Source organism: Cottoperca gobio, chromosome 5 (assembly GCF_900634415.1).
Source record: "Cottoperca gobio chromosome 5, fCotGob3.1, whole genome shotgun sequence".
Classification (NCBI taxonomy): domain Eukaryota; kingdom Metazoa; phylum Chordata; class Actinopteri; order Perciformes; family Bovichtidae; genus Cottoperca; species Cottoperca gobio.
This window is the reverse complement of record NC_041359.1, coordinates 13,301,502-13,555,112: the sequence shown is the minus strand read 5'-3', so window position 1 is coordinate 13,555,112 and position 253,611 is coordinate 13,301,502. Positions and strand designations below refer to the sequence as shown.

At 40.0% G+C, this 253,611-nt stretch overlaps 7 protein-coding genes across 12 annotated transcripts in view; 3 read left to right on the top strand and 4 right to left on the bottom strand.

Annotated features, from left to right (window-relative positions):
• pparg (peroxisome proliferator-activated receptor gamma) overlaps nucleotides 1–7,504 on the bottom strand; it is a 30,655-nt gene extending 23,151 nt beyond the window's left edge. The window contains exon 1 of the mRNA XM_029431820.1: nucleotides 7,436–7,504. Coding sequence (XP_029287680.1) covers nucleotides 7,436–7,487 — 52 coding nt within the window. The 5' untranslated portion in view covers nucleotides 7,488–7,504. The remainder of the gene's footprint in view (nucleotides 1–7,435) is intronic.
• A 5,774-nt stretch (nucleotides 7,505–13,278) lies between these two features.
• Nucleotides 13,279–81,981, bottom strand: syn2b (synapsin IIb). The gene is made up of 13 exons (XM_029431813.1): nucleotides 81,539–81,981; nucleotides 48,353–48,410; nucleotides 46,862–46,953; nucleotides 42,548–42,704; nucleotides 42,156–42,245; nucleotides 27,342–27,404; nucleotides 25,711–25,853; nucleotides 24,490–24,564; nucleotides 23,134–23,236; nucleotides 20,702–20,878; nucleotides 19,615–19,681; nucleotides 16,092–16,863; nucleotides 13,279–15,318 (listed from the first exon to the last, which is right to left on the bottom strand). Exons 1-13 carry the CDS (start codon nucleotides 81,979–81,981, stop codon nucleotides 15,165–15,167), a joined length of 2,394 nt encoding a protein of 797 aa, XP_029287673.1. The 3' UTR covers nucleotides 13,279–15,164.
• LOC115008310 (metalloproteinase inhibitor 4-like) lies at nucleotides 28,987–40,851 on the top strand. Of its 2 annotated transcripts, none has more exons than XM_029431844.1 (5): nucleotides 28,987–29,468; nucleotides 36,881–36,978; nucleotides 37,837–37,951; nucleotides 38,521–38,649; nucleotides 38,953–39,160. In XM_029431844.1, the coding sequence occupies exons 1-5, from the start codon at nucleotides 29,330–29,332 to the stop codon at nucleotides 39,012–39,014; spliced, it is 543 nt and encodes a 180-aa protein (XP_029287704.1). In that variant the 5' UTR covers nucleotides 28,987–29,329; the 3' UTR covers nucleotides 39,015–39,160. The 2 variants fall into 2 exon arrangements, with proteins under 2 accessions (XP_029287704.1, XP_029287703.1); XM_029431843.1 differs by having other exon boundaries at nucleotides 28,990–29,468; nucleotides 38,521–38,645; nucleotides 38,953–40,851.
• Nucleotides 81,982–90,657: 8,676 nt separating the features above from the next.
• tamm41 (TAM41 mitochondrial translocator assembly and maintenance homolog) lies at nucleotides 90,658–99,003 on the top strand. The gene is made up of 8 exons (XM_029431839.1): nucleotides 90,658–91,041; nucleotides 91,995–92,177; nucleotides 92,584–92,676; nucleotides 92,837–92,987; nucleotides 93,735–93,880; nucleotides 94,787–94,952; nucleotides 97,508–97,570; nucleotides 98,270–99,003. The coding sequence occupies exons 1-8, from the start codon at nucleotides 90,904–90,906 to the stop codon at nucleotides 98,359–98,361; spliced, it is 1,032 nt and encodes a 343-aa protein (XP_029287699.1). The 5' UTR covers nucleotides 90,658–90,903; the 3' UTR covers nucleotides 98,362–99,003.
• Nucleotides 99,004–100,580: 1,577 nt separating this feature from the next.
• Nucleotides 100,581–141,748, top strand: vgll4b (vestigial-like family member 4b). Of its 2 annotated transcripts, XM_029431841.1 has the most exons (6): nucleotides 100,581–100,703; nucleotides 102,240–102,313; nucleotides 126,060–126,294; nucleotides 135,623–135,899; nucleotides 136,070–136,187; nucleotides 136,984–141,748. In XM_029431841.1, the coding sequence occupies exons 2-6, from the start codon at nucleotides 102,250–102,252 to the stop codon at nucleotides 137,238–137,240; spliced, it is 951 nt and encodes a 316-aa protein (XP_029287701.1). In that variant the 5' UTR covers nucleotides 100,581–100,703; nucleotides 102,240–102,249; the 3' UTR covers nucleotides 137,241–141,748. The 2 variants fall into 2 exon arrangements, with proteins under 2 accessions (XP_029287701.1, XP_029287700.1); XM_029431840.1 differs by lacking the exons at nucleotides 100,581–100,703; nucleotides 102,240–102,313 and adding an exon at nucleotides 119,842–120,202.
• Nucleotides 141,749–141,895: 147 nt separating this feature from the next.
• Nucleotides 141,896–200,630, bottom strand: atg7 (ATG7 autophagy related 7 homolog (S. cerevisiae)). Of its 4 annotated transcripts, none has more exons than XM_029431815.1 (20): nucleotides 200,392–200,630; nucleotides 200,079–200,218; nucleotides 196,618–196,822; nucleotides 196,418–196,472; nucleotides 196,106–196,223; nucleotides 195,921–195,998; nucleotides 195,672–195,788; nucleotides 194,189–194,335; nucleotides 193,828–193,916; nucleotides 188,913–189,034; nucleotides 187,410–187,500; nucleotides 186,918–187,062; nucleotides 185,410–185,568; nucleotides 181,309–181,503; nucleotides 180,198–180,443; nucleotides 178,094–178,209; nucleotides 175,753–175,828; nucleotides 170,872–170,952; nucleotides 166,150–166,272; nucleotides 141,896–143,085 (listed from the first exon to the last, which is right to left on the bottom strand). In XM_029431815.1, exons 3-20 carry the CDS (start codon nucleotides 196,787–196,789, stop codon nucleotides 143,053–143,055), a joined length of 2,163 nt encoding a protein of 720 aa, XP_029287675.1. In that variant the 5' UTR covers nucleotides 196,790–196,822; nucleotides 200,079–200,218; nucleotides 200,392–200,630; the 3' UTR covers nucleotides 141,896–143,052. The 4 variants fall into 4 exon arrangements, with proteins under 4 accessions (XP_029287675.1, XP_029287676.1, XP_029287677.1 ...); XM_029431816.1 differs by having other exon boundaries at nucleotides 200,519–200,619; XM_029431817.1 differs by having other exon boundaries at nucleotides 200,079–200,175; nucleotides 200,519–200,606.
• Nucleotides 200,631–207,857: 7,227 nt separating this feature from the next.
• hrh1 (histamine receptor H1) lies at nucleotides 207,858–210,221 on the bottom strand. Its single transcript, XM_029431822.1, has one exon. The coding sequence runs from the start codon at nucleotides 210,217–210,219 to the stop codon at nucleotides 208,582–208,584; it is 1,638 nt and encodes a 545-aa protein (XP_029287682.1). The 5' UTR covers nucleotides 210,220–210,221; the 3' UTR covers nucleotides 207,858–208,581.
• Nucleotides 210,222–253,611: the final 43,390 nt, after the last annotated feature.

Below are 253,611 nucleotides of genomic sequence, written 5' to 3'. Positions count from 1 at the left end.
GCACTGTGGTCTCTTTGGCTGTTTGCTGCTAACCCCGTAGACATTGTCGCCGAGCGGCGGCATCATGTTTTTTTGATGAGCTAGTGGAAATGTGGAACTAGAGCACTGAAGACAAGGTAAAGCTTGGGACAGATGTGAAGACATGACGGCTATTTTCAGTATAGACAGGTTTTTTTTCCGTCTAGACACAAAGAAACACGTACTGAACAAGTGAATACAGAGATAATAATAATAATAATCCTGGGGCAACAGTTAGGCTGCACAATCCTGTGTGAGGTGAACTTAAAGGAGCAGCTCAACATTTCAGGAAATGAGAGCTAGATGAGAGGATCAAAGACGATCTCGTGCCTGTGCATTTACTGTGCTACAGCCAGGAGGCAATTAGCTTAGCTTAGCATACATCTGGAAACAGAGGGAAATAGCTAGACAACATATATAAAATACACCTGCCAGCACCTCTAAAGTTCATCATTCATGCATCTCATTTGTTTATTTCAAATACAAACATGAATGTAAAAATGATGTTATGTTTTATGGGGATCCAGCTCAAGAGTTAGTTAGTGGTGTTGTTCTTCTAATTTAGCTCTTGGCAAGAAAGTGAATAGGCCTAAGCATATCACAAAAAATGTAGAACTATTCCTTTAAACTGAGCTGTGGCTGTACTTAACTATAATCATTAAACACCACGCACTGTATGAGTTTATCTCCTGACTGTCAACACCAACTGATCCACGTTTGAACAGACTCGGTTTGGACTTGGTCTGTTCAGTCTTCCCGCCCAAATGATGGTTATAATCAGCTCAACAATCGTTTTAGCTCTGACACATTCACACAACGACAACACTTATTAAACAAAACCGGCTGTTCTCTTCTAACTCTTCGATCTGTCAACCCAGCGTGTGATCATTGTCACTTCAATTTAATCTATTTTCACTTTGGCTGGGCTTGACTGATTTTCACACATGTGCATACACACACACACACACACACACACACACACACACACACACACACACAAACGCACACACATTACACACTTACTATTTAAACTCAGGTATGTGCGACACACATGAGCATGCGTAGTCCACACCTACACAGGAATTTTTTTAATGCAACATTTTCTATGCATTTTAACCGTTGGTCTACACCCAAACAGCATTTCAGGTCACTGAAAAGCTCTTACAAAACTCCGGTAATATCAGAGTGTGCAAATGTCAACATTTCATGCAGACAGGACTTTTTACATGCTGCCAAACAAATGACAGTGTCTCTTCCACTATTGGGTTTTTATGTTTTCATGTAGACGGAGACTTTTTCAAAACAGTGCTTGTGTGGACGGGAATGAAGGAGGAAAGACACCGTTTTAAAAAATACGTGCTGACTAGGCCAAATAGATTGATGGAGCACCCACTGTTATAGTATATACAGTATCGCTGTGTGTGTGTGTGTGTGTGTGTGTGTGTGTGTGTGTGTGTGTGTGTGTGTGTGCTCTCTGAGAATCTGCAGTTTTAACAATACTGAGGACATGAACTTTCATCCAATTCCTTTAAATAGTTATGAGTTAACGATTGATGAGTCTCTTGAGCCTCAAGAGCTTCTTCACTGGATAAGGGGAAGGAGCGGTGCATGATGTCAAGGCCTCACACACACGCACGCGCACACGCACACGCACACACACACACAAACATAGAAAGACCACACAAAATACCTGTATGTGCCATGTTGACAAATGTGTAGGAGGACACATGTGCACAGCGTACACAAAGCATAGTTTGGGGCACTCCTATTTCCGACAAGGGCACAAATTCAAAATATGTCTATCTTTGTCTCACACACACTGACACACACACACACACACACACACACACGCACACACACTGAGCCTGAGAGGTGTTGCAATGAAAACGTGAACGACAGTTGGATGACGAAGAAAGAAGGATTGGAGATGAACAATAGATTCAATCTATACAATTGTGATGTATGATGATGTCACACATCAGTTAATGATCACTTCATGCAAGTGGGATCTCAGCTGGGTTAGTCGTGAGAGAAGTTGCTGGGGTGAAGATTTATAGCTAAACTTGTGTTTTGACAGAGACGGGGAGTAAGTGGAGGGCAACACGGTAGGAAGAGGGAGAGGTGCAATGTGGGAAGGGTCATAACCTGTTCCTCGAAACGGAGAGGAAAAGACGGGAGTGAGCTGCACACTGCTGCTCTTTAGCTGGACAATGACAAAACAAAACATGACGCGGCTCTCATTCACAAAACGTACAGTAAACATGTGTGCCGGGAAAGGTGGTCGCAGAAGAAATTAAGAATTGTCTGAGAAAAGGAAGTTTCAATGAAGGTTTAAAATAAAGCTGTTTTCTAATATGAAGTCAAGACAATGTCCGGAGTTTCCCTTTCCACATAGCGCTGGAATTCTCAGCTTAGTTTAGGCGAGGGGTGGCCCCTGGCCAGAGCGTGCAGGAGGCCGACATGACGTAGAAACCTCATGGTCACGTAAAGCCGGTTCTTAATTTGCTCACAACCAACAGAGTCTGTTGCCTTTTCTTGAATTTGTCTGACAATTTTGCCGCCGGCCCCTGCAGACAGAAGTTCACCAATCTGCGGTTTTGTGTCACCCGCATGGACACTCTGGGAATTCCCCCCCCCCATTTGATTGATTGATTGTTTTGTACTAGGGAGCTGGCAGGCTCCGAGTGACTCCGACATTTGCGTAACTTTGCACATACAGCTCAGTGCGTGCGTGAAAGGGGCCGAAGTGTCAGTAGTAGTGGTCCTCTGCATTTAAAGAGTTTAGTTGCTGGTGTCTTCTTCTTTTGTCTTTTCAAAACCAAATTCATGTGAGCTAAAGAGTAAGGAGTGGATTATAAAATATCTTTTAGGTCTTTAGGCTTTTGAATTCAAAATCATCTTAAAGACAAGGACACATGCAAGTGGAAAACATGTTTCCTTAAATAGGGAATGCTATTTATTAACAATCTGTGTTCCTGTTTCATTTCCACGATCCTTTGGCATTTAACCATTATTAGCCAATTTCAAATTGAGGGGGCAAGTAACAAACTTCATACATCATCATAAGCAAGACCTGATCTAATGATGTCTCAACCAGTGGCACATCCAGTGAGTCCACGTAGAACCTTGTGCACATAGTCTGAGTCAGTATTATGTTCCCACTAGGCCGAGGTTTTGACCTGAGGAGCTGCTGTTTGCTCCCACATCTTTTTTAAAGGGAAATTAGGACAAAGGTTGCAAGATATCCCTACTGTCTGTTGACTAATATCTATGTTAAAGTGCATTGGCAAAGAAAACTCTTCTTATTAGTGTATGCATGCATATTTTTGGTGTTGACGTGGGTCTTTACTACTGTGTGCGCGAGGGTGGATTATCAAAAAGGCGACTGCCTCAGTTGTTTTAAAGTAATTTAAGTAATTTAGAATGTGTTTGAGATGATACAACACCAAAGAACAACAGTAGCTGAAATAATCTGGGTCTTTAATTACGTTTTTTTTTCCTACTTTGGTCCAATTTTTGTAAGTTTTGCCATCATTTATCTCTGATCACCTGATCACCAGATGATTGTCTGACTGCCAGCATTGCTGTCTCACCGGACTTCTCTTTAGTGATGTTTCCAGATCACAGGAGTCAACTTGATGAGTAAAATATTACAATATGATAGCCAACACTGTTACTATATCTCAGCTGATATAAACCAGAATGATCCTACTGATGCTTTACCTACAATTTACCTACACTGTGTTGTCTCATACAGTTTTTATATTTAAAACTCTTTTGCACTCCAACTTGCATTCTGTAATCCTAAGCGTGATGCAGTAGCAGTGCACCTACACTTTATTTCTGAGTCAATGAAAATATTTTTTTGTTGCAGCCCTAATAGACTGTGATCCGACGTAGTTTTATGTTTTGTTTTATTTGCTGAAGAAAGCCAACAGAATAGAAACAGCCTCTTACTGATGTTGCTGTAACTGCTTTACTAATAAAGAGGGCAAGAGAGAGCTTCCTCACTGGATAAGGGGAAGGAGTGGTGCATGTTGTCAAGGCCTCTCAGACGCACACGCGCACGCGCACGCACACGCGCACGCACACACACACACACACACACACACACACACACACACACACACACACACACACAGAGAAAGACCACACAAAAAACCTGTATGTGCCATGCTGTTACGCTCAAAGACAAATGTGCATGGGGACACATCTGCACAGCATACACAAAGCATAGTTCTGGGCACTCCTTTCATTTACGACAAGAAGCACAAAGTCCTAATAGACTGTGATCAGACATAGTTTTATGTTTTGCTTTATTTGCTGAAGAAAGGGCCAACACAACAGAAACAACATCTTACTGATGTTGCTGTAACCGCTTTACTAATCAAGGGCCCAATTGGCTTCTTCACATTACAACATCTAACCAAGGATGTGAAATATAGTGTGGATGCGAGACAATGTTAGATAAATCAATAACGCGTGGGTATGGCCCAAGAGCCACGCATTGCATCAAAATGAGTTCATGTCTCATCCAGACGCAGACTGCATCTACGTACACCAAAGTCTGAAGAGGTGAGAACTGAAAACTTGTTCTGACTTTGCACCGAACATGAGTCACTTCTCAGACGGCAGAAGTTGTCTCTCCACAACGTCTGGTCGTTGTGAAGAGAGAGAAAAAATGTAACAGAGATGTAACAATATATTAAATAAAGAACTTTTGAATCAAACAAATTAAAACATGTTTGCCCAGAAAACTATTGTTAAAGTGTTGAAATAGAATCGGGTCACTTTGTGTCACGTGTGAGATCTGACTATAATACTGCAGAAAACAATCACATTGAAAAGATCCTGCTAATAATATACTGTCAACTGTTGCTATTCCTTATATTAGTATTATTGTGTAGTTGTTATTATTATAGCTGCAAACAACCGGCTTGTGTCAAATTTAGTTTGATGTCAAAATAAATCCAGAAAAAGTGTTGCTGTGAATAGTGACATGATTGGCCTTGAAGTTAATAATTACACCTAATTAAAAAACAATAACCTGGATGACCTTAAAACTGAGTCAACATGGTTATAATGTCATCTGATAAAATCCAATCAAAGGTGCGGTTTTGGAAAGTGTGGGCAGTAACAGTAAGAAGAGCTGACTTATAGTAAACAAAGCAAGACGTCGGAGGTGAAAGTGGTTAACAATCTGTGGCCTGAACCGGAGTGTGTCCGTCTCTTTTTATTTGTTCGCTTATACAAATGTGCAACATCTTCCTTCCTTTTTATGCGGTGATTATGTTAAGCTCTCAAAGAGGTTTTTATATATCATTTTTTTCAATCCACTGCAAACAACTGCTTAGATGATTGACATGTTTTTGCTTCTGGCATTTTTAAGTTAACATAGTTTTTCCCAAACCAATGAATCCCCGGTGAGAAGGCGTCTTTGAATTTGGACTTTACACTCAAATTAAGCTTTGTGTGGAAGTCTGTTGTCTGCAGAGAGTTAAATATGACTTTCATGCCGTGTGAGGGACAACATAAACATAGCATGGTATCTCGAGACACTCCTTTCATTTACAGGAACAGAGCAAAGTCCAAATCTGTCTTTGTCATTCACACACACACACACACACACACACACACACACACACACACACACACACACACACACACACACATACTGTACATACACTCACTTCTCTTAAGGAATTATATAACTTAATAAGAAAGAATTCACTAACTGCCGCTGTATCAACAACATTTTTACATTCGGTAAATAACAGATCATAAACTCACACTTGAAACACAAATATTATGTATTATGCATTGTTAGTCAAAGAAATTACTTTGCATAACTCCAAAATATAGATTTATTTTTCCAACACAAATGTATCATATGTCTATTTCTTTACAAAAGCCAAGTGACATCAGTGATGACATTTAAACCTTCAATAAATCCTGTAAACCCATTGTATTATGCTGATACACGCCTAATAGTCTATTGCATCAGTTTGATGGGTAATGTCACTGTTACTTAATCATTTATCTTTAAAAACCTGCAACTCTAAATGTTACTTTTTCAGGAAGTATGACTTTCTCTCTTTTTCTGTGGTTTATACATTCTTGTTTAACAGTCTTGTTGGCTTTTAAGGAAAAGGAACCTCTTATTTCTGGACGACTACTTGCTTATTGTTTATCTGACTTTTTGTCAATTCAGTTTTAATATAAGCTCGTATTTGTTACACAGCTGTTGATTTCCACTAAGTTTATTATCACTGAGTATTAGGAGACAGCATGACTCTCTGAGATCACGCAGGTGTTTTGGCACATTTTAGCTTATTTATTACCAACAACATGTACTTTATGTACCTGGCTGCGGCTTTCCAAAGCTGCGATAGATTGATTTTCTATCTTCCGGGCAGCAATTTATTATTAAGTGCTGTCAATACACTGTTAAAATAACTTTCAGAGACTTTAAACTTGCAAGACAGAAAATCTATCACAGTGAACTTTGCATATATATTTATTATTGTGTGAGAATGTAGTTCCGTATGCACTTTCAGCTGTATCATCACAATAACATAACATTTTACAAAAATAAAAGCAGACGTAATGGTGAGGGAAATACATCTCAAGCAAATAAAGATGTATTCTGAATAGCATAGAAATATTTTTTTAAACTAATGACTGCCTGAAAGGTAGGCAAAATTCTACAATAGCAGTAATGTTAAGTAAGTGGACAAAAGACAAACACTTATTTAACTAGTCTGAATTGCAAAGAAAACCTACTTAAATTACTTTATATATATATATATATATATATATATATATATATATATATATATATATATATATATATATATATATATATATATATATATATATATACACACATTTAAATTTAGTTTGGAAAAGCAAATGAAGTCTCTGTAATTCTCCCCTGATTGCTCACTCACTTATCAGATTATTGACATGGAGATCAAACAAAGTGATGAAGAAACACTTCCACAGATGTGGTGAACAACTAGACTCCCTGTTGGCACTGACAGTCTGATTCTTGTACAACAAGCTGATTAGTTCTCTTTCCGAGTGCCATTCACATATCATAATAAAACAATTTAAGGCCAGTAGCCTCCGCGGATACCGCGGAGCCAAGCAGCAAACCTCAGAGAGAAATCAGTGTTGGCCCCTGAGCCTGTGTCCACATTACTGCTGAGTCACTGTCAAGATTTTCCAGTCAGTTAAAAAGAAACTTTAAGTGTTGTGCAATATCCACACATCCCTCACATGACAAAGAGAATGAAGACATTGAGAGGAAAATATATAGAATATATCAAAAGTTGGGAGTTACCCATTAAAATTGCTGAGCAATATTAACCTCATATCAGAGTGAGTGAGACACATGTTCCTGCAGAGGACTCACCTGAGAAGTTGTGACCAATGTGATCGTTAAAATCTCTGCCTGGTGTTTGCATGTCAAACTCACGCTCACACTGGCCCGCAGACACACTGTGGACCAACACCTGACTGTGTGCCAGTTGTCAGTTCTGTGACCGCACCCCCCTACACACACACACACACACACACACACACACACACACACACACGCCGCCCACCATCACCATCACCCCCCCATCTGTCTGTCACACTGCAACAAGTGTCCACCTTAACAAGATATGACACCCGGCAGTCTTAGTGCAATTTGACAAGGATGGATATAAATAAAGAGGTTTCCTGTTTCAACAACGTTAAGTTCAAATAATTTTCTCAAGAAAACAAGCATAATTATATTTAATATCAATGGCAGGCTTTGTAAAACCCTCTATTATTTTAAAGCAGATTCAGTATTGACAGTGTAAATGACTTTTGAAGGTGGTTTGCAATGCGTTAACATCCAGCCAGCAGCGCAGCAGACCGTGAGCCGAGCGGAAGGTGACTGACCTGTTCGCTGTTGTGAAGCAGACACAGCCCACTTTGCTTTCTTTTAAAAGTTGTCTTCGTCGTCTTCGGTGGCGTGAATGTTCGTGTCAGCCTTGGAAACCGTGGCGTCGTCTCGTCGCTTGCACGGGAGCGCAGTGTCAAAGTGGTCGTCTCTGTTTGCTGTGGAGCTTTCTGGTCATGCTGCTGCTGCTCGCTGCGGTCGGTGTCTGCCTGCCTCTCCGTCTCTCCTCCCTCCTCTCTCACACGACTCGCCCGGGATCCTCAGGACACACGCAGAGGCATCAAATTACGCTTCAGCTGGAGCTATTATTTCAACTCTTTGGCTCGAGCTGTGAAAGTGAAAGACATATTTATCTTTTGTTTGGTTGCATGGTTATTGCTGGACATTGAATTTTGGCTGTAAGCCAAATTGATTAAAGGAATAGTTCAACATAATGGGAAATGTTCCTTCCTTTCTTGTCGAGAATTAGCTAACGTTAAATTCACGTTAGATGAGATTGATAGTCTAAGATGAAAACAGCCTTGTGGAAAAAAAAAATTCTTGTAAATGATTAAAATGAGAAATTTTCAAGAAATAAAGACTTTGAATATAAAAATAATGAGAAACTTTCTCAAAATAATGCCTTAAAGGTTCAATGTGTAAGATATGCCAACATTTCAACTTAAACCATTAAAACAATTGGCAAACACTGACTGACAGGCATTACACGGGAGTACATGCAATACACAATATGATTAATAAATTAGAAGACAATAAATATGCCAAACTACTACAACTACAAATGTGAACATTAGAGATTGTATGGACCCAGTTTAGAGGTGAAATACTGTCTCCTATTTCTTTGGAGCAGGTGGCTCGGAGTTAAACCTTTAATGTTACTTATCAGGAAATAATGTACCTCAAAAACATAATAATAATACTGGCAAGAAAATAGCCAGAGGCAGCAGCTGGCTAAATTAACTTAGCACAAACACTGTCAACAGAGGAGATAGCAAGTCTGTCTCTGTCCAAAAAGGCAACAAAATCCACCAACCAGCTACTATATCTTCTTATTTTCAAAACATACAAAAAACGATAAACGCAGTTGTGGTTTGTTGGCATTATGTGACAGGAGCTGTTGCTACCAACAGAGACAGAAAGTTACTGCTCACTGCTGTAAATTGTCACTTTTTTACATTTCAGCTTTTATACGAATGATAGAAATGAGATGTAGTCTCATTGGTGAGCTCTAGAGTTGCTGGTCGGTGAATTTTGCTGGTTTTCTTTATATACAGTCTTTGTGCTAAGCTAGCTTCGTATTTAGGCAACTATCTTGCCTAGAGCTAATTCTCGGCAAAAAGGAAATATTTGGCTTATTATGTGTATTTCCTATGTGGACCTGTTCCTTTAAGACACAATGTTACTTACCTGTCAATGAGTGACTGCTTGTTTAGTTAGCTGACTGACTGTAGGGTCAGTGTAGGACTCTTAATTAGTGGACTAATGCTCACTAGTGGGGTCCTTACAGTAACATCTCTGCTTTCACAATCATCTACCCCAGTGGTTCTCAACCTGGGGGTCGGGAAAATAACATATTCAAAATAAAATAACATATTTTAGACTTGGGAATGATTTTTACATTACTTATCAGTGATCAGTCATCATTGATATGGGGGGGTTGCAAACACCAACCTGAGTATTCTGGGGGGGTCGCGACTCAAAAAGGTTTGAGAAGCACTGATTACTCACATGCTTTGGACTCATTAGGCGTGACTGAATTCACCCGTCTTGAAAAAGGCCGTAATAGTGGAGAGACAATTTGACAGATTCTGCATCTAAATCAGCCCAAAGTTAGTAGTCAAGGAAACCCTCAGAGAGGTCAGTCTGTTCTTTCTTTGTGTTACTAAGTGTAACATAAAAAAAAGTTGAGATTACAAGTTGACCTAGAAAGTGTTTCTTCTAAAATTCTATCTGCTGTAAACTGTTTTACTATCAGGTGCAGAAATAGATGCACAACTAATAGTCTCCACGTGCTGCATCTCTGTAGGTGTGAGGACCTTAGACTAATCTTATATCTATATAAATACTTCTTAAGCCCTAAACCATACACTGAAATCTACAACTTCTTTGTTTGACTGACACATTCTGAATATATTTGGTTTTAAACTTCTGTTAGCTCAAGCAACAGACAGCAGAGTAACCTGGTGAATAAACGTTTCTACGACCAAAAACGTTCTGCCAACGAAGAAATAAATGTTTCTGTTTTCTGTCTGTGTCACGTCACCAGCGTCTGGCTTTAAAATGCCACCAGCATTAAAACACAAAAGACATGAAACCCTGCTTCACACTGTTCGGGACATTTTCACACAATCTTTTGTGATCGCTGTTTTAAAAGCAGCAAGATGTAAGTGTAGTTCTGCTACTTTCACTGTGCAGCAGTCAGCTTGATTTCAGCTGCCTTTGATCTATCATAACTTGATACTGGGAACTAAGAGAGGTGGCATACTTTGCTTATTTACAGACCTTCACACACACACACACACACACACACACACACACACACACACACACACACACACACACACACACACACACACACACATTCTCTCGATCGCTCTCACATGTTTAACAGTTGTCCCCACGCAGATTTTATTTTCACTGAACCAAAAAGAATGACTCCCTTGAGTGTTTTGCTATTAAAAAAAACAAAACAGCAAAGTATAATAATAATAATAATAATTTCTTGATTGTTTATACGGTTGACTCCCTCGGGGCTGGAGCTTGATGTCTTGTCTGAAATTGTTCATCATGTATGTGCTTGTGTGTCTCTACAAAACCCTCCAACTGCAGTCATGACAGCGTAATTATTATAAAGTGGAGCTAAAATGTTTTTGAGGCCGAGGCTGGGAGCAAGCGGGTCAAAATCTAACTGTGTTGATAAACCCTTGAAATCAGCATTTGTGCTTGACACCAGGAAATAGGCCAACATGGCTTGATTCCCCCCCCCCCCCCCCATCCTCATACATGATGGTGTTATAAGAACTCAATGTGGATGTTATAATGTTTAACCAAAGTGCTGATTGGTCGTTCCACCTAACGTTTATGCTTTGCTCTCAGTTTTGGGACGAGCACCAAGACAAACAGGGTTGGCTAGTATAGGCTTGCTCTGGTGCTTTAGCCGCCCACGTCAATGTCCCGTATGAGCAGTGTGATGGAGACGTTCCCACAGATCTCTGCTGACGGCTCGTCCCATGGACCAAGAACCGAGAGCGTGTTTCCTCTGTCTTGGCTGCACATCGATGCGTACAAAGAGTTTGAGAGGACCAGTAAATGTGTTTCTCATCATCAGCAGACGCTTTCTTTTTTGCCTGTTTTTACAATAAATGAAATTCTTGTTTCTTATGCACATGGTTGTGGTTTCTGTTACAGATGTAAGACTGTTAGTGGCACATATTGAAAAGGCCCACTTCTCCCAGCTGACAGGACATGAAAGAATTTGAGAAGAACTGAGAAAAAATTAGAGACACATCGGCATCAGATGAAAACTGCTGTGGTGTGCAGAGTAAACCAGGGGGTTGTCATCACTAATCAATCATTAGTCCTATTATTACCGTTGCCTAATGTTTTCTATCAACACTTCATTAATAATAATGATGATAATAATAATAATAATAATAATAATAGGGCCCATATTGACATCAGTGATGTTTTTCAACCAACATATGCAAGGCAATTTAAAAAAAGGGAGAGATTTATTTACAAAAATAATAAATAAAATTGCAAAAAGAGATCAGCTGTGGATGGCATAAATAGAGTGAGGTCTAAGGGAGCAGCCTTTATGGGGACTGTGAGTGTGTAAACCCAAGTGGAGGGTCACACGGCCGCCTACTTATTACATGAACCAGCATGAGAAGAGCGCACAGCCGAATATACTCATGGAGAATATCTCCACATGTATATAGTGCCATCAGGTGGCTCAGCACAGGCAGTTCAACCCAAGAAGCACAACACTGTAGGTCTGAATGTGTGAACTGGGTTTCAACACCTCAGGACTTTTACAATATGTTGCTATATCCCTAATATATAAATATATGAAGCAAACTCTGAGGTGAATTGCAACAACAGCAACAGTTAAATCAGTTAAACAATATCTGGAATAAAAGTTTTGTTTGTTTTAGGCTTTGTAAGAAACAAGTTGTGTGTTTCCCTTCTATAATATTAACAAAATATACTTGTAATGTGGTGAGTAAGTTAAAACTGCGACAATGACATTGCAGATAAATGTCGAGAAAGGAGAACAATCGCTAATCTCTTCAAGAATGTTGAGTGATTACAAAGTCATGAACGCCTTTGTAGACGGCTTTTAGCTGGAGGAAACAGGTCAAGGCATCATCCACCTGCTCTGCTGATGTGTGCTGAACAAACAGAGCCGTCAGTGACCTTACACTGTGAACTCGAGGGCGGCAACTAAAAAGGGAAGTTCCCCATTTGGCATTACAACATATCTTTGTTGTCGTCAAATACAAATGTCTAATGACCACATTGGCGCCGAGTTGAAAATCACGAGTTTGTCTCATGCAGCTTCACAATCCGTACAGCATGACACCATCAGATCCCCGGGGACGGTGAGGTGAAGCACACAAACACTACGCTACACTTTAGCAGAGACATTACAACTATGTACTATAAAAGCCATGTTGCAGTTTGTGAAATGATGGCATATTTATATTGATCTCATTGATAAAGGAAATGAAAAAAAAGACTGAAATTCAAAAATATTGGAGCGAAACCCACAGAGAAGCTGTGCACCAATGTACAAACATTTGAGACATAACAATGATTTTGGTGTGGTTTTCCAGTTGATCTGCATTTTGAATACTTTAGCAGAACTGCCTTTTGTCATGTTGTCATCATTTCTCTAATGGGCAGACACTGACATGCTTTTATCATTAGCCTTACACCTTGATGTTTTCCATTGTCTACCAGAAGGTTGGTGTAAAACTGTAATCAAGGCAGTCTCTGTAATATTAAAAGTCTTTAAGCCTCTCTACATTTCTCATTACAGTCTCAACATGCTAGTTGTTTAGCATTAGTAGCAGCAAAGTCGTGTAAATTCACGGGGCACTCCAGATATCCTGACTCTTTGTTCCTAGACTGGGTCAAGCTCCAAAAACATGGAATCCTACATTTGCCACAATGCAACTCAACAGCATCTTTTCCTAATACCCTACTTCGTTGGTAAGTAACCAAATCATTCCATGTGTTTCCCTTAATTGATATTTCTGTGTGGCATCTTTGTGGCTCTTAAAACCTTGTCCCTCAAAGAAAAAGTGCAGACATCAGCATGGATTTTACTTAATGAATCAGTGGAATGATGGAACCACATCTTTATTAACTGTACAGAAAAGAAACATCAGTCACTAGATCATGCAAAGCAGTATTGCGTCACAAATAAAAACACAATACAAAACAAACAATACATACTGTACCATAAATATGGAGCCTCAAAAATATAAATCAATCAATCAATCAATATATTACAAAAAATAAACTCCTGAGATGACACTTACATACAAATACAATATGTTATAATTTACTTGCAACATAGTACTGGAAATGGATAAGCAGACGGGTTGATATGAGATTCTTAATTCTTGATTTTCTTTTTTTCTTTACACATATGAACTTGCAATGAAGCAACTCAGTTGAAAATGACCAGTCAAGGTACTGGGTTCATTCCTGGTTGCCTTAAATTCAGTCTCACAACACAAACAGGATTAATCACAGAAACCAACCGTTTAACATGGCATATTGAACTGAAACCCAGCGTCTGACTGCGGTAAAAAGCAACCTGGGAAGTCGAGATTGAAAGGAATCTTAAAGGGAATGTAAGAGTAAGGTATTCAACAGATACACAGGTCCTGTATGTATGATCATATTTATATTTATAATAGGGTGACAGCACTCAACAGTCACGTCGAGGTGTTATTGCACTACTGTCTCAATGTCTTTTTCATGAGAATAATCAACAAATTACAATACTGTTGATCGATCTACACAGAGGTGAAACAAGAAATCACCAGTCACAGCAGTCAGAGTCTTTTTACTCTATGAAATGCATTCAGTTACCATTCAGGATTGATTTATTCAGTCTGCTGCACCAATGCTCCCAAAACAGTTGCAATTAATCTTTCCCCTCAAGTTAATCAAACACTTGAGGTAAATGAATGAATCTCCAGTTGTAATCGACCCACGTCTGCACAGCTAACACACGTAGCTGAATTGAAAACATGTTCACAATAAGGCTACAACATCTAGAGAGAGAGAGAGAGAGAGAGAGACAGTGTGTGAGAGAGAGGCAACGGAGGGCTCAACACAGAGAGAGCACACCTTCTGCTCCAAAAGTCACACCGAGCCACTTGGAGGAGCCATGCATAACAATTGGACACGGATGAACACATGTACACATATTTCCGACTCCCTCACATGACAATGAACTTGCATGTAGACAAAAAAAAGGGCAGTAATGACGAGCACAGTAGTCAGTAGCCAAGAACCAGAGACACAACGGCTGGATTTACACAAGAACAAACTCTTAAAGTAGTATTTTCTTTTTTTACTCACGTACTTTCACTTACTGACCAACATTGATTCACTTTTTCCAGCATAGAATGTAAAGAATCAGTGTATGAATCCAGCCACTGAATGAAAGAGTTATGTCACTGACAGAAGCTCATTTGGAAACTGTAATTGTTGTTCTATCATTGGCTTATCTCCCTTCTGCTTATATATGTTTGTATTCATATACTGTATATATAGTCGTATATATAAATATATATACTGTATGTACATTCCATCTGTAGTCTGTAATATTCTTCTTTTTATATACTTCAGAAGTGAGCTCTGGGAAAAATAAATATTTTGTTATTCTATTCTTTTCCATCCTATTCTAGTTTATATCAATGACGTAACTCCTTCAGTCCAATTGTTCTGGCACAGCATCTTTCTTTGAACATCCCAGCAGGCCTCACTGCAACTGACACAGAGAAGCTGAGCGTGGAGGAGAGGAGGGTACCGGGACGGAGGGAACACAGTACAGTTAACACACAAAGTTTCATCTCAGACTGGTTCACATTTAATGTCAATCAAGTCATCACTGGCCAACAGTAAAAGGGGGTGGGGTGGGGGGAGCCACGATCAATAAGGGGGCTGACTACGGTTTGGGCTGTGTCTAGTCAGAGAAAAGGCTGGCGAAGGACTTTCGAAGGTTGCGAATGGTCTCGGCCTTGGCCTCGTCTTGACCGTCACCTCCGGTGGTCGGGGCCCCACGGAAGAAAGAGGAGTCGCTGAAGGCGTTGAAGGCATTGGTCAGGGACTGGGACTTACTGGGAAGGGAGGAGGGAGGAGGGAGGAGGGAGGAGGGAGGAGGGAGGAGGGAGGAAAAAGAGAGGGGGGAGAGCAAGTGGGCGAGGGAGGGCAGGAGGGACGGGACGCAGTTCATAGAGTAAGTCAGAGGGGAAAGTAGGGATGGAAGACAAACAGGGAAATATGTAAAAGGGCCAAAAAGTCACAAACACAATATTTGTAGAAAATGTTAACATTGTACTCCCCCCCTCCCCTAATTATCATATATAAGCAGTATATGAACACTTACGTTTGTTTATAACACATTATAATGTAGTTCTAAGAAGATATAAGGACATTATGTTGTTACGATCAGAACTTTGTATGAACTGTGTTATATTATACTCTCATGTATCATCTGTTTCTATGCCGACATACAGTTATGCATGCTTTACGGGAGGAGTTCAAAGTTGCTGACAAATACACCAGTGAACACAACATGGCGCTTACAACTGCTGAAAACAACATTATAATAAACCACGTATTAAATGTTTAGATACTGCATATAAATAGTAAATAGGGAGGGCTAAAATAAAGTGTTGATTTAATCACTTCAGCATGTTACCACTCGGGCTGACACACTTAAAGAATTCTATTGATCGTTTTAGTGTTGCGAATGATTGGAATGACAGACTTAATCTTTTTACAGAAGAATGGATTTAGATATTTAATTCTGTATCCTAAACACAAAGTATGGGCCATTGAAATGCATGTCTTTGCATTATCAACAGTGTGTTGATAAGACGGCTCTTACTTCAGCAGAGGATGGGCCTTTTGCTGGGATCCTGGCTGTTCATCCACGGGGGCCTCGGCCTCGGCCTCAGCCTCAGCGGAGGCCTCGGCATCTTCAGCTGGGACAGGCTCGGGGTTTTGGGAAGGAGACTCTGCATTAGGCGGGGACTGAACCTGTGCTGGGGCGGGGGCTGTGGCAGTATCTGATGCCTGAGTGGGTGCCGGGGCAGCAGGCTGGGGTTTAGGTAAAGCTTTGACAGGAGGCGGGGTTTGTGGCTTTGGCTGGATCTGCGGCTTTGAATTCCTGCGTAAAGGAGGGATGGGCTTTGCAGGTGGTGTGGGTTTGGGTGGTAGCTCTTTTGGTTTGCCAGGAGCTGGGGATGGGGAGCCCTGAGGCTGGGGCTTGGGCTGCTCTGTGGTAGGAGCTGAGGCTGAGGGAGAGGCTTGGGCTGGAGCTGCTGCTGCTGCTGCTACTTTGGTTGGGGGAGAACCTGGAGCTGCTGCGGCTGCTGCTGCTGCTTTAGCTGGGGATGATGGTGAAGCTCTGGCTGGGGCAGGGGCGGAAGCAGAATCTAGGGCCGGCTTTGCGAGGGATGGGGCTCTCGTCATTGGGGGAGGCCTCTGCACTGGAGGCTTTGCGACCGAGGCGGCTCTCTGGACTGGGCCCTTCTGAGCCTGAGCTGGTCTCTGAGCTGGACCAGGTTTCTGGACCTGGATGGGCCTTGGTACCGGTTCAGATGCTCTCTTAGCTGACTCTGATGATATCTCCACACTTTGTGCTTTCACTGGTGCACCTAAAAGATTAAAAGATAATTAATTTGATTATAGTTCCATGGCCATATACACATAAGTCAAGCAAAAAAAAGCAAAAGGAGAAGTTAAGGAAATAAATAAGCATAATTATTGTATTCATCTAGCACCTGTCGTTTTATGTGCAGCAGTTAAAAAAACCAGGCACCTATGACACTCTCCAAAGACCAAAGCAGACCATGAGACAGATAAAGAGCTTGATTATAGACATGCCCATTCACATAGCGACCTCTCACATTCATAGAAACCCTCACCAACTCATCTGTCAAGAAGAGACAGGGGCAAAGCAGGCTGTGAATGTTTGGACTGCAATGTCCAGCAGGGGGCGGCAGATCAACGGTTAAGAGGAGGTGTGGTGACTAGCTTGTCATGCCAAGTGTTGGTTGCTTTTATGCAAAACTACTCATGTGACCGTAGTGCGGTGAAAAAAAAGAAACACACAGAGAGGAAAAGGAAGGAGTCGGAGAAGAGAATGAAAGAAAGTAAACAACAAAAGAAGACACGGAAGAATACTGGCATCAAACAACTCAGTGACTCAAACTCAGGCAGCAAAGCAACCTATCACGCATGCCGAGTAGGAAGTGACTGGGAAGGGATGAGTTTCCAATGACTGATAATTCATTTTCCAAGATTATAGTTAGTGAATTATATGATTATTTTTCTGAACAACTTGGAATATGTAAAGTAATTTATGCTTATTGAATACATTTTGCATTTTAATGTCATTTTATACATGATCACATGATATGACCACTACATAACCTTCATGAAAATTCATCCCACACATTCTCATGGAGTCATTACTGTAAGGCAGCTACAGTACATGGCTATGAGTCTTACGTTTTACGAGTGTGTCATAAAGAATCCCCAAAGGTCGAATGGGACTCACGACGCATAAAAACCAAAGAAAATACAGTTGGTACAAACATAATTTATAAGGGTGACACAATACGAATTAGTTTGGATCCAAATCTTGGATTACTTTTTCTATTTAGTTAGATTTGCGTTTAAAGGCTTCATAATCATACAACGTATTTGTTGAGTGCTGGTAAGATTGGATTTAGTCACTTCAGTCCGGCAAGTCAACAAACTGGCAAAGCCTTTAACGTGTGTTTGTGCAACACCAAATCTCTTCATATCAATCAGGACGGATTGAGACAGAGAAGAACAAACTGATAGTTGTAGCCAGATGGTGTGTGAAGATCAAACATGAGCAAATCAGTGATCTGGATCCAAATTAGGAAATGAACATGCGAAGAAAGAGAAAGACGCTTCTTTTCTTTGAAACTCTTCATTAATCACGTAAGCAGGTTTTATAAATCGCCAAGAAAAATATGTATTGTGTACCGTGTAAAGCCACTTTGTCTGGTCTCAGGTGTTATAACACAGAACAATGAAGGTTCATTTACAACCAAAGACGACACCGAGCAGTTATTCACAGGACACTCAGGTCTCGTAAAGGTGACTTTGTTGCTTGACAGAAGGAAAAATCTGTTTTGATTCGAACCATAATATTGTACAGATCTAAAAGATGATAAGAAGGATTGAAGAGCCACGCATTAATCACTAAGACAGAAACACAACTGAGCTGACCAGAACTCGCAGTGATCACGAGCGGCACATCTAAGAAGTGATCTTACCTTTTGAAGAATGCAAAAATAAACAGAACATCCCTCTATAAAAAGCTCATCTGCCACCGTGCAATAATTTTTCACCATGTCATTCATTTAAAATGTAATTAAACTGCAATCTGATTTGTACATCTTAACATTTCAACACTGTAGGCACATGTTCGTCTCTAACAATTCCTGTAAAATATAAAACGCTGGCATTCTTAAACCAACCAGCACAATCATATTAAACACAACATGGAGTATCGGCATTTGCCACATCCATGCAACATGAGAAAAAAAGGCACTCAAGATAATAAACAAACATGCAAACACACACATTAACAGTACAATAGTAATGGCTTTGTTCATTTACCATGTTATACGCTGTTTTACCACTGCTTTTAGTAGGCACGTTTAGTTTGAACACATCTGCCCTGAGCACAAATATCACCACACTTACACAGACGTTATGGTTGCAATGAAACCCAATAGGCTGCCTGACTGTATCTGCTTCAAGGCACACACAGACAGCAGAGGTTTCTTTTTCTTTTCTTGGACAATGGACAATGTTACCTTCAAGAAACAGAGATAAGGATGCAGATGAAATGCAAACTGCTCTTACTCTTAAAGGAATAATTTGACATTTTTGGGACACGTATTCAATATATTCAAATACGTTTATTTTCTTGTCAAGAAACTGATGAGAAGATTGATACCACTCACTTCTGTAGGGTAAATATGAAGCTACCGCACAGCAGCCGGTTAGCTTAGCTTAGCACACAGACTGGAAACAGGGGGAAACTGCTAGCCAGGCTCTGTTAAAGGTAACAAAATCCACCGACCAGCATCTCTAATAACAAGTTATATCTTGGTTTCACTTCCGATTTTGTTTTAAACTAATTATTTTAGTTAATTAACACTAGAAAACATTTTTTCTCTAATGGCAGTGCTTATTTTGATAGAGATTGTTTTTCAAATACCGGATACTTCCTTTCAGAAAAAAACTCTTAATATGTTCAAGAGTGAACTGTCCCACGACTGATTCAGAGACTGTTTCCTAGACATACTTTGGCCCTACAGTGGCAGCACTTGTATTACAATGGAGAACAGTGTTCAGACAACCTTGAGGTTGAGGGCGCTGGGCCGAGGTCCTGCTTGGTTCTGCCAGTCCTTCCTTAAGGGCTGCACTCTGAGAGAGAGTGAGGGGGCGGGAGAAAGACAGAAAGAAAGAAAAACAAAGAGAGAGAGAGAGAGTGGGAAAGAAAGGCAAACATGGTTAAGCAGGTTTTGGTAAAGAATCAGCAGTGAACTGTGAAGGGCTACAACAAAGTGATTTTCCTGCAGACATAAACCTCTTGGATTTCTGAACCTGCCTCTCCTTAAACTCACAAGGAGAATTTAAATGTTATATGAGCATGTGTCATTGTAGCCATTTATTTTGGGCCATCCATAACAAATACGGTAACATTGCTTAATGGCCCATGCTTTTATTTGCTTCAATCACTCAACTGATGTATATTTGGAACAGGCTTTTAATTCCTTTGCTTAGCAAAGATGGAAAATACTTTCAATTTGTTTATTTAAACCAGTATGAATTTTACTTAATTTAAAAATGATTAAAATCGAATCATTAATTAGATTTAGCTCCGAGAAAAGTAAAAGTGGTGAAAACTAAACAGAGAGAGGCTGGGACAGCAAGGTAACGAAAACAAGCATACCCAACAACACGGTGCAAGATGAAGAGAAGATATTGTTTGTCAGTTAAAGTGTGTTATTCTACGAACGAAGTTAGCAGACAGTGAGCAATGGACTTCAGATGACAATATAGTTTTTCTGAAAAGTAATTTTGATTCTTTTGATCACCCTGATGAACTAAAGGAATATAAATAATCGACACATTCAGACTTTAGGACGTTTTCAAAAGGTAGGGAGTCACCACGCTTTTTGTTGTTGACCATGGGGGTAAATCTAAATGAATTATTCTTTGGTGCTCATGGTTTCTGTAAAATTAATGAAACAAGTGAATTGTGGAGAATCTAACCGATCTACCGATGTGCAGCATGTCCTTATTGACAAAAGCTTCCTGGTGTCTAATTGACACCTGCGTCTATTTGTCAAAACGTGTAGTCACACCCGGGCGAGTAAAAGGGATTCAGCTTTTAATTTATAAAAACATTTTACGGTACACTGGTTTCATTACAGCTTCTACCTGTTGGGGCTGCACAGTAGTTGGCTTCTGGCCTTGAGGGGAGCGAGCAGGTGAGCGGGAAGCGCTGGAAGACCTGGTAGCCAGAGCTTTGCTCATCTTAGCCATCACCACCTCTGACATGAGCTGGCGGTCCTCTACCTGGTGATCACCAATCAGCTGCATAGATGAACCCACAACCTGGACAAAGAGGACACAGACAATGTATGTTTTGTTTTTAAATCGAGAAGGTTACATGACTGAAATGTTGTTGACCCAGACAAAGTCAGGACGGGCAAACTAAGGAGGATAAATGGCACAGTGGTCAACACGTGTGTGGTAAAAGCTCTCTGGTGTGTTTATAGGGCTGTTTCTTTATATTTGATGTTTTATGGACAGAATGGTTTTAGTTTATATGGGTAGGCTTTTAATGTTTTTGCTAAATAAGACAGAAGATGATATTATGTCAACACATATGCACTCAACAATTGCAGTGCATCATTATAAAAACCAAAATACTTTCCCAGTGGAGATGACTCATGGGAAGACATGTCTTTCAAATCTGTGCTACTTTAGAATCCCAATCTACCTTTCACCAAACTACTGATGATTTCTGACAGTCAGCCTACTTTAATGTGGGATGTTGAGATTATTGCTTGGATACCGCAGTGTGGGTGTCATTGTGGCTCCTGTATAATCTTCGCCTCCTCCCTCTTCAGCCTCAGACTGTCTCAATGGGATTTGTAATCATAATTGTTCAAACATTGTCATTGCCCTCCTTGAGTTTCCTGCTCCTGCCAGACTGTCTGATCTCCTCAGGTACCCGTCTCAACTATTTACTCTATATAAACATGTCTGCTGTCCTTCCCCAGCACCAGTGGATGTGTTTGCCTGTTTGGACTGACAGCCAATGACCAACTGTAAGCTTGTTAATTGACTTTCAAACATAGTAAACAGTTTGGGAGTAAGTGGGGACAGACAACTTCCTCCCCCCTAGTGTTTCCAAGTGCGACTCAGTGGCAGACATATTTGCATAGTAAAAGTGAGGCTTGTACGGAACCATCTAAAAGCCCATGGTGTTCATTATTCACATTGAGCAATCAACATTTACTGCATAATGAGAAGTTAAAGCAAAGATGACCCACACCACTGAGTGGCTCTGTACTTACTGCACAAATGCGTCCAGATAGAAGCAGCTGTCCATCTTTTGTCCTACAAACCCTGGCTTGTCAAGATGTTCCCTGAGCTTGCAGAAATCTTGGCCAATAAACAGCTCAATCCTGTGGCCAAATTAGTCCCTAATGTAGACCCTCAGTCTCTAAATCTTTCTCCAGTGTCTTTCAGTTCCTGCTCGGTTACTTCCGAAGCTTCCCTTTTGACCAGCTTAATGCTTAGTACCTTGTAGGCTAGCCTCCGTCCTGCTTCATGCCTTCTAGTCCTGTGCCTTTGTCCTCAGCGCTCTGCTGGCCCTTCTGAAAGCCAACCTGCCGATGCCCTTCAGCATCTGCAGTTCCCTGGTGCCTCGGCGGACAGCCAACCTTAGTGCCAGCAAGGATTGCAGGCTTTTCATATTTCATACTTGGAGGCCACTGGGTGCAAGTGTATTTCCATTGGTTCCTGGGGGTCATTCTCCAGTTATTACACAGCCCATCACTCTAATGCCTCAACTGCCCAGCACTCCTGAGACTACACCATCACCCACCCCTGCAGGCATCCAGTTGGCCAGGAATCCACTTTTCTTCAAGTACAGAGTACCTGTTCCTCTATCAGAGTCTCTGTTTCTTACTTCTTCTGAGCCTGATCCTTTGTCTCAGCCTGAGTCTGAGTCTGAAACAGAACCTCTGCTCGAGTCTGATCCAGTTTCTCAGTCTGAGCCTGACCTCGCCTCTGTACGAGAACCTAAACCTCGTCTAATCCGTCACTGTACACCAGCTCCATGTTTCAACCTTAGGCAATGAGCATGGTTGTCCACCTCATGACCTGCCTCTTCAGTTTTAACTCTACCAGCTGTGTCACAGGGCACGGGTCCTGCTGTTTCTTGCCTAACGCCAGAACTGTATTAGGCAGGTAAAAGCTACCCCACTGAGCGGTGACAAGAGTTAAAGTGTGGGAATTGAAGCCGAATAGAATACTGATAGGTGGGCTGTAGAGAATGGCCATGCCTACCATTGAAATATCACCAGATGTTAGTTATCAAACTCAAGATGTGCATTCAGGTTAGGTTAGATCAGTTTATTCCCAGCCTGACAATCTAAGGCCCCAGAAGTGTAAACTAGGCCAGAAATGCTAAATTTAAGACTCAAAGACCTTATTAGTATTCTTATGAAACTCACACAGGCTGCTGTCAACATGGTGAAAGTTTAAAAACAAGAGTCAATAAATACAGTGATGCAATGTTAATAAAGCAGCTGGGAAATAAGTGTTCTCTCCCGCCCTTCTTTATGTATTCTTCTCACCTCAGTAATGTAGTCATTACCATCCTTGCCACAGATGGCTTTGACGGCGCAGATATCCAGCCCTCCGAAGATCTCTGAGCAGGTATCAACCCACAGTTTATACCTGTCATAGAGAGAAACTGGATTAAGTCGACAAAGAAAATCGGTGTATAGGAAACATTTTTTTTAAAACACACATAAGGTACCACTACAGTATATACAATAAATGTTTTGCTGAGTTGCAAAGTTTGCAGTTGAGGTGATTCAAGCAGAGCTGCAGGTATTTGTGTAACGCACAACTGAGAATCAAAAGATCACTTTTCCTGCCTTTCCTTGCTTATCTTAGCAAGAAAAAAGCTTTTGTTGTTGCGCATTACTTTATCAATAATATTGACTTGTGTATCACTTCATGTATCCTGACAGTAAAGCTGTTACAGAACCTCTCCGGCTCTTGGCTGGGTCTGCAGCACATACAGGTGCTGCTGCTGGCTTGGGCTGCTGTAAAGAGCTCCATTGATTTGCTGTCTGACAATGGAGCTGTACTACAGCAGGTATTCTACCTTTCTCAAGGAGAAACTTACTTTTTTATATAGTTTGAATAAATAAAGATAACATTTGTAAGGTCTAAAGTCTAACTGTACTCTGTTACTAGATGTCACAGATTAAAGAAACTTTTGCTGATTTGAATGATTTTTGGTTTCGCATTATGGCGATAAGGTAATTCAATGATCGACAAGATTCATCTTGATAAGGAAAAGGGTGAATACCTTATTCCGTTGGGGCTTGTGTAAGTGGCAGTGTAAGATTTGCAGAGTTCAAATATTAGCAAATTGAGCTATTTTTGACTGTATGAGGTACTAAATAAGTACTTTGGTATTGCTTTATATGTTTCAGGTCAGTATTAATGCATCCATCTTTAAAGAAACTACACATAATGTTTCTAAATTCTTATATCTGACAAGACTTTTTTCATAGCAGACCCTTTAACTTGTTATAACAGACAGTTTAAATGTAATATTACATTTTAGTGTCTCTGTAAGCGGCAGTTAGCCAGTGTACGTTATTAATGTTTTTAATTACACCTGTTCCTGCTGTGAAAGGTAAAAAAAACACCACGATTTGGAAACGTCTCCAATCCAGATTTTAAGCATGAGCGGAGCAGCTCAATGCGAAAACGGGAACTTTTCATTATCCAAAGGAAAAATGAAATGCACAGCGCAGCATGAGTCCAACACCAACTAACTTCCAAACATCTGTGTTTACCCATGTGCACTGGTATCAGCTCAATGAGTCTGCTGTGTGAGCACATTGTGACTAACTGTTACATGTGCGACACAAGGGCAGCCTGAGCATCACTAATGTGGAAGTGGTGCTCACTTGTCAGTCATGGCTACTTGTTCCAACATGGCAGATCCGGTGTTGCTCTTCCAATTACCAGAGATGGATGTTCGCCTGGAAGAGGAAAATGTGCGTTAAATCATTACAAACACTAACCTTCACTTGTAGCAATTGTAAAAACAGGCAAGACAGATTCAGCAGGCTGTGTGGTTACAGCAAGTGTATGCAAGCAACATGCACAGCTGCAGGTCATCAAGCTGATTAGCATCCGGATAAATTGACGAGTTACCATCGGCTCTGCGGCATTTTCTTTGAGGGTTTTGATGACTGGAAGTGAAGATCATGAGGCTATTGATGAAGACGAATTCGTTTTGTGTGCCATTTATGAATCAGAAAATGTAAACGCAGAACTGGAGCATGAGAAAGATGAAGCTAGCTTAGACGACATGAGCTCTGAATGGAACAACGTTCAAAATACCGTCCCAAGAGAAATTAGGATTGATAGAGGAACCTTACATAGTTGCCTCAACTGCCTCAAACTTACTGTCATAAAATGAACGTATGAACATGAAAGTAGAAATCCTTCCAATTTAGGGGGCCAGAAAATCTCACAAGTGTTGCACATTGGAAAAGCTTGGCCTTCAGCTGTTGTGGCCATGGCTGGGGAAAGAAGTGCCACAACTTCCAGAAGCTGATGGATGCTCGAAAAGTTTATGGTTGTTCCAGAAACAGAACTTCTTCGGCTGAGGAACTCTAATCCATGCTCAACTTCCAAAAAAGTGGAGAGGTGCGTAGCCTACAGCGCACAACAGTGTTGCAATGTCCACAAGCAAGTCACTGTGATTTGTGATTACTGTGCTGGCTAATTTAGGTTTGGTAAGTACCAGTTTAAGTTTCAGTAGAAAAATCAGACGTCTATAAATGATTGTTAAAAATGTTATAATGGCAAAAATATATGTTTCGTGTCTCTGTTATTGTAAAAAACACAAAGATTAGAAGCAATATGATTTAAATATAATCTGCAATATATAATATAATATATAATATATATAAGCATTAAAGGGTTAAATGAGGATTTTACATTTCACTTTGCTAAGTTCACACTCTATTTATGTATGCATCTGTTCCCCTGTCTACTCCCATAATACAATGTGTTACAATCACAAAATATGCATATTGTACAGTATACATGCACACACACACACAATATGGAAAATAAAACTATTTTCTTGAACAAAAGTAATAGACAAGAACACACACATGTATGCTTTGTAGTCGGCGCCGATTTTCTGGACCCTGATGTCGTATTTGGCGTCTATAAATGGCTCCGTGGTGCAGTAGGTCTGAGTGATGGCCACCACACTCGCAATGTCCTGGAAGTCACTCATATTGTCCACTTTGACCTACAGAGGAGCAGAACAGTAAAAACATCAGTTATTCAAAGTAAAGCTGATGTACCTTATTTTCTAGTATAGAGATTATATTATTATAAAGAGATGTTTTGAAAATGTTATAAGTTTTGCAATAAGGTCGCCAACAAGCATAAAAAAGATTTTCTTTGTATTTGCAGGTTGCAAATATTTACAATATTTTTTGGTTGTTAAAACTGTGGTTCAGTCTTCGTCTTCTTGCTGAGAGTTGGATGAAAAGGTTGATACCACTCTTATGTGTGTCCCTTAAATATGAAGCTAAAGCCAGAAGACAGTTAGATTAACAGTTAGCTTAGCATTAAGATGGGAAGGAGGAGTAAACAGCTAGCCTGCCTACCAGCGCCTGTAAAGCTCATAAATAACACCTTTTATATCTTTCTTGTGCAAAAACAACAGACTTTTGTTACCTTCGTACAGAGCCAGCCTAGCTGTTACCCCCTTCTTCCAGTCCTTAAGTTAAACTAAGCTAATCGCCTGCTAGCTAGCTACATATTAAGCATACAGATATGAGAGTTGCATCAATCTTTTTTTCAAAATGTCAAACCATTTCTTAAAGCATGTACAAAGGGTCAATAGTCTGACAAATATAAAGGTATAGGTTGCATTTCTAGTGTCGATAGTATCTTAAATACTATCGTATCATCAATAATGCAGACCTAATTAAAGTCCTTGATCCATATGGAGTATGGAAATTATATGATAATGTGTCTCTGCACTAGTCAATGTCCTTGAAGCGATATGATGGAAATATTGCTCTGCCTCTGTGCAGTATTTATCATAAAGGACTGTCTTAAACTACAACACAGACACATGCTACATCTGTAGCACAATACAGTTGTGCAAGAGATGAGGTGGTCGGATAAAGGAACACAAAGTACGGGCTGATAAGAGGCCCAGTTAGACAGCGAGAAGACAGTCATACAATAGCAGATTGAGCCGTCGAGGGAAGTGACGTGGTGGATCGATGGGGAGCAGTGGAGGAAGGACAAACACTTCACTCTGATTTCACCAAGAAAATATGGCCACAGTTATTGATCAATACCAGCGCAATACCAGGAGAGTACAAGGACGGAGTGAGAATAATAAAAGATGTGCTGCAGTCATTAAAAGAAGGAAGAATAAAGAAAGACGGATAAGAGTGAAATGGATTAAGAGGTAGTGTATGTCAGAGAAAGCATTACACAGTACAAACGATGTAGTTCCAGACGTGATGGTGCTTAGTGTAAAGCATCCAACTATCTCTAGGCACACAGAAGGGTTTTAAAGCACTTACCGAAGATGCAACATGCGACTATTTCCCCACTTTACTTACTTTATGTGCCTTCCATTCAAACAAAATAAAACAGTTTAATGCTTTGATCACTACTGGCTTAAATGTTAGCTCATCAGCAGGAGGTCGAATCATCATGTATTAAAATGATCACTCACTTTAGCATTTTAAATTGGCTAAATTAACATTACCTTTCCCATTCCAGAGTGGGCGTGCCCGATCTTCACCACCACTGGGAAACTTGGTGTTGTAATCTGAAGAGCAATAGAATAATTAAAAGGTGAATAATGATTAAACAATACAGAATAACCACATAGCAACACACTAGAAAGATCCTGTGGGGAAATATGAGAGGCTGTTTAGAACAACGTTCACCATTCACAGGTCTGTGAAGATAAGCAGGCCTTTATGGGTCTAGCATTGCAAAACAAATCATTTACAATAACTTCTTTAGGTTATATTACAGTTAAACAAATGTATATATAGATCTGCCAGGAAGCGAAGGCACTGAAGTTACTGTATCTGCCATATTCGCCAACTTTCACTAAACTAACAAAAACAGCAGCAGAAAGAGGCGGAGTGATTATCACTAAATATGAAAATGTTTACTTGTTCTATTGAGAATAAGATTTGAACCTGCGTTAATAGATTGTTGGCCACATGGTGGCAGCACAACAAGCTGTTGACACAACATACATATTATCACATATCATATTATATATATACAGTAAATGAATACATATTATTATCACAGTATCATAGCATGTACATAAATGTGTTAGCAAACAGTTTCCTATTTACACAACCAGCTGACACAGAGCAGTATTAGCATACACTTGGAGTTGTGTTTCGGGCCACTTGATGAATGAAAGTCCAATATCTTTTGTCCTTTTTGCTCTATTTTGGCTTAGACGACGTCATGGGGGGAAATATCTGCATCTATAGCTACTAAATGCTGCACCGTGTTCACCAGCTAGTTGCTAACTTTGTCCGTCTGGTGCTGTGCAGTTAGTGTACAGTGGGTTTATATTTGACTGAAAATAAAAACCAAAGCAGTGAGCTGAAAGTCTCTAAAGTTTGTCGAAAGATAATTGTGGGTTTGCCTGATGACTGGCGGAATTTCTTTTTCTGCATGACGCCATACAGTATGCAGAAACCAATGTGAAGTTTGAAAATGGAAATAATATCTGTATTACCGAACATCAAATAAATAAAAAGTTAAACAACATACATACCTTCAAATGAATACAATCTACATTATTTGTGATACAAATAAAACAAGCATGCAATTCTGGTCATTTCTTATATATAAGCATTCACAATGTTAGAGCTTTCATATCTCTCTCTATTTGTTATCCTTTAAAGGTTCTTTCTTTCAGTCTTCAGTTTCTGTTCAGATGTGCTGGCATGCGCTTAGATGTTTTTTTTATTCAACATTAGTCATGAAGTGCTGTGTTGACTTGAAATTGCTCCATTTCCCTCCAATACAGCAATACTTCTACACTACAACTGAAGACTAATCAACAGTCATTTTTATGATTATCGTTGGCATTTATGACTCAGATGCACTGATGGTCACACAAGCTGCCTCTGAAAAGAAGAACAATAATCTAATTTATAATTATGCTTCACAAACCCGTGCAACAATACTTTAATTGGTCATCATTTTCATGACTAACTGCCTGAATACACATACGGTAGCCAATGAGAGGAGAGGGAGGACATCAAAAGAGGATACAAGAAGAGGCAAAGGATGGTAGTTCTTTTCCCCCTGCGTTGGAGGAGGCTGTCCCTAAATTGTTGAGTACATAAGAGGCTCCCTGTGTGCGACCCTCTCAGCATTCAAGACCAGAGTGTGAGGGGATCCAACTATTGTAAGTTTCTCTGTGTGTTGTCTACAGAGAGGGAGAGAGACAGAGAGAAAGAGAGAGCAGTGGCAGCAGCAGCCTTTCCTTCAACTCAAGTTATTTGCTCCAGCTTGAATTCAGAGGTGTTCTTTAAACTTATGAAAACATTTCTATCCACAGCTGCCTTTCAGCTCAGCAGAGGTAATCTTGCTACTCCGACTCTACTGTCTTGTCCTCCCACCGTTGCTGCCTGATCTGCTTTTCCCGTGGAACTTAACAGGATCAGAAGAAAGTTGCCGAGCGTTCATCGAGTGGTGGAGCCGTCAGTCATCATGGCCTTGTCCCAGGAGCGGAGAGCGTGTCTGGGGCTCTGGGTTCTCCTTTTGCTTGGTGCAGGCATGGAGGAAGTTGTGGAGGGATGTAGCTGCCACCCAGCACACCCACAGCAGCTATTCTGCAGCGCTGAGATTGGTGAGTTAAAAACTGGAGACCTGTTTAGTTTCTGTTCACTCAAATAAGAGTTTAGAACATACAATCTGCTGTGTTTAATATAGATAGCAAAAAAAACAACTGAATGTGAATGCAATGACTCAAAAGAGAGTGTGATTTTAAATGTGGAGTTGGGAGGAAAAGCTCCTTCTTAACTGACTGACTGATGATTTGCCTTGTTGATCAACTTAATTTGATTTTCTGAGAGGGAACAAAATTCAAGTCTACAGGTAAAACCAACTGAGACAAGAACTAATCATTAGAGCTTCAGGGCTGAGCTTTCTATGGGGGTTAAATTAAGATTTATTTTAAATGTATTGTTTTTTTCCTTTGATATCCATAGAAAGTATCAGTGTTATGCAAAAACACTGTATATAATGGGTATATACAGTATAAGTTTGGTGGACTGATTACTGATTAATATCAGTTATATGTGAACAATATTCATAAGAATTACATGCATATACGTACATAGTTGTTTTTCTTTTTCATATATATCAAAAATAAATATACTACCAACCCTGTTATTATTTGAAAACAGGGCAACCTGCTATCTGTTTTTTGTATTTACATAAATTAGTCTTCTTGCTTTAAATAACGTAAAAACAAACCCTAAAACAACAGCGAGCTCCAAGTGGCCCCCGGCATACTTTCTATCCGTCCGTCTGTCTGTCGGGTTGTCTGCCTGTCTCTCTGTCTGACGCCCCCCCATCATCCAGTTCTTTCTTGTCTAAGCACAGGCCAAAACCAACACTCTGCTCTGACTTTGGGTACTTGGCTCCAGACTGTGGAAAGCTGGAGTATGTGCTTCTGTCAAAGGTTACACTCCAGCAGAGAAGAGCGACAGAGAGAGAGAGTAGATGAAGAAATTGCTTTTACGGCATTTTAGTCTTGTTATTCTAATTGGTCTGTTAGTCCCTTCAGGTTTAAAGAAGGCCAGCTCCGTCAAAGTGCTTTGAAAATGTGTCTCAAAAAATAGTCTGAAATGGAGGCTGAGACCTGTTTTTTTTAGAACCGCCATAACGCCAAATTAGATCTGGGTTATGAGAGCACAATGAGAGTATTTGGGGCAGTGTTTTTAGGACAGAGTTTTACATACGAAGAGTCAGATGGAAGTCTTGTATGATTTTTTTAGTTTTATCCAACTGAATTTGAGGTTTTTCATACAAGGCCTGGCTTTGCAAAGTTTCCATGAGTTAGACAGACCAGGTCTCAATCTATGTCTATGCTGGTATAGCACTGGGTCCTGTTTTCTAATCATCTTTTGGTCTCCCTCATTGGTCACATAAGAACCCCACAACTATGTAACAAGACACAGAAGCACTGCATGCTGAATGTTATTCTCACATCATGTAGCCAACATTCAAAATCTGAAACTATTGAAACAAACATGTTACAAAGATATGCAGCCCATTTGCAAACGTCACATGTTGAACCACTTTTTCTCTGTTTGTGTCCGTTTGAACCACTGGACCCAAATTGACCATTTGCTAAACCCCTCCCCCATGCTTTGGATTTATCCACATGTTAAAGCGGTGTGCATGGGGATGTGGTGATACTCGGTATCCTGAGAGTTTGGAGGGTTGTGTCTTTTATTTTATCCTGTCTGAAACCCAAAACCCAAAATTAAACAGTGTTTCAGTTCTGAAGTGAGCTGCAAACATTAGTATGTTTGGCTAACTAACATATTAGCATCACTTCCAAAGCCGAGCAGCAAATTTCTGAATAATTTAGTAGGCTAACAGGATACGTTAGAAAAAGCCTCCTTCAGGACTGAGACATCCGCAGTCTAGTGTTTCGCCCCTGCGTGGGAGTGGGTTTGGGATGCTGCTATCACAGCATAATGTCATGTTAGCAGGTCTGTCCTGGAAGTAAACACTCCAGCAACCTCAGCATAGTTCTTACTCTTGTAATATTAAAAGTGAAACATTCATTTTGAAAATAACCGTCATAACTTCATTTTTTGTAAGCTACGCATCCAAATGAGTCCGAACAAATAACAAATCCAAGTTTCCCACTGTTTTGCATATAATAAGTGTAACTACTTCGCAGTACAACAACAGTGCACAGTCTTTTAGCATGAAGTGCATATTTAAGACGCGTTTACAGGATTCTCGCTTTAGAACAATTTTCATAATTAGTTTAGTTAGCTTGCGAGCAACAATATAATTTGCTAGTGACAGTTGTCAAAATCAATGTTTACTAGATAGAATTGTTGTGTCTGTCTAACGCTGTGTGAAATCATGGTTGGGTTTCTACAGTTTAAAAAATGACAAATATTTTCCAGCGGTAAGTAAGTCTGTTGAAGCCGCCACCATTATCATTGTAAACGGTGTACGTACTGTGAAGAAGCGGAAAGCTTGCCTGGCATAGCAACAGTAACCTTCGGGGGCGGGACTTCCCAAATGGTCAATTACCACTTCTTTTGTAATTGGATCCCATTTCCTCGACGTAAGCTCGAGGCTTGGTCTGTGTTTAGTTTATGAATAGATACAAGAGTCAGGGGTCCCTTTCAGGTAGGATGCAACTTATTGGACCCATGAATAACAAATAAGGAAAATACCTCACTCAGCTATGTGTGTCTAAGAAAACTTAAAATTTCTCGGCACTGTCCTAGTTTTCTAAGCTTAGGCTGGCGGTGGCCTTTAGTTGACCTGACAGTGTTGTCAGAGTCTGTGAGCTCTTTGAATAAAGCTGTACATCTGAGTAATATCCCATCTGGACAAACCTTGGATGATTCCTTGGCAATGTTTGTGCATTTGAGATTGTGTGTATGAGTGTGGGTGTGTTGGATGGAGGCCAAGCCATGCCAACACAGCCTACTCCATCTCTCTCTCTTTCTTTCCCTCTCTCTCCCCACTTCATTTCCATGTCTATAGGCTTGGTCTAATGGTCTGCATACTAACAATATCAGTGTGAAAGCCCGCTGACAGTCCAGCTTTGTGAGCATGACAAGGGTGCCGATTCATCAGGGAGGGGGGAAGTTACTTACTACATCAGTTCTCATGGTACAAGTTTGCAATATTTCTCTTTGGTTATGTAGCTTTGAGGCAGATGCACAGCCACTTTCACTCTGCAGGCGTGCCTGTCCTTATTCCTGTTCATAACACAGCTGCAGCAACTGAATTGAGAGGGTAACCTAGCCTGTGCAGTTCAAAGATGTCTAGGTGGGGGGTAAACATTTCGGAGATTAGGGCCAAGAGAATCATTTTTGGAAGAGACAACAAACTTGGAATAAAATGAGTTTTGCTGTTAAGTTATTGCTTGTAATTTCTACAATAAATGTAATTAAAATCACTGCCCAAAAACTATTATGTTTGGAAGGTGTTCCAACTAAAACCACTAAAGTCGACTAATGAAAGATTGCTGTACTATTCTTGGTTAATTGGCTATAAAAAACGTCTGTCCTCTTGCATGTGCATGTTGCACTGATAGACTGCCAACTATGTGATCCTTTCAGAGCACGGTTATGCCGTTGTGGATTACTTAACATTAATAAGCCACATAGACCCATTATTCTGCTCAGAAGGGCAGATTTTAATGGGGCGGCTAATATGCCAAAGCACTTCATCTACTTTCAGATATGTTTCTTCTCGCCAACAGAAGAGCAGATCAAAGAGCTGAACTGAACAAAGTAAGAAATAATATGATGAGTCATCATTGGTTAAGTGGTTGTATTTCTGTGAGCATGACATCCTTATTCAGTAGTGTAATCCTAGTTGAGGAGGGTGTGCTGAGGTTTCAGTATTCAATACAAGACGTGACATGGGCCTATAAAAACAATACTTGTTGCATTTTTTAAATACCATTAACCAGTGGTGGAAGTATTCAGATACTTTTTTCTTAAGTAAACTTATACCAAGTAAAAATACTTCTTTACAAGGCGATATATATATGCAACCATTAGAGTCAGGTTATGTTGAACAGAGCTAGGTTGTATAATTAATGATGATGTTGTTCAAACCTAGCTTACTTTCTCACCTGCGCAAAGCAGGCCAATCACCGGGTGAAGTGGGAGTTTGAGTGAATGTCAGACATGTTTATTTATGTATTGCCGATATATTGCATCGTAACAATGCTTTATGGCTTCAGTTTAACTGAGCTCTTATTCTTTGAATTTGTTTTTTAGGTCACATCTGCATGTGTAAGTGAGTTTATAGGCAGGTGCATCTTTATAAAGTGTATTACTCTGTACAGTAGAGCATGTACTACGCATTTGATAATAACTTGTTTTTAACATGCCATTTAGTCTATCCAGTTCTCGCCCCTTTATTAAAAATAAAGAAATATACCAATAGCATTTCTTCTTCATTAGGATCCATTATCACCTACAACAATATTGTATTAATCTACGGATGGATGTAGGTCTAATATCTTCAGATGTACTGCCATTCTTTAATGTCTCTATGAGCTAGCATCTTGTCCTCTCTGACATTTTCTATAAAGTGAACGTCCTTGGACCAGCTGCTCGCTGTGGGCGATGCAGTGCACTTTGATTAAACTATAACACGTCACACAAGTTCCCATTAACTTTCTGTCTGTACAGTTGTTTGTCTGCCTCCCTTTCTATCTTCTTGTGTGTTCAACTGAGAAAAAAGTCTCCTTTTCACCCAAACCAATTTCAAAGAACACACTGAGCTCCATGGTGTAGTTACACGATGAAGCGAAAACCACAAACAAGGGGGTGGTTTCCATGGGTGGTTTGCATAGCTGTGCGAGAGGGTGAGGGTTACGAGGGGTGGGTTACACTTCTCTCCCTCTCTTATACTGTAGCTTTTCTCTTTCTTTCATGGTTATACCAAGGTCACTTGCTCCACTTCGGTTTATTTCCTTCTCTTATTCTATCTCACTCTGGTGTATGTACAGAGAACTGTTTTCTCTCCTTTAGAGAGCACAATGTAAAAGACAATAGGACTTACAGGCAACTTTTTCAACATGATGAGGTTTTCATTGATCACCAGGTAAAAGAAAAACCTTACATTTATGTTGTTGATTATACTCATTATCAACAGTTAATTCTATCATCTTTCCAAACATGACACAATTAGTTACTGTTGCTACGTCTGTCAGGCTTTACCTTCTTGCACGGCCCATAAAGCAGTTTAAAGTGATATTGGAGGCAGATTTTCCATTTGAAAATCTTAGTTATATTTCAAACAGTTGATCCATGATTTCAAACGGAAATAGGCTCATGATTGCTAGCTGGCAGCATTCGATATTGTTTGGCTAGCAGATTTTATTAGCTGTAACTAGCTATCTAGCTAAACAAATGAGTTGTTTGAAAAACGATGCCTCCAGCTAACTTTTTAATGTTTCCATCTGACTCTTTTTAAAAATGAGAACCCCGTAAAGTTGTCTTAAATATAGACTTAAGGACAGCAGACATGACATTGTTTTGTTCTTGTATTTCAGTGTACAGTTTAGCTGCTTAGCTTAATACTTGGACAAACAAGACAGAGATGAGATTTATTGTTCATATTTTCAAACAGTATGTTTCAATTTTTAACGTTATAAGAGAAAAGGCTTTTAGATTGAGGACTAACCAATGTGTTCTGCCCAACAAAATCTTGGATAACAAGCTAACTGGAGTTGCTAGAGTGTAACCTTCCCCAAATGCAATAAGCAGAACAGAGCTGCTAACGCTAGCTTCCAGATCCGACTCCCATTGTGGATGTGCTAGTCGTGAATTATGTTTTTTTTTAATCAACATAACCTCTAACCCCAGTTTTAAAGGGTTAGTTCAGGTTGTTTGGTGGGGTTGTATAAGGTACTTATCCATTGACAGTGTATAACCTACACTTATTTTAGCCACCTAAAAGAAAGGCGCACCAAAGAAAAGCAATAGTTGTATAGGCTACGCTATATTTAAAATATTTTCACCACTTTACCTTGCGGTCAGACAGCCCTTTCCGATGAGAAACTGAAGCAGCTATCGTTGCTCTCTTCAGTTGGTTAGTTTGTTTGAGTTATTGTGTGACTTTGGTTTGTTCGGAATCACCAAAGTCACAGAATAACACAAAAAAACAAACCAATCAAGAACTCCCATATCTGTGAGGTAAAATGACTGTTTTTTTCCAATGTAGTCTGGTGGCTTTGAGGAGAGCATAGATAACAGCTTCAGTTCCCCGTCTGAAGGGGTTATCTGACTGCAATGTAAGGCGATGAAAATATTCTAAACATAGAATATACTTAACTCTTTATTAGATGGGCCTTTCTTATAGGTGGCTAAAACACATTTTGCTGATGTCCACAGCAGTACATTGCTCTGCTTCTGTGCCATAACTCCAATCTGCTTCTCCAAACTGGAGGCATACTGACCGCCGTCTACTGTAGGTATACACCGCCTATGTATGAGTACCTCATACAACCCCACTTCAAACAATCTGAAATATCCCGTTGAGTATGTGACGTTTACTGATAAGTACTCTATGCATTGTTCTTCTGCAGTGCCACTGCTTTTCTGTTAATGTTAGTTCAAAGCTGATGTAGCTGTCTGTCATGTTCAAAGTCACTGTGTAGGACTTTTTGATAACATGTGAGAAAGCTATTGGCCCAATAGTAAAGTTAATTATGTTTGATAGATTGAGCTACAGCAGTGTTGTATAAATAGTTTGACAGTGAAATTAATTTGGCAGTTAACATAATGAGTCATGCAGATAAAAGTGCAGATTTGACGGGCTTGATCAAAGCAAAACTGTGGTTCTGTAGCAATGAAGTCTGGAATAACACTGTTTGATTTGGCCCAGTGAGCTGCATGTTGTGGTCTGTGGGAGTAAAACGTGCAACATTAATACTAATCAAAGTGTAATAAGTGTTTTGTCTCTTAATGAGAGGTTGTAAAATTATACGATTTCACTGTTACCTTCCTGTTGAGAACCACATACCAATTACCCCGCTACTTTACTGTTTATTTACAGTACGGGATAAAACAATGTGAAATCCCTTCTGTGCCAGACCTGGTTTGGCTCGAGTAAGTGTGCGTGTGGTATATGCTGTATACATAAAAGTGAGTGTGGAGTCAGTTAATGGGAGTGTGCAAGCAGAGAGCTACTTGTTATTCCTTGTGGGTTTTGATTTCCCTCCCGGAGGAGAGGAGGGACACATCCTGTATCACCACTGAGAGGGATTGCTACACTGTCTGTGTGGGGAGAAAGACGAGTGACAAGGAAAATGATAGAAAAGGAGGGAGGAGGGAAAGGAAGAACAAAATAACATATCTATCTATCTCTGAACTAGAGTGAAGCTAAAAGCTTTAAACTTATTGATTATAAACATGCATAACTCAGAATTATGGCATGTAAATCACATTCTAATCTTGCTTCCTGCATTTATTTGGCATTTCAATTAATCTTACTCCTCCTTTATTTCTGTTTTTTTTCCCATTTTCCTGACAGTGATAAGAGCAAAGATCTCCGGAGAGAAGATTGTGTCGCCTAGCAACAGCTCCTCACCTTACATGAAGATGATCCAATATGAAATCAAAATGATCAAGGTGAGCTCTCTGGACAGCAGTAACAGCTGCAGCCGGTGCAGACAAACATCATTTTGTACTGTTGATGCTCCTGTGTTTTCACACTATAATTCTGTGGGTTATGGCTACACTGTCAGGGAAAGAAAACTAATTCTAATTGGTCTACGGTTGACAACATTGATACACACAGAAACAAAATGCCCATATGTGAATACTAACCAGTAGTGTCTGCTAAATGCATATTTTTGGATTTGCATTTTATTTCTACATTTTGTAGTTGACTGTTTCAGAATCAGAAACGGGGAAATTTACATTGTTACAGCAAAGACAAGAAAGTCAAAAAAAGTGCACATGTATGTTAAAATAAGTAGCAGCATTAGTTATGTCAGGTAGTGGATATATAAAAGTGGTTGAGTAGTGGTAATTTACAATAATAAATTATTTAAAAAATGAGTATTGCACATGGCAGTGATAGGTTGCACAATGGTGATGAAATAGTCTGTTTTGAGGACTGAGGCATTAAGACCTTGTATTCTGTATTATTTCTTTCTTTATTACAAAGTGCCCAACCCTCATGGGTTTACAACACACCAACAAAAAAACACAGTTGCAGTGGTCAAGCATTTCATTACATTATACCATTTTAAGTTTTTATACCCATCAGTCTTAAAGAAAATATTCTGCCTTTTATTCTCCCAAGCTTGACAAATAAAATCTCATACAACAAAGGTTTCCGTCCTGAAGCACATTCACATTTTGGAGACATATAAAAGTTGTTCTAGTCCTACTATACATTACTTACGTTATTGCCACATCTAAAGTGTATTTAAATTATATTAGGCCAGGCTTATACCTTCCCTTTTTCCTCTCTGTGTCCAGATGTTCAAAGGGTTTGACAAGGCCAAGGACATCCAGTACGTGTACACTCCAGTCTTCTCCTCACTGTGTGGAGTCAAACTGGACTCCAACAATAAAGCCGGGTATTTGCTCTCAGGTACGGTATGCAATGGTTCGTTTGTATATTGCACCTTTAGTAGGAAAAGGCAACAGAAAGTTCAACATTTTGTGAAATATTCGCTTTCTATTCTGCTAAGAGTTGGGTAAAAAATATTGATATGACTTTAATGTCTCTATGGTAAATATGAAGCTACAGCCAGCATCCGGCTAGCTTAGCTTAGCATAAAGACAAATAGCTGCCCTTGCTCTGTCCAAGAAGTAAAACAATCCACACACCATCACCTCTGAAGCTAACACCTAATCTGTATCTCATTTGTTTAATTGTTTAATTCATACAAAACCAAGAACCAAGCTAGCTTCTTCTCCCTCTTTCAAGTGTTTTGCAAAGCTAAGCTAACTGTAGAGAGTGGTATCTATCTTGTCATGAAACTCTTGGCAGGAAAACAAATTCTGAAAATGTCTTCATTACCGGTACATTATTTCAGCTGTAAACTAATGTTTGCTATTAAATATTAATCTCATAGGCTGTTAAATACAGCGACATAACTTCATTTGCTGAATGCAAGATAACATTTTCAATGGTGGTGTTGTGATGTTGCAAAACAGGAAGTATGTGGAGTGACGGGAGAATCTCTATTGGCCAATGCGACCTAGTGGAGTCCTGGGACAACCTATCTGTGTCACAGAAGAAGAATCTCAACTACAGATACCAGATGGGCTGTGAATGCAGAGTGAGTAAGGACTGTTTGTTCTCTATTCATACATATTTATCTTTGTCCCACTCATCTATCTGTCCTAGTGAGGCCTCAAGAAACAAAATAAAGCAAAAACGTCACTTTTCTCATCTCTCACTCAAACTTTCTCTCCATTTCAGTACAAAATGCTTGGAAGTGTGTTTTTTCCCCCCAATCAACACTTATTCATAACATTATGTGTCCATAGAGACACATTCTACAAACCTTTATCCCAACAACAACACAGTCGAGGCCAACTTCAGCAACACACAATGAGGTTACTCAAAAACTCTTCTATCCACAGATCAACACCTGTTACACAGTGCCGTGTGCGTCAACAGGAGAAAACGAGTGCTTGTGGACTGACTGGCTGCTGGATAACAGCTTAAATGGGGAGCAGGCTCGGCAGTATGCCTGTATCCGCCGCTCTGACACAACCTGTAGCTGGTACCGGGGTGGCCCCCCACCTGAGAAAGACTTCCTAGACATGGCTGACCCTTGACCTGTAATACTGATATTCATTTGACTCCATTTCACTCCTGCAAAGTCCCGAGAAACATTTCCTGCTTTTGCTTATGTAGCTGAAATTTGGCACGCAATATAGCAACTGATTTCATTGAAAAATTGGCTGATTTTGTTTTTACTTGAGGGAGTTTAACCCAACTTCTGTAAGCAGCATTCAGGGTTGCTACAGCAATGCTAGGAAAATTGTTGTAAACTGCAGGGGCTTTCAACATTCCTCTGTCTCATTTTCTCGCTCTCACACATTCGACTTCGCGTTCAACTTTCCACAGAATAAAAACAGCAGCAGAGCATCCACTGAAAACTAGTCACCCAATAGTGAATATTTTCTTTAATTCTGATGCCCTGATGGTAAATACATAACCTTGACGAATACTGAAGACCCCATATGTGTTCATGCATAACTTACAAAAGGTAATGTAGTCATTTAGGATATGCATTTACTGAAAGGATGAGGAGGATGGACATTTACTGTAAAACAAAAGGAGGAAAATAGTAGTAAAAAGCTGCCACTTGCCACAATCATGTAAATCAAAGTTTACTTTACACCCTATAAACAAATATTCTGTGCACTAAATCTTTGCAGATAGACTGCATCACTGCCAGCTTTCCCCCACACATTCTGGTGTTACATTTTTACCTTTATATATTAACGAATAACTCTCCAATGCAAATGAAAATGCACTGTATATATACACGTATATAGAGCAAAGCCAACAACAGAAATTCCCCAATTCATTATATTTTGACAAAATCTGACATATTAATTATATATGACTATAATTCTTGTACATCTAAATCATCACAGTTTATACTCTCAAATTGCTGAGAATGTAAATATTGTACTTGAGTGAGAATTAACATTTTAAAGTCTAACCCGATCTTGTCTCATAGCATAGAAGTTGTTATCTTGTGGTTTTGTGTTTAGTTTCCTTGGTTGTACTATTTCCTGTGCCAAAAACAAAATCTAATCCAGCGCTTTAACAACAGCACTGCCACCTGTAGAAGCCAAGCCACCTCTCTTTAGAGGAAATGATGTAACAGGGCAAGGTTCAATTCACTGTTTTTGAACTCCTTAAAAACAGGAAGTGGATTCTCCTCAATGTTCAAGTTCAAGAAAAGATAGTAAAAGTAAAAACTTTGGCACAAGACGTTAAACAACAAAAGAGAAATAACTGATATTCATGAATGAGCTATAATTAGTGATTTAATTGTTGTTTTATAGGCATTATTTAATATAATGACTCAACATTTATTAAAAGACCCAAATCTGAATTGACCCCTGTCTTGTTACTGGATTACTTCACTGAAGTCATACAAATTAAAATGCATTATCATTTACCATGTACATGCATGAGCCGCTATTCAAATGTCATATTAGCGTCACATTTAACAATAAAGTATTTAAGTTTAACTTGCACAATGCAGTGCAGTGTAATTTGCCTAATTTGTTTGAAACATACTTTTTGAAATATGTAAGTAAAATGAAATTTAGATTTACATGATAGGATAATAATGCATAATAACTGTATGGCTTTAGTGAAGCGTTATCAAACAATTTCATGTTTGTTTTATACTGAAAGAATTGTTTGGGTTTGTATTTATGTCTCTGTTTCTGTCTTTATAGAGTTTTCTATTTCCATGTACCAAAAAAGATTGTATATAAAATGTCTCAATGGAATATGGCTCTTCCATCTGACTCTTTTTTCTTCTCTTCAGCAAACAAAATGTTAGAAAATAAGACTCTTTACAGCACTTCAATGACAGTTCAGAGGTGACAGGATTTTCCGAGTTTTTAAAAGGGTTGCTGCTGTTACAGAATATCTCCAACAAGCCAGAGTAGCAATGAAAAAGCACTCTGGTGCCTTCTGGGAAAAATATTTCTTCTACTTAACCTCTATAATGTAACTCATAAATGCTCTAGCGAATATAGTAAGTGAACTGCATAAAGAAAATAAGCAAGTTCCCCTTTCTCATGAGTGCAGTATACAGTAACATACTATATTTTATATTTATAAATAATATAGAAAATAAAATATGATAGATATGAAAATAAAATATAGATATATAGAGAGATAATATGAGGAATAAAATATGAATATGGAGATAGATCAGAAAGATAAGAATATATAGATAGATATAGATAGAAGATGAAATAGAGATTTATTATAGTATGGGATATATAGAATTGATATTTATAGATATATAGATATTATAGATATTATATAATATATTTATATATAGAGTTATTTATTATAATATATATAGAGTATATTATATTAGATATATAATATTTATAGATGTATATATATATATATATTTTATATTATATTTATATAGATATATATATATATATATATATATATATTTATATATATATATATATATTTTATATCTATATATATATATTTATTATATATATATATATATATATATATATATATATATATATATATATTTATATATTCGGTACCTCATCAAATGTTTGTGAGAAAATAATAATACGCACCTAAGGGCATTTGAGACATTAAAACATGAAATTACCATTTGGTAATCGCAATGAGATGAATTTAGGAAATTTGGCTAAATAGCGTAAAAGTGTAAAGAATTCTGAGAAAAGTAACATGACTTGTGCTTTTACTCTTTAATGTATATTCCCAGCTTTGTAGTTAACACTTGTATATATAGAACGTGAAAATATTTATGCTAGAAATGTGGTAAATTGAATTTTGGAAAGTAATTCAAAATAAAATATATCAATTTTACCAGTGATATCCTAAAATCTACAGTAATAGGCTGACAACATTATCTCTTCTCACTGTCCTGAGACACATAGTTCAACTACTAAAAACACAATAACATACTGTAAATATCTAAATCTCAAGATAATCAATGGAAACATTGAATCATTTGTTGAGAAGCTGGGCTTTTGGCCGTGTGAGTTTGCTAAAGGGTTACTAACAATACACAATAAATAACTCTTACCATGTCTTTGTAGTTGGGGTAGAAAGTCTGATCAATGAGAGGGATCTTATCTGAACCCAGCCTCTTCTGATTGTTGATCAGCTGGGAGAACTGGTGGAGAGGAGGACAATGGAAAGACAGAGTTAACTGCAGTTTGAACACAGGTAGTTGACTGGGTGTAACATGTATTATCACAGTAATATAGTATATAAAAGTGACTACTCATATAAAAAGCATCAATGTCATAGTGTTTTTTAAACTGTGCCACACTGTGAGTCATTTTAATAAGAATTGAAATGAACATCTGCAGGCTCCATTAGGAACATCTTTCTACATCGATGTAATGCACAATATTGTGAATAATACTTTGTAGGTTGTTGCAGGTGTACATTAGAGTTGCTGAAATTGCTTACAGCCCAAGGTTTGTCACAGAGGTTGTAGATGGAGTCCAGAGAGTTGACTGATGGGACGCCCGCATACTGCAGACCGATGATCAAGTTCCTAAAATCCTCGTTCTGGGCCATGCTGAAGGCGTGCTGGCGCACCAATACGAAGTCGGGCCTGAAAGACCTGGAGTGAGAGCAAAGATATAAAAAAGGTTGAAATAAGAATACATTTACATTTCTAGTTGTAATGTACCTCACTTAGATGAGTATTTCCCCACACAGTCTGTGTCGTAACAATTATTTTATTATTTTATTTTGTGACTAAATGAGTCACTTCACAGTGTCAGGCAAAATGGTCACAGCATGGTTATTGAAGCAGACGTTTATGGATTGTAGATGTCCCTGACCTGCTTTTTTGCGTGGAAGAAAGAGCGATAGAGAAGGGGTGGCATTAAATAAAAGGTCATGGTGCAGTGGGAAAACCCACAAAGCCACAAGTAAAAGGTAATACATTTGTCTTTTCCACTGAGGAGGCAGTGAGATAATAAGTCTGACCACATAAATAACTGCATTAGACTGAGAAAGACAGACAGTGGCGTGGTCATATCTGTCGTCTTAGAGTAAATCCTCATCTGTGAAGGATTCTTACTAAACTCTATGTTGTGGAAGTCAAAGTATCTTTAAGATCTTATTTTTCTGGCACATTTCACGCATGAAGCCTGAAGCGGGTAATTTATGTTACATTTATTTTAACATATCTATAATAAAAATGGCACAACTAATTAAATCATAGGACTTTATAATGTATATTTTTACAAGCATCACTGTTCAGTATCAGCGGCACATCGATCTATGCTGTGAATAGTATCATTATTATTATCATTAAAGAAATGTACTTGTATGTTTGAAACTAAATCTCTATTTCACCTCCTTTTGTCACTTTTGTTTTGTTCTAAAATGCTTTGCTCCAGTTGGATCCTCACCTTGGATGATGTCAGATGTTTCTAAATTGAATTTACCTTTATATATTTTAAGGGTGGACCTGGATCTGGGACACTTTAACACAATTAAGGTGTGAATCTTGAGCAAAATGATAGATGACCCTTCATATTTAAAAATATTACTTAGCAAGACACTAAGCAGATAACTGGGAGCGGCTGTAATAATAATAATTAACTCAACAAAAGATCTGTAGTTAACAGACACTGCTCATATTGTTGTATATGAAAGTGTTTTTCAGAAAGCATGTTAAAATGAACACAACTGGTTTCCAGTGTTTCACTCTGGACAAAGTCCTTCATAATGACATGATTGTCAGATAAACACACAACAAAATGCTGTATTGGGGCACATGGCTGGTGCACAACAACAAATACAACTGGGCGCGTTAGTCATTGTCGCTTCACTAGCGACTGCCTCTGATTGGTCAAGAATGCCTGCTCTCCATGAGGTAGGAGTGAGCGGATCAATAATACGTCTTGTTTTAAAGATTTGTTACTGACATGATAGGATCATCTTCATTGCTTCTCTTCTGCTGTTGAGTGCAAGTGATCAGATAATTAAACATTTGTTATTTACTTGATTTCTTACTGATCATCAGGATCTAATGCTCATTAACACACACTAACGCTAACCCTTCGGGAGCAATTTGGGGTTCAGTCTCTTTCCCAACGACATGGGGATGATATAACCGCAGATCTTCCAGTTGGTGTGTGACCTGCTCTATCCTGAGCCACAGATGCCCGTCAGTCTCCGTAGCAAAAAGACTAAAAACCACAGCTCTGGAGCTCATGGAAGCAATTAGTGAGCAGCAGATTAAGGGGGAAAAACTGAATTCAGTGCAGTTCAGCTCAGTGAAAGGTTGACAGTGATAGGGCATGACTCCTGTTATTTTTCCTTTTGTCTCTGAATGTGTGTGTGAGAGAGAGAGGGAATGTGAAGAAAGGCGGAGAGGGAAAGGGGAGAGGTGAGACAGAGAGGAAAGAAATGTAGAGTAAAGGAGACGTAGAGAGGAGCGAAAGAAAACTCTGGCACAGTGTGACCACCACCAGCACTTCATGCACCGAGAATACTAATCAGACTCTCCAAGAAACTACAAAAGACTGGTGGAAAGGACACGGCCACTAATGTGACTGTAATCTCTTCATCGCTGACAGTAGGCTGTAAAGATCAACATGGTCATGACTCTCAATTTAATACCCTGAACCAGTGTCGCCCGCAGGGCCACGGTCACCCCAACTAGCTTTCAATTTGCATTTTTAGTTCTGATGCCCCGATATGAAACGAGACTACAGCCATGCTAGCAACTTTGTGAGGCTGCACTTAGCATTTAGCTTAAAGCACTGCTTTGCCTAACATGCTAAACATGATAATGCTAACATACTGATAAATAGGTGTCAGGGTTACCATGTTCACCATCTTAGTTTAGCGTGTTAGGCTGATGTCATACGTTTTGCAGGTATTTGGTCATAAAACAAAAGTATTAGACAAACAATGAAAACTTGACCTGATGATGGAGCTACATGATAAATCAGGGGATCAACACAGAATTGATTTTTACTAACAAGTATTGTCAAAGTCAACACAGACAATTCCTCTGTGTCCTGATGTTGCACTGGGCGGCAGCTGAACATAGTTCCCAAAGTTGGTTGTGTGGTTGTATTTTATATATTTAGGATATTGTTTTTATATTGCAATTCCAATTAGTGAATATTCCTAAGCATTAAAATGTCATTGCTCTTTGAAAGAGTTATGATTTTATATCAGTGACATAAAAGGATCTTAAAATGACAATAATGTCGTTTATCACAATTATTTCTAACAGAAGTAGGCTAGATGTTAGGACAGGCCTACTGAGAGGCACAGACAGGATAGGGAAGTGTTGAGAGACGGACTTAAATACCGTTGGTTTGGATCTATTCATGGGATTTGTTAACAAGAGGAAACAAATTAAATAACACCAGATTTATCCGTTAAATGACTTTACTTGTGTGCCGCTATGTGCTGAAGTATGATATCTAATGCACTATAATCCTTGTGATGATTCACAGACTCTTCTTCTCCTTCTGCAACTTTCAAACTAATCTTTTATGTTTTACACTGTAAATATTTCTCAGAAATCGTAGGGTCATAGTATAATGTTTCATCTTTTTGATGTTTTTACTAAATATTTGTTCTTTCAATTGCACTAAACGAAAGAAATAAAGCGATAAAAGAAGAATATAGAGGTGCTGAAGAACACAGAGTGACATGTCTGGGAAACATCACATCTCTTTCAGAGTGAGGGCCATTTAGCAAAACACAGAGCAGTTAGCACAAGCACTGCTTTGACTTGAAATCGATGGACACGTTGTAATTACAGAGACAAATGAAGATAGATAGCCTTAAAAGCCTGCAATGAACTCAGACAGGCGGACAAAAAGACAGACAATTATGTTGTAAACACATTAATTTTCTCCACAGTAAGACCGTGCTTGGGTGAGACTGATGCCATGATACAACCATGGAGGTCTACGAGGATGTTCTAAAGGAGTAATGCTTCTGTGGACATGACACAGTCAGGACAGGTGAATGTGAATCCTTCTGTCTACCACAATGAATCAAAGTTTCCCCGAATCCACATCATCTCAGGGCAATGGTCACTTTTTGTGTGTGAGCATGTGCGGACAAACCCCTCTTAAAGCATAATTACAGGGCGGAGATGCAGATAATCAGTCTGAGGCTGCCGTCTTTATTTCCTGTTGGTTTTGTTGGTAAAGCAGTGGGAGTACAAGTCTTACTTAATCCCTGGCAGTCCTCAGCGGGGACGCTGGTGTGTGTGTGTGTCAGTGTGGTTTGTGGTGTGTGATTGTCTGGGTTACAGTGCGTTCACATGTTTGTACTGTGGGTAATGACTGTGGTCATACGCCTCTCTGCCCGTTTTCCACTCATCAGATCTCGCTGTAAACAAATATATTATTTCCAAGAGCATTCTGAGGTTTTCTCGGTATGATTTCGCAGAAAAAGTATTTGGATCATCTTGCAAACACATGATACTGTAGCACGGCGCTGGGGTTTGAAAATACAGTATATGCAAGTTGTTCTTTTTTGTAAGAGGGCCAAATGTCTTCCAAAGTGTGGGGACGTTTTTGGGGATTGTAGGTCATTTTGATTAAACTCTAAGAGCCCTTTTGCCTCACCCTGAACATGCTGCTATTAAACCTTTTAGTGCGGACCAAATGTTTTTTCAAAATCAGTAAAACTTATCTCCAAAGCAAGGACACTTTTGTAAGCAGAGAGGGTTATGTGTGTGTGTGTGTGTGTGTGTGTGTGTGTGTGTGTGTGTGTGTGTGTGTGGCTTACCTGACCACTTTGGTCCCGCTCCTGATGGCTTGCATGTCCACATTGCAGGTTCCATTTGAATGCGAGACGAGGTTGACCTCTGAGAACTCGGCCTACGAGGATGGGAAGAGGACACGAGACAGTTTAATCAGCTGTACACGAGACGTCTCGACACAGAAGTGATGAAATACGCAAGAATCCTGGTAAATGGTGAATGCTGCATAATCATACACGCCGATTTTATAAATGGTTCCTTGTGCTTTAAACTGCAGAATCTCATATACAAAAGGAAGATATCAGATGATTATATTCTCTTTAGTTGAGGTCAGGCAAGAAAAGCTATTTCAACTATATTCCATAATGACAATTATTTTCATACTGGGCCTTTTATTATCATTTAAAATGATTACTGTCTATTAACAAACTGACTTTGCAGAAGCATTTAAAGGAGATGACAAGAGAGACTTTTGCATTGTACACATCTGTTATATATTTACATATTCTTAATATACTTTGTATTCATTGGAATGGAAACACATTTGTATTATTGTATACAAAAACCATATAGTTATTCTATACGTGTGCTTGTCATAAGTGCGGTTGCAAACAAAGTGAGGATTTCTCTGTGACTCATAGCTGCTGACTCCCGTCTCCTCTTGTGTCCATTTTTGTTTCTGTGGGAGGCTTGAGGTTGTAATTTCATTGTCAGCATTCATTAGCTGTGAAACAGTTTGATGTGAAACCCCAGAGAATATTCCTTTCAGATGCATGCACTAACCAAGTGCTGCAAAATCAAAATGGTTTGCTGGTTCAACCAATACTGTTGTATGTACAGTAAATTAACTGGTGTAATATTACATATGAAACCCTGGTGCTTTTTTAAAGTGTGGTTATACTATAAAGTATATTTATACACTGGGAAACACTGCACTAAAGTCATTTTTGATGACAATTGCAAAATGTTAAGAAAAGGACTCTGCAGTTTCTATGGATTCCTGCTGAGAGGAACATTTTTGCAAATGTTAATCTCGACCTGATTCATCCTCTTGGGATAAATGTCTTTAACCACCTTTAACTTTGACAACCCATCTTGTAGCTGTTGAGATATTTCACATAATTACTAAAATGAGGTGTGATTCATCGTGTGGGATCATGAGTATCTGTACAACATGTAAAAGGGAAACCATCCAATAGTTATTGAGTCTGGACCAAAGTGCTGGAGCCACTGACCACTTGTTGCACACACAGGCAGAGACACTCGTGACCTTCTATCTCTGCAACCACCGCAGATTAAGGTTGCGAGTACTCACTCTTTTCTGGAGTGACACATTTTACTTGTATGTTTTGTAGCTAATTCTATGAACTTATAACCTGCTGTATAAAGCAATCAGTCAGTGGAAACCTTGCATTTCCATATCAAAAGGTGAATCTGTTGTCAGTTCACTTTTATCTCTGTTCTGATCCCCCTCAACCTTTAATACCATCATAGGTCTATAGAAATCAATACGATACCTGCTCCACTTTGATGTCGTAGTCACCGAGGACCTTCTTTCCCCGAAACACTTTGGCCCTGGAAGAGAAGAGAGGAGATTTAGTTTGTCATTGTACACTCTCTGCTGCCCTCTCCTGGACTTCACACTCCCTGTGGAACAAATGAAAGAGAGAAAATGGACGCCTGCTTGTGCACTTTTAAAAAGACCAAACTTTCTAATGAGATGCCTTTAAAAAAAAAAAAAAAAGATGCAGCGAATCAGTGAGCCCGTACCAAGACGGTAATTAATGCCATCTAACTGGCTGATGGTAATAATCAATTCTGATTACAATTCTGCTGTAATATCAAATGCCGTCTCGCCGTTTAAATGATGAATGTATCCAATAACAGCGTGGCCTGATGTTGACTTCTTAACATCTTGGCTGCCATTTGTTCGAGAGTGATGTAAAAATGGATTACAAGTAAACACACAGACAGGCAGGCAGATGGAGAGCAGACCGACAAAGACGGACCAACAGGGAGAATGAGTCAAGCAGAGAGGCACAGGCTGCCAGCCAACACACAAAATGCTCAGGAAGTCTCATTTTACACAACATCTTGCAGATGGTTTGCACCGCGTCCTTCACCATCCCATACACTGAAGCTAAATAAAGTAAGAACCAAGAGCTTGAAACAGAAAGAGGAGATATGGGTTTGAAGTCCTGGCTGTTAATAGAAACAAAGATAACTTTACAGGGTCTATCCTTCAAGAAATCTTTCTATCCATGCACCGGCTATTAGTTTGTGAAACGTAATGTCTTCTTCAACAGGTCCTCAATTAAAATAATGTATCTCCTTCAGGCAGCACACCAGTGTATGTACCATAATGATGTACCATAATACAATGACATTAAATCAAATTGCATGTGCCCTCGTGGTTCCTCTCTGTGTCGTCAATTAAAAATGTATGTCACATTCCTTCCATATCAACTCACAGGGCCTTGTGTAGTGCAGCACGGAGGCATCTGGCTTGTTAGTCTGGTTCATTAGGATCAGACCATCTGTGAGAGAAACACTCTGAGGGTATGACGCCGTAACTTCCACCAATCAATAGCCACGCCAGCAAAATTGGTGACCTTAGAATTACGGCAATATATCTCTTTCAGTGCGGCTAGAAGGTGTCATTTTGTTAGTGTGTGTTTCTTTTCTCTCAGCACGGTCAGCTGTTTGAACACACTACAATGTTGCCATGATGACACGTAAACATTATGCACACAGCAGAAGCTCTCTCTCCCTTCTGCTTTAATTCTAAAGTCACGTTACAGTTTCTCAGAGGAATATATTAAAAAAATCATCTATCTCTAATCCCATTGCCACTGATCGGGTCTAAAGAGGCTCCACGTTCAGCATGTGTTCAGTATCTGCAGAGCACAATGCCAAACAATACACAAAGACATGGGTGGTCAGCCAGTACGGTAATGGGCAATTACCGAGAGGCTGCTGATGTAGCTCCCCTTATTTAATTCCTTCAAGCAGCATAATGTAGCTGCTAGCAAAACACACCATGCGCAAATATGACTCCTCCTAACAGAGCTGTAAGTGCCAGAGAGACGACTTTTATGAGGCGTACATGCTTGTTAAAAAAAAAGACAACCTTTGTATTTACCTTTGTGTGACAAAAGCTTGTTTAAGCAGACATCTGCATAGTGCTTTTATGCTTTAAAGCTGCACTACTTATTCATTTATTTGGCCACTTGGGGGGAGCAGCATAAGCTGTAAATTACATTTTATCACCTTATGAAGTTGTGAGCAAACAGTTACCTATTTAATACAAACATATTGCAGCTTTAACTGCAGAGCACAGTGCTTCATATGTTAACTCTAATCAGCACTTCCAACACAAACAATCTTGTTGTATTTACAGGATCCATTACAGACCGTTTTCCAGGTTTAAAACATTTATCTTCTACAGTTCACACCAGAAGCAGGGTTAACACACTTCGATCTGAAAAGATAAAGTAGATCTTTGGTAACAAGCTCTGCCGAGTGCCAACACGATTTAACTCTCAGGCCAAACATTTCCCCCCCCCCCACACAGCGGTAAGGATGTGGCAATTGAAAAGTTTTCTCTCAATTTCATCCATCCATCAGTTTTGTTTTCTGTTGTGTAATGACCGTTGCAGGCTCACCGGGCAGCTAACACGGCTATAGATTTTAGTTTAGCCAAAGGAAGCCTGACTTTATGCAGTTACAAGCAATGCATCATCTCTGACGGGTCATCCCTGCAGTTTTCCGTATTCAATTTCTAGCACCCACTAGCGTCTTATAATAAGACTTGAGGACATCAAGGAATGCAAGTCAGCAATGTTTCCTTCACTCGGAACAATTTCGGCATATGATCTGATAAGGAAGAAACCCATTATCTTGAACACTTGACTATAATTAGATTTTTGAACTTTCACTAAAGGCAAAAAAACCCCAACTTGAAATCGTGCAAAAACAACTACTTTAATAAGGAAAGAGCGACTACGTCCTCAGAGACAGACACCCACATGTTCTGCTATAGTTCATTTGAACAGCACACACACTGTTGAAGAAAGGATGTGTAAATCCCTTAAAATTAAATGCCTGGTATTCCAATCATAGGTGTTACGAATGGAAAATAAACACATATACTGTACATGCATGAATTGAGGGTTTAAATGGATTTTTAAAATGAAGCAAATTATATAATAGTATAATCTTTTTTGACCAAATTGCCCTGGTGCTCTGGCATGAAGAGGAAACCATTTAAGTTTCTATATTAACTGCTGCTGATCCGTTTACTCGGGCATTGTGTGGGTTATGTTAAGACTTAGATCTCACTCCAGCTATTATCCAAACGCAGCTGAAAATACTGTAACTGAGAGTGTCGGGTGGTAAAGAGAGGAGGAGATAAAGGTGAAGTTAGATCTCTTTAACTCAGCAGCTCAAGCGGACGCATCTGGAGTAAACATCCGAGGGATGGAGATTGGAGTTTTGAGCATGAGAAATCTAAAGCCAAAGATTTGATGAACAGATCACTGAGTAATAGATGTTATGCTGCCACTGAAAACAACACCAACAAAAGGCTCTGTGCTGGGCTAAATCCAACAGATGAGCTCTGTGGACTCCATTTCTTTTCAGGGTCATTTGATGCGATCCCATTTTCCATATTGATCTGTGGAGTCCAAGAGTCTGAGACCGCCACACAGTCCTGTAGAAATTAAGCCTTTCAAATCAATGCATGACGGAAAGAAAGATTAGAGAGCAAAGAAATACGTAGAAGGAAGGAGCAGAGTAAATATTGCAAATGATGAAGATGTGCTATCGTGTCTTGTGTGGCGTTATATCCACAGCTTAATAACCATTTCTGCTTATGTTTATTTGGACCCACTATTTCCTCTGTTCCCAGATACTCTGCAAGGAAATAAGCTTACATGGATGCTTGATTGCTAAAGATGCCATCACATGGTCAGAAATAGCCCTATACATATCTTCCCCGGGCTATGTTTTACATGGAGTCCTGCATCACATAGTGAGTCACAGTTGACTAGAATAGACGTCATGATCCGGGCATAATGACCGAGTCTGCTGTACATTATTTGCATGATACATATCCTGTTGTGACATCACTCTCCCTCACTTCTTTGCTATTCTTATCCTGTATCCTTATGCTGTAGTTAATCCCAATGATTGTATTGTTCTATCTCCATTATTTGTCATATTTACTCTACTTATTCCTTTCCTCTTTTCTCTCTGACTCTTTCTCTTCGTCATGACCCTGCATTGCTTTGAAAGGCTTGAAATCATGATTATGTTATTTGATTGTAGAGACATAACGTCAGACTAAGGTCTGTCCGAAGGCATTTATCTGAACTATCTCTTTAACCAAATCACAAACATTTAGGCTATTCTTTGAACTTCTTTTGATTACTAATCTAATATTTATTCACTTCCATTCACTGATCCTCCCCTGAAACTGTTATGAGCCCTGACTGGGGGGGGGGGGGCCAGCCTCCCACTTTGAAACCTCTACATGCATCATTTTCTTCTATCATGATCAATTCAACGCAAAGTGACATTAATGGTATGCATGCATACAAATGAGCCATGCATGACAACTAACTGCATTTTAATGGCTTCAGTGAGACAAGAGTGATCGAGCGAGGCGGCTTGTGTTGCTATGATGTTTTAAAGACGTGGAAAACACATCAGTCTCTGGGAGCAGCGTGATGACATAATTGTCCATCAATAGAAAGGATCAATGGCGAGATTAAGGAAGTCAAGAGATAAAGCTCAGCCAGACTATCTCAAACAGACTTGATGAAAACAAAAAAGGACCGTCCTCCTTTTTCTGCCATCACAATGTCTCGTGCGAGGCAAGACTGCACACGTCCCGGCCTTCTCGCCATTTGATCCACAAGTGGAGGGCAAACTGTGTAAAACAAGACTCTGACTATTGGGGTGAAGGGGCTCAAACGGTGTTAGAGCGGTACTATGAGCTATAGTGTGGCAGGGGATAGCAGGAGTGTAATTATTTGGCTAGCTGGCATAACAATGTGGGGGCATGGAAATGAGAGTAGAGTGGGAGGAACAACACGGGGGCCGAGGACGGTGCAGGCTGCACACTAGAAAATTAATTTTCTGTCTCTATGGAGACTTTGGACGGGTGGAAGAATAACTCACATCTAAAAAAGTACAAATGTATTAGCATCAAAATAAAGTTAAAATACCAAAAGTAAAAAGCACTCATTATGCAGAATGTCCCATTTCAGAATCATTTTCATTTTATTATTACATTAAATCATTGATTTAAGGTGGGGGTCATTTAAATGAATACACTGCTGTGTACTTTATCAATATCTCATAATAGTAATACTAATAATCTGAATATGTAAAGTAACTAGTAACTAAACGTATAAGTATAAATTAACATAATAAGGAAACACAAGTCCTTTAAAACGGTCCTTAAGTAGCTACAGTACTTAGTTACTTTCCTCCAATAATCATTGGGTAGAAAACAGTTCACACTCTAATAGTGGCATCATCGTTTTACTACAATCTTTACTTGACATGACTTTATTGTTCCAGTCTAAACTGTTCATGTGGTGCCAAGCTTGTTCTGACACTGTGTCAAGACAAAGCAGCCATCTGATGACACAGAGCAGCTTAGACGAGCGTAGCAATTCGCTCAGAGACTCATCAGTCACTCGATGCTCAAACAAAGAAAAACACTAGCAGACAAACAAAGAACTTCCGATCTCTTTTTCTCTCCACGCAGAGGATCAGCGTTCGGTCTGACATTTGTGCCTCCGTGCACATTACGTGTGAAGAACTAAATCACCCAGAAGACCCAGAGCTCTGACTGATCATGCACAGCATCCAAAGCTTTAAATCAGCGCTATGTGTTCATGTATTCTGCACTGAGGTGAAGATGTCCATTGAATTATTCAGCTGCAGCACTGGAGGCTGGAACAGCTCCTCCTGACATGATCCTCCCTTTCATCCTAACCCTGAAGGAATTCAGGTACCATAAAGAGACTGCACCTCCCCTACACATAAATGCTGTGTGTTTGAATGTCACGTCAATGTGTCTGGTGAAAAGTGTACGTTAACTACACAAGGGGGGGTCACAGTTCCCTCCCTCTACATCTTCTACACAACTGAGCACATTTGAAAAACATTATAACTTTAAAAATGAGTTAGTAAGTAACAGTATTAATACCACAGTGTAGAAACTCTCTGTTACAAGCAGAGAACACAGCCTGTATTCAAAAGTGTAATAAAGTTAAAGCATAAAAAGGATTGGCATCAAAATGTACAAAAAGTTAAAGTAACGTCGCATTTCAGAATAATATATGTCATATTATTGGATTATATTAATTATTGATGCATTAATGTGTTCATGACTCTAATGTTGCAGCTTGTTATTATTGTACCATTAATACAACTTAGAGATGCTTCATAAAGAGTGCTTCTTATTGGGACGGGGTGCAACAACGTGGAATTGTTTCACAAAAGAAAAAATATTTTTAGCACATTTATAATCTTAGTTCTTAAAGACGTGCTTGTCTTGGAAAACGAACAATGTCTAACAAGGGATACGATATAACGGATGAAAGAAATGACAAACATTACGAAACAGAAACACATGACACATACATTTTGTACAATTCTCCACAGTTTTCCTGCATGGTTTATCAAATAAGTGTTAAGATTTGAAGTGTGTGCGTGTCTGCGGTGTTTTTGCGTGGTTTTATTACACTACTGTGATTAATGTGCTCTGATGTAGACACATATGCACGCTTAAAGGTTTGTGTATGTGTGGGTTTGTGTTTGTGTGTTAGAGCACCCACTGACAGCACATCTGCTTTACTGAAAAAGGCTCGCCTGGGGAACATCTTGAAACTAACAGCAGAGTTGATTGTTTTTCTTGAGATTTCACTGAATCCAGCACAAAGGAGATGTGTTACTGAACTGTGTGTGTGTGTGCCAAGAGTGTGTTGTTTGTGTGCCCGTGTGAGTGTTTTTGACAGCGTAGTTATTGTGCTTCTTGTCCTTGGAAAACAGGCAGGAGTGACAACTTTTTTTCTCTTGTCCCTGTAATTTGAGAGCTTTGTTTTTTTACTTCATGCTGCAGCTTTCTTGGTCTTCCTCTTGTGCCTTGTTCCTTGCCGACCCTCACTACCTCGCAGCTTCTCCATCAGGGTCTCCTGCAGTTTATTAGACATTCGTCTTCTGCATCCTTTTACACATTTCTTTTTACGGGACATTTTTGGCTGAGAAAGAAATGACCATGAGTTTTATAAGTTAAAGTCCATCTGCAGGTAAACATGTTGTTTTGTTCTTTGTAGTATTGCTAGTGATTATAATTCTACAACAACTGCAATTGTGCAGATTGATATGAAGTGTTGTTAGATCTCATTGATGTTCTTTTGTTCCTTGGTACCTTTACAAAGTGTTGGAAAGCTACTACAGTAAGAACCTTTAGTACTTTACACTAGCATTTCCATTGTATGCTACTTTATACCTAAATATTGTGCTTTTTTACTTCATTATATTTATTTTACAGCTGTATTTTCTAACTTCTTTTCAGGTTAAAGCTGCACATATTAAATATATCAGTTTAGAAACTATGATGCATTGTTATAGGTTGTACTAACCACTAGTATATGAGCTTTGAGGTAAACTAATTATTATATTTTTGATACATTAAGTACATTTAGCTTCAAATGCTTCATTTACTAAAGTACAATTGTGAATGCAAATTGACCAGGCATACAGTCAACCTTCGAAAGGCAGCTGATAGCAGCAGCAAGTCAACAGATATAAATGAATGTCTATCGATTTCAAACGGCCAAAAACATCTCAAATTTGATCTCCACTAAAGACATTTTGTAAAAAAGCAGCAAAGCATTAGCTGGATTTGTGATGGATTTGTAATTAATATGGCTAAATGAAAAGTTTGGGAGGCAAGCTGGGTAGGGATTGTGAAGCCCATTATGGATTTCAGTCATTAATATTAATATCAATATGCAAACGAATTGAAGAATACAGAAATGGACAAACTGAGAACAGAGTAGGGATGTTAATTACAAAATAATAATTGATGCCTTCATAATAAGACACCAGGTACACTTTATCGGACGATAAGGATTTTTTGGAAATGGATTTAAGATGATGCACTGGAACTAAAAAGTATATTAAAGTGACTGTTAACAGCATTATTAACCTCTTGGACATTCACTTTCTTTCTTATCTGCTTTGGTGCCACAGTGTCAATTCTCTGCAGTCCTCACTCCCATCAAAGCGTGACTGCTTTGGCCAATTAGCCACTATTGTTTTCATGCAGACTGGACACAAAGGGGTTTGGTTTTCAGTTCACTAATTAGCAGGAGAGACAAACCCGAACAATTACATGCAACTATGGGGCGGGAATGCTTCAAAATAAGGTTTTCTAGGCAGAGGAAAACCAACCTCCTCATTACTGCAGATTGTTGTTGTGTCACAAAAGCCTCTATGACTATGGTTAAAAAGATGTCTGATTATGCCTGTTGTATTTCTGTGCAGGCCAGGATCTGTCCTCATCTCTAATCAATTTCAGCAATACTGGCCATTGAATTTCTGATGGATTTTTATTCAAGCACACACAGCAGATAAGGGCTGCAACTGCTGCCTTTATTCCTGATTAATAGCTTAATCTCAGAAAACATGTCCATTATAGTATTCAGCCACGCTGGCTCTGTGAGGTACAGGCTAACATCAATATGCTAACATGCTGATGTTTAATAAGGTATAGGCTAATGTTTAGCATTATCACCATCTTAGTTTAGCGTATTAGCATACTCACATTGACTAATTAGCACTAAACATGTAGTACAGCTGGGGCTGATGGGAATTTCATTAGTTCGGCAAGAATTTTAGTATTTGACCTTCAACAGATTTGCTAGATGAAAAAATAAAGGGATTACAAAAGTTATTACAAAACCCCCTGAGGAGCACATGAACGTGTGTACCACATCTGATGGCAACCCATCCAACAGTTGACATTTTAGTGTGGACCAGAGTTCCAGACTAGAAATCACGATTGATCAATTAACAGAATAAAATCGACTAATAGATGAATTGGCTAATTGTTTCGGCTCTACGGCAGATTACTTTTACAGATGACATGCAGAGGAAACACTGTCATAGTGCACATTTGAACGATGCATGAGTTTGAGCGGGGTTGAAAAGTTTGTTGAATCTATTCCTGTGACGCAACAGTTATTTCACCGGGAGTTGACATCTCCACCATTGCTATTGCTTCTTTGTTTGACATTTCTGTTTAATTTCTGCTGTTTCAACTATAAGTTTCACCAGAGGCTCTGCTTGACGTTTGTCTTTAACATCAGAAACAACAACACACAGCAGCATGTGCTCGAGAGACAGCTCGACTACAACTGTTCACAGGCTAAACTCAAATTCAACTCAAAGTCTGCCTTTTATCTGTTTCTTTACAAAAGGAAGATACATGCACCCCCAAGATACATGCCCTTCAGTCATTGTAGTCTTTCAATTCCAGCTGAATATTTGATTTATTAACTGAAAGACTGAGACAGATACAGAGGTGAGGAGACAGTTTAAATCTAATGATTCTCCACAAAGCTGTGAAACAGGTTCTTCTAAAGAGTAAAAGATTCTGTCTCTTGTACAGACACCATTATATCTTGAACAACTGTACTAGGTGAAACGTTTGACCCCAATGTAGCAGGGAGATGTGCAAGTTATAAAAGTTAGATATCGCCAAGCACAAAATAGTTGCCTCTGATCTTTGCGATAACATCTTGAAAGTCGGATTTATCTCTCAGCCGAGCCTGACCCGAGTTGAGTGCTCTTCCTGGTATAATAGTGGGTTAAGACAGAGTGTCTGTCTGCAGTACGATGCACTGAAGATAAATTATTGCAGACAAACCTCTATCTTGTCCTATCTTGGCACAAATGAGACTTTATGTGCAATTTATTCAGCTGTCCGTCTAGCTATTGTCTTTTTATGTCCTGCTCTCTGTCTGGTGGACACACATGCGCTTACAAAAACAGTCTAGTCACATTAATAGTCAATAGGACTGTTTGACGGAGGAGAAGAAGTCAGCCACAAAATGGTGCCAGTGAAGCAGCACTCGACTTCGTCACTTGGCAACAAGTTCGGGTTCATATCTGCCGTCGGCTCGTTGTGGAGCATTTACTCGTCACTTGACAAAAGAAAAAAGAAACGAAAAAGAGGATTTCAGTCTCTGTTCAGGCAAATGGAAAAGATCTTCAAATCTCAGTGACACGAGTTGTGAGTGAGAAAGTTCGGTCAGCTGACCAATTCAAATATACAACCATTGTTCAATCATTGTGATACAGTTTATGATTCACATTTAGCCTTTCAATGTAGTTTACCAGCCGCCACTGGGCCGTGTGTTTAAAATTGCTTACAAGAAACACGTCACTGTTTCCTGTTCACTCTTCCACAGCAGTGTCCGAGCTGTGTTAACTCACTGCTGACACGAGCCCCCGAGCTCAGCGACCTTGAGAAAAAAACTGTACTGGCTGTTACCACGGTAACCACGGGTATCGCCAAATCAACCATTTTAAGGATTATAATTTGAAAGGGGAAAGACAATGGCTCCGCACTCTAAAACCTTTACAAACTGACTCGTCTCAGATGACTTCACCAAGTGGACATTCCAAAGAAGAGCTGCATCTCATTTCAGTATCATGAAGAATTGACGTGACAGATTATACAACTGCCTTGTGAGGTGAAGTGTGTGTCGTCCCCCATCTCTTTATCTCGCATACATATTAACACATACAAATTATAACAGCGTACACCTACAAACAGCTCCCCACGCACTCATCACTATCTAATTGACACAGTCTGTTTGGAGAGTCCTCTTCGCTTCACTTATTGTTCTGCTTTTGTTTAGAACGTGTGCAGTTCACCGCGGTTTCATGTGCGTGCGCGCATGTTTGTCCAAACGCCCACACACCGCCTATTTGTCGTGACAATGCTTGGAGCATAGTGTTTAATTTTAGAGGAACGTACAGACAGAGAGAGACGCAGAGCTGACCCACTTATTGGCACTTTGCTTGATAGTCTGAACACAAAGTTTCAGGTTACAGATGATAAATGATGCATTTACAAAAGGTAGCCACCTTTTTACAGTTAAAGCATTACAGCGAGTGCTTGTTACAAAGAAGCGAGTGCTTGTTACAAAGAACCAGGCTCTCCGCACTTAATTGCGGAATACATTTATTTTGTGGAAAATATATTTTTTAATATTGCTGATCATGGACACGAGAGCATTTTTGGCACAGTGTGTTGCAATCTGAAGAAGTGGCTGGAGTGAGATGAATACGTTGGTAGGAGGGAATACAGTATCAGTAAGCGGAGCTGGGACAGGCACCAACAACCCCTGGTGACGTCAGCTCCATCTTTAGAAGCAGCAGACATTTTCCTAATGGGTCGTGTGGAGAGTGCAGTTGGCTTTGCCTCAGAGAAATCTGTTTTTGTCAAGAATGGCGCAGAGTCCCACAGCACACCAAACACGCCTCCAAGGACTCCAAGGACAGATGACGTTGCTTTTATAAAGTAGATGTTTGTAGTGCTACACCCTGAATCAGTGGCCACTCCTCGATCACATTAATCATGAACTTTCACGTGCATTAGATAAAAACATCAAATGGAAGGAAACAAAACAAGTCGTTTCTCATTCATTTGCGTCGCGAGCTTTGCACCTGCACAAAGAAATGGTGCCCACTGTGCCCTTGTTGATGCAATTTGAAGTTGTAACGCGTGTTATCTTTCTGCCCTGTTTTCGTCTCTGACTCTCCATCAGACAGAACTAAAACAAACTCTCAAGTATGCTCTACTGCTGAGCCCAACATTATACTGCTAAGTGTTCAAATATATTGATATACTACAAAAAGGAAATATACTGTTACAAGCTTTAGCAATTTACTGCTCAGAAAGCTATGAATCATATGTTGTTCCTGGATATTGGCAGTGAGCCAGGCTTCTAACTTCAATTACCGTTTTCCAGGAGTAACACTGAGTGAAGCCCTCTTCCACCTCAGCAGTCCAACCAGAAGAGACTCACACATTACATTCAGTCACTGATGGGTTTTAATATGGATGTCATGTCGGAAACAAGCTTTTAAAGCACGTCGGTCGCATTTCTGTCCACAGGCAGGCAATGTTATTCTTTATTCAATTTGTGAATAAATATAACATACAGATATTTTTCCCCCCCGTTTGATTTCAGACTGACAAGGAAGTCATTTTAAAGCTGCACAAAAAAAAAATGAATGCAAACAATGGAGCACAAGGTACTTCTAAGGCAGTGGCTCCCAACTATTTTGGTTTGCGAAAATAAAGCGATGCCTATTTTTGTGACCTCTCGTCAACGGTTAAGAAGTGTTCATCCAGGTATTGATCTTTTTCCTTGTTTCCTTGTTTGAAAGTAGTAAAATGTGCCAGTTATTCACAAGAGTCTGAACGTCTGAAGAAGAAAAAGCATACATTTGTGTAGCACAAATTAAAATTACCATCGTTGATCATCTTGCGACTCCTGTGGGGGTCCTGACCCTCAGGTTGGGAAACACTGCATTTGTATACAAAATGTGACAATTATTAAGACACTTTCTACAAATGAAATAATTATATTATATACTATATGCATGATTGAATTAAACACTGATGAACTGGTATGTATAATAAAAGAGGGAATATGGCTGCAGTGCTGTTGGGACTGGGATTAATAAGTGGTTTCATATACGTTTAAATTAGCAATGTGGTGTTCACATGAAGGTTATCTAAGAGACCTGATATTTAAGTTAAGCATAATATTATCACAGTAGAAGCCGATACTTCTGTACCACTGAGCGTACGACTCAAAACAAAATACATCCTTGACTATCGTTAGTGTTTGGTTTAGTTCGTATACTGCCCAGTAATCGCTGCTGTGCTTGTCCACAATATAAATCTGCTGGATCTTAGTGTCTCTCCTTACTAATGTGGCAACCGTCTCCCAAATGCAATTTGCATGGCTTAGCAGTCTGTCCTGTATGTGCCGGGATAATATGTACTGATGGATTATTCCTCGAGGATACAGATACCTCATCCATCCCATGATGGCAAGATAATCCTGTCTAAAATGATAGGAAAAAAAATACTAAAATAAACTCTGTAATCCATTTGTAAATGTGTCTCCCTTCTGCAGAGAACATCTCCTGATCCAGTTCGGACATGTTTGATAATGCAGATGAATGGAAGTGAAGCAGTGCTCTTTCACCTGGATACATTATTACCTCTGCCAACTAGGTAATGTCTGTCTGTCTGTCTGTCTGTCTGTCTGTCTGTCTGTCTGTCAGCAGGATTGTGGAAAAGAAACTGGGCAGATTTTCATGAAACTTGGTTGAAGGGTGTAGCGTGGGCCAAGGAAGAACCCATTTCATTTTGGAGCGGATCCGAATCCCACAAATCAGAGAAAAACAGACTTTAGGGAATATTATTAATTTAGTTTAGATCTTATTTATGACTGCAATTTAATTTCCTAAGCAACAAAAACATTTTAACCTTCCGGAGATCTTAAAATATGAGGATAACATCAACAGGATATACGTATACCAGTTTATTACGCATACTGAGCTAAAACTATTGCAGTCTAATACAACAGTCCTGCAATAACTCATACCTTTCTGTACGGAGTCTTAGTGTCTGTGTGGGTCATCTGTGTACAGCTGTTGTTATAAGTAATAACATTTTAAGAACAGCTCCATATCTAACCAAGCTTCATAGTTTGTATAGCCTCCAAATTGCTGATTAAGTTATAGAAAAGATTATGCTTCTGATCAGAGAGAGAGAGAGAGAGAGAGAGAGAGAGGAGAGAGAGAGAGAGAGAGAGAGAGAGAGACAGAGACAGAGGAGAAAAGAGAGAGAACCAGAGAGAGAGAGAGAGAGAGAGACAGAGAAAGAGAGAGAGAGAGAGAGAGAGAGAGAGAGAGACAGAGAGAAGAGAGAGGAGAGAGAGAGGAAGAGAGAAGACAAGAGAGAGAGAGAGAGACAGAGAGACAGAGAGAGAGAGAGAGAGACAGAGAGAGAGAGAGACGAGAGAGAGAGCGAGAGAGAGAAGAGAGAGAGAGATAGAGAGAGAAGAGAGAGAAGAGAGAGAGTCCCAGGAGACCGCAGAGACAGGAAGACAGAGAGCAGCAGAGACACAGTAAGACGAGAGGCGAGGGGACAGCCCGAGAGCGGAGCCAGAGACAGAGAGCGAGAGAAGAGAGGACAGAGCGAGAGCGCAGGAGAGAGAGAAGAGACCACCAGAGAGGGGCCAGAGCGAGGGATGAGAGAAGAGATGAGATGACGCAGAGGAGGGGAGAGAGAGAGGGAGGCAGAAGAGTACGAGGGAAAGGAGGCGGGTACAGAGACAGAAAGAGCCAGAGGAAAGGAGGAGACTCAGAGACCAGAGGAGGACAGAGGAAGGCGAGGGAAGCGAGGGAGAGAGCGAAGGAAGAGAGGCGAGGAGGGAGAGGGAGGAGAGGACGAGGGCGAGGAGATCGAGGAGATGGGGAGGAAGAGAGAGAGTACCGGATGAGGAGGAGGGCGGGGAGCGGTGAGAGGAGAGGAGAGAGAGGAGACGCGACGGGAGAGGAGGGCGTCGGCGAGGGGGAGAGAGGACAAAGAATAAGACAAGAGAACTGTGGTAACAGTGAGAGGGAGTTAGATGAAAAAACAGCTGTCTTACAATTTCTAATGGATTAATGAGTTTAGTCAGTTGAACCAGTGAGAGGTGGAAGTAGCTTGCTTTGGGGTTAATAGATATTAAACATGAACTGAAAGTTACCATTTATCACTGCAGAATAATTAAAATACACACACACACACACACACACACACACACACACACACACACACACACACACACACACACACACACACACACACACACACACACACACACACACACACACACACACACGAGAGGCCACAGCAAGTGAACCTGCGCCCCTCCATACAGTACAGAACCCTTTCAGACAATAATAAATGTGCCGTCTTTTATGTTTAATACAATACTCTGCAGTTCAGATAGATTAGATTGATATAAAATCAAGTCAACTAAAGTATTTTTAGTGCGGTAACACACCTTTGGGACATGATATCTAACATGTGCCTTTTCCTACCGAATGTGCAGCACAGCCCAACTGTCCTATGACCGTGTCATATCTAATAAATACAGATTTTATAATGTTTCCCCTCATTAATGAGAGTAGGGAGTTGGGAGTCTGTTCTAGGCAACTGCTGTCAGTGACATGATTTTCAAATTTTGAGAAATTACAGATGGTTCTGGTGCAATCGGGTTCGGGCAGAGAATCAAAGCTCTGAACTGGCAGTGTTTGTGGGAAGACTTGCTGCTGAAGTAGTGACTCGTGCTATCAGGTGTCTGTGTGGGTAAAGAGGGAGCCTCTGTACAAATAATATAGATAAAACTACAGGTGAAAAGAAGCGACTGTGTTTATGTCAGAGGAAAGTGGCAGTTTGTACCCTCTCAATGGAAGACAGTCCGACCCACACATCATTCAAACACTGTGTTTGTTTGACAACCGACTTCTTGTGGTCATGCAAATTGTCCTCTTTCAGAAGCAAATGTGGAAGCAGCATGACGTTACAGCAGCGCTGTAACATCATGTACAAAATGATGAGAGCAGCGCCGTAACATCATGTGAGGTGGATGATTAGGAATATGAAATCTCTGATTTTGACACCACAGAAGGTTTGCATCACATCTCCTACCAGCAGTTACAGTTGGTTTGTTTCAACCGTGAACACCAAAGTCGGTTGGCGGTTGTCACCTTTGTTAACCAGATTACCAGGCAACAAGCGCAGACTTGTCAGTCGTTCTTTGTACCGATTAAACAAACAAGATATAAAATGATAATTATTGAGTGTTGGAGGTGCTGGCAGGTGGCTTTAGTTACCTTTGGCCAGAGCCGGGCTAGCGGTTTCCCCCTGTTTCCAGTCTTTATGCTATGCTAAGCTATAAACAGCTGCTGACTCCAGCTTGATATTTAACATACAGAGATGACAGCGGTATTGATAGTATCATCAAACTCTAAATGAATAAATGTATTTCCCAAAATGTCAAACTACTGCTTTAAGGCATGTAGCCTTTAGCTTGTTAGTTCACCCTGATAACGTAGAACATCTAAGGGGGAAGATCCTACTAAATACAAAATGTTTTGTCCATTTCACATAAAAAAAAGACGATAAGCTTTTTTTCATGCTGACATCAAACTCAGTTGTCTTGGACTCACATCATGCAGGAACTCTTGCCATATGGAAACATCAAAAACAATCCAAGGTCCTCCTGATCCATTGTGCGGGGACCCTGCAGGGTCACTCAGCTAAATAAAAAACACAGTTGGTGACACACACAGTTTGTTGTATATCAGCATATGAGCAAAGATCCAAAGAGTGAGAGTCACCGGGGTTGTTCAGCGCTGCGTGTACGCACAGCGCATGCCCAGAGACACAAAGTCCATTAATGTGGTTTCCTTCTTTCATTGTTCTGCATAATGGCTTGTCACATAATGGCTATACCAAGGACCTCTGCTTCTAAGCGGTTCACTGCAACCTATTAATTGCGTCTTGAGAGGCGCCCGGCTTTGCTGTATGGAGGGTGTGAATGTGAGTGTGTCAGAGATGGAGAGAACGAATTTAAAAGAGAATCACACTGAATGTACAGAATGTCAATGAGATGTTGTTTGTGTCCCACCCTCTGAAAATAAGCAACACAAGAAGGCAATAGCCAGAAATGGACCTCAGTGCACTACTAGGTATGTTTGACTGCGGGGCCGCCAGTTTTTCCAAGTGAGCCCTAAAAGTTGGCTGTACTCATTTATTATTCTCTAAGCGCCATGTTTCAGTGCAGGCTTTGAAATTCACAATGTACAAAAGCTATCAAACGCATATAAATGTTGAGTCTTTTGTATCCCAACAAGCCGCAGGCAGTAGCAGTCTCTCTAAGACTCAGTGGCCAAGCTTTCTCTCCAGCTACACTCCATTAAAGGTATTTGAGCGTTGAATTATCAGGGTATTAAGGCTACCTGTGCAAAAATGTATACACGAGTCAATGGAACAATAGCTTAACAGAGCTGCAGCATTGGGTGCACACGTTCAGTACAGTTGAACTATCTTCCTCTTTGATTTTCCTGCTCCATGTGTACGTCTATCAGCCTTCGCCTTGCCCGCCTTATCTTACTCCCTCACTTGACTTCCCACACCTTAATTTTCATTTCCTCTGTCCACTCTCTCTCTCCCTCCGTCTCACCCTCTCATCCTCCTGTCAGTCTTTTATACTGTGCTTATGTGGTGTGTGTGTGTGTGTGTGTTGAGATCTTTGAGCCATGGCATGGCTGAGTGCAGCGGCCCCGGGGAAGTCATGTGCCGTGGTGCACAGTCGGACGACAGAGACACGTGTCGCAGATTTTTCTGGTTACCATTCAGCACTAACCTGTCTCTCTCTCTTAAACCCCCCCGTCTCTTACACAAATATCCTCTACATTCGTTTATCCTTTATGTCCTTCTGAGCCTTTTTTTTTTTTTTTTGCTTTCTCAGCATCTTTCCCCCCCCCCCATCTCCCTTGATTTGTTATTTCTATCTTTCTGTCGCAGTCCACCGTTTCAATCTTTGCAACATTCTTTTCCAAAACCTCAACAATTCTCTCTAAAACATGTCCCTGCAGTTCTCTATTCACTTTCGATCATTCTCTACTTTTACTTTTATCAACCCCCCCTACTAGTGACATCACAGACATCCAGCCTTTAATGTACATTTAAAATAAAAGGAAGATAAATACAGATTATGTGCATGTTGCATGCACTTTTCAGTCAGTATGAACATTTTGGCCTCTTGACAGAAAACACCTAATAGTGTAATATGATGCAGAGCAGACTTCCACTCTGCTAAATGAACACTTACATCATATACATGTAATGTTGCCCGACCTTTGTTATCTGTGGGACTCTTTTAGTTGCCATGTTAATCACCAGTGATTTAAGTCTGATGACCTGAAGTTGTGTAGTTAAATGAGAATAAGTTTTCTTTTTCTTCTTTTAAATCATTCAAACTCTCTTTCCTAGAAAACGTACTTCTCTTAGAGCTCCTTTAAACTCATTTTGCTGTTAAATTTCCCATGTTTTTTAACGGCTGTTGTATAAGAACAATTATTTTAAATATATATTAATCTGAAACACAAAGAAAACTATTTTTTCTTAACAGGACAATCAATAAATAATTAATCTATAAAAAGGTTTTCCTGACAACCGACGAGGAGCAGAGATGTGGAGGTAAATGTGTGCTAGAGAGTTTGAGGATTTTTAAAATCAAGCGAGCACTATGAGATCATAGCAGAACCCCACAACAAGATTTTGAGGAACACAAAACACTGCCCTGCAGTTGACTAATTTTTTTTTTAACTTAATTTAATTTCCTCCTCGTGGCTGCCTCTTTTCTCTTTCGTTTTTATTATAGCTGGTGGTGACACAACGGGTGACAATTTATAGCCACTAAGTTAAGAACGTTAAAGATGGGTATGGTTTTTAAACAAGGGAAAACAAAGCAGGTTCAGAAGAAGATGAGAGAGATGATATATAAAGGGGAAATATCCAGGTCTTGTCTTGTGGCCAATGTGGATCTTTGATCAGGCAGGACCTTAGTCTGACCCTGAGGGTAAAACCACAGCAGTCTTGTCCATGATAAATAGTTTGTTATTGCACTCTAACTAACTCACTCCAGAGTGTTACACCAGAGGCTTTCTTAGAGACAGCAGCATCACTCCACTAAACCCACCCTCCACAGCAGCCGCACCACCTGCGAGGAAGAAGCTGGAAGCAGATGATGGAGCTAATCAAGCCTCTTTTTTCACTACTGCCTTAAGAGTGGGGGGGGGTTCTGCTCGTTAGAAGGCAAAGCTTTGAGGATTCCTGCGGTGTTGGAGAGGTATTAGCCATTATGTCACCACAGCTTCTTCTCTGCCCTTTACCCCTGCTAGTACATGCACAGCCTAGTAGACACTGCAGCTCCCCATCGGTAGCAGCACAACCTCAATGTGGGTGTTTGAGACGAGCTCAGGAAGGAGGATATTTTCTGGTCACGACTCAGGCTGCACACACATGCACACACACACACACACACACACACACACACACACACACACACACACACACACACACACACACACACACGTTTATCTAAATGTTGACGTGTTCCTGCCATAATTCTTTAAGCCATTTTAGAAAAGTGCTTGCTGTGACATGTCATGTGACTGCCCCTGAGGTTGTGTGAAAAGCAAGCATGTGAATGGGGGATGTACATGCAGAAGGCAGCATTCAGCACACACAGTGTGTTGCTGCAAACCCACCCACACAAGTCTACGCCTGCAGTGCATGCACATATGGAAACACAATCCCACGTACACACACACTTATCTACAGGGAACAGAAAGCAGCCCTCACAATTAGTTTTCAGGTTTAAAAAAAAAAAAGTATCTTTGACGCATCCCTTCATTCCTGCTCTGTTTAGCGTAGCGGTAATTATTCCTTAAGGTTGGTTGAGGTGTAGGAACATACACTGAAACAATGACAATGTCAAATAGACAAATGACACACTGGGTTGAGTTCTGATGTTCTTTGTGGTCTATTGCAAATATTAACAAATTTATCAAAACCCCAAAAAAGTACTTATTTTAAAGTATTCTACATATACCTATATACTAATACTAGGGCTGCACAATATATATTATTTTATTGTCATTGCAACATCAACTGTACACACATTATTATTATTATTATTATTATTATTATTATTATTATTATTATTGGTGCCTTTTCTGTTTCATTCAATGTTCAATTTGTTCAATAAAATAATTTATATTTTTCTATATTTTATTTCTAATTCAACAAGCAATATGTTGTAGAAGTATACTAATAATATATATAATAGTAATGTCATTATCGCGATATTCAATGTTATCGCATAATACATTTTTAATGTCGTGCAGCAACTTATACTATATTTAGTTCACACATCATGGCTACTGGAGTTACACAATTGGACTTCTTCTTCACAAATATTTGCATTCTTTAATATAGTCTTAGATACTGTAATGCAAATATTTTAAAGGGATTTTTTTAATGTCACCTCTCAAAACAATTTTATTGCGTATTTTATATTTTATATTTTATTAATTTATTTCAAAGGTCTGTTCTGTTGTTTATTTTCCCTCTCAGCCTGTCTCTGTGCTGCTGTGAATGTCTAATCCCCAAAAACATTATTAGTCTTGATTAGAAATAATTGCGAACACAAAGGTTAGTTTGAATTTGATTAATCTGAAAGCAGGTTTGATTTACAAAACCTAATACAACATCGTGTATAATCGTATTACATTTCATGTGTGTAAGTAGCCTACGGCGTGTTTATACAGAGCGCAGAGAGGAAGCGACCTCCTGCTTGGTGTTTTTGCAGTTTATAATGTTTCCATATTGACAGTTTGACACTTACACCGCGGTGCTGCATGTCATGAGCAAGCTATGCACCATGTGTGGTGTTTGTATGTGAGTGAGAGAGGGACAAACAGGGAATAAAGAGGAGTCTGTCGCGTTTGAGTTCTGATAAGGCCCATTTTGGAGTGAGGATATTTAGCCAGTTCTCTTATTTAAAGGGCCATTTGGGATTAAATCTAATATTTTCAATTGAATTGCAGCGATCAGTAAATGACTCAGTGCTTTAATGCTACAAGGCATGTAGTTGCAGAGGTAAAGGGCTTTAGGCACTTTTAAGACTTCTTTGCCATCTTAACCTTTCTGATTGAGTGTGATTATGAGCCTTCTGCTGGAGTGAATACAAAAATAAATGTTTACACCAGGTTACCTGCATCAGGGCAGATTTTACTATTAAGAGTTTATGCTTGTCTAATGATAATCTAATGCCCGCAGGCTTTATTTTGTTTATTGCTTTTGTATTATCGAAATCCCCTTAATACCCATTTGTTTTTAAGAGGCATTACATTTGAATTGAAGAGGCATTTTTTCATTATTATTATTATTATTATTATTATTATCAAAGAGGCATTTTTTCATTATTATTATTATTATTATTATTATTATTATTATTATTATTATTATTATTATTATTATTATTATTATTATTATTATCAAAGAGGCTTTTGTTTTTATGTCATTGGGAACTGGTTCTCAGGCTTCTTCCCCATCAGCGGATATCTGGGGAATCAGTACCGACACAATATAAAAATCAGCTTCTTTACAATGTGGCATTTCAGTTTTGAGAGAGAGGAACAGGTTTCAGGCAACAGACACTAAATTTAGCAGACGCTGCAGAACTAATGGTAGATAGTTGCCGCTCATGTATTGTATCCCAGTAAATGTAAGGTCTGCAGATTGATGCTGTGTGGTACTTTATGTCCTCTCTGTTGATGTCATGTAGCTCGCTGCAGAAAGTGATGACAAAACACTGTCAAACCAAGGTCAGAGCTGTCTCATTATCTAAACCACTTCATCTTTCACAAACCACTTCTTCTGATTAATATTACAGTGGTAGAGTGTTAAATCTTATCATTTCCTGCCACTGATGTCAGTGAGGTTTGGGTGGTACGAAGGTGAACTGTGAGTCGTTGCCATTTGTCCGTGTATCTCAATCATAATCTAAAATTAAATACACTGTAGTAGAAGAGTTTATCTATAACGCCCACTGCTAATATCGACAATCAAAAATGAAAGGCGATGTCAGAGAGTAAACATGGATTTTCCTTGAGTGTCTCACTGATATTGTGCTGGATAATGGAGATGTATAATCGTCACCATCCAGAGAGTTTGTTCTGAACTTGGCACAAAACTGTTTCTTTTACTATGCACATCATTTACAGAGATACACTTTGAAAACACTGTGCCGTCATATTAGACAATCAAATACTATATTCTCTTTTGCCCCTCATGTCCTATTTTATTGTGAATGATGTACATTTTTTATGCTACTATGTTTTGACTATTTTATGCTGGCATTGTAGCCATGTGGTAAGATAGACCATTAGAGACACTCCTTGGTCATGTATGTACATAAATAAATACTAGGCATAGGAAATATCGGCTTTTTGTTGCAAAACAAGGTCCCGCTTGGCAGCTAATGTATGGGCAACGCCAAGAGACAGTAGTGAGCCGAGCAGCAGGGACTAGCTTTAAACCTTTTTGATCGTTAGATGGATTGCAGCCTCTCATTATATGCCCGGGACTGAGACTGCAAGAGGAAGCAGGAAGGGGAGAGAGCAACAGACACTGAGAGATAGTTACCAGGGGAGAAAAGGCCTGGAGCCCTTTTTGTTATACACCATAAGTATCTCATGTTTATGGATGGAACACAGAAATATTTCCTTCTGATAAGCCCACTTCCCCTCCATCTTCAGGGCTCTAACTGTGTGAGTTTTTCACACACATTTTCCCCTAAAAATAGAAACGTGCAAACACGAGCACCGTGTGTTTGAGTGGAGATTTCAACGTACGTTAAACTTTTGGCAAAATGCCCCAATCACAGTAGAGTTTCCTGTGATGGCGCAGCCCGGGTCAAGTGAGAGAAAGATGAACAACAACGAAACGAGGAAAAAAAGGAATCCAACGAAGGGGATTCTCAAAGTTCAACTAACATACTTAGCATGGCGGCTAGTAATGAACGGGAAGCAGAGAACAAGGTTAGCGCATGATGCCTGGTATCTGAATACTAGGGTTCTACTTGTTTTCACATCGTAATTGCACACAAGGAGAAGTACTGTCGCACACACACGTGCAATATAAATACTTGCGTTACTTGAAGATTTTTTCATAGTGCTCCTAAATTTCTTTCTACTCCTTGGGGAGAAACGTTAACGCAAAGCCCCCCATCTTCTCTCTTTCCCGTCTGTCTCTCCCTTTCTCATTACCTCTGTTCCCCTGTCTGGTTTCTCTCTATTTCCCTGCATTATTCCTTACCTCCTCTATCTGTCAGGTACCTGTGATTCCCAGCTGACATCAAAAACTAACAGAGCTTCACATCGACCTTCGCCTAATGGAAGAAAAACAAAGACCTACTCTTCTCTCTGCTCACAGACAAAAGGGATAGACCGAAGCAGAAATTACTCCATCTAAATACTGCAAGAGGGAATTCACAGAAACTCAGAAATAATTTGGGTAGCCCTCAGCTCTGTGGTTAAGCGATTTTATGCTATTAGGTAGGCACGTCTTTCAGTACAGTGCTCTGGGTACAGGGCTGGCTCAAGGGGAAAAACCCTTAGGCCAGTCAGCTTATTGTATTGCACTACTCCCGAGCTGATCAAATTATGTGTACCTTCAGTACAATTAGAGTGTAACTTAATGGTATAAGCTGCAAGACACAAGGAACACTGGACATGTACTCGTACGAACAGATTTGTGGCACATATGCGCCTACAGTTAGGTGGTCCAGACCTGTTGTCATGTTTCCACAGCGGGGAAAAACTCATTTGACCTGAAATCATCATGAATGAATCTGAATTAATTTGGAGATACAAAAAACTATAAAAATATCAAACTAAGACAAACTTAATGAAAAATGTATTAATTAATTCTGTTCACCAGATCATTATCATTTTTTGGTTTGCCAATTTATTGAGAGGTTTTATAGATTTTATGATTTGATTGTCATATTTCTCGCAGCCCGACAGCTGCCGCAAGGTTTTTGTGAAGGACTCCGTCCGATATCATCTTCTGTTGCATTCGACAGTGTAAGCTATAATATTCTCTGTGACTGTCACATCCCCTTTGATCCCCTCACATATTAATCATGGACCGCTTTACTTTAAAAAAATAGAGATACGTTGATGACAGCTGTACCACTAATATTTTCACTCTGCATCTCTTTGTCTGCTCATTTCCTGACAGCAGGACCTGAAACTCTGCCGTGTCAAATTCTTCTTTTTACTCTTTGGTAACATTTTTGTAAATGAAACCCCAGAAGTTGTATTTATCTGGCTGAAACAAGCGATTTACAAAAAGTTTGTCCAGTTAAGAGTTTGGTGATTCTGAATCTTGTACAACATGTATGAGAGGTTACAGGAAGAATATGAAAATGCTCTTGTTCAGTGTGAGTACATGTATATGGAGTGGTAACTACAGAAGAGGAAATAGTGAGGTATCAGAGGGAAACATTTCACCACACGTCATAGAAATTGTTTACTGTGAGGCTCGGGGAAAGTGTGTTGCACTATGAGCACTTTTAAGAGGTTGCAACTCAATACTAATTTCGACGACAATCCAGAACATAATATGTGTCAGCCTGTAAAATGGAAAACAATCCAATTAGTATGTTTCCATGGCAACAAGGACAGAAGAGTGTGTGTGTGTGTGTGTGTGTGTGTGTCTTTGAGTCGCTGTTAGATCGGAGATAAACTGAATTTTGGGAAGAAGTTATGAATACAGTGCAAAAACATTGTTGTTAGTTATTTTTTTTTTATAATGGATATGTGTGTTTGTGAGAATAAAATTACCCCAGTTTCTGTACACAAGATGCCGTCTCTCATGACCTGCGCTCAATTTGGTCAAGTTAACGGGCCAAATAATGAGGTCAAAAAGTGTGTCCGCTCACAGCTGTGCAGATGCTAAGGAGAGAGGACAATAATAACATCATGCCCTGTGTGTGACGTCAAGGATACCTCCTCTACTGCAATGTTGTGCAGGAAATTAGAAAGAAATGTGTCATTAATCAGACGGTATAACCATGCCTATAATCCTGGGGACGGTCATCCATTTTATAAATCCCATTAGGTAGAAACTGGGCACAATATGCTCGCACAATGAGCAGCTGTTTTCCTCTAGTCAAAAGAATCATCGGTCAGAAGATGATTCAGCCTCTGTGGGCAATATTTTAATTCGGTTAAAATGACTCGTATTCTTGTGGACTTCACGTGCATGGTAATAAAAAAACTGGCAAAAGTTTTTAGGGTTTGAAGTCCGTTAAGCCCACTTTCCTTCCCTTTCTCCTTCAAGGATAGGCTGTCTGAAGATGTGCCCAGTTATCCCCATACTTAAATAAGTCATCTCCCCCTCTCTATGATGGCAGGCTTTTCACCCCATCTGAGTTTGGAACAGTGTAGCTGCTACAGTATAGACACCGCCAGCCTTTAGCTGAGAGGTGATTTTGGTACATCATTACAAAATGATCCTCAAACAACAATCTGATCCATTTGAGACAATGAAAATGAAAAAGTCCCAAACAGCCGTGTCAGTATCTTCTTCTCTTTCCATTCACGTTTGCGCTGTTGAATAATGTAAGAAATCAGAGATGCAGGTATGTTTGCAAATACATGAGCTTAGCAATTCATTAAATGATTAAACATTTGCATTTTGTCGTGTCTCCTTCATTTGGGCTGTAGAGGGACAGCGAGAAAGCGAGATATGAGATGAGGAAGCTCACATTTGAGTGTGTGAAAGTACAACTTTAATGTCTTAATTATTACATTTATTTGTGCAACTCGTGCAGATAAATTAGATTTAGTGCTAACGTCACATCAATGCCTCTTTTCAACCATGCGTTTTGTCGATTGAGGATTACCTGTTGCCATAGCAACGGTGGACGATCTCACCAGCGGTTGTGATGCTGATTGGTCACGCTTATGGCTCTCAGGTATCTGTGAGGCTCATGCATAGTAAAAGGCTTATCACCGAGGACTCAGAGTAGCACCCAACACAAAAGCAACTCAGCGAAACCAACGACACGATCACTACAATTGCTGTTTTGCTTTTTAGTTACAGTAACAGCAGATAGTAAAGGTCACTCTGCAGGTTCAATCAGTCCTACGCAGCGTACACAGCTATAGAAGGTTTCCTGTTTTAACAGTCATGTGTTTTACTAAACTCTACGTTGCTCCTGTACAGAACTGCCCGTTGCTCATTACGAGTGCCTCCTCAACATAGTGAAGAGGCTTTTTTAAACGACGATTGAAGAGGTCCGTTTCAGACTGACGGTCAAAATGCTATATTTGATTAAAAAAAAATATATATAAAACTGAAATATCTGGCGTTGATCTTTCATCCCTTATCAATGGAGATCGGTTGATTATTACATCATTAATGATTACTAATGAGAATGCAATACACGTTAGAAAAGTGCAGCGCTCACATACTCTGCAATATATTGACATTTGCATCCGGTGAGGGTAGTATGATATTCTCCAGTAAAATGTTGGCAGACCAATTCATCGTACATTCCTTTAGATCAGGGGTCTTCATTGTTTTTCAGGCCAAGGACCCCCAAAACTTTGTAGCGTGGTGCAGGGACCCCCTACTGTATATTGTATAGAAGAGGTCCGTGCGACGGGGGTGCGGGGTGGGGGTGCGTCGCACGTGGTGGAAATTTCTTTTAGTTCACCCCTCTCCTTTCCTCCACTCTGTCTCTGACTGTAGGTGTGTGTCGTCGCCCCTTGCGGCGACACACAGTGTCGTACAGCGGAGGAAGGAATGTGAATGGCAAAGCAAAGTTGTAAAAAAAGAAGAAAACTTTAATATTTCTTATTTAGTTTTTTAATTGCTTTCTCTACAAACAATTTTGCGACCCCCCTGCAGGACCCCCTGTTGAAGACCTATGCTTTAGATGACTGTCAAACCTCCTTTCGCTCGTCGTTAGCTTTGCTTTGGCATCATTCACTTAACCATTCATTCAGACTATACAGCTGCCTGTGGCTTCTTTGACAGATTATATTTTTTGAAACAAAACCAATTGAACCTCTTTAAGTTAGTTGGAGGTGTACATGTATGGAGATAGCACAGGCAGTAAGTTCTGTGCTTATCTAATTGTCTTTACAAAATGTCTGGCATGGTGCACAGTCATGAAACAATAAAAGAGAAACGTTGATAATGACTTATACACAGAGGGGATATTTTACTTCCCGTCGCATTTAAATGAGCTAAAAGGGTCACTGCTTTTCTTAACATGAATGAGTTATCTTTAGTCCCAACAGGCCTTAGGGATTAGTCTTAATGCTGGTTATTAGTCAGTCATTGTTAATATAGGCAGTGCCACAAATCTGCATTCACCAATAGCCCGGCCTCCTGACAGCAAACACAAGCCTTCTGTTTCTCTAGGTTCACCGCACAGAGCAATATTAATTGAAATGCTGATCATAAAAGCCGCACAATAAAAGCTGCGTATATTTCTACCAGTCAGTAAAATATGACTATACACAGTGATGAGTCGTCAAAGACTCTAAAGAAGATTATATTTAATATATATATATATATAAAATCTACAGAATAATTAGGTGCTTGTGCAAGGCTCTTGTTTATGATTCCAATCATTATGTTTAAAACCTCCTTAAAAAGTCCTCTAAACTAAAACGATATACATTGTTTTTTATTGCAGCTTATGGAGGTTTTCTGATCCGACCCCGCTATAGGAAGCAGGACATAAACTCTCAGTGACTTCCGAAACATTTGCATACTTTAAAGAAATGATTCATATTACAGCTTCCTGATCTGCCAGCGCTATAGTTAAAGGTTGGTTAGGGTGAGAAAAAAAGATTCTGGTCTTCATTACCAAAGGTTAAGGTAGTAAAATTAAAATAGTGTAAAATCTTCATTCCAGTGGTTAAATGATTGAGACATAACTCACATGGCCGCTACACATGCTTGTCAGGTAAAAAAGGTAAACATATCTCATATTAGCCATTTGAACAAATGATAAATGCTTTCATTTGCTGCGTGTGAACCCCAAAACTGCCTTAGAAATATACTTTCAACACAAGTTTTGAACTTCTAAAACCATCATGTCCTATTTTGGAAGTTACAAGGTTACACATTTTACCTTGGAGTTGTTTCTGTGTCATCCTTTGGGCTGAAAAGGCCACTGCTCTTGTGATCAGCTGAGAGGTACAAGAGACCAAGAGGACCCTACAAAGTCAACATGACATGACATGACAGTTCTCTGTGTGTGTGTGTGTGTGTGTGTGTGTGTGTGTGTGTGTGTGCGTGTGTGTGTGTGTGCCTGTAGCTGAGATTCAGAATGCCACCGATAATTCCTCATAACTAAAGACAAAACTACATCCAGCAGAAATCACAAGCACCCTTGGAAATTACGTGACCCGTTTGCATTGTATGCACTGTACCGTGTGTGGGTGTGTTGTGAAAAGGTGCATTTAGAGGGAATATTTTTAGCAAGTAACCTTTAACAATGAACTGCTTTATTCCCAAACCACAGTAAACAGATAGTAAACGAAAAACAGCATCCCATCGAAAACTGCTGAATTCTGTGGGAAAACACTCCTATCGTGCATAATTTGATGACAGAAAATACAAACAGAGCGCGCGCGTGTGTGTGTGTGTGTGTGTGTGTGAGAGAGATTAACGTGGCTCCACCTCACCACCTGCTCTCACTGTGTACTCCCGTCTCCGCTGGCGATGGAGAAAATTAAAATGATGCGCATGCATGAATTAAAGCACACAAGAGCATTACAAATGTAATTGTTGTTTCAACTCAATGCAGGTCATTGTCATCATACTAAAAAAATGAGTCAATAAAAAACAGCATCTTCTCTGCTGTGCAACCACAGAAAGTCCTTTCTTCCTCTTATTTTGTAGTTTTTATGCAGTCTGTGGAGAAACGATGCAGTAAGAATAACATTTATATATTTATACCCGCACAACTTCTGTGAAGCAATTAGAATTATTTTTTTTACTTGTTGGCTAATCAGTATGCGCTCAAATACCAACCAGTTAAAACTTGAGCTTTAACTGCAGGGCGATTGGCTGACATTCACCAAGAACTGTGCGTCAACCTGCAGTCAAACCAACAAAACCCTTCGCTATGAGTCATATCGAAAAGTCAACACACCGAAATAATCTCCTCTGATGGGTAGTTATGCAATTTTGGGGTGGTAAATGTGCTCACTGGCACTCGGGCACAAACATACTCAATAGATAAACAGAGAGATAAAGAAATGGAAAAAAAGGGGCAGCGGGAGAGATGCAGTCAGAGAGCAAAAAGGAAAGAGAGCAGATGTGGCCTTTGGGCTGAAACTGCTGAATCACCACGTCTCTTCTCATTACTTTATTACATCAGGAACCTGGAGCACTTTCTCTGGATCCACACGCAGAGAAGCTGTCATGATGAAAGCAGAGAGAGGAGAAGCAAAGAGGAGAGAGGCAGAGAAACACACGCACACACAGAGAAGGGGCGAGACAAACAGGAAAGAGCATCACAGACGTCCGAAAAGAAGGAGATTCCCAGATCTTCTCCCTCCATCTTCCTTAATCCTCCCCTCTGTGCAGATGTCACCTTGAAAGACCCGGGAGGACACAGTCTCTTCCCCTCAACCCAACTCAATGGGGAGAGTCTGTTACATAAGGACTACATGAGGCAACTGAAGATACACAAATCGAGAAGGAAAGAGAAAGAAGAGAGAGAGAAAAGAGAGAAAGAGAGAAGCGCGAGAGAGCAGAAGAAATACGAGAGGATAGAGAGATCTCTCTCTCTCTCTCTCTCTCTTATCTCTCTCTCTCTCTCTCTCTCTCTCTCTCATCTCTCTTCTCTCTCCTCTCTCTCTCTCCTCTCTCTCTCTCTCTCTCTCTCTCTCTCCCTCTCCCTCTTCCTCCCTTGCTCTCTGAATTGCCTGCAAAATACACTCCCCCTTTCATCTTTCTGCTTTATTGCTGGACTCCCATTGTGGTTGTTTTTTGTGTCACAGTCAGAATGAGACATCATGAATGTCTCCATCTATTTCAGCATGCAAAGTTTAGATTAATTTAGAAAGGGAAGTCGAAATTAGACAGCAGAAGAAGTTTTATTTAGGCAAAAAGCAAATGACGCCCCACAGGACAGAAGAAGAGGAAGAGGAAGAGGAAGAACAAGAAGAACAAGAAGAACAAGAAGAACAAGAACAAGAACAAGAACAAGAACAAGAAGAACAAGAACAAGAACAAGAGCAAGAATTAGAACAATAACAAGAACAAGAACAAGAATTAGAACAAGAACAAGAAGAACAAGAGCAAGAGCAAGAATTAGAACAATAACAAGAACAAGAACAAGAACAAGAATTAGAACAAGAACAAGAATTAGAACAAGAACAAGAAGAATTAGAACAAGAACAAGAAGAACAAGAAGAACAAGAAGAACAAGAACAAGAAGAACAAGAACAAGAAGAACAAGAACAAGAACAAGAAGAACAAGAAGAAGAACAAGAAGAATTAGAACAAGAACAAGAAGAATTAGAACAAGAAGAACAAGAACAAGAATTAGAACAAGAAGAACAAGAACAAGAACAAGAACAAGAACAAGAAGAACAAGAACAAGAACAACAAGAAGAACAAGAACAAGAAGAAGAACAAGAACAAGAACAAGAACAAGAAGAACAAGAACAAGAACAAGAAATAAAAGCCTCATTGCCTCTTAACAAAACCATTGTGAGGCCTGTCTTATGGTGTTTCAGTTAATTGTAAGTGACAGGTGGAAATGACCAGTACTAATTGCATGTCCTTCCCTTTTAGACTTTCTATCAATCTCTTCATGAAACTTTGCTTGTAATTCAATAGTGTGGCTGTACATTGGGATTGATTCAACCTTGCCGATACCAAATGCCTTTTCCCAGAGTGAATTTGATTGATAAATAATTTTGCACTTTTGCTTTGTGATTTCATTCAAAATGACATGAAAACATCAAGATTCAAAACTATGAGGATCACCATGTAAAGGTCTGGATTCAGGCTGATGCTATCCATCAAAAACGTTACAATTATTTTTGGTGTGTGCAGATACTGGCAACGTCAAACAAACAAGTTCTCTCTTTTCTGATTGACCAGAGTTCAGCCTCGATGTTTCATTATGGAAGGGGAATTTCTGTTAGTGGCAGTTAGTGAGTCTCAGGCTCCGCTTTTTACTGAGAGGAAAATCAATAACATTTAGCAGAATGCATCTCTGGTCCAGATGCTTTAAGCGAAGCTCTGTCTGAAAACACCATTAATATTTATGTTGAGCTCAGGAAAGAATGCAAGTGAAGTTTCTTTTTGATTTTCTGGTGTGGACCAGGACAAAGATGTGGACATTTTGCAAGAACCTAAAAACTTATTTTTTTACATTGGTTACATCTATTCTTACAGCATTCACTTGGCACACGTTTGTATTGCAACATGAATTAGCAGTCACTGCAAACTCACTTACTACTCATGTCTATGCAAACTGTAAATGTCTCACAAATAGTAGAGAGTAGAGAGTAATCAGATCCCCTCTTTGTAAAACCACAGTACATCATGTAAGTCTAACCACATTATTAGTGGTTGTTAAAAGTGACTGTCGTAGACTATGAAGGGTTTCAGCAACGACAGGCTACAGTGATTTTAAAAAGGGCAACAATATGGTTGTAAAAGGCAGCTAACATTGGAAGAATGAACTCTCAAATGTGAAGAAAGAAATCAGGTGCTCTTCAAGGATATGGCAAAGTGAATGAGTGTCCAGCTTACTTTTAATGGAAGTCCATGGTATTGTATTGTTGGCAGTGTAAAAAGCATCCGAGGGGAACCCTGGGTATACAGGGTATATACCCTGATGCAGACTTTTTGAAACGTGTGGGTTATCCGTGTATCACTAACTGATATTTAACTTACAATCCGAGCGCCTTGGATGTTTTTTAGACTGCCAACCAATACCGTTAAAAGTCAAATGTTTTCCCTGGCTATGCACAGCAGTGTGTTTGACAGGTGCAAACTGGTAGAAAACACAAACCTCTTATAATCTATTTCTACTCAGATTCTTACAGTTTACGATTCAAATGATCAGAGAAATTATACTATCAGACATACTGTATTATGCAATTCTGATGTGTGGTCCTTTCATATTTTGTAAAAAAGCAGGACATTCAACATCCTCTTTTGTAAATGTAAACTGCAGTGTCTCACTTTCAGACATCGCCACATCCTGATGGTGGCAGCCATCCAACCATAAGCCACCAAAAACACTCACAGCCAGAGACACCGGATTACCTATAATGTAGAGCTGCCAGTTACATTTAGTAAGCACAGTGTGGTGGAACCTCAGCACTCGTGCATGTATCCACACATGCATAATGCAGCGTTATTGAGATAATCCTGTTCCGATTGTGTTGGAAATAATATCCACTGCAACAGTGAAAACCATTCAGTCTGATGTATGTTCAAGTGTCTGTAACTCAGACTTCATCAATGGTACATTGCACCAGTAAATGCCAGTAGTACAGATACATATCATTATGGTATTTCAATACTGTACCATTTTAAGAGAATGGAACTTGTACCAAAATGGGTAATAGTGGGAATGCATTTAGTCGTATTTGCATTTTATATTTTGCAGACACTTAAATCTCAGTGTCAGACACCTACAAAGGCAAAATCCCAAAGTAGGATGTATTCATATTTCTTTCTGGGGACTAAAACATGTTTAAATATATATTTATATGTCAAAGATTTACTGAACTAGGATTTGAAATTAATTTTCAAACCATCCGAGTAGAGTCAGCTTCCAAAATCATTATATAGCCAATAATATATGACAAACTAATCTCAACTCCAGGTCCACTTACTCGCTTGTTCTGTAACTTTTGACCACTAGCACACGTCTTCATTAACAGAGGGAGTATGATTGATCTGTTGTCATGGAAGTCCAGATATTCAAACGTTGACTCTTTCTGAGCCCCTTTAGCACTTCAAAAAAGTCTTCAAAAAACCACTTCATTCTTGACCTGGGAAGCAGCAACAATCTCAACTCCAGGTCCACTTACTCACTTGTTCTGCCATGCTTTGACATTATGACTATGATTTTTGTTTGTGTGATAGTAAACCATTATCGTCGCATTACAAGCCTCCAGAAGGTCCATTAAATTAAAAAGGTCACAAGTGTCGCCACTTTATCACATAGCCATCCAATACAGGGCTGAGGAGATGAAACAACAGAGATAATGACACCAATGAACAGCTGTAAAATCCATCATCAACAAAACCATTTGTAGCCTGAAAATGTGATTTGCAGAAACAGTGGGATAGCACACGTTATTACACAGCCGAGGGCTTACATTTCACTTGTGTTTATGATGTTTTATTCAGAGCAACATGCTCTTTTACGACATGTATGATGAATTAGTTGATATGAGAGTGATATCCTGTTAGCCAACTTGTGCTGTCGGTGGATAGAAGACACTTACTCATAGATCTCTCACACTCACACACAGACATTAGCATAAGCAAGCGCGCACGTGACGTCATAAAGGTTCACATAAACACACAACAGTGGCAGGTGACAGTGCTGGGTGGTGGGAAGTGTGAATCCCAATGACTAGAGAAAAGCTGTGCTGTCTGTTTAGCTTAATAGAGCGGTTTCTATTTTGGGCGCAGCTTTAGGAGAGAAACATTTTAAATACAAAAGGCAAAGAACACAAACAAAAAAAAATGTAAGAAATAATTTCAGGAAATTAACAGTAAATCATAATCTTTCTGGCTGACTATAACCCAAACATTGATTTTTTTTTACACTAAATCTGAAGAGCGTCCCAAAAAAAAAGAAATCAGAAACAGCGTGCCAGCTAACACAACCACCCAACTTCCCATCAGGCAATTGGCCAACACTCAAACCATCATTGAAGTCACTTACCACTCATGCTGCGGCTCATCGATGACCAACAGGATCTTAAACTTCTTGGAGAGCGAGGGAGAGGGAGCAGACTGCTCCACAAACCCGGCGGCGGACGCGGCCGTCTGTTTGACCGCGTTGGTGATGGAGCTGAAGGAGCTGAAGAAGCCAGAAGAACCACCTGAGGAGGAGGACTGGGCCTGTTGAAGCTGCTGAACCGGCTGGCTTGCGCGGCGCTCCTGAGCTGCGGGGGAGCTGGCTGGCGCTTGGGACGGTGGTGGAGCCTTGGTCGGGGACAGGGCAGGGGCGGGCGCCGCGGCTAGGGGCGCACCTAGTTGGGAAGGGGAGGTGGCGGTGGGGGGAGGAGGAGCAGGTGGGTCCGTCCTCTGGAGATCTGTCATGTAGCCATTGGGCAGGTTGGACATGAAGCTGCTGTCGGAGAGACGGCGTCGGAGGAAGTTCATGGTTGCGGTTGAAAGGTCGGCTTCTCAGTCGGGTAATTGCTCTATGAGTGTGTGTCTTGATTTCTCGGCTGAAAGGAGTCAAAGCAGAGCCACGCTGAGATGGTCACAGAGAGAGACACACACCAATCAGAGGTTAGATGAATGACAGAGAGCAAATCAGTCTAAATGATCGAGAGGTGGGTGACGGAGAGCTGCTTCTGAGTTTGAGGAATGGGAAGCAGGAAGGAAGGAAAAGATGGATGAAGCGATGGATACGGCTCTGGTCCAGTCTTCAAGAGACAGCTCTCCAAAGCGCAGCTAAGCCAGCAAAACAGCGTGCGTGTATGTGGTGTTCCTCCTCCTGAGCCTCACGCCTCCTCACAAATAAGTGTGTGACGCGCAAGCGATTGTGTCCAAGAGAGAGAGAGAGAGAGAGAGAGAGAGAGAGAGAGAGAGAGAGATGTGGTGTCGCCCCTTTCGGTGAGGTGCAGGTGTTCTCCCCCCTCTGCTCTGCCGTCCTGCCTCCTGAGCTGCTGCAAACTGAATGCACTCAAGAGATGCTGCTCTCTGCTTATCTCACCCTTTCACTGTGCCCTTCTCTTCCCGCTCACTCACCACGCTCACTGGCTGCCTCCCCCTCCCCCACTCTTCTCTGCTGTCATCATCCTCCTACATCATAGGCTGTGTGTGTGTGTGTGTGTGTGTGTGTGTGTGTGTGTGTGTGTGTGTGTGTGTGTGTGTGTGTGTGTGTGTCGTGCTGCAGCCTCGTAGCACTGCGTGCCGTGTGCAGCCACTGGAAGGGGTTTCCTGCGAGCGCACATAAGGTGGAGTTCAGAGATGGATACACCATCCACCATGCTCTGCAAGCCCCACCTCCTTCTCCCACAATCCATCCATCAATTTTTATACTCTCCTTCTTAACCCGTCTTCCCCTCGTCCTTTTTCTCGCCATTGTGGGCTCACGTATGTGACATTGCTGACATTTTTTCTAGTGGATTAACTCTCATAGAGCTGAAGAAATAAGCTCCTCTGAGAATGCGCTTGTGCCAATATTTTGCCATTAAAAGCATGTGGCATAGTGGAGGGCAGATTTGTAATTCAAAACATGGTGAAGAAGCCTAGTAGAGGCCAACAGGAAAAAAGAGAAAAGGAGGAAGGGACAAGGGCAAATAATCATTCCTCTGCTGTGGCTTGATGATTCCCTCCCGTGGAACGTGTTGCTCCTCAATAATGTGTGCTATTCTGCAGCCTGAGAAAGCAGCACATGGAGGTAATGGTGCCGCTGACCAAGAGCAGCCAAGCGTGAGGAGACCCTGTTGTGATAGGTGTGATTGTATATGCATCATCCTTTGATCGCTGCAATAGGATCAATCGAAGGATATTAAAATGATATATTTCCATAAATGACTACATTCTTTCAGCCAGCGAATCAGTTTTGGAAAACCCCCCCCCCGCTTCCTAGCACAACACGCAGAAACATGGAAGTCGAATCACAAGCTATATTACTCCTTAAATACGCGTTCTTTTCTACACCACTTGTTTGTTTATGTGTCTCTTTCACATATTACTCATAAACAAACATATTCTCCTTGTGCCTGGCTTCATTATGCAGTCGCTATTTCAGAGCACTTCTTCCAAATGCCAGCAGCAGCAGCAGCATCAGCAGCGTCTGCTCTGTTTGCTGCTCAAAGCTTAAAAAGGGAGAAGAAGAAAAAATGAACAGCCAGAAAATGACAAATGGGGAAGAAAGGAGATTATTCAAGTGGGAAGAAAATCCCAAAAAAGGAAGAAGAACAGAAAGACTGCAGTAGAAGAAAATACAGACCTACAATAGATCCATCTTTTCTGCATCGGGCATGTAAAGTGTTCACTAATTTAGATATATTCTCAGACCCGTTTATCAGATTTGACAGCTTAAACAGCGTCAAGCATGGAGGAAGCGAACAGCTTTCTGGCACTGATAATATCTCAATTGATGGAAATTGATTGACCTTTATGGCATTGAAGGGCTGCTTTACTCTAAACCACTTATATCTCATATTTGAACCTCAGTTATTTTTGAGTGACTTGTGATTTGGGGTATTTTACACACAGGCGAGGAGTGAGTGCCATATACTGCACAATCAGCTACCAGCACTCACTTTCTATTCACTCTTTATGTCTGGGGTTTAATAGCTGGACATCAAACTGCGACAGAGACGAACTGTTCTTTTAAATCTATTTAAGACCGATTCCTGGAGGGTGCATCCAAATTTATGTTATATGATATAAAATGTGCTGATGACAGAAAAAAAGAAAAAAGGTGAAAAAACGACACTATCAAAAAATAAACGACGGTGTCTTTTGGACTCATGCGACACAGTGGTAAAGTCAAACACAGTGCTGCAAAAATATTGAATAAATAGACACGTGTTGTGCACATTTGTAGTCACGATGAGTCAAGCCCAGAGAGAGAGAGGGGGGGGGGGGCTGTGTTAAGTCAACCAGAAGAGATCCGAGTGAGTCACAGAGCTGCAGTGTGAACTGTAGCGACATCCTAAGATCGTCCTGGCCTACATGTTTCGTGACACATACACAACCCATAATAACACATCTCCAAACAGCCATTATGTAATGTGTGTGTGTGTGTGTGTGTGTGTGTGCATGCAATTATGCAGGCGAAGATTAAACAGTATTTGATACATATGAAGGCGACTCAAGTTTTGTTTTTGTTCATGTTTTTGTTCATTTTTTTACAACCATTGATAAAGTCACACTCCAGCTTTTACTTTGTTGCATAAATGAGCGTTTTAGCGTTGACCATCTTCTTCTTTAAAAAAAGACTGAAAAAGATTATGACCCCCCCCCCACCCAAACCTTCCTCATGTATCGTCCCCTCTTTTGACTTCAGTGTGTGTTGTTAAGTATGGTGTAGCAACAGTATAGTTTAGAGACGAGAGGATGATATGATCAGCCTTGTGCACAGTAGGAATACACAAACAGCAGATCCACAATGCCAGGAGCATCACTCCTCTGTCAACACACACATGTCTACACACACACACACACACACACACACACACACACACACACACACACACGCACAGCAGAGTGTGTTATAGTGCTAAAAGGACTGGCGTTGATATTTTAGTATATATATATATATATATATATATATATATATATATATATATATATATTATAGTAAACAATAATTAATTCAGTTCTAAAAATATTAATGTGATCCTTCTTCATCAGCAGATGGGATGAGAATTATAGATTATAAAAACACTATTTTTGATGATTTTCATTGTTGATGTGTGTGCGTCTGTGTGGTGTGCACGGCTCTGGTTAGTTAAATGCTGCTTTGGGGGATTTGCTGGAGATATCCAAGCGTGTGTGGGCGTGTACGCCAGGGTCAAACGTCCTCTGGCTTCACTGGCTCATTTTAGATGATGAAAAATCAGATTTGTTTTTGGGCTCTGCGCACATCTGGCATCAATGGTAGGTGCTCCTGACATGGTGTAATACAAGATACAACCTCAGTAGGGGGCCATGCATATAATTGCAAATTCCAATATTCGAATTAATTATTCAATTCAATCCCAGTTTTATTCAAATGATAGATAAGTTTAAATGACTAGATGTAATGGAAGCAGCTACTACTGAAACATAACTGAATAAATGTAAGTGTGCCTGGCAGGGAGGAATCTCAGATGCAATGGCAGGTTGATTGAGAACGCAGGGGGCTCAACCCAGGAAACAGGGTTATATAATAAGTGTACATAGTTCAGTGTTTCCCCTACCATTGTATTGGAGGGGCGCAGTGCCCCCCCAACGGAGCCCTGCGCCCCCCCTGAAATTCAAGGTGTTTTTTTATTCACAACTCACTTTTCACATACAAAACAATAACAAACTAAACTTATGTTATTGATCTATTGTTATTGTTGTTATTGTTATTGATCTATTGTTATTGACCGCCCATCACACGGTCAGCACCCCCCCTCAAAGCAGTAAACCTAGGGGAAACACACTGTAGTTATATAGTCTAGTCCTGTCTAAACACAAGTTCTTACAATGTTAGACCTTCACAGAGCATTAGAAATTAAATCAGTGTTGATGCTATGACTCAAGAAAAGAAGATGGATTTAAATCTCTATATTAGCCTTTGGAACTAGTTTAGGGAATTATATATAGTCAGCCGAGCTATTATGAAAGATAACTCTCTGAATTAACCTCAACAGCGCTGTGTGGATAGATGGATGGAGCTACAAGCAAAACACCACTTAGCCAGACACACACACACACACACACACACACACACACACACACACACACACACACACACACACACACACACACACACACACACACACACACACACACTGCAGAGTGTGTTATAGTGCTAAAAGGACTGGTGTTGATATTTTAGCGCTAGGCCTCGTTGTACTATTCTTCTATTCTTGTCAAATTCAAGATTCAAAACTGCCATGGCAACAAGTACAACAGAAGTTGACTTGGAAAGCACAACAATATAAAAGTAAGGAAAGAATAAAGGCTAATAATACCTGCAGGCATTACAAACATTGCAGTCATCCAACTAACTTGGAGTAGAATATCATGTACAGAATATCTACAGGTTGATGTTTGGCGTTTAGGCTCCGACCTTGTCGCTCACCACAATGATACACAAAGCTCATCCCAGCGGGGGTTTGGGAGTGGTGATAATAGCTCACCCCCCGAGGAGAACAGACCTACAAGTGGAAGCTGGGGCTTTTGAACAGCAATGGCGGCAGCAAGTGATTGCAGCAGTTACAGCAAAGCTTTCAGGGCAGCGGTGCAGCAGCAGGCGAGGCAGCGATGAAACACAACAGCATTTATCAAAAGGGTTTGTTGGATATACAACACGTCCAAAGATATTACACGCTTACATTACACTCATTTCTAACCCTCCATTACATTTTTCACACAACACCAAAAAAAAGGTACCATTTAATACAACAGAATAGACGAATAAAAGACAAGCAATGGTTGCATTGATCTGCCTCAAGGTTCTCTCATTAACGGGAACCAGGTTGATTTTGAAAACATTAGAGCAAATATGTTAAATACTACAAAGATGGCATATTTAAACAATTATGCGACTGATTCTAATGTAAATAACCCGATTGAGCACCCAAAACCCATAAACATGTACGAATAAGCGGTAAGCTTAATATATTGCCTTATATTAGCTTTCAATATTAAGAGGCCATTTCTTACAGCAATTTCTAGCTAACATATCATATCATCATAAACGTTAAATGTGAAGAATTTCCTTTGATGGTGTCAATGTTATCATGAAATAGTATCCCAGGCATGAAATATATTACTGTATTTAGGCAAAATGAAGATGTAGTGAACCAGCTATTGACCTGACATTCAGTATATAAATTCTATATTATGCATATTAGTCTTAATGTCGACAAAGATATTCAGATGATTATGGGAAAAAAAGCACCTGCCAGGAGGTGGAAAATATATAGACCATTGGGTCTGATTAATTGTGTGCGTGTGTGTGTGTGTGTGTGTGTGTGTGTGTGTGTGTGTGTGTGTGTGTGTGTGTGTGTGTGTGTGTTGTAATGTAACTAATAAACTAATGCTTGGACACATTATGTCAATTTTTATTAGTAAATACACAGTTTACTGTCTTAATACATAATCTTCATAATAATTCAAGCATTTGTGCCATTACAAATCAACTGAAGCTATTTTAAACTAAAATTGGTAGGGCATTCAAGTGTACGGTACTATTAAAATGAATATTGTCAATCATGGTACTAAGTAATGTCTCATGTACATGTGCATTTTAGCTTCAGACTCCCGAATTATTAGTGGCTGACAGCTCGGTGACGCTGTAATCCTTCAGTGGAGTAAGATAAAAGTGTCTGCCTCTCTGTGCCTCTTCTTGTGGGCCTGGAGCAGCTGTGCATCTACAGAAGTATGCGCGCGTGTTTGTGTGGTTAATGGTGCATTTTCTTTTGATGTTCGATCACTAGGCATGCAGCAATGGCAATCTCCATGGCAACAGGCGTGCAAAAGCTGAAAAGATCCACCTAGTTGGTGGATGTGTGTCTGTGCACGTTTGTAGGCACACACACCGGATAGGCGTGTATGCCGGTGTTTTACTATCAGGTGAGCTTTAAATTGCACCATTCACTGTAATCTGTATTCCTCTTCTTGTAGTTCGGTTTGTTTGTCTGTCAGAAGGATTACAGAAAAACAACTGGCCCGATTTTTTATGAAACTTGGGGGAAAGGTGTAGCACGGGCCAAGAAAGAACCCATAACATTTTGGAGCGGATCTGAATCACGGAACGGAAACACAAATTCTGTTTCACTTTCTTTAACATTATTATACATACTGTATACATGTGATGTCGGAATAATAAGAAAAATGAGTTCCCTAAGGGGAAAATGTGCGTGAATGCCCCCTCAAGTCGTAACATCTGGCAAACAGATAACTGCATTGTTTAAGCGCTCTGAGCAATAAAATACAACACATCTTCTTTGTAGCGTCCATGTTGTTTTTAAAATACGACTTAAAGCTCATGAACATACCGAAGTCGGAAGAATGGCTTCCCAACTCGGGAAAAGGGACCATCCGAGGAGCATGTGAATGCACCATTAGCCTTGGCGGAGGTATCTGCGCGAGTGCCATTCTAGTTTTATTATAATATGCCTGCTGAAATTCCTGTAAACTAAGAGACCGGCTGATATTTATGTGTCTTTGCCAAGACATACCATCCAAAAGCTGCTGACATCCAAATGAACTGTTCCTGAGGAGGCCACTCAAACTCAAGTAGAGGTACTGTAAACTGTAGCTCATGTGCCACTTTCAGACTAATTCATGGGATGGAAACATTGGCTAAATCACTTCAAAATCAGAAAATCAACGTGCACTAACATTGATTCAGTTTGATTAGTTCTAGTTTCAAAGAAAAAGTTACTTAAAGGCAACTTTCTCTTTCATTCCAGTCTCTACAGTTTTCACACTGGCCCACACAAACACAGTGAGGAAAGATTGAAGTGTGATGGGAGGATTCTCACGGTGTAAAGCAATCTATATTTATATATAAGCCTTTGTTCCCGTCTACTTGCTTGCAACCAGTTAGATGTTGCTTCACAAGTTTTACACAAGTAGATGAGCGGTAGACTCTGCATTAAAGTAACGGCCTGCAACTTTACTGTGTTGGTTGACTATCGCAGCCTTAATCAACCTTGTTTTAACCCGCTATATGCACCAAATGGCAGACACATAAAGTTAGTGACTACCTGGTGAACGTAGTCGCTAAAGAGTCAGATATATTTCCCTCGAGAGGGAAGAGCAAGAGCAGAGAGCGAACCAGAGCTAACAGAAGAGATAACATTGGACTGGAACTACGTTTGTTGAGTGGCCAGAAACACGACTCCAAATAAGTGCTAACTGTTTGCTAACACATTCCCCTGTATTAACTTAATAACACGATATGTCAATGGCACTAATTATGCTGCCCTCGAGGGTAAATAAATAAATAAGTCCGTTAACATAGCTTTACCTTCAACATGTTACTTTACAAAAACTACTGAACCTGCTGTTAAACTATAACCGAATAAGGACTATTTTACCTTGAAAATACATGACACAATGAATCATGTAAGGATGATAATATACTGTAGATTCACAACGTAATACAACAACACTAAATAGCTGGAGGCTGGCAGAAAGCATATATGGACTAAAGTACTCGTCTAGACACAAGCATTAATTCAACATTTACAGGATGTATTATAATGAACAAATTAAAAAAATATCTTTTTATTCCCACTGGTGCTACACTGTCCCATAATTAAGGCACTTTCAGTGAGTGAGCTTGTTAGTCAGGATTCAGTGACCTTATTTTCATGTGGCTGAAAAGATGGCTCACAGAAAATTACTAAGAAGATAATATTTGTCCATCTCTTGACAATCCCATTATGAGCTGAAGACATATCGCTGAATGTCATGAGTCTACATTCAATATTAATTCATTCAAATAAATGTGAGCATTTGGCCCATTAGTCTAGTGATTAATGCAGGGGAGAAGACTGATGATGGCCTCAGAAGCTTTTGGGCTTTTATGGCTGCACTAGTATTTTCACACAAATCTCACAGTCAATATTAATTTTACTTTCCCGGATGTGCTTGCTGTCTTTTGACGTCGTGATAATTAAATTACCAAATACTTATTATATACAAAATGTGTAATGCAATACAACATTTAAACACAGAAAATTAAAATATATCCGTGTGTAATTACATACTCTCACAATTATCATTTACTGCTGAAAGATAAATGCAATACAACAAAAGAGAAGGAAATAAACTTTAAATAAAGTAAAAAAAGACTGTGTAGTTGATGTGAATGTACACAACCATCCATAAATCAGCATTACCTCATTGCCACCTAACGTTAGCTAAACTTGGTCGAAAAACACCCTCTGCTGGCTAAATGTAGAGCTGTTATAATGTACAAGTAGTAAAAGTATGCACTGTGTTGCCTAGTATATGTTTCCCGACTGTATTAAATCATAGATGTGGCTACGTGCAAAATAACTTGCACATTAGTTGCTATTTTTGGCAGTTTAACGGCTCAGTTTGCTTACCTCCATCTCGGACTCAATTTCCCGTGAGCCTCCAGCCCGCGACGCACTTAGTGACGTCAATTTCAGTTGACTGTCAAATGCACAGCTGAACAAACTGACCCGATGAACGTATTTAAAAGATAAAACTCTCAATTCTGGTGCTACGCAGTGACTCCATTTGTGTTTAGTGACACCGAGCCTCTCAGTCTGAAATGTATCTCTTATTTTATGCGGCCGAAACTTCGTTTTACACTTTATTGAGTTGTTTCCGCTCATAAACCAGCTCGTGTTGTTGCTGGAAAGCTATCTTTGCTGGTTCAAAATGACTATTCCTGCTTTGAATAGCACCGGCGTGTTCTACAGACGGATTTTATCACAGTTTCCACAGGACATCAGTTTAGCTTTTGCCTATGGATCTGGCGTTTTCAAACAACACGGCACCAACCAAGGTCAAATGGACGTAAGTGACAGTGCAGTGAATTGTGCTCCTGACTCTGACTCAAACTCTGCTCATGAAATTAAACTTGCATTATAAGTATACTGTACAGTGTACACCATCGTTACATTACATTACAGTTCATTTAGCTGACGCTTTTGTCCAAAGTGACGTACAAAAAGTGCAAACAATTATGGAGATACAACTCCGAACAGCAAGAATCTTGTAAGTACAATAGCTTCAAATAGGTACAATCGTATAAGTGAACACTGTCTTCAAAGTGCAATATACAGAAACAGTAGAATACAAATTCAACTATTAGCTATAAATAAGCCAAACCAATCGTTACAGTGACATTGTTGCCTCTCTAGTCTTGCTTGAAATGTCAGACTAATGGTCCATTTACAAGGAAACACTTGTGGTGACTAAACTTAGATTTTATTCAGTGTCCAATGTTGCCTATCTTTTGCAGGTTTTAAGCCTCGCACACAAACAGTAAACATTGCACGTTTTTAGGAGTTGGGCTCAGTATTAGTATATTAAGTGGTAGACAATTTAGTTAAAGTCAATATCGCTATATTAATATGTATATTTTAAAGTAATGGCAATATTTGATAGTTTTTCTGATAAAAATACATTTTCAAATATATATCTTCCAATAATCTAACCTAAAAAAATGTTTTTTATGTGCCATGAGCTGTGCGCCACTGTTATGCATTACATAAGACAGAACTCTTCACACGTGTGTAACAATAAATCGTTTAATAACTTATTTTGTGATATTTCTTTATCTTCTTATTATTACAATTTGCTAAGTTTCACATTTGGACAGCAGAAAACAATGTGATCACATTGACAACTTCCATTGAAATCCAATTGTGACAAACAACAACATTGAATGTTAGAATTTGGAGCTGTATCCTAATTAATCGAACATTTCAATGTGATGCTATTGTGTTTACCATTGATACATACAGAAGAACATGCTAGACTTTGTGTTTGCGGTGGACGACCCAGTGACGTGGCACACCATGAATCTGCTGCAGAATCGAAAACACTACTCCATCCTCAAGCTGCTGGGGCCCAGGACGATCAGCTCCGTACAAAATGAACATGGGGCTTCGGTATACTACAACACACTGGTGCCTGTGGATGGGAGGGTAAATGACTTGTTTCTAGCATGTTTCTTCTACACCAACCACTTAATGTTTTGTAAAGAAGCTGTCCAGTTTTTCATTAAAATGTACTCCATGCGACAGGTTAAGGCAGATATTGAGTGTGTGTGTGTGGTGAACATTTTATTAAATAGGATTATGCTAAAATTTATAATTTTGGGAATCCATTATACCAACATTTTAACAACTTTTATATATTGTCAAAGCATGCCCAGAATAAATGTGCTGATGGATAGGACAACTAAACAAGTAGTAAATCATATAAACATTTAATTCAGTTAATCTCTGGCTCCTAAAACTTTATTTAAGCTTGTTTTATTGTTTTTTTGTCTGACTAGACTTTAATTTATTACGTACTTTAATGACCTTCTTCTTCTCCTCTTCTTCTCAGATAATCAAATATGGTGTGATTAGTACAGAGTCTCTCATAGATGACCTGATGCACTGGAAGACCCTGTATGTTGCTGGACGCCTTCACAAACCGGTCAGTATCATGATTCACTTTTTTGTATCAATCAGAAAAACTGAGAGAGTGTCCGACATGTTGCACATTTGACTACCTATTCAGTTAAATCCTCAGGTGTTGCTTAAATGTTTGCACATACATTTGCAGTGCATGCATGTTTTAATGTGTTTCCACGCAGGTGAAAATGCTGGTGGAGAATGAGAATGGAAAGCTCCGTGCTGCTCTGGTGGCCAACCTGAAGAGTGCTGTGACAGCCTCCTTCCTCATGCTGCCAGAGAGTTTCACTGAGGAGGACCTCTTCCTGCAGATAGCTGGTCTTTCTTATGCCGGTAACTAGCCTGCACAACGACACAAGCCAGACGAAGATTAAACGCATACACATTTGTAAGATGCATGCATAGTTGGACACAAGTTTACCAAATAAATTGTGTTAATTGATGAACGTTCTAGATTGTGATGATGTGATTGTAATGATTTCCCTTATTGTATTACACACACACGCATACAAATGCATACAAAAACATACACATGCTTACTTACTGAAAAGTCAATTATATCCAATGTTGCAGTTTTCTTCATAGTAACGCTCTGCCCTTTAAATAATAATGCAAGTACAGTGCGCTCAGCAGGGTTCTGAGTTAGTTGGCTGTTGTATGAATGGAAGTGATCAGACTGATGGTTATAGTGCCCACACTATACAACACATCTGGTTTATTTGTACAGTTGTGATGTGAAAATGAAGCAGATAAATAAATGTTGAACCACATAAATGTTTAGATGCTCAGAATGTGCCAACAAAGGGAGTGTTTACATGTAGGTTACAGAAGCAGAAGGCAGAGCTCGGAGGTCACTACCAGTTTTACACTTTTACACTGGAAACTGAACGCCAGAAGGAGTTTAATAACTCAGAATGTGTTCCTGCTATGGTACTATTTCTAGCTTTGCGTTCCTGCAACACCCTCTTAGGATCAATAAGAGCTCATTTTATCTCATCTTACTACAGTATGGAAGAGATTAAAAACTGTAAAGCAAGTATATTGCACTTAAGGGAAAACATTTTGTCTGTGCCTCTTCAGGGGATTTTAGAATGGTGATCGGAGAAGATAAATCCAAGGTGGCCAATATCGTCAAAGACCACATTCAGCACTTTCGGATTCTGTACAGCAACATCCTACGGGACTGCCCGCAAGTAGTCTACAAACCTCAACAAGGGAAACTGGAGGTAAAGCAACACACACACACACACACACACTCACACTCACACTCACACTCACACTCACACTCAAGTTTCATTATCTGTGGGCCAACGTGTGTCTCAAAACTTTTTGATTTTTAGAAAGTCTCACATAAAAACTGTGACAGCTTTATCCAAAAATGTATGGATTGCCATATCACATTGCCAAATTTATATTATATTTTATAATTAAAATATTATCTATGCCTCTTAGTGAAACGTACACATGTTTAAACTAACAGGAACACAGCTTTGACCTGAATTGCACAGCATTGGTACTTTAAATGTGTGTTACATGCCTTACCTACAGTATTAAAAAGTACAACATGGGAAATGTATGTGTTTATGTTTGCACATTGAATGGCATCTCAATGTTATTAGTGTAAAGTTTCATCTTCTTTTTATTATTATTAATAAATGTTGCCACTCCCTGTTATACCAAGGAAATCCTCCTCACACCACCCTGGAATAACAGGTTTAAGTAGTTAGGAGGGTTTTATGTGTGTAACACATTTTGCAGTGAACGGTGCTTTGGGGAATTGCACGCTGTGAGCCTTGCATATGGGAAATACACTTGTGCCCTTGTACGTCATTAGACAGTGTGGCAGAAGTCCCACATGCACGAACCAGTTTCCAGACTTTGTACAGCTCAAAGAAGTGTCCAAGTGGCCGTGTAAATGCATCAACTAAAATATCTTCATCAGTCATGCTCGTCGTTGCAAGGCTGTGATTGGTGTTTTTAAAAGTCAACTTAGTTTTATCCACTCCAATCATTCCTACTAAACATCATATTTGGATTATCACTCTCTTTATCGGTCTACATTTGTGTCTGACCACTCGCATGCGATCTGAGTTTGTGTCTCTGTTAATTTATTCCTGTCTTTGTGCCTGCAGGTTGACAAAAGCCCAGAAGGTCAGTTTATTCAGCTGATGGCATTGCCTCGGACCCTTCAGCAAAGGATCACAAAGCTGGTCGATCCTCCGGGGAAAAACCGAGACGTGGAGGAGATCCTGCTGCAGGTTGCTCAGGACCCAGACTGTGGAGCTGTCGTTCAACAAGGTTCGGATTAAAGAACAGGTTTAAGGATGTAGAGTAGAGGGACAGACAGGCAAGCAGAGTGGGAGAGATGGACAGGAAAGGTCGTTACTCTCGGCTGTTTAATTAAAATTCACTTAATGCGACAGATAAAGGCTGATGCTGTGTGCGGTGAATATTAAATAGGGTATAATTATGCTACAAATTAATAATGTTAGGAATCCATTATACCAACATATTAGCAAGGCGGATATATTGTCAAAGCATGCCCAGAATAAATGTGATGAAGGATAGGACAACTATACAAGTAGTAAATCAAATAAACACGTCATCCCTTGGCACCAAGGCCCTTCAGTCCCAAGATGCACCGTCACTCCTATCTTCATCAAAATCAGACTTGTAGTGTAGCAGAACGTGTTGTGTTTCATTTTCAAAGGTTAGGGTAATATCAATTGCTGGAACACATTCCTCCAAATGTATCCAAAATAATCCCAGTGCTGTCTGAGATGCCACATTTGAATAAAACAACATTGTACTTGTAACACCCTTGTTAGAATGATCAGTGTGTAGCTGTTTAATGACATGTTGAAGGAATTGATTCAGAGTTTGAGATGTTTGTGGATGGATGAAAAACAAGTAATCATAATTGATTCTTTTGTTGACTTTGTGTGATTTATATTGGCCTTTACCCATAAGTAGCATATCACACAATCATAATAATAATAATATAATAATAATATAATTTATATAGTGCTTTTCAAGACCTCAAAGCCGCTTTACAATAGTAGGGGAAGTGGGGGGGAGGGGTTAGGACGAGGGAAGAAGGAAAAAAAGGAAAAGGAAAAAAGAAAATATAATAATAATACTGGTTAATAGGGGGCTAGCAAATGATAGTTGAGAAGAGGTGCGTCTTGAGGCGGGACTGAAATATAGAGAGGGACTGAGAGTCACGGATGTCTTGGGGGAGGGAGTTCTAGAGCCTGGGTGCTGCCCTGGAGAAGGCTCTGTCTCCAAAGCTGCGCAGCTTGGATTTGGGGGGTGGAAAGGTAGACCAGGCTGAGGTGGATCTGAGGGACCGCAGGGAGTTGGTATGGTTAGATGAGGTCAGTGAGATAGGAGGGGGCTAGGTGGTGGAGGGCTTTGTAAGTGAGGACTAGGACTTTGTAGTTGATTCGGAGGGAGACAGGTAGCCAGTGGAGTTCTTTGAGGACTGAGGGTGATGTGGTGCCAAGATTTGGTGTGTGTGTGTGTGTGTGTGTGTGTGTGTGTGTGTGTGTGTGTGTGTGTGAGGAGTTGGGCGGCGGAGTTCTGGACCAGTTGGAGTCTGTTGATGGAGCTTACGGTGATGCCATATAGAAGTTTCAGTAGTCAAGGCGGGAGGAAATGAAGGCGTGAATCAGTCTTTCAGCTGCTGGGCGGGTGAGAGACGGTCTGATTTTTGCAATATTGCGAAGGTGAAAAAGGAAGTTTTGACTATATGGCGGATATGGGGCTCAAGGGAGAGGGTGGGGTCGAAGATCACGCCACGGTTGCGTGCCTGAGGGGAGGGGGAAACAGTGGTGCCGTCAATGGTGAGTGTCAGCTTAGAGGTTTTGCTGAGTGTGGATTTGGAGTTCGGTTTTGTTGCTGTTAAGTTTGAGAAGTTGTGTTGTATCCAGTTTTTTTATGGCTGTGAGACATGATTCGATGTGGGAGAGGGGTGGGTCATGGGGGGGATTTGGTGCGGAGGTAGATCGGAGTGTCGTCGGCATAGCAGTGGAAGTCCAGGTTGAAGTGGCGGAGTATCTGACTGAGGGGGAGGATGTAGATTGTGAAGAGGAGGGGGCCGAGTACTGAAACTTGGGGGACGCCTTGGGTGACTGGCGCTGTGGCACAGGAGTGGTTTGAGATTGGGCGGTCCAGGTGATGGTTGTGTCCAGGTGGAGAGTGGAGGAAAGCAGGCCAGAGAGATGGTGGAGATCGATGACATGTAGATCACGGAAGGTGATTTCTCTGAGGGGGCGGGGGTGGGGGAAGCAAATTGTAAATTGTATGAGTTTGTGGTCTGAGAGGGGAAAGGGGCATGGGTAGAGGTCGAGTACTAGGAGGTTTGTTGAGCAGACAAGGACGATGATGTGTCCTTTGTCGTGGGTGGGGAAGGTGACATGTTGGGTGATAGAAAAATTGTCCAGTAGAGTAGAGAATTCAGCTGAGAGTTTGCAGGTGGGGGAGTCCATGTGGATGTTAAGGTCACCAAGCAGTAACAGGCGTGGGGAGATGGATGAGGCTAGTCTGAGGAGTTCAGTAAAATCAGAGAGGAAGGAGGGATGAGGTTCAGGAAGCCGGTAAATGAGAATAACTGTCATTGAGGAGAGGGCTTTGAAGGCGAGGAACTCAAAGGATGGTACTGGGGAGAGGGTGAGTTCTGTGATCCGGAAGTTCTGATTGTAGATAACAGCAACGCCACCACCACGGCGGGAGAGGCGGGGTTTAGTGATGTAGTTATATCATATATAACTACTATCATATTTCAGAGTGATGAGATATTTGCTGTTGTATTATTGCATGTTTGAGCTTTTTTTTTTTTTGTTTCCCCTCAGGTATTTCATCTATTGTGAAATCCTCCTGTATAACACAGAGTCTCAAAGGCATTGCTACAGCTGGTAAGCACTCTGTTCTTCTTTGTTTGATATTTTGTGGAAAACACAACATTTTACTCGGTCAGGTTTTGACAGTAAAGACTGATTTGATGCTCCAGGTCCTTTTTTTATTTTTAAAGAAAGTTTGGGAAATACACTTGTTCACTTTCTTGCCTAGAAATGTATAATAAGATCGATACTGTCATGTCTGTATGCGAACGTTGGATCTTCAGCCACCAGCGGCTTAACTTAGCATAAAGACTGGAAACTGCTATCCTGGCTCTGTCCAAAGGAAACAAAAATAAAGCTCACCAATTAACATGTTATGTCACATTTGTTTAATTCCTAGAAAACGCTTGTACATGTAAAAATGACGATTCATTATTTTATGGGCTGTTTTAGGGTAAGGTATTGGAAGGTGGATTTTATTGCCGCTGGAGCCGGGCTTGCTCTTTCTCCAGTCTTTGTGCTAAGCTAACTGATTGCCGGCTGTAGCTTCGTATCTACTGTACAGATATGAGAGATGTTTCAACCTTCTCATCTAACTCTCAGCAAAACGGCCAATTTACTTATTTTCTGAAATGTTGTGTGTGTTTTGGACTAACAAGGCTTCTCTAACGTGCGTTCTTAAACCTTTGGCTGTGTAATAACAGTTTTAAATGTAGAAATAGTGATCTTCTGATTTGGTTGTTAATGTTTAGTGCACTGTGTATCTCCCCCCAGGTTTGTGGAAGACGGGGTCGTACAGCTCCAAGAAACTGATGAAGATGTGGAAGGGCTGGAGGAGGAAGCCGTCTGTGTCACAGATGTCCTGATCCTGTCTGTTACTGTTTACTCTATAAATGTTCAGCCAGACAATCGACGTCCATCCTTTGATTTCTTATTTTTTTTTTTTACCCTGACAAACTGAAAATGGAAGAATCACACACTCTCCTCTGGTTATATCACTGCATAGTCTCTATGAAGGGGATCACTGAGCAGGTGTGAGTCTGTGTTTGAATAGTGTACAACTTTATCGTGCAATTCAAAAAAAGTTGTTGGGAAAAAAAGGGTGACATTTCAAGAGCCTGACTGAATTATGGCTGACATTTAATGCTACTACAGATCAAACCTTTCTGCATGATGACCATTTTGAATTATGCGAGCGTTAGATCTGTGCAATTTCCATGTGGACGGCCAGATGACGGGCAGCTAAGAGATTGAAAAGATATTTCTGTGGGTTATTTTCATCTTTGTGCTGAGAGGGCTTTATTGAACTTTGAGTGTATTGTCTTCAGATGTGTGCTGGTGTTACATGTCACACACACTTCTCATCCCCCTCTCAACTCCAAAGGTCTCAAATCTTTCATTACTTCACGTTTTGAGAGCGTTTTTGATGTTTGTACCATATTTATAGTATTCATAAAATAAAAAATAGGATCACGTTTATTTTATGATTACCATCTGTTTACCTCTCTGCCACCTTTTTATTGTTATGAGTCGGTCATAATGACAACTGGAGGTATTTAATGCAGTCAGAAGTGAATTCACCGGTTACTTCCTGGTACCGTATCCACATTTTTATTTGCGTCATACTTGACAATGACTTTAGTTGTGGATACATGAATCATGAGGTGTCTCATATGATTTGTTGTGATCTCATCTTTTGCACTGGTCATATGCTGCATTTTTTATAGCCTCTTTGTACTTACGTGGACACTTTGCTGTCACACATGCCTTTCATTTGCAATTTAATTCAGGTCAACATTTGTGCAATCCACACGTAATCCAACCACAAACAACCACTATTAGCAATGGACAGTAACTACATACATTTACACTTCTCCTCCACTACAATTCAGAGAGAAACATTGTATTGTTTACTCTGCTACATTCATTGGACTGCTGTAGTTATTAGACTCTTTACAGTCTCTTTAAGATTTTATAAACAAGACACACCATTTTATAAAACATGACGTATTGGTGTTAGGGCTGTCACAATAACAGATTTTCACTACACGATTATCATGGCCAAAATAACTATATTATCGCAATATCTATAGAAAATGTATAAAAAATATAATGCTATCAGTCTAAATTCATCTTTAACTCTCATTTGGTTTTGGAGGAGGAGAAACATAATGATGTAGAAGGCACTGGATTATTTAGACAATATTATATGTGGACTATTAACATATTTCACTATCAATATTTTATTGAGTTATCGTCAATACTGGTTTATCGCAACACCCCTAATTGCTGGAGATTAAACCAATTTACAGAATAAAAAATAGCAAAAATGTACCTTTACTGGTACCAGCTACAACATAAAATGCTGCCGTGATGCATCACTAACAATCCACTTAAACACTGACAGGAGTCATTCTGCCTGCATTTTATATTATATATATATGTATATATCCAGTGGTGGAAGAAGTCATCATGCAGTCAAGATTTATATTATATATTTTACAAAACACTATAATGTAGTTAGTAAGTAGATTTAACTGTTTGTTCATATATTATAAGCACTTTGAAATCTAGTATAGTGTTATTACTAGTTCATTAAATGTTTATAATAAATGTTAAGTAGGGGACTTACTGTGTGTGGTTTAAGTGTAAACATTTATACAATATATTTAATATGAACCTAAGACAGGGACAGCAGACAGGGATTCAAACAAGCTGAGAGGTTAAGGGTTAACTGCCTTGCTCAAAGTTACTTATTAAGTAGCTGTTGAAGGAGGAAGCTGTCCTTAATCAGCTACTAAATGTTTCACAAGCCCAGACTCTGAGGAGTAAACACAGTTACAGCAGCGTAACCTTCAGAGGACGTGATGCAATGCCTCATTAACATAATATATGCTGATATCATCGCTGCAGTCCTCCACCAATCAGCGCGCTTCACTTTCACCACCTGCTAGGAACTGAATTCCATCATTCCAGGCATTCCTGCCCTGCTCCCTCCTCCTCCTCCTCCTCCTCCTCTTCCTCGTTTAGCCTACAACCAAGTTTGTCCCGACAGCTCCGCTACTATTGTCTTCACTCGTACTGCCCCGTCTAACCGCCGCTTATGTTTTGTGTCTCTGTGGGATCTATATCTTGTTTTTGTTTTGTGTTTTGTTTTGCTGTGTGGATACTATCATACTGGAAGATACCAAAGTGGCGCTTGAAGGAGGTATGTGCTGCTAAACATGAAGTCTTACTGCCTTGTTTCTGGGTTTGTAGGATGATAGTGCGCTCTTTTCTGAGTCCTACGCTACAAATTCAGTCGGTTTTTTTTGGGCGAAATATTCAGCGCGTAAATGAAGAAAAGCGTTGTAAACACAGAGCTGAAATCATATCCGCATCGTTTTACGAAGGTTTAAATTTAATTCCCGAACTTTCTCATGTCAAGAAACCTCCTTTAGCCACATGCTTTCCTCCAAGGATCTGGGGACATTTAGTTGTGTCTCTGTTATACTGTGAGTGTAGTGGAGAAGAATGAAAGTAAATCATGTCGCGATATGTTGCTTTATTTTGAAGGGATATCTCTTGAGTAAGCACTGAGTCAGGCTGATATAAATACAGCACTGGTGGGAATAAAAGTGGACGCACTTGCTGCTAATAATAATCGCTTTCATTTTTGCCCGAGTCATGATCGTGTGAAAGGTTTGTCTCGTTTCTTCACACGCACCACGTAAACAGTGCTGTTTCGTGACGAGGTGCAGGACAACACACTTGACATGTTTGCAGTTTAGTCTGAATGTGCAGGAATGGTTTGTAATGATAATCATTCTCAAAACGCTGTTTTCCTGGAGAAATGAGGGAAAGGTATCCCAGGAATGCAGAAAGAGGGAAGAGAAGCGCGCTGAAGCGTTTTTCTCCACAAATACCTCTCATAGCAACACTGGAGGACTAAAACCCCCAACACTGCTAAAAACCATTTATTTTGGAAAGACAGAGTCCAAACATCACACAAAAGTCTTAATTAATCCAACCACCTATATAATAACAACAAGTAGCCCATCATACCCTTTTTAAAAGGAACATTACTACATTTTTAAATACTACAATACAAGTAAAAGTCTTGCACTCAAACTTAAGTAAAAGTTAATAATTGTCAAAGTGTAATAGGTTTTAAAAGTGATCCTACCAGACTCATATTATATGCTTATAAGCGAGTAATTGTTTATCAACAGAGAACTAATAAGCAACTATTTTGATAATTGTTTAATTAAGAAAATGATGATTATGACATTTTATTAATCAAACAATTAATTGACTGAGAACATTTTCAGCAGATTAATCAGGGGAAATGATTGTTAGTTCCAGTCCTACTGTTATAATAACCTAATCAGGGAAGACTGTGTTCTGCTTTGGCAAAAGTTGATGTTCAGCTGCTTGTGTTAGGACATTAAACACTGAGAGGTTTAGCATATTTTATCAAATGGTTTTGTAGAAAAACCTTTTATTTTTTCAAACTATGCTACTAAAAATAGCTTCATTTTGGTGTCTGTACCAACACTCGTGTATCGTGTTGATTCGGGTGTTAAAATGTGTTTCAAATGTTACAGCTTTATAGCAATAACAGTGATTTACTTTGTGATTGTGGTGACAGACCTGTAGCGCTCTTAATGACTGACATCTGTCAGATATGAACTTAGTTTTAAATGTTATATAGAGATGAAAGCCAAACATGTTCAGCACAGTGCCTTCTCCCTCTGTCCCACAGGCATCCAAGCATGGAGACACCACTGGATGTTCTGTCAAGAGCAGCTTCATTTGTTCATGCAAATGAAGAGGAGAGTAAGTTCATCAGTTTTATTCGTTCCTCTTGTGTGTTTGTGTGTCAGTAGTTTTGCTCCCACTCTTTCTGTCTCGCTGTTAAAAAGGTACCCTGTGGACGAATGATTTGTACGAGTAGAGTCACGTTGCATATCGATAAAGTGCAACATTATGTTCACCCATCAGCCTCGGCCCTGTTTTCTGCCATAAGACAAAAGGCGTCTTTGTGCTGTGCAAAGTTTGCAGATACACATTCAAATAAGACCAACTGCCCTCAACTGCCATCAGCACTGCTCTTTACCTCAGCTGCTTGCTTGTGTTAACCTGCTTTCACTGGAACCAGGTGGATCTCAGTATCTGCCTCCACCTTCATTTCAGTGTCTTTCTGTCTCTAACTTTGTGTCTGTGTCGCTGTCTTGTCGATCCCTCTCCATCTTCTTACATTCTCTTCTCAGTCTCCTTGCTTCTGTCTTCTTCTGTCTTTTTCATTTCTCCTCTTCTAATCATGTCTGAGGACTTCTGGCTCTGCTGGAAAAAAAATTCCTTCCGAGATTAAGGAGAAATGGCCAACCCTTATCAGCAGGCCTCTCCACTGCCAGCAGAGTGAAACCTATGAGTTCCCTTAACATTCAGTGGATACCACTGATAATTGATCTGCACTGTTTGGAGCTGGAAATTGAGTTTGTTTTATAGTAATCTCTTCGACAGATTGTATATTGTTATTTAATTGTTGCTCTCTGGCTGTGCAGCACTTAAAGGTTCAATGTGTAAGATATGCCAACATTTTAACTTAAAACATTAAAACAATAAACTCATTATCAACAGAATGTGAAGAGGTAACAGTCAAAGACTTCTACATATGTATTGTTTTGCAGAGATATCTACTGAAATTAGCAAGCTAACTGACTAGTTCCACCCCGTCCAGTCGAAAATGGCGTAGCTTCAGTTAGCAGTTAGCTTGAGCTAACAGGACCGGAGAACTGCAAACTCCCTGATGCAGCCGTTACACATTTCCACCATCCCGCTGTGACTGCAGGGCTGGAGCTTGTTCTGGCTGAGCTCGAGTCTCTTCGGCTGCTGACTGAGGCTCCGTCTGACGGAGGCCGCTGTCGAGTGCCGGCTCGGCCGACCTCTCTCCTCCCCCGACGGGCTGCTCTTCTGGCTGCGCCGCCCCCGGGAAGACAAGGCAAATATGCGGGTCGTTTTCTAGTTTCTGGCATTTTGGATTTGGATTTAGTCCAATAAACAAACCTAGCGTTACACGGACTACAGCCTCCGGCTAACATCAGTGCCCAGTAAACACAGAGGGATCAGTTCCACGTGAAGATTATATGACAGCTGTGTTTTTTTGACCGGCTCTCAGAGTTTCAGCAGTTTGGTTGAATTTTGGTATTCTTGCCCTGCTGACTGACTGACAGGCCTCACACAGGAGTAGATGTAATACACAATATAAAGAATAAATTAGAATACAATAAATATGCCAAATTACTTCATTCAACTAAAATATAAACATTAGAGATTGTCCTGGCCCTATTTCTTTGGAGCAGGTGGCTCGGAATTACACATTGAAACCTTTAATCCTAATTTACTATTGTAGAGGAAGCTCAAGAAGGTTTGTGATTTATTTTTTCATGAATTTCTTTGTGATGTGAAGGAATTTAAAACTCCTTAAGCATCAGGGAGCATGATTTGAGTTTTTAAAGGAAAGTCAATTAATGTACTGATCTCCATTAAGATAAATGAATATTATAATTTTGTAGACGTGCATGCTAGCTATGGTTACAACCATTTAATCCAGTTCTTCAAATTATTTAAAGTCTTTTTAGAGTTGCATGATAATTGTTTAACTTGTAATTTTCAATATATGTATAATACACACATATGCACAGAAACGTTTTTGTTAATTTCTTGTGTTCATTGGTGTATTATTGAGAGAATATTTAGAAAGAGATCCAGCTGTAACTTCCCTCATGTTACCGGTTTGTTCCCATAATGCCTCGGCTTAAATGAGCTGAATATCAGCTTCCTTGTACTCCTGAGTGAAATGGCATAGTCGCTCCCCTCCTCCTCTGCTCCCTCGCTCCCCTGCAGTGTTATTGTTTTTTCCTCTGCGCTGATGTCACTTTTTGTTGTGGGTCTTGCATGGCCTCTTTGTCCAAAGACAATGCCCTCGACCTGTTTCCACAGTAGTGCAGGAGAAATGGGTGATCCAGCCAACCTACGACCAGCTAGTTTGCCAAACTAGCAACCAGGCCAACAGGCAGTTAGGTCAATAACCTCTGCCTACCTGTTTGCATTTATGACAAGCCTTTTGTAATGCCTGTGCAGCACATGATACCAGAGCACAGAGCAGGGAGAGGCTCGGGCCTGCCTTCACAACAACACTCAAGGAACAAGGAACAAGGAAGACCGAGTGAGGCTTGTCAGGGCCAGTGCTGCAGTTCACAACATCTAGAGTTTGAAATGAAAAGCATTGTTCAATTTGTTTAAAACACACTCCTGCAGACAGCCCATCGTTGTTCGAAATGAGTTTCTGAGAAAATTACACATATGCTGTCTTGAGGGAAATGGAATTACAGTTCATGAATAATGTATTGATGCACCGAGGTCATTCTGCTTGGCTTCAAAGTGGAAAATATTCTTCAGTAATATAACAAAATACAGTTGTTGGCCCTGGCCTGGATTAATTAAAGTGCTTATTTTGAAAAGAAGCTTATTATTATTATTATTATTATTATTATTACCATATACTTTAGCAGGAAGCAGCAGTGTGGGCTTTGCAGACTTCTGGACCAGGCTTCCCTACTTTATTCTGGGGGCTGTATGCAGCCTAAAAGTAAGACCTGCAGGCAAGCATCAGGGCTGAAGTCTCCTCATTGTTCAGGTAAATAAATAATATAATTACTTATGTATTTTTATTTACTATTTAATATTCTCTTAATAAGACTATAATCAGTCATTCAGATAAGGCAGTAAAGGACAGTGTTCTCTGTAATAAATATACAATATTATGTTGGTATCAGTTCCCTATCAACAAAACTAAACATGAGTGTAGGGTTTTTTTTATTTTGTGTTTTTATACCATTGTTGGAAAAGAGTGACAAAAATGTCATCATTTTGTTATTTTATAGATTGACATGAATTTATACAAAGAAGTTAAGTCCCCTTCACTTCTGAAACCAAACTAACCACTAACTGCCATCTCACACACACGCGCACACACACACGCACACACACACTGCTGTCTGTGAGCTTGAACTCCCACCTTCCTGTCTGTGAACAACACTAATTACAGGTCTTAAGTCAAAAAGTCCTGACTTTGAACACAGTAATTACTCACAAACTAAAAAAGCAGTGAAGTAATTTGTGTCTTTATATTTAATGGTGAATGCAGGGAAATGCTTAATACTTGCCATCACCCCTCCATAGCAATTTTGGTGGCTGCTTGGAATATCTTACATTGCGCTCCACCCTTCCTGGAAGCAAACCTGTATTTGAGATCAACCTTTTAAACAGAGTAAACTGGGCTCTGAGTTTGCTAGAATATAGCAGTTTTTAGAGTCATTTCTTTGGTTTAGTGAAGTCGGAGACATCAGCATGCCCTGACTATGCTCGTTGGGTCTTGGATGTTAGATCAAAAACAGTCTTTCCAAATGGGGCTGGTGGTTTAGGGCCCGACTACAGATGGAATATGGACCTTTTGTGTCCGAAGGAACCACAGCAAAAGAAGAACTTGTGCCAAGAGAAGGAGGTTGGCTGGGTTTCTGTACAGTGCCCTCTGCTCTACTTCTGCACACGCAGAGATACACATGCCGTCCTCTGAAATCCTGCTTGTTTGTTTGGAGAAAACACACACACACTTTTGCAGAATCCCCCCTTCATTGTTATAGTTTCCATGGTTTGTTCAAACACCCCCAGTCTTTTCCTTGCTCTTGGTGAAGGGAAGCAGTCCATTAAAACGGACTCTTTTACAATCTTCTGTCTCATTCTTGCGTGGAATAACACTTTAAGTGCGTATTATATACTGTATATTGTGGACAACAGAAGGAACATCTTACAGTATAATACATTCTGATTCAACAACATCACAAATTGCACCTGCAAAAATCCACCTTGAGCTGATTCAACATCGGTCTCACTAAGACGAAACATTCTGTGCTAAATGGCCAAATTCATTCCAAGGCCGTATTGTTTGTGTGATTATTTTGCCGGTTGTTCCTGTTATTTTGTCCATCTCCAGTATAAATATCCAGTCTTAAGTGGGTGGAAGTAAATCTGGTAATCGCTTATTGGTAAATATTTGATCCTCACTGGCTAAATTTGCTCAACACTGATTTGAAATGTAGTTAAGCTGTGGACAGTTGGGTAATCCAATGTAAAATGTATTCAAACATTAACATGGTGTTTCTTAGCTCAAAGTGAGACAGAAGTGGTACCTTTTTACCTTAAAAAAATAATAATCCATTCATGCTAGCAGTATGGCTCTGGGGATGGCAATGTTGGTCTGTCGGTTGGTTAACCACTTTGGTCCACAACTGGAATATCGCAACGACTATTTGATGGATTACCATGATTTGTGCAGACATTCATGATCGCCAGAGGATGATATTTTGTCCAATAATTAGTTTTTTGGCCTAATAGCAGCAAAAGTAATGGCATTATTAGTTTTGCAGCCATAGAATATCAGCATCAACTGTACTTTATGGCAATAGCTCAATCTGTAGGGACTTGGGAACCACAGGGTCAGAGGTTGGACCCAGTGTGGAGTGTACCTCCTGGGACTGCCGAGGTCGGATCCCCACACTGCTCTCCGGGCGCTGATACTCACTGCTCCTAATACTAGGATGGGTTAAATACAGAGTCTAATTGTAACTGTGTGTGCTAAGCTGTGCTGTGTACACGTGTGTGACCATTAAAAGAGGTTTCAAAATCTTCAATTTCCATTTCCACTTCCACATTGTGTGTAGTGGTAATTAGCTAATGCTAGCATGCTAACACGCTATACTTACACGCCTGCTTATTATCAGTCAGTGTGTTAGCATTCTCATTGTGAGTACGTTAGCAATGCTGACGTTAGCATTCAGCTCAAAGCACTGTTGTGCCTAAGTACAGCCTTTCAGAGCAGCACATCTGTACTGTTCGTCTTGTTTAATTAGGGACCTACATTTAAGCAGATTCACTAAGCTCTTACTCTGCTTATTGGGAGTCAGGTCATGTCTACTTGCACAGCACATTTCAATTTCATACACAGGTAAAACCGATGTGCTTTACATTAAAACGTTAAACACATGGGATATAAAAAGTAAGCAGTCTGTTATACAAAGTTGATCTGAATTTGATCCTTTCATCTACATTTGTTGGGTACTAAGGGCCTACTTAGGCCAAAATGTGCACAGCATTGTATTCTTTGTGTTTAAACATTTTATGTTAATTGAATACATTTGATGAAATCTGATTATGACATCAGGCAGGCAGGAAAACTGTAATTCAATCTGCTCAATGTGATCCAGTACAGCAGGTCCACACTCAGGTGGACCAGACTGGCAGCTTTATCCTGTTGTATGTCCTCACTTAAAATGGTATATGAATAACTGACTACAAGCTTGGTTAATCAGACATTTTTAAAGTGTTTAAGGGTGGCGTGAGTCGGCAGTCAAGACTAGTTAGAGCTTGTTGATGCTCAGTGGTGTATAGTCGGATCAACACTGAAAGTGTAATTGGAGATCTTGTATCATGGCACTTTGTCAAAACCTTGCTGGAGGCAAGCAGTATTCTCAGTGGGAGGTAATTTGATCGAGGACTCATGCTCATGGGTGTGATGGGTTGGGTTTATGGGTGTGTGTGGAGCTTTTTTCAGCAAGGAGTGGGTTTGCCCTGCAGCCTGTCCACGTTTCTGACTGATATCTCTGAGTGCTTCATGTGTAACATGACTCAGGTGTTAAGCAACTAGACATAATAGTGTAAGCATCCAGATGGTGAGCAGCACACACCCATCTCTGTAACTTATCATCTTCCCTGCAGGTCTTGTTAAGGTGTTTTGAAGTTAAGCGAGTTAAACTTTAACACATGATGTAGTCTTTGGATGTTTTAGTAACCCGGCTAGTCACAACAAAAACAAGGTGATGCAATTTAGGAAACCAATTACCTCTTTTTGCAGGATCGCTAAAATCAATGTAAGCAGTGTGAGTGTGTCTTCTTAGCCATTTGTTTAACAGTGTTATTATAGGAATAGTTTGATAGCTCCTGGAGTTTCTGCTGGTTGGTTGGCAAAATCACGATGACAACAAGACAAGGGGAAGCCCCCCTGTAAAACTCGACCTTGTCGTTTGCATACTTCTCTAATGGCACTAATGATGCAGGAGGAAACTTCTGCAGCTCCATATCTTACTTAATAAATATAATAATTATTTGTACCTGACACTTGATTGAAAAATAGATAAGTGTAATGACTTGAAGTGTTAGCAGCTCGTCCTTCTGCATCTGCGAGGCACAGCTGGACTACAGCCCAGTCTTTTTACTCTGTTCTCACATCTGGATTTGGTGGTTTTGTGTTTTACTGAAAAATAAAAAATAAAATGCCTCCCTTTGGTTAATATTTAATCCCAAATCTAAAATAGTTGGAGACAATGTGGAGCACGCTGGCATTTAGTGTTGTTGTGTATGCATGCTGTAGCTTTTGTATGTGGTCTCAAACGTGCGTGTGTGCATGCCATAAATGTTGAAAACAAAAGTGTATGTAGATGAAAGACTGAATGCTCCATTGTCTGAAACACCACCATGTTTTATTGCCTATTTTCCTATCAGTTCCTCAGTCAGTGTCTGTTTCCGTTTTATTGATAAATGAGGTGCTATGATGTCATTAACTGTTACTAGCGCTCAAGTTATTGCCTGCTATCTGTGTGTGTGTGGCTCAAGGAGTTAAATCTTGGTCATCAGCATAGTTTTTATGAGTGCTATAACGATGTCATCGATGCCTAGGTCAAAGTGATGTACAGACGACGTGCAGGGTAACACTCATCCCACTTTAACGCTGACTTCATTGTTACACTCCTGCTCTTGTTCTCTCACACATGCTTTATCTTTTTTCGTCATCACAAAATCATTTACAGTATGTGAGATATTACTATAGGAATCCTGCCCCTGACTGAAGCACCAGCCTATCAGGGGTCAAACTGTAATAATTTAGCACTGTGTTGGACAGAGTTGACAAAAGTCTGCAATAGTGTAAAAGAAACCAAGGGAAGAATCTTCTCAATAAGACAGAGAGTGGACTCCCCTAAAAAACAAGTCACACTGCTTTGTCAATGTACAATATGTTTGTTATTATCATGGCTACATGACATTTTACACACCGATCTTCCTCAGGGTCAGACTATAACTTTAACAAAGCGGTGTATTTTTTGTTTTTGTATTAGTTAATTATCCAGTTCCAATGAATGTCCAAAATGTTTGTGAGAACATGAAATTTAGCAGCTACTTTTCCTAAACTTGAGCAGTTGAACATTGGTCTGTCTGCTCATTTGGTGGACTCTTGACTGTGTTGTTACGCAATGCAAGTAACTTTTTATCTTATTATCAGTAAGTGTTTACAATTTGGCATATGAGAGAGCCCTTGCCTGATGAGGCAAGGGCTGAAAGGTAACTGTAGCCTACATACAGGAATCAAATCAAATCAAATTCAAATCAAATTTATTTGTATAGCCCAAATATATCACAAATTATACATTTGTCTCAGTGTGCTTTACAGACTGTACAGGTTACGACACCCTGAATGAAAGAGTTTGATATTTTTGGGAAATACTTTTATTTACTTTCTTGCAGGGAGTTTGATAAGAGATTGATACCACTCATATCTGTCTGTTCAATATGAAGCTGGAGCCAGCAGCCGCTTAGCTTAGCTTAGTTTAGCTTAGCTTAGCTTAGCTTAGCTTAGCTTAGCTTAGCTTAGCACAAACACTGGAAACATGAGGAAACAGCTAGCCCGGCTCTGCTTGTTGCCTGGCAACCTCACACTGACGACTAGACTTCAGGAAGTCACTGCACTGGCCCAAGAAACACTTTCATTACACTGTTCATATGATTTAATTAGTGAACTTTAGAAGAGCTGGTAGGCAGAGTTTTTATGCTAGATGTAAACTGTGTATAAGTAAATCAGCTCAGTGCTTCTTATTCAGGAAGAATAAAAAGCGGTTTGTGGGAAGTGGCTGCTTCCCAGTCTCTCCTCCCTACCATCAGTCTATCTCTTGTTGTCTTACCCTCCTCCCACATTCATCTCTCTGTGCCTCTCTATACACTTTCCTCTGCAGTTTAACTTACTAGTCTGTTGACCGCTGCGTGTACACACACACACACACGCACACGCACATGCACATAGGCAGTTATGTCATTGTCACTGCTTTGTCAGCATCGTGGTTCAGTGGGCGGCCATTAAGAATAGAGGGGCAAGGGGCCACCATGGTCACAGGATCAAAGGTCAAGTGTCAAAGGGTCACAGTTGCCAGTCACAAGGTTAAATACAACCGACCCTTGTTTGTCAAGCATTTCTGTTAAATGTTGCTGTTTTTCTTTGTGGAAAGACTATTTTCGCATTTCTAAAATACTAATGTGTAGCTAGAAAAGATGTGGTTTAAGTGATTTACTTTCAGCGGCTGTTTGTTTTTCCATCTATGTCTAGATGAGTGAATTCTTTATTTATTTTTTATTTTGATATGGTAAATTCCCTTGTGATGCTCGTAACTGCAACGTGTGCAGAAATCCATATGTCTCCTCTGGTACAGTTTTTGCCCGCAGGTGATGCTTTTCTCCTAAAGAACACTGTTAGGCATTGAGGTGGCTATCTGGTCTTTTAGTGTGAACAAGGTTGTATAAAGAGCCATCTACCACACTAAACAAGTCATGTAATACATACATTTTTGTAGCCACCCACTTTCACAGGTGGAGCTTCTCACTCCCATCTGTACATCAAATTGTCCTCATCAGTTGCCTTCGTCAAATAGTCATGCGCTTAAGTTTTTATGGGTCCTCCTAACCTCACAAGAGTGATTGCTTTAATTAAGGGCGGCTCTGGCTACGTTTTTTAATGTTGGCTAAAATGTTAAACAACTCATGTCCTACATTTACTCTCAGCAAATGCCACGCTTGCTGGTCCCATACCAGCTCTGCTGTCTTAGCAAGATAACTTTTTCTCAGAGCTGTGCTGACCACACATACTTTACATTCCTCTCTTTTTGATAGCATTTGCCATAGTTACTGAGAATGAAATGAATGATTGCAAACCTCTCACAAAGAGAAGTTAACCTTTTTATAATGCTAAAAAGGTATTCCTGCTGAGACAGAGATTTAGAGTATTAATTTTCAAGGTGATTTTGTCCAAACACATGAATTCCATTGAAGAAGACATGAAGGGTGAACATAGTGTGTGAACATACTATTCTCAGAAAAGTATGTATTGTATTTGTAGCCTCGGCAGTGATAAGGTTGTGTTGACGACATCTGAGCATGCCGAGGCTGTAATCCAGGCACAGATGCAGAACATGAGTGGTAATGGCACAGAGCCTGCTGTCCCACGCAGGAGCTGTCTTTGCCAATAAATGATAAGCCCCTGGGGTCAGTTTGTTACCAGCTAATCGTTAGCATGGCAAGAATGTTGTCATTGGCCTTTTGAAAGCACAGATAATTTTCCATTACCAAAACTAAGATTTGTTTGGGGTTATACATATTGAAATGCTTGTTTCTTCATTTAAATCGCAACAATACAGACATTGACCAGCCTATTTTTTCATCAATGTCAAAATTGTCAAACGTTGAATAACATATTAGAGTTCTGTTCTGTCAAACAGGCGTCACTGCTGTGCACAAGTTATCCGTTACACCTTTCCTCTTGCCATATAGTACATAATAATAATCACCAACTTTTTTAATAAACTTCATTTTTCATGCAAACGTGACAGAAAATAGTGTTTTCAGCCTATTTGCTGCTTTTATATGTTTTCTATCATATTAAACTGAACATCTATGGTTTTTGGACTCACAAAACAAGAAAAGAAATGTCCATCCCAGTTTCAAAAAGATTTTTCACTATTTTGTTTAGATTTTATAGACCAAATGATTAATCAAGAAAATAATCGTCAGATTTATCGATAATGAAATCTGCAGCCTCTGAGTCTCAGCTTGTAGCTCAGAAAATATTTGCATTTTACAATCCGATCTGAGTTGTGGCAGTTTCATACTGCAAAGTAGATATCTAACCTTGCCTTGCCCGACTGTGAGAACGCAGCCACTGTCTGCCTCATGTTGGTTTTGTTTGTGTTGTAAACAAAATTTGGCAGGCAAGTTAGGAGGGAGGAGGAGGTGGAAGGAGGGAGAGCAATTTCGATTAGAGATGGAGATGAAAAAAGATTTGGAGGAAAGAAGAAGGTTTAGCATGGATATTTAACACAAGCTGCCAAGGCCTGATATTGCATTGTGAGAGAAGAGCCTTGTTAAATCGATAGAGGAAAGTGCAGACTGCATATGAGAGGACAGAAAAAAGAGTTGGAGAGAAGAGTGAGACTCAGTGAGAGTGAGAGTTTGCTCAACAGACAGATGGGCCATAAGGAAGAGTAAGACACGGATAACTTGGCTGCTAAGGGAACACATTGCCATGTGGTCCACATTCCAGCTGGATAACTCTGCTGGTTGTAGCTGAAGGCTGCGGTACACTGATCATGGCTTTGCACTTTTATAAGACTTGTATGTGTGTACATATTGATGTCATAATATCAACAGGTTCCGCATGTTGCAACTAACTATAATCAGTTTGCGATGACTACCAAATAATTGCGATATAAGATATTGTTGTCATTTTAAGACTAATTTATGCCACTAATATAATGATAATTGGAATATGAAAAAAATATAAAAATATCCTAAATTAATAAAAACAAATAAAATAAAAACACACAACCAAAACAATAAATAAAATTGATTTTCTGGCTCTGTTAACATTGCACTTCCATGAATATTAAACATTTGGCACATATGGAGATATACTTGCTTTACGTGTTTAAGTTAATTTCTGACAAAACCAAAGCTGTAAGCGGACACAGGAATGCGTTACAGCGGCGTGCACATAGTCAAAAGCAAGTATATCTCTGGCTTCATTCATTCCTTTACAGACAATATGCTGCCAATCCAGTTTCTCAAGGGTTAGTACCTTCTGTCAACAAAAAGTAACAACATCTTAGCAACAACTCTCCTCTCTCATTCAGCCTAAACCCACTTGAAACTTATTATAGACTTATTCTTTCAAACTTTCTGGCCGGTCATAAATATTTCATTACATGAGGTTTAAATGTGTTCCCACAAAGGTGGGAAATGAGGAATAGCTTCACTTCCACACAATCACCTGTTATCATAGTTTTAGTGTAGTAACCTGATATTTCCTCTTCTGTCAGAGTGTTGTGACGGTAGTGCCTGTGTTGAGGATCTTTTCTTCTTATTCAAACACTCCCAGGAACCTTGTGTTATAGATGGTGTCTCCTTGCTGCTGTGTAATATTACCATTCAAGATTCAAAATATATTGTCTATCACATAATGATAGGAAATTGTCTTAGGTTAAAACAATTCCATAAATAAATCAGAGCAGGTGTGCAAAGCTGCATTAAAAAACAGTGACAGTCTATTTGACCTTGTTTAAAATGCATATTGCTGTGGGCAGTGGCGGGCCGTCAGGGCCAGCAAGGCCTTCTCTGCTGGCCTAAACATCATCAGAATATACATTTAATTTTTTAATATTTTTTCCACAAATATGTATTAAATTATTCCCCATAGTCTATTCTCTTAATTTCATAGCTTTCCTCTTGGTTGCGCTGCTTCCAGCCTCAGATGGAGATTTGGAGGGCTGGCCTTTATGTTAGAGCTTTTATCCAATCATATTTCAGCCATGATGTGTTGCCAGGGTCCACGAAATCTGCCTTTAGGCCTTCAGAATCAACAGTGCGGGCGCCTGTAGCATAAAGTGAACGGAAACAAAACTGTGGCGTTAACCAATCAGATTTCGAGTTGGGGACACCGGGGCCAGCTAGCAGGCGTACGATAACGTCAGCATGTGCACGTCTTTTGATTGGATACGCACTATTGAGAGGCAGAGCTATGCAGAGCTAGAAACTGACCTTGAACGAGCTCATTTGTGTAGATTTCTACAAGCTGATTTTTGTCAACCCACAATGGCTGAAGGAGGAGAAGAGATCGATTTGGTCGCAGATATAATTACAACGCCATTTTCAAGACAAACCTTTCAAGAAAAGCTAGACATTGTGAGAAGAGAACGGCCAACCCCGACGCTAGCAAGCTTATCACAGCCGGGAAAAGGGTTTGTCCGCCACTTTCAAATCACTAACTACGAGCGGTACCCCCCGCTCACAGCCTCCGAGAGGCACTGCAAATTGTACTGCTGGGAATGCCGGCTATTTACAACTAAATGCTTCGGAAATATTAATATAACTCTGTTGTTAGGGTGATGCAACGCCCGGTTATACTGCGTTTCTGTCTAAATGTATAGTTTCTAGAGCGATGGCGTCATAATGATGGTATTAAGAGGGGGAATAATTCAGGTAGGACTGTGTAGGACATCACTGAAGGCCTAGGTGGGAAATGCACGGCCCGCCACTGGCTGTGGGAATGAAAGAGCTGCTCTGAAGTGGCTGCCTGATCGGAGTAATAACAACTTGATGATGTTAATGTCTTCACAGAAAGCTGAACTTCTGTTTGTTTTCCTTGTGGCTTTTGAGAAGCAGAGACATTTAAAAGTGCAATCATGACTCCGTATAGGATTCGTAAAAAGTTTGACTTGTAGACGGTTAAAAATTGTGGAACACCAACCTATAGTATCATAACTTGTTATACAGGTCTGTCCTTGTTTGTAGACATTATATGTTCAAGCAAACCTTTTACAGCCTCAAGGTTTGTGTAAAAGCCACAGTTAAGTAACTGCCCTGATACAAAGAGCTGAGGGAACACATTTCAGAGGAGATACACGTCTTCATTGCATTATGTCACCATGTAAACAAAGCATGTAATGGTGTGGTAGTATTTATAGAGAGGGTGCCATAAAGTAATAGAAGATCTGACCTTTTGATATCTACAAGTGTGAAAGTTTTTCTTCTTCAATCGTGTTTATAATAAAGCTTAAGGCCAACTTGACAAACCTACAACACAGTTGTTCCTCTTTTATTCATGTTAGTTTTAGTTAAGTGAAGAAATGGAAAGACTGTATTCAACGGAAGGAAGCAGGTGAGAAAGGCAGAAGCACTCTACCGTCATTCTATGGTCTTATATTCTGTCAGTGTTTGTGTCACAACACCGGAGCGTGTTAATAAAGCATTAGGATGAATCACCACCTGGCCTGTGCAGTGTTGTTATCGAGACGCACCCACTCCCTGGAGAAGCCCAGACCTGTTCAGGGAGACACACAACACTGCAGGAGATTAAGTAGGTGTGGTAGCGCCTTGGCATGATAGATTAGATAAATAAATAGACAGGCAGGAAGTAAGGGGGATAATGACAGGAAGGCAAGAATTCTCTGCTGGAGATGGAGGCCAGTTCTATATCCACACCGCTAAATGAAAGATGGATGAATGGGTGGGTGCATTGATAGACCCTTTATTCAGTTTGAAACTAAATTAAACTTAAGTGCTTCAGAGTAGAAATCCAACCTGACTAACGAGGTCCAAATCTAAGCAGAATTTATTTTGTAAGGACAGAGAATATCATAAACCAGCTCATGTCTGTAGTAGTAGAATTACAACCTCCGCCAAGATTGCAGTGTTTTTGGCTCGGTTTGTTTGTCTGTCAGCAGGATTATGGAAAAAAAAACTACTGCCCCGATTTTCATTGATGGAAAAGGTGTAGCATGGGCCAATGAGGAACCCATTTCATTTAGGATTGGATTTGAATCACAAGGCGGATACACGCATTATTTTTCACTTCCGTTAACATTGTAAGATTTGTGCTGCATTCATGTGGTTTCAGAATAGCGAAAAAAATTGTTCCCGACTGGAAAATCCACTTTAACATCCCCTCAAGTCAAAACAAGAACTCAGAAACAGATATCCACTCTTTGTTTTAAAAGCTCTGAGCAATAAAATACAAAATACATCTTCTCTTTAGCGTCCATGTTTGTTTTAAAAGACTTCTTACAGCTCATAAACACACCGAAGTTGCAAGAACGACTTCCCAACTCGGGAAATGGAACCATCCGAGTCCCATTCTAGGTTATTGGTAAAATGAGATTTAGTGAGCCAGTGACACTTTTCCACAAAGGTTTGCATTCAATTACGTGGATACTCAAGTCTGTCTAACAGCAGCAATGCCCCAGCCTGCCTGCCTGCCTTTTTATAGCTGGCATCACTATAGGTCATCACCCCCACAGTGAGCTCTTGACTGCTGAGTCATGCTGAAAAAGGCAAGTTGGGGAAACAGTGAGGAGAAAAGGTTATTACAACAGTATGTGTAAAAACTTGTCCCTATGGGGAAAAAAGGTGGAAGTTCACCAACTTGTTGTGTAACCATTAATCTCCTTACAGCATGCCAAGCCAGAACAAAGAGACTGTGTTAGACACTGTTTCCCTTTTTAAAGTACATTTGAAGTCAAGTATTTGTGATAATTGCAAGACAAATTAGTACATTGAAGCCCATGTAGCCATAGGGAAATTATGCATAATCAGCTACACTGACGTACAAAGGTTCCTAAAAGTAAGCGTCACTTAACAGGAAGCACTTTGTAGAGTATTTTTGATACATTTGTTTTTATTTTTAATGGGAATGTTCACTTTAATTTACAATGTAACTATTGCATGGTCTCTTTTTATTTTTGATGGCATTATTAGTATCTTTATATAGACGGTTAGGGTCAAAGTTCGTTCACTCCTGAGGAATTTTGTATCATCACAGCTTTAGTCAGTTTTAGAAACTTCGAAAAGTTGCTTGAGTTTACATTGTTTACCTCTTAAAAACATTTTAATTGCACCCTATTTACTAATGACATTCGTAAAGGAATGGATGATCCTACGTTAAAAGGTGAAGATGTCACCTCCTAACTTTTGGTCTGTAACTTTTAGGTCTGTTAACCTGGTTAAAATAAAGGTTGATTTAATTTTTATTATATATATATATATATATATATATATATATATATATATATATATATATATATGATTTATAATTGTAACACACCATAACTGTAAACCAATATTAAACTTTCTCCTGTGAGAAAACACTTTTTATTTGCACAGTTTTGTGTAAGTAAAGCAGATATCTATCTCTTCTTTGTACTTTGTTATGTTTTTAAGTCAAGTTTGAGAAAAATCTCACATCATTATCTGTCCTTTCGTCCTCCACTCCAGTGAAATTAGTGGCTTTTGACGAATGATGTTTCAAGTGACATATGAGTGTGTGTGCATGGATGCACAATGCTTGCCACCTGAACCAGTTGAGCTGTCTTAACAGAGCTTTGTGGTTTTATACTTCCTGAAAAGTTGTGACAATGAACAATGCAGAACTTCATAAAGCCTTTCAGCAATGTAATTTGACCTTCTTCCACAACTTTCTGTATGTTGTCGCATACAATGCAGTACAGTTTCAGCTTTGGCCTCTTACTTGTTAGATGCACTGCTCTGAGTTATTAGTTGTAACCTGCAGCACCAGCTGTAGTAGAAGCAGTCACAGTGAATGGACTCTCTGTCTGTACTGAACCGTGTGTGCGTGTGCATGTGCGTGTGTGTGTGTGTGTGTGTGTGTGTGTGTGTGTGTGTGTAACTGGAAACAATGGCTATCCAATGAGACAAGAGCCATGTTCCTTAGTTCTGAGCCACCGTTAGTTAGTGGGGGAGGCCAGGGGGGGAGGAGGAGTGAGGCCTTTTGTGTGTATTTGTGTGCTTGTGAGTGTATGAGAAAGAAAGGGGGAGGTGTTTGGATGGAAAGGGTTAGGTAGGGTAGGTTAGATGTATGGGTGTGTTTGTGTGGATGCCTTCATACTATCTGCGTTTGTTTTGTCGGTGTGGCTTGTGTGAGAGGATAAGAGACGTATTGTAAAGTCCTCTGCATAATTAGTCTGTTTTGAGCCGTGTTAGAAGTTAGGAGAGGCCTGTTTTAGTGAGAGACAGGTCAGCCAAGCAGCCATAACTTTGCTGTTACTTTATAATATACAGTGCTTTTAACCTGCATGGAGCCCGGGAATTAAAAAAATAAATCCAGCTACCGGAAAGCTTTATCTCCTCTTTTATGTTTCTCATAATTTATTATATCTCTAGCTGTTTTTTCTTGTTGCATATAAGGCAAAAGGCTGGGGGTGCAAGATTGTATGAAGGTAAGGCAATACAGTTTTTTCTTTTTACATTTTATTTCCTTCTGAGTTATTTATATTGCTTTGAGAATACATAATATTTCGACTTTAAAGCTGGGTCTTAACCTACTGAGTTTGCAGTGACTTTGCAGGTATTTAGTATGTTGTCTGAGCGTGTTATGATGCCTCTCATTTCTCGTTCTGTGTCTTCTATGTGTCCCACGAAAACATGCACATGGCAAATTTCCACACAAACCATGTAAAATGATTACAGTATTCACATTCTATGCATCTATGATGATGATACCTATGTCCTCTTTTCATCCCACTTGCCTCCTGTTTGGCAGTCTCCTGTATGGAAGACCTGGGCATAGCCCATGTTAAGCACCAGGGGGCAGGAGAGAACCACTGAGGAGACTCTACTGATCATCATAGAAGTTTTCTCTCCATATATATAAAACTACTATAGGCAGTTTAAACATAGTGTTGTCATATTGCACATAGCATATATAGGCATAGATGTTCTTTTTTACATATGGGCTGATATTATGTCCATATACCTACCAGATGGGTAATCTAGGTACAAAGAAACATCCTTAATCTATTGTATTATATTCTGTTCACTTGCAAGCCTGACACATAACACAAACAATGTAGATTGATGGGAAAGCACCATCATTGTAAATACTTTTTATGTCTTTGTCCTTCTCGTCACTTTTATGTTTTTCCTTCTCATTTGATCTGTCCTTTTTATTTTTCTCACCTCCATGTTTCTATATCTATAAACAATCACTGCATTATTCCCATACAGACACGTTTACACTGATTTATTCAACTTTATGGCTTCACTATAGCCTTATATTTCTGCAGGGACTCACTTTATGATAAGGTTATAGCGATCTTAAAATACTTTATTGCACTTTCTAGTCTCCTCAGTCACTTCTATATTCCCATATATACCTCAACTATCTTGTGCATTTTTAATATTATGTGGCACAAACTACACCATTGTTACTTGTTATACATTTCTATCTTTATACCTCCCCAAAAATGTAATATGGGATTACTGCAGGGTCTCTGGATGTGTTTGGAGAGGCTGATCTTGTGCGTAGAACATCCCTGATATTTGAGGCGCTCCAGGGATTTGGCGAGCATGCCCAGTGCGCCCCTCTCAGCTACAGAGGAAACCACTGCTGCAGCATAGGAGTCATACCAAGCATAGCCTGCGTGTCAGTGCAGTCGACTTACAGCTGGCTGTGAGGAGAACTGACGCTACTGTTTTTTTTGCTCTTTATCACCGCGATAAATATACACATATTTCAAAAACAAGTATCATAAACTCGGTGTCAATCCTCTCTGTGGGGGTTTATCTTATTAAAGTTTTTTTTTTTTACTAAAGTTGGAGGCTGGGCCTTTAGCTGTTTGACCGTCGCTTGAGAGGAGAAGAAGAAGAAGAAGAAGAAGAAGAAGAAGAAGCTGGTCTTTTTTGTGGTACAAACTCGATAAATGCTACTAACGAAAATGGACCTGTTGAACTACCAGTACCTGGACAAAATGAACAACAACATTGGCATTCTCTGCTACGAAGGTAAAGTGAAGTGACGGGTTTGGGCTGTTTGTTTCTAAAACCTCGGCGGTGCCGTTACCGAGTTAACGCTCGCGACGTTGTTGGTCGAAGTTTTCACTCAACTTACTTTAGCTAGCTTTAACGTTAGTTGCGAGCAAGTTGTTGTAGCTTTCAACACATGTTGAATCATTTCATTTCTACACGACTTATGAATATCGACTCGGGTTATAACATTTCAAAGGTTTGAACTTGATGCCACCGTAAGTATTTGTTCTCCATGAAACGTGTTAACCGTTAGCAACGTTGTTTACTTTAGCTTTAAATTACACTATTAACCGCTGTGTAACTATTTGCTTGTTATCTGAAAAGCTGGAAGTGTGTTTATAAGCCCGTGTTATCATTTTCTGAGTTATTGACCGCTTCTCAAAAGGAAGACCTGGCTAATGATTGAGACTGCAAGTGTGTGAATTTCATGGCTGTGCTGCTCTATGACTGACTCACTCCGTATTACTAGTTGCTCAGTTATTCTGACTTTCTGCTCTCTATTACCACTTACATTTCTACATTTGTGGTTACATGTCTGCCTTTAGTTGAATCAAATTGTGTGTTGTTTAGTGATTTAACCCAGTGGTGTTTTTTTTTTTGACAAGTGCTGGGATTTATCTTCACTTGTCAGTGTGGACTACAAGTTATTTTCTAGTATGAGCAGTGTAGGATTTCATGTTGTCATGACCGCACAGAGCAGGAGCTCCTACATATATCAGCAAAGTGACTGACTTTGGAGTAGTGTAACTCCTGTCCTGGGCTCTGCAGTTAGTGCTCACATGTCAGGCGTTGTAATATCATCCTGTCTTTCCGGGGGCTAAATTCAAGTTCCTTCCTCTGCCCCTGATTTCTACTGCAATATACAGAATCAACTCCAGCATTGAACATAAGAAAAGTCCACTTTAAAATTGTCAGATTTTGATATTAACTGCAATAAATGATGTCTTTAAAATCTCAAATACATTCCCAAGTGACAAGCAGAAGATGCATTTAAGAATGCCATCCCAGGTTGATTTATACAGCAACACAAAGGAAAACATTTTCCTGAGAAATTATCAGCAGGCTTTCTTTTAATTTCGGCTCTCCCCCTTAGCCTGCTTTTCCCCTGCTGCTGCGCCATAGTTAGCATCTCCTCTCTACATGCAACCTATAATAATCTCTTAATAGCACTCCTATTAAGACTGTACGACTGAAACACATTTTGCAGATTTGCAGAGAGGGTCAGAGAGGCAGTTTGGCAGATGGCCGAGTTCCATTTTATCAGAGCAGGTAGAGGGAACATATTATTTTGTGATTATGATCTCTGACAACAGAGTTGTACTTTTGTCTGTTTCTAACCCTTTGTGGGAAACAAGAGCATTTTGTTGCTGTAATTCCTGTTTGACAAAATTCTTGCTTTAAGGCATGTGACTTCTGAAGTTCTGCTCAGGGGTTTGGGCACACATGCCATGTGGAATTTCAGTGACAGTAAAGCTCACTCTTCAGTGATGGTGAAGCAGATACGACTACCCCTAGGCTGGGATTGAAGCCAATCAGAAAGGTTCTCTGTGTCACTGCAGAGCTTAATTTCTCAGGTTTCATCCTGTCTATCTCAGTGAAGAAATTACCGGTTGTGAAGAGGGGAGGGGACTACTTTCCATAAGTATTTTTATACTTGTATATCCTCTGGGTGTCTCTTGTACGTAAGACACAATGCTTAATTTATATCTTTGGAAAGCACATATCTGCAGGGTTAGCCCATCTATTGTTTGTTTTGTATTGTTTTTTAGCTGACTGAGCTAAAATCTGACTCCATCATGTGCCTCATGATAAGAAAACAAAGATAAAATAAGAGGGAAAATAGTCAACCAGTAAAAAAAATGAAAGAAAATCCCTTCATGTTCAAACATGTCGAACCAAGAAGGGGGTTGCAGGAGCTTTGTGATATTGTGGGTGTGCTGACTTATTGTTGTTATTGTTATTGTTTGCATGAACACATACTCTCAAAATACATTCCCCGTCAAATGCACACATAGGATATATATATATATATATATACATAAACATATATACATATACATATATACACACTGGCTTTGGCGTTACACAGCTGGCTGGAGGGAGATCGCCAGGGAGCTGAAAGTTGCTACTAACATCATACTTGCTGTTGGCTATATTGTATGTAATTTTCAGGAGATATCACAATATGAAATGTGTGTTTTCTGTTTAAGTACAAACGTAGGATCCATCATTTAAATCTGATCTCGCACACACAGCTGATAGGTACACGGTTTGTTCACGTGATGTAACAGTGTGGACAGAGAGCGTCCGATGTTACATGATGCGGCGCAATAGTCGGACGCAGGTTACAATTGGGACACACGGTTACTGTCCGGGCTGCTGTGTGTGCGACATAAAACCATCATGTGTGTGTATATGTGTGTACATTTCATCTGCAAAAAAAACGCATCTCGATTCTGGGTTTAGAAAAAACAACATCTAGCATTGCCTTGTTGCGTTGCGGTCCTGGATAGATAAATAGATGTGGTTTGCATATTGTAAATCGGTTTTGAAGGGGAGCCAGTTCTGGAATTAAGTAATGAAGTTATTACCGTTCACCTTGAGGTGCTGGCTTTCAGTGTGTATGATGTCAGTAGCATGGCAGGAAAGTAGGACTGGAGTCTAACCATGTTGTCCTCCTGAAGTGTAAAACACAACTGTGAATCTCAACCTTTCTCTGTGTACCCTTCAGCGCCCAGTATATCACATTTATTACATTAACATTGATTTGCTAATCAGCAATGCCAAGTCGCCTACATGTACAGCATTGTAAACAAGTGCTCCAATCTCCTGCAATACCACTATGATTGCTACCATTTAATTTCAAATCACTTTATTTCCCAACCACCTTTAACAGTGCTGTTGATTCTATTTTCGGAAATGATTGTTTTTAGCTCCTTGTGTGTACAGACGCTGTTGGAGGATATGTGCTATATGCAATGTTTTATCACTCTGTCCATCTCTTTGTCCGTCCGTTCATCTGCCTCTCTCTCTCTCCAGCGCTCCCTTTCTCTTTCTGTAAAGCTGCTATCAGTTGTAGGCCTAACAGGGAGGGGTGCAGGGGAATGCTGACTGTCCCTTTTTTGCTGCTGAGCAGTAAAAAAATAAACAAGGTCAAAGCCATGTACTTTTGTCAACTTCTCTCACTTCTTTGTCTCTGTCTTGCTCTCCCTTCCTTTCTCTGTCAGAGATCAAACCAATCTAACATCCGGCTTAAAAGTTCAACTCTGCAGACAAGAACTTCTGTGGAAGAGCTTTTTTGTATGTCCTTTTTTTTTTTAAGCCTAAAACCTCTACGGACTTTGGAAATAAAGGCAACCCAGAGGGCCAAGTTCAGGCTACGGAGGAACTCAGCCAAAAATAATCACTTCGCAGAGAGAGGAAGGCATGCTAGGACTCATCCTTTTTTAAGTGTCTTAAGGGGGAAAGGAGAGAGGGAAATAGCCAGAGGGACATAACGAGATAGAGGGGTTCACCTCTGTTTGTAATCCAATCTCATCCTGATTCCAAGCTGTTTGAAGTTCTGTCAAGAGAAATAGGCTTTGATCATGTGGACCTAATGAACTGAGAGAGCAGAGAGGGGAAGGGAGAGAGTGGAGTTGTACTTCTGTGCTTCAGCCTTCAACTGGCTGTCTGCTGGTTGAACAAAGCAAAGTGCATTTTCTCGTAACAATGTTCCATATGTACTGAACAAATGTAGAATAGATAGACAGGATGATAAAATAAGTCCTTTCGAGCATTGGCATTTTGTGATTCTGCCTGCTGCTGTTCAAATATCATTTGTTACATTTTTACTACACCAATGCACACATTTTACTATTCAAATTCTATAATCGTGAAAAAAAGCTGTTTTTTTTTAAGTAGGCTAAATCTATACACCCAGCTGCGAGTCAATAAGTACCCCTGTAGACAAACAAACTGAACATCGTAACCTTAATTGCAGGTAGTCTAAATCTAAATAAGCTAACGATAACTCACAAGGTCCCCCTGCATAAATAGAGGTTAAATAAAAAATATATACATCGTGTGAGTCTGTTCTTTCTTGCATGATATTTCCTGTATATTTTAAATCGGGCTCTATTTTTCACCTCGCTACTATGATAGCGAGCTAGAAAACGTTTTCAAGTCATTAATGTGAGGATGCTCACGATTTAACCTGCTAATGGAAATTCACCACAATCAACTTATTGGGAGTGTTCTGCTTTAAATCTGCTATAAAATCCGATATCTTCCCATCCACAATTGAAGTGCTGGAATAGTTTAAGATACATCAAGCTGATAACTGAGGGTAATGTTGAGCAGCAGGTAGGTCAACAGTCTTTGACTCTATGGTTAAATGTCTCATTTGTTCGCTGGAGAACGACTCGTAGATTCACCCCTTGTTGAGCGTTTCACTACTGACAAACCTTTGACGAGCTATTATGTGCCCTGGATCCTGATTGGACGGTGTGGTGTCACACTCTCCCTTCTTTTATTGCCATCCCTCTGTCCTGCCAAAAACAATGATGTCACCCTTGTTGCCATGGTACACAGTGGGGCGAGCAGGAACATGCCAGAGAGCGAGAGAGGGGAGGAGTTGCTGCTGTGTTTGAGAGGCCATGCTAAAACTAAACATACATAGAGGAAGAGTGGAGGAACAGCACACATTTCATTACAGTACAAAGCCTTTTCAGTGCGTTTGTGTGCGCACTACGGCCTTCTGAATGACTTGATGATATAATAGGTTGTCCTATAGCGATAAAGACGGCTCAGAAAATGTTTGCACTGTCTCTCTAAATTGTAAGTCATGTCATTTGTAAGCGTAGCTCAAATACACTGTCAAACATTGATGAATGCCAACAGTATTGTTTTAAATCTTTACTGTGCTGCTAATTAGCAGTGAGTGTTTGTAATATAAAACAGTTTAAAATGAAACATGATTAACCAGTTGGTGTTGCATTGCAAAGGATTGTGTTAATAAGTAGTTTTTTTTTAGTTTTTCTCTGAGAATAGGAGTAGTCATGGAGAAAGCTGCACGTAGGAATGGGAGTTTTAGTCTGTGCTTTATGTTTTTGTTTGGGAAAAGTCAGACAGATACATGAGGCCCGAGCTGTGGAAAGTCCCCGTGCTGAGACGGAGCCAGTGGTAGTTTTCCCTGATTCTCTTTTGCTCTTACTCCCACTCACTGACGACTCTGTAGGCCGCCTGTACCAGGACAAGACTGGAGCTTCGCAGAGAGAGTCAGACACATAGAGAGAAATAGTTCACACCACACACAGAAACATATGCAGAACCCATCCACAACTATTTCTTCCAAAACATTCCTAACCAAGATACTCCTCCTGTGTATGCCAGAGGTTTGTGCCTCACTCAGCAAACTGTTTAAGTCAACACAACCCAAAGTTTGAGCTGGAACACAGCATGTATAGTAACACTGTCATGAAGTAGTTTTTTGTGGTTAGCTTGTTTAAAGTGGCAATAAAACAGTTGCCTTCTACTTGAAAATACCATAATTTTGACTAATTATCATAATTTACATCCAAGGCTACGCAAAAGTGAAAGCACGTCAGTTGACAGCAACGACACAACTGTCAGTTCATAGTCTGTCATGTTTTTGAAATGATCAAAAGTATAGTCAACTGTTGTTTTGCTGATGCTATAATTCAAATTTGATCTGGTTTTTATCATCTTTCAGAGTTTGCTCACCTGATCTCTGCCTCATTGATGTTTAAATTCTCACTCTTTGTAATAAAGGTTCAACATCACTAATAACTCTCCACCTCTCCTTTTATCTTCTCTTGTCCCCCCCCCACAGGTGAAGCAGCTCTGAGGGGCGACCCTAGACTCCAGTCCCTGTCTCTGTCCTTGTCCTCTTCCTCATCCTCCTCTTCGTCGTCGTCGTCCTCATCTTCCTCCTCCATCTCCAACCACAGGACAGGTCCTCCTCCCATCAGCCCCACCAAGAGGAAGCTGAGCGGGGACCAGGGGGACAGCGACATGGACGACAATGAGCATGTGGCAAAGATGAGCCGACTGTTTGCGACACAGCTGTGAGTGCACACACTGAGTAGCATGAGTGAACAGGCACTTACACACTATTTAATAAAATCCATCATGAGGACCACAACATTTAGTTATTTTATTAATGCTCATTTCCTGTCATGCTAGTTAAAAATATGTATCTCCATTTCTGTTACTGCAGCTCTTTTCTGTCTGTCTGTCTCACACACACACACACACACACACACACACACACACACACACACACACACACACACACACACACACAGACAGACATTGAAGAGGCCACCTTGTTGCCTAAAAGCTACATATAAACACACGTACAAAACTCGCCGCTTTCAATCAATATAACTTGTGTTTCAGTGTTTCTGTTGGCCACGTTTTTTGCGGGCTTCCTTGCTTGGTGAAACTGCACAGGCAGGCTTTCTCAGAAGTCCCAGTTTGGACTTCAGGGTGCTATGCCAGGTTTAGCTGTCTCCACAGTGTTCTCCTTATAGCCGCAGATCTCTGGAAGCTTGGAAACAGGGACTGCACAACAGAAAGATTACTCGCATCTCCAGCGTTCCCACATTTCCCCTTCCAGAGATTCCAGAGATTCTGGAGCGCTGATTGGCTGTGAAGGACTGCTGAGGCCGGGGGCAATGGAGTCAGAGCACCCCCCCAGCTCTCTTTTTCTCGGTTTGACTTGAGTCAGTCATGGGACTCCAGCCATTGCTATTTATTGCAGAGACAGTCAAGGAGATGTTAGGTAGAGCTGTGCAGTTATGCATCCTTGCTAATTCTTCAATATGTCCTGTTGCTGAAAATATAAGCAATATTCTGAATTAACAGCTGCTGTTTTTATGTCACTTGTTTCATTGCAGTTATGTTTGTCAGTCCACATGGCTTTGAGGTGACACAATGGAACACAGTAGACAATCTGCTGGATATACTGGAAGCCCTGGATTAAGAGTAGAGCACAGTTACTGGTAGTGTTTTTATGTGGTTAAGCATGTGCAAACACAGGTGCGTGTGTGGATTAACATGCAGTACACACTATCATGTGTGCGTGCTTGTACACACACTTTTGCACATTAAGCAAATAGTTGAAATCACTGTTGAAGGAACACTCGACATAAATCTTCTGAGTATCAAACGCTCGCCACTATATGACTTTAAAAGCAACAGGAAGGTTTGCAGCTGTAGTCGGCTGACATTGATAGCAATTGCAAAGGCGAACCTGAGTGGTAGCAAATGATCAGAATCACTCGTGCAGTTTAATCCACTAAGTATAATGTTAATGTTTAGTATGTTCCAAACACTTCAAAATGTAGCTAAAACACTTCTTTATTGGTGAAGCAATGGTTGCCAACAAATCTGAGAGGATCCTGTTCTTTTAAAGGCTTTTAGCTGGTGAGTCTCACCACGACAAAAGTAATTGCAAACATTGTAAATGTTCACTGGCTTGTGTGACAGGGATATGTTTTGTGTTACAGGTAGCAAATCTATGACTTTTGAATCAAGTCTTCTAGTGGCACAGGGGGAAGGGTCTTTGTTCCTTCATCTTGTGACCGTCTGGGCTCACATAACAAAGGATTAGCTTGTGTGTCTTGACATTTGTGCAGAGTCATCTTGTTTTCTGCTATGGATGTGTCAGTGGGGGGAGAATTAACATTACACTCTTTAACCAGGCAGTAAATCCATCTTCCCACTTGGTGTTTTATTCTGTCGTCTCAGTTGTTTTTCCACACTCTGTGAGATATGTTTCATGCACGATGCGGTTAACTTCTGCATACATTGATAAGCAAATGCTCCTACTTGTGTACTTTGTAAGTCGGTCTGCCAAAGTACAATGGGATTTATTGTCGTATCAGCTTTCAATTGCTGTTGCAACTCCTTGCCACAGCTTCTAAATGCAAGCATTTTGTGGGGTTAAACTCAGGTTCTGTGAAGGTAAAAGTGATCTAAAAAGTTTGTGATGTTTAAGACTTTTCAAACAGCTCATGATTATTTCCTAGAAATAACCCGTGATAACCCATAATCTCTTTATTTAATCTTCACTTTAATTATGACCTTGAAGTCATTTGGCTCTAGGTGCTGTAGGTTAATTTCTACACAAGAAAAAGTCAATTGCTAGTTGACTTGCCACAACCTTAAGTTAATTCCAGGGCTTTCTCCAAAGCTTCATCAAGATGTACGTAAAAAAAAAACATTTGCCTCAGGGCCATCCTAAATGCATCTTTATTTTTTTGTCATTTAATTTGAGGTTTTTCTGAGGGCATTATTTCAGAGGGCGAAGGTAACTGCTTAGGGTCTTGTTGAAACCTGCAGTCAGTCAGAAGTTTCCCTCATTTGAACTGTAGTGCCTGTCCACAGAACAGTGATTACACTAAAGTGAAGAATGATGGGTTGTTTTTACAGAAAGAGTCGAGCTAAAAATAGCGGGGCAAAAAACAGCATCTATAGAAAAACAATGTAGGGTACTTCACTGTCGACTTGTCTTTTATTTAACATACATGAGCTTTCTGCTTCGTTTAACTCATCTGTCAAATGTAGGAACGGTGATTAGGTTTAATCTGAAAATGATGGACTTGGTTTTTGGGAAAGAAGCTCGACCGAAAACCAGAAAATGAACCTCTGCAACCCCTCTCCACACACACACACACACACACACACACACACACACACACACACACACACACACACAGTTCAAATGTCCAGCGATGGTTATCTGACACCATTCTAGCTGTTGGATTTTGCTGGCTGCTTCTGTCTGTGTAGCTTGTTTTTTGCCTGCACTGATTGCTCGGCCCAGTGTTGACTGTTCCTGCATGTTTCGGAACTTTTGTGTTCATTCTCCTCCTTTAAAAAAAAAGAAAAAATCTCTGTTTTGCTTGAATGGCAGTTATCCTGTGTGCTGACTGCATCCGTTGCTAAATAATGTGTGTTCTTTTGTCCAGCTGCTTGTAGTTTGCCTTCTTTTGTCTTTTTAAGTTCAGTAATATTTTCGGGCACCTGACACCTTAGATCTGAGGCGGGGCTATGAAGGAGGAAGCTCAGGTTTCTTTTTGTTGTCCAATCACAACAAGCTGAAGTCAGGGGAAGGCTCAGGCTGTGGTGAGAGAAAGAAAACTTTCTGAACTGAAGCTTATTTTCTTTTCTTTTAATGAGGGACAGTATTAACAGGCATGATAAATGAGAGGATTTTGCTTTAGTTAACAGCCTGTGTATTTAAGAATGTGGTTGAGTAGATTTTTCTCAGTCGTCTTAGTGTTTTTAATAGTGAAGTCACTACTGCGATACAGAAAAGTTTATGGCATGGTAAATTCTGCATATAAAAGTCTGATTGAAAACGTGGCAGTCTTAGTGGCAGGCAGATATGTGGATGTGATTTCTATGTCAGTATCGAGTGTGTGTGTGTGTGTGTGTGTGTGTGTGTGTGTGTGTGTGTGTGTGTGTGTGTGTGTGTGTGTGGGCTCCTTTCAGGCAGCAGGGGCTATACTTTCTCATTTTCTCTGAGGAGTAGGAGGAGTTTTGAACAAAGAAGCCTTATCCTGTCCATTGGAGCCTGCGGGCTGGAAGCTTGCTGCTGCCTGCTCGCCTGCCCGCCGCTGCAGTTGTAGACCCGCCAGTATAAAAGTCCTCTTGCTCAGCTGTTTCATTCCTCCTTAAGAATACAAGCCAGTCACAGAGCAAGGTTTTGTATAGCCAAGGGTTGTAATTGGGGAATATGACTGCAGGAAAGTGTATTTGCAGCAGCCTGGTTACATGTGACTCAGTGGGCACTGGGTTTGTTGATTTCCTCAGATGTAAAGCTGGGAAGTGAATCAAAATTAAGAATTAATTGTCTTTCAATGTAACCACATTGTGTGGGTTTGTTTTTCAATATAGTTAGTTGTTTAGTTCAGTAAATTTCCAATAACACATAATTAAGGCACATTGTGATGAACCCGACAGGTTCACCTGGTGCTGCTTGGATGTTCCTTTGTTGTTTCATGTTGTTACTCTGAATTGTAATTCTGTAGATATAGTAGCTAAAAGCAAAATCCAATTTAGGCAGTTTGCTGCAGTAAGTACTGTAGCACACAGAACGTGCAGCTGCTTTCTACTGGGAACTTCATCAGTAAGTTGTTCTCATGGACGTTTCCCCAAAGGCCAAATGGGGAAAAAATAAGAGAGAGGAGGAGTCTGTGTGTTGTGTGTGTGTGTGGGTGTGTGGCCAACCAAGCCAGGTGAAGTCATTGTTACCCTCTTGTTTTACATTGTGTGCGTGTGAGAAAAGGAGGGAGAGCATGTAGTGTGTTTTTCTTTCCAGCGTGTGTGCGTGTGTGTGTTCTCATGTTGTTTTCTTTGCCTGCTTGTTGTGGTTATTCCCATATCCGATCTGTCCCAGCTTTGATAACAAAGGATTTTCTTCAGTTCTCTTTCTCTGCAGTCAGTTAACTGTTAAATATGTGCTATCTTTCTATTTCTATTTCTGCAAGAGTGGAAATCTGAAAGATCTAAATCGGCTGTGTAAAGAGATGTTTTGGAAATGGTGCGAAAGTTTATATATTAAGCATAAGCTTTTATATTGCGTGTTGTATGTCGAGGACAATTACTTGATTTATACCAATAATAATCTGTAAATGACAATGTATTTTCTCTGGTTTTTGACTTTTCTATTTTAAAGGATGCAAATATTATTGCTAACTTCCGCTCAGTCCCGCTACTAAAACCTGGGCTGAGCAGAGTAAACTGTGTTGAGATGTTTGTATACTTTGTATACATAGCATGAGTAGACCCTATGTATGTGTGTGTGTGTGTGCGTGTGTGTGTGTGCGCGTGTGTGTGTGTGTATGTGTGTGTGTGTGTGTGTATCCATTTTGTGGGTTTCTGCAGAGCTTGGGCCTGGTTGTAACCTGTGGTTGAGCCTTCATCCTCTGCTTTTTTTGCTTTTTTGTCGTCTCCGCTACGCCCTGATTCTTCCCAGATGTTTCCTGTGTATCTCTCTCTCTCTCTCTCGCTCTCTCTCTCTCTCTCTCTCTCTCTCTCTCGCTCTCTCTCTCGCTCTCTCTCTCTCTCTCGCTCTCTCTCTCTCTCTCTCTCGCTCTCGCTCTCTCTCTCTCTCTCTCTCTTAAAGGAGTAGGATATGAACCTTTTCCCAACCAAAGATTTACAGTGAGGTTTTCTCTGAAGACTTTAGAGGACAATTGTGAGAAAAGGCGTAGCACTTTTATAGCTCCTGTATCTTTGCCTCAAAGTAAAATATAGCTAACTCACCAAATTGGCAGTCTAATATAGAGCTAAACCTGGAAAATCAAACTAGATTTTTAAAGTCTTCAGTTCATATGTTTGATTCAGTTTTACACTGTGACAACTAGGAAAGTTGACTCATACAAAGCTGCTTGTTAAGCCAACAAGAACAAATTAGAAGTCTTCAGATTTACAATACAGGCGTTTCTTTTTCTATTCAAGTCATTCAAACACATGATCTCAGTCAGGATCTTTTAACTTGAGGTTAACTTGAAGACAGGGTGTCATGTGAATGGTTACTTAAAAGGCTGTACATAATGACAGATCTGAGTGGTGTAATATTGTCCAAGATATATGACTAAATCATTTATGTATTGAGGGTTGGACTCTCTAAGTTTTAAATGAAGGATCTTCCAGTGAATGCCCACCACAGTGACTACCACTAATGCCAGGCTACACATAACCCATGATCCTAGTAAAATGGAATCAAATAGATATCTCCTCTCTATTTCATAATGTCAAGATGTCCATTCTGATGTCGGTCACATGGTTCTCATTTTCAAAAAAGCAAATAAAGAAGACGGACCACAGGGAGGTTTGAAGCTTTATGGAGCGAGAATGATTCAGTGACCACCAAGGTTTTACATTTCTTTTGCCTAACAAGCCAAATAGGAGATGTAGCACTCTTTGTACCTCTGCTAGGTGACGGTATGTTATATACTTCTCTCACCTCTGACTGGTATGCAGCATTGTGTTAAATGGCTGTATACTGTCTATGTTTATTATATAAAAATTCAAAGATTTAATCATAATAAAGAAAAATCTTCTGACGTGTGTTAAAATCACTACAGAATGGGGCGAGTATGAACAGTTGCACTTCACTTGTATTACCAGTAAAATCAAATGTAGCATGTTAGCTTTCTCAGATATAATATTCATCTGTAGTTGAACCTCACAATCCAACGTTCACATCTGAATCCTTCTAGAATTCTCCCGACGTCTGAATTCTGAGTGTGTAAATGTATCCGCTATGCAGTGCCCTCAAAAAACACGACAATGGAAGAACAAAAGTGTAGTCAACCCACCATGGACTAAGGTATTGTCTATGATATAGTAAGTAATGGATGAGTAATGGTATTTAGCCTCAGCTGGTAAAAATCACTTCAGCAGGACGTTTCTTGCTACATATGCCTGAAGTCAAAATGCTGGTTTCTTTATAATTCTTTATATAAAGGGCTTTCTCTCAAATCTATATACACATTATTAGATCTGAGCTTCTCTGTCTGCCCCCACCTCAGAGTGGTGTCCACTCCATATTGATGCTTGATCCAACAGTGACCTAGTGAACATTTATTGTGAAATAACATTAAGCTGCGTCCCCAACCTCTACCCCTGTCTCCACTCCTCTTTTCCTCACTTTCTCCCCCCCCATACCTCTCGTAGGTGCCTCTCTATCTCTCCCACCTTTAGCTCTCATCCTCTCCTCTAACCCCCAGACCTGGCAACCCTCTCTCTCTTCAGCTCTAGCCCTTGTTACCGCCCCATGCCCGCGTCTCATGTGTATCCCTCGCCGTCCGTCCTTAGCATCCTCTCCCTCTCTCCCTCTCTCCCCAGCTGCGACCCTAACCATAATTGAGAGGTGAGTAAGAGAGACAAAGACACAGGGTGGGTTTTGAATGCCCGATCCCTGGCATGACATGCGGTCCCGGGTTTGGTGGGCAATCAGGCGAGGGGAAGGCGGGGGCCGCGGTGGATACGACAGCTCCACCATTCATTGGTCGAATTTGTTGATCCCGTTCACTGGCTCCTGCTCCGGCCCCTCTTGTGCGAGGATGTGGGCATGCCTGCTCTTTGGCAATGATTAAAGTTTGGAACAACTTCCACAACCTAACTCAAGACCCAGCTGCTGGGAGGGGATGAGAGAGAGAGAGCTTTGTTATCCGTTTGCCTCTAAGCTAATCTGCTCATTGTTTATCTTTGAAGATAGCCGAGTTATACACGAGGACTTTGTTTTGTAGCATTTGATTAAAAGTTTGATAAGAAATAATTAAAACAATATATTCATCCTAACGACCTGGTTTTAATGCGATTAACTCAATAATGCAGTTATTTCTTTAACTTTTTGAAACTGATGCCACTATGGGAAAACATGAACGTTTGTTGGTGAGCTGTCGGCCGGGGTTTATAAAAGCGCTGCCAAGTCTCTCCCTCTTTAACCCTCAGGAAGTTTGCTGGCGATTGTGAGTAAAAAAGAGAAAGAAAGACAAAGAGAGAAAAAAGAAAAGGTGGGGGGTCTCTGCTAATGTAAGCTCTCGGCACAAACGAAGGAAACTACCGACCTCACTCTTTCTTATAGTAGAAGTCCGGACCATTCACATGCAGCTCCCCCCTCTCCGCAGCTCTTCCTCTCTCCCTCTCTGTATTCTGCCGAGACTATTTATTTGTGGAGGACGCTGCTGTGGGCTCCAGATGCTTGACCCAGCAGTCAGGTTGCCTGGTCACATGGCTCTACAACTGTTTGCCTGAACTTGTTGTTTTGCATCCGAAAAAAAGCCTGCTGCAGCTTTTTCACTCTTGAGTCTGTTTTGTATTCTCATTCAGACTTTTTCCTGGAGAAATGCCTCAACACGGTATCTGGGGAAGACTAAAGAGGGAATTTCATGTTGTAGTCTGTCCACCAGTGTTTGAGTGCAGCTTATTATTTATAGTAAGGTTTATTGTTTTGTTTTTTTCCCAATTGAGACTTCAGAGTCTATGTATAGTGTATATGTCCGTGTAGGAAGGAGGAAGTGGGTGAGTTTTGATTTGTGAATGGTTGTGTCTACGCATGTGGCTTTGGGGAGTAAAGCAGAGATAGTAAGAGGCGAGTACAGTAAATCTTGCTCCCTGTAACTGGGCCTCAGACTTTAGGAGGGGAGTGGAGCTGCAGTAAGGGTGTAATATACATACACACACACACACACACACACACACAGACCACATTTGACGCACGGAGCAAAATAATTGCTACCTGTTAAACTGCAAGCAAGTGTGCACAGTATCAGGCACGGCCAGTTCACTACATATCAAACATTTCAAAGTCATTATCATCAGAGCTGGGAGCTGGAGGGAGAGAAAAAAAGAGGCCAAAATCTGTGTTTTGTCAAACTGTCGTTACTTTAATCCCTTATCCTTATCACTGCCTGTCAATGATTAAAATATGAGCTCATAGATTGGAGAGAACAGAGAGGGATTTTGTTTTGGTGGGAAGTAATTCTCTTTCATATGGAAAGTGTGTGGCCAGTCTACCTTCTTTCAACTTTAGTATTCAGCTCGTGGGTTGTGTGGATGGTGTGTTGTGGAATAGAAAAGTAAGAAAACATACATAAAGGTATAGCAATGACAACTTTTAGCAGATTAAAGTGTTGAGATGCAGTTAGAGGAAACTCCTCAGCTTGTGTCTATGCTGCATTAGCCCTGCAGGATTTACGTTTTTTCATTGGACAGCGGTGATTGCCGTTGGCTTCAGACTCACTGGAGAGATAAAGTTGATTCGCTGTTCTGAGGAAACTACTTTTAGAGCTTTGAACTACTTGTCTACGAGTCCATGTTGGATAAAGTTAGGAGTGTTCCTTCTTCCTTCCTTAACAGCAACCCGTGTGTCTGTGCGCGTGCGTGTGTGTGTGTGTGTGTGTGTGTGTGTGTGTGTGTGTGTGTGTGTGAGAGAGCATGTGCTTGTACAAAACAGTCTTATCAAACCCTCCGGTAATCTGAAAAGTGTGTGTGTGAGTGATTGTGTGTGTGAGGTCAGTATTAATAGCTTCTGCTGTTCCACAGAGCCCCATTTACAATCGTTCTTTTGTTTATCTTCCCTCTTTTCGCCCTCATCTCAACTTTCTCTCTGAGCCCCTTTTTCTTCTCAGCCCATTTTCTACCACGATACACCATCTGCCACTAGTTCCTCTTTTTTTCTTCTTGTGAGCTCTTCCCTCACACCGAGGGTTTGGTGTTGGATCACTTTCTGATGAGACGTTGGTCAAAATACAAAGATAATTATTTTTTAAGCCACATATTTCTAATCAAATCTCCTCTTCTTCTTTTAGGCGTAAAGAGCAATGTACTAAACATACATTAATGTGCCTCTCTTTACCTCTCTGTTCTCAGGAAACCTAATGGAGACTACCGCACCTCTGCCATCTCCAAGGACCGGAGCCGGAGCCCCATCGAGCGTGTGATGGTGCCCAGCGCTCTGGGAGTCCACAGCAACCACCTGTACAGCCACGCCCACCACCACCACCACCATCACCACCACCTGGCCAGCTTAGCCGGCATGGACCAGCCACTGGCACTCACCAAAAACAGCATGGTGGAGTCTGCACGCAGCAGCACGGCAGCTATGGCCACAGTGCCGCACGCAGTCAGCGCCGTGGAACGCCAGCAGGTAACCTGCACTTCCTGTTTCTCTGGTTCTAGCACCCACTACATCTTTTTCAAACCTTGGTGGTCACTGAAGCATCCTCTTTTACGCTTCTTTCCTTGAATAATTCCTCCTGACAAAGTTGTGTTGTGTTGTTTAGGATGACGCCTAAATGTTGAATTTGTGTGTTTCAGAATCGTCCTTCAGTGATCACATGCGCACCAGCCAACAACCGCAACTGCAACCTGTCTCACTGTCCAGTCTCCCACAACGGCTGCGCAAGTCTCGCTAACAACTACAGAAGACTCAACAGTGAGTGCACTCAGACCAACAGACAGACGCAGGAACTCCTAGTTCTCTATAGTCGTGTTTATTTGCTTTTTTCAGTACCAGGTTTATGGTCGAAGGAGCCGTGACGTATAGACATACCTCAGTAATTAATTGACACTGATTGATACCAAGTAACCTTTACTGGGCACATTTGTCCCTGAAAGTGGATATCATTTAGGAAAAATGAGTTTCCCATACAGTGCAGTCTGGGAAACCTCTTCAGCAAATCACCCTCCAGAGAAAACACAACCGCTCATACTCTCCACGTCAGACTTATATAACTAAATTATTCTTATTTTTAAATCATCCCGGTTTTCTGTCAGTGAGTCTCGGAGGCTTCAACACGCTTTATTTATTACCTTGTCTGTTATCTCTGTACAGTGAAAGTCACTTGACGCTTCAGCCAAACACATGTCTGTTTTATTCGTCCCATCTGAGTGTCGGTCATGTTTTCTGCGGGTTAACTCAACTGTGGCCATTTTTATGATCCCAGTGAAATCCCTATGATCTCATTGAGGTTAACAGTGAAATTTAAAACGGTGATTTAAAATAAAGAAAAACGGCAATGAAAAAGTGAAGTAGATGTCGGAGTCAGTATTTCTTCCGTTGACCTAAAATGCACATTACCAAAGTTGAACTCAAAACAACAAAAGAACTGAGCTTAGCAATAAATTTCCCACTGAATTTTATTATAGAAGTGAGTTTTAGATATGTCTGTTTTCATTATGGGAAGTAAAAACTCTCTTCCTCTTGCCTCCTCCTCTCCTCCCTGTTGCAGCCAACACAGTCTGTGACCCGGTGATTGAGGAGCACTTCCGCCGCAGTCTCGGGAAGAACTACAAGGAGCCCGAGCCCACCGCCACCAACTCGGTGTCCATCACAGGCTCGGTGGACGACCACTTCGCCAAGGCACTGGGCGAGACCTGGCTGCAGATCAAAAACAGGGGGAGCCCCTCGTCGTCCGGCAGCAGCCCGAGCTCCTCCCCCGACAGTCACATGGTCAATCACAACCACTCCCCTTCTGTGGTCTCCTGAAGGAGGAGGGGTTTGAGAGGGATCTGCCCCTCTTTTCCCAGCACTCCCAATCATCCCGGCTCCAACACCCACGCCCTCGTCACTTTGGTCTGTCACCAGCGTCCCAGAGGGAATGCCTGCCTGCTGGTCTGCTAAAAACATCTACAAACCCTCAAGCCTGCTCTCTTTCTCTATGCACTCATAGAGGATCAATCAAGCAATAACAACACGCCCCCCCCTTCTGTCCTCTGGTATGGTAATGCCAGACAATAATCAGTAACGAGTGATGAGGGTTCAACTTTGGGACTCGACGGGAGCATCAAGCTGCTCCGTGCAATCATTCATCATCCCTGCATGTCAAGCTTGGAGCTGAGCAAAGTGTCTGTAGTTATATGTACATAGAGAGAAAAGAAAGGTGGTGTTTTAATTATTCATTTTTCTTCTTTTTTTGTTTCTTTAACAGTAGTTTTGTGTACTGCTTTTGCGTTATGAGATGCCCGACTTTTGACCGAAAAGATAAGCGAGGAACACTTTGGAGAAGATAATCACAAACCACCTGGCTGTGCTACCAAAGAAACCTCAGACACTGATGTTTATCACCACCTCGAAAACAAAACAACAAAAAGCCATCTTGTGATCTCCCTTTTTTTAAAGAAAATCTCTTTCCATTCTCTCCCCTTCCTTCTCGCTCCCTCTCGCTCCTGTGTGTGTGTGTGTGTGTGTGTGTGTGTTCTGGTGGTTTTGTTACTATATGTATACTTAGGTGGTCGACTTAGTCTGATTTGCACTACTGCCATAAGAGGGTAAAAGGTGACTTGTGTATATTGTAATGGGACTGATGAGGCTGATTTTGACACAGTCTGGTATAATGCAGCTTTTGTAGGAACATCTATTCCATCCCATTAACTGTTATTTTAGAAAGCTACCTGGGCACAATTTCATCCCGGTCCTGACAGAAAAGTTTAAGCCACATTATTATGCATTATGTTTTTGGAATGGAAAATGCATAATGTGGCTGGGCTGTATAAAATAGAGATGCACAAAGTAATACGGATTTGGATACCACATGCTCCAAGAATATTTAATTGTTAATTAGTGCAAATGTTTACTACAAACACACACATGCTTGCATGGTAAGAGAAGGTGGGAAAAAAAGAAAGAAAGAAAAGTTCGACATCAGCATTTGACATCTCTGGCAACCACCGTTGGGTCTAAACTACTTCACGTGCTTAAATAGTGCCAAATTGTTGCAAGCACGGGCAGGTTATCGGATCAGCCCGCTGTGGTGTCGATGGACATCACAGCCATTATGAGAGGAGCTCAGGGCTGAAAACACAGCTGTACGACCTGCAGTGCGTTGCTGAACAATGTGCTTTGATGTGTTTCACGGGCTTAACTGCTGACAGTGATGAGGGGATAGATGACGCCGCGTGTCACTTTGTGGTTTGAAAAAAACCGACCGGGGGAGAGACGATTATTCAGATGTCTTCAAACACACCTTTTGTTTTTGATTCTCTTTGAACACAGATGTAGTAATTATATTTGGCTTACGCCCTGCTCCCCCCCCCCTCCTCTCTCCTACACACTGTGGTTTGGTAGATTTCTATAAGGTTTGAAGGGTAAACTAATGCTTTTTACAGATGCATGTTTTTATTGTTTTGTTTTTTTAATAGCTGGTATCTATTAATGTTTTTAAGCAGCATTTCAATCTTAATATTAGCCTTTTCATTCGGACGTTAGTTGTTACTTCTTTCGTTGTCAGTAACAGACATAGACACTATACACTCACTGCTGGGTCAGTCGTACTCCATATTATTATTGTTATTGTTATTATTACAATTTTGTATTTTTTTTGTTTTCCATTAATATCAGTGTGGTAACAAACATCTATAGCGGGACAGCCTCCGGACAGGCTCTGTTTTAACGATGAGAGCTGCCTTTCTGCTGTCGAGATGGCTTCGGGATACGCAGCAAGTAAAGGTTTTCTTAAGATGTTGATCCATCAGTGGTACAGGATGCTACAACCTTCAGCATGACCGAGCTGAGACACCAAATCAGAACAAATGAGTCTACATGGCCTTGTTTTCAGGAGAAAAGCATCTGCAGTCTGAGATAAAATGTTGAGTCATCCTAACATCACCTCCTCGGTACCGGCCGTTACACACGCTGTTGCTGCAGTCCGAAAAGTACGTAATACAGCACAGGCTGCGCACGCTACGATGCTTTTGGGAAACAAGGTATTGTTTGTGGAACGATAGTGATTCTTAATTAAACATCTTGGAGCTAAAACTAAAACAAATCACTTGCTTATGATAAGATGAGTTTCTGGTCTTATGAACAGCTCTCAGACTTCATCCGTTGACTTTTTGTGTCTTGACTTGGTGTCCAGACTGTTTTTGTTTTTTTTGTACTTCAATGCTTTCTTCTCTGAACAACATTGTGTTGTTGCTGCAGTTGAGCTAGACTGCTGCAGTCAGAGAAAATGATTTGTTAAAGAGCCTGCGCCAAGGTGGCATACATTCCTCCTATAGGGAACTTTGTACAGGCCTCAGAATCTCCATATCAACAGACAGAGCTCATAACAAGCCACGGCCGACTGTCCCAGAGGGTCTTTTTGTGTCTTTACCAGAATTACAAGGTCGCTACTTTTGCTCCTTTTTTTTTTTTTTCTCTTTGCATCAAGCAAATTGGCCAGAAATTCATACCGTATGATAAAAGAACAAAAAAAGCATTTGCGTTATAAATACAGATAACATTTGAGGACATTCAGAGCATGGCATTTAGAGAACTGGGGCTGTAACGGTGGGCAGTGAGGAGTCGTTCTGTAGCTAAAGTACAGAATCATTTCATATCTGAGCTGAGGTTGAAAGTTGATAGTTTTTGTGTTCACATGTTGATTGTGATTTACTGATAAAAATGAGCTAAATCAAGAGTTCTCGAAATGGAACCCTTCCACACATTCCATCCTAAACTGAACACGACGGATGCTGAAAGTTCTAGAATCTTCAGATACTCAACATTTTCAATCGAAACGTAACTGCCAGTGAATTAATTTCCAAAAAAACGAAAAAGTACTCTTAAGTCTAAACGGGCTTTCTGTGACCGGTTTGGATGGAGATTTTCTTTTTTTTAGCAGGCAGAGCTTCAGGAGCTGAGCTTCTGTAAGCACAACCTGTGAGCCGGGAGACGTTCAGCTGCCACTGAAAGTCTGTTGAAGGTCTCACAGCGATGCCCCCCCCCCTCTCAGATTCAGTTCATCCTGATGTAAGATTTGATGTAAGCTACATGCTATAAAACACGAGGGAAAAGGGCTCAGTGTCCAGAGGATGATGTTTCTCTATTATTTGTTCTCATTATTATTTCACTACCACCCTGTAGGTAGGAGGCTCTCTTTCTGCTCCGGCACACACACTCCCTACACACTGTAGGAAAATCACTTAATAAAAAATACTTTTTTATAATAGGTAACTATAAGACCATCATTACGCTGTGCGTAACGAATGTACAGAGAAAAGAATCGTAGGTATTTTTTGAGGAACAATTAATTTGTTAAAGATATGTAGCTATTTAATTGTTGTTTTCCCCTGTCCTTATATTGTAATCATTGCATTTTCTTTTTTGTGAAAAAAGTTGATCTTTTTTGTTTATAGAGTTTGTCTTGTTTAGAGTAAAAGGTTCAAGTGCAGGAACACAGTAAACGTATGAAACCACAATAAGGCCACTGGTGTGTCGGGGACAATCGCTACTTCCATTGGTCCCCAATGTTCTGCAATCCTTTAACTTGTGTTCGATCACGTGACTTCGGAGTCAGCTGAACAAAAGAGGTTGTCCTTTTAGAGGCCTCTTGAGCAAGTTACAAGTTTTGTATTGATGGAACATCATTTTGCCACTAGCCCAGTGTGTCCTGCCAGCCATTTCCATTTAACTTAAAAAAAAAAACTAGAAAAACATTAGTCATGGGCTAGCAGGCAGGTAAGAATTCCAACACTGCATGTAAGGAACATACATTCTGGGTTTTGAGGAGTTTTTGCTCTACAGATGGGAACTGGGCTACTAACAAAACCATCAGTCCAATTTGAGAACAATTGTTGAATTGGTTTAATTTTGAAATCAGAACATTAAAGATGAACTGATGAAATCCTGACAGCCTTTTCGTACATTTCTTGTGTTCAGATGTATCCGCTTCATGTCCGTTACCAGTCAGTGAGGCTGAGATTTAAGCAGAAAATGGACTTTGGGTCGTCACCCTTGGATCTGATGTGACTCTTCCCATCTGTGGATGTTATCAAGTAAACATCATGAAAATTGTGGTTGCTTGGTCTTTACTCGTGACTGACACATTTTCCAGGTCCAGTTTGAAGTGGAAGTAGCATGTACCTAGTGGTAGTAATATTCTGTTTAAAAAATAAAATTGTATCAAGAAAAGTAGTCAATTTGTGGCTCTGTGTCTCCTACTAAAAAGGTTTTGGCAGGCCACCTTTTTTGTACGTAAAGTAGCCTTGATGAACAATAAAGTGCTTTTAAACCACTGTCTGAGTGCGGGCCTCTGTAACTGTGTCGGTGTGTTATGATATGCTAGAAAAGTGTGAATGGGTAATGGAAGGATGTGCTGAATTCTGGATTCCACATAAAGCACTATTTTCACAACAGAAAAAACTCACAGATGTAAACAGAAATAATAAAGACACATTTTATTCCAGTTTTTGGTTAAATACTTACAGAAGAGGGAAAATGACAAACAGCTCTGCTGAGAATACTATTATGAAAACCAAGTCAGAATTAAAACATTAATCTCAATTTTTGAGAAAGAATCATAATTCTCGGAGTTTATCTGGGAATTATTATTATTATCTTCTCACAATTCTGACAAAACCTTTAAATGTCAGATCTTTCTCACATTGCACTTATTGGCTTCCATAAATAGCCAAACAGCTGTTGTAATGTACATGTCGTTACACTGCAAATATCGTACATGTTATCAGTTCAGACAAATCACGCGGTAGAGTAAGAAAAGCAACATGAATTGCACAGACAAACACGTGCATGCGTCAACACGAACGAACCACACAGACCTTCGGTTTGTCCGAAGGCTCTTCTTTAGATTAAACCGTGCAGTTGTCGGCTCCAGGTTGTCAAACAGTAACGCTAAATAGTTCCCACGTCAGAAGCCACAGTTGCACAGTAACACAAGTGTGCTGGTTTTAGTATTAACCGTACTGTATGCATCACAGTCTCCAGTAAACAGATTGATGGATTTGCTGAGTTGTCAACTGTGTTTTTGTACTTTTAGAATTTATCTGCAGCAAACTGAATGAGCGAGCAGATGTAGTTAGTCAATGTCTCAGCAAACCCATTAAATGTGTAGATGGAAGAGACTGTGGGAGGGATTGAACCTGTGACTAAACAGTGAAGCTTTTTAGACAAAAAACAAAAATACAAAGTGTTTCGTCTCACATCATAAAGTGATAGAAACAGATACATTCTCCAGTAAATACAAGTGCTTTATACACACAATGTGGAAGATTAACTACAAGCTCACAAGTGAAAAACACACATTCACCGAATATTTTAGCAGTAAATCTGAATCGTTCGCCGTTTATTTATTTTTACCGCTCTATTCAGAAGGTCTGCTTTTGATGCCACGTGAAGACTAATTGGAATTTTAAAGCTTTTATTTCAGCTACTTTTCAGAAGAAGCTTTTGTATGCTTGGTTTTGAACACTTGAGTTTGAGAATCTGTGTCTAATCTAAAGCCCTTGTCCTTTGTCAAACAAACCCGGCAGGAGAATTGTCTTCAGTCCTTCGCAGGCTCAGGGTTTGCTCCTCCAGTCCTTCAGATGCTCTCATCATCGCTCATATCCCAAATCTGAAAAAAGGAGAAAAAGACACAACAGTAAAAAGAAACTATTGACACAGAAGTCATTATTTTGTCTACCAAAACAATGTTTGGCTAAATAGTGTTAACTCAAGGTTTCTTTTAGGGGCTTTCAGCTTCAGGTTGCAGCCTTCAGTGGAGTGTGATTAGTGAGATGTGGTTGAAAGCTCTAGAAAAAGCCGGCAAGTGGACCTTAAAGAGCCATGTGTGAATATAAACAACAGCTATGTTTACATTCAGTGTTTCTCACCGCAACGCATGTGTGAATCCTTGAGCTCCAACAAACATATTGAGTTTGTTGCAACGTATTGAGAGTTACAAGGTAAGAATGCATGTAAACGTACACGCGAGTAGCCAGAATTATACAGTACAAACCCCAGTACATAGTAAAACAATCCAAAACGGGCTCGGATTGTGGCTAACCACAGATTTAGGTCAACGTGTTTGAACCACAGAGGCTGTAGTGATTTAAAACACTTCTACTAAATAGGCATAAATGTTTGATTCATCAACAGGATGCCACAGATACACAGGATACACACACAGATATCCTTCTAAACAAGCGACTTGTAAGTCACAACAGAATGCACTTTAGAGGACACACAGGGCGCCTGCAGCTACATGCAGCAATCACAATCAGTGCTAAGAAGTTCTTACCAGGAAGAGACAGCAGCATGTGACACAGACTCTCTCTCTCTCTCTCTCTCTCTCTCTCTCTCTCTCTCTCTCTCTCTCTCTCTCTCTCTCTCTCTCTCTCTCTCTCTCTCTCTCTCTCTCTCTCTCTCTCTCTCTCTCTCACACACACACACACACACACTCCTTTTCACTACTGTGTCAGTAAACAACAGCGGCCTTCTCATGGCAGCAGATTCTTCACATTCTCTCTTGTGTAAGACGTAATTCACATACCTCTAACACTGTCTGGAATGTTACACACACACACACACACACACACACACACACACACAGTTTTACACATACATGCTGCATTCCTTTGAATGTGCTGCTTCGCAACTCAAAGAGATGAAATGTGAATGCCAGTGCAACAACTGAAACCCAGTGAAAATGCAAGAAATGTAATTAACTTCAACTTTTTCTCTTTCTTTCTGTGCAGCGAGTACAAACAGGGAATAGTGTGCACACACACACACACACACACACACACACCTTAAAGAAAACAAACGGGTGGTTCATTTATCTTTGATAGGCACTTATGAGGAACATCTGAAATCATTAGAGAAGTCACAAACTAAACAAACAACTAAAGTACGACTGCAACTTTTTTTTTTTTTTTAAATCACAATTTTACAGAGCTGAAGACTTCAAATGTTTTATTTTATCTGACTCACAGTCCAAAACCAAAAGATATTCAATTATCAATGGTATAAATTGAAAAAACAAACAAACAGCAAAGTGTCATATTTGGACATTAGTTGACATTATTGCTGGAAAATTGACTTAAACGTTTAATCAATTATTAAAAGAGTTGACTTTTCAGTTACTCAGCTACTCGATTAACTGACTAATTGTTGCAGTTCTTAATCTGTTTCTGAAATTTCCCAAATTATTTCCACAGAAGGTTTCCTGGTCGGTGTACAGCAGGTCAGTTGAACGTGCAAATATTTAAAATCTGACAAGTTAATGCGAGCACCATGTATCTATACAGTCTCATTTATGGTAAAGAAAGTTTCCAATAATACAGAAATGGTGAAGGATATTTACAGTGCACAGGTTTCCATGGATCCATTCTTAAAGGGTAATTCTCTAAAAATAATAGTACCAAATGACGTTTCAGTTTCCTGGAAATTTCAAAGGAAAATAAGAGAGATGTAAAATAAAACATCACCCTGTTTTTCCGACACTTTGCGCCTCCATCATGCTTGTGAACAGAGGCGAGGGTACAGAAAAAAGAGACTATATCTGTCCACATTATAACGGTACATGCTGCGAGCCGATGGCCCCACAGAAAATTACAATGTAATCTGCTCCGAGTACAGCACATGCCCCTCGACAGCACACATCGAGAGCTCTCAGTTATTTATACTGTGGATCCACATTTGGCAGGTTCATGTAGAACAAACAATGTAATACATCAATTCAATATAAACAGCACAAGCCTCACTGGATGTGTGCGTCATTAAAACAGAGATGAACCCATTTTAAATTCTGAAAGTGTCAAGAGATTGTGTTCTTTGGATGATGCATTACAGCAAAAACCTCTTTCGCAGAAAAGGCTAGAAAAACTAATCACTGATGCGCCTGAGCTGAACCCGGGCTTTCAATTAAAAAATGAATAAAAAAGGTGCCAGTACTCTGAACCAGCAGCTGCACAGCAGTGTTTATCTCAAGACTACAGTATATGAAATCTTTCTGGATGAAAATATGTAATAAATTAACAAGAAAGTTTCAGTTTTTGAAATCAAGAAGTACAGTTCATTTCCAAATGTATGATTTAAGGAAGAGTTTGGGAAAATACGCTCATTTGCTTTCTTTCCGAAAGTGAAATGAGCAGATCGATACCACTCTTACCTGTACGTCAACTACAGAGCTAAAGCCAGGAGCTGATTAGCCTAGCTTAGCATAAGGGCTGGAAGCAGATGTGAACATCTAGCGTGGTCTTTACCACAGTTAACAAATACGCCTTCCGACACTTCATGGCGGTCTCTCGTTTGTTTTAAACAAGTACAATAAAGGGCGTCTGTTTTAAGAGTTACGTGCTGCAGCTCTTTTTCATTCATCCTTTTCTTTTAGATTCCTTTTTACTCAAGGATGTTTTTTGGACCGATGTCGTTTTGTTGTGGTTGTAGTCAGAAGCTTACAAGCATCTGCCTTAGTAAGGGTGCTCGGGGCTAAAAGTCCTCTGTAACAGTACTTCGGCCTGCAAAGGGAACTCTACAAAACGTTGTCTCACCTGTTCTGCAGCGTGTTCACTTTAACAGTCTGCTGAGGATACAACTGAGATGTGTTTTGTGTTGTTGTTGTTGTTGTTGTTGTTTTCCTATATTGTGACTTCAGCTGTCCCTTTTTCACAGTGTGGTTGGAGAGTTGCAGGCCAGTGTGGAGAATGAGGGACAAATTCATATCAAAGCTGGACGTTCGGCATTTCTGCTCCACTGCTGCTGGGGAGCGGGCATCAAAAGGACAGCAAGCAAAGAGCTCTTTCAAACGGAGCGACACTGGAGCCCCTCTCTGGATGGCTGCCATGTCGCACTGATGGCGTGTGTATGTGTGTGTATGTGTGTGTGTGTGTGTGTGCGTGTGTGTTTGAGAAATCTTTTGTGCAAAATAAAAGAGATGGGGGAGGGGGAGCGATCTGAAGGGGGGGGGGGGGGGGGGGGCGAAGACCTTATGTAACGTGAAAAGCTCCGGCAAACTGAAGCCAACTAACTTTACTACACTCTTTCAAGCACGACTGAGTTCTCGGGATGTTTCTCAACCTTTTGCTGCTGTTGCTGAGATGGAAAAGCGGATTTCTGTGAAGCAGAGATCAAAATTAATCACTTCTCAGTTCGGTTCAATTAGGGAGCTTTTTCAAATTATTATTATGATGTGAAGTTATAGCACTGCAAGCAAATAACTTGTCATGAAACATGTCTGTCTGTCTGAGTATGTCCTTCTCATATCTCCAGAACTATTCATCAGTCATAAAAAAAAAAGCCATAGTATGTCATAAAAATAGCAACAAAATGAGTCACCAACTAGAAATAAGCTCCAAATGTTACAAACATTACTAACACTTTATATTTGCTGTTGTTATTACAGTTAGTGCTCTGGGAAATGTTCACTATTTCAAAAACTGAACAATAATCGACAAATTTAGCAACAATGAAAAGTTGCAACCCCAGCTTGAATAAACAGACACACAGACAACCATGACAGCACCTCAAAGGGATTGGCAGCCACACAATCGACGACACACATCTTTAACTTTGAAGCAGCCTTATCACTTCAGGACCTTGAGTCACTGCAGGTTAAAAAGAGGATTGCTGGATGTTTCATGAAAGTCCTACAGTAAGCTGCATGTAATCATTGTGTGAATGTGTTTGTGTTTGTAATCAGTTGGGCTCCGGTTGATATGACAACTCTAATCCAGACTAGTTGTTGAAACAAGGCTGGGATCTGATCAGATACAGGAGGTTTTAGCTGCCAGCTGAGGCCGCTGCAGTCAGGCCAACTCTCTGCTGCCGCTGATTATTGTTACCCCCACAAAAAACACCACAAGCCTCAGCATGAGGGTCTTTAGCAATATCCATCATTCTGCAGGCCCGGGTCAAAAGCACTGCTTTCGGAAAAGCCAGAATACCAGAACCGCGATGCATTCGCTGTCTGGCATCACACTTTATCCAGAAGCAACTTTTCAGGTGATTTCAATGACGGTACACTTTCAGGCAGATGTCTCAGGTGAGCGGATTCAAAATACTCAGCCTACTTACAGGAACACATCCTAAGTGCGGGTGGCCCCAGCGGGACTCCAACCTCTAAAGCGATTCAACTAGGCAGCGCTACACGACCACTGATGGGCTTTGATATTAAAACACACATCTGCTTCACATATTAGAACTGACACCAAAGCGCAAAGTCAAGCTTTCATCATGGAGACTGGCTCCATCTGATGTGCAATTAGTGGACCACACAGAGTGACGCGGTTTATGGCTGCTGGATACAACCGTGACTGTGTGCTGCTGTTAGAGGAAGAAATCCAGGCTAAAGTACTTTCCTGTTTCACTCTGGTGATGTTGGGTAGTTTTCTGTGAGTTCTTTTACAAAGCTTCAGAGACCAAACTGTGTCTCCCCACTGCTCACTGGAAAGATGCTGCAATTTAAGCATCTTTTCAGATGTAGCCTCCATGTTTGTTAAAGTGGTGGTTTCTTGTAATTCAGATGCGTGTACGTAGATGGGTTTTTTTATATATTGTTTTCTATGACATTTAAATGCAAAGAGCCACAATGCCTGCTGCAGAGGAATCAGTGAATATTCTAATACATTTGGTACTTTGTTATTCTAGTCAAGTTTATGAGTGCATGCAGCATGCTTATATGCTGTATGTCAAGTGTGTTGCTGGATATTGATTCATTCAGTTGCATGAATGGAAGTAGAGAATATACTGTAGCGAGGGAGTGTTGGTCTGATTAGTATGGTTTGTGCATGAGGGTTGTGCTTTGTCTTTGTCAGCACTGCAAGAGATAAAACAAAAACAGCGAACATGAAATTATTACACCGTTTTATGCATATTTAACTGTGGCCTTTACAGTATTATGGGGTAGCTTTCAAATCGTACTAGGTGTAAGGTAGCGAGATTGTTATTGTGCCTTCTGTATTAAAAACCGCCGTCACGTTTACGGTACATTATGTCCTGCATTTCTGAAAATGGCTTTATTCAGCACTACAGAGAATTAGAAGGCACACTGAAGTCCTCTGGGTTTCCTGCGGGTTTTAATTCTCTGTAGTGCTGAATAACGGTTGATTCTTAATAGAGAGTTTTTCATATTCAGTATTAAAACATGTGTTCAAGACTCACGACATAACGCAGGCAAATCATGAGGAAAAAAAACTAAGGAAATGACTGTTGTAGTTAGTTGTCGCAGGGATCTTAGCAAAGCGTTTCAAACCACACGCTTTACGGCCTGATCCTCGTCTTCAGAGAAGCCCAAACTCTCTTAATTCTTGCTTTCTGATCTCCACATTAAACCTGATGAATCTATCAGCATGTAGAAACATCAGCACCGGGCAATTACTTTAAACTTCACAAGGAGTGTCAGCTATGGAAATTCTTGTTTCCCCTAACAAATGATCTAACATCTGTTCGCCAAGCGGATGCATTTGATGATTTATGTTAATGAGGGGGGATTCTTCCCCTTTCATCTCCTCTCATAAGCCCCCCCCCCCCCCCCGAGGGCAGGTTTTACACCCAGAAGGGGGAGAAAGACCCACCCGGCTACAATCAAAGAGAGATGAACTTGTTCGGAAGTCAATACGAGAAGTAGAAACACTACTTTTGAAACGTTTTCTGCTCAGAGCAGTTTGTTGGTGGCCAAACCCTTTCACCCTTCAGATCCCTTCACACACACACATGTCTCTTTACATCACTAGGAAACACACTGAACTGGAACTTACCTAAACGAGAAAAACAAAAGCAGGTGCGTGTGCTGACCACATAATGCAAACATGATGACCGCACTGTGGGCTCAGGGTGGTGGATGTAAATAAATGATGTAGTTTGGGTGTAGCCTTTCTGAGGATTCAGTTTCCGGTATGGAGGAGTATGGAGGAGTATGGAGGAGTATTCAGCTGTGAAACGGCAGCACTTGATAAGATAAGGTCTTCCATCACCTGAGGGGCGTCTGAGGGAACAACGGTTATCTGGTTTAGCTGGAACCTGAGCCTTTATGGGGGGGGGGGGGGGGGGGGGGGGGGGAGTACAAAGAAAACTTTGAGCATCTTTTATTTTATTTTACCGCAACTTTGGGCTCGATTCAAACCATGTAATGGTGTGTGCAAATAAGGTAGATACAAAGGCAGGAGCTTGAGTTTTATCTATTGAATGTAAGCTCGGAGGATTACAGGAGTCCCTTCACTTAAGATTGGATTCATTGAGAAACTTGCCACCTTTGTCCTTTTCATGTGGCAGAAAGTCTTTCTGCAGAGGTTTCCCTTTGTGTGTCTTCCACTGAGGCACTGCCCTTATCTTTAATTATTTCTGTTTATCAAATACAAGGTTTGTGACCAAATACCTCCAAACTAAGAACTACTTTGAGTCTCAGCTGCATGTTGTGTTTAGTGCTCGTTAGCAAATGTGAGCATGCTAACCAAAACGGTACAGATTATGCTAACATGGCAAACATGCTAGCATCATCATTGTGAGCATATTAGCATAGCGACGTTAGGTTTAGCTCAAAGCGTCGCTGAGCTCAAGTCCAGCCTCAAAGACTCGTACTCGTTTGACTGCTTGATGCGTGTTATCTGGGAGGAACGTACCGGCCTGTCACCGTTACTTTATGTGCTCTATTTTTATCCTAAGCTCAGCAGATCTACTCATTCATATAATATCTTGGCATCCTCCATGAACATTGAGCGTGTTATAGATCTTTGCTCATTATTAATATGTAGATTATCATCTAAAGTGCAAGAGGTCGTACTGTGCATTAAAACTGACGGAGGTTACAGAAACTTAAGAAAACATGGTAAGGTAAAGAGAATCGTGACGACGGTTCTTGGGAATTCTAAACGAGAGAACAGTCTTTTTGTCTTTATGGGTTGCACAACAGGCTGGCAACAAGTCTATCTGAATGCCCCAATTATTCAGCAGCCTACCATTTCTGATCAATTATGGCTCTTGCACAATTTATAGGAAAACGTTGCAGAAAAATGTAATTGGTTAAATAAATATTCGGACTTAATCGTGGTCTGGGAAGACAGCGTGTCATGTTCCCGTATAAAGATCAAGTAGGATTAAGAGTGTTAAACCCTATTTTGTCTTCCAGGAAAACACACACACACACACACACACACACACACACACACACACACACACACACACACACACACACACACACACACACACACACACACACACACACACACACACACACACACACACACACACACACACACACACACACACACTCTCTTGAGCAGAGACAATGACCTCATGCGGCCCAACGTAACTCCAACTGCTGGTGTAGCACGCTGCATTCCCGACTACATTCCTGAATTCCCCATCAGACATTCCTGCACATTGTCGCAGGAATCTGCAGCGTGGTGGTTTCACTTTTTAAAACGTAGGGTGAAAAGGTAAAATCGCTTACAAAGACAGGAAAACAAAAAAAAGCTTTGACCTGAGCCTCTGTGTCTCAGACTTATGAGAGCTCATTGTGAAGGACAGAGAGAAAGTAAAGTGGCGCACAGTAAGAGAGATACACAGAGAATAAAATCCAATAACAATTCACTCGGTATGGAGGCATCCATTTGTTGTTTCTCCACTCTTGCAAAGAGCATTCATAAATGTAGAGTGTAACAATAATGTATCAAAGCATGTCAGCTGTGCACTCTGACAGCAGGACACTATGCGATGGCTTTAGAGAGGGTCGCTTAAGAACAATCTTTAAAGATTGGTGGGAAAGATTGACACATTTAGACTTGTTCTGAGCCTGCACTTGACTTGGTTTCTGGCTTGTGCGTTCAAATGATTGAAATCAGCCGCATCCGGTCTGCTCCTCCGAGGTTGGGCGGCGTCGTCTTAAATTAACCTTGTTGTAAATGTTTTTAGCTCATCTCTTCAAAACGAACTCATGTCTTTAATCCCAAACTAAACAGGCAGTACACAATAGGCAGATTAAAATAGCAGGTGCTAATCTTATGTATAAAATATGTAGTTAAAGGCCGTTCTAAAAGTATACTAAAGTAAAGGGCATGGTACAGTCAAATAAAAATAGGATCAAATTAAAATAAGTAGTTGCGAAGATGTAAATTAGGCTAACAAAGAGCATCGGTGGTGGATGAACCAGCTGCAGTGCAACCCCTTTGCCATGTGTTATGTTATGTAGTCCTAACATACATACTGCTCATTGTCCAGAATAGAGCGCAACCAAACTGATGTCATTTTATTTGATGCCAATTTCAATGCATTTCACTGATAAATCGTACCAGAGTCACATAGATGATCCATCACAAGCACTTTCTTCCTTTTTTTTTTTTTTTTTAAATCCCATCCAAGACACCAATTTTAATTACAACTAGTGTTTTTGATGACTACCACTATAACAACTGTGTTTAAAACAAGCATTTGTGGTTCATTTCATCTCACTCTTTCATCTTCAATATGAGTAAACCTCCTATTGTGACACTTTTTAAGTGTCACACATGTCAGGGTGCATGTGATGGGGGGGGGGGGCCGTCATGTTCTTTGCAAGCTGCTATTTCAGGCCTTCATTTTCTACTCATTACCACTTCAGGCTATAAAAAGCCATCAGACAGTAAAAACATACAATTGAAGGACTCTAAAGCTCCTAATGCCTTCTGTTTAAAAAAGTAATGTCTCCAGGCAGCGTACACAATTCCACACAATAAGCAGAGCTTTGGTTAATATTGCTTGGCAGTAAAAACACTCATTTGATAAAGTCGTTCCAGATGCCTCAGTGGATACAAGATGTTGGCACTGTGTGATTGGACATGGTGGGAGTCATCTAAAACTGGGAACAAGCCTTAAGATTGTTTTTAACCTACAAAAGCCAACACACAATTACCAATCCAATGATTTCCACCGACATACGCAGACTTTAGAGTCTTGACAGTCAGAAAGGGGCACATATATGTTCAAGCAGCAGTTTGAAATATTGGGAAATAGACTCCATCCATCTTCGTCCGGTCAGTCGTGACGCCCAAAACATAACTTACTATATGATCGGTTCAACAATCATAATGTGTGGCCTCGCCAGAGGAGCAATGTCTCTATTTTCTCTGCTGTCAAACTACTATACAACTGATCCTGTAGAGCCCTGAAATTGAACTTTATGTTCCTTTTCCTGCCAAAAAAACATTGTAATCTGAGTTCAACAACTCAAGGCCTCAATAACTCAAACCTCCACATCACATAGCAGCCTGTCACGTCGCGCCACACGAGCTATTCCTTGGGTTGAGGAAAACTAAGCAAGCCAAATCTCGACATTTTCCCACATTGGATTTCTCCCTCGTACTACAGTGTGTCTGGACTGAGATCACACAGATTAAGATAACTTTATTTCCCCTTTCTGTGTTTTAAATGATCCATTTTGTGCTCTTCAACTTCCTGCAGTGACCCTCTGTGTTCTCTCTTGTGTCCTCTTTGTTCCAGGCCAACAGCTCTCAGGGGAGGACACAGTGAACAGGCTACACACTGGATATATCCATTGTTGCGTATGTGTGTGCATATGAGCGCACGTTGTATTCACTGAGACTGGAGGCAGGAAGAGGAAGAGGAGATGGGTGGAAACAGGAAGAGGAGGGTCACCTACTAACCTGCCCTCTCAGCAGCACATGTTGTTCTCTGGGTCAGAGACAAAACTGAGTCACATTACCACACATTAACACTAAACGCACCATGAACATATGAATCAAAAAGGTCACACACTATGACACTACATACACACACACACTTGTTTAGTTGATGACGTGACGTGGGCAATGTGATGTATGGTAGATACGGGGTGTAGACCACCTGGTGGAAACGCATGCGAGCGTGGCGCCGGAAGTCAAAAGCGTTTATAGTTATTCCGTCACTTCAAAGTTGGAGTGAAAAGCCCGTCAGTCCCTCAATACTTTTCGGCTTCACTAAACGGATTCTGGCCTCAAGCCCATTGGTTCCTACTGAAGATGTAAATCTTTAGAACATGCTACGAACATACGGTCTAAAAAAAGACTAATGTCCTAAAACAGCCGAGCACTTTAGTCTTGAGCAAATACCACTCAAACAAGAGTAAACAGTATGTTGTTTGGGGACTATTTTCAGCAGAAGATTACACATTTGGTGCTCTAGCCAGTATTTACACTATGAGGACAGTGTTTTTGGGATGGAGTCAAAAATAAACCACAGTGCCCATGTCCATCGTAACGAAGGAATATGTCACCCAGTGCAACAGCGTGGGGAATGTATGTGTTTTTATTGGAGCTCTCGTTATTATTATTTTTTTAAACCTCATTACCTACTACCATGTTAAGATACAGCCACATACTGTACAGTGCTTTAGATCTTTAAAAACGAGGAGCAGACGGCAGGTAGGAGAGTGCGATAAGGGATTGACTGAGGAGATGAAGCCTGAGATGGGCAGGAGGTTGAAGATGGGCGTAAAGAAGGCCCCATCAGAGGGAAAGTGCAGGACATCATGGGTGGGAGTGAAAGGGGTTTGACAGAAGGGGAAAGCGATGGTTTAGAGGAGCTCTGGTGGGAACAGAGTTAGTTCGTAGGTCCCAGCTGAGTTCACGTCCCCTGGCTGTGTTTTCATAAACTCCTGAGTCTCAGGGTAATCAAACAAAGCACCGACAGTCGCAACACCCGACCCAGATAGCAAACCTTAGAACCAAACCTCATAACAGAGACACGCCAAACCAGGAAGTGACGCAGCATCCTCCTTTCTTTTCCCCCCATTCGTCCTATTTTCTAAGAAAGGCCGGTAGCTCACGACTCTTCCCTACTTTTAGGGAATTTTACTCTTAAGTCGGTCAGACTCTGCTGCCACCACCACCTCCCCTTTCTCCCTCTTTTCTCTCAGAGTCATAAAGGCCAGCTACAACAACAAATGGAGTCTCTCTCGGCTGGGTGTGGTGGCCTGCGGAGCAACAGCTGGGTCCTGTCGTTTCTCCTGAGGCACAGACTGACTGATCGCCCGGTTTTTCAGGACAGCTCTCCCTCCGTGTTCTTAACTTTTTTATTTTTTTTTACTCTCTCAGGTTTGCTGTCCTTTCCAGGTACAACTTTCTCTAAACTGTTCAGTGATTTTCTTTTATTAATCCTTCACTTTTCATGTACTGCTCTTAAACTGTCAACTGACATATCCCCTCAGCCCCGTCTCCTCTTCTCCTCTTCTCTCTTAAAGGTTTGGATTTTCTCTTGTTCTGCTCTTTCTCTCACTTAATCTGTCAGTCTCCATTTCTCTCTTCCCTTCCCTCTTCCTCTCTCCCATTGAATCCCCCTCTTGGCCTCTATTTCCCTCTGACACATTTCCTGTGTAGTAGAGAAGGTTATCAACACATTTTGTGAGTCATACAAGAGTTTCATAAAACAAGTTTCTCATACTTGTTAAAAAAAACAATTAACAACTCTGAGACATCGTGTATACCTTTGAATCGTTTTCCAAATTACACATGACATTATAAAAGTTTTGATCATCTCTTCTTATTTATGACCATAATGAGGAGGCTATTTCATTTCTGCGTAACACAATTTCTGCAAAAGTCCTTCACAGTTTCCATTTAGTTAAGTTGCCTCTGGTGAGGCATTAGTTTGTGTGCATCCAGAATAAACTCTACCTAATGAACCGTTTTGAGCGTGCAACTAACCAAATGGCAATAACTTCAGAGGCTGTGTGTGTGTGTGTGTGTGTGTGTGTGTGTGTGTGTGTGTGTGTGTGTGGCCAGTTCAGACCTGCCCTAGGTTTAATTAAAGCTGTGAGTCAAAGCCAACTCACGTGTGGTCAGAGGAGCAATCAAACACTAGTTGGGACCCATGGGCGCACGCACACTCTCTCTCTCTCTCTCTCTCTCTCTCTCATGTAACAAATAGACTTCAAGAGAATACAAATTATGAAATCAAAAGTTGCTCGATTTGTTTCTATGTTGTTTTTAAAGACCTCAGTTCTCTAAGGGACTGAGCAAATGACAAATTACCCAATCTATATGAAGCAACAAGTACTCTCACTCACACACACACACACACACACACACACACACACACACCTTATCTGAGGCGAAGGTTATGAAGGACAGAAGGTGTTATATGCTGTGCAGATTGTAAAGCCCACTAAGGCAAATTCTTGATATTGGGCAATGAATAAAATTTGACGCGACTTGACAGGAGTTCACAGGAGAAGAGACAGCAAAGTGCCCGGTGAACCAGTCAAGGCAATCTTTTGATCTAATGCTCAGAGCACCAGACAGTCCTAGTCTTTCATTAAAAAGACTTCTTCACTCTGTGAAATCACTGACAACAACTTCTTCTTTCTTTACAGAGAGACAGACTTTAAACACTTCAGATATGGTAGCTGTGACAGATCATTTCGGAAAATGCAATCCCTGTTTATCAGTTGATTGAACAAATCAAAACTATTTTCAACACTTGGGGGGGGAAAGCATTCAGCCACCAGCTGAAAATGTCAGCTGGTGGCTGTCAGAGGAAATGATGCCAGTCATAGACATGTGTGTTTATGAGCAAAAGTGTAAGTCAGTCAGAGAAATGGGGGCACAATGTGCATTATGTACACACACACACGTATTATTTCTGTAAACACAAACAGAAATAATGTGTGTGTGTGTGTGTGTGTGTGTGTGTGTGTGTAATTATCTGGACCAGAGGCTTGATGTTATCATTGTCTTCCATGTGCTAAACAGAACAGCATCAGGGGAAAAAGATAAGAACTGACATTGTGGCCAGATGTACATAGATGTGTGTGCGTATTTCTTTTTCAGGGCAGAGCTCCAGGGCAGATTACCTGTGACCAGCCAGGCAGGCGAGAATCAGGCTACACAAGATTCAGATATGCACACGCAGGCTCTGACACACACGCACACACACGAACACACACGCACTTATCTTGGTCTTTGATGCAGCTTGAGAGTTGTTCTGTATCAAAGGACCAGGAACAGAGGGATAAACCGCCCCTGCACTCAGATTCAGGGAAATACTTTGTTTGTATGCACATACATGTTTATGCTTATCTAACCATTATAAAAAAAGCCATTTTAAGATGAAATAGCTGTAATGAATCATCTTAAAAGAGTCATGACTAGTTCAGATTGAGGTTATTACATTAGGTTATTTTATATTTAGGCTGCTGAGTGGCGTCCTGGGCCATCATTTGTTATTATGTGCTCAGCTGGCACAACGTGTGATTCACATGCGGATAAAATTCACTTCCTGAAATTTCAATGAAATCATTTATCAACTGTACAGCAGTATACTGAGGGATGCAGGTGCCACACTGGAGCTCCACGATCAGGCAGGTAAACATCCTTCAAATTCAGCATTTGTTATGTTCAAACTTCCTAGCAGCGGTGCGATCAATTTCTTTCAGTAAAAACTTTAAAACTGAAATTCCATCTAGATATTTTCCCCTTTACAAAAATAGAGAATGATTTTTTTTTCTGTATTTCAATGTCACGCTAAGAATAAGAAAATGGTAGACAGCAAACATAATTTAAAAAAAGATGGAGAGACATACAGTACATGAAATGTTTTGATCTTTTATGTCATAATGTCCATGTTTAAGAATGCATGTTCTTATTGAGCTGCATACTTTAGATGACAAGCCTTCATCGCTCCGTAGCAAAATGATAGCCTTGATGACTGAGTGAGTGAGTGAGTGAGTGAGTGAGTGAGTGAGTGAGTGAGTGAGAGTCCACTCTAAAAGTGCAAAGCCAACACAGAGACAGAAATAGTCGTTAAAAGCTACTGAAGAGGAAGAAGAGTAGGAGCTAAACAGGGACGACTAGACTACTACTGTTGCAACCCAGTCATCTGTCTGTCTGTCTGTCTGTCCGTCTGTCTGTCCATGCATACAGCCAGCTGCCAGGCCAGAAGCAGGCATCACTCTGGACTGACTGGCGCCGGGGAGGAGAGGCCATGTATAGGAGCAGGCCGCTGTAAGTTTTCCCACGTAGTGACGGAAAAGTCGGCTTTATGGGTCCTATATACACGACTTGTGAAAATAACTCCCCTATGATAAATGATTGGTAATTCTGAATGTGCCAGTTTGGCCTTAAGATGCAAGACAGCTGTCCTGGGTGTTTTGCATCCCCTTCACCCCCCCCCGCCCTCCCTTACAGTACACCTCCTCACCGGCTCCGTGTACAAGTGTATTAATAATATACAGCCCACCAAAGTAGTATCTCTCTGTAGTGAAGTAATCTGTCGGCCAAAGAGGTTCAGATCTTATTACCTGCTATTTTTTACTCTACCCTCTTCATCTATTTGATCTCTTAAATATAAGGCAAAAGAGAGTTATAAATAGCACGATTTTGGCTTCTTATGGTGATAAAATGCGACTGAAGAACAGGATACATTACCGTCTATCTATCTACAAGTATTTGTTCTTTTTAAATATGTTCTGCATCTTGTCCTGGGTATTTATTTGTGACTGGTATTTTACACCCTGTAATAAGGGAAACAGTGAGCGGCTATGCTAGGCTCATATTACCTCAGCTACAAAAACGGAAAGGATGGGGGATTAAAGGAATAATGACATAGCTGGCCCACCTGAGCAAAATCCTGAATAAGCATCTGGCCCGACACAGAATGTGTTATTTAACAGATTATTCTTCCCCTCTGTTGTAGGATTCTCACAACATGGTGAATTTCTGTTTGTAAAACCAGCCTATTCTGAACTGTAATTGAAATAATATATAGAATATTTCTCTGCGACAAGAGAAATCCTTTGTAAACTGAGAGGACACCATAATGAGAGGTTAGTGGAAATCTGGAGACTCAAGAGTCAGGACGGTAGTCAGATAAAGAACTATTCACAAATATAGCTACCCAGGAATCTGTACTACCAAATATACTCACATCTATAGGGGAGAAAACCCATCAAACATTCAGGAGAGTGTTAGGAGGGTTAGCAAGTGAGGTAGTAAGTCAAACCTGAGACTGACATGATGCTTCTGAATTTAGCCTGTAAAGAACTAGGGAGATTTAGATCAACTATGTATAGTATTGTGCATGTGTGTGAAAGAGAGACAGCAAGCGAGGAAGTATGCACAGAAGCACAGGAGGTGTAATGTGTCTTTACATAGCTGACATGCAAGTAGAGCACACATTTATAATTAGCAGGGAAATAGATGTCACGCAGGCATAACTGGCATACATACGGGACATCCATGCACACATGCTTAGTGCCAGTGATACATGGTGACACTGGCATACGCGTGTGCAGCCCCGTGGTTTGGTAGTAATTGTGAAAATTGAATTGTAAGCTTATCTTTAGACAGGTTTCACATTTCTGTAAGTAAAAAAAAAGTAATGAATTTATCAGAAAAATCCACAACTGCTTACAAACTATAGCAACAAATAACAAAATAGTTGGTTCTTCGAACATAATCTCTATATTTTATCGATAACATAACTTCCCAGGAAACCCACTGACATGAAAGCTGCCAGTTGATGCGCGCTAAATTGAATATAAAAACTGTCTCTTCTCATTTCGTCTTACTGTAACACGCGCATGATTAAATCTCCCAAGAAATGGGAGTATAGATTATAACTCGTTCTGTAGTTGGAAATCGTTCTGCTTGAAACGAGATGTTGACTTCATTTGAGAATTCAAAAGCACAAAGACTTCAGTGTGACATTAGCCTTCACTCATTGAGGCGTTCATCAACTCCATTTACAGACGCAAAGGAGGCATGTGAATAGCTCTGTGTGTAAAGCAACATACTGCATATTTGACGCTGTAGCAGTGGAAATAACTGCTAATGATGCTGGTGCAAAAATGACACGATGATTTTGGCTGGCTAACGATGATTTCAATTATGGCTTCATTTTTTATTAATCTATAAAACGTCATAAAATTGTGAAAAAGGGCCATTTTTCTTGCTTTATCCAAGCAATAATTAATATTCAATCAAATTGCTTTTATTTAATTGAGGAAGCACAGAGAAAAGCATGAGATTATAATATTGGTGAGAGTGGAACGAGTGAACAGTAAGTTTGTCTTGATAAATGGCCTAAACACTTATCAACATTTTTGTTTGTCAACTGTTTTGCAGTATTTCCAATCCACGTGAGTGCTGCTGCTGATATTGTGATATTAGATTTTCTCCATATAGCCCAACACTAGTGGGTTGGATAGACCGCATTCTGCCTTCACATTTTAATAACTAAAAGGTATTCATACTCTCTCGAGTTTAAGATTACATAGAAGACAAGAGTGGGACTTAGATATAAACAGATATTCAGCTGGATGTTTTGAAAACATAGCAACACAAGACAGTTTTTATTTTATTTCATGGGACCTTGAAATAAATGGAAGAAAATGGAAAATAAAATATACAACCATTCAGGGAAAATGGACAACGAGGGTCAATTGCGCGTGAAATGAATAACCCTTTATGAAATGTCTCTCTCACTCTCCTTCCCAATTCTCTGTCTCCATCTCGCAGTCTCACAGGAGGGTGTGCAGTGTGCTAATGAAAAAGCAGACCTAATATTTTTTCTCCGAGTCCATCTGGTAATAATTGTAGCATGTAGCAACCGTAGCTGTGTTTGGATAACGCTCTGACATACATGGGGCCCTCTGACGCTCAAGTGTGTGTGTTTGTCGTCTGTGTGTTTATGTGGGAGTGAGAAAGACAGAAAGCGAGGGAGAAGGGACTCTGTGTCACTCTCTGTGTGCGTGCGTGCGTGCGTGCGTGCGTGCGTGCGTGCGTGCGTGTGTGCGTGCGTGCGTGCGTCATGCTTTCACTTGTTTGTTTTCCAAGCTGCTTGGTGATGAGCCAACATAACTAAATCAACTTTATCATCGGCACACTGTTTCACGTAGAGAATCACAGACCAGAGCGCGGCTGAGCGTAGATGGTTGGGTTGTTAGACTGCTCCTCCGGGGCCATTAGCGTGAGTCAAGGTGAGGATTTGTGGAATCTGATGGCGCACAGACTTGCTATCAAAGAGCAAAACACACAGATCTGGAGTAAGAGGGGGTCTATATGTTACTTTTACTCTGTGTACTGGAATTAGGCCAAAAAGAGAACCTTGGATATTTACCACAGACGCAGGTTATCTTAAAAATGTTACTTGGAAGTCAAGTATGGTTCAAACTTGGGGCATCGTCTTGTAAAACAAAAAACAATTTGGCGGAGAGATTGCCCTGAAACTAAATCACCATGTATAACGATACTCCCAGCTGTAAATGTGTCTTGTTGAACTGTTTGTGAGTTGAGCAAGACACTGATCTCATGATAAGTTGCCCTGGATATCTGGAGCATCAGCTAGAAAACAAAGTGTGGGACCTGGAAACTTCTAAGAGGGTCCCATATTACTAAGTAGGGGATTGAAGTAATTTGACAATGATTTCATTTCAAAATCCGACAGCAAGACGATGATGTTGTACAAACGCAGGTTACACCCTCAACAACTTAAATTCACAATAGAAACCCTGTGTGTGTTTGCCAGGTCTGCACTGAATCCTACGGGACAAGAATGTTCTGTGACTACATACGTGTCAACTACATAACCGGTTATTGTCATCAAATTGTTTGGAAAACACGACACAAAATAATAAAATGCTAGACACCCATTTTACAATTTCCTGTTAATCACTTTGTAGGAGTAGCTGTCATTTTATTCAGATGAGAGTAATGAAAAAAATCCTGTCACAAGATCAAACCCAAAAAAAAAAAAAAAAAAAAAAGGGTGACAAGCGACACATTCTTCTCCAAGTTCAACGCAAACGTCTTCATCTTGTGACTTACTGGCAGCGCACTGTTGGAGTAGGTGGAAGGGAGTGGAACATGAACTCTGCAGAAAGACCCTTTGTGCTGAGGGGGTCACACATCCTCTGTACGAGGCATTCACATTTAGAGAGATTAATGTGTGCGGGAACACACGCATGCACACGAGAAAATGGCATCGCTTACTGAAAGCAAGGGTTGGAATATATAATATGAAGAATGACCGATGATGATGAGCTTTCTTTTGGTATCACGTGAGTGTACGAGAGCGGTGGCAACGGGAAAATACAGTATTTACACAGCGTTTGTCTGGTATGGGGTTTTCTAGAAGCTGAAATCTCACAGTTGGATTTTAACTACTGAACTCCCAAACGCAGAACCTGAGCTATGACTTCTAATTTAATGTGAGAGCCACTCTATAGTATTTTACTTAAAGAATAAAAAAAAGATACATAAAATATTAGAATGTAGCATTTCCCTCACTACAATTACTGTCCGATTCAATACCAACCACATAATGAGGGTTAGCCTGAACCCTTTATGTGCCTGCAAGGATGAATATATACAGTACTTTATATAATTTAATCTGACAAGCCAAAGACAGCGGGTGGGTGCGTCAGAGGAGCGGTACAACTTCCTGTACAGACACTAATTTCCTTTCAGGCTCTTTGAGTGTTTTGCGTGTGTTGATTTGTCCAACCCAACCCTCTACAATGTGGTCACACTCCGGAAGGCTAATCAGCCAACACAACACCCTGCACTACGACACAGATACCTTAACACCCGTTTAAATAAGTATCAAAACGGGGTTTAGCTCAGCCGAGTTAACCCCCAATACCCCTCGATAATGGGCCAAGGAGTGTCATCTGACTTACAAGCCAAACTGGCTTAGCCGAACGCATTTATCAAACACCACTTAGCTTTGGCTTTAGCTCTGACTTGTCAAAAGTAAAGTGAAGAAAAGACATAACTGGAGAAACCGAGCATCAGCCCAGAGAAGTGGCAATCTGAGTACCTCAGTGTACTTCCAACCGACTGGGTCATTCGTTGGGTTTAAATTTAGCAAAAGTGTTTGTACTTATTCCAAATGGCCACATTCTGAACCTGCCGTCAAAGCCTCCTGGCTAAATTGAGTCATAGTTACATCAGCCACTAGAGGGCTTTGTCGCCTAACATGTCGCTCAGTAGCGTTTGTTGAAACGAACTAGTCGGACGTTTTGGATTGTCTTTTTTGTTCGGTTTACAAAAACAATTGCCGGTAAGTTGACGATCTGACAAGGACTGTTTGAAAGATCCTGAGGCCTTACACTCTGGGGAGTGACAGTGGAGTGGAGGCAACAATTACAAGGACTACAGTATACCAGGGAAACTGGCCATACCAAATTGTAGAGTAAAAAAAGGGCATAAATCCAGTACAGATCAGGCCATGAATATTTAGAAATGGTTTGTCATGTTTGTTTTTCCTTGCCACACTCAGGAAACTAAAGATACAGCATGTTGCATATTACACTTTAAAATGCATGTAACTAATTTGCCAGACGCCAGAATCATAGTACATTTTCCGTACTGCCATGCTCCTCCCAGAATTTGAAATCCCAAATCGGGCCGATTTCACAAAGAAGCCATTCACACTGCTTTCAGCATGCTCACACACACACACACAAACAAACACACACACAGCTTTCAGCATGCTCACACACACACACACAAACACGAACACACACACAGCTTTCAGCATGCTCACACACACACAATCACGAACACAGCTTTCAGCATGCTCACACACACACACACAAACAGCTTTCAGCATGCTCACACACACACAATCACGAACACAGCTTTCAGCATGCTCACACACACACAATCACGAACACACACACAGCTTTCAGCATGCTCACACACACACAAACACGAACACACACACAGCTTTCAGTCTAAACTTTTACCAAACTTGAACTCCCCCAAAACTCTGTTGTGACCGCGTAAAAAGTAGTTCTCAGGTTTCAAACTCGCCCAAAATAGGCCATAAGTACATAGTACTGCTATCTGGTGACGTAGATTATAGTGTTGAACGGTTACACACACACACACACACACACACACACACACACACACACACACACTTTAGGGCAAGAAGAGAGCATTGTAAAAAAATAACTTCATATGCAAATAGTCATTTGAATCCACCGTAATACATGCATGCACAACATTTATTAATATATGACTAATTCTATTGTTTTGTAATCAGTCGTTAGGCTGACACAAAGGATACAGGAAAAACCTTCTAAAAGTCAGTAAATGAGCCATTTGAAGCGATAATCATGATCCAGTGATGATTCACTGCTGTGTACAATTCCAACATGTAATAAAAAAAGATTCCCGCAAGGACCCTTTAAACCCTTCACTTTTACATTGAGAATTATTATCATTTCGGCTTGGTACTTCTTAAAATATGGGTCAAGATCCGAAATAAGCCACAGGACTGTTTCTAGTTGGTTCCCACATGAAATAAGTAATAATATGCTTTCAGGAGCGGGAGAAGAACTTCTGTCCCTTCCTGGAATAGGAAAGAAAAGGGACGTCCTCCAAGTGCAGTAGTTTTTGGAAAAGCTAATCTGTGTACAGGAAACAGGCGCTAAGACTTCTGGCGCTGGTGGGCTGAGCAATCAAAACAATCTCTCCATCTTCTGATTGAGGAGAAAGAGACCTACGCAAGAGTCTTCAACACACTTCTTCAACGGAGAGAGAGACAGCAAGAGAGGGAATGAGGGATAGAGTAAGAGAAAAAGATATCTATCTATCTATCTATCTATATATATATATATATATATATATATATATATATATATAGATAGAGATATATATATATATATATAGTCTTCTTTACTAGCTTCTACTTTATTCCTCCTATAATCTCCTGTCCCATTTTGTTTTCCATTTCTCCCTTCACGGTTTCTCTTATCTACACTCCTTTCCCTCTCGCGTCCTTGCTTTTCTCTTCTCCCCTCCTCCATCTGTGTGTTATGAGTAGGAGTTGGGGAGAAAGTACGTGGGATTTTCCCACAGTGCGGCAACACCAGACCCGGCCTCCCCCCACACACACTTATTTTCTGTCTCTCCCTCCACTCCCTCTTTCTTGAGGAAAACCACCCATATTCCACCACCAAGTTTTCTGGATGTTTGTTGGAACTTTTTGCCGCTAGTTGTTCCATAGACATCAACTGTGTGCTGCTATGACAACAGAGTAATTAGACCAGTGACCAAGGACAAAATTATCTCTGCCTTTGAAACAAAACAGTGCAGCTCCTGTTAAACATTTAATATGAGACATTTTACTAATGAAATTCTTACAAAAAGGCTTTAGTTTCCACAAGACGACAAAGATGTTTTTGAAACGGTATGAAGAATTTCTTCCCAGGGTCATAAAAATGAGCTGCATGGTAAGCTCTATTTAGCCATGCATTTTCTGTCCCTTATTCAGATCCAGCTCATGGCTCCAGCAACAAGAACACCCAGAAGTTATTTTCCTCAGCCATGATATGATGTTGGACTTCTCCTGAGGCATTTCCCAGGCAAGGTGGGTCATCGACACCCTTTAATGTACATTGCAGATGCTGCACCAATTCACCTGTCATACTTTGTCTTACCCTCAACTTGTGAAGAAAACCAAGACCTTGAAGGACTGGGAGGAAGTTGCCACCCCACGTGAAGGATTTCCTCCATTAGCTCTAGCATCTAGAATACGAGTGTCTGAGACTTGGAGGTGGACTCACCTATTGGGTTGGTTTTACACCATCCCTACATCCTACATCAAAAAGCAGCAACGCACTCCTGAGATGAAAGTGGACTCTCTCAGTTCCTCAGCTCTGCCTCAAAATGTTGCACATTGAAATAAATAAATAAATCACAAATAGAATTGGTGACAAGGCACCACTACCTTGGTGAAGCACAATATTGGATTTTTGCCAATATCCGATATGCTGATATTTTCCAACTCATTTTAGCCGATGCAGATGCAGGTATACTCGCATGTATTGTTCCACCTAATCGCAGAGAACATCAAATCTCTCCTGTACCGGAATGAACATATTATTATGCCTACTGTTATCGTGATGGGCAGATACAGACATAAAATACAATGCTTTTCATGGTTTACATGTAAATAAGGTGACGTGCCGATGTCATCGTGCACGTCACGATGACGTACTTGACTTATTGCCTAAACTACGAACACAGCACTCACTCTAGTTACACAAATATCAGATGCTGTTTAATTACGGTCCCATCAGCCCATATTACCACAGTATCCTCTACAAGACACTCCAGAGAGCACCACCATAAGCCTTCCACAACACATCCACACAATACAGCCACACTGGATGGGCAAACTCCAAGAACCCCTTCAGGATCCTTGTACGAGTGAAGAGCTGGTCCACAATCAGCTCCAACATAACGATTTCCCAGGAAGGCACAGCCGTGTGATACTACAATAGATGGAGCACAGCCGCTGCTCATTTAAAACAAAATGGGAACAAACAAACCACGACATTTGAAAATATCCAGAGCCTTCAGCATCTCCAGAGTAAATGTCATCCGCTCTTCAGCGCTTGGCCTCTGCAGTGCGTTTGTTAGAGACCTTTTGACAGAAGATGAGCAAGGCTTCCCCCGAGTCCTCTGTCTCTTCGTAAAGTGCACGTCAGTTTTAGAAGTTGCTCAAAGTATTTCTTACCAAAACAGTATCCCAATCAGTCAGCTGCTCTATCCCCATTATGCACAAGGTTTCCCAAAAAACAACAAATGTGCAAAAGTGCCCATGGGTTTTTAACCATGTACCTGTTGACACTGCGGCCTGTGTGTTTTGAGTGCAGCAGGTTTCGTGTGCGTGTCTGTACCCGTCTGTGCAGGTGTATGTTTGTGCGATTTACCTCCGCAGCCTGAGTCTCCTGGTGCAACAGTGTCAGCCCTGTCAGGTCCTCCAGAAATGAGTGGGAAGAATTAAAAACATTGGACAGGAAGTTGAAGCCTTCCCTCTCGTAGTGGTCCAGGACCTGAACAAAAAATAAAAAACAGTTCCAGGTGATTTAAAAAGAAATGTAACGTCTATTGATAGGGTAACAATACATTCATTCTGACAGATTGGTCCGAGGTGCATAGAGCATCATATTGTGGAACCTGTTTTACTCTTTGCATAATCATCACTTTTGTAATCATTTGGCACGTAGAGAAAGATAAGTAGCCGTTCTGTGTGTGTTACTGAGTCGTCTACCAAAACACTACACATTTACATTACAGCTAGTTAGGATGCCTGAAAGACCACAAGATGATTTCCCTTCAAGCTCTGATTCAAGTCCCACGGGTAAGTCTAGCAAGCATAAAAGCACCTTTTACTGCCCTTTCAAGTAAAACATTACATATTGTCTTTTTCTTCACCAAACATCCCATGCTTTTAGTTACTGAAAGTCCTTTTGGAGTCTGATGTGTACACTTTGAGTGGAGACGGCTGAGTCATGCTAATGCAGCCCGACTTGAATCGAAAACATGAGATGGCAAAGAGCTACTTTCTCTCAAAAGCAAATAATAACAACAATCTTTCATTGGTATGAAATTAAAATGCACCCTTGTCGCTCTGGTCCACACCACAAGTCAGCACCTCTGCAATCACGTCGACATGTTTACCTTGATCTCCTACCAGTACTGACTTCAAATACCCACACCTTCTTTCCAAAACACACACAGAGATCCTCTAACCTCTCGGCTACCTTTCTATGCTTGGCCGAGCCTTTCATGGACGCCCACAGACCCTCCTCTGCAGGTGTACGGTTACCTCTGCCTCACATCAACACACAGTGGGCATCAATGTGTGTGCGTGTGTGCGTGTGTGTGTGTGTTTGTGTTCGCAGACTGACCTGGCGTCTAGTCTTGGAGCCAGACACACAGCACACAATACACACTGACGTGTCCCTCGTTCATCTTTTCAACCTCTCTTTTCTTTCCTTCCCTCTCTTTTATTTCTTTGATTCTCCACTTCCATGTACAGGATCCATTACATGAGACGCCAACGGCCAAAACCCACGTTGTTGAAATATACGTAGATGCTCATGACACATAAAGCAACTTGATAACAGTGATGATCTTCTGATAAAGTCACTCCAAGCAACACACTCGCACACAATTACACCCTTCACTTATGTCCACATCAATAGTAGACAAGATCATGAGCAATACATTCGACAGTATCCAGTCCCGTGGCCCAGTGTTGGTTTCAGAAGTTTAAGATTGTAACAAAATAAGGTTAAAAAGGACGTGGGGAAAAGGAAAAGTCTCGCCAACTCAAATCAGATGGGGTTGTGTGCAGTGAGAGACTCTTAAATGTGACATAATTGAGTGTTTGTCACTTTTACTCTCTTGTACAGTTGACACTTGATATAGAACTGAAAACATCTGTAGAACACAGAATGAAGCATTTAATACGACCAATTCAAACTGTGCCAAAAGCATTGTGAGAAATATGCCATAGAAACATAAACGTACAGTATAAAGACACACAGAACGGAAGAGACTACAAGATGTTGCAGTGTTAATCAGGCGCTGATAGGTTTCAGTAGTGATTGCATGCGGTTCACGGATAGCACCAATTAATCCAAGCTACACACACACACACACACACACACACACAGAGTCATTAACATCTGGATTAGATGCTACACATATGTACACACACATGTACACTCTTGTCCTAAAGCTTCCTTCCTCATGGAGCCATATAAATCTCTACCCTCAGGCTTTATTTGACATTGGCTATGACTTCTTTTTGAAGTTGTGTGTGGATCCATACTGTGGATATTAGGTGTGTGTGTGTGTGTGTGTGTGTGTGTGTGTGTGTGTGTGTGTCGAACATACATCGAGTGGTCCTGGTGCCTCAGACAGTCTTTAACTTTAAGTTGTAAACATAAAGAACATACAATAGTTGAGTGCTTGAATGTTCTTGGTTAGTGGTTGAGCCATGATGTGACACTTATTAATTTGCACTATGAGTAAACATTTCCTGGTGATTCAAGGGCTTTGACTTCCACCATTAACATGTTTGGTCAACATGCCAGTGTAGACACTCGCCTTGAGAACGCACAAACTCCAGACTGACTCATTGAGTAACCACTCAGGCCTTATGGTATTCCAGAGAATTAGCACACTTCACAGGAAGCACAGCTCATAACATAAAGTGCGTGTAGTTAACGCTCTGTGGTTGCTGTACAACCAAGTTATTTATTATAAAATGAGTTATGACTTTTGAAGAAATTGCACCTCGTGTGAAAGTGAATGCTGGTATAAATGTAAAAGCATCAGAAAACATTTCTCACAGCTCTTGGGGTGTTTAAAATCGCTCGTTTAGTCTCAAACTAAAATACATTTAAATTACAATTACCCAACACAGAGAAGAGCCTCAAATCCTCAAATCTGGGAAGCTTAAACCAGAAAGCGTTTGACATTTCTTCTTGTCAAACAATTAATAGGTTACTTTTCTGTCGATTGACTTATCAATTAAATGTCTAATTGTTTTAGCTAAATTAGAGGGCAAATTTATTTATTTTAAAACCACTTTACCTCTACACACTTAAGAGCAGACACAATTGTGAGCCACAGTTTCAGTGTAGTGGTACAAATCCTGTATATTTTAGATTCTTCAAAGAGTTTACATTTTTGGTAATAGTGCTGGATACAACATTCAACCAACATACAATAGAAAATCAGGTTTTAATCTTTAAAATCTAAGTATACAAGAATAAAACAGTTCTAGTTGTTAAAGGTTCAGAAGGAAGAAAAACCTTGATAGAGAAACACTGAGCTGCGTTAATGACCAGTTCAGTTCTCTTTTTAACACTTTGTAAAACGTAAAACATTTTTAAATGTTTTTGCTATTAATAGTGGTAGTGCATTTGATAGTGTTAGTACAAGTAGTTGTAGTATGAGGTGTCTGGCATGGTTTAAGACAAAGCCACGTCAGCTGTGATTTACTCTCTGGCGTGTTGTTTTATTGGCTTGCAGCCCCACAAAGAGGTAGGACACACACACGCACACACACACACACACACACACACAGACACAGAGACACACACACACACAGTAAAAAGCCCCAACTCTACAGGAACCGTTCCAGCCCAGACAGGGGCTGAATTGTTTTGTTTCCATAGTGACCTGGCAGCACACAGCTGACTGCGGCAGGAATACACACAGACATGCACTCGCACTCACACAAAGACAGGCACTCACACACACATACAGTGAACGGACTGATGGATGGACAGTGTGACACACAAAGGGAGGAGAGATATGGGGGAGGGAGAACGGGAAGGGAGAGAAGGTGAGACGGAGGAGAAGAAAAAAAGGGAAGTGAAATAGACTGTAGAAGTAGACTGGTAAGAAAAAGAGTGAAAGGCAGATAAGCAAATGCAAAACCGAGAGGGAAAATGTGTGTGGGTGGGATTAACGAAATCAAAACATATTCACCAATTTCACTACATAACCTTTATCCCTGCCTCAGCAGAGGATCGTCTTTCCTAACTCATGTTGTTCATTGTTAGGGACTACACAGGCTTTACCCCAATCCCTATTAAACCTTATGAACCCTCCGCACCGACCGAATAATCTCATCAGTCACACAGGCAGAAACAAGACACTTTAAGATGGAGTGGAACTTTATACTTTTTTTTCAGAGCGAGCGTAGGTGGAGAAAAACTTTAAACTTTTAGAGTACAAGCTAGCCAGCTCCCTCCCTCCCTCCCCCCCCTCCCCTGCCTCTTGGTTTCTCCTTCGGTGTCTCTCGCGCTCCGTCTTCACATGAAAGTGATAGATCTGGGGCTTTATGACCTCTTTATAGACACAAAGACTGCATTGAGATCAGGGGAGAAAGAGAGAGAACCAGCCCTCCACTCATCACAACACCCTTTCTTCAGCACTGCACTTCCTCTCTTTATCCCCACCACCCCTCTTGCTTCACCCCCCTTTTTTACTTTCTCCCTCTCTAACCCCCCCTGGTCTTACACTAATGTACACCAACCAATCACTTCGCTGGACGCTGCTAACCACTGGGCCACCTGTGGCAATGATTGGCTGTGGACCAATGACGACGCGGTAAAAAGACACGAAGGCAATTTCTCTCACCCCACTTGGCTGATTTGGAATATGTGGACACTTCACCGTCTCTTCTCACACACACACACACACACACACACACACACACACACACACACACACACACACACACACACACACAGTGGTGGGAGCTAATTCTACTCATACGACAGTCACTGACATCAATGAGCAACTGCTGCCTGATTGTTACCATATGGTTTTACCAGCTTTTCTGTGTGTGTGCGTGTATCTTCAGTATTCCTCAAGGAGCAACATTTCAACACAGCTTCACCGACTTAACAATGTGGAACTGTGAGAGATGGGATTCCCCTATTTCTGCTAAGGCTGCAATTTGTGTTTCAAAACAATGTTGCTACATAGTAACAGAATCTAATCCAATAAGTAAATCAGAAGCATCTTATCTGCATCTACCTGTCAATCTTTCTTAAACCTGTTCCTAAACTGGATTTTGAAGACACATCATGTTAAACTAATCATTTACAATGAATGCTACTTACAATGGGTGAGCAGGCGGTGCATTTGTCAAAGGCCAGGCTTGCAGGCAAGACGTTGTCGAACCTTGAAAGAAAGCCTCTGATCTGTGGGCGAGAAATCAACATGTCAAAAAGTGACATGAAACAGAGGAGCAAAATAGCACAGCAGCACTCGAAAGGGGAACACTCCTTTCAAAACCGCATTCATAAACACTTCACATTTACATTATGAGAACACAAAAAATGTCTCTAACCATAAAGAGATGAAAACACAAAATAAGCAGCATGAGAGTTTGACTTTTGGACAGAAAGTATTCAGTTTGTGAGAATAAAAAGGACCCTCGATACCTTTGTTCTTTTTAAGCAAAAGTAAATGTTACTTAAATATTAAAACTTCTGCTTGAAAAGTTTGGAGGCAGTTTGACTTTTTTATGTTTTCTACATTTTAAACTCATGCAGAGAGCGCCCTCTGGTGCACTCCTTCAGTGAAACATTTTCATCATTTCTCTCACTGCTAAAAATCTTTCACTCCTATTTATGGCTTTAGTAATTATGGCTAATTACGTTGATTACAGTGTAAAGAACCTCCTCCACACACACATACCGATAACTCTTTAGCGACACATGTTGAAACCCCACTCGTCACTAATATATTCCTTTCTTCGCTTCCCTCCTCCTCCCTTATACCCACATCTTCCTGTTTTTGTATTTCAATAAAAGCTTCCACCATAATGTTCTCTGGTGACGCATGTAGACCAGAGCATGAAATAACTAATTATCTGTTAGTGAAACTGATAAATGTTTCAAACATTTGTGGAAAAAAAAAATACTGCGTAATGCAGAGCAAGTGAGCAGGGCAGGAAATGAAAATCTCTCAGTTCTTAAATAGGAGATTTAAGTGCAAACATCTTGCACCTTCATTTCAATTACTCATCATGGGGGCACATTTGCAGCCAGCCTTGGTGATAATCTCAGGCTTAAGATGTACATCTCTGACTCTGTGACCGGTAATCAAATACAACGTGAAACAGTGATTCATCTTACGAGACATTTCAATTTAAAATCGAAAGAGCTTTAGTCAGAGAGGCTCATTTCATTTTGCAATGTTTTTCTTCCGTCCTTCTCGTCTTGTATACATCGTCCCATTTGTGCGCTGATTATTTTAACTAAAGTGGAAAATTCAAGGATGTACAAAAGAGGAATAAAAAGGCACGGAGTAATTGAATGACGAACTGCAGTGATAGGCAGTACAAATATAACATGAATGTGAGAAGACAACTGCCGGCACAAGCATGTTCAGTGGATTAATGAATGAATGAATCTCCATTCTGAGTGGATGTATGAGTCAGACCAACGGGGGAGTGTGAGCAAGTGAGATGGACTTGAACAAACCTAGGAGCTTTACATAAAACCGCACAGCCTTTATAGACTGTAGCGAGTAAAAGGAGTTCAGGTACACTATGTATGTTTTGTGAATAAATAGCATGCGTTTCCAGCTAGTGTCTAAATATTCAGACAACCATTGGCATAGTTCTCATTTTTACAGAGCATAATAACTCATGCAAATTAATAACAGTTGTTGAGGCAGTGCATGTCAGACTTGGTGGCACCAATCGACGTCCTCCCGAATAATATTCTTAATACATGTCATGACAGTCTATTTATAATTTTATCATCTGGATTTCCATATTGTAATTTTGGTCTATTCTGTACATGACAGAGATGACTTGTCTGTCTGTCCTGTTGTCATCGTTTCGCACACTATAGATTTTTAGTTAGAGTTTTTCCTCATCCGAAGGTTTTTTTACACTGTAGTAATTTGTAAAACCCTTTGAGGCAAATTGGCGACATTGGGATATATGAATAATATTTACTTAATTTGAGTGAGGCACAAGTACACTGTTTTATCAGCTATTATTTTTTTGTTAACATAAAATAACAGCATGATGTAGAACATTTGATCTGGCTCGAGATCAGAGCCACAAATTTACCCCAAAACCAGCACAGAGCATTTCTAAGGATGGTCCGATAAAACTCTGCTTTGTGAGTTTTCGGGACGGAGCTTGAGAAGTGTCGAGACTACACAACATTTAGATCAAAAGTTGAAGGTGGTGACATCAATACATTTACATTATGTATTATATTAGTCCCGTATTGGCACTTATCATGTAGTCTCTGTAAACCACCACAAGTTGTCACTGTGGCACCACGGAAAAGATAGCCTGCAGCTTCAAACTACTCATCTGCAGTGTGTTGTATGAGCGGTAGATAGCTATATACAAAAATGGACACACACACACACAGAAGCAAGCATCTACACACTCATGCATATTATATTCCCTGCATATCTTTTTCTGTGGTATTCATTATCTTATTCCGTCGCCTTCACCCTCTTTCACCCTCTTTCGGCACGAACACAAGCACGGAGCGTGTCAAATGGCAGAAATTCAGATTTTCAGGGTAATGAATACTGATGATGATGCGGAGGTGGTGAGAGTCTTGAGTATGTGAAAACAGTCAGTAAGCAAAAGGGCACAGCTTGGATAGCTGCAGATTATCTAATCTTCTTTTATTTAGTGACCACCGCCCCGGTCCAGATTAAATAACCATTTTTTGTATGTAGGTTTTGTATACAGAAAATCATTCTTGGAATAATATTCCCAATTGCGACGAGAGGTTAGCATAGATAGCTGCAATAGCACCAGTCTTATCAGAACTGGAGAGTTTTCCATTCATCCAGTCATCTGCTAAGTATTTTTTGAAAGGACCTGCCGTTCTTAAAACAGTTTCTAATGACGGCTTCTCAGATGGTTCTGTGTAACAAACCATCTGGTGCTTAACACACAGTAGCCACTCCACAGAACTGACTGTGGCCTATTACACTCTAAACATCTACACACACAAACGGCCAAAAAGAAAAAAGGCTACACAAGAGCATACATTCGCACAAGCACAGGTACACACACATTAACTTCTCTTTCTTCTCCATAGTCACTGTCACTATGTATCATGTTTATGTATTAAGCTTTATGTTTCCCTCACTAAAGAGCTGCATGACCCACCGCTTCCAGCTAAATCTGGTCTGACCTTAACTCCAGTGCTCCTCGACCTATGAAACAGAATTAATTTTGCTCTCCACAACAGCAGCAGCAACTTCAGATGTAGTTATTTTTCTAACTTTGTTTCGGTGTCTCACTATGGGACTCGCCTTGGCGTGACTAACTATGGGAGCTCCAATGACACCACGTCTGTCAGAGAAGACGACCCCTCACAAATCATTCTCGCTCTCTTGCAATGAAGAAACTATAAACTCCCTCAGCTCATCTCGGCCAGCTTGGTTTTTTATGCTACAGTTCAGAGACGACCCGTTAAGGAATACGTCGCTGAACGCAGTCTGGATTTACTGAGTAAGTACTTTGCAAGAAGTGTGTTTTGTTGCCGTTACACAGGATAAGTTCGAGCAATGTCCGCGTCAAGGTGAGCTGTTCTTCCGGCTATTCTGCATTAGCTTACCGTTGTAGCCGGTGATGGTGTATCGTCAGTAAAGCTGTCAAACGATCATTTAAAGTAAGTTAGGATCTATTGCATGGCTGTTATATTGTGCAACACTATGCTCAATCTGTGCACATGTTACAAGAGTAACAAAAGACAACCTTTATTCTTACATCCTAGTTTTGGAGTTTAGTTTGTTCACAATTCTGAAGCAAGACATGTAACCAAGGCCAGAACATTCGAGCCTCCTTCTGCCAGATCTGGTTGAATACTTCATGGTCTTGTAACCACTTGTACCTTGTTGTTCGGAGTCTCAGAATTTAAACTCTTGCCTGTTCCAATTATTTAAAAAAAAAACGAGCAACAGTGGATGTTAACCTTGTGGTTAATAAAAATGTTTTTAAACGTACCAGTTTTCTTGAACGCCCTGAAATGATGTTATTGCTTTATGCGGCCATTTTTCTACGTGTATGTACTTTATTTAAAATGATCTTATATTGTTATTAATAGTTAAATAGTGCATTTTATTGTAGGCGCTGACGCCTCAGATGGTTTGTTAAACAGAAATATCTGAGAAGCCGTCATTGGAAACTGTTTGCAAAAGGGCAGGCACTTCCAAAAAATACTTGGCAGGTGATTGGATAAACCATCTGTCAATCAAACTCTCAGTCGGGAGTGAAAACTTTTCGAGAAAAAGCCATCAGTGCCCTCTTTGCTCTTCTTTCAATGAGGAAATACTCAGTTCTGATATAACTGATGCTATTGCAGCTATTACGCTATCCTCTTCAGGAGCCACCATTGTTGTTTTCAACGAACAGTCGCCTCTCCATGTTGCATCTCACACACACACACACCTAAACCCAACCACGCCTGCAGCTGCCACTAGCTCCTCACAGGTGGGGAGGTCACGTAATTGGTCCGAGTAAGTGTGGTTTGGACACAAACTCTTTACTTGATGCCTTACAAGACGGACTTTGGCGTGATATCGCGAGTATCCAGCTGCCGTCCAAGGAAAAGTCTATTCGGCCACTGCTTTCATGTTTATGTTTGTGAAGGACTTTGAAGACAGCTTTGCAAAATGAGGAAATGAAAAACACACATACTGTATACACTCAGGGGCCACTGTATTAGGTACACCAGTAAAATTAATGCGATCCAATACAACTGCTCAGCCATACATTAAGCCTTGAAAAAGATAATATTGTTCAGTTTGGATTGAGAAGAGAGGTATCATCATAAATGTTGTATCCGTTGCTTTGTATAGGTGTACATAATGATGTGGCCAGGTATGATCAGTACTCTTTTGAAGATGCTGCACTACATAACATTCAGGTGGAGAGGAATGTACGAGCAGTAGAGTGTTCTCGGTATCAAACATGTGGATGCATGGGAGTGTGTGAGTGTGTGTCTGACCTGATGTGGCACGAGACCCAGAGATGTGGGAGGTTCATTCATTCTGTCATCACTGCTGCTGGCCACTGCATAGCCTCTGAGGATGGAGAAAGAGATGGAGAAAATTATATACTTCACACTTCTTTGTTCCATTTTCCTTTTTGTACATGAATCAAAACCACCACGCATGTCACTTAGGCAATATGTTTCCTGCCGTGCCTTTTAAAACTAGAATTTGACAGAAAGAGAGAAAGAAGATACCCCACAGTAGTACACATTATGTGTCAGATATGAGCCGAACACAGAACCTAATACATGCCGATTGCTTTTATTATACATGATCGGAGGGAATCTACACTATATATATATATATGAAAAAGTAATGTTACAAAACTGTGAATTTGGTTGCCCATATTGAGATCTAAGAGATCCCATTTGCTCGAACATTGAAACATTTGACATTTTCCATGAGATCTGAGAGCTCCTGCTCGCCAGTAAATCTAGCCAGGTTTAAAAGATTTGACTCTGCATGGATAACAATAACGGAAATATCAAGTCTCACACTGAGCTCAGAGTGGTTTTGCCAAAGTAAGAAATGTCTGTCAAACTGCTGCAACATTTATCCTTACGTGACAATTTCTAAAGCCCATGCATAGGAATGTTAGCGTAAGGGCCTTATAAGGGATAAAGAGATGGAGGAAAGGTGTTAAAAGGAAAGGAATAAATTCAACTATGAAGTGAAAAACAAGGACACAGAGTGGGCAGTCGCAAGCGAGGGAGATCTTGTTGTAAAGAAAGGAGTTACACAACCATAAGGAGGTACAGAGTGTATATAAAAACTCTTCTTCTCTTCTTTGCTGTTTAAGCTTTTTATCCAGGAGACGCAGAGCAGCTCTGCAACGGCTTATAACATCTCAAAAAACTCTGAGAGAAAATAGCTGTCTTATCAGCCCCAGCAAGCGGGCACTTTAGTACGACTTTCATCGAAACATGCACACACAATCACACTTCCACAAAGACACATGTGTGCACACTTAATAAGCACGAAAACATCCCCATCAGAAAAAAAACACTTTTAAGAGTTGAAAATATCGAGCTATTACAGATTGCCAAGTTAACTTGAGAGCTGACTGAATCACAGTGTTTAAGCTTTTAAAGCATAAAAGTGAGAGATGGGTTATAAAATGCAACAAAGCTTCTACAGTGAACACAAGTTGTTGGGCTGAAGTAAATTCGGAGAGTTGTCCTACAACCAAATTAAGGACACTACCTGTGGTGCAGTAAGATATCAGCTGCACCATCAAAAAGCAAAAGTAAGCGAGTAAAGCTTACTGAAAGAGCCACAACCTCTTCAGGATGTAAAGCGGTCGTCCACCAATCAGAAGGTCGGTGGTTTGATCCCTGGCCCCTGCGGTCTACATAGTACAGCCCTTGGTGTGTGAGTGTGTGAGCCACCTTGCCACCTGCCACCAGTGTAGGAATGTGTGTGTGTGTGTGTGTGTGTGTGTGTGTGAATGGGTGAATGTTGGCTTGTGCTGTAAAGCGCTATATAAATGCAGTCCATTTATCATTCAACCACCTACTGGTGATCAGGAAGTCTCACTATGGTAGGCGAGTGTCTGACACATCAGAACTGTACACGTTTTTGCAAGGATCTTTTATTGGATTCTGATTTTTAATGAGTTTTAGTTGGTGGTAGAAAGATGAAACAAAAACCTTTCGGAACCAAATGTCTATTTACTACGGAGGATCTATTAACTATTGTTCATCCCAGGCTTCCTACAGGGAGTCTAAGGCAAGATGACACAGAACTGCACAGGTAAACTCAAACGGTGAGCAGGGAGCGTCCAGAACAACAGGAGTGTCTGCCGCTGTCAACCACAGAACATCGGGGTTAATCCTCACAGCAATAGGATAAGCCAGGCTGAGGCTCACCAAAAACAATCAGCTCCTGTTTTCATGTTCACATAGAACTGAATATGTGCATTTTATGCATAACTTACATTTAACAATGGAAATGTCAGCAGAGATATTAAATAGGGGAACCTTCAAAGTGCACCATGGACATTTTTTCAAACAAGCAATAAGAGCATGATAAATGATGTTTTGAAGTATCTTTAGACTTTTACTTTAGATCTCTGTAAAGCATTTAAGCTATTGAACACAAGAAAACATTTCTTTCACTTGTTTTAAACAGTCTATGATTTCCCTTTCTTACATCTCCTTCTGTATTAGTTGCTGAATGAAAGCAAGCTGTAGCACATACAACTCAAGACTTCTATTATTACGACTACTACTACACGACTATACCTCCAAATACTTCCCCAACAGTACATCACTTTTGTAAGTCGGCTGTGCTCACCCTTCACTGTGCTGCAGAATGGACACCATCATCTCCACAGCCAGAGCTCCAGCAATCATGGCCAGGCCTGGTCTGCTGACTGTGCACTGCTGATCCAGAGTCCGATCCCTGGTTGACTATTTACAGCAACAAAAAACAACAAATACATGAAGTAAACAACTGCCAATGTACAGTAAGAACATCAATGAGATGAGAAGTTCGGGCAATTAGCTGAACACAAATAAAATATGTTTTGGAAGGCAGAAAGTTAGAACCGGTTAAGATGATGCGGTTACCCAAAGTGACTTAGATTGAGTGAGCAATTATTGGCTAAATGTCTTGATCGCAGGCCGTTTGCCGCACAATGACTGGTAAGGGAGTCCCTTCAGTTAACTAGCCTTTCATTTATGCCACACTATTTTCATTAATGGGCCCATCGATGTCTGTACTAAATTGCACGGCAACGCCTGTAAAAGTTGTCTGGATATTACACTCCGGACCACGTGTGAGGATCAACAAGCCAACAGAGGGAAACATGGACGGATGGACCAACTAACCAAGATCCACAGAGCTACACCACGAGCAAAGCTACGATCACTAAAGTGTAAGCATAACAGTGAAAACTAAAAGTACGCTACAGATACATTTCATTCTCAGCATGTTTCGATTTGTTATAACAGCTGGTCAGTGACACTAAAGTGACAGACGACATGTGTTGTTGTATCAGTTTGCGTCAATCCACAGGCAAAGCCACACAAAAGCCACATCCTCATTACATTATCTGCAACTTTAGTGAGAGCACGCTGTGCCTCTAATTCAACGACACTATAACCTGTGACAGCGGGATGGATCCATATGGCATTTATAGGTGAAGTCAGAGCTCAATAGCACAGCTTCTATCAAATTGTTCTGGCCTTCAATAGCTGAGGAATTGCTTTCATGAAATACTCAAATCAAAAGGTCATAAGGGAGAAAAAGACTAAAGAGAGAAATAAAGTTTGAAGGGTACACAGGAAGAATGGGGGTGGCGAGATAAGGCATGGCATCTCCCTTCTTTTCTGCATCAGTGTTAAACATGCCATTTTTAAAATGCTACAATCTTTCCAGTTTATGACAATGATCATAAAAACACATTCAATCTGTATTCCTGTCAAATCTAAACCTTCATTAATATTCTGATTGGTTTCGTTTGATCAGTCGGGGGCAACAGAACAAGCTTGCACAGCTCTTACACTTTTAATTAAGATATACTTTACATATTTGTCATTACATTCTGTACATTCTTTTCTATATTTATATTTCTTGTACACAATTTCAATTTTATAAAAGTCTTCTTTTTAATAATAATTATTAATAATAATAATAATAATAATAATAATAATAATAATAATAATAATAATAATAATAATAATAATAATAATAATAATAATAATAATAATAATAATATGTTCTGTATTTGCTCTTATTTTTAAGAGCTGTGTAAATGTTTGCACCATTACACACCAAAGCAAATTCCTTGTATGTGAAAACCTGCTTGGCAATAAACCAAATTCTGGTTCTGGTTCTGATTAGCACAGGGCAACATTTGCATTTATTTGTTGTTGTGCTCCGAGGCATTTGATAAATTCCAACATTCACTCTCATTTGAGCTGTTTTGGTCTCCACCAAGAACATATCGGACTCTTTAGCTGCTAAATGCTCCACTACGTTCACCAGCTAGTGGCTCACTGTGTCTGTAAATCATTTGTCGCCTGTCAGGTAACATTCAGTTGGTTTATCAGAGCTTTCTTTTGCTGAAAACAGCTGCCTGCTGTGTCTGCAAGCAAGGTTGCTGAGAGAGACTGAAAACAAAAACAACAATCCAATACAGACAACAAAGCTCCATAGAGCCACGGTGAACTGCAGAGTTGGGTTGTAATTCTCTGCAGGGTCGTGACTATCAGTCACAAGTAGCCATTTGGCCGATTGTTAATATTTAAAAAAGCTTTAACAATGAGTGTTAGTTGAGGAAAACATGAATCCTACATGCTTGTATTGATAAATGTTTTATTTGTGTGTTTGTTCTAACGGCATTCTGTGAGATAATGAGTCGAGTTCATGCTTGTTAGCTGTGTGTTTTCCTCACGTCTCCTGGAGCCACAACATCATTGCAGAAGTAGCAGCCCAGCTTGTGCCCTGGGATGTTGGAGAACAGAGAGGATCCTTGGACGGCGGGCACAGAGCCAGCCGGTGTGGAGGACGAAGAGGAAGCAGAAGAGCAGGAAGTGGAGGAGTCTGCCCCTGCAGGAACACTCGGGCTGACAGCGGGTGTCTTCAGGCCGTGGCGCATCACAACAAATGTGTCAAAGCCTAGAGCGGCGTTAACCACAAGCTAGAGAGTGAAAGACAAGTTATTGTAAATCATGATTACAAAAGGTTTTCACAAAGCAGTGGCAAGGAAAGATCTTAGGTCGCTTTTGGTTTGAGTAGCGATATTTTCCATTTCTCATAAAACACACAGAGCAAATCTTGACCAAATGAAATGAACTAAACGGCTTGTTTTACACAAACAATAAGGTCGCAATGTGTTCAATCATTTCAGGAAGACATAAAACATGAATAGGCTCTTTACAATGTTGAAAGCAACTAGACTTTTAGAGAATAAATGGAAATAAATTGTGAAGCCAATTTGTGGTGAAGTCAGAGACAGCCCCGCAGCACACATGGCCAAATAACCTCTCAGATGAGCAGACCACGGAGAAAACCTAATCAGCAGTCTAAAATACACTTAACTGCTCATAGCAATATAGGAGTTGCATCAGTGATACCACTGGAGGCTTTAAAATAAACGACACACTGTTCACTAATGTAATGTTGCCTGGCAACTAATGGAATTCCAACTGGTTAACAGTTATCGAGTTTTCAATTTCCTCGAAGAAAAGTGAAACTTTTTCCAAATTTCAACCTCCAGCTTAAAGTAAGTAAAACAAGAACAAATGTTACAAAGTCATAAATGTCTCCTAGGTAGATATGTTGGAGCTACAAGAGGCTCCACTATGGAAGCCCTGACAGGCAAGAATATCTCGCACGTACCAGATATTATCTGATCCCTGTGAAATATGGACATGCCCGTTTTTCCATCGCCAAAATTTAGCCCGACTTTGAAGCGTTATCTAGCCTCATCTTCCTGCAGCGTCCCACACCTCCGACCCCAGCCCCGCTGGTCATTGACAGTGTGGCTGTTCTGTTCTTCTTACCTTCCTCTTGCTTGCAGCTATCACTGTAGGCAGCCAGCGGCTCTCCCGCGTGTCCATTAGTAAGAAGACTACATCGTGTTCTGAAATGAGCTTCTCCAGCTGCTCGATATCCCTCTGGGCCTGGGAAAGAGTGGCCTCAGAGAAATTCACCGGGTGACCGGGCATGGGGATGCTCATATTGTAACCCTCTGCATTCTGCAGGAGGAGACAGAGACAAAGAGACACTGCTGACAAACTGATCCCATACGTACAGTAACTAGCATTTGAGGCTGAATACTCCATGACTTGGATGTTTTCTTTTTGGTTTTAACTTTGCAATAGCTGTGCAGTCGCAACCATGAAAATATCATTACTGAAATGTAACCATGTGCATCAAACATACATTTCAACATGACTGAAACATTTCAAATTAACACTGTTAAGACATCCAAATTGTAAAGTTTGGGTATGTTGGGAATTGACCAATTTGATTTGCCTCTAGATGGTACAAATCAGCTTCTCTACATCTACATGTCCAAACTGCTGCTGCCTAGGGTATATGCAATAATCACTAAATGCAACACCGTCTAAACCGAATAAATTATTTGATATCTAATCAGCTGCTATATGAGAAGTCAGTGCTTCCTGCTGCGTGACATGCTATTCTAGACATATGTGTGAGGGCATAGCAGATGCAGTCACCAATCAGTCCCTCTGTAGGATGCGTCATCACATCCTGACCTGAGGCCAGCTGTATTATTATCTCCCCGATATATCTCGACGGTAGAGTATAAAAAACAAAACTTTGAATCGCCACTTCCATTGACAAACTTGTATAACTGTGACTATCTCGAGGGACGGACATCAAGCCAAATGTAAATGTCAAGAGTAAAATTATAATCAAGAGAAGGACAGCAAAGGGCAAAGACAAGGTGTGAGATCTTAACAAGAAGAAATGTCCTTTTTAGCGAATCAGTGGATCTACGCCGCGCCTTCGCTCTCCATGTTTCAAGAGTGGGAACTGTTAACCAGGGCTTAAATTTACATTTCACTTTGACGTAAGTGTTGCTAAGCATTGAGGAGGTGATTGTCGGCTGCAGTGATGATAATCACATTCTAATTTCCACTAAAAAACACTTTTTTTTGTCACCGACAAAGACAAAGAAATCATTTTCTGAAAAGATAAAACAGCATTTCATGACAATCCAACAAAGCCACTGTTGATATTTTCAACCTGCTGTGACCTCACTGTTGACACTTTTAAACGAAAAAAAAGAAGTTGGTGCCAACGCGACAAAATATCCTGGAAATGTCAGGTGACAGTATTTGTCCACAGACAAAATATGACATCTGCTTACGACCTTTTCAACATTGTGACCTTGTGTGAACCGACTCATCTCGGTTCAATTGATGCATTTCTGTGCTCTCTGCTCTCCGTGTTTATATTTCTATCTATCTTCCACACTGGCACCTGGTGCCCCTGTGTTTGTAGCAAAACAAGAAGGGTAGACACACACACACACACACACACACACACACACACACACACACACACACACACACACACACACACACACACACACACACACACACACACACACACACACACACACACACACACACACACACACACACACACACAGTGTTAAACCTTTGTTCTTTACTCCCCATTTTATTCCCAGAAGAATAAGAGGAGCAACAAATATAACTTGGGCAGACAGAGAGACTGGGATACAGAGTTGATTAAATGATGGCATGCCAATTATTTGTCTGTGTGTGCATTTATAATAGGGGGCATCCCGGCCCATTGTATCCCTTTTAGCAACATCCTATTACAGAGTCGTGATTGCAAGATCTGGGGGGTCAATAACTTTAGAATTAGGCTTCAATCTTACCGAGTTCAAGGGAAACAAGACAGCTTACCATTCAGACGCTGAGTGAGTCTTAGGGTGCTTTCACACCTAAACTGATTGGTTTGGTTCAAATTAACTCGGTAAGATTTGCCCGGTCAGTTCATTTTGTTTGGGCTTTTGAGAACTGTCCATTGAACCGAGACCGCCTGAATAGGTGGACTCTGGTGCAACCAAAAGATTTTATGATAGCAGATATCTGATTTTAGCATGATTTCACAGCTAAACTGTGGCGCCACCGCCACGGAGAAAATGGGCCAGCCAGCTGCGGTTTTATCCGACTCAGTGTACTTTATCCTTTCATGAAGTCCAATAAAAAGTAATAAGCCCCAAATCATTAGGCTACAAGACGCCTCCTTTCCGATTTGCAGTGTAAGTAATAGTAACCAATGCTTATATGCTTATCAGCCATTTCTCCGTGAGCTCTTTGTGACACTTCTTCATCACTGGAATTCGATTTCCTGACCTGGGTACCGATTATGCACGCGAGGATGATCGCCAAAACTGTCCAATTAACAGTCAGTCTGTATGACTTCAAGTTTACCCCTCTTGGTTCGTTTCTAAACGGTCAGTGTGAACACGGACCTGACCGGAACTAAAACGCAACAAGGTATCTTTTTTTCTCCCCGGACCAGACCAAATGAACCTACTACAGCTGTGAAAGCACCCTTTGTCAATTTTGTCAAAATTCACAAGTCGCCTCGAAGCCCAGAGGGTAAAAACATTTCATTCTAGAACGAACTGCTCTACTTTCCATGCAGGACTGATGATATGCATTTTTTTTGTATTATATCTGCAATATGAAAGAAATCAAAGGTTCATAAGACTTCAAAGTGAAGCTTCAAAAGATTCACAAGATAAAAACTGCTGACTTCACAGTAGCTGGAATATGTCCTCCTGGTATCACGGCAGTGGGGGAGGAAGTACATCATTCACCACCTTTAAACAATACTTAATCTTCTGCATTCAAAAATGTACAGAAGTAAAAGTACAGAAGTATTGGGCAACAAAATGCAGTTAAAGTATCAGAAAGCTTTAATTCTTCAGAATTGCTCCTGTCAATATTATATCACAGGATAATTATCATTGATGTATTAATAGGTAAGCAGGACTATAATATTGTAGGATGCCAACCTAATACCATGCATCACATTTACCAAACTCATCATTTGAGTTGCAAGTAAAATCTTAATATAAACTACAGCTGTTGAATTAATGTAGTGGAGTAAGATATTCACAAGTGTCCACATGAGATATTCACATTCATATTCATAGTGGAGTAGAAGTGTGAAGAAGCTGAAAATAAAAGTGTGGTGTAAGTACCTAAAGATCGTAATTAAGTACATGTACTTAATTCCTTTAACCATTTCACAACAGACCCTCAACCTGACATCCAGGGGTCCATAATTTGAGAGAGATGATACTTTCTGCAATTTATTATTTTCTTTTCTGTTGCTAAACTGTAATAACTTACATTTCCAGGCCCCTAAAATCCTTCAAATTAAACTATTTGAGATGGAAAAAAAATCAACTCAAAAGAAAGGTTATGAACCACTGATGTGGAGGATACAATAACTGCTTACCCCATACAAAAAGCTTTAGCCCAGTAAAAAGGCGTTTCAATGAAAACCTCCTGAATAACATGACATTTGAAGGCAGGCAAAAGGGAAAGTGAATTCTCCTCCGATGAACTTGCTCCCCAGTCTTTCAGTACTAAACAAGCATGCATCATTACACAGACTTTCACATGATTCACATCATAAATATGCATTCTGTCATTGTTTTTCCAAGTAGCTTAATAAGAGATGGGTGTTTTTGTACAAAAAACAGAGCCATGCTGTGAGTGTTAGGCAGCTTTTTCATTTAGTAATGTAGCGAAATATCTCCCCCAGAGAACCCACTCATTAATGAACAAAGTAATGAAACCGCCAGCATTAATATGCAAGTGACACGACTCTTAAGTTTCTACTTGGTTTGGCCATCACATCTCAGACACGACCAATCAATCAGGAATATGATTTTAAAACAAAAAACTAAACTCAGATTACTATAATGTAAATGCTGTTGTAAAACTGAATCATAATACTTGTCAACTTTATGTATAAAACTAACAAAGACAGATTCCAAATGATCTCAGAGGATTTGATCCACACATCCGAAGGGAAATCATAATCCATAGCGTGGGCATTATTATTTGACTGCAAGTACTCACCACGCCAGGAAAGATTTTGGTGAGGCGCTCAACAGCTGCCAAGGCTTTGGACTTCCCTCCTCCAAGACAGTCTTCAAACTCATAGAGCGGCTGCCGAACTGGATTGGAGAAGGAGATCTTCGCGTTGTCTACAAATGTGATGCGTCTCACTCCCCATCCCTGGAGAACAAAAGAGAAACATAATTCAGATTTTTTTTTAAATCACATTATTTTTAAATAGTTAACTTCTATTCAAGCAGCACTTTGTAAGCAGCTCCAGTGACAACAAGTGGGAGGCTGTGTACCCAGTGTGTGTTTAACAATTAATATTTGCAAGTCCATTTACCTTCCATTCGTGAGAAGGCAGCGCAACGTTGAGTTATTCTAGCTTTTCTCAGTATTATCACACTCTGTTAATACAACGTCTAGCCACACTAATAATTACATTACACCAGGGTATTCATCATGTTTACACTGACTGTTTAAAGTGCCCTCAGAGCAGTAAATGACAAATAGAAGCACATATGTGCATTCAAATGAAAATTACAACTGCGGCAATACACATAACGCCATGAAGTAGAATATTGTATTTTAGTTTATGCATTATATTAATTTTATATTTTATTTAAAGCCAAATAAAATATCCAACGTTTGTCCACGTTTAAAGATGGTGTGATGCAGTTATGGTGAGATCTGAAAAAATCTACAGTGAAGCTCAACAAAAAAAGAATAAATAGTTGACTTTATAAATAGCAGGTTGTGATGTATGAACCTTTTTTATAATATTAAAACCTACAGGGTAACCAGCCTTTTGGATCTGGTCACTGAATAGAACACATTCATTCGATGCTGGGGAAACAGACTTACAGTAAACACAGAACGACAGTAGCTTCTTATGTAAATTAGCTTTATGTTATTCCTCGTGTTGTTGGATAAACTCCATGTGAAATCTGTGGATACAATCATGGGATCCTGGATTATGTTGTTATGAAGCTAAATACATATTCATTCCGTGAGAAAAGTCATTTTCTACAAGTTAACAATTTAGGTAAGCGTAACGATATATAACAGCTAGAGGAAACACATTTGTGTTTCTGCTCTGTAGATGGAAATAAATTCCAATATCATTTATTTGAGAATCTAAAGTACATTTATTTACAGTATAAAGTAAATGTTGTGGTACATGTTTTGTTCCTAGTTCCTGAAAAGGTGCTGCTTACATGTTGAATACTCTGTCAACAGTTGGTCGTGGTTCACTGACGATCAACTACGCGTGTATTTGCAAATCCATTATATTATATATATATATACACACACATTATAAAATCCTGACTTAGCAGTTACTAATGGTAAACGTCAATGGTTTCCAAAAGTACAATAATATGAACATTTAACCAGTTCAACAATCACATATATCAGTTGAGGTATTTTTTCTTTAAATTTCACAGACTGCAGCATTTAGGAAGTGTATATCGTTAATCCTAAATCTATCTGTGCGTCTTTTCATCCATGTATCCTTCCACACTTACCATGAGAGTCCTGGCGACATTGCAGCCCAGAGTCCCGGCTCCCAGTAGAAGACACTTTGTGGAGACCACCTTGTCCAGGTCCAGGGAAGGAACCAGCCTCCATCTCATTAGCTTCAGGTTCAGGTCCACTGATGACTCTGCAAGCCTGCATCAAGTCAATGGAGACAAGTGAAGACCCTCTTTGCTTACAAAGTGCAAACTTAGCGTAACACTTTCTTTCTTTTTTTAGTAACTGCTCACAGCAACAGATGACAGCTTGCGTGTATGACTGCAGTGTTGCTGAGACAAATTGCATTAGTCTCTATTGTATTGTAACGGTGTAGTGGAAAATGTGTAGGAACCAGACCAGACCCTTAACATTAAGCTAAAATACAGTGGCTTAAAAAGTTCCTTCTTTATATTTAATAATTGTTCAAATGTGTTTAGGGCTATAGGCTGTTACAGTCCAGTTACACCCTAACACCTTTAAGACATTTGTATTGTGTTTATTACCTTTTAGGGTCCATGCATTCACTGAGGTTGACCATCCTGGGTCCCATTGCCCCCTTTGGGTTCTTCTCCCAACCTACACTCTTAGGGCACGCTGTGAAAAAAGCACATCAACAGTGTAAAATAAGTATAACATAATCTACTACAAAGTCAGAGATATGAAAACAATGAAACATTAAAACTGTGTTGAGTACATCCAAAATACAAAAACACAGTTTCTCACTTGTTTTTATTTGCTCAAGTTTTAAAGTGTCCTTCCCTAACATCTCTGCCTCCATATCAACCACTATTGCTAAACTGCTAAATGGAATTTCACAGCATTGAAAACACATTTAGGAAATGGGACGGCTCTGTGTCTTTCTATGAACAATGTCCTAGTTATTCTGGATTATACACAGACGTCATTATCAACAGTTATGATTGAAACTACTTTTATTTAAACATACAATGACTGGTGCTATGACACACACACACACACACACACACACACACACGCACACACACACCACACACACACTCTCTCTCTCTTCAGAAAAAGGTTGTGTGGATGTGGCCTATTTAAATAGACCATGTGGGTTGAATACAGTTTAATGGTGATTTTGAAATGAGATATGTGAATGTTAATTAAGTTTATTTCACCTTGCTGAAGAGTAAAACACTTTTTGATTGTGGCAAGAACTGAACCTGGTGTATCTGAACAGTGAGGCTGAGGTAGCGTGATTAATCCCTTCTAAAACAATACCAAATGTGTCCATGCAAAACCAAACAGAATAGCTAAATCGTTTTTTTTTTGTTGCATGAATACATCCTCTGTGAGTCAATTAAAAGCAATGATGTGCTGAAGAGGGAGACTGAGGTAAACAAAGACACCGCGTCAGAACTCAACAACAACCTCCACCCACTTCCCCATCTTGCTATTACCATTTTAATTACTTTCATCCCTCATTCAACAGATAAAGGAACAATGGATGGAGCTGTGCGAGATTAGTGTGGAAGCATAAAAAGGGAAATAAGCTAAGACTGAGGGTTTACACACACACACACACACACACACACACACACACACACACACACTTAATTGAATATTCATCGTCATTATGATTTTGGCTTCAGACACTTAAATGAACATGATCGACTGCGTTATTGACATTTAAAATGTGTTCTACGCTCACAGAGAACTGCGCTCAATATCAAATCAAGCGCTTCCCAAACTTAACAGCCGGACACCAGGGGGCGTTCGAGATGTTTTGGATTCACTTTTGGGGCGATGTCATGCCGACAGCCGGAGTAGAAGGGTTATATACAACAGAGAAGCAGTTAATTAGCAGGAATGTATCTCAGTGTGGAAGTGGAAAGTAGTGCTCCGTTTAAAAGAATATATTTTTGTCCCTGAAATGAACTAAAGATTCTGATGAATAATCGTGATCTCAATATTAATCGGAAATAACAATCGTCCAGCCCTACTACCGATACAACCAGACATGCACAAAAATAAATGTGAATTACCAGAGTTGAGGGGAAGAGCAGGTAGTTTTATCTGGAAGATGACACTGTGCTGAATGGAGCGGCTTCCCTGCAGAGTTCGGTCCCTGAAACACAGCACCTCCACTGTGTCCAGCTTAGAGCCCCTGACACACACAGAAGTGAAGGAAATGTAAAAGTCAAACAATGAAACAGAAACACACGTCATGCAAAGATTAGAAGCTCTAAAGTGTACACTAGAAATCTCACAAATACAATTTAACATAGAATATGCTCTCTCTCTAATGCAAAGAACAACACACTGAGCACTCGCAACATGATCAACACATATGCACATAGCAACACATTTCCCCTAATATGGTACTAAATGGCCAAAGTCACGTAACACAATCAAACGCCAGTGAAACAACTGAATAAGCGAGACATCGCGGCTACATTGTAATTCTATCTCCACCCATCTCAGCCAGCATCAACAGTTTATGTTTAACACAGAGAGAAAGTGTAGTCAAACACAAGATTGATGAGGTTTGTATTGGATAAAAACTGCCTCTGAATACAGAGCGTGAGGGCTAAACTGTTCTAAGTATTCACTGCTGATAAGCCACTGGTATCAAAGCATACTATTGCTTAACTGGCCCCAGTGGGAGTTCCTTCATTTAAAAAAATAAATAATTGTGCAATAGAAATATTGCTGAGATAGCAAGACAAGTGCCAGGAAAAACTAAACTCTCCAGGGAAGAAAATGACTGATCGTGGACCTGAACTAAAAGGAGAACACGGCACTTCCCAACTGACAATGCAGTTTGCATCATTTAACTGACATTCCTGGATGATGATGATGATGATGATGCAATACGATAATGTGATGTACCAATGTTTTGATTCAGACATTTTAAGATTAATAATCCATCACATTTATGTCTACAGTTTTCTTTTTTTACAAGATCATGTTTTCTGGTGAATCAATCTGCATTTATAGCTTTTAATACTTTACAACTTTGACTTTGATTTCACAGAACAATCATTTCAAATCTGGCAATAGAGCATTCAGTATTTATGCTCCGAAGGTAGAGAACATCCTTCCTGCTGAGTGGAAGTTTGCCCCTGCACTATCTATGTATTTTTTAAAGAATAAACATAAGACAAATGTGTTTGGTTTAGCTGGTACTTCCCTGTTTCCCCTTGTCCTTGTGTGTGTGTGTGTGTGTGTGTTTATGTTTTAACGTTTGAAATGTTTAACCACTCCGTTAAGCACATTAAACCGCTTCTTTAGGAGATTTGTGATTGCGTGCGCGTGCTCGGCGCGGGGAGATTGTGTGCGCGCGCGTGCGTGGCGCGGTTTCTATTTAGTTCTCCCCTCTCCTTTCTTCCGCTCTGTAGGTGTGTGCGCACGTGTGTGTGTGTGTCAGCTGCGAAGCCCCGCCCTTCGCAAAACTGAGAGAATGTGAATGCGCAAAGTAGACAGTACAAACTGAAACGTGCATATAAATTAGATCAATAGCATAAACGTTTAGTTTATTTAATATAACAGCACCTGTCAATGTGAAAAGTAAGCTGTGAATAATGAAAATATATTAATTTCTTTATTTGAGAAAAAAAACCTTGAATTTCAGGCAGGGCGCTGGGCTCCGTTGGCGGGGCCAGCGCCCTAGCCAAGACAATGGTAGGGGAAACACTGGAAACGTCCTCTAATCTGGTTTGCAACAAGATAAGGAACTGGCTACAATGATAATCTGGGATGAAGCGGGCAAAACACTGAAGCACAGCCTCGTTTAAATCAAGAATAAATGATATCTGTAAGTAGGAGGCTACATTTTTTACAAACAGAAAACTATGTATACCTATATATTAGAATAGGTTTTGTAGATATTCGATCCTTGGCGAACGGTATCGTTTCATTTATACTTTCCTAATATTGCCTCAGTCTTTTCAAGTTGTTTCCCACAATCTCAGAACCCAATTTGACCAAATGTCTTTATTTCTTACGTAGATACATAAACTACAGTATGTACGTGAGAAAACATTGCAAAAGTTAAAAGTCTTGATTACTTGTTCTTATTCTTTGTGCTAATATTTGATATATTTGAATGTGCTCAGACCTAGATTTATTACTAAACATTGAATCCAAGTACTTGCACCAACTCTTCACTTGTGTGCTGAAATATTTCCTCTGTAAATACTTCAGTGAAATATATCTCTCCGCAAAGCACACACACAAGTTTCCACATACCACCATGAGCTGCGCAACAACTTGAGTTAGTAAACACTTAGCAATGCATGAGCTGTAACATAATGCTGGGGAATATGCTGTTCTTATTCACAAAACAAGAACACTCATGTTTGAGTTTTACATAATTCTCTTCATTTTCCCTGCTACTAGACCCCTTCTTTAACTTTTAACTAACAGAGCCTGGTCCTGCTTTTCAAACCACAAATACAGTATATCTCAAAAGTGAGTACACCCTTTAGATTTTTGCAAATATTCTGTTATATCCTTTCAGGGGATAACATTATCCTACTGAAACTTTGATATAACTTAAAGTAGTCAGTGTGCTGCTTGAATAACAGTATAGATTTATTGTCCTTTGAAAATTACTCAGTACACAGCTGTTAATGTCTAAACAGCTGGCAACAAAAGTGAGTACACCCCATAGTGAACATGTCCTAATTGTGCCCAATGATGTTGTTTTCCCGCCCTGGTGTCATGTGACTCGTTAGTGTTACAAGGATTCAGGTGTAAATGATAAGCAGGGCTGTTAAATTTGGTGTTTTGGGCACAATTCTCTCTGAATGCTGGACAACATGGCACCTCATGGACAAGGAACTCTCTGAGCGGCTGAAAAAAAGGATTATTGCGCTTCACAAAGATGGCCTTGGCTATAAGAAGATTGCCAACACCATGAAAATGAGTTGCAGCACAGTGGCTAAGATCATACAGCGGTTTTCCAGGACAGGTTCCACTCGGAACAGGCCTCGCCAGGGTCGACCAAAGAAGTTGAGTCCACGTGCTCAGCGTCATATCCAGAGGTTGGTTTCCAAAAATAGACGTGCGAGTGCTTCCAGCATTGCTGCAGAGGTTGCAGAAGTGGGATGTCAGCCTGTCAGTGCCCAGACCATACGCCGCACACTGCATCAAATCGGTTTGTATGGCCGTCGCCCCAGACAGAAGCCCCTTCTGAAACCGATGCATAAGAAAGCCCGCAAACAGTTTGCTGAAGACAATGAATCCAAGAACATGAGTTACTGGAACCATGTCCTGTGGTCTGATGAGACCAAAATAAACCTGTTTGGGTCAGATGGTGTCCAGGCGTGTGTGGCAGGCACCCTGGTGAGGAGTACCAAGACAAATGTGTTTTGCCTACAGTCAAGCATGGTGGTGGCAGCATCATGGTCTGGGGCTGCATGAGTGCTGCCGGCACTGGGGAGCTGCATTTCATTGAGGGACACATGAATTCCAATATATATACTGTGACATCCTGCAGCAGAGCATGATCCCCTCTCTTCGGAAACTGGGCCGTAGGGCAGTTTTCCAACATGATAATGACCCTAAACACACCTCCAAGATGACAACGGCCTTGCTGAAGAAGCTGAAGGTTAAGGTGATGGACTGGTCAAGTATGTCTCCAGACCTAAACCCAATTGAGCACATGTGGGGCATCCTCAAGAGGAAGGTGGAGGAGTGTAAGGTGTCCAAAATCCGTGCGCTCCGTGATGTCGTCGTGGAGGAGTGGAAGAAGATTCCAGAAGCAACCTGTGCAGCTCTGGTGAATTCCATGCCCAGGAGGGTTAAAGCAGTGCTAGATAACAATGGTGGTCACACAAAATATTGACACTTTGGGCACAATTTAGACATGTTCACTATGGGGTGTACTCACTTTTGTTGCCAGCTGTTTAGACATTAACAGCTGTGTACTGAGTAATTTTCAAAGGACAAAGGACAATAAATCTATACTGTTATTCAATCAGCACACTGACTACTTTAAGTTATATCAAAGTTTCAGTAGGATAATGTTATCCCCTGAAAGGATATAACAGAATATTTGCAAAAATCTAAAGGGTGTACTCACTTTTGAGATATACTGTATATGGTGAGTTAGACAGAAACATTAATATTTTTTTACATCAACAACCACCTAAAGTATTATGAAATAAAGAGAAATAAAGATCTAGAAGCTAAAAACTTTGCTCACAAGTTTCAGGAGTTTGAAGATTTGCAAAATACATTGCTTTTCCCTGCATATTGCATGCCATGTGTGTGTGTTTCCACAAGAAAGCCTAAAGCTGTGTGCTATGTGTCATACATGGGTCTGGTATGAGCTAACAAATCCAACCATTTTAGCAACTAAATGGTCAATTTGGAAAGTGTGCAGCAATCACAAGCACAATGCACTGGTTACTCACATCCATGCACACATGTACAGTATGTGCTGTAAGGTTCTGTGAAAATGTCCCTTTTTGAGGAATTTGTATTACTATTGGAAATATGTAGGTGGATAAAATAGTGTTGGCAGCTAGCAATGAAGTTCTCATACGGAACATGTAACATATTGAGCGAAATGGACCTCGTTTATCAGGATAATGTACAAACTGTTATTATTTCATCCTCGCTGAACTTTTACGCCATCACTGTGACTATTAAGCAACAGCCAAGCAGTTCCTATTCAGTCTGAGTGTGACAGAAAAGATTATATTTGATTTTTTTATAATGATACAAAGCTCACCAAGCAACGCTGTTACCTTTGGAAGTTCATAACAACATCTTTATATCAGATCTACTTCCTACTCTTGGGAGTCAGGAAATTAGTTTTTATTTATTATTTCCTGTCTTTTACTTTGTGGCTTTGAGCCTAAATAAAGTAGTCGGTGTAAGATAAAAACAAACCCACACACACCCACCCGCACCCGCACACGTACCCGCACCCGCACACACAGGTCTTACCATCGGTAAGCTAAGAGGACCAGCAGGTTTCTCAGAGGCCAGCCCGGATGTTGAGATAGAGTACACGGATCATAGACGCCCACTGTAACCTATAAAAACCAAACAAAGTGTGTTTACATTTCTTCAGTGTGTGTGTGTGTGTGTGTGTGTGTGTGTGTGTGTGTGTGTGTGTGTGTGTCAATGGAATTTAATCTGATTTTAGGGATGAGCCCCAAGAAGTATTGTAATAATCCTACAGAACATCAATCTTTGAAAGTTGAAAAAAACGTACCTACATACAATTTATTACACTATCACAATGTCACAGAAAATATCGTTTCATCAATTTCTTTTTTTAAAACACACAACAATTAAGTAGTACCTTCTTAGTATCAGTGAAGAACATGTCCCAGTCCTCGAGTGGAACCATCTGAACGGTGTCATCTGTGTACTTCATTAGGAAGTAAGGCACTGCAGTGGTCTCTCTTTTGATACACATGCCATCATAGGCCTCCTGCAAGGCTGCAATCTGAGACAGAAATGATTATAATAAGCGCTGTACATCCATATACAGTACATACAGAGACAGAGAGACAGAGAGAGAGCTTTTGAAGGGCCGATAATATCAAGCCATCCATGTATCAAGACCATAGTAGTAGACTGTATAAAATAATTGGCTGGAGTCACCATGACCTCACCCAATGTGTTTCTGGACTACGGTTTTACTCAGCTTTATCGTCTATTTACACTCTAAATGGGAACATCATTTACGAAATGAACATGATGCTGTAGTGAAGAAGACTTGAGACCATAAACCTGCCAGGAAAATATTTACTGAGGTAAAATAATCAAGGGAGAAGTAGGGTCATTTTCTCATAGACTTCTATACAATCAGACTTCTTTTGCAGCCATTGAAAATAATGGCGATTTAAAAGGCACTTCCACATTCCACTCCGCTTGATCAAGCCCAGAAAAAGATCCGATGCCACAAACAATCTCAACTGGCTCCTTTTGATGCAGAGGAACAGCGGCGCCCTCCGGATATCTGAGCTTCTTAACCTATCTCTAGGGATGAGCCCTACCACCCTAAGGAGGAAACTTATTTTGGCTGCTTGAATGCACAATCTCACTCTTTCAGTCACAACTGCCGCCCCATGGGTCCACCAACCGCAGGGATAGATATTGAGGTTGGGTGCATGGTCAGCCACGCGGCAGGAAAAGGTGGTCACACACACACGCACACACACAGCACACACACACATACACACACACACACCCACACACCAAAAGCAAGAGCATGGTTGAAAGATAACTTGCTGTAAGAAGTATTTTAGTGGTTATGAACACATACACTGTTCAGTGTTTCTACTCATTTCTACTTGTGTCAAGACTCTTGCAGTTGGCGTCACGCTGTTCATGAGTCATTCTCACTCTTTCTTAATGAGGCTCATTGGAGTCACTGACCTGAGAAATAGCAATTCACTTCACCTCATTATACTATTCTCTAACCAAACAATATTAGACAGGAACAAGCAGATTTAAAGAATACCTTTCTCATTTTCTTAGGAAAGGGTTTAAGAATGTAAGGACACTCTTTAAAATAAATACTTAAAACTACAAAAAAAAAGGGAATAATATTAGAATTTTTAGGCCAAAATATGACGTAGAAAATCTTTGGAAAACAGCAAATAGTATTTACTCATAACATCGTACAGTAGTAGGTCTAGCATTTGTAATGAGCCTTAACATTTGTGTGTGTTGAGCTGAACATTTAAAAAAATAACCTACAATTTAAGAAAAGAGGAAGAATTAATACTAGAAAATATTCATTCCAGTTGTTGTATAATAACCTTTAAAAAGCCAACCTGTTTTGCTGAGAAAACTTGTTCTAGGGCAGACGGCTGTTGGACAAGCTTTATTCCCTCTGGGAAACAGAGGGCAGGGAAGCAGAACCAGTAGTAGAAATGGTACTTCTTCAAATCCTGGACAAGAGTTGGTCAAAAAATGGAATCAAATAAATGGCAGAAAGAGTGAAAGAAAAACAGAAACATAGTCACATATAAAGTCATTAATATACGAAACTAACACATTTATACAAAGCTGTTTATACGCACCGCAAAGGTCAGCAGAATGAATTTGCAGAGGATGGATGGGTCCTTCAACGCAGCCTCAGAATGTATAGCATCCCATATCTACAACACAACAGGAGGTGAACTTTGTGACTTATTTGACAGAAATTGCTTACCAGATGTCTATATGCAAATATGTGTGTGTGAAATTCCCATTGTTTGTCATTTACCTCCTTGGCCTCTTTCTCCAGCAGAGCCTTCTTATCGGTGGTCTTAAAGGCATCGAGTGTGTTGGTGTTATACAGCGTTCCTGTAGCTGGACAGCAACGAGCTGGTGTCGGACCGTCCCTGACAGCAAAACACATCAGAATAGTTGCATTAAACCGTACGTTCTAACAAACTGTGTTTCTGTTGGTGGCTCAACCATTTTGCTTACATTTGTATTATTCATTGCACTGATAAAGACTAAACGACACAAGAAGAATGTAAGGGTTAAGATAGTTTACATGAGTTATATAGGCAACATACTGCATCATACTTACACTTCAAATGCACTGAACTCCAACGTCAGGCGGGTGGGCAAACCAAGTGGGTCACCTATAGGACAGAATGTGAATAGAATAGTTTTCAAAGTTGTTATTTAAAACATACTGATCTAATTGAGCAATGCACTGTGCGAATTGTCAAAAAAGGAAACTGAATTATCATCGTTAAAATTACACCATCTGATCTCACCACTCACCATTGTAGTAATATCCTTTGATACATTTAGGGCTTTCGTCCAATCTGTAGTCGTTGAGTTTCTTCTGAGTGAGCTGGTGCCAGAAGCCAGCCTCCAGAGCACTGCTGAAGGGAGCAAACTGCAGCTTGAGGTCTGGAGTGGAGGACACTGCTTCACTGGTTTCAGATGCCATCACAACTTCACTAACAGAACGAGCGGCCAAGTACTACAAGGTGTGAAATTAAACAGCTTTAGGTTACAAAAGATTTGCAGGCTCTGTAGTCTGTTGTGACTTCAACACACTTTCAGTATGACGGTTACATTTCTTTCTGATGTTGAAACTAACAGCAATTAACACATGCACACAATAAAAAAAGATAATAACTTATTAGCCGCTGAGCTTGTGACTTCAGATGGTGCCGTTTTTTTACACAACCCAGTGAAGTAAACAGTAAGTAGGTAAATGCTCATTCAGAGAAATAAGTGAGCTAATTCTGTTAGTTCACCAATCAATCAGTCTATTGGTAAAGCACGAAACAAATGATCGATGCATCAACCAATGAATTGGTTATGGGAAAGTGAGCCTAATTATGCCGTGCATCTCAAACTACAGGACTGTCTCAGAAAATTAGAATATTGTGATAAAGTTCTTTATTTTCTGTAATGCAATTAAAAAAACAAAAATGTCATGCATTCTGGATTCATTACAAATCAACTGAAATATTGCAAGCCTTTTATTATTTTAATATTGCTGATTATGGCTTACAGCTTAAGAAAACTCAAAAATCCTATCTCAAAAAATTAGAATAGTTCCTCAGACCAAGTAAAAAAAAAGATTTATAACAGCAAAACAAAATCAAACATTTGAAAATGTCCATTAATGCACTCAGTACTTGGTTGGGAATCCTTTTGCACGGATTACTGCATCAATGCGGCGTGGCATGGAGGCAATCAGCCTGTGGCATTGCTGAGGTGTTATGGATGCCCAGGATGCTTCAATAGCGGCCTTTAGCTCATTAGCATTGTTGGGTCTGGTGTCTTTCAGCTTCTTCTTCACAATACCCCACATATTCTCTATGGGGTTCAGGTCAGGGGAATTGGCAGGCCAATCGAGGACAGTAATGCCATGGTCAGTACACCAGTTACTGGTGGTTTTGGCACTGTGGGCAGGTGCCAGATCATGCTGGAAAATGAATTCCTCATCTCCATAGAGCTTTTCAGCAGACGGAAGCATGTAGTGCTAAATCTAAAATCTCTTGGTACACAGCTGCATTTACTCTGGGCTTGATGAAACACAGTGGACCAACACCAGCAGCTGACATGGCTCCCCAAACCATCGCTGACTGTGGGAACTTCACACTGGATTTCAAGCAACTTGGATTTTGCTCCTCTCCAGCCTTTCTCCAGACTCTGGCTGCCTTGACTTCCAAATGAAATACAAAACTTGCTTTCGTCTGAAAAGAGGACTTTGGACCACTCTGCAACTGTCCAGTGCTTCTTTTCCATAGCCCAAGTCAGACGCTTCTTCCGTTGTCTTGAGTTCAGAAGTGGCTTGACCATGGGAATACGGCTATTGTAGCCCATTTCCCGGACACGTCTGTGAACAGTGGCTTTTGATACCTGGACTCCAGCTTCAGTCCACTGTCTTTGAAGCTCCCCCAAATTCTGGAAGCGACTCTTCTTCACAATGCTGTTAAGGCTGCGGTCATCTCTCTTGGTTGTGCAGCGTTTCCTGCCACATTTCCCCCTTCCAACAGACTTTTTGTGGATGTGCTTTGAAACTGCACTCTGTGAACAGCTTGCTCTTTGAGAAATTTCTTTTTGTGTCTTACCCTCCTGATGGAGGGTGTCAATGATGGTCCTCTGGACAGCAGTCAGATCAGCAGTCTTCCCCATACTTGTGATTTAGTTTACTGAACCAAGCTGAGTGTTTTTCAAGGCTCAGTAAACCCTTGCAGGTGTTTCGAGTTAATTAGACGATTCAAGTGATTCGTTGAACGCCCTACTAGTATACTTTTTCATGATATTCTAATATTTAGAGATAGGATATTTGAGTTTTCTTAAGCTGTATGCCATAATCAGTAATATTAAAATAATAAAAGGCTTGCAATATTTCAGTTGATTTGTAATGAATCCAGAATGTATGACATTTTGTTTTTTTAATTGCATTACAGAAAATAAAGAACTTTATCACAATATTCTAATTTTCTGAGACAGTCCTGTATATGTAGCAAAACAAAATAAATGTTTAAATCATTCACAAAAGGATTAAGATAGAGGGTGTCATATCATGTACAGATTGTTAAGCCTTTTGCAGTATATTTGTGATTTAGGGCTAAACAAATAAATCTGACTTGATTTGGACAATCTTATCATGACATAAGTCAACCCTAAGCATGGCTATCTTTACACTGTAGCAGCTGGTAATATTGATTTAAATCAACTGACAGCACATACAAGTAAACTCATTATGACAATCAAATAAATGTTTGCTATTTATTAGATACCAAAATATGAATAGTCCCTTGCTTCATCAACAACATAAAATATCTAGGATATGACAGCAATGAATACTTTGGGTTGTGTGACTAATTGGCCAGACTAATTGAACTATTTGGACACATTTCTCTGGGTTTTTAGGTATCTAGTGATGCGCTTTTGTCATTACCTTTTACAAAATAGTTAATCTCAAAAGAGATATATAGATTAATCTACAAAAGGGTACTATGTGTCCAATTGTAATGCCACATACATTTTGATAACAATTGGGTCAATATTGTAGCAGAACTATTTGCAAATGGATGTTGAAAGTTGCTTGACTATCTCAATATGTGTGTACGTTATCAGCTTTGTAAATGTGTATGATCTGTGAATGACATTTATAGATTTGTCTTTAAAATCTCAGTAAACTTGAAATTCTGAATACAGATTTGGAGATTTTACTTTTTTACACATTTACAAATCTGGTTATGCATACACAGATTAAGATACAGTTTCAAAATGCATTTGTAAATAGTTACAAATATTATACAAATAACTACAATATTGGCACCATAAATAACATTTTGGCATCTTATGTCGTTTACATAAACAAAACATCCACATTAAAGCCCTGCCAGTCTTGTGTAATTTGGATTATTTCTTATTTGCAAAGATATCACCAAGAACTCTAACCCTTAAACACTTTGAGCATCTTCTATAGGACTTTAAAGCTTCACAATATATATTCACAATGTTCAAATAATGTATTTATCAAGACTTTTGCACAGTTTGTAACACAGACCACACAGTGAAAGCAGAAGCTGTGAAAGCTTAAACTGCTTTAACGGGGTTTTTTTTGTTTTGTGTTTTTTTACACACGACGAGCATTTCTGACGAAACAATCCACATTATTACAATATAACTGTATTTCAAACCAGAGGAATTGGATTAAACACTCGTTCATCTGTCAAACTGTAACACGCTGAGGTGAGAACACTTACCAGCGATCCTTACTTCCTGGTCAGGTTGATCATGTGATCGCGGGACTTGTCAACAGAGCGGTGCAGTGTGGGTAAGTAGCCAGTCAGTGTAGCTTAGCTGCTAACATGAAAGAAGTGAATCTCTGCGTCTTATGGTGCGTCTGCCATTGAGTAAAATATAAAGTAGAAGAACAAAACAAAGAACAGCAATACGACGAAGAACGACAAAACTGACAAAAATGAATACGCGCCGTTTTTTCTCATCTCGGATTGAACAGATATGTACGGACAGTAAAGGTGCGAGCCGCCGAGGAGTAATGTCAGTTTGTTATACCTGTGCAACCGGTTTAAGGAGGCTACAAGTCACAAACGAAACTTAATTCTATTTTAAAAGGAAGAAGCCCATATTCCGGTAAATGTATGAAAAGCAGCTACGATGTCATTTTCATTCAAATAGTCACCGGAAAATGATAATGTTGCTTCAACTGGACACCGGAATGTGAGACATTAGGGGCCGTCTGAAAACTGCACCGCTGGAAGAAAACGCACTGATCAAGTTTAGTCGTTCTTCTTCTTCTCTGTTTTTTTGTAAAGGTGGATGGCTTCTAAAATGTTGCATTACTGCCAACTACTGGATTTAAACTATAGTCTCCATTTAGAAAATAAAATATTAATAACCCATTTCCCCTTCTCAACTGCTGCTGCACACCTTCACAGATGATGTACACAACAATGGGCGAGGTGGGTAAATAGCAAGACCTATGTTAGGAAAACAAAACCATAGTGTGTAAAACAATAAACATACAGCTACCACTGTTACCTGATTAATATTGTCGATCGTCATCCTCCCTCAGACCCCTTAAATGTCGCAACACTGGTCCCCATCCCTTATCAAACAATCTCCATCTTCCTGCAATCTTGAATCCAAGCTTCTCCAAACATCTCAAATGAAGGCACAGCATTAGACTTCCATTAACGCAAAATAAGTTTTTTAGCCAAAACAGTACCAAGATACTAGTTTTTAATCAAGTTAGGGTTAGGGTAGCCATATGGTTTAAGGCACATGCATAAACTCAAAGACCAAGGACCAGAGCTGAAGCAAAGATTTTAGAAATATGGAGGTCATGATATCTCTAAATATAACTGTTCAGTTATATTTTCTGTACATTTTATTTCCCACCGTAAATAAAATCCTGATAGAGAAATCAAAATCCATCTTTTTTTCTTTTCTTAGTTTTAAAGTACTCAAATGCAAATATAGTATAGAAATTTTGAGTCTACAAATATTTATTATTTATTATATAACAATCATTTTTAATAAAGTATGTATATATATGTATGTATGTGTATATATATACATATATATATATATATATATATATATATATATATATATATATATATATATATATATATATATATATATATATATATTGGAATCAGCCTATAAAATAACAACTATGTTTAATAAAAACAATTAATAATATTGGTGCTTTTTAAGTCTCAGGGTTAGAATTTGTAACGCTATCCAAATGTTATCACTAGGAAAAATATTTTATTTTATGAGCTCCAGCTAGCTTGCTAGAACTACTTACCTTACTTACTTACTTATCACGGCAATAATTGAAAATATTAAACTAAAGTGGCATACACTCTCAAACTATCATCTTACAATTTTAACATAGGAATACTTTCAAGTAGCAGGGGGAATTATGAACTTCTGCTGCGACATGAGAGAATAAAGTGCTTAGAAATGAAGTGTTTTGCAGCTGCAGTTAAAGGGGAAGCTCTATATTTTGAGCCAATGTTGTTAACACGTGTCAATACAATAAGCCACTGGCAGGCAAATGTATTCCGTGCTCCGTCAGTGAAATGAATCTGATGCAGTCTACTCCTGTTAATACATATCACAGAGAAAACATATTTAATCTACAAATCCTGTGAGATCAAGTAGCTGTTCACAAGTTCAATACACACCTCAGAAATCCATGAGCACGACCACACAGTGATGGAAAGACATTTTGAGGGGCCATGGGTGAATCTTTAAAAATTCCCTCTTTTCACTTCACCAGAGTTTCAAATCTAACGCCTCAAACAGCCTCAATGTGGCACACTTTACAATTGTTTGATTAATGAGCACCTTAGTTTTGGGCAAACATTAAAACTATAAATCACCCTCCGTAAAACAGCAACACAATAATAAGGAACAACTCTCATCCGGTTCATCCATAAAAAGAAGAAGGAAAGAGGTCCTCCCCACATCACACACTAAAATAATATAAAGGAAGTCAAAGGTTAGGCTGTTATCGCTCACTGGATTGGAGTTTGGCAGGCTTACTTACAATAACAGTAACAATAGTATGAATTATAATTATGTTTCTTTTGTCAAGGGGACCTTTTAGCTGAAGAGTTCAAGCCCCTATGGCCACTATGTTCTGCACGCCTATGCTACAACATGTAGTGAAAGTAATACGGGTTGTGTGCTGTAAAAACATTTATATTAACCGCAGCCTGTGGTTTCTTTGCCATAAAAGGAAGAATATGTCAAATATATTTCTCCCCTCTGCCAAGTAATTTACTACTACATGTTTAGGCTTGACATTGAGTTACTGATGGCCTAAAAACCAGGCGTACCACTTTTACCATATTCAATTGTTTTTGTTGATTTACTAGGCAAATAGTCCATATTTCAGATTTCCATTTACCTTTCTATATGTTTTATTACCGTTTGTGTTGGTTTTGGCAAATCTGCTACTGCTATGTTTGTACAACTAACAGTGCTTAGCTTCCTTTCCAACCTACAGTTAAGTATCTAATAGGTTTATCAACTGTCACTGTGCTGGTAATGTTTTTACTGGTCTCATGGTTACAACCAGCATAAGGCTGAAAAGACAGAATTGTGCCACAGTTTGTGCGGATAGCCTACACTCAATTCAAATGTGAGTGTCTAAAAATGGAAAGTGTTGTGATTTGTGATTTTGGACTATAACAATGAAGTTACTTTTTGGCAATGTAGATTTAAGGTGCCTTCACATGATAAGAGATTAAGCGAGGTAGGGCGCGGAGAGTGGTGCAAACGGCAGAGCATGTCATGGCAGTTTAAGGAATATAAAGGTGTGTGTAGCCAAGGCTGGATTACCAATTTATATTTATTTATTGCATTATAACATAATTATATTGTCCTATTTGGAAGGTGTCGAAATTTAGTTCCAGTAAACCTTAATTCTTTTTTATATTGCACTCACATGTTTCATATTCCTAAATTAGGTTGGGAAATTAACACAAACTAATTGTCATAAACAAAACCTAAGGCCGGTTAGGAAAAGGTTTTTGCATCTCAGAGCGAAAAATATAACAAAGAATGAAGCTGCCACTTATAGTGTGAACTAGATGGGAAGTTGGCTGCAGCAGGGGCTCCCCAGGCCTCCAGACAGGCTAATCCAGCCATTTATGTGGCATACCATTCATGTACATAATAAAATATTCAAAAAAACCAGCACAGGCTTTTTTAGTATTGCTTCCCTTTGAATGGTATCCTATGTAGGTGACTATCATCCCTCAAATGAGAGATATGCTCTGGTAGTCATAACAAGGTGCATTATTAAAAGCAAAAGTGATCATCACAGTGCAATAGACCAAGACCTTTGCTCTCTGTTGCCAGTAATAAAACTCTGAGCAAATGGAATAGCGGCTAGAATTCATTGTTCATTCATTCAAAAAGTGCAACTAAATCTAAAAAATTAAATGTGGGCTCTTAAACATCAGATCTTTATCAACGAAAGCTGGATTGGTAAATGATTTAATATCAGATAATAAGATTTATTTATTTTGTCTCACTGAAACCTGGCTGAGACATGAAGAATATGTCAGTCTAAGTGAATCCACTCCACCTGGTCATATTAATACTCACATTCCTCGAGGTACTGGCCGAGGAGGTGGAGTTGCGGCCATATTTGACTCAAACCTCTTGATCAATCCTAAACCTAAACTAGACTATAACTCTTTTGAAAGCCTTGTTCTTACGCTCTCAAACCCAACATGGAAAACAATAAAGCCAGTTTTATTTGTTACTGTGTACCGCCCTCCTGGTCCGTATTCTGAATTTCTATCTGAATTCTAAGAATTTTTATCAAGTGTAGTCCTTAAAACAGATAAAGTAATTATTGTAGGTGACTTTAATATTCATGTGGATGTTGATAGTGACAGCCTTAATAATGCATTTATCTCAATATTAGATTCAATTGGGTTCAGTCAGAATGTACATGAACCAACTCACTGTCTAAACCACACTCTGGACCTTGTTCTGGGATATGGTGTTGAAATTGAAAGTTTATCAGTGTGTCCACATAATCCTCTTTTATCAGACAATTTTTTTATAACCTTTGAAGTCCTGTTACTGGACTACAAGCCAGTAGGCAAAATATCCTACGCTCGATGTCTATCTGATAGTGCTGTGACTAAAGTTAAGGAAGTGATTCCATCAGCACTTAATTCAATACCAGGACTCAATATCAATATAACAGAGGACTTCAATGCTAACTTTAGTCCCTCCCAAATTAATCATCTTGTTGATAGTGCTGCAGCCTCACTGTGAATAACACTTGACTCAACACCTCGTTATTAAATATGATCAACCTGTCTCTATTATCTGGCTACGTACCACAATCCTTTAAAGAAGCTGTAATAAAATCACTTCTTAAAAAGCCTAGTGTTGATCCAGAGGTTTTAGCCTATAGAACTATAGGCCGATATCTAACCTTCCCTTTCTCGCTAAGATCCTTGAGAAAGCAGTTGCAAAACAGTTATGTGATTTTTTATATACTAATAGTTTATTTGAGGTTTTTCAATCTGGATTTAGAGTTCATCATAGCACAGAGACGGCACTGGTGAAAGTTACCAATGACCTTCTATTGGCATCAGACAAAGGTCTCTGTTGTCTTGTTAGACCTCAGTGCTGCTTTCGACACTGTTGATCATGACATTCTACTACAGAGACTGGAACATTGTGTTGGCATAAAAGGAACCGCACTAAGCTGGTTCAAGTCCTATTTATCTGAGCGATCTCAATTTGTATGTGTTAACGATAAATCCTCCATGACAGCCAAAGTCAGTCTTGGAGTTCCGCAGGGTTCTGTACTTGGACCGATTCTATTCACCTTATATATGCTTCCTTTGGGCAATATTATAAGGAACCACTCTATAAACTTTCATTGCTATGCGGATGTTACCCAATTATATCTATCAATTAAACCAGACGAAACCAATCAATTGGCTAAACTTCAAGCATGCCTTAAGGACATAAAAACTTGGATGTCTAGCAACTTTTTGATGTTAAACACAGACAAAACTGAAGTTATTATACTTGGCCCTAAACGCCTCCGAAACGCATTTTCTAATGACATAGAAGCTCTGGATGGCATTAATTTGGCCTCCAGCACCACTGTAAGGAATCTTGGCGTTATCTTTGATCAGGATCTGTCTTTTAACTCCCACATAAAACAAATCTCAAGGACTGCCTTCTTTCATCTACGTAACATTGCAAAAATAAGACACATCCTGTCTCAAAATGATGCAGAAAAACTAATCCATGCATTTGTTACTTCAAGGCTGGATTACTGCAACTCATTGTTATCAGGTTGTCCCAAAAAGTCGCTTAAGACTCTTCAGTTGATCCAAAATGCAGCGGCACGTGTATTGACAAGAACAAGGAAACGGGATCATATTACTCCTGTATTAGCTGCTCTGCACTGGCTCCCGGTAAAATACAGAATAGAATTCAAAATCCTTCTCCTGACTTACAAAGCAATTAATGGTCAGGCTCCAGCATATCTTAAAGATCTCATAGTACCTTATAAACCAACTAGAGCATTACACTCCTAGACTGCAGGGTTACTTGTAGGTTCCTAGAGTCTCTAAGAGTACAATGGGAGTCCAGAGCCTTCAGCTATCAAGCTCCTCTCCAGTGGAACCAGCTTCCAGTTTGTGTTCGGGAGGCAGACACCCTCTCCACATTTAAGAGTAGGCTAAAGACTTTCCTTTTTGATAAAGCTTATAGTTAGGGCTGGCTCAGGTTTGCCCTGGATCAGCCCCTAGTTATGCTTGGACTGCCAGGGGACACCTCCCTGCTCTCTTCCTTCTCTTCCTCTCTCCTCCCCTCCCTCTCTTCTTCTCCCTCTCTATCTGTATGCATTTATGTAAATGTATGTTACTAACACATCATCCGGAGCATCATCCCCGGAGTGTCTGTCTCTCATGTGGCAGGTTGCCACTGATAAAGTTTACGTCAGGATCATGAATCGTGACAGCGCCTGCTGCCCTGGTCCTGCTGGACACCGGGAAGCCTTTTTGACATTTTCCTGGATTCATCCAAACTTTCTCTTTTTCAACACAACATCATTTCTGTCAAATGTTGTATTTGTACTATGTTGTTTATCCTGTACACACGACATCTATTGCACGTCTGTCCGTCCTGGGAGAGGGATCCCTCCTCAGTTGCTCTCCCTGAGGTTTCTTCCATTTTTCCCCCTTTAATTATGGGGTTTCTTTCAGGAAGTTTTTCCTTGTGTGATGCGAGGGACTAAGGACAGAGGGTGTCGTATCCTGTACAGTCTGTAAAGCACACTGAGACAAATGTATAATTTGTGATATCAGGCTCTATAAATAAATTTGATTAGATTTGATTTGATTGTGACGAAGTCTGCAATTAAAAAACCACTCATGTAGAAATATCCATATTATTTAAATGAATATCCAAACATCCGGCAGCACGCGAGGAGAGCACTGTGGGACAGAATATGCAGTAAAGATACCTTAGTAGAAGATGAGAGATGTTTTATTTTAATCCACTAGCAGAAATTGACAACTTTGGTCTGTGAAAAAATTCCAAAACAACATCTGAAACATCGTCAACCTGACACTGGCTCTCTCTTGTTGACAGGGATGTACTAAAGAGATGACACATTGCAATCGCACTTCTTCCAGCTCAGTTCTAACCCCCTCTGATTTGTTTGATTTGCTTAAGCAGTGACTCACAACCCGTCTGTGTTCGCTGGAAACATTATGTGTCTCTGGATCTAGATTTTGTTGGACAGTGGCAGTTTAACTTATTACAGCCGATAATATTATTATTATAATATTCGATTCACATATTAAACACAGTGTCCCTCTGGTGTGAGAAACCTTTGTTGAAGATCTGAACACATCAATTTGACATTATGGGAGTGGTAACATGTGTATGTAGCACCATTTAACTCGTTTTTCACAACAGGATTGCAGGCATTGCCTTTTCTAATTGCAGACATAATTGTGCTGTAAAGCTTCAATCAATACAAATGCATTACATGAGGCTGAAATCTATGGTTGCTTTTCCACAGCTCTGTGGAATAATATTTAGCGCTTTTTGGCTAATAACATGAAACGAGGTGCTAAATGACATCATAAAATAGATGCATGTAAAATTAGCAATCAGTTTAAAAGGGCAGATTTGACACAATCTCTCTGTAGTTTCACACAAGGTAATAAGTGTTATTCACACATAGAGCCAATGTTTAGCAGGTGTCTGAGTATACAGTATATATATACATATATATATATGTGTGTGTATATGTATATACAGTATATATATACTGTATATATATATATATATATATATATATATGAGTTAACATTATGTATATATATTGGTATACTCACCTATATTACTTAATAATAGTACACAGAGTTGACAAAGCACAATTTATATTATTATTATTATTATTAATAATAATAATAATAATACAGATTAATATTAAGGTGGTGATTTTGATGTGTTAAAACACAAATATATCGTTCAAAGCTTTATTAAAAACTCTAAATAAAAGGGTGAAATAAAGGACCAACTGAACAGATCCCAAAGCAGCCTCTCTGGGGTAACAGCTCAACAAACACTTGGCAGGATTTGTGTTTTCTCTGGACTGACATTAGAAGGACTAATGTCCCATATCCTGTTTTCATTTATGAAACAACAATGTGACAAATGCTCACAAATGCATGTTTGTAAAATGTAAAATATATAATGTATCATGTTATATCTCTGGTTCTGTACATTGATAGTGCAAAACAATTAAATAAAAGATTTCTTGAAAAATACATTTTTGTACATAGTTTTCCTCCGTTCTGCACCAGAGAGCCAATACACTAGATTCATGATCCTGTTTACCGAGGGCGACAGATCAAATTCTTTAGAGTTTAAAGGTCTCTGGTCTTGGACACACTTTCTTATCATTATCATAACATAGACACAATAAATAACATTCATGTCAGACATTATCCCCAACGGTTGCCATGAGTCTGAATCGGAGGGCAGTAGGTTCGAAAAATAAGATTTCGAACAAACTGAAATAACTGAAACTCAAAAACATTTACAATTTCATCGGCACTTAAAAAGCTCACAAATGTATAAGACATTTAATTGATAACAGATGTCCCCTCTCTATCTGTGAATATCAGCAGCATTTCTCACCCATGATTTGCCTGTCACTATCTGTCAAAAACGAATCTTGAGAATATTTTTAAAGACTCGTTTGAAGTTCCCGTTGCACAGCGGGTATATGAAAGGGTTGAGAGTGGAGTTGATGTAACCTAGCCATATTGTGAACATGTGAAGGTCATGGTGCACACACTCTCTGCAGAATGCCATTACCATGAAAGCTATGAAGTAGGGTATCCAACACAACAAGAAAGCAGCGATTATAAACCCCAACTGCTTGGCTGCCTTGTGCTCCTTGTGGATCCTCAGGCTTTGGATACGTTGACGTGATTGATCAATAAACCGTTGCCACGTCTGTCTCAGAGTCGTGGCATTTGCCGGGTCTAATTTGTCAACCTCGACCCCTTCCTCGGTCCAGGGCAGAGCGGGACTTGGGTCGTAGTTGTCGTAGAGCGTGGAGGTGTATCTCTGCATGTCTGAAACCTGACTGATATCACAGACTCCACTCACTGACTTTGGCACTGTGACATGACATTCATTTAAAGACGCTTGGAGTTTGTTCTCATTATTCCCCTCTGTGCAAATAACGTCATGTGGCACCGAAGGTCGACTCAGGGGAATCTCAATATCTAACTGCTTCCCCTCAGGGGACAACGAGCAGCCTTTGACCTTTTTTCCCATTCCGAGCCGTTTTGTTGTCATGGCAAGCAATGACGTCTGCTGGCACTTTACACCAATTTTTCTGTGAGATCTGAAAGAAGAGGTTTTAGTTTTATTGGGATCTTCCAGGGAATATGGCTGATCTAGAGTGTTCTGGTCCAACAAGCGTTGTTTTTTAGAGAGTTTCATTGGAACATTACATTTACTCTTAGGCGATCCAGGGTCAATTTTCACAGGCGTTTGGGCATTTTGTCCATTCTCATTTTCCCCAAACGAGTCGGTTGGATGAATGATTCTCTCTCTGTCCCTGAGATGTTGCCGTACTGCCAAGTAGATGTGCGTGTAAAACCACAGCATCAAAATTGAGGGTACATAGAAGTTAAAGACGGCAGTAACAACCTTAAACCACGTGACAAAGCGGAAATCCGTGTCACACTTGTTCTCCTCTTCGGGTTTAAGGTCTACATGAGTGAAAGACCTCCATCCTAAAATTGGAATAATCCACATCATCGACAGCAGCCAGGCTCCAGAAATCATCATGGTGGCTTTGCCCCGCGTTCGATATTTCAGGTACTTAAGCGGCTGTCTGACAGAGCGGTACCGATCCAAACACAGGATGAACAAGCTGAAAATTGAGGCTGTGCTAGCCACGTAGTCCATAATAAGCCAAAATTGGCAGACAGCCCGTCCAAGCTTCCATTCATCCTCCAACAAATACACCAGGTTTAGAGGCATAACTGTGGTCCCCACGATCAGATCTGCCACAGACAGGCTGACAATGTAGAGGTTCCCGACGGTGTGGAGGCTCTTCTCTCTCTTCACGGCGTAGAGGACGAGCAGGTTCATCATGATCGTGAGGAGAGAAAGAAATCCCAACGAGACCCCCAGCAGGGCGTTGTGGAGGGTCAGGGTGTGATTGCTCTTCAGTGAGTCAGCATCGATGAGGCCACTCCAGCTGCTGTTACTGTTATTGACATAGCTATTGGTGTTGAGGTGGAGAGGGTCTGTGGAAGGTGACAGACCAGGTTCCATCATAGTAGGTGAGATGGTCACCTCTAGATCCAGTCATATCATGGAAAATTGTAGGACAGTGTGCATTAATCTGTCGGCCAAAACATGTTTGGAACAGTAGGTTTAAATGAGGTGAGGAAGGTGTATTGACCCAGCTAGAAACACTTCCAGCATAACGACCAGTGCACCTTTATGGTAAAAAAAAAAAATGCAATACTTTAAGTACTAATCGGTGCGGTCTTGATCTGTAGTTCGTTCCAAACTGACCAAAACCTGGAAAACATAAAGAAAACGACATTAAAATCGGTCACATAAGTTTTTTCCTCTAAATTAAAGCCACTCTTCCCTCAGAAAGGAGTTCTGTCTCACCTCAAACCTCAGTTTATGTACATGGAAACTGGAAATGGACTCCTCGGTGAAGTAGGAGACATCTTGTGTCGAGCGGTTTAAAGTTTTGAAATGAAGAATGTCTGCGTATTAATAGACTCTCGATATTTCAGTGAGAAAGACAGAGTGGATGTAATTGTAATTGTGGAAGAAGGATTCAAAATCAAAATCCTACCTGAGTAAAGGTAGGCCTACATACAGTAATTATTATCAGCAAAGGTACGTTAATTATCAAAAGTAAAAGTACTCATTATGCAAAAAAAATTCCCCTGTGACGGATATATTATTACATATAACATTATTAAATACTGATGTATAAATATTTACTTAAACTAGCTGGTTAAGGTAAGTATTAGTTAGCTACAGTTAGGTAGATTAGTCCAGTCGTTTTTGTAAGGGGGTCACGCCCAAAGAAACTAATTATTTAAGTTGCAGTCAGACTACATATATATTGTATATATATATATATATATATATATATATATATATATATATATATATATATATATATATATGTATATATATATATATATATATATATATATATATATATATATATATATATATATATATAATATATATGTATATGTATATATATATATATGTATATATATATGTATATATATATATATATATATATATATATATATATATATATATAATATATATATATATATATATATATAGACCAGATGCAGTCAGACACAAGTGCCTATATAAAGAAACTTAATAATGTACAGAGACTCTCTGGGTAATGGGCACTTTATAAAAAAAAAAAAACTGAAGTTGAAATACAGCTCGACACTTCCTGTAAAGCTTTTCCTTCTGTTGGTTTTGATATGCAGTACTGGCCAGAATCTCTCTTGCTCTTGAGGGGAGAGTGGCGAAGCCCATCAACGACACAGCAGTAGACAAATGGTGTGATTGGAGGAAAGGAGGAAATAAACTACTGCTTGTGTTGCATGATGGAATGACACTACACCATGTTTAGTAACATGTTTGAATCCGTAAAAGACGTCATATTAGAACATATCAATATGCTGCTCATACCTGATCACTTATGTCGACCAGTAATGTTTGAGGTATTGATTTTTGAAAGAGTCGACTGAAATAAGCCTGTTGCCATGGAGGCAGGTGTTTCTGTAAATTAATTGTGCAGACTTCTCTCTGTGTTTAATCTGTGAATTGAAATACATCATGTGGCCTTTTTAGAACACTCTGATTCAAACCTAAATTTAAAACATTACGTAAATTCTTTTTTTTATCCAACAAAAGATAATTATCATGTGTGTTATTTTGCCAATTTGACCATCACATCCCACTCATGTTGAATCATTCCTCACAACAACATCATTTTTTTTTTCATTTATTAATTAATAAAAGAATATGGACATGGTTTGGCATGTCATCAATGAGAAAACATCCTGATGTGTAAATATAATCTAAATCTCAATGATTCAAGACCGAGAGAATGAGGAAGGAAACACGTGTTGCTTAATGACCAAAACAGAAACATTTCATTCCCAATAATCTATTTTATTCCCTTTTTATCCAGCGGATATGACTATGTTTTTTTGTCTGTATATCTGTGCCCGCTTACTCACAAATGACACACACTCAGGAGGAGGAGTGTTAAGTGCTTAGTCTAGAAAAAACACGTTTTTCAGCAGAGCATCTTCACTCTAACTGTCATCATGGTGTTCATATTAAAACGGGGAAGAACGAAAGATGTATTTGCTCTCATTTGTACATCTGTGCTTCATATTTGAGCCTCACATAAGAAACTTTAATTGTAGCTGCACAAGTTAGATGATTTATCATTAGCCTCCGTAAATCCCTTTGACTTTGAATGTGGATCTGAGCTGAAATGTGTGATTGTAAACATTTTCTCTCTCTCGCATATTCTCTGTGTTTATACAATAACTGCCTCCTCATTACAAATATTTAGGAAATATATTACTCACCGAATACTGTTGCGTGTTTTCTGCATTAGAGCAACACACTTCTCCTTATAGCACCAGAAAAGGACAGGATATTCATCCAGCACTAATTGTTCAATATGATTATCTGTAATGACCACTGCCTGTCTGATTTCATTACAAAAGAGCGGGAACACAGATTAATCTCTTGCCCTGTTGAGACCTGATGGAGCCTTTATATCAAAATTAATAATGGCTCTCGTGCGGAATGCTACGGTGCGCATTGAACCACCTGTAGAGCCGCTGCTGCACGAAAACTTTTAGGCTTTCAGCATAATTGAAAGAAAACGTGAATATTATTGTAATAGTCGGATAATGAATTAAAACAAAGTTTGTCAGTTAAAAAATGTAAGTTAATGCAGCGTGTCCAGTGAAAGTAGACACTTTCTAAACTTACCAATCATGTATGAATTTCAAGGAAAGTCCGTTTATTCCAGCTTGTATTCCGGGTGAAAGTCAGAAAACGAGTGAAGGACACAGGCTCTCTCTCTCTCTCTCTCTCTCTCTCTCTCTCTCTCTCTCTCTCTCTCTCTCTCTCTCTCTCGAAGGAATACAGACTTTGGAGTACACATAATAACCCGGTGAGCAACTGCAGCCATAAAAATGTAGCCTACTTATTACTAAAATGGGTTTTCACTTGATGACGTTTTTGCTTGGTGTATGATTCACCGCACAGACACACGCAGACTGTGAGCAGGGGGATGTCGCTTCCTCCGTGTCATGAATCCAACGTTATCTAATCATTACAGGTCAATAGCAATCCTGTATAAATCTAGGGATATATTCAATTATTAAGGACTTTTAAATAATGTATTGCTCACTTATACTTCTTTGCATATCTTCCTGTGTTGAAGTGTTTAAAACAACTATACATTCAATATGCTTATTATAAAGGCTATAGGCTACATATTATTAATATGGTTGTTTACGATGATCACACAAACAGATTGATAAATTGAAAAATGTAGGATGGGCATATACACATATTATGCTTCTGCCTGTCTTTTCAGTCATATTGTATAATGGATTGAAAATTGTATATACTGTTTATAGTTAAGCTTACGTATATGGAAAAGGCTATTGGAGTTCCTTAAATAATAAGCTTTTAATTACACTATTGCAAAACATCTTTATTAAATCTTTCCACATTTATTTATTTCTGGTAATCCTGTATCAGAGAGAGGTGAGGGTGGGAGCTGTCTATATTACTAAGGACTAAGGACAAGAGTAACAAGGGATCGTGGTAACATCATGACTTCCTCCAATCACAACACATAAGCAAGAATGATGAAACTCAACACACAGTGTGCCAAGCAGTGGTGGTTGTCTTCCTGCTGTTTATCAAAACACACTGCTGTTACTGTCATTAAGTTCACTCAGCAAGCCTAACACTAAAGCATGAAGTGATTTTGGGTTGCAGACCTGCTTTCATTAGTCTTTTGCATTTTATTTCACTTGATTCCTCACCTGGAGAGCCAACAACCTCTCCAGCTATATGGCTCACCAGCTGTCTTATGTCCTCCCACGCCAAATGTGCTTCCCCAAAGTGTGTGTTTGCATACATAAGGATTATTGCTTTAACTTGGATGTATGCCACCAGTTTGTTTTGAACTTAAGTCTTAGCTTTAAAAAGCTAGCTAGCCCAGCGAAAATATCAGCTCAAAAGAAAGAAAGAAAAGAAAAGCACATTTAATGTATCAAAGCAGCGGTCTTAAAGCAGAACAAGGAAAAGGAAAGTTTGGATAGAGGAAGGTTGTAAAATGCTACAGTGTTTTTATTGTCGTTTGTTCAAAAGTTTTATTACAACTGTTGCTTAACAAGAAACTCTGTCACTTGTATTTGTTTATTATACTTGTTTGTGTGTGTGTGTGTGTGTGTGTGTGTGTGTGTGTGTGTGTGTGTGTGTGTGTGTGTATATATATATCTTTCACCACAGAGTTTTGCTTACAATCTTACTATTTCATGATTTCCGCTGTTACTTTCACAGTCAACATAATACTGAGCAGACGATAATACAGTTAACCAAAGAAGGTCCATCAGATGATGTTTTGTCTGAACTGATGTGACATTTGCCAACCGTAAATTCAGATTTTCTGAAGAGAGCATGTTTGAAGATGCACATCTCACAGTGTTTGGATGATGAGGTTCCTAATGACGCTGCTAATGTGCTGATTCTAAAGATTAGTCTGAGATTCATCTTCTGGGCTATGACCCATTGTGAAATGGGTACTTGGCCAAAGGGTAGTCTGATGTGTACGAATTGATGGCAGCATAGCGACTGTGGAGGAAAGTTTATCAGGTCAGAATGCTCAAGTAGTTATTGTAAGTATAAGTATATATTTATGATACAATGTAAGGAGATACACGTTTAGTGAGCCTCATAGTGTCATGATGTAGGATAACATTCAATGTTTCTTCCAGCTGGGTGTGTGAACTATGATACAAATGTTTGGTCTGCATGCAAGCAACAGGTCAAGAAATACAGACATTGGAAAATAAAAACTTTGGCCTTATGGTTGTGTTACAAAAAAAGGTCACAGATACACTAAAGTCAATAGTTTTTTCCCGTCTTGGGAGTGTGATACTTAAGCAATAGCTCACGACAAGCCGTGGTATATGCTCATTATATCACAGTTAAGGGGCGTGGTTCGCGGAAGGTCGACAACCCCCTTAACTGTGATATAATGAGCATATAGAACGGGCTGTCATGAGCTATTGCTTTTATAAAACGGTTACCAAGTGTGGCAATATGAAAGAAAAATACACACTCTAATTTAAATAGTTTTTATTATTAAATAATGATGTTCAAAATAAAATAGTCCCTCTGTTGCCTTCTGCACAAAACATAGTGCTAACAGCTAGCGCGGTGTTCTGTTCGTTTCGTTTTTTTTTCTCCATTTGGTCTACCTGCTCTTCACGTAGCTCTGCATGTCGTCTTTTAGGGGCTTTTTTCTCTGGAGATAGGCACTGATCAATCCACTCCTCCAGAGTAGAGAACATTGTACTATACTAAATGGACGGTCCCTTGTATTGGCGCATGCGCGACCGGAACCTGGAACCAGATTGAACTGTAAACACGTCTGTGTTTCAGCCTGTATAGTACGTGTTTGATTATTGTCATTTCATGCTGATATTATTTATAATAAAAGCAACCGAACGAATGTAACTCTGTTCTTATTTACAGAGTAAAGCTTTGTAAGTTTGTTTCTTAACGGATGTAATATAACAGCTGTAACGGTTGTAGTTTTTTCTCAGACGCGGAGGGATACTGACTTGTTGTGAAAAGTAACTACAATTCTACCCGTGATATACGCTCATTATATCACGGCTAAGAACCAATCAGATTGCTTGATTTGACATGTCCGTTTTATACTGGATTTTATACCACTTTGGCCATAGTTAATATCTAAAGTGTAACAAACCCACTGTCACGTGGTGGTACAGGGGAGGACCCAAATGCAGCACGCCAGACGAGAGGGTTTAACAAAAAGAGAGCTTTATTCATAAAAGCTTAGAAAACAACAAAACAAGGTACAACTGAACAGAACAAACTAGAGAAGACACAAGGGAGCACGAGGGAGCACAAGGAAGCACGAGGAAGCACGAGGAAGCTCGAGGAAGCATGCCAGGTAACATCAATAATGAACCGACAAGGAACAATGGAACAGGGACTATATACAGGGATATATACACAAGGGAACAAGACAGAGCTGGAGGAGAAAGGGCAGGGTGAATGGACACAGGAGGATCTAATCAACAATAACAAAGGGAGGGAAAACTCACAGACAGGAAGTACAACTAGACATGACACAAGGGGACTTTACAAAATAAAACAGGAAACACAAAGCCAGAATCGTGACACCCCAGTCCTTGGCAGAGACAGAGCCCAAACATGAAATTAACCATATATGGGTGCAAAACCTCACACACACATTCTCCGTGTTGTCGTTGTCGTTGTCGTTGTCGTTGTTGTTGTTGTTGTTGTTGTTGTTGTTGTTGTTGTTGTTGTTCTTCTTCTTCTTCTTCTTCTTCTTCTTCTTCTTCTTCTTCTTCTTCTTCTTCTTCTTCTTCTTCTTCTTCTTCTTCTTCTTCTTTCAGGTTTTTGAAACGTGCAAAAAAAACGTATTAGTATTTGCAAAGCAAAGCTATCTTATATATTATATACTATACTATATATTTTCACTGCTATATACAATATATTGTATTTTTATTTCAAGCACAGTACTGGAGGTGTATATGTTGGATGGTTAACAAATGTCAAGGTGAAGAAAATAAATGCATAGGGTAATGAAAAATAAGTATTTCACTTCACACTGTAGAGATATGTTGATTATGTGACAAAATAGAAATGAAACCAAATGATGCAGGGCAGCAAGGAAGCTGAGGGAAGCTGCGGTTTGTCATAATTCTGTCTTAGGCTATTAGTTTGAGTTCAGACTTAATTTTTCAATTATCTTCATATAACAAATGACTGCTTTGACAAATTTGTAAACAATCTGTAGTGTAGTAAAAAAGAGAAGACATAACACTTTTAAACAAGGTATGGCGATGTTAGAAATCGCATAAAATTTTTAAACATCATATAAAATTAAAATAAATAAGCACACTGAGAATATATGTGATTATTAAATTAGAAATACAGTATATATACAATATAAATGTCAAAAATATTAACATGAGCTGATCCAAACGTGTGGTCTTTACATCCCAGTGACAACACAAATTAGATCTAAAGATATTAATAATTTAATATGTTCCTGAAAGTACAGTGAATATCTCCTCTCACTAATTTAAAGTGTAACTCACTCAGGTAAAGTTGTTTTATTTTATTTTGATAATCTGTCTGTTTGTGCTGTCACAAATAAAAAAACGTTTCCAAAATCAACTTTGATCAAATTGTGGAAGATGTTATTTGTTAAGTAAGCCAAACATGCAGCAAGAGGTATTTTTCGAACAATTACTAAACTTTGTGATTTTTTGTTTTGTTTTACTACTTGTAGGTCATGTGATGACACCTGACACTGTTCCATTGGCTGAAGAAGACTGTGAGATCCGGTTGAAAGCACCAAAATGCTGGTGAACATTTGAGCCTACATTATTTTGTTGGCCATACTTTTCTTAAAGGCCATAATGAATTTCTGTGCTCAATGTATTAGTTTTACTCATGTCTTCTGTTTTATAATGTGATTGTACAATGTCACGTCCTAATTGTTTGAGCCGGTTGTCTGCTCAACATTGTTTTGTGAGTATTCCTTGCATTCTACATGTCCTAATTTTCATGTTGCTTGCCTTTTTATCCTGTTCAACATGTTTTTAGATGCATTCTCTTGTTCTAATGTTACACGTTGTGTGTTTTATTTGTTGTTTTAATGCCAAATTGACCCTCTGGTCAGGAGACTACAGTGGAAAATGATCTTATTGGCTAACACTGGCTCATTTACAGTGATGACATTTATAAAATAAAATAGTATCGCACAGCTGTGTGGGAACAGTCCTTAGGGACTGTGTGGGAATGTATAGGCTGCACTTCATTGACATCTCCATCCTCACTCTCCTGCTTGTTTTGTTACACCAGTTAGGGTGAGACAAATTACCCCTTCAGGAATGACCATAGCAAACCCCCAATATCATTCTGCTGAACTTCAGCCTGAGAAGAGGTCAAAATCATTCAGATTGACACCTTTACGTACAGGATGTGCTGCTGCAAAAGTAACATGGCAGCAGTGAGTCTGCCATCGGGCAGCTTTAGACCGGACCTTTTTTTATTTGCATAAAACGTGAAGTGTGAACTGTTGCACAGCTGCTGTGGACGGTTGCATTAATTAAATGGAAATGTAGCTGTTATATGACTGAAAATCACAGTTGACAGACGTCTGGTAAAGCAAGTGTGTAACAAAAAAAACAGGATCTTTGATTTGCCAGGTATGTCATATGTTCATGATTAGGAAAGTTGTAACAATAAATTCTTAACATAAATATCAGTTTTTCTATGAAAATAACTGCGTGCACTAACTATTTTGTTTGGATTACTGTGGAAAATGGATAAAGTGTTACTACCGTCGCTGTTCTCCCCTACAGAAAAAGCTGAGGGTGAAGAGGTGATGAAAGAAACGAAGGAAGGAAGGAAGGAAGGAAGGAAGGAAGGAAGGGAGGGGGGGGGGGGGTAGACTGAGATGGAGAAATAGAGGATGAGATGAAAAGGGGAAGGACGTTTTGACGAAAGGGAGCAGGAGGTTGTGTGTGTGTGTGTGTGTGTGTGTGTGTGTGTGTGTGTGTGTGTGTGTGTGTGTGTGTGTGTGTTTTTATTGAGGAGAGGATAAGACGAGGAGGAAATAGTATCCTAAATTGAAAAATGTGTCCTCATGACTCCTCGACCCCTTTGGGAAAATCCCCTTTTCAACAAACACCATCAAGGTAGTCCAGTAGAGCTGATCTGTGACCAAAAAAATGGACAGGTCAAATGGATTCATGAAAACTGGAAGCCAGGCATTGTTTACAAACTGCATGCTTTATTCAAGGATGAAAAATGAGTTGGTTCAGACAAGGACAACAGCTGGGGAGCTGTGGGATAAATGAGCCGCCAGGGATTTTATATGGGTTTGCTCTTTATTTATATTCAACAATTCATACAAAATCTGGGTAAAATGTAGTCACCATGATCAAAATGGAAAACAAATGATAAAGTAAACTGACAGACTGTGATATGAATGTGCAGAAGTGACAAGGTTTTTCTATTTCTGCTCCACAGCTGTGTGAGTGATCTGATTTCTTTTGTGTGTGTTTTTTGTGTGTACCTGTTTCTAGTGCCCACACATGCACATGCACATGCACATGCACGTGGATGTGTAGATGTTTGTAAATGAGAGCGTCAGAGATTTGCGTCAATCTGTACGAAGGCAGCTCATAATAGCCCATAATTACAGAGTGTAAGGAAAGAAACAGACCAGTTACAACGCATTGTTGTGTGGGCTAATTATAGCTTTCAAATGAAGCCAGATACTTCTAATGGAAGTCAATCAGTGGTCACATACATCACTTATTTTACGCAACATATTTCCATAAATTATTTTCCTAAACTCAATATATCCGTTTTAGACCACAGTTATGGGATTTGACCATAAACATTTATTGTGAGCATCAACATGCTTTAAGTTGGGGTGTTTTGTATGAGACTAAAAGCAATGTCACATTTCTCTTTTGTGGCTCCTTTCCATAGCAATGCTTGAAAGACAACCATGTCTGTGTTTTGTAGGCCAACAGTGACATCTTCTGGTCAGCTGAAATATTCCATAAAAGATGGCTGGCAAAATAGCAATCATCTCGTGTGTGTTCAATATGTGGGGCATTTACAAGCTCACAAAACAAATCAAAGCTCCCTTTAGTCCCTGGAATCAGCATAGCCTTCAGTAAAGCCTCAAGATCAGTCATATAATCTACTTTATTATTTGCACTCGGCAGTAGATCAGTGTCTCTGAAAATAAAAAAGAGGAGAAAATCTCCGGCTAATCTCCGTTCACATGAGAGCTTTGCTCTCCTGTTACCACTGGGAGTTTGACTTTGTAACCCTTTGCAAACAAATCCCTCAAATGTCAACTATTTGTAATTTTTTATAGACTCCAGACTGCCAATAAATACATTTCTTCCATCCTCCTTTCCCCATTCTTTACTCCTCCTCATATCTTCTCCCCTCCAGCCCTCTCTTCTTCTATCTTTTCTCTTGCCAATTTCGACACCTCCTTACCTCTTTCACTGCAGCCGCTCCCTTCTTGTCCAAATCTGTCACTTTGTTTATGATTTCTTTGAACATTTTCTCTTAATTTCATTCAATCAGATTGGGTCATGCATGTCAGGTTGTTTCATCCAGAGTGCAATCAATCCTAACATTGACACAGCAGAGTAAGGCAGTGATGGATGAAGTGTTGAGATCCTTTACTGAAGTAAAAGTATGTGAAATATACTCCGTTACAAGCACTGCATTGAAATGGTCACTTAGGTAAAATATATGTCCCTGTGACTGTTATACTGTTATATATAATATCATTAGATTATTATTACTCATGTAATTATGTGTAAGCAGCATTCTTTCTGTTAGATTCTTTTTATATAGGGCTGCAATTTACAATACTTTTCATGGTGGATTAATCTGAGAATTGATTTTTCATTTAAACCGTAATTTGCTATAATTCTGGGTAGTTTTATCCATAAAAACGATTTTATGATCACTTCATATGTTATGTATTTGAAATTGTAAATAGTAAGGTTATTACAGTAGTTGCAATTGTAATATTTGTAGTGGAGTAAAAGGTCAAATATTTCCCTCTGACCTTTACTGTACAAGTATATCCATTTATGGAAATACATGTACAAGTACCTCAAATGTATATATTTAAGTACAGTACTTGAGTAAATGTACTTATTGGTGAGCTTGCTTTCCACCAGTCTGTCTGCACGTCAGCATTTTTCAAGCTGTACTGCATCTGATAAGTGCTTTTGTCAGGCTGCATATCGGAGCCCTCTTCAGCGGCAATCTTTTTGCCGTCGTCGAGGCGAGGCGACTGGCATTAACTAGAATGACAGAGGCCCACTTCATACGCCCTCTACATCATCTTCACTTTCCTTTTTATAAACCTCTCATCAGCCTCCCTCCTTCTCTCTCTTTCTCACTTGTTCTCCCTCTAGCTCACCCCGTCTCTCTCTCAAATCCCTCTTCTCTCTCCTCTTCCACTTAATTTTCTCCAATTTACTCCGCTCCCCCCACCTCCTCTCCTCTCGCTGCCTTCCTTCATCCCTCAGTCTCTTGGGCGTTTTGCAGTCACATAGTCAGGCATGTGAGGTGAAGGATTTATGTAATCTGCTCTTTCCATACAGTCTCTCTGTCTTTCTCTCTACATTGGTGCTAATTTGACAATGAAGTGGAGGCTACAGAAGTCTTTATGTGGAGGAATCCTATTGTAAATGCATGTGCAGACTTTAATGTACATCGCTCGATGTACTATCAACTGGTTATGTTGTTTTCCTGTCGGTCAAAGTAATCAGGGACATATTACTTTTCACAGTTTCTTCTTAATGTATGATGTAGCACTGTGGTTTCTTTTAAATAATTATAGACAAATGCAGTCTCATTTCCTCTTATCCTGCTGTAATATATTATGCTGAACACTGATGAGTTGGAAATTAATCTTTACAGTTGAAATATTTCTCAATATTGGGAAAAAAATCCAAACAAACAAAAAGCTTTATCCGTCTGGAGTAAGCAGAAATAGTGAGGTGTTAGCATACTGGATAATTCCATCCCACCAAGTAGCTGTAATGTGGAGGTAGGCAATATTTAGTCAAAGCTGCCTGATAGATAGCAGAGAGGCTCATCATGCAATCCTTACTGAAATTCAATATATATTTCCTCCAGTTATACCTTAGAAAAACTTGATCTGAATAACAACTGGCTGACTGCGGTATTTCAGCACATGAGCTCCCTAATAAGGAATAATTTATATTTTAGATAGTGTGAATGTGATATTTTGAATTGTAAGTAAATAAACAAATACTTTAAAAAGTGTACAGATTGCATTTACCTCTTAAAATTATTTGCCAGAAGCACATTTTTATTTGATGATTTGTCATTAAAAGACTAAGTGTGATGAGGATGTTTAAGTTACGCCTACTTAAATATGACAAAAGGACTTTTTACAAATCATTTTTTACGAGATGTTGCCATTCTGCCATTCTTCTATTACTCATTAAAGTTATAAATAATAACAAAGTTCACTGAAACGTTAATGTACCTTACTATGTTCTGTCTGTATTCATATGCAGAGATGAATCTATTGGCTGAGATACAACTCCAAATGCAAATTTCTTCTGAGCATCTGACTCACTGCTTGTTGTCCAAGACAGACACTGTGCATAATGTGAATGTGTTTGTTAGTGCGTGTGTGTGTGTGTGTGTGTATGTGTGTGTGTGTGTGTGTGTGTGTGTGTGTGTGTGTGTGTGTGTGTGTGTGTGTGTGTGTGCATGTTTGTGTGTGGGGGCCTGGGTGGTGGATTGACTTGAACCCAGGGGCAGTCCTGGAATAGACAGAGTCACTCATCTGTTTCTAATGAAGAATAATGCACTGCACTGGACACAGACAAAAGCCCTCACACTCACACACACAGACACAGACACAGACACATAATCACACACACACACACACACACACACACACACACACACACACACACACCCACACACACACACACACACACACACACACACACACACACACACACACACACACACACACACACCCACACACACACACACACACACACACACACACACACACACACACACACACACACACACACACGACAAACATGCATACATAGTGGTATACACACATGCACCTATACCCTGCAGGCCCCATTAACAGTTTCTGGGCTTTAATAGCTCTCACACAGCCTTCCAGAGCCACAGATACAAAGATTACACAAAGCATATGCACAAACACATCTACAGGGAGAGTAGCATCATTGTTTCATCTTCATAATAAAGATACGGTTAATGTCCTTCAGATACTTCAGAGATCTTCACTTTAGTTTTTTATTGGACAGGACAGCTGTGGGTGTCCCGAGGATTGTTTCTGACTCTGTGCCGCAGGTTAGATTGAACAAAACAATGTAGATTCCTACAATGTCAAAAACTCATGTCAACGTTATCACATATTGTTTCTGAGCTGTTAAGAGGGGCGAGTGAGCAGAAAGATAACAACAACAACAACAACAACAACAACAACAACAACAAAACAAAACAAAAAAGGGAGTGTGGAGAGTTCTGAGTGTGTGTATTTATGTGGGTATATGTGTGTGTTTTGTTCCTTTTCCAGTTCATGAGGATAGTTTTCTTGCCGATGATCAGGGCTATGGAAAGTATTCTACTGGATGTGTTTTTTAGGTTTATGTTGGAAATATCTCCAAGTAAGCAGGAGGAGAGAGTGGGATGTGGAAGCCCAAAAGGAGAGAGAGGTTGTCAGTGATGTCCTACTAGAATTGTTTACTTGGTGTTTAGTCCCATGTGGCATAAATATAGGCGTCTGGTGTTTTTAGTGTGCATTGTGGTCAAAGTCTATAAAACCCATTTTAAAAATCCTCTCCACGGCGTAGTGTACTCTATGTAAAATATTGTATCGAATGAAGTGCATGTTTTTGTTGGCAGATATAAATAAATCTGTAGGTCTTCTTACGATTGTCTTTGAAGAGATGGATATTGTAAGGTTGGACGAGGAAATTATTTTAGAGATTTTGCGTAGCAGTTCTTTTTCGAGTTGTGATGTTGAACAGGTCTGATGTTAGTGGGGGAAGGTCTGAGTTAAATGATTTAATGTAGATTTTAGTCTGGAGAAACTTCTCTCCAATGCCGACCAACGTCTTATTATGGAGGATATGTTTGAGGTGCGTGAAACCTTTACTAATCAATGATGAAGCATTTACTGGTTTTCTGTTCATTAAGAAGGCAGGATTGCTCTGCAGTTCTGAGCTCAGTAGTACGCTGCATGTCAAACACCACTGATGAAGCCACATATGATGATCCTCTGGAGGGGAAGCATGATGACACTGCGAGTTAATGATTTTCATGTGGCATCATAGTTCCTGCTGCATGAAAACCCCTCTATATATGACAATTATATTTTCAAACTGATACTTTAGCATAGGCAATACAATAAAATGCATTTGTATGTACATTTTGTAATATGTGGGCTCACAAATACATAACCATGTAACCTTAACATCATATAGAAAAGTCACAAGTTAAAGTGACAGTTCGTAGTTCATACAGCAGCAGTGATTTGGAAGAGTCATTACGCATTACGTTTTGTTTCCTTTTCATCTATTCTAGAGCAAAAGACATAGTATAGTTAAACAGACAAGATATTTGTTTATTGCTACCCTTTTAACCCTGATACATTCAGAAAATGTCCCACTTTATTGAGGATAAGTACTGTAAGAGGAATTAAGGCAGAGAAGCATCATCACACAGTTCCCACTGGCAGCTGCACAGTTAGACTGCAGAGTTATTACAGTGTGTGTCACTGCTGATTTCATTTAGTGATGAAGGTAATGAGGAGGGTCAGGCATGGCAGGACTTAGCAGAGGGTTTATAGTCAAACATTAAAAACTCTGACCGGTGAAACAAGCTTATGCCATTCCAACTAAAGCACAGAAGAACACTCTTAAAGTCTAATGCACTTGTGCAAACAGAACAGGAAGAGAATAAGACGAAGGGATTTTATTTAGGCTGAAGCCTCATCATTCCTGCTTTAGCTTGGTCTGTTTCTCTTACATTTCATTCCATCTCAAACTGTTTCTCTTCTCCATCCCTCTTTCGTTCATTTGTCCCTTTCAATCTTTTCACATTAGCCAGAATGTAATCTCTATAAACAGATTCTGCATTCAATCTTTAGACAACAGGACAAAGCTTTGGTATCGGAAGCATTCTGCTTTCCCTTTGTAGTCCTGAGTAATATTGGCCAACAGTGCAAGTGGAGAGCAAAAGAGGCAGAACGCATTGGCCGAAATGCAATCTCTGAATCCATTGGCTTTTTGTCTGTCAACAATTTAGCAATTTATTAGCATAAAAGTAGCTTTAAACTGGCTACTTGTAACACAATCCACAACTTCGTCTCTTCGTCTCTCAACTCTAACTCGATTATCACATCTGGATATCAGCTGGCTACACCGGAACCTCAGCAATATTGGCCGTTGCCCCCAGAGGCTAAATCGTCCGTTTTGGAGATTCAGGTGTTTTATGCTCGTAGCGGCTAATGTATCCTTAAACCTCTAACCTCTAGCAGAGATGAGAAACGGGCTACAGTGGTCTGGTAACCTCACTTTTTTCTAACTTCACACCGCCAGATATTATTATATTTTCAGACCCAACCAACGCTGACTCAAGTGTCATCACAGTTTTATTTACATATGCACATACTTTGATGTGTTCAATTTTTCCCTTTTAAGTCTAGAGCATCTTTTCAAAAACACATACAACAATACAGGCATGCTCTCTCTTTTACACATTTTCTTTCTCAAGCTCTCACACAAAAATAAAGAGTCAAATGTATTTGCAGAGCCAATGACCTTCAGGGCCCATACTGCATGTTTTCCCAGCCACACAAATTTGTAAAGCTCAAGTATCCTGGGGCTAAGAGACAATATCACACACAGACGAGAGAGAGAGAGAGAGAGAGAGAGAGAGAGAGAGAGAGAGAGAGAGAGAGAGAGAGAGGGAGAGAGAGAGAGGGAGAGAGGGAGAGAGGGAGAGAGAGACGGAGACGTTATCTGTGCAATTTCAAGCCCTGTCCGTCATGTGGCAGTGTGCAGCTTCTTAGGAGCTGCTGTCACAATGGAGCAGAGCCAGTCAAAGTCAGCATAATCCCTCACACACACATGCATGTATGCACACACACGCACACACACACACGCACACACACGCACACACACGCACACACACGCACACACACGTACACACTCGCAGATATGTCTGGTCTTTATCTCCGTGTGCAGCTTGAAGCTTACAGCGTGCCTCCCCCCCGCGTTCTCCTGCTCCTCTCTCTTTGAAGCTTCTCTGGAAACACAGGACCTGCTAATGGAGACAAGGAAAGTGCTTCTCACTACACTGCCTTCTTGTCATTCATGCCAATTCATTACAGTAATGTTTAAAAAGGAGTAAAAGGAAGGAAAAAACAATACTGATTTGCCTTGTCTATTTTTCTACTGTTTTGGCAGAGCACTGTGACAAATGTTGTTAAATGGCAGATGATGGTAACAAATTTCATTGATGTTTGAAGACTTGCCTAAGAAGGAGGGGTCGAGGAATGGTGCATTTTCTTTGTCTGCGTATATGCAAAGAGGAAGTGATTATTGTTGGTGCATTTATTGAGGACGACAGTCCCTTTCTTCTGTCTACTTTCCTTCCTCATTTTCTTACGCTCTCTTTCTCTATTCTGTTTTTCTTTGCTTACGAGACAGTGAACTATAATGAACATATAATGTGAATTTATTTGCAAGTGCATCTGAGCTGTTCTCTAAAAAGTCACAATACAAATAGTTGTGTGTAGAGGCAAGGAGACCTAAGACTTCCATAGTAATCCAACATAATAAACACAATTGTCGAGTAAGATTTACTTTTCCTCGAGCACAAAATGTGCTCATTATAAACAAATCATTCTTTATTTTTTAAATGGGACTTACGCTCTTAGTCTCCTGGTGAGATTCTCAACATTTCATTGTATTTGTGTTGTCTGTAGTCTAGTTCAAATGAGAATGAAACAACTTTAGGCTACACATAAAAACATTAAGTACATTTCTTTGGATATAAAGTCCTTAATTCCAATGAAAGGAAATCTTAATGCTACAACATGCACTGATATTTTAGACAAAAACTTGTTTCCAACTTTGTCTGCCCAGAGCCCAGAGCCCAGAGCCCAGACCTCAACCCCCATCCAACAACCTTTTACTGACTGAACCAGGCCCTATCGTCAACATCAGTGTCTGACCTCACTACTGACTGTGGCTGACTGAGAGTAAATCCCTGCAGCCGGCTTCTACAATATTGTAGAAAGTCTTCCCAGAAAAGTTGGAATGAGATGTTCAACAACCACACATAGGTGTCCATTGATTTCCAGCCATGTAGTGTACCTATCAGATACAAATCTGAAGATGCATATGAATCACTGTGTCAAACCAAGAGGCAACCTCCGGTGTAGAAGCATAAAACGTTCCTAGAATCGTCAATGGTCAATCTCGATGGACCCCCATAAAATGCTCAACGTTACAGCAGAAATAAACGTTTACAGTCTGGTACTAAATATTGGTTAAATTCCCCGTTCACAACAACTGTAGAAGGGGGTGAATTGTTATATTACTCACCAGTTTAAATTATATCAAGGCTTAAAGTTATGCATAATTAACAGCGTCTAACTGTCTGCTCTGCTTCAGCTCCACCGACGATCCACCTCTTTGCCCATTTTTGGATTAGCCGGGAGTTAGCCGTGATGTCACTGCCAAGATGGCGACGGCCGAAGCCACCCACATTGAGCTTCACAACAGCTCTTCTACAACCTATGGGTGACATCGTGGAGACTACTTCCATATTTTATACAGTCTATGTATTATACACATAAAGAAACAGCCCTGATACACATTTACAGACCAAGACATCACATGACTCCCACCCACACAAATGTGCACATATCCATCACACAGGCACATTCGCTCTCTTCCTGTCACACACTCTGAGTCAGTGATCCTTACTGTGCAATCAAATTCAGCTTTGTTCTCCAGATTGACAGTTTGATTTATAGTGTTGTGTGCCAGTTTGAGCCCAGATCTTGGCTCCGAAAAAAGAAGGAAAGACTCAATTATTACCTTTTATGGTTTTATTCCACACCAACAATGACGCCGTCATCTTGAAACGGCATCAATACAGCGCTCAGCATATTTTATATTGACTGTTTATCATAACAATGAAGAGGATGACATATTTGAGGTAAAGAAAATATCAAGATTGTTTGCTTAGCAGCAGAAGAATTATAAAAATGTAGCTGTTACTGTGATGTGTTTGTAAGCAAAGCACGAGTTGTTTAATATTATGAATTTACATAAGAAATGACTGGGAACAAAGACAAAATGAGGAACAAATGAGAAAGTCGTGTGAAGAGTTGAAATTAGCATTAAAAGTGCTGCTTACGGATTAATGTGTCAGAATTATAATACAGAGGTGAAATATAGAATAATATAACTCTGACGAGGGCCAGTCTGCTGCTTAATGAGCAAGTACAATTTTGAATAAATAACTTTTACTTGGAAAGGACGTGAATACTTATTTCACCAGTGACATTACAATCCAAAATTCCCACAATATTCCTTTAGTCAGTGTCCCATTCCAAACAGCCTAATATTGCCACCTATATTTACATTTGTGAAGGTTTAGGAGAGGCTTCTTTAAACAGCTTTGCTTCAGGGTGGCTTTCTACCTGAATGTCCAGGTGATGAGTCAGTGCCTGACATGCATAACTTCCCCGAATGATGTAACTGTTCAGGACACCGGTTGGCTATGTTGTTATTCTTAAAGAGATGACAATGAGAGATGGTTTCTGCAGGCAGACTTCCTTTAAAATAAACAAGACCACAAGTGACAGCTGTCTTGCAAGTCAGAGGGCAGAGGGGTATGAAATGATGTCCTGACCTTAATACTTTCAAAATAGTTAGTTGGTCAGCGTGGCCTGAGGTTAGCGACCACATGAGCCCCGACTGCAGGAGTCTTTCTTGGGAGATGAAAGCACTGATTGTGTGTTCAAACAGATTAAAATGACCTCCGTTTAACTTAAAAAAAAAAAAAAGCAGGACATAGTATGATACATTTATAGCATCCGTTTTGTTTTTTATGTGTGAGAGCCTGATGTCATCTCTTGTTACTTGCTAAACAGTGTGCAACTATAGTTATATAACTTTATAAAGCTCACATGTGCATAATATAACACACAATGTACTTCATGATGCCCTCTCTTCATTGTTACAACTGCAAACTGAGACAAAACAAAGACATTGAAAATGTTATTATTAATCATCAAATTCATCTTAAATGTCACACATCTTTGGCAACTTTGATCCTTTGGATTTTGTGCCGGTCAAACTTAATTTTGGGACACAGAAATGCTTGAGAAATGTTTTTTATATATATATATATATATATATATATATATATATATATATATATATATATATATATATAGTATATATACAGAGTATGTATATAGTGTATATATACTATATATATATATATATATATATATATATATATATATAATAATAATAATAATAATAATAATAATAATAATAATAAGCTTTATTTCTATAGCATCTTTCAATTGTATGTATTTACAGTACAATAATCACAGTGTGGATGTAAATGAGTATGAAATAGCAGAATATAAATAGTAAAATATCACCATTTTGTATATACTATATATATATATATATATATACATACTATATACTATATATATATATATAATATATAGTATATATATAGCCACTGTACTTGCACCACATGTTTGGAAAGGGAGGGGTGAGCGGAGGGGTATTCAGTTGGTTGCAATTTGCAACCTCACCGCTAGATGCCACTAAATCCTAAACACTGGTCCCTTAAGTAAATAAAAAATCGACATCAGAAATATATTTAAAAATGCCACAAAATGGACAAAGTGAAAGCCCTCATGCTCTGTGACTCAGTTTGAAACTGTAATCAGTGAAATCAGCTGCGTTGGAACGGAAACCAGCAGACTCTTGAGCTTCAATGGCACATGATTGAACATCACTTGTATAATGTACAGTCCTGTATGCCCGATGTTTTTGTAACTCAATGACCAGGCTGACGTTTCAGGGGACTGCACTGTATGCACATTGGTTAGCTGATCCAATATCAGACACCAAACTCATCATTGTAAATCTGGTGAGCATCTCTTAGGCCTGACATTGAGAGACATTAAAAAGACATTTCTATTATGAATGATATGTTAGTGCATTCATTTACCTCACAGACAAAGAGGCTACCTCCTTTTGGTTTCTCACCTTATCATGAAATATGGCATCATTTAGTTTTACCTTTAGAGCCATTGTGACAACCTGACAATTACATGATGGGTCTGCTACCCACATGCTCAATATTCCTACACAGACAACTCATTTTCCTTATATATAAATAATGGCAATCTATTCATATAATGTTATAATAACGCTGTCATTGGTGACCTACATTTACGGGGCTAAACCATTAATCATACAGCCTGAGAGGAAAGCAGCAACCTTCTATAAACCAAAGGAGGCGATTCTGCCGGTGTACCTGGGGAGCGCCTGTCTCTCTCTGGAACAATAACACACATTACTAAATGCTGGGCTTGTGGAAGGTAACCTCACTGAGGAGTACAGGGATTTGTGTGTGGACTGTGGGCGTGTTGTTGCAGCCCGCTGGCCCCTTTGATACACAAAGGACTTGTTTTGAAAGTGACAGATTAATTACTGGTTTCTGCTCAACCCTGAATACGCAAGAGTATCTGTACCCATGGGTGGTGGAAGTCAAAGTTTCAAATTAATCAAACATGAGCAGAGAAAGGCAATGCAGACAAAAACAACGACTGTAAGATCTCAGTTCAATAAAGACAAGGCTGTAATTTATAGGGACAAATGTGAGCATGCAAGCTCTGTGAACTAATGACAGTGTAACTTAATTTAATCAGTTTTGTCTTTTAGTGTATGTTAAAGAAATTGTCCACTGGTCCACACGTTTGAGATGAAAGAATATTTTTTTTGCCATACAACATGTCCCCGGTTTGTCTTGGTTGGTTGTCAGGGAATGAAATGAGCTCCTGCCAATTACAGCGTAAACTGTGGCAGGTAAAACATTCAGGTCACTTGCCACCATGGCACAAATATTGTTTTTAAAAAGCAATTTCCAAGTTAAAAATAGTCTGGGATTAAGGTTAGATAATATATTATATGTTCTACTATCTGGTACCTTTGACTCAGTGTTTATAATTCTAAAGTTATACATTGATTTCAGAAGTGGAAAACAAAACAAATAGAGTGGCTGGCAGAAATGTTCTGTGACCTGTCAACGTGGCAAGTGGTAAGCAAACTTAATTTTTAGACCCTTTTGGCTGATCTGTCCACCACTTTGGTGCAGGACGAAATAACTATACTAACTATTGCATTGATTGCTTCAACAACTACAGGATGGATTACTATTACATTTGGCACACACATCCATGTTCCCCGTAAGGATGAATTGTATTACTTTGGTGATCCCCTGACTTTTCATCGAGCACCATCATCAGGTCAAAAATTCAGTTTCGTCAATGTTTTCATGTATGACTAAATGCTTTCAAAACTATTGACACTCACCTAGAGTCTATACTTTGACCAAGTCTCTAAAGTCTCTCCCTATGATGAAACTCCCCTCAGCATCAGTTGTACTTAGTGTTCAGTGATAATAAGCACATTTTCACATGCTAACGCACTAAAGACGGTGAACATGGTTACCATTACACCTGCTAAACATCAGTATTTTAGCATTTAGCTAGTTCTGCTTTGCCTGTTGAAGGAATTTGTAATCACATAAAAAGAGAAAGTGTTCATAATGACCTTGAGCAAATGAGATTGGGAGGTGATGGCCTGGTGGTCTAGTGGTACGTCTTCCATATACAACACCAGATGGTTGTGAGTTCAATACCATATTGCCACCATGAGCAAGGTACTTAACCCTGAGTTGCTCCAGGGACACTGTCCCTGTACTTAGTTCACTGTAAATTGCTCTGGATAAGTCGCGTCTGCTAAATGCTCTGTAATGTAAACACTTTTCTTAGTATTAACCACAATAGTTATCACTGCAATTTCAAGTTAATGTTAATGTTATGTACGTATGTATTGTTTCTAATTATTTTAAGACAAACTGTTCTTAGGGTAACAGTAGTTATGATCACACATTGGTTTTTTTGGATATGGTTTCTAATGTTTCAGTAGTGGTGTAATTATTTTTTTACTTACCTGTCGTTTTTCGTTCTCTTAGAAGGTAGGCGAATTTACCTGAAAATACCTACAAACGACATACCCAAAGTAAATTGAACCATTTGCACCAGCTGCATGATTTTGGTCTCAAAAGATAACTCTCTTATTGTTCTTGCAAAACAGTGAAGAATCACTCCAAGTGCTTCTGGCACTGAGTAATAGTGGTCTGAATATACTGAATTTGAAGAAAATACACTCCGCCAGAATTTCTTTGTTGAAAAAGATGCCTTAAGATGGGTATAGCTGGTAGTCCGTAGCTGAAATACACAATGGAAACATAGAACCAAGTGTTATCAAGTTCACCACCAAATTTCAGATAAAAAGGGATAAAAACTTAATTTATTAGACAGGTTTGTCTAAGAGTAACACCAGGCGTACACCAACTGTGCAATATGTACATGTACTGTACATATTATAATATTTATTAATAAATGTTATTTTATCTATTTATAAATAACTATTATATACCCATATTCCCTGTTAGTAGTATTCACACAGAGTAAGTGAAGTATAAAGACATTTTTTTCTAATATTTTTACGTTTTTTAATTTTTTATTTCTGTACAATAAATAATAAGTATTATTTTGGAAATACATTTTATTTTGAAAAAACTAATCAAGCATCTAATGAACGAGGCGCTCGTTTTCTATACGATGCGCGCGCCACCAGGACGCTGAGCTGGTCCAGGGTCAGTCTGTAACAAAAGAGGGTGCGCACTTTCTTATCGAGTTGACACTCATTGGCTCATGAAGGTTGTAAAAAACCCATCGAAGCTCCGATTGGCTCAAATGAAGTGTCAATCTAATGCTGAGAGCTAAAACCAGGACGTGTCTGAACCGTGATGAGCGCACGAGATATTAAGTTATGACTGTTTATGATCACACAATGTAAAAATCGATCAGCTGATTTCACAGATTGCAACACCTGTTCATGGACTTTTATCGATGTGACGATGTTCACAGTCGATATCTTTTTACCGGAAACGAACGTGTGGACATCTGGCAATGGCTCTTGAGCGTCTTTTTCAAAATACTGCTGAAAATTATATTAGATAATTATGAGGCTTTATAGTAAGTGGACTCAAAGTTATGATTTTGATTTTGAGTGTACTTGCTAGTTTGAGGAGCTGATTGTACCGCTGTTGTGGTTTTCATCTCCATATTAAAATAGACGAGATTCTAAGCTTTCCAAAAATGTATTTTTCAGAATTCAAAAATGTACATGTACAGGCGCAATAAAACTCCTGCTGGGCCCGCACACGGTAAGAGGTTATAAAGAAAAATAAATAATGTTTTTGCATGCAAGCAGAGTCATACTCATATGTATGAGCAGCCAAATGCCCAAAATGCAAAAAGAAGAAGAAGGAAGAAGAAATGAACCATAAACGAGCACACTCTCAACATCAGTATGAATTAGTTTCAACACAATCTTCCCTGATGGAAGAATATTTGGTCTTGCCTCTGGGAAAGAATATTATCAAGTTAATGTAAAACTAACATCATTACACCCGCCAACCAGAACAGCTTAACAGCAGGGAGCCGTGCTCTCAATAACCACTCTCCTACTGTTTCTCGTTACAGATTAATGAACTCTGTGTCAAGCAGCACTTCATTTAATTTCACCCTCAGTAAATGTATATTCATCATTAATAGATAAACAAACATGGGAACTTTTCTTACTTCATTGATTTCACTGCGTTGTAGTGTTTTATATCGGAATATTAATTGCTTTATAGCTTTTCAGTGTAATGCCAACATCACATTTTTTTCGCACTTTGTTTCTGCATTTCCCAGCTTTTCACTTTTCTTTTGTGCATGTGCTTGAATATAAACATGCCTACTTCCAAGACATTTATTCACTTTCCACAGTTTCTTGCTGTGAACCCTTCGGATAACAAGTTACAATTTCCGCTGTGAGAGAGACAAACATTTGTTGGAAGTACGTCTTGTTCTTAAGGACATAAATATAAGATCGAGTAATATCGCTGAATTTATATCACACCCAGAAATTTTACATCCGGTTCAAATCAACAAAATACCGTTGCACACGTATAATGCTCTACAAACAAGCCATTATAGCCAATGCCAGGCTTCCGGCTGAGAGAAGATCTGATGTTAATGTGTGTTAAACAGCCAGGTTAGAGTATCCCATTAAGAATGGATGGATGAATAGTGAGGGATGGATGGAGGGGAGACTTGAGGTCATATTCGCTCTATCTCTTTCTCTCTCTCCCCATGAGTCAAAGGCAGTCAGGCTAGTCTGGATCCTCTGGTCCACTGGAGACTGAATCAGTTCCAGCATACTCCATGTAGTAGTACATTTCACAGACAGACAAATAGATTCACAAATATCAAACACTGCATTGTTTGAGGGCAGCATAATCATTTACTCCAGTTGCCTAATGCTAATATAATATATAATATTAATCAGAATATATGCATGCAATACATGACCTGTTTCTTCGGGTGAGTATGGACGAGTGAGTAGTGTTGACCTTTCTGGAGGTGTAATGGACAAAGTAATATGTAATATGTAATAATGTTAATAACAACTTTGGAATGGGTCACTCAACAACCAAAATATCCTGACATTCAAGCAGAACCTACTCGAGTACAGGCAAAACTTCTATTTGTAACTTAAATATATGTATATTTCTTCCATTTACTGTATTAATACTACACCGGCAGTTTTCTGAAAGGCTACAAATTCTGATTAGCGTTATTCATGTGAAGCAGGAAAGCAGTCTGACACTTTGGCCGGACTCATGACAGTTGCCTTCCCCACGCCTCTAAATCTTCTTCTTATTTTGTCGCCATAAACTAAACCGAAAAAAGGCTCTGTTCACATTCGCTATTCTCTTCCCCTTTTCTTTGTGTTTATATATATGTTTCTAACAATTACACCTATAAAAAAAAGAAAAATAATTGGATATCTTCTGAATTAAAGTTTCTGGCCACTCCCAGCTGCCTGCGTGTCTCTCTGCGTAGCAGCGGCGATTTACAGAGCAGCCACTGCCCTTCCGTGATAAAGATGCTAACGTAGCTGACTAGCTTCCGCTTCTTTGCAGCCACGACATGGCCAACGGCCGATTATCACATTATATATGGATTGGTGCATGGATCTGTAACGATATCCGATAAGTAATCAGCTGTTAGGTTTTAGCCAAACAGCGCCAAATAATACTTACAAAGCTGTTTTCCTCCTGCTGCCTGTGTCTCTGTCTGGCAGCTAAGCAGTGGCGATGTAATGAGCAGTGTATGTCCAGTTTTGTTAGCTGTTAGCTGAGCTAAACACACTATCCAAAAAGACCAAACTGAAGCAGTTGTTGTAGATCAATCGCGGCCCTTACCGCAGTCAATGAGTGCATAAAGCAAGGAATAAAATGTGTTTATAATGTGTTTGGAGAAAGTGTGAGTCGCTGCAAGCACAGGAGGTCCTTGAGCATACAGTCATAAATGAGCACACAAAATATTAGGCAGATGGTTGCATCAGTAATGGAGATTAGCCATGGACAAGAGATGAGATGTGAACACACTGACACACGCACACACTGACACACGCACACGCACACGCACACCCTGACACACGCACACACTGACACACGCACACGCACACACTGACACACACACACACTGACACACGCACACCCTGACACACGCACACACTGACACACACACACACGCACACACTGACACACGCACACACTGACACACGCACACCCTGACACACGCACACACTGACACACGCACACACTGACGTGTCACACTGACACACGCACACCCTGACACACGCACACACTGACACACGCACACACTGACACATGCACACACTGACACACGCACACACTGACGTGTCACACTGACACACGCACACACTGACACACGCACACGCACACCCTGACACACGCACACACTGACACACGCACACCCTGACACACGCACACACTGACACACGCACACACTGACACACGCACACACTGACACACGCACACACTGACGTGTCACACTGACACACGCACACCCTGACACACGCACACACTGACACACGCACACACTGACACATACACACACTGACACACGCACACACTGACGTGTCACACTGACACACGCACACAATGACACACGCACACGCACACCCTGACACACGCACACACTGACACACGCACACACTGCACACACTGACACACGCACACCCTGACACACGCACACACTGACGTGTCACACTGACACACGCACACCCTGACACACGCACACACTGACACACACACACACTGACGTGTCACACTGACACACGCACACCCTGACACACGCACACACTGACACATGCACACTCTGACACACGCACACACTGACACACGCACACACTGACACATGCACACACGCGACCAATCTCATGATCCCCAGAGATAATAATAAATGAATGATCAGGCTGCAGTTGTCATATATAAACCGATATTTTACCTGATAATACATGATATCAGCAGCAGAGATGGCTGGTAGAGGGACAATGCACACAGTTCATTATTTTGAATTAGCCTCATATTTTTCCATCTTACTGCTGGCTCTGCACATACACATGCAGGTATTTATGCTAGCTCATACTGCAATGAACATAAAAGCCACCAGAAAAGCTTAATTTCTCCCAAATCAGGTATTCAGTTGGGTCAAAATCTGGTAACTATGTATGTAAGCATTTGTTTCTCATTTATTCAGGTTTGTCCTTTATTTTCCCACCTATCAGTATATCTTCTATAGATGTTTTTACATGTCTTAGGTGACATCTTGTCATATTGCTTGTGACTTACAGTTGATAACTGATAACAGGAAAAGTGTTAATGAAGTGGTCTAAAAATAAACTTCTGAGGATGAACTGGTCAAGACAGGACTTCTGTTTTAAATGTCATTGCAACATTTGTCAGACATGGCTCATATTTTGGTGGCTCACCAGCATCTCTCCTTCCATAATTACTAGTGAAAAGATCATGGTCTGCTGTTGAGTCAGAACTGATTAGCCACTTATTGCCCGACTACACGTCTGACCCGTATAAGTCACTCCATAAGAAACTTTTAATTGAATTTGAATTCAAGCCGCACTGATTTAAAAAGATGGTCTTCTCAGAGACCACAGAGACTCTTTGGTGACTCACAACATTTAATCAAACTGTCTGGGATAATATCTGCCCTGACCAGCAAATGTCAGGTTTCCATTTGGAAATATGTACTGTACAATATGTGACACATCCGCTCCATGTCATACTGTATATTAGATCCCAACTGCAGTAGTTTCTGCACACTGACCTACAGCATAGGTCCTGTGAGCCTGGAAGAAGAGTAATGAGTTAATTGCAGTATGAGATCATTAAAATGAACAGTGCTGCTATCTCACTTGCTGTGCCTCAGGCATCCATGTTTACTGATTTCCTGATCATGTCTAAGCATTGTATATTATAAATATTTAATTGTCAATTTTGATACGACTTGACTGATAATAGAAAAAAATTATAATTATCCAGTGCTTTTCCCCCCATGGGGCCAAAACTATTGAGTTCAACAGACTGGGGTTTACTGATGTGTGTTGTTTGAATATAACAGGCTTTTAATTGATTTGTCCTCCAGCGAAACCAAATCATTTTTTTTAAGGAAACTGCTTTTGAAGCAAATTTTGGTATCAACCTTGTTGATACTGTTGTCAGCATCAACATCCAACATACACTATATGTTATCCATAGTAGGTAAGGTTGTCTGACATGATGAAGAAACATTTCCATCCAACTCTTGACCATTATTTGAACAATTGCTATGACATTTCTTCTCATTCCCACATTTGGGTCATTTGAGGATCTGAGGGCTTTGCAGCGTTTGGAAACCCTTTGAAATGAAGGAAATGGCTTATGTCAGCTAACAATTCAAACCAAACTCAAATCGTGTTCTGTGGATTAGAAAATAAGTGAATCCTTCTTCACTGTTGACTGGTATAGACTTACACAGAGTGTAACACACCACAAATAACTCTTTTCAAACATTATCTTAATTCTGCAGATGAGCACGAATGGTGAAAGGCAGAATTTTGTCTTTGTGTATTGTATGATGGAGGCTATAACTGCAAGTGTTCTGGTTTGGAGGAGGCTTTATCTTCCTGTAACCGTAAGCCTTTCATCTTGAAAAAAGGTTGTTGGCCATGGTGTATTTTGTGAATCTAGCAACATTGGGTCAATGGGTCTGAAAATTGTGTTTCTGTTCTGGACAGCACACTGAGCTACCAAATGCACATTCGCAATAAAGCCATTGTGATCCTCTCAGCTATGTTTTTGATATAAAAATAGGTTGCAGTAGAGCTCACTAGTGCTCAAGAGAACGAGAGAGCGAAAGAAAAAGAGAGAAATATAAAGAGGTGGCTGACAAGACATGACAAGCCTAAAGGAAATACAAATCAGGAAAGCAACGGGGGAAAGAGAGGCAAAGTGGGGGAGGGTTAACAGAGTAAAACAGCTTAATGAAATACCAATATGGTGGGGTTTGGGGGGGGGGGGGGGGGGTGTTGGCAGTAATAAGGTCTCTGCTCATTACAAATGTCATAAAGACTTCTGCAAGGCATCACATTGCAACCAGCCGCAGTGGATCTGTGAGTGTTTTGTGGTTGATGACTTGTGATTTGTTAGTCGTTGTTCAAGCTGACGTGTTGCTTATGCAACAGTCTACATAGCTGTTTATTTACTGTTGGCCTAATTGTTTTTTTACTCTTTTTACTTTTATTCTTGTGTACGGGCTCTGTCATAAATCCTTCCATATTTACTACGTATATGGTGCCACGACAATAACTTTCCAGCATTTAATTTGCACTTGAATTCTGAGAGTGACCGAAAAATTCCACAATGGTACAAAAAAGTATGTACACTAGTTTCTGCTAACAATCCCTCAATGCTCCATATTTTATAGATGTGAAAGTAACAAGTGGCAATCTCCTGTTCTTAAGTGAAGCCAATGTGGAAGCACCTTAAACCAGCATTCTTTCTCAAGACCTCAGACTCAGACGCTGCTTCTTATTTCTTTTCTTTTCTCAGTAAACATTTTCCTGACAAGTTTATGATCTCAATCACTTGCTTCGAGTCTTCTTGAAAACAGCATGATGTTAATTGTACTATTCAAGTACTGTGAAGTGTTTACAGTGAGGGGAATGTAGGCCTACCTTACTGTAATGATTTAACGCCAACATGCATAAGTGAGCTGTGAACAGAAGGAAAGACAAAGGACGTTGAGGTATGAAGGCCTTTGAGCAGATGCTTTCTGGACAGCTTCTCTGTATTCATGGAGTGCAGTCAGGTTTTCTACCTCAGCAGATACAGCTACAGCAGATGAAGAGGTTGAAGAAGAAGGCATAGTGAAGCCGACCAGCATAGCATAAAGGCATCATGGATCATCAGTTCCTAACGCTGCTGGGTCCTGTGCTTTTCTCCTAGCGCCACTCAGGGCATTCACTAACTTTATGAAAAGGGCCATGGATTAATTCCTCCAGCCCCCTGGTGCCCACTGCACTATGAAATGCAGTAAATGCTAAAGACTGAATGCTATGAGTTTTCTTTTCAAATACCCATCGCCCTCAGCCCCTTTTTACGTTATGCCTCAGCTCACAGAGGGCCCTGAGAGCCTTACAAACTGTGACACAGTGACACAGACTATAAAAGATGGGTTTCTGTACTGAAGATGATCGTTGTGCAAGACTTGACATTGTCCAAATGTCAGTTTTCCTGGGAGCGCCCACTGTATGTTTGGCATATAGCTGTGAGACTTTTTATACAGTAGCACCGAAAGAACAATTGAAATATAGCTTCATTTGCACAAAGAAAAAAAGATAAGATCATGCTGGTAAATTCAATTTGAATGAAGAGTTTATTTAATAGCATCTGAAGTCCTATGGGAACAGAGATGGGAAGGGAAAATTGAGGCTAAAGGCAGAAGTGTGTAGAATTATGGTATTGACAGTGATTGCAGTCAAATGTCCAAACAGATTTGTATCTGATGATACACAACTTATAACAAATACTTTGATGATGAAACAAATACAATTTGAAATAAGGCATATACTGGAAATATTGGTAAGACAGAAGCCAGGGGACAAAGAAACATCACACGTTTGCAGAGGTAATTATCTGCAATCACATCAGCTGCTCATACAGAGGGGCTAGGTGAAGTGGGGCTGAACCTCCTCCATTCGACCTCACTCAAAGCTGTGACTGACCTCGAACCTGCCGTGATCCCTGGTAATTTACTGGGGCCAGACTTACACAATCCCTGCTGGGCTTCCGAAAGAAAAGGAAGACACGAGAAAGAAGACCTCTGATTGCTGGAGAGCCACCAAACACACAAATAGAAACCATGCCTGTGAAGTGTTTCAGTCTTATTTGGATAACCTTCACAAATGGAAGAGCACAAAGACAGTCGGTCCAGCCTACACTGTGAAATTGGTTGCTCTAGAAAATCAAGTCACGCTCGTGTGGCATTCAAATTGATGTCACCTGGTCGGATACAAAGCAAGATGCATTTAGTTTTCTTGGAATCAAATGTCATTATACATATCATAGTGTAGCATAATATTTGCAGCACGCTGAAGTTTAATGTAATAATATTCATATTCATATTATTCTTAATATTAATAATGATTTGAAACCATGCATGCGTTTGTGTCTACTTCCATTTGGACTTATTGATTTATGTAACACACCTCTTCACTATCAATGACCTCAGATTATGGGCAGCGGTTCAAATGTGAGCAGAGAAAGCAATAATTCACCCAGCCAGCAAGGCAACAAAGCTATTTGAGAACAATAATAAGCCTGATCCCCAAAATGACCCCTTTCCAAACGAATGGTCACAGATAACAAAAACACCTTGATTCATGAGTCAGTAGGTACCGTAGTAAGGAGGAGGCAGTAGCTCCACCCAACAGATCCACCTCAACACGGTGTCAACATACAGCAACATTTACACACATGGTACACACAACATCCATTTTTTAATTCTTATTAAATTCTGTATGTAAGAAGAATTTAACTAAATCCATCGACATCACCTTCATGCATACACTTTAAGTTCATGTGACCCACATTATACTGGTGTTAAGGTTAATATGATTTGCATGTTTTTTTAGGAACTTGTGACCTATTCCATGTGACACATGGTTGTGCTTACTTCAGGCAACGGACTTTTCTTAGAAAATATATTACTTTCTGTTGGAATTAAAATGATGTCTCATTTGTTTCTCTCTGACTAGACAAACGCTGATGCTGCATTTCTATAAATAAAATACTCCATCTGTAAAAACAAAAGAAAATAATTATGCAAATGATAGACAAAATGCAAATGCCATGTAAACCTGACACAAAGATTTGTATTGATCCTTTATTCTGTCTTTGGTGTGTATGTAGGAGGGCTTGTATGAGCCCAAATGAGTGTTTGTATTTATAAATATATCTGTGGCAGAGGTCGCGAGGGGTTATAGGTCATGAAACTGCAGTATGGGTACATACCTGTACACACAGATTGTATTCCCCTTATTTGTATCTTTCTTTGTCATTTTACATTTTGTGAGAGCCTTTATTAGAAATGTATTTTTTAAATATAAATATTCAGTGTATTTTGCTATTTCTATTGAGTGCCCTTTGCTGTGTGTCAAAAGTAGTTCATCAGCCGGCTGGTCTGAATATGCAATCTTCTTCCTTGACACACATTATTTAACTTATTCTACACGGCTAAAGAAGCATCATCAGCTAAACGTTCCTCTTTTCGATAGCTACACATTTTAAACAATATAGATGCAACCACGTTATTTATCCAGAAAAGGAAGAGATAACACATTTTGTTATAATGAGACTTTTCAGCCTTGATTCAAAACCTTGATTGTGACTTACATACAATGAAATGATCTTTCAGTGTTTCTGAATTACGTCAATTCAGTTGCACAAAATAGCCTGTGCCATTTATCTCCGCGTGAGAAATAAGCTATAGGTCATTACGCAGCTCGACCTTCTCACTGTGCTTTTCCTAATACGAACATGGGACGAAATGGTTCAGAATCCTCCTGCTTGGTTGTCATGGAACGTCTCGCAATGTCTCCACAGCCCACGGCTTACTTCTCCCTCTCTCTGTCTGTCTCGATCACTCTGACTTTCTCTCTCCCTGCCTTCCTTTCCCTTTTGCTCTTTTCTCTCCCTCGCCTTGGCTGAGATAAATAGGAGGTATTTAACTCTGATGTGAGAACATAATGTCTCCTGCTCTGTAAAAACTACATTTGTCAGTGCCACAGTGCTTTCTGCTCGGGGTAATTGTGCGCCATTGTCTTGCCTGAAGATATTCCTGCTCCAGACAAGGAAGCGAAGTCGGTGGGAGAGGGGAATTTGGTGTCATGTGGAAATGAAAAGAATGTGTTGTTCTAGTATGTGACACAAGCGGTGGCCTGTATGATTAATTGTACCATTAGCAGATGCAACCAGTTCTACATCATTTGGATCACGCTGTTTTTGTGATTTGTGGATTAAACATTTCTTAACAATTCTTAAAATGGCTTAAGCTTTGAGGAAGGATCATTCAATTCTATCTGTATAGTTTATTTTAGTTTAAATATCTTCTTCTTGGTGTTAAATAGTCCTAATTTTATATAACATCCCACCTGATAAGTGGGTAGCAATGCTTGTGTTGCCATGATCTGTATTTGAGCCAAGGAGATGGATTTTTCCCTATCCTTCTACATACATGTAGTAAATATAGTCTCAGTAGTATTATTATAGCGTTGAGTGGTGCTGTATGTGAGGGGTTTGACAAAACCTTTTCAGCTCGACAGTCTCCACGGGAGCAGAAGCCATCAAACCATGAATTTAAATGTATATGAAATGTATTTCATTACAAAAGTAAATCACAGCAACAATCAAATTTTGCTGTGTTAAGATTCTCACCAGCTCATAACGAACTTGTGCTGAAGAATATCTTAAGCTGCCACAGCTGTTTTGTTTGCCAATGTTCACAGAAGAAATTATGTTATTTAATATTTAATATAATCTTTATAGTCTTTTTCCACATGGCACTGCAATTGTCCTGTTTGAGATGTTAAAGATCTTGAAAGCCATTTGAATGCATTCACAAAGCATGCAGGTACCATGTTGAGTATAGTCTTTTTGCTTAAATTGACGGGCCACTTTAACTTCCCAAACTGCCTTTTGGATTCCCCCTATAAACTTTGAAAAGTTACTTTTGAAATATGACTTGAACATTTGTATTCCATAAATAGCACTCTCAGTTGGTTTCCTATAAGGCTGCAGTAAAGTGCTCTCTTTGTAATCAAGGCCTTGAAGGTTGATGGGCTCGCCTCACTGATGAGGCTTGTGGAAGCTCCTAGTGGGGAGCCTACTTTGAGTTATTCACTCTTTCGTCACACAAGCATCACGCTCACTACAACCCACAATCAGACTCACCTTGTAAAAAAAGAAAGTCTCTACAAACAAAAATAGGTGGTTACAGATTGTAACAGGCGGACTCTTCAGTGAGCTCAATAAGCCTTGTATATTTGTATATATAGATATCGAAATGGCCATTGTACCCAAATCTGGGGTCCAGAAAGTCTGTGTCTGGACAAAAAGGTCATAGGTTTTCAATTTAGGGTTACAAAGAATAACCTGTGATCTATCAGCCCTGATTCTCCTTACAGTTTACAAAAAGCTGACCACTTACACTTCACCACAGCTGACTGCCAGTTGTAGGCTGATCGCTGGCGGACTTATCCATGGGACGGTTGTAAAACCAAGTCAAGCTATGTGAAGCACCACCACAAGCGTCTAATGTGCAGGAGTAACGAGTTGCGGCGGAAACACTCTGTAAGCAGCTAACAGCCGAAACATGACGGACGGCTCCACCTCCTGAACGAGGTGGACTTTGGCCATGCAACAGTGCTCTGATAGATGAGTACATAATTAGGCGATAGAAGTAAGAGCTGCCTGAGAAAATACCTTCAGGTTAAAGAAAGTCTCCCAGGCTTCATTGCATTTATAATAACATTGTTTAGTTTAAGGATGTAGTTTTTCACCTGGGACTGTAATAGTGTTCTGAATTGGATTGTTTAATGGAGAAATGTGTTTTAATTAGTAAAAAGTTATAAAGATTTGTCTGATTACACCTCTCTTTAAAAGATATTGCTGGAAGAGGTTGTAAATCCAAATTAGACAACGAAATTAAAGTGACGTTTCTTCTTTCGGTGTTGTTGTACAGTCTTTCCACTTATGCACAACATGCTGTGTCCCTGGAAGCAAATATTTAGACATGTAGATGTGAACCAAAGTGCATTCGGGCTGTGAAGCATCTCTTTGTGTCCAGAGCTTGCTACCTTCCCAAGCCTCCCAGTCATTCAAATGGTAAACTAGCAGAACCGACTCTTAATTCATTGGGCAGCATTAACAGTCCAGTCCAGCTCTCAGCACTCCAGCCTGACTCACTGTTTCCCACTACTTTCCCCAAACATAGAAAAGGAAAGCATTTACCATGAGAATAGAGACAGAGAGGACAGTTAGAGAGCTGGATGTGGCACGCTTAATCTGTAATCTGTCTCTGCCATTTTTCCTCGAAGCATGTCCTATTCAGTTTCTCTTTTGTTGTCAGTCTTGTGTTCATCTCAGTTGCGCTCCTACCAGTAACCACAGTTCTCATCTTATTCTAAAGAAGCAAAAGTAAGAAAGTTAAAAAAATATTTTATCCAAGTCTAAAAAAATAATAAATATCATTGTTGACATAAATGAGTGGTAAAACTGATACACAGATACCAATGAATGTGTCCTAAGATATATATAATATACTATACTATACGTACAATAATGACAATATTTGGTACACATTATTGTTGTCTTCAACCATGCATGCAAAAGTAGAAATAACAAACAAGAATCCATGCAATCCTATTGAATCCTACATTACATACATATAACTAAGGGCCAGTCAAATTTGGCCCTTGAGTATATAATTTAGTCTTGAGTGATACATGTGAGCATGCTCTCTTCCATACTCTGTATATGCTTTATTAAAAAAAAGTATTTTAGCATGCCAAAATCCCATTTATATACAAACAAATCTTCCAAAATGAGAAACGTAATGCTGCCCAAATTACTTTTAGTTCAGCACTCAGAACCCAGGCCTTCCTTGAATATTGCCAATGGACATAATTGAGGAAGCAATTATCTTTCCTTCTAAACTTATTTGGAGTTATGAATTAGTAGCATAAAAACATAATTTGTAAAATAAATGTGTAGTTCCAGCTTTTGCTTCACACAAAGCAAGAAAACACTGGACAAAACTATACTCAAACTTCCTTTCAAACATTATCTCCATCATAAATTTGTGCAAGAATTACAATTAGTGCTTAGGTCCCACAATTTCATGATGGGTCGGGGTCCTTAAAGAACATCTGTCTGCAAACATAAAGTGACTGCAGGAGATGTGCGCATGCATGGCATTCAACACCATGTTGAGTGATGAAACCCATGTTAATATCCAACTGCCTCTCCAACATCCACCTAATTACATCTGATTTCTCTCAGCACGCCCCTCGGCAACATTAAAATTGAAGCATGAAGCAAAGACAAGTGCATGTTCTGCTCCGGTGGCTCAGGTTATGGAGAATGGGGAGAGAGAAAGCAGCAGGATGGGAGAGTCTCTGTGCAATCACTCAGTCATCTGCGCTGGATTTGCATAGTAACTGTAGCCTTTAGAATCCCATATAAATATCAGTTGCCTGCAACTTCCTGCCAAATTCTGCACACTAGCCTGAATTTAAATGATAATGGGTATGATGATGAAAAAGTATCCAGTTTTGATGGGTTATTCTGGCTCCCAAGGGTTTGTGTTATTGAAAGTCTCTTCATGAGTTCAGGATTTTTGGAGTCTTGATATAGGTTCATTTATAACAACATCTTTTTCTGAGATGAAATCATTTTGTGAGCAGAAATCTGATGGGTGTGTTGGTCGTGTGTGTGGATCTGTGATAGAACTCTTTTTTTCCTTCTGCATTATATTTAGACTGTTACACGCCTCAATAGTTTGATAATACTGAGTGATGGGCATGCATCTCAACTGTCATGGAAGTAATTATACTGTAAATAACGTTTGTCTGTGTATGTATGTGTGTTTGTGTGTGTCAGAGGGCTTGACAGACGAGGGCAGGCAGGCATGACATCAGATTTTTTCCTCTCTGCATAAGAAGCATTAAGGATAGAGAGAGATTGGGGGGCGTTGACATATGATGCATCCTTGGTTGGATGTTGTGCTGTTGAGCAATGGATTTCTGCACCGCAGAGGACATTTATTCAAGGATACATTTTATTAGTATCCCTATTTTATCCCTAATGTGGGTTCTGTATACAAGGACATACAGTCACTTACAATGCTGCAGAAAGGACCATAAATTGAGATGTCTCCGTTTTAGTGGAACATATTTATTGGGGGATTGACTTAAGTATCGTAGTCATGTGACTTGCTGACCACACTCAAGGATCAACTGTATAGAAAGAGTTGAACTAGCATTGTGGCTCTAGGGATGGCAATGTCAGTTGATGAATGATGAGCTTTTATCCAGACTGAATAGATGAATATGATGGATTGTCCTGAAATTTGATACAGTCATCCATGGTGCGAACCCTAACTCTGAATGGTCACACTGGCAGGCCTTGTGAAAAGCTGGCCGTCATAGGGGGGAGGATATTGTTTAAATATAGGGATAAGAGTGCACATTGCCAGGGGGGGTGTAAAAGCATGAATTGTAAGTTCTGTTTGATGTCCTTTACATACAATATTTTTTTATTAAGATTAATTTGAAATACGTTTTTATTTATGTTTTCACACTAAACCCCACCGTGCAGAGTCTATGTGAAACTTCAAAAATACAGCCCTTTTTCTGTTGTTGTAAAAATCAAGTAAATATTACAGTATGTTCCAACCCTTCTATCTTGCTGTGAGGTGGTTCTGTAACCTTCCATGAAAGCAAACACATGTGAATCACTTGTGATGGTAGATTTCACAGTGTTCCCACGGCGAAGACTGTGGCTGAATCTCAAACAAGCAGTTTTCACGTTAATGGTGCTGCACTGTTCATTTCTGTCTATTTGGTTCTCCCACCCACCATGAATACCTTTGATGCAATTTCAGTCTATTGTTGGTTGTGTGGTTAGTACTCTTCAGAAAATGGTGTCAAGTACACAATGTTTCTTGAGAGACACAAGCCCATTAACAACATGGCTGAGTTAGAAAGCATTGGGCTGATGAGGTGATGGCTCTTGACAGCAAAGGGGAACACTAATTAAACCTTCTTCAATAGCAAGATAAGGTTTTCAGACTCAGGGAAAACCTGTTTTTCTCACCTTGAGGTTTTAGCACAGGCTGTCCTACCACATTAGCTCAAAAACATTGCTTTTCAAGACTAGAGGGACACTGAGCTCTGTCAAAGTACTGTGCAATAAAACCATGAATAAAAAACATAAAATATAAGCTAAATCAGAAAAGGTTAACGATGAATTGCTTACTTTCCACCCTTTCTCACACTGCCGTATCTACTTCACTTCACAGGTGCAATATGTGTTTCGATATAATACGTAATCTTGTTCCATTTAGTTTTCAGGTCTTCAGCATAGAAGAAGATGCCTCACGAAAAGGGGGCTGCCTCTGAGCTTTGAGATGCAACGCAATGCCAGCGCTCCTTGTACATTTGGTGATCAATGTGACGTGGCAAAAGACCCCCGGGACTGGAAGGGATAGGATGGGTTCATTGGAGAGAAGTGAAGAGAAGAGAAGAGAATAGAAGAGAAGAGAAGAGAAGAGAAGAGAAGACCAGAGAAGAGAAGAGAAGAGAAGAGAAGAGAAGAGAAGAGAAGAGAAGAGAAGAGAAGAGAAGAGAAAAATATGTGGGGAAGAGGCAGTTGAGACTAAGCAAGGAGAGGGAAAGAGCAAAGACAATGAGCATTGAGCTCTGTTTGGGGCTCTTTACTCTTTTGTGCCAGGAGAAAGAAGCTGTTTCCAGCTGGAAGTCACGCTCCCTGTTTTGTCACACAGGCCTCCTCTGTCTCCATTCATCACTACAACACAGAGAGCGTCTGAAGAACATCATTTGGTTCAAGCCTCACACTGCTGCTTACCTGCACATAAAGCTGATGCTAAATTATTACTTTATAAGTGCTTGTTGCAGTTTGAACACTATAATATATGTAACTGTAATTCTGGTGTTGCCTTCCTCATTCCCAATTTTTATTGTATTTTTTGTTGTTTCTCCTCAAGCTGTTAGCTTGGTTTTTCCCCCTTTGACTATGCTAAAAATGTATGTTGATCGGGCATTGTCAGATACTTTTGGTCTTTTTCTGCATCAGTGTGCGGCCTGTGCTGTTACAGAGACATGCGGTGACTTCCTGTGCTGTGCAGTAAGACCAGCAAGCATAAATTGCCTCCATCTGCTTAATTATTAGCATGACTGGTGAAGTGCAGCGGCTGCTGACCATTCTGGGATGTTTGTATCATGGTGAGTGGTTCTGCATCCTTGGACTATGTCTCCTGAAGTGTTTGACCAGTAAGATTGCTGTCATGAGAAAGTTACTGAGAAAGACTTTTATACGATTGCATGTTTAGTCCATACCTGTCAACCCTCCTGTTTTTCCCGGGATTATCCCGTATTTTTCCTTCTATCCCGCAGTCCTCCCGTTTAAATATTTTCCCGTAATTATCCCGTATTTATAACCTTTCAAAAATAAAAATAGGCCTAATTTAAAAAAGTGTACAGTGGTAAAGTGGCCTCCGGTAGAGCAGGTGGCAGTATTATGTTTAACTTTAGCTGAAAAACGTTATCCACCAGTAAACACACAGAAGAAGAAACAGGAACAATAACAAAGAAGAAGAAGAAGACGAAAAAATATGGATGAGAGTCACAGTGAACGGGAGATAGATGGAGACGCAGTTGTACCTGCGAAAAAAGTTAAAACTTTATGTGAGTACCTGAACAAATGAGAGGAGACCTTCCCTTCTTTAATAAAAAGCAGAGTCGGGCAAACTCATGCTTTTTGTAAAGTGTGCTATTCAGATTGTAGCATTGCACACGGCAGAAAAAGCGTCCAAGCACAAGCACGAGCACAAGCCAAGGGGCACAAAACATACACTGTCAATGACTTCATTTGTGACTGAACTGTTTCAGAGGCAGACCAAGTGACCAAAGCTGAGGGATAGATGTAAATGCTTTAAGCCAAAAATAATGTGGCCTTCAGCTTCTGTGATGATTTCAGTCGCAGTGTAGCGGACATGTTTCCCGACTCTGACATCGCAAGGAAGTCCTCGTCGGGGAAAACAAAAGCCACACAACTCATCAATCATCAAATAAATTGATGATAATAACTAATAAATAAGATCCATAAATCTTATAAACATGTCTGTACAAGTAATACATACTTTAGATAAAAATGTATTTCCTGAATGTATATACCCGTCCCTTATGTGTTACATTTACATTGTATAGGGGCTGGGTGGCTGAGAGCTGTTAAGGTATGGACGGAGTCTGCCAGAAAATGTCCCTTATTTTGAATTCCAATGTTGACAGGTATGGTCACGCTTGTGGCATGGTTGCATGGTTGCATGGTTGGTCTATCTGTCCACCACTTTCGTCTAGACTGAAATATCTCAACAACTATTAGATGGATTGCCATTGATTTCTAATACTTGTGTTGATCCCCTGGCTTTTCCTGGTGCTGGTATTGTTTTCACCTTGTGAATCTGTGTGTGTCCTCATGGCAATATTTGGTCCTGGAGACTCCTACTGTAGTGAGAACTACCACAGAGGAGGTCAAAACTTTACAGGTGTGTACTTAAGATCATAATAAAGCCGGACTTCGTAGATGGATGTGGACGGGGCAAGGGTGCCGTATGTAGCGTGGCCTGATATGGCGTAGTTGTCACGATTCTGACTTTGTGTTTCCTTTTTTATTTTGTAAAGTTCACTCCCCTTGTGTCTTGTCTAGTTGTACTTCCTGTCTGTGTGTTTTCCCTTCCTCTGTGATTGTTGATTTGATCCTCCTGTGCCCATTCACCCTGCACTTGTGTTCTTGCCTTTGTCCTCCAGCTGTGTCTTCTTCCCTTGATTAGTTTCTGTGTGTGTATATATCCCTGTCTGTTCCATTGTTCCTTGTCAATTCATCATTGATGTTACCTGGTGTGCTTCCTTATGCGTCTTCCCGTCTTCCCGTCTTCCTGGTTTGTTCTGTTCAGTTTTATTTTGTACCTTGTTTTGTTGTTTTTTAAGCTTTTATGAATAAAGCTATCTTTTTGTTAAACCCTCTCGTCTGGCGTGCTGCATTTGGGTCCTCCCCTGTACCACCACGTGACAGTAGTGGCCGTTGTCAGGAAATAAAGACCCCGAAAAATGTATTCTGTCTGCAGAACCTATAGCCAGTGTAACCTTAAAGGTTCTATACTGTGTACGGCATTCAGAATATTAATATAGCAACAAACTACTATTTGCTATGTAAAGATAAAGTGGAGGAATGTTTACCTGATCAAAGAATGAAGTGAGTGTGTTTTGTAATCTGTGCTATGTCTACGTAGCCGGGCCGGTCACTCATGCATATTTGCTCATGTGAGTCCCTCTACAGGCTGCCGCTCTGTAATGCTGCTCATACGGTGGTCGTCCCGAGTTCAAACGGACCCCTTCCGGTTACCCTTCAGGTCACCACTGTTTTCGCTGTTAGCACCATTAGCTCCTAGCCGCAGGCTCAGCTGTTACCATGTGGAGGCAATCGTTATGCTCTAAATTACGTGTTGAGAACTTTTAAGAAGGCGTAGATAGACCAGGTTGCCACCTGTGTTTATGAGATGTGTATTGATCCAGTGTGAGCAATCGTCCCCGCCATCACAAACTGATGAAGGCGCTAGTCCCCCATCAGACATGAATGATACTTATCATACCTGTCAACATTGGAATTACAAAATAAGGGAATTTTTTTGCCGGACTCCGCCCATACTTTAACAGCTCTCAGCCCACCAGCCCCCACCCATACAATGTAAACGTAAACACATAAGGGACGGGTATATACATTCAGGAAATACATGTTTATTTAAAGTATGTATTACTTGTACAGACATGTTTATAAGATTTATGTATTTTATTTATTAGTTATTATCATCAATTTATTTGATGAGTGATGAGTTGTGTGGCTTTTGTTTCCCCCGACGAGGACTTCCTTGCGACATCAGAGTCGGGAAACATGTCGCGACACTGCGACTGAAATCATCGCAGAAGCTGAAGGCTACATTATTTTTGGCGCAAAGCATCGACATCTTTCCCTCAGCTTTGGTCACTTGGTCTGCCTCCGACACAGTTCTTGTCACACATGAAGTCATGAAGCTGGCGAACATCGCTTATTCCGTCGTCTGCGATGCTAACATCTGAATGGCACACTTTACAAAAAGCACGAGTTTGCCCGACTCTGCTTTTAATAAATAAGTGAAGGTCTCCTCCCATTTGGTACTTACATAAAGTTTTAACGTTTTTGGCAGGTACAGCTGCGTCTCCATCTATCTCCCGTTCACTGTGACTCTCATCATATGTTTTCGTCTTCTTCTGTGTTATTGTTCCTGTTTTCTTCTTCTGTGTGTTTACTGGCTGATAACGTTTTTCAGCTAAAGTTAAACATAATACTTCCACCTGCTCTACCGGAGGCCACTTTACACTTTTTTAATATGCCTATTTTAAAAATTTTTTAAACGGGATGGAAGTAAAAATACGGGATAATCCCAGGAAAAACGGGAGGGTTAACAGGTATGATACTTATACAGAATTGTATTTCTGAATAGTGGTTTTGTAGAATTTAAGTTAAATTAAATGGAAGATGTTGGCCTCCGCCCAGCTGTAACCACAGAGACTTTCAGGCAGTGCTGAAGTGCTGAGTGAGGCTGCACTGTAATATGGCAACACAATATAATCAAAAACATCTATTGGTTTCAATTAAGTCTGTCTTGTGTGAGGGAGTGAATGGAGGTGAATGAATATCTTCTAACCAATATTCTCGGTCACATTGTACATCAATGTATTGGAATGACAGCAATAATGGTCTGTCTGTACACCAGTGATGAATACAAATGCTGTATCACTTGGACGCCATTTCAGATGGGACAAATATGCGTCATAACCCTGTGTACTGTGTGTGTGTGTGAGTAGTTCAGGCAGGGCTTGGCAGGGTATGCCGTGTAGGCAATTAAAACTGCTCATTAATGCTTTGTTAGACAACACTCAAGCTAATCCCATCATATGGCAGGCAGTGATAAGGGTGTTTGCTTCTCTCAGTGCCTGTCTGTCTCTCAGTCTGCTGGGAGCAGATATGCTATCAGTAGCCTGTTGTAAAGGTGAACAGAGGGAAAGCGTTGACGGCTCACTAATATTCTGTTTCAGCTTTAGTCCGCTGGAGAAAAAGGTATCCTAGGTGAAGGAAAGGCCTGGCACTGTGCACTTTAAAAGTGTAGGTTCTGTGTAATAGCTGCAGACATCTGAAAAAACCCTTACAAATGAAATGACAAAATACGCCTATGCCCTCTAGAATGAACGTTTTTTTGATCTGACGGCCTTATCAATATCATTTGTCTGTCCCTTCCAAAGCCGAGACAAATCACTGTTGAAAAATACATCGTTCTAAGACGTGGCATTAGTGTTTGGTTAGGTTAAGGCGTACCAATGACTTGATTAGGTTTAGGGAAAGATCATGGTTAAGGTTAAAGGGGAAACATTGCAACTTGATTTAAAATAACTACTTTGTTAAGGTTAGGGACTTTTGTCTCCGACGTTACAATAACATCCACTTGGTCAAGTCAATGATCGTGGTCATGCTTAAATTAAATATGTTGACAGTCGGTTAGAAAACAGGAAACAAACAGTGATTTAAAAAAAAAAAAAAGGCAGATATTCATTTTATTTTTCATATGCAAAGGATGTGTCAGTTTGTTTGACTAGTTGAGTTTCCCCCCCAAACTTCCAATAATATACCCATCCAATACTTTATGCTGTCTCCTATTGCAAAGTCAATTATATAACATCACTGCATCTTTCACATGAAACTACTGTGGAAAAATACAGCCATGCAGCTATAAGACGAGTAAACAGAGTATTTTTTCTTTCCTTTTTTTTGCCCCATTGTGCTGCGCATGTCAGCGCCCAATGATTGTGATGCGGTTGGAGAGTGTGCATGCAACTGGGAGCCTCGGCCAAGCTGGCAGGGAAGGAAAACAGATTACCATTTCCACAGTGTGTGTGTTGTTGGGGCCCTCGAGCTGTCTTCTGAGCAGCTACTACCTCTGCTAGACTGGAGCTGTCAGAGCTGCTCCGCTTATGTCTGTGTCATCACCACAACTAACACTTCTACTACCGCCGCATGCTCAGATGAGCAGACTTATATATATGCATTCTC

Coding starts and splice junctions, on each gene's coding strand:
- LOC115008310 (XM_029431843.1), top strand. CDS start 29,330: ATGGCCTTGTCCCAGGAGCGGAGAGCGTGTCTGGGGCTCTGGGTTCTC. Junction 29,469..36,880: donor ATTCTGCAGCGCTGAGATTG/GTGAGTTAAAAA, acceptor TTTTCCTGACAG/TGATAAGAGCAAAGATCTCC. Junction 38,646..38,952: donor AGATGGGCTGTGAATGCAGA/GTGAGTAAGGAC, acceptor TTCTATCCACAG/ATCAACACCTGTTACACAGT.
- syn2b (XM_029431813.1), bottom strand. CDS start 81,981: ATGAACTTCCTCCGACGCCGTCTCTCCGACAGCAGCTTCATGTCCAAC. Junction 27,405..42,155: donor ACCCCAACTACAAAGACATG/GTAAGAGTTATT, acceptor ATTGCTCTTCAG/ATTACAACACCAAGTTTCCC. Junction 25,854..27,341: donor CCCACTCTGGAATGGGAAAG/GTAATGTTAATT, acceptor GCTCCTCTGTAG/GTCAAAGTGGACAATATGAG.
- tamm41 (XM_029431839.1), top strand. CDS start 90,904: ATGACTATTCCTGCTTTGAATAGCACCGGCGTGTTCTACAGACGGATT. Junction 92,178..92,583: donor TGGTGCCTGTGGATGGGAGG/GTAAATGACTTG, acceptor TCTTCTTCTCAG/ATAATCAAATATGGTGTGAT. Junction 94,953..97,507: donor TGGAGCTGTCGTTCAACAAG/GTTCGGATTAAA, acceptor GTTTCCCCTCAG/GTATTTCATCTATTGTGAAA.
- vgll4b (XM_029431840.1), top strand. CDS start 120,121: ATGCTACTAACGAAAATGGACCTGTTGAACTACCAGTACCTGGACAAA. Junction 126,295..135,622: donor CGACTGTTTGCGACACAGCT/GTGAGTGCACAC, acceptor CTCTGTTCTCAG/GAAACCTAATGGAGACTACC. Junction 135,900..136,069: donor GCGCCGTGGAACGCCAGCAG/GTAACCTGCACT, acceptor TGTGTGTTTCAG/AATCGTCCTTCAGTGATCAC.
- atg7 (XM_029431814.1), bottom strand. CDS start 196,789: ATGGCATCTGAAACCAGTGAAGCAGTGTCCTCCACTCCAGACCTCAAG. Junction 187,501..188,912: donor TGCTCTTCCCCTCAACTCTG/GTAATTCACATT, acceptor CTTTTTTCACAG/CGTGCCCTAAGAGTGTAGGT. Junction 166,273..170,871: donor GCACCGCCTGCTCACCCATT/GTAAGTAGCATT, acceptor TTTTTTGTTCAG/GTCCTGGACCACTACGAGAG.
- hrh1 (XM_029431822.1), bottom strand. CDS start 210,219: ATGATGGAACCTGGTCTGTCACCTTCCACAGACCCTCTCCACCTCAAC.